Source organism: Barbatula barbatula (genome assembly GCF_947034865.1).
Source record: "Barbatula barbatula genome assembly, chromosome: 2".
NCBI classification, from domain to species: domain Eukaryota; kingdom Metazoa; phylum Chordata; class Actinopteri; order Cypriniformes; family Nemacheilidae; genus Barbatula; species Barbatula barbatula.
Genome location: NC_136767.1, coordinates 31,415,483 through 31,639,507, shown reverse-complemented (window position 1 = coordinate 31,639,507; position 224,025 = coordinate 31,415,483). Strand labels below are relative to the sequence as shown.

Here is a 224,025-nt window from a genome sequence, read left to right as displayed (position 1 = left end):
TACAACAAACAGACATGACTCCTTAACACACCCTATTAAATAGCATATACAGTGTATTAAATGCATTACATAATTCATACACAACATTAAATGCTTTAAAATTAATATTTATTGACATTTATAGGCCTCACTCTGTAGGCCTGAGTATTGCGGACAAAATGGCGGACAACGTCTATGTCCGGTTACAACAAACAGACGTGACTCCTTAACACATTCTATTAAATAACATATACAGTGTATTAAATGCATTACATAATTCATACACAACATTAAATCCCTTAAAATGAATATTTACTGACATTTATAGACGCAGCATAAACATAACAAATAACGTTACACGCACAACGATCCTCCAGTCTCCACTAACATTAGGGGATTCCTACTCTGTCGGGCACACAAATGCGGCGCACGTGTAATCTACAGATTAATAACAAAACATTTAATAATCGAATTCAAATTCACGTCAAATAACATGAAGTTGACGTTGTGCCGCGCTGCTCAAAGACATCCGGTCAGAACGACGCGCGCTCCTCGCGCTACAAACGTTCTAAACGTGACGTCACAGTGACAGCTCAGCGTAGCTACAAATACTGACTGAAACCTGTTTGCTGCTCATTCTGATCTTCGCTCGTTTGCGGTTTGTATCTGTTGCGGTTACTGATGGGTCAGAAATTTTGCAAATGTTTGACCGGCGATCGGAGCGGCCCGTACGAACGGGGTACAGCGGCACCGTCGACCGTCGACCGTCACTCGCCTGTGCGTTTGGAAGAAATCCGGGACAAACACAGACGGAGAGCAGGTCAGGATGAAATAACATCGTTGCTTTATGTAACTAATGTCGTGCAGTTTGAGGTTTCAAAATATGCTTTTTACGTTATGTGAAGTCTTGTCTAAGTTTGAAGTTGCTGTGACCCTAAATTAAAATGTTATTGGGATTATCACAACAAATCAATAGTTTATTAACGTTAACAAATTATAGACGTTTTGTATGTGTTATTATACAATGTATTCTAACTAATGATCTGTTATATATTGTAAACATCTTTGTTATTGTCATAGGACACCTGTCCAGCAGGCTTTAACTGAATTAAATCACCTCAGTTTTATAGTTTGGGTGTTTTCATTTATTGTTAAGTTTAAGGTTTTACTGTGTATATATATATATATATAAGTAGTATTTATGATGCTTGTCAGAAAGTCCTATTGTAACTTATTGGTTAAAATGATGACGGTAAACATGTGCTGATGAATTATGAACAGATTCATTTGTTGAGAATCTGAGTGAAATGTGTCCTGCAGAACTCTCCTGTCACTTTACAATAGAATTGATTATTAATGTGAGTGTTCATTAGGTGTTCAATTGATCTTGTGTTTGATCTGGTTCCTCTCTACAGAAGGGATTTCATCACATGGTCTCAGTCTCAGGGACATGGAGATCCTCGCCAATCCAGTTATTGAGAATCCAGACCTTTCTGATTCCCTTGACCACTTGGTTTTCGGGTTGGATTCAGACAGCGATGCTGATCAGAATCCAGTCTGTAGTAAGTCGGTCCGGGATGAAGAACTCCAGCCGGCTCATATCGAGTCGGACTGGGTTTTCTGGTTTGATTCAGACAGGGATGCTGATCAGAATCCAGTCTGTAGTAAGTCGGTCCGGGATGAAGAACTCCAGCTGGCTCATATCGAGTCGGACTGGGTTTTCTGGTTTGATTCAGACAGAGATGCTGATCAGAATCCAGTCTGTAGTAAGTCGGTCCGGGATGAAGAACTCCAGCCGGCTCATATCGAGTCGGCCGGGGTTTTCGGGTTGGATTCAGACAGCGATGCTGATCAGAATCAAGTCTGTAGTAAGTCGGTCCGGTATGAAGAACTCCAGCTGGCTCATATCGAGTCGGCCTGGGTTTTCGGGTTGGATTCAGACAGCGATGCTGATCAGAATCCAGTCTGTAGTAAGTCGGTCCGGGATGAAGAACTCCAGCCGGCTCATATCGAGTCGGCCGGGGTTTTCAGGTTGGATTCAGACAGAGATGCTGATCAGAATCCAGTCTGTAGTAAGTCGGTCCGGGATGAAGAACTCCAGCCGGCTCATATCGAGTCGGCCGGGGTTTTCGGGTTGGATTCAGACAGCGATGCTGATCAGAATCCAGTCTGTAGTAAGTCGGTCCGGGATGAAGAACTCCAGCCGGCTCATATCGAGTCGGCCGGGGTTTTCTGGTTGGATTCAGACAGAGATGCTGATCAGAATCCAGTCTGTAGTAAGTCGGTCCGGGATGAAGAACTCCAGCCGGCTCATATCGAGTCGGCCGCGGTTTTCTGGTTGGATTCAGACAGCGATGCTGATCAGAATCCAGTCTGTAGTAAGTCGGTCCGGGATGAAGAACTTCAGCCGGCTCATATCGAGTCGGCCGGGGGATTCGGGTTTGATTCAGACAGCGATGCTGATCAGAATCCAGTCTGTATTAAGTCGGTCTGGGAGCTGGAAGAAGATGAGACGTCCAGTCTGTACATGCAGGGTTAGTTTAACCAACAGAACACAACATACATCTACACAATTTTGTATTGTATATCTAAGGAAAAATATTGTTCGGATAAAGTATTGCTGATGCTGGGTGTTTCATGTCATCTTCATTTATCTTTTAATAGAGATTAACTCCTGCACGTACGCTGTCGCTGAAAAGCTGTCAGAAAGTGCTTTTGGGGTCGTCTACGCAGGGACACGTGTGCAGGACGGCTTGGAGGTTTGATTTTTTTACTTGCAGTAACTAACCAGCACATAGTTTTTCTTCTGTTTTGTGTTCATCTATTTAACATCTCATTCTGCTCTTTACAAACCTTCTCAATGTCTCTTTTGTCCAGTTTGATAATAATTTATTTGTTGTTCAGGTGGCACTGAAATGCATTTACACAACCAGGCGTCTGGATTATATCAGCATCGTAAGTCGTACCTATTATTCTTCTTATGTAGGATGTTTTATCTTACGTACACAAAATTCTTCTTTTTTTCAGCTTTTTCCAAAGTTGAGATTTAACTGAGAACTCTATGTAATGATGCTATTGTCTTTCGTCTAGCCTGGTCATCCTGTTCCCCTTCCGCGTGAGGTGGCTCTTCAAATGCTTGCCTGTGAGGGTGGCGAGGTTCCTGAGATTGTCCAGCTCTTGGACTGGAAGGAATATCCGGACCGCTACATCATGGTCTTGGAGCGCCCATCTCCCTGCCAGGATTTGAAAACATTTGTTGAGAGCCAAGGGGGAAAGCTCCAGGAGGATTTAGCGAAAGACATCATGTGGACGGCAACTTTAGCTGCCTACATATGCTGTGTTAACGGGGTTTTCCACCGTAATATAACGCTGGAGAACTTCCTTATAACAGTTAACACCAAGAAAGTCAAACTGATTGACTTCGGGTATGGCGATCTACTAAAAAACTCGACCTACAATACGTTCACAGGTATGTCAGACACATTTGTATTAGTACTTTGTAGAAATAAGATCAACGTTCAGATTCAGTGCTAGGCTTGTTCTTAGTGTTAATGTAAACAGTAAAATGACATGAAATCTGTTTTCTGCAGGCACAAGAGAATACATCTGCCCTGAATTTTATAAAACCGGGAAGTACTATGCATTGCCAGCGACGGTGTACTCGCTCGGGATGCTGCTGTTTGTTATGTTGTGCGGGAAATATCCGAACAGTGATGACCTGTTCTCCATCAATGAGGGGACCTGGATCAATGACTTCCTGACTGACGGTGAGCTCTTCATCAGACCAACTGGAGTTCTGAATTATATTAGTTTGACTTACAGAATTGAATAAGATGATGAATCAGAGCAGGCGTGAAGTTTAATGTGACATTAATATAAACTCACAGTTTAAGGTTATAATCTTCCTGAACAGAATGCTGCCGTCTGGTTCAAGACTGTCTGCAGGAGGATCCAGAGAAACGTATTGATCTGGAAAAGATCTATGAGCACAAGTGGTTTCAGGTACTAAGATGTTTATACACCTGACACCCAGCAGAAAAGGGTTTTAGTGTTAATGACCATTTAGTTTTTACAGCATCAACACCATACAGTAGAGAACTGACTACATGTTCTGTGTAGAGGTTTCAGTTGTTGAAAAAGTGTTTGTTTCTGCATGTGTTATTTGTTGTTGGTTTATTCTAAAATCTGGAAGTTGGCAAGTCAATTTGTGTCAATATCATATGTAGACAATTCACCCCTCATATAACTGTTCATTTCAGGGCCAAGAGCCTCTAGACGACCTTGATTCTTATTTCAGCTTTGGCAGCCATGTTCTGCCTGATGAAGAGATGCTGTTGTTGATTGGGGGTGAGTTTACTTCCATAATTCCAACATAAAACAGATTAAGTCCGAGTCCTTGATTCTGATTGGTCAATAGATGTGTTTCATTCACACAACGATTTAGTGTATCCCTAACACACTCTTGTAAATTGTTGCTATTATATGTTCTTTATTGCTATTATTTATGTTATTGCACAGACACATACTGTATATTTTAAAGTAATATATATGTGTGTATATAATAACATATTCAGGAACAATTTTCTGGTTAATTTAGTTTTTCTAACAACAACAATATATTTAACATTTTATACTGATATTGTAAAAGTTAAATTAAAATTAAAACTTAAAATGTCTATTTTTTTTTCATGAAATATTGCATTGTATTATTGTAATTAGTTGATCAATGTGGGTCAATCCTCTTTTTAAAAAATGTGTGTGCAAACATAATCTTCTGAAGAATTCTGAAAATGCACTTCTGTCCTGTAATGACTATCTATCTTAAAAGACGTATGTTAGATGGCTTTGGCGGAGCACTCCTCCGCTTCAACCGTTGCAAAGGCTGTTTTTATAGATCCAATCAATTTGCAGAGAAAGACGAAAGCCACGCTCACTATTTTTCTCATTTAATTTTCCATTTCACTCAGAAATGCGTCAACATATGGTAAAAACGGTTGCAACTTCCGGTTCACGGGGACTTTAAGTGTTGCTAATGTTTGGTGATTCATGTGTGCTGCATTTCTCTTTTAACAGAAATCAATGGCTGCCGGTATGAGATTGGCAGAAAGCTGGGTCAAGGCAGTTTTGGCGCCGTCTTTGAAGGGACCCGTGTACAGGATGGCTTAAAGGTTTGAGGTTTTTCTCTTTTTATTTATTTTAAAGCTTAATGTATCCAGTGTTCACGACTTCAGTGCTTGACCTATTGAAACCAGACAAAAAACATGCTCTTTACTGTTGTAAATGTGTTGTAGTACAGTTGTGTTCAGAATGAATGCTAACACAAATCCATTTTTCTTTTGTTGATCAGGTGGCAGTGAAATTTGTCTGGAAGGATGAGTTTATAACCAATGATTATATCTACATTGTAAGTAGCTTGTGTTATTATTCAATTGCAAATATCTTCATTATTGTTATAAGTACACAAACCTAAGTTTGTTTGAGACTGCACTAAATTCTGGTTTGTCAGTCATCTAATCATAATAATAATTCTTTCTTCTAGCCGGGTTATCCTAATTCCCTTCCTCGAGAGGTCGGTTTTCAGATACTTGCCTGTATGGGAGAAAATGTTCCTGTGATCATCCAGTTTCTGGACTGGCAGGACTCTCTGGACTACTACGTCATGGTCCTAGAGTGCCCTTCTCCCTGCATGGACCTGAGGGATTTCGCGAAGAAAAATGGAGGCACTGTCACCGAGAACATAGCGCGGCATATCTTGTTGCAAGCGGCCGAAGCCGCTGAGATCTGCTGCAAACGGGGGGTTCTTCATAGGGACATAAAAATGGAAAACCTCCTGATTAACCTGAACACCATGGAGGTCAAAATAATCGACTTCGGGTGTGGCGATCATTTCAAAAGCTCAATTTACAAGGAGTTCATGGGTATGCTTAATCACTTTTCTTTCTGAAGGAGTCTTAACATAAATACTAAGATGATATTTTCAGATAGTGCCTCTGCTCACTTTTGAGACATCACATTTTTTTCATCCTTTTCTTTAGGCACATTGCTCTACGCTAGCCCTGAATGGCTAAAATACGGCAAGTATCATGGAAAGCCGGCGACGGTGTACTCGCTCGGAGTGCTGCTTTTCGTCATGTTGTGCGGGAGATTCCCTGGCCTTCGTGACCAGTTCTTGATCAATGAGTTGTTCTGGAAGAAAGAGGGCTTGACTGAAGGTGAGCTCTTCATCAGACCAAGTGGAGTTCTGAATTTAAAAAAATAGCAAGTTGTATGATGAAAGAATTGAATCAGATGATACATGAGAGCAGGTGTGAAGTTTAAATTGACATTCAGATAAACTTACAGTTTAAGGTTATAATCGTCTCTTCCATCTTTCTGAACAGAATGCTGCCAGTTCATTGTAGAATGTCTGCAGGAGAACCCAGAGAAACGTATTGATCTGGAGATGATCCGTTACCACAGGTGGTTTCAGGTACTAAGATGTTTATACACCTGACACCCAGCAAAACAGGGTTTGGGTTTTTGTTGTTGGTTTATCCAAAAATCTGGAAAATTTGCAAGTCTGTATGTGTCAGTATCATATATTTAGACAATACACAACTTATGTTACTGTTCATTTTAGAACCAAGATCCTGCAGACAACCTCCAGACTCCAGTCAACTCTGGAAGCTATGACGACATTCAGTTTCCAGATGATCCTGGATCTGACTTCAATGAACATGTGGACATTTTAATCTCTTCAGAAAGTCTGTCTGAAGAGAAGCCGGAGGATTATGATGTGTCCAGCATGTTCATTCTGGGTGAGTTTACTTCCATAATTCCAACATAACATAACTTCTAAAACAGATTTAGTCTGAGTTCTTGGCCAATAGCTGTGTTTCATTTACACCATGATTAAGTACATCACTAACACACTCTTAGCAATGTAAACATTCAGTTTCAACGCATTCAGCAACAGTTATTGTTAAATAGTTTTACTTTAAGTGTTGCTAATGTTTGGTGATTCATGTCTGCTGCATTTCTATTTTAATAGATATCAATGGCTGCGACTATGAGATCGGCAAAAAGCTGGGTCAAGGCAGTTTTGGAGCCGTCTATGAAGGGACCCGTGTACAGGATGGCTTAAAGGTTAGACTTTTTTCTTTCTTTTGCGCAGCTTTATGATATCTCACCCTGTCCTTTTCAAACCTTAATGTATCCAGTGCCCAAAACTTCATTGCTTGATCTATTGAGACCAGACCAAACTGTTGTAAATGTATTATTGTACAGTTTGGTTCAGGATGAATGCTAACACAAATCCATTTTTGTTTTTTGATCAGGTGGTAGTGAAATATGTCGATAAGACCAGGGATATTATCGAGGATTATATCTACATTGTAAGTAGTTTGTGTTATTATTCAATTGGAAACATCTTTATAATTTTTTAAAGTATACAAACCTAAGTTTTTTGAGACTGAGCTAAATCCTTCTTTGTTAATCGTCTAATCATAATCAAAAATTGTCTATCTTCTAGCCGGGTTTTCCTAGACCCTTTCCTCGAGAGATTGGTCTTCACTTGCTTGCCAGAAAGGGAGATAATGTTCCTGTAATCGCCCAGCTTCTGGACTGGCAGGATTATCCAGAGCAGTACGTCATGGTCCTGGAGCGCCCTTCTCCCTGCGAGGACATGGGTGCTTTTCTGAATCACAATGCAGGCATCATCTGCTTGATGGTTAATCGTTACTCTGCTAGATGGTTTTTCGTTACTCTGCTAGATGGTTTTGAGTTACTGTGCGACATGGTTTTGAGTTACTGTGCGACAAGGTTTTGAGTTACTCTGCTAGATGGTTTTTCGTTACTCTGCTAGATGGTTTTGAGTTACTGTGCTACATGGTTTTGAGTTACTGTGCGACATGGTTTTGAGTTACTCTGCTAGATGGTTTTTCGTTACTCTGCTAGATGGTTTTTCGTTACTCTGCTAGATGGTTTTGAGTTACTCTGCTAGATGGTTTTGAGTTACTGTGCTAGATGGTTTTGAGTTACTGTGCTAGATGGTTTTGAGTTACTGTGCTAGATGGTTTTGAGTTACTGTGCAACATGGTTTTGAGTTACTGTGCGACATGGTTTTGAGTTACTGTGCGACAAGGTTTTGAGTTACTCTGCTAGATGGTTTTTCGTTACTGTGCGACATGGTTTTGAGTTACTGTGCGACATGGTTTTGAGTTACTGTGCGACATGGTTTTGAGTTACTGTGCGACATGGTTTTGAGTTACTGTGCGACAAGGTTTTGAGTTACTCTGCTAGATGGTTTTTCGTTACTGTGCGACATGGTTTTGAGTTACTCTGCTAGATGGTTTTTCGTTACTCTGCTAGATGGTTTTTCGTTACTCTGCTAGATGGTTTTTCGTTACTCTGCTAGATGGTTTTGAGTTACTGTGCTAGATGGTTTTGAGTTACTGTGCTAGATGGTTTTGAGTTACTGTGCTAGATGGTTTTGAGTTACTGTGCGACATGGTTTTGAGTTACTGTGCGACATGGTTTTGAGTTACTGTGCGACAAGGTTTTGAGTTACTCTGCTAGATGGTTTTTCGTTACTGTGCGACATGGTTTTGAGTTACTGTGCGACATGGTTTTGAGTTACTGTGCGACATGGTTTTGAGTTACTGTGCGACATGGTTTTGAGTTACTGTGCGACAAGGTTTTGAGTTACTCTGCTAGATGGTTTTTCGTTACTCTGCTAGATGGTTTTTCGTTACTCTGCTAGATGGTTTTGAGTTACTGTGCTACATGGTTTTGAGTTACTGTGCGACATGGTTTTGAGTTACTCTGCTAGATGGTTTTTCGTTACTGTGCTAGATGGTTTTTCGTTACTGTGCTACATGGTTTTGAGTTACTGTGCGACATGGTTTTGAGTTACTCTGCTAGATGGTTTTTAGTTACTGTGCTAGATGGTTTTGAGTTACTCTGCTAGATGGTTTTGAGTTACTGTGCTACATGGTTTTGAGTTACTGTGCGACATGGTTTTGAGTTACTCTGCTAGATGGTTTTTCGTTACTGTGCTAGATGGTTTTTCGTTACTGTGCTACATGGTTTTGAGTTACTGTGCGACATGGTTTTGAGTTACTCTGCTAGATGGTTTTTAGTTACTGTGCTAGATGGTTTTGAGTTACTGTGCTACATGGTTTTGAGTTACTGTGCGACAAGGTTTTGAGTTACTCTGCTAGATGGTTTTTCGTTACTCTGCTAGATGGTTTTTCGTTACTCTGCTAGATGGTTTTGAGTTACTGTGCTAGATGGTTTTGAGTTACTGTGCGACATGGTTTTGAGTTACTGTGCGACATGGTTTTGAGTTACTGTGCGACATGGTTTTGAGTTACTGTGCGACATGGTTTTGAGTTACTGTGCGACATGGTTTTGAGTTACTGTGCGACATGGTTTTGAGTTACTGTGCGACATGGTTTTGAGTTACTGTGCGACATGGTTTTGAGTTACTGTGCGACATGGTTTTGAGTTACTGTGCTAGATGGTTTTGAGTTACTCTGCTAGATGGTTTTTCGTTACTGTGCGACATGGTTTTGAGTTACTCTGCTAGATGGTTTTGAGTTACTGTGCTAGATGGTTTTGAGTTACTGTGCGACATGGTTTTGAGTTACTGTGCGACATGGTTTTGAGTTACTGTGCGACATGGTTTTGAGTTACTGTGCTAGATGGTTTTGAGTTACTGTGCTAGATGGTTTTGAGTTACTGTGCTACATGGTTTTGAGTTACTGTGCTACATGGTTTTGAGGTACTGTGCTACATGGTTTTGAGTTACTGTGCTAGATGGTTTTGAGTTACTGTGCGACATGGTTTTGAGTTACTGTGCGACATGGTTTTGAGTTACTGTGCTAGATGGTTTTGAGTTACTGTGCGACATGGTTTTGAGTTACTGTGCGACATGGTTTTGAGTTACTGTGCTAGATGGTTTTGAGAATCGCGGCATAGATTAAATGCGTTTACATCTGAACAGCATTTTTTACGGCTGGTAAAATTGTAACCAAACAAAGCAATGGTATATAGGCCAACCAATCCCATTGTATGTATCCTGCTTATTACACATAGTGTATTGCTTACGTGGATGATGTTAGTCTGGTGGTTATCGTGATGGATTTCTCATTGCTGATTGAATCATTTGCCGGTTCGAGGATTTCTCTGAACACTGGCCAGTTTTTACATTGGTGGTCTTGTTCTGCTTATCTGTATCGCTGGGTAGTTTTTAGATTTATATTTCAATACTTAATGCGTGGTCAGTCAAAAAAGAAATTTCTGGAATGAGAGAGATTTTTTTTTATCAACCGTATCAATATTCAGTTAACGACTTGAACTTGACCTTCCTGCTTAACTCTCACATCAATGGACTTTCATGCTATAAACCAGATGAACGAACATTAACTATTTATCCAAAGCGACTTACAGTCTATGCATGTCTTTTATCAGTAGTCCTTGTGATTTTTGTTTCCATATTACAAAATAAGAGATAGGGATAGAGTTAGGTTCCGACTAGAGATAGGTTCCGACTAGAGATAGTCGGGATCACCTCTACGCATGGCTTGGGCTCTGGAACCACACTCCTCGAGAGAGGATGGACACTTCATCACTCTGGAGTTGCCCATGGGGAGAGGCGGCGGGCTGGTGTGGGTCTGCTTATAGCCCCCCAGCTCTCCCGCCATGTGTTGGAGTTTACCCCGGTGAACGAGAGGGTCGTTTCCCTGCGGCTACGGGTCGGGGTTAGGTCTCTCACTGTTGTTTGTGCCTACGGGCCGAACAGCAGTGCAGAGTACCCGACCTTCTTGGAGTCTCTGGGAGGGGTGCTGGAAAGTACTCCGACTGGGGACTCCGTCGTCCTACTGGGGGACTTCAACGCCCATGTCGGCAACGACAGTGACACCTGGAGGGGCGTGATTGGGAGGAACGGCCCCCCTGATCTGAACCCGAGCGGTGTTCAGTTATTGGACTTCTGTGCTAGTCACAGTTTGTCTATAACGAACACCATGTTCAAGCATAAGGGTGTCCATCAGTGCACGTGGCACCAGGACACCCTAAGCCGCAGGTCGATGATCGACTTTGTGGTCGTTTCATCTGACCTGCGACCATATGTTTTGGACACTCGGGTTAAGAGAGGGGCGGAGCTGTCAACTGATCACCACCTGGTGGTGAGTTGGATCCGATGGCAGGAGAGGAAGCTGGACCGACTCGGCAGACCCAAACGTACTGTAAGGGTCTGCTGGGAACGCCTGGCCGAGTCTCCTGTCAGAGAGATCTTTAACTCCCACCTCCGGCAGAGCTTCAACCAGATCCCGAGGGAGGCTGGAGACATTGAGTCCGAGTGGACCATGTTCTCCGCCTCCTCGGAGCTGTGGCCGTAAAGTCTCCGGTGCCTGTCGAGGCGGGAATCCCCGAACCCGGTGGTGGACACCGGAAGTAAGGGAAACCGTCAAGCTGAAGAACGAGTCTTATCAGGCCTGGTTGGCTTGTGGGACTCCTGAGGCAGCTGACAGGTACCGGCAGGCCAAGCGGACTGCTGCCCGGGTGGTTGTGGAGGCAAAAACTCGGGCCTGGGAGGAGCTTGGTGAGGCCATGGAGAAGGACTATCGACTGGCCTCGAAGAGATTCTGGCAAACCGTCCGGCGCCTCAGGAGAGGGAAACAGTGCCCTACCAATGCTGTTTACAGTGGAGGTGGGAGGCTGTTGACCTCAACTGGGGATGTCGTCGGACGGTGGAAGGAGTACTTCGAGGATCTCCTCAATCCCACCGTCACGTCTTCCATTGAGGAATCAGAGGCTGAGGGCTCAGAGGTGGACTCGTCCATCACCCAAGCCGAAGTCACTGAGGTAGTCAAGAAACTCCTTAGTGGCAAGGTCGGGGACAGTGCCTCTGGGATGGCAGACCGGGGTGGTGGTCCCTCTTTTTAAGAAGGGGGACCGGAGGGTGTGTTCCAACTACAGGGGGATCACACTTCTCAGCCTTCCCGGGAAAGTCTATGCCAGGGTACTGGAGAGGAGAATACGGCCGATAGTAGAACCTCGGATTCAGGAGGAACAGTGTGGTTTTCGTCCAGGCCGTGGAACGCTGGACCAGCTCTACACCCTCTACAGGGTGCTGGAGGGTTCATGGGAGTTTGCTCAACCACTCCACATGTGTTTTGTGGATTTGGAGAAGGCATTCGACTGTGTCCCTCCTGGCATCCTGTGGAGGGTGCTTCGGGAGTATGGGGTCTGTGGTCCTTTGCTAAGGGCTGTCAGGTCCCTGTACGGCCGAAGCAGGAGCTTGGTTCGCATTGCCGGCAGTAAGTCGGACTTGTTCCCAGTGCATGTCAGACTCCGGCAGGGCTGCCCTTTGTCACCGGTTCTGTTCGTAATTTTTATGGACAGAATTTCTAGGTGTAGCCAGGGGCCGGAGGGTGTCAGGTTTGGGGACGACACGATCTCGTCTTTGCTATTTGCGGATGATGTTGTCGTGTTGGCCCCTTCAAACCTGGACCTTCAGCATGCACTGGGACGGTTTACAGCAGAGTGTGAAGCGGCTGGAATGAAAATCAGTACCTCCAAATCCGAGGCCATGGTCCTCAGTCAGAAAAGGGTGGCTTGCCCACTTCAGGTTGGTGGAGAGTTCCTTCCTCAAGTGGAGGAGTTTAAGTATCTCGGGGTCTTGTTCACGAGTGAGGGAAGGATGGAACGGTAGATTTACATTTGGATCGGTGCAGCTTCTGCAGTAATGCGGTCGATGTACCGGTCTGTCGTGGTGAAGAAAGAGCTGAGCTGCAAGGCGAAGCTCTCAATTTACCGGTCAATCTATGTTCCTACTCTCCCCTATGGTCATGAGCTTTGGGTCATGACCGAAAGGACAAGATCCCGGATACAGGCGGCTGAAATGAGCTTCCTCCGCAGGGTGGCTGGGCGATCCCTTAGAGATAGGGTGAGAAGCTCGGTCACCTGGGAGGAGCTCGGAGTAGAGCCGCTGCTCCTCCACATCGAGAGGGGTCAGCTGAGGTGGCTTGGGCATCTGTTACGGATGCCTACTGGACGCCTTCCCCGGAAGGTGCTCCGGGCCCGTCCGACCGGGAGGAGACCCCGGGGAAGACCTAGGACACGCTGGTGGGACTATGTCTCCCGGCTGGCCTGGGAACGCCTCGGTGTCCCCCCGGAAGAGCTGGAGGAAGTGTCTAGGGTGAGGGATGTCTGGGCATCTCTGCTTAGGCTGCTGCCCCCGCGACCCGGCCCCGGATAAGCGGTAGAAAATGGATGGATGGATATTACAAAATATTATTGACTATAAGGAGACGCAATAATGTTGCGCAATGATTGTAATGTAACAAGCATGAACTTATTAACTAAAATATAAAACAGCCAAATTCCTTGACATTTACCTCCGTGATAGAGACTGACTTTATCTTTGTGGAAATAAATTGAGGGACTTGATTGATGTTAAGGGTTATTCAAAGAGGTTTAGACACAAAAATGATTTTACTCTGACAGAAACATTCAAAGTGCGCACATCAGAATTACGGGGTCAGAATTGTTGCATTATTCTGAATAAATAAACTATGATCCGCAAATACATGTAGAGAGTTTCACAAACATGTAGAGAGTTTTTTTAAATCCAATGATGTTTTAGTTATATTTTAGTTAATAAATTCATGCTTGTTACATTACAATCATTGCGCAACATTATTGCGTCTCCTTATTGTCAATAATATTTTGTAATATGGAAACAAAAATCACAAGGACTACTGATAAAAGACATGCATAGACTGTAGTCGCTTTGGATTAATAGTTAATGTTCGTTCATCTGGTTTATAGCATGAAAGTCCATTGATGTGAGAGTTAAGCAGGAAGGTCAAGTTCAAGTCGTTAACTGAATATTGATACGGTTGATAAAAAAAAATCTCTCTCATTCCAGAAATTTCTTTTTTGACTGACCACGCATTAAGTACTGAAATATAAATCTAAAAACTACCCAGCGATACAGATAAGCAGAACAAGACCACCAATGTAAAAACTGGCCAGTGTTCCGAGAAATCCTCGAACCGGCAAATGATTCAACCAGCAATTAGAAATCCATCACGATAACCACCAGACTAACATCATCCACGTAAGCAATACGCTATGTGTAATAAGCAGGATACATACAATGGGATTGGTTGGCCTATATACCATTGCTGACCACGTTGTGTAACCTTAAATTACCAAAGAGAAAAATGTGCTTCTTCAGAAAGCAAGCAATGATTTGTTTAATGTTAACAAACACTGCGCACATAATAAAATCCTGTAAAATGATCAGTGGTAAATTGGTCTGGTCTGGCTCAGCACATCAGTGATTGGTTGACAACAGTTAAAATTTTCTAAGAACAACACAATATGTATATACTATATAACATAATGAGTTGAAGTTGTTAAAAAAGATGCTGATATGTTCATTAGTCTCATTGTGTTGTTCTTACAACATTGCCACATAAAAACAAAAAAAACCTGTACCACAGGTATCGGCGAGTACCAGGGAAAAAATACTCGTACTCGATCCTTAAAAAGTGGTGCATCCCTAATTTTATTGTCCATAAGGGTGCAGATGTTTTACCTTATACTCTGATTCAGACAAAACTACAAAAAAGTACACTAACCCTCTCTCTTCTCTCAACAGGTAGTGGTCTGGCTTTTGTTGAAACTAGTAACTTTGTATTAGCACCTATCGTACTATTGCTCTTTTATGACATATCGCTTATTGCTCCGTTAACTCTTTGTAAGTGGCTTTGGATAAAAGCATCTGCTAAATGACTAAATGTAAAATCACAACAGTAGCTTCTTATAATGATTTGGGTTGAGGTATAATTCATTGCTATTATATTATTATTATAGTTTACTAAAACTATTAAAACAATTATTAAATGAAACTTACAAACATACAACAAATAAATAATAACATGAGAATAGTACATAGCTAAGCTGCTAAAAAAAGACTAATTTTAATTAGTATTAATTCAAATAAAAAAATGAAAGCTAATTAAAATAAATCTGATTTGATGACGTCATATGTGACTTTGAACGAACTTTTTACGTGTTTTATTTATTTATTTGTTAATTAGTTTTGATTGACTAGTTTAGTTTTGCGCTAACAAACCAAATCGTCTCAATGTTGATTTTAATAAGGAATTTTCCTCTCCAGTCCTGTTGGGGGCGGTAATGCGCCATTAGCCGGTTCATCATCTGCCGTGAACTGCATTAAAAGAAGCGAAGCTGCGTCGCACTTCAAGTTTACAGCAATGTTGATGTCAAAAATGTTTTGTTAAGTCAATAGCGTACAACAGTACATATCAGACTTTAAGAAGCTTAACATCATGTCTTCCTTGCTTCTGAGGATTTTATACGGGTTTTCTCCACCACTGCACAGGCAGTTATTCAAGTGGCCGTTTGTTTTAGCGGCTGGCAAGAAAGATCTCATTGATCTGCCTGTGTTAAATGAAGAAGATCTGGAGGAGCAATTCGTCAGAGGTTCAGGACCTGGAGGACAAGCCACCAACAAAACCAGCAACTGTGTGGTGCTCAAACACACCCCCACGGGCATTGTAGTGAAGGTGAGCTGACCTGAGATCAGTCTGTGCTGGATTTCTCTGACGTTTAACCTGATATACCGGTCTCATTCCCCTGCAGTGTCATCAGACCAGATCAGTGACCCACAACAGAAAACTGGCCCGAGACATTTTAAGGGAGAAACTGGAGGTGGAGTATAAAGGTGAGGAGAGTGAATTGCTGAGAAGACAAAATGAGTCCATACAGAGGAAACAGGTCAAACGGAGGAAAGTTAATGAAAACATTGAGAAAAAGAGAAGATTTAAAGAGACCCTAAACGCAGAGGATTTCGGGTTTAAAAGTCAAGAACCTTGACAAGTCCAAATTGTTCTGCACATGAATTTTGTCATACATTGACTACTGCTGTAACATCACTTGGTGACTATAAAATGTTACGTGTGCCTTTTCAAGATCGGTTGAAGGATGTCTGTAAACACATTTTTGTGCTAACATCAGTGTTATTAAATGTAAAAGTTCCAACTCCAATTGCATGAACTAAAACTAATTGAGGATTGTACAAGAAAAGACAAAAATCTAGAAATCAAGTATGAGCATGACTGTACTAAAAACATGATATTTATTTGATACAAACAAACAAAATTTACAAGAAAAAAATTAAGCAAATATTGTGTATTTCAGCAATAAAAAAAAGTTTGTATTTGTTTGCTTGTAGAAAAAATTCCTACACATCATATTCACTTCATTATGGTCTATTTGAGATGTTTAGGGTTGTGAGAGTCGTGCCGTTAAACTACTCCGATAAACCTGCCTTGTTTGAGTGGTTTTGACTACAACACCACCTTGTTGTTCTTTCTCTGCGCGCGCACACAGTCTTTTCCCCCACATCTTCTGACAGCCGTCTCCTCAGGAAAGCATTCTGACCAAACAACTTTAAAAGAATCCCATCACAGCATCGTTTTAAATGCCCATCACCTCTTGAGAAATGAAAAACTGATAATTTCCCTCTTGGTTTCTTTATTTTTCATAAATGATTATGAAAAATGCTGCATTGTTAAAACACATCTTTACTGCAGTTTGTTGCGAAAACAAATCGTACCAACATCTCGGTGTTTCATACAGATTTACAGCAGACTACAGCAGGACCGTGGAAAAATGCCTGCGCTTTGATACAAAAAGATTCCTGGCGGTCATTTACCTAATGACACTATTAAACCGTACAAAATGGAGTTTAATTACAGCACTTGCTATTGGGAGTCCTGTAAATTTGTCTTTTCTTCAATGGCCTGTTTTACAATTTCAGCCAGTTTTAAGCGATCTACTTTGTCCGAGAAGGTTCTACCTGCAAATAGAAAAAGAGAAATGGGTGTCATGTTGGAACTTTAAATGAAAAAATATTTAGTTTAGTCCACATAGATGTTTCGTGTATTTACATGCAACAACCTCAATCGAACTTCAATTCAATAAAAAAAACAAGATATATAGAACCAAAAGAATATTTGTCTAACATCTTATTTGAAAATATTAGATATCTACAGGCAAAAGCACTTACCATCCCAACTCAACCCTTGCAATCCGTCTCTGAGAAGCTTACAGTCTCGATTGAAGCGCCACGCTTCATGCATCACTTCATTCAGTTTCTCGTTTTCATTATCACCTGCAAACAAACACAACACTGAACGTGAAAAATGATCTTTTAGAGATCAAAACGTGTGTGCGTACTGTACAAACATACCAGCCTGTGGCAAGATGCACTGTGCTATAACATCTCTCAGTTTCTCCAGAGCCACGTTTGTGTCCTCGGGTTCGTTCTCCGGATCGCTGATGAAGAGTTCATCGTTGGGTTTGGTTCTGCAGGGGTCAGAGCGTTAGGTGCCGGTATATATTACTGCTCGCGATATTTTCAAGGACACGCACACTCACCCTAGCAGCTTTCTTTTCCTTAGAATGGGGTTGTTGACATACTTTATGGGTTTCAGGCTGACGTTCAGGTCCTGTATCCTCATGTTCGCCAGCTGCTCGGCATGAGCCTGTTGGATTCCTGCCACTACTGCCTGAAGAAACCACAGGAATATACACAGCATATTTGCTTTTACGCATATCAAATGTACTTATGCTTAAACAAGCTAAGAGGTTTCTGCAAATTGTTTTTTTTGTGGATCTCACCTTGTCCATCATCATCTGAGCGGATGGAAGCACATTGTCGAGTGCCTCGGTGCAGTTGAGCCAGGGATGAGCTAACACTTCTTCTATGGTCAGCCTCTCCTCTGGCTTTACTTTCAGTAGCCTTTTAACAAAGCGAAAACATTTCAGATCACAAAGACATGACACATCAATGGAAACAAATGTAATTGGAAAGAACAAATTTTGTTTTAATGGCCATGCGCGGTTAACTTTACATCTCATTGGTTCTTACGCATCTCCTGACAAAAAAGCATGGATTTTTTCTCGACTTGACTTTCCTACAACCAGATATAATTTCTTAATTTTGCAATATGAAAGAATGGATGAAAACAACAGATATCAGCATTCAGGTCTTCTGAATGTAAATGATGTTTCACTTTAAAATCTGCAGCAGATGAAGGATGCTCACTTGCGGACGATGTCCTTGGCCATCTCAGATATCTGACTCCATTCCTCCTCGGGGAATTCAAAGCTGGCCGTCATGATTTTCTTGCGCATGTCTTTGGGGATGGTGCGGCTGTGGTGTTTGGAGTAAAACGGAGGATATCCACACAGCATGACGTATATAATCACACCCAGAGACCACAGGTCACAGCTCTGAAGAGAGGAATGCAGTGAAATGCTTTCAAGTTCTTAAAAATGCATCAAGCTGGATCTTTCAGAAACACAAGATATACCTTGTTGTACGTATATGGGGTAGGAGAGGTGGGAATTATTCCAGACTTTTCTTTCTGGTGGCGTCTTTGTGCCTCCAGCACCTAATAAAAAGGATCATTTCGACATTAAATTGAAAAAGTCGCATAAATAATGATTTGTGATTCAGGTGTGGATTAAAAACTTATCCGTATTAAAGTAACATTTTCAGTGTATTTCTTATAGAAAAAACGATGACGATTCACAGAAATGATATGCATTTAAATGAGTGCAAAGATCAGATATAGATGATCAGGGGGTTAAAAATAAACACAGCTAGTAAAAGCATGCATCCTGTATAATCCTCCTGTCATCAGAAAACATTTATTCTTTATCAGAAGAGTTCTTACCTGAGGTGCCACATAGTAGGGTGTGAACTGTGGGGTCATTAAATCACCCTGATCAATTTTGGCAAAACCAAAATCACACAGTTTAACAGGAGCATCCTGATGGGGAAATTAGATACAAGAAACATCATGTAAAAACACTTGAAAATGTAACTACTAGTGTTTTACTCACAACTATTTAGGGTTCATTCATTTAACACTGAAGATTCCGTCACTATTTACTGACCCATGTCTCACCATGTCTTTTTACACTTACTTAAAACAATGTATGTAAGAATATACGCAAGCATACCTTTAGTCAAAAATGACGCACCTATCCATCTCTCATAAAAACAAAAATGATCCGTAACTTTTAACTCTCTATCGCCATCTCTGTTTAAGAAATGTAATTGCAAATTACTTTATGCATTTTATGTGTGTGTAAAAATCAAATGATGTTAAACTGACATTTTCCAAAACAGAGATCAAAGCAAACAGCTCATCTTATAAATCTTTGGTTTTCAGTTTATAATGTATGTACTTGCTCAATAACACATTTTTGTTTATTTTTAACACAGTGAAGGATTGCTGCTTTAAGATTTCATGGGACCCACTACAAGTTTAGTTAAATAACTTAAATACTTTTTAAACATAAATCTATTGTGGTACTTGGAAAACTTTCAGGGAGCTACAGAAACTTTCCCGTGTTCCCTATTTAGTGTTCAAGTAGTTCACACTGTCATATTACAGATTAAATGACAAACAAATGTGGATGAACAATATCCACGACTTTTCAAAGAACTCACCAGTGAATTATCTTTGAAGAGCAGGTTCTCCGGCTTCAGGTCTCGATGTGCGATGTTTAATGAATGACAGTGTTGCAAAGCAAGACTTATCTGCAAAAATGGCAGTTTGAGTCAGAAACATGCTGAAAGGCATTCGGTTCATCAGAGTTTTGTTTTAACAAAAAACATTATGCATCTCAGAGTTGTGGAATCTTCTGAATGGTCGTTTGTGTATATACCCAAGTTGTGTCATGCATGCACAGGGCAACTCGAGAAACTGATGACAGATTGTGTCACTGAAACGCTTCCATACTTTCTCAACTAGTGAGGTTTATTGGTTACCTGTTTAGTGACCTGGCTGGCCATCTTCTCTGTAAAGTGCTTGTGTTGGCTGATTCTGTGGAAGAGCTCGCCGCCCTCCATCATCTCCATTACGATCAATAACCTTGCCCTATCCGAATATAGAAGGGAAAATATATATATTTAAAACTGTACCTTTAGCAAATGTTTTCTTCAAATGAAATAAAGTTCACATAGGTAACAGTGTACTTCTCTACCGTGCACTGGATTCATGTGGAAACTGCACACTGTTGGCATACACCTCCACTATCTTAACAATGTTGGGGTGACAGGCACACATCATATGAAGTCTCACCTGCAAGAGGAACAAACGTTTTGAACACAATTTTTTTGCGCAATGTATGACTTATATTACCCCTATGAACTAAAATAAGAATTTATCCGAGTCTTAAAAATGTAGAAGCGTACTTTATATAAAAGAGAGAAAAAGATGAATCACAATACCTCATTGCGAGCTTTGGATCTGTCGATTAAGATCTTAAGGGCAAATCTTTCTTGTGTTGACTTCTTCACACAAACCCTGAAGGAAAAAACATAAATTATACACATCCAAATAATATATTTTTCTGCTATTTGTTTAATCTGGTTTACTTTGTGTGTACAAAATCTCATCATGTTTTAGGTCACAAAGGCCAACAATACTTTAAACTAGACACTACCTCACAGGACCACTGATGCCAGCCCCCAGCTTCTGTGTCCAGTTAATGTTATACTCCTCCAAGATTGATGCCTCCTATAAAAATAAAAACAAGTATTTGCAAACTGTATTTAATTCACCTTAATGATATCCGAGCTGTGCGGTCGTTGTGGGTTCAATACCCCGGAAACACACATACTGTGGATAAGAGAAATTCTGAATTCACAATAATAGAAATAATAGTACTTTCCAACTAAAATAAACATAAAATGGCAATTTACAAAGATTTTAATATATTTAAAACACGAGTGTGTGTGTGTACCGTGCATCATATTCATTTTATATTTACAAACCTGTACATGTATACATTCTTTATTAGGACATAAATAAATCCATTTAAATTTTTACCAATCATTTAACTGATATATAAACGTGTCTAAATATGCACAGCATATGTAAAAACGATTCTGGATGTGTTCAATCTTTTGACAGCCCTATTTTTCTCGTGTATGATGTTTTTTGGTTGAGCTTCATTTACCATTGTGTTTTTATTCAAACTGTCGTAATGCAAAAGGTTATTTTGTAATAACCAAATACTTGATTATAGCACTTTTTACTATGGTAAAACCAAGGTTCTTTTTCCATGGAACCAGACACAACCTTGGTAAAAAGACAACTTGTTTTATTCCCAGTGTCACTGCTGTAATATGGTCAGTTTACTGGTGTTTTGAAGGCAGTAGGGTGTGTTGTTACTGTCATGTCATGTAATACAACACTAAAGTGTTATTTGTAGCTCCGGAGATCAAAAGACAAGACAAATACGTTAAGAGTCACAGAACTTTACCATAAAGAATCTGTCCACGCTGCTGTCCTCAGACATGATGTGACAGATTCACGACGCTCACGCGAAGCACGTACTGGCAATGCTTCTCATGTAGTTTTCATGCTGAACTCCTCGTCGTCCTTCGCTTCGGATAGATCAGTAGTCGCTATTATATGCAGGAAAGTGTCCGTGTTATTTCCATGTCGACCAGATAAACTGCTTTGATGTAGCGAGTGAAAACCGCGAGCTATCCCGAGAGACAGACGGACATCTTGCACGGGCGCGCGTGCTAAGTGAGCCGCAGATCCGACACCGTCCGAACTGTAAACCGCTATAATGTTGTCGAACACCTGCGGACTAAATACACGACGGAGAAAACGAGTTAAATCCCGGTGGGCTACCGGGACGCTAGCTATTGACTCGCGTTCTCACAGCAGACGGTCATTCCGACACGTCTCGAAGTCCGCGAGGGTCGTTCGACTTAATTTGCGTCAAGAAAATGACAACAGATCGTAAGTTATTATATTAAATGTATTTGCTAAATCGCTAGCTCGAGCTGTGATCCGGAGCTGAGGAAGACTGTTATTCTTCGGTGCGCTGCGCATCGTGCAGTCAGCGCGTTCCGCCATCTAACGGGCAGGAGGACTATCGACCTTATGACTGTTTGACTTCGCGCGGCGCTGCGTAGATAGCAGAGGATATGACGTCAAAGTACCGCGAGAACGATTCGTACGGAGGAGGGTTACTCTCGCGGTTTTAATGTCGTGCACCGAGCAGTCTGCGCAGCGCAGTATGACGTCAAACTATTTCTTTAAAGGTTAAAAAACGTTTAATTAAATTTTTATTGCATACTTACATTGTTTGTTCACGTTAAACGATTCACTAAAAATTAATTGAACATGGTTTAACGGCTGACTGGATTTGGCATATTAATGTTTCAATGATCAAATGATCAAAATAAATCCAATATTTCTCACTTTGAAAAGGTTATAATAAGGTTCTACACAATTTGAGCTTATACAATTTCAAGCATGATGTTGGATAAATTGGCACAGTTTTTACTCATTTATATTTTTCTTTCTTTTATTTCAGTATTAATGCAAAAATCGTGGGTCAACATTGCCCACATAATGGACCAGGCAAGACTATAAAACATGCAAGTAAATAGTCGAGCTGCTGGTTTTTTATTTGTTTGATAAAAAGCACAGACACATTTCTATTTAATCTCTGTTAGTGTTCTTTTACTGCATAATAACAAATAGAGAAATATACAAGTATTTAAGTGCTTTAAAACAAAGAATGAACAAAAGATAGAAACATTCGCATGCAATTAAACAGTGATTGTTATGTAATTCTTATATGGAATAGAATTAATAAAAGTTAATACTTTTAACTCTTAGTTAATACTAACAACATATTACTTGATGACATTGAGGCAGAATTACATTTTAATAATGTGCTTGTCAGCTTCTTCAGACACCTCCGACCATCTAAGAATTTTTTTGTGGAACCTTGGTGGTAACCTAAAGAAGTGAAAAGAAATGAAAAGAACATGAACACATGCAATTCTTTACGATAGACAAAATCAACAGAAAGCGTCAATTTTCTATGTGATTTGATCCTGAACCGTGTAAATAGTGTTTGAAAAAAATGGATAAACGCATATCTCATGATTTTTTTATCGTCATAAATAAATGAAGCCACAAATCTGTGACAACGTGAGAGAAGTTGTTTTGGCTTTAGAAGTCTTTTCAGCAATATGAACGGAGTTTCATTTGGATGCCCTGTTATGGTAAAGCCATACCGTCTTGACCTCTGTGTAGTTGTCCAGTACATACTGTCCCTGTTCACGGCCAATTCCTGAGGCTTTATAACCTCCAAAGGGTGCTTGAACTGCAAACACGTCGTAGCAGTTGATCCTAATAAAATAAAACACACAAGCCATATGTGAGCAAAGTAGACATGCATCATTTATTCAATGTCCTACCAGAGCTGTTATTTAAATTACTACACACTTACCACACGGTCCCAGCACGCAGGCCGTTGGAGACATAATTGGCCTTGTCAATGTCTTTGGTGAAAACAGCAGCTGCCAGGCCATATTTACTGTCATTGGCTCTCTCGATAACTTCCTCTACGGATTGAAACTTCAGAACCTGCATCACCGGTCCAAAGATCTATCAGCAGAGAAAGAGGACAGCATATTATTGGAGGACAGAATGTATAATCCGTAAATCAATATTGCATAATAAACCCCACCAGAATGACATGTGGTTTGTTTTGCAATGTAAATGGTATTGCGCTCACCGCAATAATAAATAAAAGGATATATTATATTAAATGTGATAATGTGTTGACAATATAGTGGAGAGCGAGACCTCCTCTCGAGCGATTGTCATGTTATCCTGAACGTCACCGAAAATGGTGGGCTGGATGAAGTAACCGCGGTCAGCTGCCACCCCCCCACCATGCATCAGTTTGGCACCCTCACGCTTCCCGTTGCTGATGTAACCCAGAATCTTCTGGAACTGGTCCTCATCCACCTTCAGCCACGTGAGAAAACAAAAAACCGGCTCGCAACATTGATTGTGAGATTCAGACATTTATATTTTAAGCAGATGTTTATAAAGCTGTACCTGGGGTCCCTGCTCGGTTTTCAGATCAAAGGGGTCTCCCACGATCGTCTTCTTGGCTCTCTCCACACTTCTCTCCATAAATTCATCATAGATGTTCTTCTGCACGAACGTACGAGAGCCCGCACAGCAACACTGTCCCTGGTTAAAGAAGAGGGCAAAATGGGCCTGCTCAACGGCTTCCTCCACTGCAAACACAAATATCAAAAGTTTATGTTTATCTTGTTTTAAACATCGCATTTCTATCCTTGTATATTGTTTTAAGCTTCAGAAGATGGAAAATGATAGTTTAAGTAGATGTAATGCGTGTCAGGATAAAAGACTGAACTCACTGTTAGCATCTGATAAAATGATGTTGGGACTCTTTCCTCCCAGCTCCAGTGTCACCTTCTTAAGATTACTGCTGCCGGAGGCTTTCTGGATGAGCTGACCTACCTAGAAAATAAAAATAAGACTGGTTTAAAAATATAGCCGCAAACAGCATTACATGGCCAAGAACGACAGAGGCATCAGCATTGAAGTGAATGTAATAGGACATAGTGTCCCAGCTGATGCCTTTAAGAGAAACGGTTAAAGAGCTGTAAGTGGAATTATATTTATAATTTGAACCAATATGAATATATCGATTCCAAGTTATTTCTGTACACTTTATTTATAGAGATAACAAAATGTAACAGTATTATAAAGTCAAAATAGTCCGATCTCAAGCAGAGTTATTTTTATTTTAGTTTTGTTAATATAGCTTATTCAGTTTATTGCTAGGTTAACATGTTTTATTTTCATTTAGTTAAAGATTCTTTTGGGAACATTTAGGTCGATGTTTTATTTGACTTTGAGTTGTTTAATAAAACGTGAAAAAAAGTTCAGTATGACTGTCTTATACTTTTGACTTCAGAGAGCATCACATTTACAGGACAGAATCATCCAAACATTTCCAAGAAAATGTTCTTACGCTGGTGGAGCCGGTGAATGCTACTTTGTCAACATCCATGTGAGATGCGATGGCTGCCCCTGCCGTGGGACCCATTCCTGGGATGATGTTGACAACACCAGCAGGGAAACCCACCTAAACCAACGTATGGAAAGATTCAAGTCAGTAAAGTCTTATTTATTGTTTTATTAATGGCAAATTTAACAATGGCAGTCACCTCTTTGATAAGACTGGCAACATAGAGCGCAGTGAGAGGGGTTTGCTCTGCCACCTTCATCACAACTGTGTTTCCTGTAGCCAGAGCAGGACCGAGCTTCCACGCCTGCATCAACATAGGGAAGTTCCACTGTGGGACAGGAGAAGAGAGAACACACATTAAAGGCATAGTTCAGCCAAACATTTTAAATCATTTATTCACCCTTTAGTCATTTCAATCCTGTATGACTTTCAGATCTTTCTGCAGAACACAAAATAAGTTATATTGAAGAATGCTGGTAACAGAACAACGCCAAGACTTGATGTTATTGGCAGAGCCGTTGAAAAACAGAGTTGCGACCCTCACACAGACGTGTGTTGGAAGAATGGAATGCGGAAGTAACTGGTGTCATGGAAGGCTCTATAGTTCCAAATATTGCATTGAAGCAGATTCATTTCACTATTTCCCAAAGTCATTCAGAGGTAAATTGATTAAAATACTCTCTGTAAAACTGGTGTTTTATTATAAGAAACAAAACATTGCTTTCCTAAATAAAAATGTATTTTCTGCATCTGTATGTTTGGTTGAATGTTTTCTATAAAGACTGCTTATTAAATAAAATGTACTACTACTAGTGTCTAATCTAATCTACTAGTGATGCAACGCAATGAAAATCGTGCGCCGAAACCGGTAGTGATTCATCATCGGTTACTAACAGATCGTCTGCTGATCATTCGCATGGGAAGAATTTGTTGCGTTTTAAGTTTAGCTTTAAAACTCGCTCGAGTCAATGCGCGTGAGCTCCGACAATAAAGAACAAGGTCACGCTCAGTTGTCGGTATCATTTTCCATCATTTGTTATATTTATTAGTTTCAGCCTTTGTTATGGCGCACTTACAATATCGTCCTTTGATAACAGCTAGCGTGAGCGCGAGCACTGAAGGGGAAGGCGCGGGCGGCGGATATTTCGGCATTTTTTTCGGACAGTTTTTTCTTTCGGCCGAAACCCATAAAGCCATTTTGGGCAGCCTAAATTTCAGTGCATCACTATTATCTTCCCTCTCTCTGTATAAATGATCTAATAAAATCTCTTACTGACTGACTTTGTTTTCATCATTCAGCGTTACATCACTTACTTGCAATCATTGATTATTTATTGATAAATTGTGATTTTTATGTGAATGTCTTAACATTGGTATGTACTGATGATCATAGAAGTATAAGAAACAGATGAATGCATTCATAGCGTTAATGTATTGCACATTATGCATTCTTCCTAGTCAAATTTAACATACGAAACTGATTAATACTGTCTCTCTAACACTCATGAGACTAAATGCTATTATACATTTTATCAGAATGAGCTTTACATTTGTCTCAGTGACAGAAGCTTCAGTGCACATACAGGTTAAAAACTGACAAAGTACAAATAAATATGTCAGAGAAAATACAAATACTCTGCAGCGAGAGTCAAAGTGTGTCGTAACTCTGCTTTTCAACGGCTCTGGTAAAGTAGGGGGTGCTATTATGCTGATCTTTGTCCTAAATCTGACCTGAAGGAAGTCTATGAAAAAACAGTTTACTCGGCTCAACTTTAGTTTGGAATGCTTCCCACATTCGGGAAGAGATAAAAAAAAGTTTGTTTAAAAGCAGAGGCTCTGTTCTCTCTTTTGACATATAATGTACGTTCAAATATTCATAAAGGAAGAAAGTTACGTGAAAATGTAAAATAAATGTTTGCGCAGACTGACTTTTCTACTAAAAACACTGGTGGGGAAAGAGTTAATAACATTTAGCCAACGGTGCCTGCAGATAATCAAAGAAAAACTAAAAATACCAGAAAAACAACCTGGGAACTGTACACCCTGCATGACCAAAAGAATATATAGAGACCACAACAATACGGCAAGTAAATCCAAAGATTCATGCGTTTGAAACCTTTTGTGATATTTATGATCATGTTTCAACATGTTTCAAAGCTTTTCAGGTGCAATATGCTAATGATTGAAAATGAAACAGTGTTCCCGTCGCACATACTTACAGGTATAATTTGGCCACACACTCCGACGGGTTCATGTCTCGTGTAACAGAAGTAATCCCCATCAATCGGAATAGTCTTCCCCTCCCATTTGTCGGCCCACCCAGCAAAATACCTACAGACATAAACAATGACGTTTAAAACTGCTTAGATGTGATATGTAGTTCTCCACACAGTTATTGTGGCCAAAAAATGCACAGACTGGCATTTCCACCTCAAGCATTTGACCACCATGGGCACATCCACAGTGTAGGAGACTGCATACGGCTTCCCATTGTCAAGAGTCTCAAGCGCCTATTCAAAATACAAACACAACAAACATGGGTCTTTATATAACCAAGAGGAGCCATCAACGATTTTATTGAAGGCCTTATTTGTATTTTCCAGTGAAGCATATGCACGATTTATATATAAAACAAACGACAAAGTACAAGACAAGTGTCTCACAGCTAAATAGGCAGAGTCTCTCTCAATGCAGTCGGCCAGTCGGCTCAGGAGCAGTCCACGATATGATGCGTCCATGCGTCGCCACGGAGACCCAAGCTTAAAGGCATTTCTGGCAGCTTCCACAGCTTTGTCCACATCCAGCTGAAAGCAGAGCAGAAAAACAAACATCATGCTTTCAACATGCTGTCCACAGAAAAACATCCAGTTCATTGTGTGACGTTCATTCAGAGGAGATGAATAAAACACACGCCTACCTTATCAGCCTCAGCGACCTGACAGATAACATCACCGGTAGCTGGATTGATGGTTGGGAAGGTTTTCTTACCTACTGCATCATGCCACTCGTTGTTGATGAAAATCTGCGACAAGACACACATCAATGAGATCAGGGCTCTCAAGTCTCACGTATTGGCCCGCGAGACACACGCAATTCAACCAGTTCACACGCCACACCGTGTATTTCTCACGACGATCAAGATAATGTCCTGCAAGCTTTACATATAACGTTGTATACGAGGCGCAGGCACACAAAGTGACGTTTCCTGCCGCCAGCACGTATCTCGGCCACCGTACGTTCGTAACTATGCAACCAACAATATCGCGCGAACACACGTCGTGACGGACAAGGTAAGTTGGAAGAAAGCTCGTCTAACATTTTATATATAGTCCATCGTATACATATTAATGCAGTCAAAAAAAAACCTTGTTAGAGGATATGGGAAGGAATGAAAGTGTATTTCTTCATTTTATTTAAAATGATATACTCTATTAATAGTCTTTCTAGTTACATTAATAACCCCACATGTAATTTGTGCTGGTTAATTAAGAACGATGGGTAAAATTGGGGGGCGGGGCTTCGCTAGGGCTCCTCCCCTAACCGGATGTGATCTCACTCCAAGCTTTTGATAAAACCCTGATGAGATCACGAGTAAAATATCATCTATATGAATAAACTTTAGGGAATAGGGCTGTCTTTAAAGCTTATGTATAAAATCAATCCCCATGGTGACAATGCGTGGAGTTTGAACCCAACTGTATATATACCATACTGTCTCTATACACGTGTCAACTGTCGAAACTGTACAATACACGTGAGTAGAGTGAAGCGTTATCTGAATCCTGAGGACATACCACGTGACCATTCACGTCCTTTAGGTGTATTTGCACATACAGTCCAACATTTCCGTATGCGTTTGTTCGTATTTGACAATCTGAATTGTACAAAACTCCTCTCAAAATGGTTGTTACGCATGCAAAAAACGCAGAAAATGGAACCCAGAGTCTAAACATAGGCTGTGTTTAAATGTGATTGACCTTATTGATTTCTTAACGTGCGTATATGTCGGACTCAATGTGCATTGGCCTTTATTCTAACCATAACAGTCCAATAATATAATCACTATACAAAAACTCTAAGACATATTTTGAGGGATATTTCAATCAATGCACATACGAACATCTTGCTAACTCCTGAATTCAAGTAAATATATAAAGTCTGTGCATTACCTTGTTATAGTAGATGTCTGGTTGGGTGTTGGGCGCTGGAATCGTTAAATGACGGCACGCGGAGACGCGATAAACTTGCGGTAAAGTTCGCTGGAAAACCGTGCGCAACATCTTTAACGCAACTCGCTGGATCTCTGCACACTTTGCTGGAAACGCGCTGTAAATATAAGAGGTTGCCAGATCGTGAAGAGAAATCCATTAAATTGACAAAAATAAAACATTTAAATACTATAATAACGCATCTAAGTAATGGTGTATCGTTTCTTTGTATGCGACCGTTTTCATCGGATTGACGTTAGGATTATAGTGATCGCGTTGTTTGCGTGAAAGTGTACGGTCATTTGAAAATAACTAAAATACCCAAAATGTACGGATTTGGCAACAAACGTCGATAGCGCACCGCTCTACACGCACTTAACCTGTTGCGTGAAAATAACTTGCCAATAAACTGACGCATGAATATATCTGAAATATATGTTTATTTTACGTGATCGTAATGTGACTTTGCGATATAGTTTGGACAATTTAATTAAATAAATAATCATATATGTTGTGAGGGAAATAAACAACACAATTCCAGTTCAAATAGAAACAAAGAACCGTGATGTCTATTTAATGTGATGTCAAATTAGCATTAGTCAGATGACAAATTGCAAAGGTGCATTTTAATACTAACTTTAAATCACCTACCTGGACCGAGCATCACATTTTCTTGTCCATGTTTTCTACAGCCTACAATCATATGTTTAAAAATGGATTTGTCTCTTTAGGTATTGACGTTTATACTACAATTGTAATGTAAGTTGTAAACACTTTGAACTATCAAGGCTATGAAGCATATACTAAATTTGATAGCCTTTCTAATTAACAAACAAAACACACAGCCGTAATAATGATAGGTCTCGGTGGACATTTTTATTACATACTTTCAACTCTTCACGTACTCTTGTAATATAAGTAAAAGACTTTGCACATAACAGTGATGTTACGTTTTAAAATACATTCAACAAAGGCCAAAAATGTAAGTGTTCATAATGTGTTCAGATCATGTGTGATATAAACGCGATATAGAGCGAATTGTTTTTATTTTTCTTTGGCAATGGGGCGATTAATTCCGCTGACTTTTATTTTAAAAGACACATCACGTGACACCACCCCACGGCCGTGTCATGTGATTTGAATGTAGTGAATATGGCGTCTCATTTGTCTTACGGCAGAGTCAACTTAAATATTTTGCGGGAGGCTGCACGGAAGGATCTGCGTGAGTTTCTAGATAAATGCTCCGGAAGTAAGGTAAAGATCTTTGTTTTAAAAACATGTAAACTGGACTCTTTAACATCCAGCGGCCCTCTCGTGCTGTCACTGTATCATCATCACCTACTCGATTACATCCGCTGCAGATGTGAACTGTGCAGTTAGTGTGTTATCAAGTATAAAAGACGTTATTACTGCAGCTGTTGTATTGTAATGTTGTTTAGGTGATCTTAAATGTATACAAATTATCATCACATAAGACGTTTTCATCATCATCATCATCATCATCCTTTAATTCTTGAATGTTTTTATTATATCTTTTTAAAAGGCCATTGTTTGGGACGAGTATCTTACTGGACCTTTCGGGTTGATAGCTCAGTATTCACTTCTGAAGGCAAGTCACTGTCTTCACAAAAACACACACAATGGCATTTTTCCTTTTATTGTGACCCTTCATCGTTTACATTTTAACATCTCCCTCTTCCTTTCATTTGTCTGTTTAATAAGGAACATGAAGTGGAGAAAATGTTCACTCTTAAAGGAGGTCATATACCTTCTGCTGCCGTCAAGAATATCGTGTTTTTTGTTCGACCGAGGCTGGAACTAATGGACATCATTGCAGAAAACGTTGCAAGGTTTAATTATATTCATTCTCGTCTTTATAACCTTGATATTGGAAATAAATGGTGAAATATGTTGAAACTGTCAGAGGTTTGGGTTATCAAGGTTCATTCTTCCTTAATGCTTGTGTTGTTTTTTCTCTCCCCATTGCAGTGAGGATAAACTACAGCCGCCGCGAGATTTTCACATTCTGTTTGTGCCTCGCCGGAGTCTTCTGTGTGAGCAGAGACTGAAGGAGAAGGGCGTTCTCAACTCCTTTACAAACATCGATGAGTACATTCTGGACCTCATTCCGTACGACAGCGATCTCCTTTCTATGGAGTCTGAGAATTCCTTTAGGGTAAGAGAGAGTTTTACATGAATGCATTAAAAATAGGCAGTGTGCTTATGAAGAAGTATAGCATTTTTTTAAATAAATATATATGATGATGTCGTTTGATATGCAATACAGAAATGAACATGTACATAAGCAAATAAGGCTTTGTCTATTTCATTCTTTTGAAAGGAATGTTATCTAGAGAATGATCAGACAAGCCTGTATCACACTGCCAAGGGCCTCATGACTCTGCAAGCGCTTTATGGCACAATACCCCAGATCTTTGGTAAAGGAGAATGTGCAAGGGTGAGTAGAAAAGTGAAATTGTTGTTGTTATATAAAAAATGTAGGCTTTGTTTTTCTTTCAATTTGGGATATGATGTCTTTTCTTTTAGCATGTGGCCAACATGATGTTGCGGATGAAGAGAGAGTTTGCCGGCACTCTCATTCCGACCCTACCCGTGTTTGACACACTCCTGCTGTTGGATCGCAACGTCGACCTGCTCACACCCCTAGCCACACAGCTGACTTATGAGGGTCTCATCGATGAGATCTATGGCATCACCAATGGTAAACTTTTTAAAGAATCATTTCAAAAGTCAAAATAGTATTTAAAAGACTATTCTGCCATGCCTTTTTGACAGGTTACGTGAAGCTGCCACCGGAGAAGTTTGCACAGAAGAAACAGGAAGAAGGTGGAAAAGATCTGCCCACCGAACCCAAAAAACTGCAGCTCAATTCGGCCGAGGAGCTTTACGCTGAAATACGTGACAAGAACTTCAATGCCGTCGGCGCAGCTCTTAGCAAGAAAGCCAAGATTATATCTGCTGCGTTTGAGGTTTGTGATTGTTCTGAGAGGCAGATGGGAGGAACCGGATGCTGACTTTTAAGTAAATGAAGCTGCAACGTAAACAAACCACTAGCTAACAGCCTGCACAGCATCATACCAGCTTTGGACGGAAACTGTTCCTTTAACTGTTTAAATAATGAAATAAGCATATATTTATTTGTCTATTGTAGGAACGACACAATGCAAAGACGGTTGGAGAGATCAAACAGTTTGTTTCTCAGTTGCCTCACATGCAGGCGGCTCGCAGCTCTCTGGCTAACCACACGTCTATCGCTGAGCTCGTTAAAGACATAACAAGCAAGTCATAGAAACATTCCTGCCTGTTCTTTTTGTTTTTTCTCAACTCGGGGTCTGTGATATTTCACATTGTTTTAATGCAAAGTAGTAAAAAAAAAGATTATAAGATTTAAGTTAATATTTATTATGGATATTTATCTTGTATGCTACTACTTTATTCTCATAATTTTGACTTGATTCTCAAAACCTCAGTCTTGTTATGTATTGTTTTGAATGTGCGATGAAAACACTGTCACTGTTACATGCTGTTGGTAATAATTTGACTTCCTTAGAAATTAACTTGGAATCGAAAATTGGGAAAACATTCAAATTCCCTTGATAAACTCACGTCAGGACTTTCTTCAGAAATATGCCAAACTTCTAATATAATATCAGAATGAGGCCTTTTACTTGAACCTCTGCTCAGATTAGTGTTGGCTTTGGTGTGTATTTTTTAGTGCATTAAACTGATTTTTTTCTGTGTTTCAGCCTCAGAAGTTTTCTTCGACAATTTGACAGTCGAGCAGGAGTTTATGACTGGAGTGGATACAGACAAGGTGCCTTGCTCTGTTCATGAATCCAATCTTTTATCAAATTTGGGATCATTAAAAAAAGAGATGTATTAAGATATAATAATGTAAAAAGCCCCGGATACTGTAAGCAACTGTTCCGAGTGTTGAGCAGAAAATATTTAGAAGTTATTTCATATTTTGATCATTTCTTTGACTGGTATTTCAGTGTATGGTGTTATTCTCAGGTGTGCACGTATATAGAAGACTGCATTGCACAAAAGGATCCGCTCATAAAAATCCTGCGGCTGGTTTGCATGCAGTCTGTCTGTAACAACGGCCTCAAACAGAAACTCCTGGACTACTATAAGAGAGAAATCCTTCAAGTAAGACAGAATTGTTTTGTGTTTTGTTAAATATTACATTTTTCTCAGAGGTCCCCCTTAAGCATTTTATTGCTCATAAAACCGCCGTATATCGTTTTCAATGAACTTTTACTGTCACTATAGGATCACACTTATGCATACGAGTCACCGAAACCCGTATATATTTATTTATATGTAAATATCTTATGTGTTATATTGGTCCTGTTTTGTGGTTTCTCTCTCTAATGGATGGAATTCACTAAAAGACTTTAAAAATCTGAACAGATTTTTTTAAACTAGACATCACACACTTGCAGACTTTTTGAAAGTTTCAGATAGAAACTGATCAAATTTGCAGATTGGCACAGACTTTCTGCAACAAGTCCAGACTGAAAATCAGCCTTAAACTGACATGATCATATTTTGGTGTAGACGTACGGCTACGAGCACATTCTGACCATCAACAACCTGGAAAAGGTTGGGTTGCTCAAACCTCAGAGCACCATGAGAAACAACTACCCTACAATCAGAAAAACCCTGAAGCTGTGGATGGAGGATACAAACGAACAGGCCTGTGTATTTGTTCATTTGTCCTGGTGTTGCTGTAGCACTTTCGGTTGTATTTTGCTCATGACTTTGGTTTAATTTGTCTTCAGAACCCCAACGACATCTCGTATGTGTACAGCGGTTACGCTCCTCTGAGCGTTCGTCTCACTCAGCTGCTGGCACGACCCGGCTGGAGGAGCATAGAGGAGGTGCTGAAGATGTTACCTGGTCCTCACTTTGAGGAAAGACAGCAGCTTCCCGCAGGCCTTCACAAGAAACGTAAGTGATGACTATTGGTGTTATTTATTATTTTTGACGATGGTTTTCTGCAGTGCTTCTTCATGGGTTGTGTTAACACAGTACGCTAGCGCTCAAAAGTTTTACGTATTTTAGAATAAAAATTATTAAATAAAACAAAGGGAAGTAGGGGAATTATGTTGTAACTAAAAAATTATAAATTAAAACGTGTTCTATTTCAGAGTTGTTACCTTAAGACTAGAATTTGAATCACGCAGCTTCTTGAGGTCTCAACCTGAGATGCTTTATAAAAGGAGTTCCCATCTGTTCTGTGCTCCTATTGGCTGCTCTTTCTTCATTATTCAGTCATAGTCATCCATTTAAAAGAACAAATTCACTACATAAGATGTTAGTTTTTTGGCCAATTGTGGCCTAATGGTCAGAGCGTTGGGCTTGTGATCAGAAGGTTGCCGGTTCTAATCTCAGTACCAGCAGGTCATGACTGAAGGGCCCTTGAGCAAGGCACCTTACCCCTGATTGCTCTGCAGTAATGTGCCACTGTATAAAAAAAAAAACTACTTGTAAGTCGCTTTGGATAAAAGCGTCTGCCAAATGAATAAATGTAAATGTAAATGTAAAAAACTACTTTCAGATCAAATGTTTTTTTAAAGCAAGAAACATTTCACTCGAGTGTCCAAAGACTTTTGAGCGGTAGTGTATTTATGTGCTTATTTTCACACTTATTTAACAAATCAGATCTTTTAAACACATAAAAAAAATTCTCAACACTCCTGATAATGATTTTATAAATTGTGATGGAGGCAACATACTCTTCTGTTTGCAGGTCAGCCGGGGGAAAGCAGAACGACTCTTGTCTTTTTCCTGGGTGGAGTGACTTATGCTGAAATTGCAGCTTTGAGGTTCTTGTCTCAGATGGAAGACAGTGGGACAGAATATATTATAGCCACAACCAAACTGATCAACGGTACTAGCTGGATAAAGTCTCTGATGGATCATCCCGAGGCTCCGTTGTTTTAAATTAACCATGTGAAGCTGAAGGACATCAATATTGTCCCAGGAGCATCTTCTTCCCAAACTTTAATGTTGTGTATACATGTATATTTCCACAAGCTGTATTATTTTATAAATTGAAAAAACTGATACGTTTTTTTATGTTGCCTGTTACTAAATTATCGAAATAAACGTGTGATAAATACTTGACGGTAGCTTGAGTAAACAAATGTTTTCCACATGTTCACTGTGTCAGCGTGGTGAATTGTTGGTCTTCTAACGAAATAACATTTGCTTAAATTACGTGTTCATCATGGTTGCATACACAAATAAACTGGAAGCATAGTATGTGCATTTAAAATGACAAAATATATTTTTCAGGCATTAAAATAATTTGTCCACCACATAAAAACATTTTAGTATAAACCCCCCTGGACCTTTAAAAATATATTTGTTGTCTCTATGCCTTTTGACACACGTGTGGGTGGTTTATAAATTGAGTACTGGGCATCATGAAAAGAATCTAGAGTCCATTCTCACTTGATTGAAACAAGATAATTTAATAATAAATGTGTCAATTGAACAATCCGTCTGGGTCGTACATCAACAATTGTTGTGAAGATCATCATAAGTAGAGTTTGATGAGTTCATCGCTGACGGCAGATGGGGTCAGCACCCCGAGGTCAGTGAAGAGTAATGTAATGAGAGAAGGAGGCGTGTAGTCGATCATGGGATGCTCCTGATTCAGATCTTGTGATTTTTTCAGGACGTCTGCTTTGTACTGAACGAGAAAGATGAGTTTTAAATCTTTTTTGAATTTTGCATGACAAGACAACTGTTTTTGATTTACAAATAAGTGCAAACTTTACGTTCACATGATTTACGTTCACTTGTCAAACTTCTCAAATTGACTTTTAAAAATCTAATCAGAGTTACAAATGATCTGCTTATGGCGTCCGACCGAGGTTGTATCTCCTTATTGGTGCTGCTCGATCTTAGTGCTGCATTCGACACCATTGACCACAGCAAGACTCGAACATAGACTCGTAAATGATGTCGGTATTAAGGAAATAGCTTTGAAATGGCTTAGATCTTATTTATGCGACCGTTTTCAATATGTAGCAATAAACAATGAGGTATCACGCAAATCGCAAGTCCAGTACGGTGTACCACAGGGCTCAGTCTTAGGGCCTATGCTCTTCGCATTATACATGCTACCTCTAGCAGATATAATAAAGCAACACGGAGTAAGCTTTCACTGTTATGCTGATGATACGCAACTCTATATTTCCTCGAAGCCTCGTGAAACACAGCAATTCCATCGAATAGTGGAATGCATAGTCGATATAAAAAAGTGGATGAGTAGCAATTTTTTATTACTGAACTCGGACAAAACTGAAGTGTTACTTATCGGACCGAAAACCACCCTACGTAACAACCAAGAATACTGCTTAACTATTGATGGATCTTCCATAAAACCCTCATCTTCAGCTAAGAATATTGGTTTTATATTCGATAGTACTGTGTCATTTGAGAACCAGGTCGCCAACACCTGTAAAATTGCGTTTTTCCATCTTAAATATATATCTAAACTACGTCATATGCTGTCACCATCAGATGCAGAGAAGCTTATACATGCCTTTATGACATCAAGACTAGATTACTGTAATGCACTATTAGGTGGTTGCCCTGCAGGCCTATTACAAAAACTCCAACTGGTCCAAAATGCGGCAGCTCGAGTTCTTACAAGTACAAAAAAGTATGAGCATATTAGCCCGGTTCTGTCAACCTTGCACTGGTTACCTATAAAGCATCGCATAAACTTTAAAATTGTGCTTATTAAGCCTTGCATGGTTTAGCTCCTCACTACTTGAGAGAACTTCTAACGTATTATAGTCCATCACGTGCACTACGCTCTCAGGTGTCAGGTCAGTTGGTAATACCTAGAATTTCAAAATCAAGTGCAGGCGGCAGATCCTTTTCCTATCTAGCGCCTTAACTTTGGAACAGTCTTCCCTGCACTGTCCGGGAGGCAGACACACTCTGTCAGTTTAAATCTAGACTAAAGACGCATCTTTTTAATCTTGCATACACTACACTATCATAATATATATATTTCAAAGATCTAGGCTGCACTAGTTAGATCAACCGGAACCAGGGACACTTCCAATAACAACTGATGCATTTGTTGCATCAAAGAGTGCAGAACAGTACTCTACTCTCAGCCTGTTTTGTCTCATTGTGCCAAGGTTACTAGAGCGGGCAGGATGCAGTCCAAGGCTACCGGAGCGGGCAGGGCGCAATCCATTCCCAGACCTGACAAATGCTGGACGAAGGACGTGGCGACTCTACAAAACTTCAGCCACTATTAGATTATTAATGATAATTTTAAATCTAACTTTTTTATTTTGCCTTGTTGTGCAGCACTGTCGAGCTTGTGCAGAGGCTGCAGCTTTTGCCAGAGGGGAACTGGAATCCCCTGGTTAGGCCTGGTTTCCCTCTGAGGTTTTTTTCTCCTCCAATGGAGTTTTGGGTTCCTCGCCACCGTTTGCACACTGTTTTGTACTGTTTGCCTGGCTGGGGGGGCTGCTAGAATTTGATAGTCTTATTTAATTAACACTGCATATAGGAATTTATTGTGTGTCTGATATTTGACCTGTGTTTTGACTTCCATAACCTTTTATGTTTTGCTTATAGTCAATGTTTTCTTGTACAGCTGCTTTGTAACAATGAAAATTGTAAAAAGCGCTATATAAATAAAGCTGACTTGACTTGACATTTTTTAGAGGATCGGCAAAGAGGCGAAAATGTTGTGTCAGCCACCGTAGTGCTTCAAAAGGGAGGGGTGGAGTGAGCAGCTGGTTGCAATATGCAACCTCACAACTACATGCCGCTAAATTTCATACACGGGACCTTTAAATTATAAGGGTCTGGCAAAAAGTGTAGACATGTTATGAGTGCAAATGACTTTCAAACAAACGTACCTTAAATCTATCGGGTACATCCTGCTGGTTAAGGGGGAAAAGTCGCACAAACTTAAAACTTTCTGCCACCACATAAAATGGTTTGTTGTGTGCTTTGGAGCAAACTGCCATCTGATAGGTACCAATCTAAGAGAAAAACAAAATGACATGATTACTTTTAGATTTCAAAGATATATTAAACAGTATGAGACAACAGCGGAACTTTTTCTGACCTTGTTGATAACACCTCCGCTCTCCACAACACCTTCAGCTCCCACGATCACCAGATCCACTTTTTCCATGATGTATCTGAAATCACAAGTGTATCAAATGTTATTTAGTAAAAAATGTACTTTCCCCTCATGAAGTCATAGACGACCTACACCAAATAATCGAAGTTGATCTCTCACTTACCCGACCGCAGCATCCAGCACTACTGTGACAGGAATATTGAGTTTGCGCAGTTTTTCTGCCATAAGTTTACTTTAAGGGAATGGGGGAAAACAAGAATGAAGCATTAAAAAATTTAACTTGATATTTCTGTATAATGCACTATATTTATACTTCTATATTCTATATTTGCATTCTGAGTTTAAAGTGGTTTGCATTTAGCTGGTCTCTGCTTTCGCTGCACTCCCTAAAAACATTTATTGTATATATACGAACATGTACTTATTACTACGCTATTTGCGCTTCTGGTTACATGCAAACTGCTTTTAATCGGCCCTCTCGGCCTACTTGTATTCTAAACAATGACGACGGTTGAATTAAATCTGCCAAAGTAAACATCATTCATAGCAAGGCGTTCAAAGAAAAGTGGATAAGAAATGAGTCACCCTGCTGAATCCGGCTGTGATTCAGTAACATACACAGTGAAGCGTTTGTTATCAGCGGCTGCGTTTTCCAGAACCTTTAACACGACTCTGGATGAAGAGTGCGTCAGGATTTTCTGCAGGACAAAAGCAGAGGTGCACGCTTATCCATGAGCAGAATGCTTCATACATTAGTTCTTTCTAATGCGTTTCATTGTTACCACCATACTTACAGCTCCATCTTTGATGAACGTGTGGCAAAGTTTGGCCACTTTTTCCCTAGACAAGGATATTTTCTTCAAGAACAGTTCTCCTCTCTCTATCATCACATTCTTACACCGTGAGAGATCCTGTGGGACAAAAAGCAGGTGATCGTTTAACTCACGCATTCTGCAAAACAGAAAGAGATCCTGTCTTTTAATAAACTTAATAAAGACAAAATGTCAAACTGACGGGATGCTCCAGTGAGGTGAGGCTGATGAACCGCAGGAAGAGTTCTCCTCCAGAAGACACGGCGACCGATGAATCCGTCTCCTGTAGTCTATGAATGGCCTGCGTCATGTTCTCTCTCAGGCCGAGGATCGTCTCACCTGGAGAATGACAGGCATCAGTTCACATCCAGTGCTCATATATGCTGATATAAGAAAAAGAAGAAACCGACTCTGATCTCTCTTCAGGAACTCCAGCAGCGAGCTTATGGCAGCCACGGCTGAAGCCACATCTGGACGCTCTCTGGTCTGTGTCCTGAAATATTCCACCAGCTCTGGAAAACATCAGCAAGATGGTGAAACTAACCAACCCACCACTACAGCAATACAGTTGACCACAATGTCACAACTCAAATAAAAAGTCATCAAAATTAACCATTTACTACAGATTTGTAAAACCATGGTTTATTTTCATCATTCATTTCACTGGCATCAGCAAAATGAGATCAAACTCACCTCTCTCTTCCATAATGAAAAATGAGGGATTTTAAAATTCACATGTACTTGTGGGATGTCCTGCAAACGACCTTTGACGGCAGCAAACCGTCCAGAAAACTAAAATACATAAACTTCAAATATGAACAGAAGAAGATATGATGTAATAAATATATTGACATAAGCAGCGCTTTAGGATGAACTGGCGTTACACTTTCTCTACGTTTCTGTAGCGGTGCGTTACGCACGTGAACGGAGCGTTATCGCCACCTACTGCCAAGCACGAGCACCTACAGAAGACCGCTATAGCTCAATTCTCTTATATTTATACTCATAAAATATATGGTTTGATATGTGATTGTTATTTGCCTGGAGTTCACCGTAAAGGGAAAACGTTATCGCGATTCACGTGACAGTTTCTCAAGCGGGATCTGGCAACACTGGCGCTTGGTTTGGCCGTCATGTATGACGTAATTCAATTCGCGTCAAAACCGCACGCCTGCGCAGAAGAGTCACACACACACACACACACACACAGATGATGAGTTCTTTGTATTTTTGTCGCATTTTGTTTTGTCTCGGCATGACTGCGTACGATAAAACGCATAGCAAGAAGATTGAATAGTAGAGAAATAAATATCGTGTGATAAGGAGATCGCGGCAATGACGTCAGGTTGGTCAAATATTTCATTAGATTTATACTGAACTGTCTAACAACAAAGACATCAAATCTCTTATTCATCTATGCAGAAGACGAAATTAACATTCTGGTCATAGTGGTTGATGTCAACCCAGTTTGGTGGGGCCAGCAGGCACAACGTGAACCGAAGGTAATTCTGTTTTACCTGATTTAAGTCGTCTTTGAAATATATGTTCTGATTTTGTATGTTTAACATCTTGGAGGAAACACTGGTGAAGAAAAAAGAACCCATCAATGGTTTAATGGCTCTTGTATTGGTTTTAACGGGAACTTTAGTTGTTCCTTTGGGTCACTGATGGTAATGTGTTTGACTCTGTTGTCTCTGTAAACCAAGAACACAAATAAATCATAGATGAATATCACACTACATAAAGGAATGATTGGTAAACAGCTCATTTTTCATAATGACATTTATATGGAATTACAAATGATCTAACTTTGTTTATTTTTGCACAGTTCACTCTTTCAAAATGTTTGGATGCTGTGATGGTCCTGGCAAATTCCCACTTGGTTATGGCAAGAACCAACAAACTAGCCATCGTTGCAAATCTTTGTCGAGAGAGGTAAGTAATAAACTAATTGTGTTTTTGACATGCGTGTCTGTAATGTTTGCATAACCAATAACCTCTAAACCAGTGGTCTCCAACGTGGTGCCGTGGGCACCTGGTAGCCCGAATGAACTCTGTAAGGTGTAAGGTGCCCGCTAAACACCGTGCTCACCAATAATAAACCTGTGACTATACCGATCAGCCAAGTGCTACATCGTCATGAAAGTTTTCTTAAAAGCAAGTATTATTAGCTTTAATTTATTTTTTAATATAAGAAAACTGAATTTGGTTCTGTGAGCGTAAAAATAAGGCATCACATGTTTAAAGTTTTAAAGTATGTTATCAACAAGTAGCCCTCTAGAGGATTTTAGATATTTTGGTAGCCCTCGCTTACAAAAAGCTTGGAGACCCCTGCTCTAAACTAACCTCCAAACTCTTCTATTTTCAAGCCATTTTCTGTATCCCAATAAGAACTGGAAATCAGGAGATGTTGCTTCAAGCGGTGATGGCAAATATGAGCTTCTGTCAGTTGCTAATGACCTCTTTGCTGAAGAAATCAAGAAGCTCATGGACAGGGGTAAGTGTTTTTTTTGGTCTAAATACAATTACTTTTACTTTAAACTAAGTTAAAGCTAAAAGTTATTTATTGAAAGAGTTATGCCTTTAAAAGGATACTGATGTTGTAAAAAGGAAGACATAAAAACATTTTATCTTGTCTTTTAATAACAGAAGTCAACTGCAATCAAACAGAGACGCAATTGGCTGGATCACTGTCCAGAGCTCTCTGCTGTATCCTGAACCTCTGCTTTTATTAGTACAGAATCAAAGAATTTAAAAGACAAGGCCGTTGTGTGAATGTAATTTAATGTGCAAAGTGCAGACTGCAATTTTCATTCATTTTTCACTATCAGACATTAATCGAGTGTCAAAAGAAGTGGAAGGTAAACATTTTTCAGTTTTTTTTGACATGGTATGTCTCATTGATTTGTTTATTCAGGTCTATAATAAACTGATGCCATAATGCATTTGTAAGGAGATTCTTCCTTAACTGGTCACGGTTTATTGAAGACATCCTTCTTTGTACCATGACTTCATTTTCATCTTATTTTAAGTACATCTCAGTGTTTCTATGTAATGCACTTTTCCACTGATCTTTTCGACTTTTACTTACAGCGGGGGATGACGTGAAATCGAGAATTTTGGTATGAACCTCTCTTGCCAAAACGTCACATATTTTCATTACAGTTGTTGTTTAGATGCTGCATGATTTCTCCTTGTGAATCAGGTAATAAAAGCAGCAGAGGATTCTACGTTACAGTACATGAACTTCATGAATGTGGTCTTTGCTGCACAGAAGAAGGTAGGGTATCTTCAATACTCAAAATTCAGGGATACTAAAGACTCATTATTAAATAGTTCTTGACCCATTTTCCTACAGAATGTCCTGATCGATGCCTGTATGCTGGACATAGACTCAGGACTGTTGCAGCAGGTATTTAGTTTAATCCCGTTTTATGAAGCTCACAATAACATTTACGATGGCTGACATGTTCAGTTGTTAAAGCTCAATATAAAATACACTGGTGTGCAACAAGTGTTTTGATTTTTAACAGGCTTGTGATATAACTGGAGGCTTGTATCTTAAAATTCCACAGAAGATTGCTTTGGCACAGTATTTGTTGGTGAGATTCCACATTTTCAAAAGTTTATCAGTTTTTTATGTGTTGTGTCATATTTTGAAAGTGCTGGTTTTGTTTCAGTGGGTTTTTTTACCAGACGCAGACCAGCGCACTCATCTGGTACTTCCGCCTCCAGTACACGTAGACTACAGGGCTGCTTGCTTCTGCCACCGAAACCTCATTGAAATCGGCTACGTCTGCTCGGTGTGCCTGTCAAGTATGTATATATTATCCACAGCAACACAAAAATTCGTGATTGCTTAAGCACATCAATTGTTAAAAGGGATTTAATATTATTATAATATGCATTTAACCTTTTTTTTTAAAGCTGTTGGTCAATTTGAATTTGTATTGAGTTTTATAGAAATACAATCAACGATTTGAGTGATTAATTCTAATAATAACATTTTATCTTCTCCATCCTCCAGTATTCTGTAACTTTAGTCCAATCTGCACAACATGCGAGTGAGTACTTTTATTATCATTTTAAAATGTGTCAAACTTTCATCTGCGTGTTTTGATTGTCTCTTCTGTATCTCTATTTCTAGGACTGCCTTTAAAATGCCTCTTCCTCAGATGGCTAAAACAAAGAAGAAGAAAGTTAAGACCGTAATGTGATCCACTCTCAAGACCCTGTTTACCAATATAATGTCCCAAATGTCCCCACAGTTTTGTTCTTTTGTGAAAAGGATGTTTATTTAAACAGTGTGTTTTGATATTGTTTCATACGACTTAAATAAAGCACTTTTTTATAACATGTTGTGTGGGGCCTGTTGTCATGTGGCAAAATAAACTTTCAGATCACCTGCACTTTGTTTATGCTGTTATAAATCCTGTGGACAAGACGCTAAAGACACAAAACATTCAATTTAATGTAATAGTTTATTTAGATAATAACACTAACCCGAAAGCCGCAGCTCCTCATGTGTTTTTTGGACAGTTGCCCTGTCTAATATGGCGGCGCTGTTGACACATCGTAGCAAAGGGCCTAAGCGCTAAATGTGACGTTTATCTCTATGATTTACTACATTTTATATCTTATTTTATTGAACCATATGAATGACCGATTACTCGTTTTTATGGGTACTAGACTAAAACGCTCATACCTAGTTAATGCGTTCTCATATAGGCTCACAGTCCCATAAACCTTTTTTCCGCAACGCGTTTTTACAGCCGAATGTCCCTGTCCGCGCACGGTGGAGGTAGCAGCGCGTGTGTTGTGAATCCGAGAGATGCAAACACCGAAAATATTTCTCACGTTTTACTTAAATAAAACATAAATGTAATAAATGAGATATTCTGGGTTGTTCCTGCTTTTGGTGAGTTGCGAGACGAGATGACATTTTTCATTTTGAAAGCGTGTCTTCTAAACAACTTATTCTTCTTATCCAATGCATGTGTTCTGTTAGCGCAGATCTTATGCTTTGTGTGTTTCATGTGTATTGTTGTGTTCTTCCGGTTTCAGATCTGTGTATGTGAGCACAGCAATGGTCTTCCTCTCTGTGTCAGATGTTTTCTGGAGGACTGATGCCTAGAATCAACAGGACACTTGTGTTGGCTCTCCTCATCTCATTCAGTTCCATATTTCTCCTCTTTCAGCTGTACTACTACAGACAGTATGCGTCAAAGGTGATGATCCACATAAATTGTGTCCAGAAATAAATCTTTGCCATGACACATTTACTAACTCGCATCATTTTATGGGTCCAAATACCTTATATTGGAAGTTTGTTTGTGTGTTGTGCTTGACACAACCAAATGAAATCTCTAATAGCAAGAATAACATCTGAAGCTTGTCTGCATATTGTCTTATTTGTATTTATTATGCTGGTCTGTTTGTTTAATAGATTCAATAACTGTTCGATTTATTGCTTTGATGATGCAGAAGTAAACACAATGCACATGTTTGTTAAATAATGATTTGATTGTAGAATGGACTTAACATTCCGGGCGGTAAAGGATATGTTTCTGGCAAAGAAGCACATTTGGTGAGTCCAGCGTGATAGCGGCTGTAGTCTAAACCATAGACTAAACACAGCTCTGTGTCCTGAAATGGTACTTTGTGGTATCTAATATTGCTTTTTTTCTTTGAAACAAGCAATTGTTGAAGAAGTTCCTGGGGCTGGTCCGTATGTTTCAGTTGCCTGTGCTTCTGGTGGACACTGCCTCGCTGAACCTCCTGTCCCAGGATGACCTTCTTTTCAAGGCCAGTCAGCAGAAAGAGCCTCACTGCAGTTTTCTGTGCACACACAGAGACTTCACCACCTTTGGCCTGCTTGGAAATCTCTGGAAATACGATGTAAGAAAATCAACAGAAGTACGGAATGATGCATCCAGTAGGTGTTGAACCACATGTGAGTGGACAAATGATGACATGGTTTTTTTTCATCATGTATTAAAGCGGGATGCCCTGTTGAATGCAGCCGAGGAGCGGGGTCTGGAAGTGTTGGAGACACGCGGGAAAGACCCCAGGCTGATTAGCATGGACGATTTGACGGGAAATGAAATACCGCTGCACTTCCTGTTTCGTTTTAATGATCGTGTAGTTCATGTGGTTGTTCTGTACGAGCGCAGTGGAAACTACCTCTGGCATGGACCCCTCAGACTGAAATCCAGCATGGACAAAACCTTCATCCCATTCGGTAAGCTGGACTTTGGCCGGCACGCAGGGGCTTATGACAGGTAATCTCAAGGTTATTTATTATCATGTGCGAATAAATGTAATATAAATAAATGTTCTTGGTGTTTAGAAATGTTGCTTGATTTCACGACTCTTCCAGACCTGAGCTCATCCTTACGACTCTTGATGGGCTGGATGTAAGAATCCCCAAAAACCACTCTCGTTTCCTTATCGAGCATTACAACAGCCGCTTTCTGGAGTGTCGCTGCAAAGAGGCTAAAACTTTCTACCAGGTATTTAGCAGTGTTGCTAAATGGAAACAAGAGATCGAACATGAAATGGATGTTTGGAGTCTGCTTTAAGCGTTTCGTATCTGTAACATAATTTTGTGCAGCTGTACCCGGATGAGACCTCCCCAGAGGTGATGGACTTCAAGATGAAGGCTAAAGGTCTTCTTCATCTTGCTTCCAAAGTCCTCTCTGCGCTCGGGGTGCCTTTCTGGCTGAGCAGTGGAACCTGTCTTGGTAAGAAACTCTCAAATTATGAAACATCATTTTGTGTGACAAGCCTTTTTGTGTCAAAGTAGATGGAGCTTTGGGTCATTACCATTACCAATCACAGTTTGGTGTTCAGTCAGGTGCATAATCATATATTTTTCTAATGTTTTTTTTACTGTCGCGACCTTTCGAACATAAAACCTTCGTCCAACATAGCCTCTTCTGTAAGAAGCAACACATCCAAACAGCTTGAATATTATCCCGGTGCTGCTTATCCAGAGCAGTGGAAGTCAGCTTTTTTTCTGGCGACCCCCAAGGCTCCCTTAACTGACCCTTCCTGTTTAATGATCTTATGATTTGAATCAGGTGTGATAAATTGACAACCAAAATGTGCAAAAGTATTTTTTCCTCATATACAAAGATATTAAAGGGAATGGTAGATTAAATGACTCTTTCTTCCTAACCCACAGGCTGGTACCGGCAGTGTAATATCATCCCCTACAGTAAAGACGTGGATCTGGGCATTTGGATTAAAGATTACAGGCATGACATCACGCAGGCGTTTCAGAAGGCTGGTCTCCCTCTGAAACATCACTTTGGGAAGGTAAGAGCCTGTTTATTACCTGTATCACTTCACACTTCTTTTCATTTATAGGGACTGGAGGTTCCGGACATAAAAATAGTATCAACCCCGTCTCCTTTTTCTTTCAGGTGGAGGACAGTCTGGAGCTATCCTTTCAGGGAAATGATGTCAAACTAGACATTTTCTTCTTCTATGATGATGATGATGTTGTGTGGAATGGAGGCACACAGGCAAAGAGTGGCAAAAAATTCAAGTGAGTGTTGGAAAGGTTTCAAATGGTTCCTGTTATTGCTCATACTCTTATGACATAATGCTTTGATTTCAGATATGTGTTCCCACGATTCAGTCTGTGTTGGACTGAGCTGGTCGATCTAAAAGTGCGAGTTCCCTGCGAGACTCTGGATTATGTGACGGCCAACTACGGACCCAAATGGAATGTTCCGGTGAAGGTCTGGGACTGGAAGAGTTCTCCTCCTAACGTGCAGGAGAACGGAGTCTGGCCGGTGAGGGAATGGGATGATGTCATCCAGGTTTACTGAGTAGAGACAGGAGTGACAGTCTATAAATCTGATATTAAACAAACTGCATTACGAACTTCATCAAACTACTACAAATGTATAAACTAGATTGTGTGTATAAAAACGTTGACTGTCTTTGTAACACTAAAAATAAGGTTCGAAATACAGAAATATTCCTGATCCTGAAGTAAACAGGCGTGTCCTGTGCGGATGGCTGTAGTGAATATTCTATACGAATATGAATACATTCAGAGTGTATAAACTGAGGTTATACACTGTCATTGCTACTGATATTTGTGTTTTATTAAATAAAAGTCCTGTGTGAAATCTTTGGCTTTTACTGCTATTTATTGATTGATAATGAAAATAAATGGCTGATATTTGCACAATATCTAAACACGAATGCATAATACCATTTAGTGATTATGTAAGTCAAATGCACAGATATGATAACCAAGATCTGATTGATATTGTGGGTTATATCACTTTTCATAATGAAGATTCTGAATGACCGCTGTTGGATAGTTTGGTGCGTGTCTGCAGGATGTTTTATTATGTTTGGACTTTGCCTTCAGAAGGAGTCCCTTGACCTCATTGAACATTATATTACATACATTTTTAAAGATCCCACACAGGAGACGCATCTAATCCACAATATAACAAACAATATATTGATCACTGTGGAGGATGTCTGTTAAACGCTGAACATCATTTTTTATGTAAAACATATTGAAGAAAATACTCTATATTTTTAAGTAATTGAATTACTCGTTATGAAAAAATAGACTGTATCTGTGTTTGCATTAAAATGAGTAAATATATATGGGAAATTGTTTTATACTTTGTGTTGTTGGCTGTTCAGTGAAGAGGCATATTTATGTCAGAGCTCTTAACGTTAATTTAGTTCATATCATTTATTGATATTTCTAAGAAAGGTTTTAAGAAATCTATGCTTAATTAAACCATGTCACATTTAATGATAGATTTATAGTGTTGCATTTCCATCGTTAAGGTGGATTATTGCTTCTGTGTAATGTGTTTGTCTCTCTCTCTCTCTCTCTCTCTTCTGACCTTTGACACCTGGTTTAGGTTAAACACGACACGAGCTGCTGACCGCATCAGCTTTACACATCTCAATGCATAATGAGCGTTACTGTGAATCAGACATCGTTTTTCTGTAGTTGAACTTGTTTTGAATACAACATTTCATCCGTATGGCTGTAAATCAGTAAGAAATATACTGATTTATTTCTGGACAAAACTAAATTACAGGTATTTACAGATGTACAATAAGAATAAGTAGTTTTTATATGCAAGGCAATCGGGGTTAAATCTGCCATGCCGTTTTTGGAGTTTATCGCCGGATGGATTTCAGGTATTTATTCACTTATAACATCTGCATTTGCACTATTGCTCTGCACCTTTTGTGTTTATAACTGTGTTTTCTGTTTACATGCATAATTGTGTACATTTGCTAAATGTACATTTGTTTAGGATGTATATTAGCAAATGTATATTAGTTCAATGCGAGCCAATAAAAAGCTAAATAATAATCATTCTTAAAAGTCGCAACCCACACCAAAAAACATTTGTGTTTGCTAAAGATAAATGAAGTATAGTTTAGTGTACTAGAGCCCAACTCAAAGCATCCTCATGGACCCTCAACCCCCGGGCTCACATCCCATCCCAATGTCTTTCCCCAACACATTTACACTAAATAAGGAAAATCGGTCAAGTCAAACATTTTATATTTGTAAAGTGAATAAATGCAAGTCTATTTTACAATTCGGCTTCATTTCATGGTTTTTAGTTGCATTATAATTGCACAATAATCCTTAGTACGTCCCCAAAATATTATATTTCAGTATCTCCAACACACTGCAGTTTATTCTTTTGACATTATTCTGTCAACAAGGACTTACAACCATTACTGATCAGTCACCGTATACATATCATATATGGAGTTTGAACTGCGATACCTGTGAGCTGCGCATGCGCAACTCGCCTCGAAGTGCACCTGATGATGCAACGAAGATTGCTGAAATAAATTGCGTTAAATATGCAAAGTGTGCGAACATCATTTGGACACAAGTAAGGCAATAACTTTGAATGCAATAGCCGACTGGGATGATTTTGACTTGCGTTTGGTCGGTGTACATTTAATTGCAAGATCACTTTAAAGGTTATGCGGACCCCCTGCAATTACGCCACAGACCACTAGGGGTCCGCGTACCCCGATTGAGAAACACCAGTCGATACTGCAAAATACTAGAATACTAAATATACTATAATATAATTATTAAACTATAGCAAATAAAGCAGTCACAGAAGCTGAGAAAGAGTATGTGGGAATGGCAGTAAAACATTACTGTGACATATTTTAAATATAGTTTCTTATTGACCAATAAAATGGGATCGTTTACCCCAAAACAAACTCTTATGAACGTGATTCTCTCTTCTGCAGAACACATCTCTGAATATATCTGGAGAAAAGTCAATGGGCTTCAGTGTTGTTGGGTTCTTTTATAATATCTTCTTTTGTGTTCTGCAGAAGAAAGAAAGCCGTGAGGGTTTGAAATGACACGAAGGCGAGGAAATGATGAAAGACTGTTAATGTTTGGCTGAAGTTTTCCTTTAAATGACTTTCCTGATTCAAGTGTTTAATAATTCACAATGGGTCAATCCTGTGACCTCAGGTGCTGTAGGTTTGGTTATCGGACACCCTTTAGACACAGTAAAGGTGAGTGACGTTCACTGCAGATGCCCACATAAACAAAACAGTTTATGTAAAGATATACATATGTAGTTAAGATTGATATTAGTATACAGTAAGTACTACACTTGTATAGCATGGAGTGTTTTTCACGCGGGTGCTATAAGTGCATGATGATGTTCAGATGTTATTTCATCTGCAGGTGCGACTTCAGACACAGTCTGTGTATAGTGGGATTTTCGACTGTATGGTCAGGACATACAATCATGAAGGGGTCAGTTTTCATACGCCACACTTATACGTGTATAATGTATATGCTGACTCAATATCAACAACATCAATCAATCGGTTTTTAACGTATGTGGTTTGATTTTATGTGTATTACGGCGGTGCATGCGACATGTGAAGTAAGCTTGTTTATGGTCCAACACTTATTATTTGTATAAGCATGGTTGTATTAAAAACATCATGGTTACGCTGTGGTTACTATAGTAAAACCAGTTTCTCTGTATTCCAGTTTAAGGATTGATATTTAAACTGTTTAGAAATCGAGAAAATATTCTGTAGAAATGACAGTATTACTGGCAGGAGTGTGCCAGTCATTTTCTGTAGATTTACACTGATGTCATTTACTGGCTTAGCTCGTTCAAAGATAACAGAGATTGCTTTGCATCGTTTTTTCTGTAAAGATAAATACTTGTTCATGTCTAATGTTCATTTATCTTTGAGCAAACTGTTGACCATAAATGAGATAAATATAAATCTACAGTAAGTTACTGGCAACTAGCTTCATAACTACAGCAAAAACGTTTACAGTGATAAATAACAACATCATGACATTGTAATAACATTAGAAAAAGTAGACACACAATAATTTGTAAGAGTTTCACGTCCAGAAATCAAAAGCTCATAGTAGTCGGGGAGAAATGTTTCTACTTATCAAGAAAAGATTAGAAGGTCCACAGAGCATCCTGCGGTGGATTGTCAATTTCTTTCTTACTATATTACATAATCTGACCACTAAACTGAATGAAAATGAACCATGCTTTTACTACACATGCTTTTACTACACATGCTTCTACTTTTGACACTGCTTTGTTTCGTCAATCTCCAGTTTCGTGGATTTTTTAAGGGTATGTCAGTTCCGGTCCTCTCCATCGCTCTGAGCAACGCCGTCTGCTTTGGTTCCTACAGTAATGCTTTGGACTATCTCACCCAATCACATCGCGGCATTCAGCCTCCGCTCACAGCCGTCTTCACGGCCGGGTGCTTCTCAGGTGTGACCCAGGCAAGTGAACCCAATGTTAGATCACCAAAAAGTCATTTAATGTCTTATTGAAGTAACCTGAAGCGTTTCGATCTCAAACAGTTGTTTGTGACAGCTCCGATAGATCTGGTGAAGGTGCGTCTGCAGAACCAGACAGACGGATGGAAATATAGAGGTCCCGTACACTGTTTAGCAATCATCCTGAGAGAGGACGGACCCAAAGGCCTTTTCAGAGGATTCTGGGCTCTCGCTTTACGTGACGTGCCATGTTTTGGACTTTACTTCCTGCCGTACGAGGTGATGTGCAGGATGCTGAGCGAGAAAGGGAAACAGCCAGGCGAGTAAAAAAGGAAAATGCATTCATCATTGATTCACCCTCATGTCATTGCAAACCTGTGTGACTTTCTTTCTTCTGCAGAACACAAAAGAAGATATTTTGAAGAACGTGCATTAGCAAACAACACTGAAGCCCATTGGCTTCCATTATATGAACACTAAACCACTTCTTGCGTGTTCCACTGAAGGAGTCATATACAGTTTTTAACAGTGAAAATTGATGATGTGTCCTGTAGGCACGTTTGTGGTGTTAATGGCGGGTGGAGTTGCCGGTGTGGTCACGTGGGCCTGCGCTACGCCCATGGACGTGATGAAGGCGCGTCTGCAGATGTCAGGAGCCGGAGGTCGAGTGTATAACAGCGTCCTGCACTGCATCACAGTCAGCGTGCGTGAGGAAGGTGTGAGGGTCTTCTTCAGAGGTCTTCTTCTCAACAGCGTTAGAGCGTTCCCCGTCAACGCCGTCACCTTCCTCAGCTTCGAGATGATCATGAGAAACTTTTAAATGAGGGGTTTTCCATTCACACCGGTCACCCTGTTCCAACGTTTACTTGTTCTAATAGTTGGGTTGACCTCGGTGTGAAAAAGATGAATCTAAACATCATACCTTCACGGTTGGGAAAATGATTTAATATTCAGAAGATGCTGGAGAAGCAAACGTTGTGCTGGCAGGTTGGTCTTTTGAAAACAAGTGGAAAGTGCTATTGCAAGAAAACAAACGAAAAGTCAAGGTTACGTCACATGGTTTATTTTTGAGGGTGTATTATTTTGTAGTAGACTATGTGTTAAACCATGTTATGTTCTGGCCAGTACTGAATCATAAGAAACCTATTCCATATTTTTCCTAAATGTTCAATGGTTAAAGATTCTGTGTAAGTAGATATGTGAAATGCAAACAGACTAAAAAGAGAATAAACTGAGCTTAAAAGTACTGAACTACATTTAAACTACCTTTAACTTAACACGTAGGAAACTTCTATCAATATTGTCTTTTTGTTCTTTAAAACGGTTGTGTATTTGTATTTGTGAACGGTCATAAAATGAAAGGTGTGTAATAAAATAAACCCTTAGGCCAATGGACTGATCCGCTTTTATTTTATTCACTTTGTCAAAGACGTTATACTTTTCACATTCACATGTACACAATCGGGTTTCTTTTCACTTCATTTTCTCTTTACATCAGCTGAAATCTTCTCACAAAACTATTTAGTGTTAAAAAGATTTGAATAACTGAATCTTTTACAATTTGTGTCATTTTTGTCAGTGTACGACAAATTTCGTGTTCTTTTATTCGCACCTGTAACAAAACTGAACAGTGATTTACTCAATCTGACAAACGTTTTGTATTGATGTCTGCAAAGCTCGATCAAGAGATCTGTGAAGAATGATCTATTATCTTCGGGAAAATTAACTAAAGATTATCTACAAACGTTAAAACACCACTTTAACCAGAACTATAGAAAATAACGAAAAGGTCCCGGTTTATTATTTGTCGTTCAGTTTCTCCTCGTACTTCTCTTGGAAATTGTTTCGCATGAATTTTATACTCAATGGAATGAAAGTTCAAGCAAATTGAGTCATATCACCTTATTCACATACAGAGGCTGACAATACATCTTATTCATCCTCTTAAAAGTATGTTTTTGAATTCACAATTGTAATCCATTGATGAATTAAAGATAATATACATATATATATATACTGGTCCAAAAGGCAACATAAAAATTTAATTTGGCTTTGAATTGCAGGATTTTACATTTATTGTTACAGCAGAATACTTCCTGAGACAAAAAAGGACAACCCTTTACAATAAGGTTGTAAATGTTTTAGCTAACATGAACTAACAATGACAAATTTAGCATTTATTACTGTTAATGTCCATACAATTGTTCACGTAAATTCATTGTGCATTGACTAATGTTACCAAAATGTATTGTCAAATTAACAAACTCTTGTAAACGCTGTAGACATATATTTCTCCATTGGTTCATGTTAGCAAATGCATAAACTAAACACATCCTTATTGTATAGTGTTACCAAAACATCTAAAAATCCTAATTAAAATTCTAATTTACTAGAAATCTCTCCTATTTGTATTTTTTCATGTGAAATCATACAACAGAAGAGCACCTCCTGGTCCCCTTCATCAATCCATCAATCATTAATAATACGTTCGCTTGTGAACTTTCGGTTGTGTCTGAAATTAAGTGCCGTTTGTTCCTTCGTTTGCGTGTTCATTGTGATGTCATCGCAGACGCACGGTCCAGTTTGCGCCTGCGTTCACCCGCGGCTTACGCAGCGTTAAGACTTCAGTTTCAGAATCAAAGTCAAACTCTAGAGCCGTCTCTGTGCCATCTGAAGAACAAACAATGAACATTACGTGTCATTATTTAATCAGTCGAGGTATATAAAAGGGAAGCAACAACAATAATCATATAGTAAAAACATACAAATGGAATACAAATCATTTATCATTAATAAAGAATTTACTTGATTTTTGTACACATTTTCTTATTCTGCAATCATATTTTTCCATGAAACTGTTCTACAAACACTTAAAAAACGAGAACCGATCACACAGTTTATCAAAAGAACACACAGTATCACCACATTCAATACGATTCTGAATATTTGAAGCAAAGTCCAACAAAATATATAATATTGGTCACATTAGACTAACAGCGTTGACTCTGACCTGCAGTCGTGAGACGGACAGAAGACGGCTGGACGCCTCCAATAATAATAATCTTCTCTATCCAAGAGCTTGTGGAGAACTGAGAGTCTGGAGACAGATTTCTGTCGAGAAAGAATAAACAAACGTAGTCGAGAAAATTATTTGCCACTTACTAACAACTCCTCTTAAATAAAAGTCACAATATTATTATTCCTCAAGCACAAAAGCGATTATTGAATAAAAATAACACACAATTTAAAATCACAGATGAGAAACCTCAACTATTTCTAAACCGATGAGATTAAATGAAGAGCAAATGGAAATTTTCGATTAAGTCTCATCAATCAGTGATTATACGCACCTGTTCGTGAGGTAATAGTATATTTATCTATCCAATAAACTTAATTTGTGCAACAAACGCTTTGCATTCTTATGTATATTTATTAGTGTGTAACGTGTTAAAAAAAGTTAGCTAGCATATTATATAATACTTATTATAATACTTTTTGTGTGTTACCACATCATAATATTTTTGACCTTCTCCGTTTGTCACTGAATAAATGTAAAAAGCACTCCTTTTTTAACAATGAAAGCTAAAGTAAGGCAGATAGACATTATTATTATCAATATACACAAATGGTCACTAAACAGTCAAATTAAGATCGTGACTTCATACAGCGGGCATTTGAAACAACAAAATACATGAACTTTCACATCTTGGCCCCAGAGCATCAAGACATAACACGTTTCTCTTGGGTGTGCTATAGTTATGGGGAACAGCTTAAAAAAGATAGAATGAAAGAGCGTAGATCCACCTGGAGGTCAGTGTGCCGTCAGAGAATGACAGACGTCTGTGGATGAACTCCTTCTTTTCATAGTTGAACGAATGGAAGTCATCGATGTACAGCTCGCCTTCAGCAGAGCCCTGAAACGCAAGCAATCTTGAAGCTTTGGAAACCGCTTGCTGCTTGACATCGAGCATTTCGAAAGAATTGAGGCGATTCTGTAATACCTGAGAACTGAGAGCCACGTAGAGCGTGTACGGATCGCTCTCCATACAAGAGGAAGATCTCCTTATACGATCCTTCCTGCAGATAATTGAGCCCCCTCGCTGGAAAACTGGAATCTGGAACGTGACAGACAGACCAAATGAGTCTGATCAAAATAATGTCGAGATCCTAACGTCGTCTAAACACGAAGCATACAGACGTCAGTAACCAAAGGTGTGCGGACTCACAGAGCTCATGGTGACGCTTATATAGCGACTCTTGCCGCCGTCGTGTTTCTCGAAGGTGTGAACGTCAAACCAAACCTGAAAGAGATTCAGCGCGAGTGTGAGAGCGTTCACAGAGAATTACGCGCGGAACGGACGGTTCGAACGTTACCTCTTGTTCCCCAGGCAGGTATATAGAGACGCCTTTAGCTCCCTCATCAGTAACCGGATGCACCAGCAGATCCTTCCCTAAACCCCAGGGATGATCGCTTGTTAGTGTGCTTTTTCATGTTTTCTAGAGAAAATCACGCTTGACAAACTCACCGAGCAGATACTCGTCTTCAATAGCGAAAGTAGCAACGTCTTCAGGATATTCAACCCATAAAGGTCTATGAGGAGAATCATTTTGTTATTATTACAGGTTACATGTAATAATATTATACAGTTAGGTTAAGTACAGTTGTATTCACATTTAAACCTTACTGACCTCATGACCGGTTGTCCGGTGTTTTTTGTGTTATAGAAGAGCTGGTACCAGTACGGGAGGAGAGCGTATCTCTGACGTATCGCCTCCCGAATGAGAGCCGTGTTCTCTGGACCGAACAGCCACGGCTCCCTGCGCGGGGTGTCCAGATGAGCGTGAGCTCGGAAGAAGGGTTGATACGCTCCCGCCTGATACCATCTGACCAACAGCTCAGGGCTGGGATGCTTGAAGAATCCACCGACGTCGGCTGAGGAAGACAAGCGTTTGTGAAAAACCGACAAACTGAATATTTATTATTTGTAGCCGTCTCTCACCTCCACAGAACGGGATGCCCACTAACCCCAGACTCAAACACATGGGGATGGAGATCTTCAGGTGACCCCACTCGGCTGCGTTATCTCCGGTCCAAACCGCACCTGAGCGACAAGACAAACACAGAGACAGCGAGACAGAGCATAATTGAACGCTCCGTTACAAGCGCGTGAATGTCTGCTATAAGCAAATCTCTTACCGTAACGCTGGGACCCGGCGAAAAATGCTCTGGTGAGAACAAACGGCCTCTCAACGCCTCCTGAACGCTGAATCAGACCGTCTGCGGTCGCCTTTTGCTGAAAACAGAAAAAAATATTGTTCATGTATTTACGCTCAGTTTGAAAGAAAAACATTTGTGTGACACCACTTTTATTAGTGGAAGTCAATGATGTCACAGAACTGAATATTGCTAACATTCTGCCAAATATACTTTTCTGTGTTCAACAGAAGAAATACATTTATACAGATTTGGGACAAATTGAGGGCGAGTAAACGAAGACAGATGAACTATCACTTTAAAAAACGACAATGCCTATTTTTTCATGAAATATTGCAGCGTTTATTGTAAATAGTTTATCGATGTGGGTCATTCCCTTTTTTTAAATCGTGTGGCCTCATAATCTTCAGTTAAAATCTGCAAATGCACTTCCTTCCTGTGATGACCATCCATCTAGGCGGAGCATCCGTTAACTCCTCCCCTTCAACTGTCTGCTACCAGTTCTATTTCAATATGCAACGCTGTTTTTATACATCCAATCAAATCATAGAGAAAGATGAAAGCCACGCCCACTATTTTTCTCATTAGAAATACAATTTCAATCGGAAATGCGTAAAAATACGGAAGTCAAAACGATTGCAACTTCCGTTTCACGGGGTGTTTAACATTGGGAATATAAAAAACGATATAATAATATTACATGTACATATTCATCTTTAAGGATCCTTAGGATTTGTTATCTATTATTTTAGCCTAGTTGTTTTACTAAAGTCCTTGTTTACTACTGACCGTTTTTACTTCTGTATTCTGACACATTTACAAATTAAACAAAACATAGAATGAGAACGATAGTGGGCGGGGCTTGTGTTTTCCATTGCGAATACCTTATTACTACATACTAATACTAATCACGATCGATCACATCCAGAATAAAAAATTGTGTTAAAATAATACATGTCTGTTCACTGTGTATATTCATTTTATACCTATAAACTAGGACCCATTAAAGCAGCATCAGTTCTAGCATTACAGCATATAATCACGCTTTTAAACCCATTATTCGTAATCATTCAGCGGCAAAACGATAGATTTAAAGTTTTAATATAATATAATATACATGCAAATATTCCCTACATACACAAATTTATGGGTATGTGTTTAGAAAAATATGCACCATTATATAATATGTAACACAAACTTTTACTCTAAGATGCGATTAATCGCGATTAATCGTCAAACAGCCCTACAACTTACTTAAATATGCCACAACACGCTAGCAAAATATTCATCGTCTAGAAAACCTTCAACATTTTTATCTTTAAAACTACCACAATCTTAAAAATGTCTTTACAATTACAGCCAAGTTTTTAGACCAAGATAAATATAATTTTTCATAAGTTCTCCCCAAAGTCTTTGTCTTGAAGTTTCAGCTTAACAGCCTCTGGTTTACTTTCTTTTTTTTTTAAACCTCTGATCACTCCGTTTTCTCTGTTTTTACGTGGAAAGAATGACACTGAGGGTGAGAGGATGATGACAGAACTGTAGTATTGGGGTGCATTTATTCATTTAGATTAGGGAGCGTTTGCTCTCTCACCACTTCGAGGCCGTAGAGGTTGTGAACATCTCTGTTCTCCCAGACACCGTGAAGAGCATCTTTGTGCATGGTCACCTCAGGCCCATTAAACACAGATGGCTCGTTCATGTCATTCCAGATGTACTGATTCTCCATTGAACCCTAAGGAGAGAGCGGGTACATGAGTAAGAAAACATGGGAGTGTTGTGACCTTTAATACTAAGATTTGTATGAATATTTGACATGTATTTGATGGCCGAAAGGACCCCAAGAGGGTTGAATGGACATGAAAGAATTGATTTTTTCAAGAAATATAAAGATATGAGGTTTCCACACAACAGCGAGGGTTTACAAAACTAAAAACAGAAAGTGTCTCATCTTTGACGTTCACCTCATACTGGTCGTAGGCAAACATGCTGCTCCACCAGGCTCTCATGTCAGGGTTTGTGAAGTCAGGATAACCAGCGTTACCTTCAGCAGAGAAAACATAACGCGTTTCAGCATGGGTCATGTGATCAATCAGAGACGTTCAAGAAAGACTTCACACCTGGCCAGCACCAGCCTTCATAATCTCCTCCATCTTTATTCTTCACGTAGAGATTTTTGGAGCGAATCTCACTGTGAATCTTGTAGTCGCTGTCCACCTTAATGTGAGGATCCACGATGGCCACCAGCTGGGAAGACAGACACGTGTTCAGTGCTTTTGGTTCCAACAGAAAATGAGTAAAATGAATCTGAACTCGTACCTTGCGTCTTTTATCCATCAGGCCCTGCAGCATGTCTTTCGGCTGCGGGAACTTGCTGGGGTCCCACGTGAAGTAGCGCTTTCCATCTGTATGCTCGATGTCCAGCCATATGAAGTCATAGGGGATGTCGTGCTCATCGAAGCCTTCATCGACGGCTCTGACGTCCTCCTGATCGTTGTAGTTCCAGCGACATTGATGATACGCCAGCGCGGACAGAGGAGGAAACGACTGAGTGCCTGACAGACAGAGAGAGAGAGAGAGAGACAGATGTCGAGATGCATTACCATTGAAAGCTTAGATAAATATGTTATATTTGATTATCTTTAGTGTAGAATTTGCAGAAAGTGCAGTAGTGTATATTATAAGTCAAGAATGAAGGTACCTGTGAGTGAAGCGTACTGAGTGAAGACATCGGTGGGTTTGGGTCCAAGCATGATAAAAACATCAATAATGCCGCTCTCGGATATCCAGCGCACATCTGTCTGAGGAGCTTCACTGGAACCGTGAACAAAATCCAGCATTTTCCCAAACATCATCTGAAACGTTCAGGATCAGGGTTTAAGAAATAGATCAAAAAAATATTTGTATAAAATAATATATCAACAGCTCAATTTAAATTTAAAAACTAGGGCTGTCGAACGATTAATCACATCCTAAATAAAAGTTTGTGTTTACATAATAATTGTCTGTGTACAATACATAATCAGTTTGTATTTATAAGTGCATTCAAATACATGCATACAGGAAAACTAAAATATTAGATTTTACAAACATTTATAAATCATTAAAGTAAATATAAATTAATACATAATTTTATAAGTAAATAAATAAATATTCCCCAAATATGTATACATGTATGTGTATGTATGTTATATAAATCCGAACTAAATACATACACGGAATATACAAAGTACCCAGAAATATATTATATAAAATCACGATTAATCGTTTGACAGCACTAATAAAAACATGCAATATTACAACAGTATTGGATGGCAGTAAGTCAGCTAACATTAATACGTTTAACAATAACATTATCCTTTACCAAAAGGTAAAGATAAATCTAGCACAGACATTTGAAATATGAAAACGAATCAAGTCAACAGACTACTGTCGATATTGAAAAGGTGTTTATATTAAAGCTGCACAACATAGTCTCTCTTATATGTTATGGATTATGGAAAGCAAAGGCAACCGTTTGATGTCTCCCACCTGTCCTGCTGAACTGGTGCTGATGTCGACCCACGTCTCAGCAGCATTGAGCCAGAACAGACCCATGGTTCGCTCTTTACTGTGAGATACGAGCACAGGTACTGAACCGTACAAAGCCATCGGGTTATGAAGCTCATACTGGAACACATCCAGATTATACAGCCTGTACGGGTCCGATCCGCTGAAAAATAAAACAGTTCAGTTATATGTCATTGATCTCGATTTCATGACATAGTGCCGTTTCATGCTTTATTTACTGTGGTAAAATATCAAGGCATCATTTTATCCATGATTTAAACTGCAACTAACTATTTTACATGCTTTCTTTATGCATAACATTTTTGAGCTAAACCTGTATCGAAGCGTGTAAATATGCATGAAGAGTTTGGTTAGAAAATGAGATAACTCATTTTCTATTGTGTTATTGTAGTTAGCTGTATTTTTGAGTTATTATGGCTTAAATCAAAACAAACCGACAGCAGTTTGATTGAAGGTTATGGGAATGCACAACAAAACAACATTATTTTCTAAAGATATCTCATTTTGGAACCAAACTCTTCATATATACACTGTATACATAATTATTCATTGATTTGACAAGGTTATATTTTCACAGAATGTGCATGACTTTATGTGAAAGAGAGTAAGTCACTAAAAGAAACTGCTGGCTTTTCACAGGCAGTGTCACATATCTACAAATATACAAATGAACGTATTGCATTTTTCTGCATGTTATATTTTTAATGATTGTCAATCATAAATGCCAGAATAAAAATTTGAGTGTTTGGTATGTAGCTACATTCATTACGTTTTCTATTTGAATCATAAATTGTTGCATAAAACTAAACGCCAGAATAACAATCTAAGTGTTTGGTATCTAACTAAATTCATTCGTTTCTGTATTGGAATTTAAGTCAGTATGTATCAAATCTGCTCGTGTGGCAGATCATGTGTGTGTATAAGAACTCACTCAGTGTTTTTCAGTTTCAGCGTATCTGCGTGTTCTGGAATACCATAGACGTGTTCCACACCAGGTAGAGAAAAATCTAAACTAATAGATGATGGACCTGTATTCAAAATGACTCGAATGAATAAAAATCAAACCGTTTCATGTTTGCAAATGAATATTTCATGAAATCTCAATGTACCGTTGGGCTTTGAGTCGCTGTGAGTTTTAAACACTTCCTCCCACATGCCTGGCTTTTCCTCGTCTTCTTTAATCTGACCATATACGAGATAAAACAAAAACATACGTTTATATGAAGTTTGTCATTCAATTCTAATTTCAATTAAAAAAATGCTCGGAGGGAAGATGTTTTTGGCACAGTCTGAAAACACACACCTCCTCTGTTTGCTGTCCCGCATTCTCCTGTCCTGCCGTTTCGTCCGGATCAGATTCACTTTTACTGCAAAAAATAAATAGTTCCCTTAAACAAACAACTCATGAACAACTAACAAATATGAACTATAACGTAAACTTCACAACAGCGATGTGATAAGTTTACTGTTCTGGATTTTAAATGTCTTTGAAAGAAAAACTGATAACACTTTTAATAAGGTTGTAATTGTTAACATTAGTTAATGCATTAGATAACAGGAAACCTCATTTAAAAATCTTCATGTTCATTTCAGCAGTAAATAATCTTTAAATTCATTTTACAAGAATCTAACACGGATTAGCAGTAAATAACAATACAGCGTCATTTTTCTTCACACGCTTAGATTTTGTCCTGTTCTTTAGGAAGCTGGCTGCTCATCTGATCTAATCTATTATCTATACAAGTCATGAAACTCCGAGCTTTGTGGTTTATTCTTTAACATCTTTATTATAACTTACAACCTCTGTATCAAACACCAGCATAACGTAACATTATAATATTTCAGTATTATAAGAAAACACATCTACTGGAATGCTGACTATAAGGCATGTTGCGCACTATTGGATAATGTGTTTGTGTGTGATTTTAGCATGAATAACACTTGATTTATTATTGTGAGAAACATAGTAACATTAAATGAAGAGCCTTTACTACTGATCTTCAACGAAATTGAATGATGACATTCATAAAAACTGCGACAAAATGTGTGTGTGTAAAAAGCTTAAAATGTTTCATAATGGGTATTTTAAATGTTCAATGTATTGAAACATACATTTGAAATGCATACGTGTGTATAAATGGAGAAAGTCACACTTAAATTCACGACTTAAAGCCATAATTCATCCAAAAAAGACATTTCTGTCATTGCTTACTCACCCTCTTGACATTTCAAACCTCTCGCTTTCTTCCGCAGAACCCAAAAGAAGAGATTTTGAAGAACGTTGGTAACTGAACAGCACTGGCCCCCATTCACTTCTACTGTATGGACACAAAACCAATGCAAGTGAATGGGTTTCAGTTTCCAACATTCTTTAAAACGTCTTCTTTGGTATACTGCGAAAGAAAGAAAGTCATACAGGTTTGAAATGACAAGGTGAGTAAATGATGATAACATTTTTACTTTTGGGTGAACCATCCCTTTAAATGTTCACAAATAGAGCCGGAACTGGACAAAGAGATGTTACCTAGAGAAAATGCTCTTGAGCGAGTCCCACATGCTACCAACTGTGCTACTTATTTTATGAGAGATACTGCGGAGTGAGACAGTGGAGACACAGATGAGAAAAGAGGGGAAGGAAAAGAGATTGTAATGAGAATTTCACTTCAAACACTGACAAAAGTATTTCTACATAAATTAATTTTGACACACTTCAACACAAACCACAGAAGTTCAATTTAACCTAGTGAAGATTTATTTTTGACCATTTTCTCAAAGTCTGATTTATAAAGATGAGATTTAATCAACATCACTCACCTTTAACCCGATAGAGTAGGAGGTGAACATTTAAAGGAATAGTTCACCTTTAAAATGAAAATTATTTCATAAGTTACTCACCCAGTTGTCATTTTAAACCTGTGTGATTTTAGTGTGAAGTTATTTAGAAAAATGTTGGTAACCAAAAACCGTTGGTCCACACATTGACTTCCATTGTGTGGACACAAAACCAATGCCAGTCAATGGGGACCAATGGTTTTCTGTTACCAATATTCTCCAAAATATTTTATTTTGTGTTCGGCAGAAGAAAAAAAGTTATACAGGTTTGAAATTACATGAGGAGAATTTTCATTTTGAAGGTGAACAATCCCATTAATTCAGAGTATATGAGGTAAAGTAGATTTTTAGCTATGCTGAAGCTACAGATTAGAGAAACCTCTTACAATAATCTATACACAATTATTACTCAACGTATTGCCAAAGCCAATGAAATGTTGAATCATAAGTTGTGATAGTGCTGATACAATTACATCACTGAATTGCTATATGGCAAGAGAAAAATACATCATATACATCATAATTCTGTATATAAATCATATATGTGTACAAATGATTAAGAAATATTCTGAAAACGATTATTTCCAGAAGCATATGTCTGCATTAGTTGTAGATGAATGAATGGCCCCTGCTAAAACCGAGAATTAAAGAAGAAATGTGAAAAACGAAAAAGAAGCAACAGCGAGAATAGACGTCGAGAGAGTGTATGTGACTGATGCGAGGGTTCACACTCAAAACATGAAATGGTCAAAAATACGGGCCGTTCGCGTGTTAAAACTGCGTGTGTATAAAAGTCAGCCAAATTGAATAGAGAAAACGAGAGACAAAAAAACACAGAGCAGAAATATAGAGCAAACAGTGACCTAGATTGACAGATCCGTTTATAAATCATCTATAACACTGCAGGAATAAGCATTGGGTGAGGGTTTGGACTCACGTGTCCTTGCGTACTCTGAGGTGCTCGAAGGCCAACAGCCCCCTGGAGTTGACAGACATGAGCACCTGAGGCCCCTCAACAATGTCCAATCGGAAAGGTCGAGCATTTAAAATGAGCCGTTGCTCAGCCCCACCCAGAGACAAAACCAGACCATTCTCATCCTGAACCACCACTGACATCCTAAAAAAACACAGGACAAAAACACAATGCTCTACCCATTGAGCTACAGGAACGCTTGCATGTGGCGGAATTGTGACCGTGACTCACGGTTCGGTAAGCGGATCTGCCATCAGCACATCTGGAACCTCATAGCGAGGCTTGAGAGGTTTAAGTTCATTGATCTTTACACGCGTCATGTTCCCCTGCAGTCTGTACAGCTCCAGCAACAAGCGAACCTGCAAAAACACAAGAGCTGCATGTGTCTCACTCCTCCAACAGGGTTGGCAGATAACTCCGAGGTAAACAGTAGACAGCACTGATGTGTGTCTTACCTTGTTGTTGTCATTGATGAGCTGTAAGGTGAGTCTGGAGTTACTCAGCTCAAGTGTGTCCAGCAGAGCTCGATACGGAGACTGACCTGGCTTCAGCTCCCTCTGACGTCTGCAAACATACACAAAGAAAACCAAACGAATGTAGATATATGACGAAATGTGGTGTATTCACAGCAAATGCTCTCAACACTGTTTGAGGTTTTGGCTTTCATTTCATTGTTAACTAGTTTCTTTGAAAAACATATAGCTAGAGGCTATTTCTTTGTCCTATGCGTCTTCATCCAGAGGATGCTTGACAGCTGAATCTTTCCATCAACTGCATTTCAATCTTGAAAAGACTATTTGGCGTGCTCATCTATTTCTGAGAGGCTAGAATCATACTCACTTGCAGAATGAACTCTGATCGCATGTTTTAAAGTTGCTGCGGTCCACAGCATGAGCACTCATACAGAAGAAGAGCAGAACCACCGCCAGCAAGCTGAAAGACATCATCAGGATTCATTTGAATGGGATTAAGGTTATTCATCAATGTCAAATCATTTTAAGGAATTGCAAGAGTTACATTGCATTAATAATAATAATACCAGTTCACTATGACCTAAAACTACAGTGCACCCTAAACGGGATATTTAAATGCTATACTAAACATGTGAGTTTACTCATTCACAGTTTTGTCATGGTTTAGATCTGGTGCCATTTTAGGTTATACTGTGGTTGTTGTACGTGTCCCACCTTAACCACAACAGTACTGATGTGTAATTTATCTTATATATTACAATCTGATACCGCGGTACAGACACAGTACTTCTTTGTCGAGACAAAGGCTTGAACATTTCTTGAATCGCAAAGAAATAAACGTGCTGTAAAGTAATACAAACATTTAATATGTAACACAAAATGCTTTAAGTTAAACTGTCTCGTCAAGTGTGCGTATTTTAGAGGACGATTTAAACATAATCCTCTTATTGTAACTGAGCGGCTGAATACCTGACACAGGACGCCGCCATCTTGCCTCGGTGAGTGTGCGCGAACTTTGACCTCCGCTCGAGTCCGGCAGAAGTAAACGTTGAAAAGAGCGACTTTTTATATGAATCATAAAAACAACAACATTATAACATTTAGCTCTTTTTATACATAGTTTATGATAAATAAATCAAGACATACATTTGCATTAGGGTCATTTCCATACCACAGAAAATATTTTACTGGTCTGGGTTTGCATTGGTATATTAGGTATTAATAACGTTAAAGGTATCAAAATGATTAAACATTTTTCCGTATAATTATTTGCAACAAGTTTAAACAAGATTTTAAACGCTTTCTGGCCCTTTCCACGCCGGAAATGACGACACCACTCATATAAAATACTAAAAGTACAATTTTTTTATTTTACATGGTTATTATCTAAAAACAGGGCTACATTTGTATGAGATAAATTAAACAATATGGACATACTTTAACAATATAATAAAGCAAAAGAGACTTAAGAAGCATTTTACTTCAATCCAAGTACTTACATTTCTTACCCCTGACATAAATTGTTATTCTTTTCACATTTGTACCCCAAGTTAAATATTTTCTTAGTGTTTGTGCATAGTTCTCTCTTACATAAATCAAGACATATATTTACATTAGGGTCATTTCCATACCACAGAAAAGATGTTACTGGTCTGGGTTAGCATTGGTATATTAGGTATTAACAATGTTAAAGGTATCAAAATGATTCAACATTTTTTCCTATAATTATTTGCAACAAGATTTAAAACGCTTTCTAGCCCTTTGATGGACCTCTTTCCACGCCGGAAATGACGACACCACTCATATAAAATGACCCGCATGCTAATCTTCATTCTTTTTCCGAGACTTCTGGCCGCGTGCTTGGTTGCTTGTTAAGTACGTGCTGTGACATTCTAAAAACTTTTACTGAAAAAAACGTTTTTGAAAATATATCCGCTTAAATTCGGTTACTTTGATGAACTGAGAAAAATAATGTTTAATTCGGTTATTGCAGCGAAGTCCTCCATTCTTGGCATGCTCGTGGTTGTTCTGTACTCTTGTTTGTATGTATGGAGGGATATTAGCTCCAGTGCTATGTCTTCGGTACCAGTATGTTCCCGTCTGCTGGTTCTATCCTCAATCACTGGGACACATTTAAACTGGATATTAATGCGTTATCGTGGGTTTGTCATAGTTTTAAGTGGAATTTCATTTAACTGTTTTAAACTGTCTTTCTCTTGATTGTAACAGGTGGTGTGCAGGCTGGTGTTTGGAACGTGATGGTAAATACTTGGACATTTTTCAAAGTGTGTGATTGTTTATGATCATTATGCGCTTAAATTCGGTAACTTTGAACTGGAATTCATCAATCCAAATCCATTTCAGTCGGTAATTTGACTGAAGTCCTCCATTCTTGGCATGCTCGTGGTTGTTCTGTACTCTTGTTTGTATGTATGGAGGGATATTAGCTCCAGTGCTATGTCTTCGGTACCAGTGTGTTCCCGTCTGCTGGTTCTATCCTCAATCACTGGGACACATTTAAACTGTTTGGATATTAATGTGTTATTGTAGGGGTTAAACCTTGTAATAGTTTCTTTAATGGAGTTTGTTTTTAACTCTTTGTCTTGTCCTTAATAGGTTGTGTGCTTTTCGTGGAGGAATCTGCTTTGAACAAGTGTGTGAGACCGTTAATAAAATATGGCTTTTATAAAGATTAATGTGACATTTATGGCAAATGTTTTGCGTTTACTATACGTAGGTTAATTTTGTTTCTGTGTTCCAGTTGGCAGATGAAGATGTGAAGGAATGGGGCTGAGCACATGGTGTGTGTCTGCAGGACATTTGAGGTCTTTATTCTGCTCCTTGAGAAATTGAATCTTGCCATAACTGCGTCTGCTCAGTTTTGTGTGTCTTGTGTAACGTTTCGTCAATAAAGTTTTCTAAAGTCTTAGTTTGTAGTACTTTATTGTTCAGCCCAAGCTGAAAATTGATCTTTGGTCTCGCCATACAAAACCGAACAATTGACAATACACAAATATATCGAACAATACACAGCATCCATATTGACAATGTTAAATATTCACATTTCCTACATTTATTCAGGAGACTTATTGCAGTTGGTACATAAGTTTGTTTATATGGCTTCAAAAAAACATGATTCAAGGGGTGTGTTGTCATGTGATCAATGCTTTTTTTCTGTACAGCAATTTGGTATAACTGAGCGACTGTTGCTTTAATCCTATAATTTTTCCTGCTACTCTTATAACTATATTCGCAGAAGTAACCCGTCCGAATCGGTTATATTATACCCTAAAACACAATTAGACGTGTATAAACTCTTTGTAGCACAGCTTTGCTCACATAAAATTCATTTAATTTCCTTTGCAAAAATAGCCTTTGATTTGCTTACGAATAAGAGCCACATTATCCGAGAAGTTCAATTGCCAGTCAATCATAATTCCTAAATACAAGTTTTCACATCTTCAACAGTTTGATCACATAACATTATTTCTGTCAGAGGCTCTGAGTGATTTAAAATCTGAACTTTAAGTTCAACTTTTGGTGTTCTGACAGCAATGCACAGTTTCAGATTTTTACTGATGGGAGTCTAGTTCTATACTAAATGTTGGAAATTAACTTTCTGACCGCCTCAACCAGGATTTTATTGGGTTTAAGGAATGTAAATCCGTATGTTTGAATATTAGCTAATTTTGTAGTAGCACACTTGAGTCACTGTTTTCTATTGAACATTATATAAACAATGGCAAAGATATTTGTACATAAGCAAGGCACAAAAAGAGATGCCAATAATTACAAATATTAATAAAAGTGTATAGTAGTGGTCTTTACATTTGATTACAATAATTGTTTTAAAGTTTCAGAGCCTTTTTAGATTTCACATTCAACTGATGGAAAGAAAATATAAAAATTGCATATACTTTAAAAAACTAAATAAGGTTTTGTTATCCTAGAATCAAGATTATATTAAAACCAATTCCTTATCCAATTCGATTGTTTACAACACATACATTTGCGGGGGTGTGGTTACACAAAGTTTCAGGCAGGTCTGGGTGAGCATTCACTTTTAGATAGAATGCATCTTTTATTCCGACATTCATTTTACAATTTTACGAGTATATACATGCATGGGCAACTTATAACACACCAGACACAAAAAAAACATGTACTGACGCCATATGACCCCTGAAAGCTGCCAAGGTAACCAGACCTTCAGTATGGTGTTTCTTTGTATTATTGTGCACAAGTGGGCGCTAAGGGTTTGTGTCCACAAAAGTAGTAGAAGAAGACTTATCAAGTCTGGGAGTCAAGCATGAGATAAGCCAGGTGGGCAAGGCAAGCATGTGGGCGCCTGTTAGCTTTCTCAGCCTAAAATCAAATTGATGCAAGTATTTATGCCGCCTTTGGATTCTTCATACTCACTAGGACCTAAAACACTACACATAGGAAAAAAGAATAACCCTGTTGGCGAATTCTATTATATTTTTTGCTTTTCGTTAAACCCCCCTGCAATTTTAACTGCAAAGTTTTAAAAGAGCCGCTGCAAAATTAAGAGTTTTGGATATAGAAATCACAAAAAATCTCCCCAAAATCCTGTGAGTACCGAGTATTACAATATGTAAGTTTTGACCATGTAAATTGATAAAGTCTGGTAAACTTTATATTCACTATACTACTGTTCGCAAACATATCAGGAAATGTTGCCACAGTAAATTTACAGTTTTATGCGCATAATTAACGTGAAGCCACAATATATCTATATGCATGTTATTTTTTACTACCAAGACAAAAAACATGGAATAAGCTCTGTAGCATAGGCTACTGAAGATGAATATCCTTCAACTACCTTCAAAAAATCTGGGAAATTCACCACTTTAAAGAAACAATTGCTTGTTTATAGGGTGTTTGTGTTGAAAGGACGAAGAGACTGTTTTCTGATTAATTTAAATGTAATTATAGTAGGATATATTTCTATTTAATTACTGATAGTGTTGAGCATACAAACATAACAGTGAGATCATATGACGTCAAAAGAAATTCAGTTGTATACAGCTCAATTGTTTCATCTTGGAATGGTCTGTTGATGGCGTCACAAACAGTGCTGTCTGCTCTCACGCTTTATGATGGGCCCAATATAATGAAAATATCAAGTGGAGATAAAAAAATATGGGCATTAACAAATATATTTTTTTTTTAAATAATAAAATGAGAGGGACCCTTTAATATATTACAGGATTTATTTGAACGCTTCAAATTAGATCTAGAGACTTCTTGCAACTTTTGTGGTGTTACAAAAGAATCTTTTCTTTGATTGTGTATTTTCAGAAATGTTTTGGGTTGACCTCTCTAATTTTTGTTCTAGATTATTTACAACTTTAATTTAAATTGAACTTGATGATCTCTATTTTAGAAGATACCATTGATACTAAAGTATAATATCTTTACAAAGTACAAAACAACTTTTTATGTTGTTATTATCTAAAAACAGTGATTAAGCTACATTTGTAAGATCAATTAAACAATATGGACATACTTTAACAATATAAAAAAGCAAAAGAGACTTTAGAAGCATTATGTTTTAATTTAAGTACTTACATTTTTTTACCCCTGACATAAATTGTTATTCTTTTCACATTTATACCCCAAGTTACACATTTTCTAAATTTTTGTTAACAAAATGTGCACTTCTGTATTTTAAAAAAAGCTTTATGAAGCGCACCTTTAAATAATACAAGAAATAAAGGAAAATACAGGAGGTTTCAAAAGCTTTTTTGTTATATCCACCCTAGACAAGATTTTTCATTTGTTCCGGGACTGCAGTTACCTGCTATGATGTAGAATAATGCCCTGGTGGTGTTTCGGGTGGGTGCCATTCACCTCAGTGTCCAATGTGAGTTCGATATAAAGGGTCTGTGAGCCGGGTGCAGTCCCTAAATATTTTTACATAATTTTTAACATTTGAAACATATTTTACAATTGTCTACTGGTGAACACTTGTGGAATTCATACAGGGTCATACATGACGTTATCAGCCAATGGGAAGAGTTGTGAATGTTCTGCTAAATCATAATTTTCAAACGTTAAAAAAAACATTGTACTCTAACATTGAAATAAAACTGACCATAGCTTTGTCACACACTTTGATATCATTTGTAAATATCACAAATACAATGTATTTATTGTCATCTTAACCAAAATATAATTAGCATGTTTTTGGTAGCCCACATGAACACTTCATAGTAATAAATTGTAGTAGTAAGCAAATTTGTGACCCTTCATGTGAAAACCAGACAAAAGTTTCATAATTACAGAGAAAATTGAAAACATTCGTGACAAAATTGTAAAAACTCTACCACCAAATCTGTCCTATGAATTAGCACCAACCATCGCTCCAAAACAAAGGCTCCAGCGTTTTTCACCTATAAAACAGGAAGATTTCATTCAACTTATCGCAACTTCTAAACCTACAATTTGCTTATTAGACCCCATACCAACTAAATTATTAAAAGAGTTACTACCTGTTGCAATTGAGCCCATTTACAACATTATCAACTCGTCAATTAATCTAGGCCATGTCCCAGGACCCTTTAAGATGGCCGTCATTAAGCCTCTAATCAAGAAACAAAACTTAGATCCAAATGAACTTGGAAACTATAGACCGATTTCAAATCTCCCATACCTGTCTAAAATTCTAGAAAAAGTAGTGTGCACTCAGTTGTGCTCTTTCTTACAAAATAACAACATGCACGAAAAATTTCAGTCAGGCTTTAGATCGCATCATAGCACTGAAACTGCACTCGTTAAAATTACAAACGACCTGCTTATAGCATCAGATAAAGGTAACATCTCACTCCTGGTCCTGCTTGACCTTAGTGCTGCGTTCGATACAGTAGACCATAACATACTTCTAGATCGCTTACACAATTATACCGGTATTGAGGGACAGGCACTACAGTGGTTTAGATCTTACTTGTCAGACAGACATCAATTTGTCCATTTAAATGGGGAATCATCCAATCTAACGCAAGTAAATTATGGATTACCTCAGGGATCGGTTCTGGGACCCGTGCTGTTCTCCATATACATGCTTCCCCTCGGAAACATTATTAAAAAACATGGAATTAGCTTCCATTGCTATGCAGATGATACTCAGCTATATATCTCATCAAGACCAGATGATTCCTCCCAGCTATCCAAATTGGCAAAGTGCATTGAAGATATACAACATTGGATGACCTGTAATTTCCATCTTTTAAATTCTAAGAAAACAGAAATATTACTTATCGGACCAAAGACACACAAAACAAATATTTCTGATTATAAACTGCAAGTTGAAGGATGTACTGTTACTCCAACAAATACAGTAAAAGATCTAGGCGTTATATTAGACAGCAACCTGTCATTTCAAAATCACATCTCAAATGTCACAAAAGCAGCCTTTTTCCACCTAAGAAATGTTGCCAAGTTACAAAATATTCTGTGTGTTGCTGACGCGGAGAAGCTTATTCATGCATCTATGACCTCAAGACTTGACTACTGTAATGCGCTACTTAGTGTTTGTCCTGCATCATCAATAAACAAACTACAGTTAGTTCAGAAAATACCATCACATAACCCCAATGTTATCAACCCTTCACTGGCTACACATTAAGTATCGTATTGACTTTAAAGTTCTTTTAATCACTTATAAAGCCTTAAAGGGTTTAGCCCCTACCTACCTAACAGAGCTTCTATCACACTACAACCCATCACACTCTCTAAGATCTCAAAACTCTTTTGATAACACCTAGAATAACTAAATCCACCAAAGGGGGTCGAGCTTTCTCGTACGTAGCACCTAAACTCTGGAATAGCCTTCCTGATATTATTCCAGGATCAGACACACTCGCCCAATTTAAATCTAGATTAAAGACACATCTTTTCAGCCAAGCATTCACATAAGGCAAATATGCTAAATAAACCACCATGAGAAGCTGACATTAGATAATATTTACTAGAATAATTGGATTTATTATATAACACACCATGTAGTGTGTTTTACCCTTTCTTGGGTTTTTTGTTTTTCCCCTGTAAAGCTGCTTTGGAACAATGCAAATTGTGAAAAGCGCTATATAAATAAAATTGAATTGAATTATGAGATTAGGAGCATTAAATTCTGATCAATCATTCATTTTACTATGATTTTTAATCTTTGCTTTATTCAGTCAATTCTAAAGATACCATTGTTATATTTTGACGGAATGTTTTTATTGAACATATCCAGAATGTTCTGATTCAATCAAAATTAATAAACTGTTGCTTTTCTCGAAACTTTACTACAGTATACGATAGTATTTCCCATTTGAGTCCGAACAATTCAAATGAAATCCATACAGATTATTTGCTCTTAAGCGTCTGGTATGTTTTTGGTGGGCCTCACCCCTCTGAAGTTAGGGAAGCTTTGGTTTAAACTTTATTTTGCATCCATCCACCAAGCTTTTTTTTGCAGCGTCTCAAATGTGTATTGCCCAGAATATAAAACATTTGAAAAGCAGTACAGATTTGAGGATACCAAATGAGAAGTGGCTTAACCACTTGGTTAATAGCCATGATGCAGTTTGTCATTCCAAAATTTCTTAAAAGTAAAGGTGCTTAAAAGGTTCTTCACATGGATTTCATATGAGAACCATTTTTGGTTCCACAAAGAACCACTCAGTCAAAGGCTCTTTAAAGAACCACCTCTTTCTTACTTTTTATAATCTGAAGAACCTTTTTCACCACAAAGAACCTTTTTTTAAACAAAAAGATTCGTCAGATGTTAATGATTCTTTATGGAACCAAAAGCTTTCTTTATGGCATCAAAGAACCTTTTGAAGCACCTTTTTATACTGCAAACAAATTCAGAAATGAGTCATGTATAATATAACAGTTGTGGCATCACAAATTTATTTCAGTATTATTATAAATGCTTCATATAATGATAAAGCCGATAAAGACACACCTCATATAACATCTCTTCAATGCAAAAAATGTATGTGAATTCATAAACGGTCAGATAAAGTCAAACACTATTTGTACAGATAATATAATATTACAATAAAGTGAAACATTAATAAACACAAAAGGAAAAAATGTTCGGTTTAAAACAAAATGGTAAACTAACAAAGATGAAACGTCCAGGCTGAAAATAAAACAGGTAATACCCTTGATATCTTGATAGACCACTCTGACAAGTGTGATACTAGTGCGTGGGAAAGACATGTGATATTCGTTCCCTGGACACCTTGAGGTTTATTATGTAAAAAAGTCGCACTTCTCACATTTAAAAGGATGGAAATGCGCGTGCCGCAAAAGGTAACACTAGCAGGACAAAATCCTGCGCGCACGTGTTAAACCTGTTTATAGTTCGGCCTTTTGTCTCAACATTAGCATTTCTCTGATGTCCAGTCAATTTCAATCTCAAGGTATAGGCATGATTGCGTGTTAAATACAATACAAAGACTTTTATAATTCTTCCTAAAACTTTTTAAATAGACAGCCCAATTGCTAAGAAGAGTGAAGTTAACTTTATTAATGTCCACATATTAGTTTTGCAACAATAAAAGACCAAAGCAGCATTCTACACATTGCTTTTTATGTTTCGTTTTACGCATGCAGATTATAAATATCTATATTGTCTAAATATCTATTACTTATGACATTACTTGCTAATGCACGACATTTTACATGTGGCTTAAGATAATATGAAGTCAGACGTGCCCATGTTTAGTAGTATTATCTTTGGTTAGGCGGATGTCTACAAGGTGCCAGGACACGTGGCGCCGTTTCAAACGACTTATTTATTTGCACGAGGAGACAAACTGGAAGAGGAATCCGAAGGTGTGAAAACAGAAGTCGTGTGGAAGCGTGCCACTATCCGGGGTTGCGCACTATCCGGGGACGCCTCAAAGACTCCTCACACCTGCGCGACGCGTTTGGCAGGCAGCGCGCATTTCAAAGGCTTTCGCGATCAAAGAGCATTGTTAATATCTGGCACGCGCGGCAAACTGTGTGAAACGCCTATAATGCGCAATCGCCATTAATATAAGTAGTATTAATGGAGAAGAGTGACATTCTAAAATATATAATATTAAAAAACACACACAAAGGCACGGTTCATTTTTAACATTTTAATGATGGAATGTACTTGGTTCAGTCCCCGCAACATACAACTATATATATTTCAGCATAAAAGGGAATGACAGGAATAAATTAATGTGCAAAATAGATAAATACACCTGTTATGCATTACAGACCATACACCCAGAGCATGCAAAAAAAAACATCTGTTTAAAAATATATTGCCATCACGTATCATACATATGTACACATTTTCAATATGATGTCACATTATAAAATCATTTAGGAAATAAACATGTCTCTCTACATCCTATTACGGATGAGATTATTGCACAAGCCCCTATATTTTGAGTCCATTTCTCTATATATTTCTTTAGAAGTCTTTCAAGGCCAAGGTCTCCACACGGGTTGATTGAACGGGGCCTGGTGCTGAGATGTCGGCCGGGCTGCTGAATGTGTGTTTTCATGACACTGAAGCACATTGGGCTCCGTGTTTCTGAGAGGAACCCTGTTGTGGTGTAACACAATGTTCCTGAAAGCTGAAGCAAGTCCTTGTTTGCAGACGAGTGTCTGCTGCTGCTGTGCGTGTGACACTGGAACCTTCAATCTGGAGGAGTTCTGGAGTTTGACAGGCAGTCTGATGTGGGCCGGCACACAGGGCCGCGTCAGCCGTTGGCACAGTGTGGCTGTTACGGAACCCTGGAGACCACGAGCCTCACCTTCATCGGACAGGAAACCAGCAGCTTTTTGAAGACACGTAGAGAAGCCGTCCATAAACTGACACTTTTCCTTTTCTTCTTCATCCTTCGCTTTCTTTGCCAGAGAGTTTTGCAAAAAGAGGACGGTGTATTCCAGGATCTCTGCTTTCTCTTTCCTTCTTTGATTGGGGTTCTGCAATAACAGAGAAGGAGAACTCAGACAAAGCTTCGAACATATCCAGACACATGAGAGAGCATGAACATGGAGAATATTCTTCCTAATGACATTAAATAGATGATGTAAAGAACGGGTTTGTTTCTTACAGTGTGCTCAGGCCCTTGCAGAAGCAAAGCTCTTAGGTTCTCCAGACTCTGATTCATTCTTTCTCTCCTTCGTCTTTCTACCTGTGGCTTTAACAACTGTGGAAAACAAATGTGAAAAAGTAACGTTAGTGGACAAGATTCTACTAACATATTAAAGCATGCATGCAGTCAGTATTTGTCGTTTGGATTTATACGCAGGAATGTATAATTACCTTTCTGTCCATTTTGATGTGTTCAGTCTCTCCGAGGATTTTCATTGTGCATGTACTCCAAAGAGTATGTCAGAAATGATACAATCCAATAAAATCCACGTGTTGTTTGAGTCAGGTATGCTGGGACAGATCTCTTCTTGCAGTTTGAAAACAGTTGAGATGCAAGTCTCAGGTAGACCAGGGGTATTTATATGCTTTCGGACACTGACGTCACAAAGCCACGCCCATTGTTTACCACGGGCCAATCCCTAAAGTCCCATGCCTAGTGTTCCTAAATAAAAACAAATACAGTGAAAATACATTTGTTATAATAATATTACATTACAATAGTCAATGAATGTTATACAGGGCGTTATTTGAGGTAGAATCATACATTTGGTACTGAATAGGATGACATATTTGTTACAAATTACAAATATAGGACAAACAATAGATTATTGTGTAAGTCTATCTGTATTTAGTTAATATTATGTACCTCGAATTGGTTGAAGACATTCCACGCAACCTCAGATCAAAGGGTTCGAGGGCACACGCGTCGACACCTCGACTTCCGTGGGCACGTGTGGATGAGAAAAGTGAGACATTGTGCATATCGATAGCCCACGCACGCGTCGCTGCATGAGACCGATCACATTATAATAATAACAAGCTGCTATTTTACCTGCATGGCAGTGTTTTATTATAAGTAAGTAGTTCAATTCTAGCTTGTCGAAAATAAGGGAATTCACACTTTTCGTTGTGCGTAAAAAACGCAATTTTAATTTGACAGTTGTTGAAAATACCATTGCTTCTTCGTGATTGTTTTCCTTGTGACATGTGCTGGTTTAAGTCAAAAGGCGCAGAGAGACATTTGGGTAAAATAAAGGGTGTTGTTGACCATCAGGGGGGAAGGTAAGGTATTGACACCTCATTGCCTGGGCGCGTGGCAATCCTGCTTGTGTGAATGATGGTTGCGCGTGCGGACATGGTCGCCGTGTGCGCATATGAAAAGAGGACATTTCAGACAAGACTATAAGCTAATAAACTAATGTTAACCCTTTCCATGAACCTCTAAATACTCGTCCTTATAGTGGAGAAAAAATCTGAACTAAAAATACTACACAGCCAGTTTTTTCATCTCCAAAATCTAGTGACTAAGATGTTTTACCATTGCCATACCACGTGCCTAACATGGAAATATTTCCAACTTAAAATTTTATGATTAGTTGTCTATAAATGTGTTGGAAATGTCAATCTTAAAGCACGAAATGATTGGCCTCTTAACCATGTGGTGCATGAAATCAGCTGCTATACCTATCAAACCAAGCCTATAATAACCAATATCAAGTCATGTTCAAGTTATGTCAAGATGAGAGAGGAATTTAATTCTTTTGAAAAACACTTCCGACCTTTGCCAAATCCCAAGCGCAGGCAATCGAAAGGCAACACAAAACTGTTTCAGAAACGAAATGATGGTACTCCGTGACTTCGTGACCTGATGGACCACAGTTATATAAATAATCACTAGTATCACCAAAGTGATAAAAATAGTGTCTATATGTGAATGCAGGCTGCATTGTTCCATACACTCACGTGTTTATTGAGGAGCGTGGGAACGGTCTGTGCGCTGGATCATGTACAATTTCTGACAGGTAATAAAATCTGCAAAGGTGTTGCTCCTTATGAGGTGTAAGGGCACAGTGTTACTAAGAGAGCGAGCTTAATACCGGGTTCGCATCGTTGGTCCCACTGCTTATTTTGCCAAACGTAAAATATTTACATATTTAGTTGTGTGACATTTCAGAAATATTGTGGCTTATCCTCTATTCAGGCAAACAATCATGTGGCGTGGCCATTTTGTAAAAGTAAATAGGTCAACATTTTCTTATCCCCCCCTTACAAATGTGTGTAATAGCCAGTTCAATCGATGACTCCGAAGGCAGTCATCTGCGTATTTATTTAAAAATGTACTCTGACTTAGATGGCCAATGAAATGATGTATTGCTCTTTTTTGTTTAATAATTATTGTAATAGCTGTGCGCAATGCAAATGTTAAGGAACATTATGCTAATATTACCAGACAGACTTGTCTCACCTGACGCATTCTTATTCAAATGCGAGCACATCATCTCACACTTCAGTGGTCCCATACGCGTGCCATTTGCTTTCATCTCAAAGTCTTTCGTGTGCAAATCAAGTAAGCATCTTTGAGTTAATCCTGAAGAAAAAACACCAGAAAGATAAAGAACAAACTTTGGTTGGTCTATGGACGCCCGAACATATTTGAAAGAAATTGCGTCCCCATAATTTACTCTGGTTGAGTTAATAAACCGATGGAGGACTGTCTATGGTGGCCAATTACAAATACCACTATAAGTGATAAAAATGGAGACTATATGTGAACGCATGCGTGCATTGTCCTGTGCTAGTGTTAACTTGGACGTGTCGTGGGAACCTTCTCTTCTTTGTTGATAATGTACAAAATTTGACAGGTAATAAAAAATCGGAGGTGTCTAGACGGTCGGGGATGCCGAGAGAGTGTGGTTAAATACTGGTTCCCATCATAGCACTTCTGAAAGTACCTGTTGGTTAGGCTATAGCCGATATATGCGCATGGTACATACAAGTCCCATATAAAAATGTCATGTCCCAACGCGCAAAACTCTTGGAAATAAATTGCATGGCAAAGTGTGAGCAGTCTTGGTGATATGCTGTGGTTTCTTATTTAAGTTCATTCACGGAGAAACACGGTTTCTTGTGTTTGACGTCTTATTTAAAGCACCATACAGAAAAGATCAATATTAATAAACGCATTAAGTTTATTGGACAATTATTTTCCTCGCTACAAGCCAATAAGGAGCGTATGACCAATGACTCAACACACACGTTTGTTCAGACAGGAACAGATGACACTGGTTCACCACACGTTCGGTGTTAACAAGATGTGTCAAATGGGCCAGTATAAGAAAAGACACACAGAGAAGGATGTGTGTTTCAACACTTCTCAGCCAACTAGTTAAAGTTTCCCACGGGAATTGTAGTTGACCCTCAGTTACCCGTGCCTCGGGTATATTCATATATAGTTATTATTTACTCATACATAACGAAATAAACAACTAAATGCAAAAAAATGGAACAAAATACATTTTGGTTTTAGTTAAGTACAGCCTTGAATAAGCTTTTTCGCATGAAAAATGTTTACAAAGGCTACTGGATAACAAGACTTATACTGAATTTACAGTAATGCGCATGCTCAGAAGTCTACATTGGTTCTTATTCTTAATATTGAGTGTGTTAAATATGTACCTCTTTATTGTAATTTAACGAATTAATTTAGTTATTTATTTAATAACTGCAAAAACTAGTGCTGGCAAGGAGCATTTTCATACTGGAATCAATAAAATTGTAAAGAAGTATCTCTCTGTTGCTATTAAAGCTTCTCAAAGCAGACGCATCATGCTTAAAGATAGCCCATCTGTCCGATAAATCCAATCAAGGGTGACATGAGAATGTGGAAAATAGTTACAATCGTACACAGTAAATGCCTTTCCAATGATCATAATGCACGACTTTCGAAGTGGCTTTTAGAGATGGTTTGTACAGAGACAATTTACTTAATGTTACATTTTACTTTTAACATTCTCGTTTAATGTTCTCTCCATTTTGTACTTGCCACATGTTAGGTTATTGTGTAAAACGTCTACTATAGAACCGCTCAATAAAGCTCCATCTGTTAAATTGTCAGATTAAGTTGTTAAATAATCCTATTTTGAATATAAATATATCTTTAATCGATCTTAAATTATACGCATTTTATTTTCCCAGCAGTAACTTCGCTGGCACACACGACACGTGCTCACACTTTGGTCTAAAGAATGTTAAGCGTGTCTGTTTCACACCTGTGCGTAACAGGCGCTCGCGTGCCAAAGTTTTCCACGTGCCCTTTTGTCCAGCATCGGTCCAGCAGGTAAAGTTTACATTTGATGAAATTGCATCAGAGCAACGTGTTATGGTTAGTGCCATAAGGTCAAACTTATCGTGAATTAAGCAAACACTTTATTTGTTCTCTACAAGGCACATTGTTTTCGATTTATATCCGATTTAATATAAAAATCACAAAAACTTTATTTTTTAGATTTGTAATAAAATTACAAGTTATGTTTTAGGTAGCATATGCTAATTAATATTTATGCAAATGAAAGCTACACATTTTCCCTCACTAGCCACTATTTCCTGGAATCGAACCAACAATCTTTGAGCTGTAACGCATTGCTCCTAGTCCCGTCGTGCACCTCATCGTGACCCAAATTATAATTGTTTTTCAGTTTATTACGACGAAAGCAAGTTTATTTTAATACGCTCCTCAATCTCTTAGGCGAAGACCTTGCAAGACCTTGCAAGTCATGACTCCCCCTCCCCATCACCACCTTTTGTCCACGACAGACCTCGCGCTCAACGTTCACTGTTAAACAGACGTGTTAAAAGCATCATAATACTAATGGAGTTATGAGCGTGGGTGAGCGTGTCATCACTCTGCTCCACCTAACATCAAGCTTTCCCACGGGATTTTTCGTATGTGCCAAGGTGCCCATGCAGGGGTCAAAAAGTGAAGCAACACATGGCCAGCAGCAACAGCACAGCCAAACATAATATCCAAACTTTTTACTTTATGTTTTTATGGACGAGTTAAAATCAGTTTTTGCTTATTTGCTGTTGGCACACATCAATATAAAAGGCGTACGCACACCTGGATAGAGCAGGCGCATTGGACGTTTGAGGGCATAGGCTGTTCATACTGTGGAAAGAAGTAACTGAAATAGAATTCCAGACTATATTTTGCATTTGGTGTGTATTCGACCGATCTTTATGTAGTATCTGACCGTTGGTCGCAGGTGCGAAAGCAATGCGCGAAAATTGCGCATCTCATGCAATTCCAAAGTATGGCAGTGACGCGGGGCTGGTGTCAGTGTGTTCGTTTTTACACATCTGCAGTTCGACAATATTCTGTTCCCACGAGAAAATCTGAACTCTCACTTTTTGTTATCCTGGATTTTAGTTAAATGCCCAAACAACAATTCTAAACATCCTCTCAGTTGGATACTACAATATAAATGTAAAGTGTTATCGACTCTTCGAAATAAATTATGAAATAATATGTAGTAGCCTTTAATATTGTTAAATATGTAGTGAATTATACACATTGAATGCTTGTGCCTGGAGGTCATCAACTTCGAACAGGAGGCGCGTGTCCGTGTTAAGATGTCCTTATCCTAAATTGCCTCTGTATTGACTTATTGGCGCAATAAAGAGTACAAACCAGTCCATAAAGTCATAAGCGTTCTATTGCCATATTATTTGTTATTCAATGCAATTATCATTTATTCACTTAAAAAAATTGGAGACATTTAGGAACAATCTTATAATGTACCAAATTTCTGCTGCTTTACATGCAATTACGTGTTGGATATATGATCTTTAAGCCGTGGAAACGGTGTTTTATTAAACATAATCGATTTATAGTTTCTTATCTTTGAATATATTAAGAGGTTAATAGGGACCAGCAGAGAGCCATAAGGACAATACGGCCATAAGGTTGGACACGTGATTGACACCTCGACCTCGTCACCAATGAAAGGCCGACATCTCCAATATAAGCATGCGTGTGTGTGAGTATCCTCACTAGTAGAAAACAAACTCAAGCAACGAAGATCAACCGGAATATACTTTTATATAACGACTTTTTACGCTTTATTTTAAGCGCTCTGCTTTGGTGCTGCAAACCCAACAGACAGACACACGATGGTCACTCCAAAAATGGCAAGCCGTCGAGGAACCAAAAGAGTGAGTAGATAAATATCTGAATAACTGTAATAGACTTTCATTATACTGTTTTAAAAGAAATGCATCAAAATGTAAGAACTTTACAAATATGTGACGTTCTCCATCTAGATTTTGAAACCTGTTATAGAGAAGAAACGGAGAGACAGAATTAACCAGCGTTTAGATGAGCTGAGAACCCTTCTCCTGGATAACACACTGGACTCGGTAAGATGGGAAATGCAAACTTTCTTCATTAAAAGAGCATTTTGATTTTCAAACGAACCACGAAAACGTAACAGAAATGTTTCAGCGTCTACGTTCACTTTTACAGCGACTTCAGAACCCCAAGCTGGAGAAAGCTGAGATTCTAGAGTTAACAGTCGAATACATCAAGAAAAAAGCGCAAAAGCCAAGAGAAAGTCAGGGTAAGTTTTCTGTCTGAATTTATTTAAAAAACTCATTTAATATCTAAAAATCTAATGTTCAATATTTGTGTCTAACTTTAAATGCTGACTGATTTTACTTTGCTAAAACGAAGCCTTAAAATGTCTTAAAAGAAGATTCTAATTTATTCTTTGTCTCTGTCTTTCTCTCCCCCTCTTGTTTTGATCATTCTCTACTTTTGATCATTTTAACATGAAATGTACCTCATTCTCAATAACTCAATATCATTTTACTACTTTTAACAATCTCTCTATTTGCCTCAATTACTCTCATTCCCCCATCAACTTTTCATGACAAAACCCTTACTTTTTAACAACAACAATCGACCATAATTATTTATGGTGAAACATTTCACGTCTCCTTCTGTCTCACCTAAACACTTTTAACCCCCCTCCTATTCCTTTTTCTTTGTACTTCTTCATTTCCCTACTCTGTCTTCACCCTGATCCCTCATTTTAGGAGATGCTAATAAGAACTCAGACCCCCATGACACATACGCTCCTGCTTTACCCTCTGGAAGACCACATGTGCCCTTCGCCTCAGTCCACGAGCCTGTCAACGCACAGATGCCCTCCAACCCCCTCTACAAAGCCGGGTTTAAGGAGTGCATCTCGCGACTGTCCAGCTTCATCGACTGTGTGGAGCCTTCTCAGCGAGACAACTTCATCCAGGGCTTGTGCCACCACCTCGACTCCTACAGCAAAGCTGCCCACCATCCCTGGATCCCGAGCCCAGAGCTGACGTGCAGGCCCGACGTCCCGGCGATGGGACCCATGAGAGGAAACACAGAGGCCTTTGCCTACCCCAACAGTTTGTATCCCAATTCCTTTATGCTACACCATCCTCATCCAGCTGGACCCATGACGCACTCTTACCTCTCGCCTCCGTACTCCATCTCCCCTCCACCGTCTCCTTGTTACTCAAACAGTTCTCCACCCTTCTCCAGTTCACCCACGTATCTTTCCCTACCCGGCCACTTCGTGTTCCCTCCCACCATCTCCCCGCTTTCCACTGACTCTTTGTCATCATCGTCCTCTTTTAGCATCTCGCCCCCTGCTCTGCCTGTAGTCCCAGGACCTCATCTTCAGGCTTGCCCAACTCCATTGGGACCCACGGCCTCAGCTCCACCCTGCCAACCCCGGACTCTGAGGCGAGCTCTTTTCCAGAACCAGATGCGGTGTGTCTGGAGGCCATGGTAAAATACAGAGAAACAATCACTGAGTTACCTGTGACAGAAGCTGGACTTCTTTGCATTCTTGTAGATCTGGCGTAAGGTGGTAAAGAAACATTTAAGGTCTATGCTTAACGCACAAAATGTCAGACTTGGTTGTTTATTGGTGTTGTCTGTAGTCTCTGTAGTAATGCAATTCCCACAAATATATTTATTTTTACCTCCTGTAAATTGTAAATTAACTGTACATTGATCACTTAATAAAGCTCTATAATTTTGTTATTTTTAAGACTGTATTGAATTAGTACTTTGTATAAAAACTTTGCACCCTCGCAAACAGAATTTCTGCATGATGTTAGTAAGCGAATAACACATTATACAATACAGATTGCTCCACAGTAATGAACAGAAAAATAATGAAAACTTATAATACATTCTAATAAATCTAACAGATTTTAATAATAACTCTCAGCCAGGGGACAGGGTCTACTATTAGGGGGCCTCAAGTTAAAAAAATTATATAAAATGAAAAATTTATAAGAAAATGTCTCTAATCAGGGTTCCCACTCTAAACCAAATGTCAAATTCCCTTACTTTTCCATGACTTTCACTGACTAAAATGCTGATTTCCCATGACATATAATGTGTGGAAAAAACAGGCCACTGTATAATGTTGAAAGGTCCTAAAACACAAAAAATATATAATAACCCTAAAATACTTCCCAACTTATGTCATGTTTTTATTTGTATTTATTATTCATTTTTATTTTATTTTTTATATTGTTTAATTTATTTATAAATCATCTTTATTTTTGTTACTAAGACAACATATATTCCTATTTGTATTAAGAGCTGCTCCCTCAGGCTATATCTTTTCTGTATCCTATTCTGAAGAAACGAATGCTATGCAGCCATGTTTGTTTGTAAATCTTGATATTCTAAATAAATAAAAATAAATAAACATCTTCTAGATGTTTAAATGACTCAGGAGAGTTCTACATATCGCCGCTAGATGGCGCAGCTACGTCATTCATAAAGCACGTGAGAATAGCATCTGTACATTAAAATAGATTAAAATGTCTGTATTTTGTAGCACCTTCATTCCAACGCGAGCACGAGGACTAGCTGAATTGTCTGTATTATTGCATTTCGCATTTGAGTCTATATAATATTGCTTGAATGGGTATAATATCTGCACAGCTTTCCATGTCAAACGGATAGAAAATGTCCGGTCAGGTCAGGTCGGGAATTGCGATGCCTCTCTCCCGTCCGCGTCTCCACGCGCATGCGCAGCACAGCTGCGTAGCAGCGTTTTGCACCAACATGGATTAAATACAAATTCAGAGCTAATCCAGGGTTTGTTGATACTAGTTTAAATTGAATTCGAGTTGTGTTGCACCATTTCATTTTAAACAGAGATTAACAAATCACGCTCCTGTATGAAATATCGCTAATTGCTCCCTGATCGCTTTGTATAAAAGCGTCTGCTAAATGACTTAATGTAAATGTAAAACTTTAACCTGTATTTAAACCGTCATTCATTTTGTTTGCCAGATGGATTCGGGCAAACTGATAGTTTATCTCACTCTGTGCTGAGGTGTTTTCTTTATTTCCATTTTTATTTACAATAAACACATGATGCCTATGTGCATGTTTCTTTTCCGCACATTTGATCATAGATGTGTGTTTTTTTATTATTTAAACCTCATCGGTAGCTAGTTTAAAGTGAATCTCTAATCGAGAGATAAATCAGAGTTTAAAATAATGGAGCAACAGAATTAAAGCTAGTCTAGATTTATTGTCAAATTAAAGGATCAAATTATATTTTAAAAATAATCAGGATTATTTTAAAACAAGGTTTACAGTTTGGTGAAACAGAATTATTAAATAAACCTCGATTAATCTAGATTCAAGACTAATTCTTGTTGGTGCAACCCACCCATTGACATGAGAGCCACAGAACCCTTCCTCCTTTCCAGAAGCCTTTGTCTTCTTGGTCAAGGCAGTATATCATTTGCATACATGGAGAAACGACAGCTGAATGCAGTCAAATTAATAACTTCACCAGAATCGCCTCATTGAAATGCAAATCAGGCGTTAAGTAATTCAAATGTGCTAACTTTTGGGCATGCATTGACTAAAGCATGTCAACAGTTATTAGGTAATATATACATCACTAGTATTTTCCATTTAAATGTTTGAATATGGAGAAATATGTGCAGCCTGTTTTGGTTAATTTAGAAGAAATCGACAGAAGCAAACAGACGAGGGTACAGAAGGCATAAAACAAACACCTTAATGTGTTTTTTTGGAAATGTCCTTTCCATTAGAGCAAAAGAAGACATGAAAGCAAAATAGACCAACATCTCAAAATTGAACAGTAGGCCTATTGGGCTGAGTGTCCTGCCTTAAACAATAACTTGACAAGTTTGATGTCAGACTCCTCATCTAATAACTATCAATTTTATATGTTGTGCTGATAGATCTAAACAGTCCTCCCTTAAATGTGAAACAAACTTATTTTCACCATCAGTGTGTGTGTGTTTGTGCATGGTACATTTAGTGTAATTATACAGTAAGTTTAATGATCACAACAACAAAGTTTTTGTAATTCGTCAATCCTTTTTTTTGCAGTGTGATTAATTATTTTTGTATCTTAATGTCCTGTAAAATAACAAATTAGTCCCAATAATACCAAAATAATTCCAACAGTTTATTGCCCTGCAAAATAAACAAATGATGTTTATTTTGCTTTTCCTTTGCGCAGTCATTTATTCTAAATATAAACTTGAAACTTTAGCATAGAAAACATACACAATGTGGCTTAGTTTATTTTGTTATTGCCTAATGAGTGAATTCTAAAGAAGACTATGGTCTGTTAACTGATTATTTTGTAGATGTTGTTGAAAAATGAAACATGAATGAGAGGGATTAAATTTTTTTGTTTTATTATATATTTCCCATTTTGTTAAGAAAAATTGTAAACAAATATGAGAAGGGCCCATTTTTCCACTTGAGCCCCTGCCCCTCAAAATGTCTGTCCACGTCCCTGTGTTACAGTATAATCCATGTCGTCTTCTTGTTAATAAACTGCGATATAATGTAATAATACTACATTATTATTATTTATTCGTTTTAATGAACAAATAACCCTGGTTTTAAATAAAGGAATGGATGACGCGTGTCATCAATAATAATATGCAGTATGCAGAATACATCTGTTGTAGAGCTCAATCTACGAGCAGCATAGATTAACTGCCCTCTGCTGGACAAAGATAATATGCGTGAGTGTTCTGATTTCCCCCCTCCAAACAGAACGAGTCAAATTTTGTAATGTCGCACAAACATGATTCATTTTAAGGTCTCGTGTTATTTATATAATATGTGGCATATTAGTGTTTCCTTCGCAAGAACGTTCACATTTGTCAATCGTCAAACGCAGTCGTGGTTAATGTTCGAAGATTTGTAGCCTGCGCAAGCCAGTTGTAGTCAAAAGTACCCTACGTACTAAAACTACAAATACCAGCGGACGAAACACGCGGGGTAGGAACTGGCAGCTTCGGTTGTCAATAAAAAACAAAACTGAAGCCATCTGGAAAAATAGTGCAATAAATGCAAGACGACTCATTAGTTCTCCTACGGGGGAGGCAGACTTTATAACTCTGTCTGTTCATCGAGCATCGAAAACACATTTATGTACACTCTGGCCTGTGTGAAGAAAAGCTTCTGAGGATTTTTGTGGTTGCCTGAGCGTAAGTGTGAAACACGTGAGCCGAAAGCACATATGTACAAAACGATTCTATTCTATTAATGCGCTGAAATAAAACATTCATAATGTACTGGTGTTTTTCACGAAGCCCGTTCACAATTCATGCGTTGTTGCAACCTGTTAACAAAGTTGACTTTTTAACGCAGGCGCCTGGCTACGGCACCTAAAAAATAAAAACTAGGGTAATCCCACCCCAAAGCTTATCTCATTGGACAGTAATGAAACCATTTCCCAATCGTCAGCGTCGTATTGGCTGTATCAGCTGCTAATCGCGGCGTCATGGGACGCTAAGGGTATAAATTCAGCCGAAAGCCCCCATTTCTCACAGTGAGACGCTGCAATCCTTCAGCAAACGTAGTCAGTGCGCCCGGTGGGTAACAGTTAGCATAAATAAATTGAAACCAAACTGTTATTCTCATTGTTATCCGTACTTCCACAAAGCCTTGACGATATTCCAAAACAGTAGTCTTCTGCATTTGAATAAGCTTTATTTGGAAGAGGCGTGTCCTCTGAATTTATTATTTTGATTCTGGACGTGATGTCAGCGGACAGCTGCGCGCGCTGGCGCTTGCTCGTGCACCGGCGCCGATAGTGAGGGATGTGCGAGGACGGCAGTTGCTACACCGGCTAGTCTGTTGTAGTTTTTTTGTCCTCCGTATATTTATACGGGAGAGAGAGGGGCAAGTGTGCCGTGTACCTTTAAGAGAGGGCGGAGAGAGACCGCTCGAGTGTGTTTGAGGAGCATTGGTGCTGTTTAGGTAACTTACCTCTTTATTTTCTCTCGTCTGATTTCTTGTGTCGATCTTGCTAATGTTTTATTAATGAGCTGGGGGCGGGGCCATACGAAGTAATTATTACGATAGTGACGAAGACGCGTACAGTAAAGGTGGGTGACGTAGAGCCCAACATTTAACGTATACACACACTTGCTACTTGTTGGCAGGATCTGACATCAGTTTAACAGTTTCCACGCTGCACTGTTAACTTTTTAACTCTTTATTTATTGATTTTTGTTTTATGAATCAAAGTTTAGGAGTTTGTATTAAAAATAAATTCTGTAGGATAGTTTACAGGCCATATTATTAATATAGAATGTAGAAATTCCTACAGGTTTTGTTATATTTGATTCTTAAAAGTCATTTTCCATCGTAGTTTTGACAATAATAATCAATTCTAAACTTTGATTGGACTGCGTCTTATTTGCGTTGCACAGATTCCAGATAGGATCTTTTGCAATTATGGCAGTAATTCCATTAAAAGTCCATTATGACCGTTTATCTGTTTTAATGCGAGAGCAAATTCGCCTGACTTGTTTGTTTTCATTTCAGATTCACGCCCTCTTCAATGCCAACCTGAAAAATGATAGAGATGTCTGTTGTCAAAGAAACTGTTTTGTCATGTGAGGGGAACACAGACCCCCCTTCCCATCAGCCCTCCGAACTCTCTGGAAATAATAGCAACGTCCTCCATTCACCCGGAAAGACAACACGTACACACGTCTGCAAAGAGGATGGTAAAGAGACTGAAAATAAGGCATCACACGAGCGCACCGTGGCAGTCGCTGGTAACAGAGCGGCGAGTGAAAAAAGCTCGCTTGAGGCTGAACTCTCCACACAAACCCAGAACGGTACCCCGCAGTCTAAACAGCAAACGCAGAGACTCAATAAGCGGCGAAGCACTATGAGTGCCGGCTTCAAGTACCCCGGTTTTGGTAAACGACGACGCCGTGCCAACTCTGAGAGCAGCTCTGTCCTCCCGACAAACTTCCTGCTGGGCGGGAACATTTTTGACCCGCTCAACCTCAACAGCCTTTTGGATGAAGAGGTGAACCGGGCTCTCAATGCGGAGACCCCCAAATCCTCTCCGTTGCCTGCCAAAAATAGAGACCCTGTAGAGATCCTGATACCCAGAGACATCACAGACCCCCTCAATCTCAACTGCCCTGGCACAAGAGACAGAAGTTTGCTGGTGTCGCCACTGAAAAGCGGTGGCAGGCGACGACATAGGAACAAGCACCACGGAGCTGGAGGACGAGGTTCGAGTGAATCAATGGTGTCGCAGCCTGAGTTATTGGAGACTAACGGCTGCTCAGCAACACAAGTTGATGGAGCCACATCACTCGAGTCAGGCACTGCAGTGGACAGCCTTGACTTTGAGACCCTGAAAGACGACCAAACACTTTTGAGCTCCACTGCTGAGGCACAGAGTTCAAACAAGCCCCATTCAACCCCAAATGGTGATGACATGAAAGACAAAAGGGGGAGCGTTCCACCTTCCAATGATGCCTCGACAGCACCACCATCCACAAACCCCACCAACCCTTCATCAAACAGACAACGCAAACGCAAGCGTCCCGGCAGCCGAATGGATACAGATTGTTCATATGGGGCAAGAAGCTCCGGGGGATATTCCCAGTCTTTTCAAGCCGCAGGTTCCGGCCGTGCCTCCGGAGGTGCCGACAAGCCCTGTCCAAACCAGTATAACAACAACAATAACAACCAGCAGCAGAAAAAGAAGTTTCAGTTCGGCAACTATAACAAATACTATGGTTATCGTAATCCGGGGCTGAGTGACGATCATCGAATCCGTGTCTTCAAACCAGAGTGGTTCAAGGGGAAGGCCGTGTTAGATCTGGGCTGCAACACGGGCCACGTGACGCTGTCCATTGCCAAGAACTGGCATCCTGCACGAATCGTGGGTCTGGATATCGACGGATCGCTGATACACGCCGCCCGACAAAACATACGCCATTACCTCTCCGTAGTCCACACGCAGCAGGCCCGACGTTCAGGGGAAAATGGAGAGAGGAAAGAAGAGAAGGATTTAGCTGAAGAAAAACGCAAGACGGAGGAGAGAAATGAAGAGAAGTGTGCTCCGAAAGACGTATATGTAGCGATGGAAGTGGCTGAAAAAGGCAAGGAGACAAAAGGGAGTGATGCGGAGAACAAGTCCACAAATGACGATCGGGAAGGTGAGGGTGGGAAAATGGAGGATGGGGAATGTGTAGGCCTCCCGGATGTGAAGAATTCATTCCCAGTGTCACTCAGGATCTCAAGAGGACCCATAGCTGCCCCCCCTTTGCCTGAGATGAGCGCAAACAATCTCCCTCCTGGAGATTTCCCTGCCAACATCACTTTTGTCAAGGTAAGACCGAGAGCGTTTGAGTTCACTGTCATTTGCACAATATAACACGTTACAATGTAAACATCAATGTGCAAAATGCCATATGTGATATATAAAACATACAACGAATTGTGTGATTCTTACCGTACTCATGCAGGGTGTTTAATAGAGTAAATAATAAACAATAAATGTTTCATGCAACAGATGCATGCAGGTCTGTCATCCATTTTAGGGACTGAACCTTATAAAGACTGCTTTGATCACAGAGGTGTGCCAATAATATGTTTTAATAGTAAAAAACAGTTTCGTCTAAATAAAGTAATGTAGATACCCAGTCACTCGTTTTGTTGCAGAATTGAAGATAAATGTCTACTTACTGTTAGTCTTTGTGATCACAAACTTTTGTCTTTTGTCAGATTACACTCCTGATATCCTGCATGTGTGCTTATACGTACAAGTACATTTTAGTTAAAAATCCATCTCTGTGTTTAGCTGAAATTATACATTTTTTGTTTCATTCTTTAAACTGCTAACAATATATCTCCTAAATTTCAAATATTGTTTCTATTTGCATTTGTTTGCTGAAAATGAAAACCGGAGAAATGGGTGAAAATATGCGAACGTAATCAGACCTCAAATACTGCAAAGAAAACAAGTTCATATTCCTTTTTAAGCAACGCAACAGTCATAATTGGACATGTATTCAGGAAGAGTTTTTTTATGTGACAACTGGCATGTTTATCACAGTTTTCTGTGTCTTGTCTTGCTGTCAGTCTTTCACATTGCTGATGGATGACTTTGTCACTCCGAGGTTTCATTTAGTTGAAATTTAACACACACCACTGGACTCGAATGACCACAATACATCTTTAAATCCTGATCAAATAAAAAAGATTCTGTGGGTTTCTGGGGTGTTTTTTATGTGTGTCAGTAAGCAACCCCAACAAACACCTAGCAACCCATGAAAAATCACACCTTACTACCTGCAAAGGGATGTTTCGACATTCACTCACAGCTTGCAAGGGCAAGCACAACACGTTTTGTCTTGTATGTGGCGCAATGGGGGTCTGTGCAAATGCAACTTTTTAGACATCAGTTTCCTGATTCTTTGTCTCTCTCTCACTTCACAGGGGAACTATGTGCTGGAGTGCGATTCGCTTCTACTGACACAAAAGGAGGAGTATGATGTCATACTGTGTTTGAGCGTGACAAAGTGGGTCCACCTGAACTGGGGTGATGCGGGACTCAAGCGGCTCTTCCATAGGATTTACAGACACCTGAGGCCGGGGGGACTCTTCATCCTGGAGCCTCAGCCGTGGAACTCTTACAGCAAGAGAAAGAAACTCACTGTATGTGTGCTAGTAAAATCCAGTTGAGTGATGCAATCACAAGCGGTCAGCTGAGACGTTTGACCTTATCCCTGCTGTCATCACGAATCTCAAATGCGTGTCCAGTGGCTGCTTGTGATTGGATATTATTGTGGGCAGGCGGGGCTCTGATTAAGACTTTTATTCAATTTTATTTTATTCATCACTGTAAATGAATGCATGGTGAGGTCAGGCTCATCCAAAACGCACTGATTTTAATGTTGTTTTAATTTCCAGGAGGTCATCTGTAAAAATTACCAAAGCATTCGTTTAAGACCGGACCAGTTCTCCTCTTTCCTGACTACTGAGGTGGGCTTCAACAGTTATGAGCTCATCGGAACTCCACAGAATTTATCTAGAGGTCAGTGTTTTCGAATGCCACTTCTGCTTTAAATTGCATTTTCATAATGAAACTGATGTTTTGTAGCGTTTGTTTATATCTCAGTCTTTTCTACTTTTGTCTTAGGCTTTCAGAGACCAATCTACCTTTTTCACAAAGGACCCTCACCTCAGAAGTGACAGTTTAGACCAGCATTTGAAACCACTGGAACTTTGGAGAATTAATTTCTTTGAAATGGGGACAAGACTAGAACTGAATTTGACACGTTCTGTATTTGGATTTTTGATGGAATCTCACTGGTGCTGAGACAAAATTACTCTCCCCTGCCATTAAAAGGAAAACCTCTGTGATGTTTCCAATGGTTCTGCTGAAGATGAGGCCTTTTCTATTACAGTCAGCTGGTGTTACTGGTTTCTCTCAAATTAAAGTCCTGCATAGGAATCAAATCAAGGAAATGTCATCAAGTAATTACAAATTCATCAATGTTATAATGGTTAAATTGTGTGAGGAAGATCTGTCCGTCTGTCAAGCACACAACAGATAAATCATCGTTCAGGATTTGTAATGTTTGCTTATGGTTGCAAAGCCGTATTTGATTTGTTTAGTTTTTTTTGTTAAAAAAGATTGTACGTTCGCCAAAAAGTTCACATGAAGCTCTGGTTTCTTTCGTTGTTGCCATGGACTTGAGTTTTCTTCAAGAAAACAAAACATTGCTTTTAATATAGATAGCAGTTTTCATTTTTACACAGCAAAGCTTTTCGCAATTTTAACATCGGTCTTTTCAGCAACAGTTTTGGAGCCAGATTGATGACTGCCACTTTTCATAAACTTCCAGTAGCTCTTCAATCGTAATAGTTTAGGTCTTAACACAATATAATTTGGTCTTTGGGAGGTTTGAGGTTAAAGTGTGTTGTCCCCAATAAAATGTCCAGATCTCCGAAGTATGTGATGACTTTTTGTAGTGGTGCGTCAGGAAACGATAATGAATCTTATATTTTATCTTGACTGATTTGTCAATTGTAAAAGTTTAACAGCGATAGAAGTTTGTAAAATTGTTCATGTCACTGAGGTTTGACGCCTTGTTGAAAGTTTGCACTAAACCGAGGTCAAATTGGTCTCCCGTATTTGTACTTTGTGTGCAAATGTAAACTTGATGTGTCTCTAAAATAAGTCCTTTTTCATTCAAAGGACCGCTTCAAAGCAATTGAAAACTAAATAAACTGAAAAATAACATGAGATTGTCACGTTGGTCTGTTTTTTCAGGTAATTATAACCTACACCTCATCATATTTTCTTTCTTGTAGCTAAACACATCTCTTGTATGCTTCGAGACAAGACAATAGATTTTTGTCTGCTATTGTTATGGGAGCCAAGAGTCTTTAACATTATTAAAAACCATGGAATTAGCTTCCACTGTTATGCAGATGATACTCAGCTATTTATCTCATCAATTCCAGATGATTCCTTCTCGCTATCCAAATTGGCAGAGTGTGTTGAAGATATAAAACATTAATTTCCTTCTTAATTTCTAATAAAACAGAAATATTACTTATCGGACCAAAGACAAGTTTATAACCTGCAAGTTGAATGCTGTACTGTTACTCCAACAAAGTAAAAGATCTAGGTGTTATATTATACAGCAACCTGTTATTTTGAAATCATGTGTCATCTGATATGTCGCAGAAACAGACTTCTTCCACCTTAGAAATGTTGCCAAATGATGAAATATTCTATGTGTTGCTGACGCGGAGAAGCTTATTCATGCATTTTTGACCTCAAGAATTGACTATTGTAGTGTAGTTCTAACCAGGTCCAGAAAATATCATCACATAACCCCAATGTTATCAACCCTTCACTGGATACACATTAAGTATCGTATTGACTTTAAAGTTCTTTTAATCACTTATAAAGGCAAGGCAAGTTTATTTGTATAGCACATTTCATACACAATGGCAATTCAAAGTGCTTTACATAGAAGAAATTAAAAATATCCATTTGATAAAACAGTTAAGAAATAAGTAAAATAAAAGTAACCAGTTAAGAATAAAAAATAAAATAACATAGTTCAGAAGAAATAAGAAAAAGAAAAATTAACCAGTTAAGAATAAAAATAAAATAAAATATAGTTTAGAATAGATAATAAATAAAATAAAGCACAAACAGTCGGACGGTCAGAGGCACAGTGGCACATTAATCAAATGCAAAGTTAAACAGATGTGTTTTGAGTCTATAAAGCCTTAAAGGGTTTAGCCCCTACCTACCTAACAGAGCTTCTATCACACTACAACCCATCACGCTCTCTAAGATCACCTAGAATAACTAAATCCAACAAAGGGGGTCGAGCTTTCTCATACGTAGCATCTAAACTCCCGACACTATTCTAGGGTCAGACACAAACCATGTAAACCAATCTGTGACCTGCTGCTTTGGAAAATCTCACCCTGCTGGAAACTGAGGAGGGCCTGTCGTTGACATAAGCTATGTAAGGATGCTATAAAGGAGAAATGGTCAAGCATGACATCCTGACATTATTTCCGATAACAAATTCGTCTACAACTTTAAACTTTCTTTTATCAGTGAGAGGGAGAAGTTTGACAGGAGGATTAAGAACATTTTGAAGAAGAGTGGCAACCCATAGGAGTCATATCGAGAGCCATTCGATGATCATAAATCCTGTTTTTGATAATGGTGGCAATAAATAATGTTGTTCACAAGAAACTTCTCTTTTTTTTCTTAGAAGATAAATGACCTTAGAAATGTCTTAAAGCGGTGAATTGTGTTTTTCTTCATAGGACACTGTTCTAAATGCACGACAGATGATGGTTATATTTGCACTTAATGTCTGATGGGCTAAATATGGTTCATATTTGAATGCAACTTTAAAATGCCTATACATTCACAAGAAACACTCAAGTCTTCTGTATATTTGAAAAGTTTCATAAATCATGTTTTTTATTGTGCATTCCAATCAACATCCATGATAACTCAATAAATACAGCTAACTAACACAATAAAAACATGTTCACATAATAAATAACATGATTTTTGAAATTTGTATATACAGTAGATTATATATAATTGTTGTACTTTACATCTGATCCAACTGTGTGTATTATTATTTTTTCAATTCACAAAAACAATAAATTGCAGTTGCAATTGCAAATCAATTGTCTCCTGTAAGCTATTTAGACAGTTAGTAGATATCTACAAATATTTTAACATGTTCCGCACATCTTTAGTTAAGTCATGGTTACAGTAGTAAATTTGGTTTTGCCAAAAGTCATCAATACAACAACAAAACAACACTTTTACCATAGTTCATTTTCACTGGTCCAGAAGCACTTCCAGTTTCAGTTTAGTTCACTTATTTACTTTTAATCTTACACATTCATTATTACATTTTTGTTTGATTCGGTTACAAATATTGTATTTTGTCATTCAGCTCCCCCTACTGGACAAATGAGAAGCGACAGGGGCTTAAAACTGCCTAAGGTCTGCGAGCTCCCCATATAGTTTCGAGAGGGGGAGGAGCTTGACGTTTTTGATTAAAGATAACAAGGGGGATTTATTTTTAAATAATGATGTTCACAGATAAATGATTTATAATAAATAATTCACCACTGTTTCAAACTATTTGAATGATTAAAAATGAAACACATTAAACACATTTGTAATGACAGTGTAGTAAAACCATGGTTCAATTTCGTAGGGTTTTTATTGACCTTTTAACCGGAAGTCTTAAATTACAGCTTTTCTTGGTTGCTAACACACTACAATATACAGTTGGCACATTCTTCTCGGGTCCCAACAAGATTCATTAACAGTTGCAGCATCCCAATTCGCATAGTTTGCGTCCTAAATAGTTTTCGAAAATATAATTAGTACGTCCCAAATCATAGTATGCTGAAATGAGTATTCTAAAAGGACCCGGATGGTCTAATGTTTCCGGTGAACAGTGTAAATCCATTGACACTACACACAACTCACCGCGAGAGGGCGCTACAGTGCCTTAATAAAATGAAACAGTAAACATAAGTATACAGTAAACATAACATACAAAATAATAAATGAATAAATACTTCAATGCAAGGAAGAGCTGTATTTTGATGTTCGTGGTTTTGATGTCCATTGCTACTCACTTTAATGTGTATTCTTTTCTAAAGCAAGAACTGTTCATACTTTAAGTAGTATAAGACAGCAAGTGTTAAATTGATCTCACTCTAGTGTTCACTAGGCAGAAAGCTAGTCTGTGTATTATATTGATATTTGATGATTTGTATTTGTAGATCATTTGAGGCACGTTTGTTTTTGACCGAAGGGCATTTTTTATGAGAATGTTCGTTTCTGACCTGTAAGTTTGAGGTTTGTGTAGGTTTGTGTATTGAGAATGTGTTTAGTTTACTATTTATAAAGCTTGAAAAAAGATATATAAAGAGAAACTTTCAGCAAATTCTACCCGGTGGCTGCAAAAAAGTCTACACTGCAATATCCGGAACAACCGCTAGATGGAGATATTGTACAAGAAAATATACTGTGTGTTCATATGAGTTTTCTATGAGTTCATTAATGATGCCCCTGGATCTATCTATCACATGTTTTTCTGCATGTATGTACATAAATGTCATTTTATACATTTTGTAGTGTTTTTGTGAGCTGCTTTTTATAGCCCCTGTCAGATCACTGTGTAGATGCGTATACATATACACACAATTTCACAACACAAAAACACACAGAGACTTATGCAGGAGTGAATATGTAAACAGGTCAATCCATTGAAAGGCATATTCTTACCAATACGATGAAATCTTTTCTCCATATTCATTGTCTGTTTTGTGTTTTATAAATATCCAATGAAAACATGTCTCTCTCTCTCTCTCTCTCTCTCTCTCTCTCTCTCTCTCTCTCTCTCTCTCTCTCTCTCTCTCTCTCTCTCTCTCTCTCTCTCTCTCTTAGTGCCAGCTTTCTTTTCTAGTGTACATCCTGTTCTCATTGCGTGCCGCTGAAACATGCGTGAAAGCCTTTATATGTCTTTCTATCTGTCTGTCCTGCTTCAGTGAGGAAACATCACTAGTGTGAAGTGTGTACTTGTTGTAGGCTGACACAGGGTTTTCATCTAGATTTGTGTACAGAAGTGCACACAGCCGGTTGAACATCCGTCCTTCCCACTCTGGGGATGGGAATTGCTTTGGTGGAATCGTGGATGGCAGGCTATGTTGGATGCAGGGACCCTCGCGTCCTCCACTCACAGGACTGCTGATTCAAAGGCTTTGAAGCTCAGATGTACCCCTCGAATAACTCAAATGGTCCAGTCCACAGATTTAAAGGCAAAGTGAAATTGGTTTTAAATGCAGTTGCATTAAAGTGAAAATCTAAATTCTGTCATCATTTATTCAACCCCATGTCGTTCAGAATCTGTTTTTCTGTGCAATGCAAAAGAAGATTTTTTGTGAAACGTCTCAGTGGTTTTGTGTTCAAACAATGGAAGTCAGTGAGGTAAGTTCTGTGTTGTTTGGTTGCTCACGTTTCTCTAAATATCTTCTTTTGTGTTCTGCGGAAAGGTCATACAGGTTTCTGGGTGAGCATTTTTATATAGACTCAGCTTTATTTATAATAGAAATCCTTTGCTTTTCGAGGATGTGAATACACACGACGAGCCGATTAAAGTGTCAACAAAGGCATAAAAAAAGATGAGAGCGTCACTTAAAGTAGCATCTTACATCTCTTGCCCTCTTTCTCTCTTTAACGGCTTTACTTTTTTATCAAATGAATGCCGACTTTCTCACACATTGTGTAGTTCAAAATGGTATACTGCCATACTCCACAGTATATTATGCGAAGCTTGGCTAAATGTGCACTAACCAGAGGATGCTCTATCCCACAATGCAATGCACATGACACTGAATTCTTTGTGGCTCACTGACCGTTTGAGTATGATCCAGCTGACTGCATACTGTGTAGTTTAAAGTGCCTATACCTGTACAAATCTGTAAAACGTTATGTATAGTAGTATTCAACACTGGTGTCACATGACCTCATTCATTAAAAAAGAGCAGGGAACACATCAACTACGTGAGTTGAAATGTCACAGCCTATAGAAGGTGAAGTGGAGTGCATTACATTGTGGTATTAGATGGTGTAATGTGTGTACACAAAGTATTCATACAGCAAAAACCGTGAGATTCGTTTGCTATTCCTATAAGTTTCCATTTGCTCTCCATTAGGTCTCATTGGTGTGTTGGATGAATATTTGAGATTCTAAAGCAATTTCATCTGTGATTTTTCTTTCTTATGGGTAAGAGCAGGATAGTCTCGTGGACTACAGCACACTACTGTTTAAAGCGTTTAATCACACAAGAAGTACTGTTGGCATGCGCTATACCAGTTAGATCACTGATTTCACTAAAGCCTCTGCCACATTACAGCATCCTGGCTATTTACACAGAACCAACTCTGCAGCGTTGCCAAGGCAACGGTTACAGAAAGCCTTGACAACCGGAGTGCCCTTGTTATCCTCCTCTTCTCCGTGTCGGTCTTTTATGGCGAAATCGTTCGTTCTCTCTCATTTGGAGACCCTGATTTTTCATTCACGCCGTTTTCTTGAGTAATGCATCTCTATTGAACTCTCTCTCTCTCTCCACGCGTCTTCACCTCCCCTCCATCCTTTGATGTCTCCTCCCTCCGTGCGCGTGCTCGCGCTCTGTCTACATCTTCTGCCGTTTCAGTGCATCCCCTCGTTCTTTCTCCCCCTTCTGTCACCTCTCGTCTCCGCGCTCATCCTCCCCTCATCTCCTTTTACTTGCTCGCGTCGTCTATCCCATCTCTCCGTTTCTCATTTCTGTATCTCCCAGTCTCATCACCCGCATCCCTCTCATCGTCCTTTCCTCGTTTGCCGGATCCCGAAAGCAGACCCCTCTCATTCTCCCTCTCTCCTACTCTCTCTCCGTCCCTCCCCTCCCTCTTTGCGTCCCCCCTCCCTCCATACTCGTTTTCTTCAATGCTTAAGTCAGTCAAAGGAGATACAGAGAAGAAAAGAGAGGCGAACGGCGGGCTCTGAGAGAGAGAAAGAGAGAAGGAGAGAAGGAGAAAAGCTGGAGGGAGAGCGGGGAGAGGGGGGAACGGGGGTTTGGATACATCTCCACCTGACTCCTCTCTGCCATGGACTGCCTCTGCATAGTGACCACAAAGGTAAGCCAATTCAGAAAAGCAGAGAGAGCGAAAACACGCAATGTGTGGCGTGGACGCAAGGGGGAAACTTTCATTGCAGTCTGTGTTGCTTGTGCGTAAATCTGGTAACGTTAAGCGCACGCTCTGTTTGGAGGGATGCTCATAGGTTCCGCACTTGTTCTTTGGTCTGATATCCTGAGCTCACACTGAAATGAAATCACAGGCTGTTTTTTTCTATCCCTTCTCGTTTTGCGCGTAAGGGGCCGTTCATGCAGGACGCGTAGGCTACTTGCGTTCCAGCAGCGATACGCGGCGCAGTGGAGTACAACGGAACGCAGGGTTTTAAAGTCCCCATGAAATCGAATAGAAGTTGTTTGGCTTTTAGTACGAGTGTGTTAGTCTTAGTGTGCACACAAATGTTTTCAAAATTCGCGTCTCGAATATATAAGCATCAAAAGTCACAGTCTCTCACTTAATTCAATGTACAGATCAATGATTCTTGTGAAGACCTCCAAACGCTATTGGCTAATTTGATAAGGATATGTCCCGCCACAACTTCCTGTTTAAGCGGAAAAGATGATGCAGCGTGGAACGAATTTTCGTGGCCCTTCAGTGGCTCCTCTCAAAGCAGAAATTCTTTCAACTTGACCAAGCGCACAGCTTGAGATGCGGATAAAAAGTGTGCAGTGTAAAAACACTCACAGGTTAAATTATATTGTCCTCTACAGTATTCTTTAAAGGTAGATTTGTCTGTTTTAAATATTTGAGTTATTGGAAGTGTTTTGTTGCCCATCTGGTGTCTGCAGAGCTTATCTTCCATCTATTAAAACCTCTTCATAGTATACATTCAACAACTTCCAGCTACAGGTCGCTACAGTGACACGAACCGATGACAGATAAAATAGTTTTTTGCCCCACATTTTCAACATCTTGGCCAACACCGTTATCACCATCAATGGCGTTCTGGCCCCAAACCCTGCTTCGTTTCTTCCCCTGCTGTGGCTGTTCACAGTCCCGTGGTGCTGGCAGTGATTAAGAGGAGGAGAAAGGGATTACAAAGGCTATATAATGAAAAGCAAAGGAAAGAGGCGTTAAATGGTAAAGGGGAGGAGGCATACGTGTGGGAGACAGAACGAGAGGTCGAGCTTTCATTAATAAACACTCGCATGCTTGTGGGATTTGTCATCTAAATGCAGAGCCCTTAGGGCAGCGTGTGTGTGCGTGTGGAGGTGAGACACGTCCCCCCGCTCTGGACGGCATGCGCCTCTTTGCCCATGTCGTGTTGCTGGCAGAGCCCGCTGAACGGTTTATGTAACGTTGGCCGGTGCTTTTTCTCGGCACTGGTGTCTGTTCTATCACTTCTCTCTCTCTTTTGAAGTCTTCGGATTGACTCCCACCCTCAGCACATGCTCCGCCTCAGCACTACAATGACCTCACTCCCAACAGATCTACTGCACTGAACGTGTGAGAGAGACTCAGAAAGGTACAGAGAGAGAGAGAGAGAGAGTTGAGAAATTAGCGCAGTGTCTGCTCATGTGTGGGATGAGAGAGAAATGGCGCACTGATCTTTGAAATGAATGGCAGTGTTAGGTGTGGAAATGTTTTCTTTAAATGGACAAAAAACTTTTTAAAGACTATGACTTCAGTCACACCAGGAAGCTAAAGCTGTAACCACACTAATACATTTGTGTTAAAATGCATCTCTCAGTTTTTACCTTCCGTCCACACGGAAACTGCATTTTTTTGGTCTGTGAAAATGAAGCTCTCCAAAGCAGATCAATTTTAAAAGGCATATATCGTGTTGTAATGTGAAGTGTGAAAATGAAGGCTTTCAAAAAATTTTTGTCATGTGACCCAATAAAAAAACTCATACCTACATTGCAAAATTGGAGGAACATAAATAAATGCCTGACAGAAATTCAAACGTCTTGAGTTTTACTCATGCCCAGCACAGAGACGTTTTCTTTTTATGTTCTTGCTTTTTGGTACCCAAACATTATGTTCCCGTCCGGTTGAGCTGTTGTATTCTAGATGTGTTTGATGTTTTGCTTTACTGTACGTTGCTCATGTTTTGTTGCATTGGAATCAGTTTTCTGTTTGTGTATGTGAGCGTGTGTGTGTGTTAGCTCATCTGTGGCCACAGATGCATGTGAATGTCACTCAGTTCCTGTTGGCTTCATTTGATTTAAGCCTGTTCCCTTGGCAACAGAAGCGGGCGCCCGCTCCTCAGTTGACAGAAGCAGACAATATGAAGTGGGTGTGAGATGATGTAGGAAAACGGTGGAACATTTGTATGTATTTGGTGTTCATGCTATAAGATGCGTGTATCTGCATAGAGTCTTTTTAATGCCTTTGTTTGTCGGTGTGTATGATGTTGGGCCGTGTGTGTGTGTGTGTGCTATGTGCGTGTGTATTCGCAGAAGTACAGGTTTACTCTTTCGGGTTGGACTGAAACTGGATCTCTCCCGTGGTGACTGAGATTGAACCAAATTTGGCTCCTTGGATTGTGAAAATGGATGAATGTACCACACTTTGACCAATACCGTCTCTTGCTGTCTTCATTATATTGTTTCACATTAATTCATATTTCTGGCATCATTTTGTGTGCCAAATCATTTTTTATTGTGGATTCATGTTTTCAGAGATTCATATTTGCTGTACTACATCTTTTATTTTGAAGGAAACGTAGTAGATTGCAGCACATATTTAACAATCTTTCAAATGGTCAGGCATAATACGTTCACCACTGTCGAGAGACTCGGTAAGAACGTACAGTAATTGTTTCACATACGTTCTCTTAAACTTTAAGTAGAAATGCACGAAATGAACACCGTATTACGGTTGTAAATTGACACTGCTGGGTCCATGTTTTACCAGTTTCCACTGGACATTTCCTAACCGAACCTATGTCCCTGATGTCCCTGAAAGTTTTTGTCTTGTTTAGGGATGCACCGATATGTAAATGTTGTGCGATAACCGGTTATTAATTGACATCGGAAGTCGAAAAACCGAATTATTGGCCGATATACAGTATCTAAATATGAATATAAAATGATTCATACAAATTATTCATGATTATCGGCTCTTATATATTGGCGTAACTTTTATTACCGGCCGATACGATAACATTAAAATGACCATTTATCTGCCGATACCGCCGTTAATTTATCGTGCATCCCTACTTGTGTTTTATCAGATTACCCGTTGAAAACCAAACGATCAACTACTAGTAATTAAACAGATTTTGGTGCAGTTGACTTTCAAAGAAATCTGAGCATTTGTCATTTTCTGAGACATTTTTAGATTGAGTTCGTTGTACAGTAGTCGTGGCTCAAGGTTAAATTGTATTGTGTGTGAATACACACCAGGTGCGCCGGACATTTGAACATTGCGGTGGATGTCCAGAACACATTCCTACATGTGAGGTCACTCAACAATCCGATTCACCCCATGTGCCAGCATCACAATGTGTTTTCATTTCTTATAAAGTATCAGTTTGTCATTCATTACTTCGTTGTGTAAAACATCAGCAGAAATAAATCGTTTTATTGCTGTTCTTACATGGAAAATATTGGTGACAAAAGGGAACTGTTCACCCTGAAATTTAAAATGTGCCATATTTTTGTCCTGACAGAATGACAATTAAACGTTTTTTCTCTCGAATCACATTTACATTCACATATTCAGACTTGATCATGGTTTGTTACGACTCCGAGTAAGTTTAAATGTACAAGTAGATGACTAAATGAGCACTGTTTTGTTATCATTTAATGCTAAATATAGCCTACATTCTTTGTCAGACAGAACCAGATGTTTGTAAAAGGTGTACGTGGGTGTCTGACTTTAAAGCAAATTGCAACATTTTTGTATAATTTAAATCTAAATACGAACTGTAACTGAATAAAAGCTCAGCATTTTACTGCATGTACAGTTGCAATTGCATCATTTCATACTTTTGCTATTCTTGTCCAATTTATTTTTGTCAGAACGGACAAACAGCATAAATAGGAGAGTTTAACGCGGTGTGATATCTTTTCGCTCTCTAATGACGGAGATTGTTTAAGCAAGTGCTGCGTGTGAAGTTGACAGGCGTCTTTGTGTCGCTCATCCACGCCGTTGAAGCACAGTTGTTTTCATCAGACTTCACAAAGCAGATGGATGTCATGCTAATGCCTGCTAGCTTGTGTTGCAATGAAACGATCGGTTCGTATTCGATTAACCCTGTAAAGCAAAACTAGGCCACACACATTCTTGTGTAACATGCGGACAGAAACTAAACATATTTCATGTGCACGTATGCCTGTTCACACCAAGAACAACAACTAAAAGAAGTCACACATTTCTCATCAAATTCATCCGAATGATCTCGAAAGGCAATTGAAAGAGCAACATGTGATATAAAGCTAATATCATGTAAAAAGATAATGAAAGAGAAGAAACTAGATCCAGACATGAACAAAGATTTGCGATCCAGGGTTAAAGGCTATCATTTGCATGAGTAATTACATTTTGGCTTTAGATGATTTGGAATACAGTGCCTGTTAAGCTCTTTTTATGTTTTGATGTCACAGATTTAACCGCCTGTGTCTGAAATTGAGACAGATATGTGGCAGGGTGTTTTAGAAAGCTTGACCACAGGATAACACGCATTACTCAGCTAATGGATCTATGAGTGACATGATGAAAAATTGCTGTTCATTCGTTCTGGAGAGCAGTTGTTGGGTGTCCGCAGGCATAGAGAATACGTTTTGGTCTTTTTCTTAGTCAGTATAAGGATTCTATTGTATAGTGTTTATCAGTTGGCTATAGGGTTATTTGGAATTTGAAAACCATTTTAATTGATTTGATTGGTCAATAAATTGGATGAATTGAATTTGTAAGTATTTGCAGAAAAAGCCCCCAAAGGTTGGTCTTTAGAAAACTATGATAATAGTATGAAGAACCTTTAACCTTTCTGTTTTCACATTTCAGGTTCTTTGTAGTGGAAACAAAGTAAGAAGAAATGGTTCTGTTAGGTTCTTCGAGGAACCAAAAAGTAATTGTCTATGGCTTGGCTTCTATGGAAAACAGATTCTTCTGTGGTATCCGGCTGAGGATTCATTTCTCAATCCTTTATTTTAAGAGTGACAAGTAGGAAGACATCAAGTCTGAATCCAATATTCTCATAACAGCCTGTCGACAGATTCCATCTGGGTGATTTCTGAAGGCAGCGTGGCGATCTTAAGATCTTCCGCTTTTAGGTCTTTGCGCAGAGTCCAACATTTTCATGTGCGTTTATTTGTATTTGGCACTTGTTTGTACGGTGTCTCTGAATTGTCAAACGCCTCTCAAAGTGCTTGCTACGTATGCGGAAAACGCAGAAAATCTAAACCAGTCCGGATTTCTTTATGACGGACAAAAATACCGGAGTCATTGTGTAAATGTGATTGACACGACGTGAGGTCGTATTTATTTTTTAACGTATGGAAATTTCGGACTCGACTGTGCAATGGCCTTTAGTATGAAAGTATCATGCTTCATTCTAAAAAATGCTGAGTTGTTTCAACTAATGTGTGTAAAATATCAAATCAAGTCCCTTTACTGTCACCAACCCATGTACGCAAATGCAATCTTGTGTGCCGTTCTGAGCAACAAAGCAGTCAGTGATGGGACAAAAACCATGTAACAATCAAAAAAATGTCCGTATACACATCATCGGGTTATAAATAAACCTATGCTTGGTTGTTGTTATCCAACCTTGGGTTGAAAAAGCCAATATTTTTATTTGGAAAAAAAACCCATTTTAGGGTAATTTATAACCCAGTGGTTGGTTTTAGTCCTATTTTACCCAACAATGGGTTGAGCCAACGCAGCATTTAGAGTGTTGTTTGCGAAAAATAAAGAATGACTTCAGAAGACCTGTAATGTTGTTCACAAGTCATACAAGTCACCCTTGATCCTTTAAAAGCTTTAATTTATTGTAATTGCTTGGAAAAGCACAGACAGAGAATTTCTCTTAAGTAAATAAAGACTGAATTGTCATTTTTGGGTGAACTTTTCCCGTTCCGTTGCCATCTGCTTGGGTCAAATGTCGAATAGGACTTGTGCAGTGAGCAGTTCTGTGACGTATTGTGGTAAGAAAACTTTCTGAAGTGATGAACGTCTCCATGGAAATTAGCAAGCCATTTAAAAAAGATGCGTTCAGACGTCTGTGAGAGTGAGAAATGGCTGGAGATCTGCACAGCGTGCAATTACGTCTTTAAAAATAAGCGTGTGTGTGTGTACCTGCGCGTCTGTATGTGTGTTTGTGATAGTGTGTGTGTTAGTCTGAAAACTGACTGTGACGGGAACGGTTTGGCTAACATACTGGAGGCAGATGGCCTATTTAAAATGGAAAGGACTTCACTGGCGGGCCAAATAAACTGATGTTCACCCTCCATGATTAGCCTCTCGGAATCCATCAGATCCAGACCTCCCAGTACATCACATGTCTCTCACACACAAACACACATACACACATACACTGATAAAGACATTTCATCCGATACTGACAGCAAATAATGTTTTTTATGGCTGATATCTACTGTACAACTCTTTTTGTGTGTGTTTTATTTTGAATAGAGCTGTATGACAAAGCGCGGTGGTCTCTCGCTCTCCCACGTGGATGCTTTCAGTTTTATAGTTGGACCGTCACATAACATCCGTTGTCTGGTGTATGATTATTGTAACACAGGATGACACTCACCAAAACAAGCTGTTGTTTTTTTCACATCTGTTAGAAGAGCAAATCGAAGCGGCCAGAATGGAAAATGCATATTTTCAAAATACCAGACGATTTCTTGGCATGATTACATCTCGGTGACTGCTAAATTTATGACACAGGCACAAACATGGAGGTTATGACAGACACAAAGGGAGAGAGAATAGGTAGATGGGAGATTCGGATTGTGGAGGAGAGAATAGCACAGTGAGAAATGAATAAAGAAGAGATAAACAGAGGGTTGAGTGTCAGCCTGTATGATGTAACGTAGATAGATTTTCACATTGCTTGTGTCCATTGAGAGACAGTGTGTGTGCTGATCCCCTCTGAGGTCTCTGAGTTCATCTGCCTCTCTGTCACTTAAAGCCATTCATTACATACAATATCAAATGTCTTGGTTGTTTCTCCTAGACTGTATAAAATAAAGATCAGATTGCATTTGACTTTTATTAAAAATGTGTAATACTTTTTTTTTGTCTGACATTATGACTGAGAACATTCTTAATAATTTAGAGCTACTAAACATTTTTGAGCAAAAAATGATACAGCGCATACATAAGACGGTGCATGACCATTCTATTTTGGCTGCTTATGTGTCAACAGCGACGCCATCTTGGGCAGGGCAATGCCCTACAAACACATACCAAGTGAATGGGGAGCTGTGTTTTTTGGACAAAAAGCACATTTATGCTTTACATTTCTCAACCGATTGCTGAACAATTGTACGTTTTCACGCTTTTATTTGACAAAAAATATTTTCTATCTATAATTGAGAGAGAGGTTTTTTGTAGCGCACTCCACGTACTCCTCAACCCATGTATATTTTTGTCTGCAGCAGTGTGGAATTAGTTTTTTTAGTGAGTTTGTCCCAGTGCATTCTGGGAATATGTACACATGCAATCTGCCTTGTCCAAAAGATACCTTTGCATTGAGCTTGTCAATCGACGTCGCGTTGCATGGTGGGACGGCGCAGCCATCTTCAGAGGTTTTTTAGTAGCTATTGATACATGATCCTCGATGGGATTTCCTTCGTGTCGAAAGAAGAATTATCTTATTCATTGCCTAGTTTCTGTCCTAAAGGACTGTGTGACTTGCTGTTGCAGTTTATAACACAGTACAACCGACCCACCATGTTAATGTCTTCTTAGTCAAACGGAACAACATTGAACTGAACTCACTAGCAGAAAAGAGCTGCTACCACCTACAAATATGGCGCGACACCCAGCGTGCAACACGGCGTGACGTCAGCGCCACATTCTCTATTGTGAGAATGCCAGTAATGTCGTAAAATGCATTTTCTTTAGGCAGAACACTTGAGTTTTGACACAAGGCCTGTGTTCAATATCATTTTTTATCTGTATTCTCACCACTCTCTCTGTCCTCTTTGCATGTACTATCTCTGCCTTGCTTTCTCAGTCATTATAGCATGTTTAGATGAATAATTCATGCGAGAGATGTAAGTTGGTGAATGTCATGTACAGCATCCGGCAGAGTGGTAAAGCCTTAACGCACAAAACCAATTCCTAAATGACATAACAATACAATATCATTAGAACACTTTGCTAAAATGAGAGCTGTGGTTACATACGACAGCAAAATCATTTCTTAGGCAACACAGCATTGTATATTTAGCTGCCACCCTAATGTGTTGTGTGAGCGTGTGTACCGCTATGTTTGGAAAGAAGTACTTGCATACTAACAGAAACCTTCACAGTATACACTGCATACTTCCTACTTTTAAAACAAGTCAGGCAGCAAGCATTTTGAACAAGAGTATGCTGACATACGTTGTCATATTATGTCCATCCCTATCATACGGAGAGGCTCATAGATGATGGATTAATGTAGGCTAACCCGGATGTAAGCGCCGTGCTGGTTCCCTCGACTGAAAGCCTGTGCATTTTTCCCCTAGACTTTTGGAAGATCGCAAAAAAAAGGTTTGTGATCAACAAATGTTCATGAAGTTTACATGTTCTGTCTATCAAGATAATCTTTACAGATTAAGACAAAATTTGCTGTTTTTGAAGCCTAAATACAATCACCAGAAGTAAAAAGCTAACACAAGGCCTCTATATCGAAAACTTTATTCAACTTTATTTATAATTTATTCGTGGTAAGTAATTACTCTGTGAATGAATCCTGAACAATGATATTATACATTTGTGCCCATGTTTCATTATTTGTGAGATTTAAATGCGCGATGACGTCTAACGTCCCCGCCAAATGAAGCAGTCGCTTTTTGCAACTTGTTAGCAAACGCTGTTTTAAAGGCACAATACAGGTTTCAAAAATCACAAGAGGGTTATAGACCGTTTCATCAGACGCACGCGCGCCTGACCCCAGATAACTTCCGGTTTGTGTTTGGTTGGTGTCTAATAATATAACTATTTATCTTTTATTTAATTGATGTTAATATTCATTTGTATTTTTATTTTACTGTGTAATAATTGTATTAAATAAACGATTTGTTGAATTTTGTTGTATGTTCATTTTATTATTGTTTATCAATTTTTCTATTTGTTGAACGGGTCCTGTAGTTTGGTCGCGTTTAAAGAAACTGTATGGTACATTGACATCCAGCGGTTGAGCTTGGCAACGGAGCCTAAATTCTAAATATTGGAGAGACAAGTTTAGCTAAATAACGGTTCTTCTCAGTTTCTTTTGATTGTTATCACTCTATTGTTTCTGCATGTGTAGCAGAAATTCAGTTGGTGTCACCAAAGTGTGCATTCGCAGTAATGTTTGTTAATGTTGTTAAAATGAAACCGTCTATAACTGGTGTGTTTCATCTCATAGATTAAAACGTGAAATTATTTAGAGGTTTTGTTAGCCATAGACCTTATTTGAGGTGATTTACCAAAAACCCATTTAAAAAAACCTATAGATTTTGGGGACATTGAACCGGAAGTCTCAAAATGCTTTTCCCGCTTCTGGGGTTTGCATACAGGTCCATTTCTCATTTAGGTATCATCTCAGTCTCATGTTTCTCCTAAAATTGTTACAAAGAAATAAAAAAAGCAACAAATGAGACTGTAATTGTTAAAATGCACGAAGAGTTTTGATTTCAGACCTGACACATCCAAGCTCAGTTTGACACATTGTTGACATCTCTTCTGAATCTGAGACATTTGTGAGATTTTTTTCTCAGGAGAAATATCTGCGGGAGGGCTAAGCAGATGTTTGCTCTCCATTTAGTCTCTGTGATGTCTGCGGGAAACAAATAAAATATTAAAGAGTTCTCATCTGTGTTTTATCTGGGGTGTTTTCTTTGTTCTAGCAGGTCATCCGGGTATTTCATGAATACAGAAAATGTACATGCTGTGCGCATACTATTTTCTGCAGAAATCGCAAGGGTAGCATGTTTAGAGTGCATAGTATGAAGATGAGTACTGAAGCATGACGTCTCGAGTCACTTAAGAGCTGCCACAGATCTTTTCATAATGCTACAAACGCACAAACTCAAACTCATTCATCCAAGCTTTCACAGCTCTAAGCTTTGGTTTAAGATGACTAGTGTGTCATGAAATAGTGCGGCATAGTTTTCCCTTTTGCATGTGTGTTTAAGGCTTGTTTAAATAGGATGCGTGTGTGTGTGTGTGTGCAAGCAGCATGGTCAAGTCTGTAGGCAGCGGCGTTTTGGTTCACAGTGGGATTTGTGCGTCCTTCGAGTCCGGGTTTTTTTGGAGGGATCGAACATCATCTCAAGTATCAGGACACTCAATACAGCCGTGATTCAGACCGTGTGTGTGTTTGTTTGAATGTGTGAGTTCAGATGTTTTATTGGGGGACAGAATGCGCATGTGTGTTTGGACGTTAGTGAACGTTCGATGATCTTATAATGTGTCTCTGATGGAAGACAAAGAGTGGTGAGGTCATATTTGATGTACACTCAAGGACACCAGTCTTTCTCTCTCTCTCTCTCTCTCTCTCTCTGTCTCTCTCTGTCTCTGTCTCCGTCTATCAGGCACAATCTGAGATCATCCTGCCAGTTGTGGTCCTGTATGTGTCCATGTGGAGCCATTTATAAGCCACACACACACACACACACACACACACACACACACACACACACACACACACACACACACACACACACACACGCGCGCGCGCGCGCGCGCACGCACGCACACACACACGCGCACACACACACACGCACACCTACACACACACACACACTCGTTGTTTGTTTACATTGTGGGGACTTTCCATAAACATAATACTACTATACAAACTTTATAGTATACAGCGAATATTCCCTAACCAACCTTTTTACAGTTTACACTTTCAAGTAAGCATCATTTAGTATGTCTAGTAATCATCATTTGGGTCCCCATAAGGAATATAAATCTGCCCACACACTGCAGCAGTATCTATGCTGTGCTCAAAGCTTGACTGCTGTTCTCGACCTCTCTTGGGAATTTCCTACTTATAAGTTGTGAAGTTTTAATTACATAATTTCTAAATGATTTTGAGTCTGTGTCGGTCTATTTTGGTTTGAATAAAACCTTGCCTTTCTTTCAACCTGCTATTTTTTTGCCCAAAACGGATTCCTTTGTAAGGGCTCAGAAGATGCTCTCATTTCCTCTCCATTTAGTCTCATTGATGTGTAGGAGGTTTGGCAGGTATTACTAAAATAGATATACTGAGAAATCACGCCTGTGATGAAGTCCGCTCTAAAGTGCATACTTTTGCTCTGTGTCATTTTGTTGGATAAATAGTGTTTGCACAAAATATTCCAACAGGTAGCACTTCAAGTACATGGATGATTCACTCGATCAAACAAAGACATGAAGTGTGGAACATGTAATGCCTTTGACGTCATTTGGCCTCGTCTAGTCATTTGGCCTGTTTAGTGTTCCGTATGATCATCCCCTAGATTGTCGAGTATATAGTGTGTAGTGTAAGTGCATAGGGTATAGTACGTATTTTGGGAGGGAACTCTAGACTGTTGCTGCGTTTAAAATGGTATACTGTGAAAGTACTTGAATGAGTACCTACCTATCGGCCGTTAAAACAGTAGATTCTATAGCCTAAAGTATAAGTGGGAGGAGTATGAAGACATACTGCATCCGGCATGTTTTATGGTCATGTGACCCGTATGACCTATGACGTATTAGCAAGAACCGGTATGTAGGCGCTATTAAAACATAATTTAGTCACAAGAAATTCATTTATTGGCACTCACATTAAAAATGGACAGCCACTTACACCGCATTTACGCATGGGATTGTCGCAATTGAAAATGATTATGGGTTCTAGTGCGTTCTATTGTCTTTTTGAAATTTGACCGTTGCTCAGCTCCCTTGGCATCATGGGATAGGGGAGTGTCCATCCGATCCACACTCGGCGGAGCAGTAGACCACCTGGGTATTTCTCCCTACTGTGGCATGTGGTTAAAGTGATGTATAGTCTGATTTAGTAGAGGTTGAGATGCACCGAAACAAAATTTCTCCGCGATCATTCCGAGTGACATGTGCTAATACCGAATCTGAAGATTAAAGTAACATTTCATAACTTTCTGAATGTTATTAATTCATACGATGATTATTAATATTGAACATCAAATTGGTAATACATAGCTCAAATTCATAGTATTTCCTGTCTGCTTTTGATTGACAGGATATTTCGGCCCTGAGTATTGGCTGTTTTGAACCTATCGTCTGATAGTGTGATACTGTCCAACATTTCTCCGGTGGAAAAGTTAGCTGGACGTTGGCAGAGTAAATTCTTTTCATTTTATCAGCAGTACAGTTATCCAGGATTCCATCGTGATTTTTTTATTGAAGCCCAAACTTATCGTGCCTTTCATTGTTCACCTTTAAAGGAAAGTTGAGGTCGATATAAACTAGTTTAGATGATCTACTCACATGTCTTGCACATACACAACTATCATAATTCACAAACTCTGAGTGTGGTTTTATTCTCCTGTATGTTTCAGTAGCGAGGTGTGCGTTGTCATCGGTTCTCCCACTCATCTAGCTGGCCTTCTCTCATTTATTTCACTCGCTTCTAATCCACCCATCTTTTCTTCTCAGTGACTCAACTTTCAGAGCACACGTTCACTGCAGAGGTGCATCCTCCATATTCAAACGCAAGACGCACAACGGTGTGATAAAACCTCCGGTTACGCTTCGGATCTTGACGAAATGCACACACTGATATCAGCTGATGCGTGCAATTTTTTCTTTGTTTAAATATACTTTCTCCCATTCCAGCATAATGTGCAGAGATGCCTCGCCTGTGAGAAATCCATTTTCATTTGTGTATGTCTAATAGTGTCACACTTCACCCTTAAAGATAAGCAATAAATGCGACTGGAGGTTTCTAAGAATACAAGAAACGCCAAATGGGGGCCTGCTATGGCGTGCCAGGGCACATTGAGAACCGTCTCGACTCCTGAAGCTTCCTCTGGACATACGAACGAGTGTCTTGGGCCTGACGATTACCCTTGAGTCAAAGAAGGCCAGCTGGGGAATGAGTCTGGCTCAATATCACAGGAGTTCAGAGTCACAGGCGCTTTGGGTGTAAGCGTCACAGATGGATTTACACACACGCTTGTTTTCGTTTTGTGTGGCCATATTAAAGGAGTTGTTCACTTTAAAATAAGCCCTCATCGACTTTCCATAGTAGGAATTAAAATGACTTTGGAAAGTCAATGGGGGTTTATTTTAAAGTGAACAACCCCTTTAATAAATTACAGTCTTCAAACTGAGAGCGTGAGCTGCAAAGTGTAGCGTGATATTTGATGTGAAATAGAAAACAAGACCACCTCAAGTATTCCATCCTCGCCATAAGACCTCTGCAGTGGTCTTTATTTATTGCATGTTTTTGCAGTTTAGGTCATTATAATTAAAACCGCAAACAATTGCATTTTCAATTCTTATAAAAGAAGTTGCAAGTAAAGTTTTTATTTCCCAAAGTCATTTCTTTTCTTACATTTGCCATTTGGCAATTTGTAAATGGGTTGTTGATGAATAAACCAGCAAAAATAAATAAACATAAATATGAATAATCTAAAATGATTATTAACTGTTTGTTTTCTAAATTTTTGCTGTCACACCATAAGACACGTGTATGGTATACTTGACAGCCACCCAAATGTTGTTTTGTACCCTGGGGCCAGTTGCATAAACGGAAGAAGTTAGTCGTCTCATTTTTTTCTTCAAGATTTGTCATAACTTCTTTAAATCCCTTACATAAAATATTATTAGTTGTTACAATAACAGTTACAATATACTATAATACACACCAATTTGTAGGTTATAATTTTTACATCTGTAATCAACTATAACACATGATGAGGTCTGTATATAATGTGTAATAGATTATTATACACGTACAAGTTATAACCTACAAATTTGTGTGTATTTACGTTTCAGAAAGCAGGGTAAGTGCAAACTCAGTGTTAGTTAACCCCAGAAAACGGGATACTCTGGGTTTTCAGTTTCAGAACGCGAGGTATATCAAACCCGTGACCGCGGGGTAAGTCAAGCCCGTTTCAGAAATCGAGGTATATTATACTTAGAGTGAGTAACCATAGTAACCTACTCTGTGAACCTAACCTGGTCAGGAGCAGGTTTTATTCCACTAACCCGGGGTTTGTTACAATCTCCGCCCCTTTTAGAAGCGCGAGCGGTGTTGAAATTGCCTTCGCCGTTTGTTTATTCATTCGTTTTCCTTAATCGCGCACAAGTTACACAGACGTCCGTTCATTCAGAGAGAGTTAAATTTACGTCGGTAGAGATTATCTGAGTAAATCAACTCAGAGTTCATATTTTAACTCAGTGTTGCTTGAACCTCCTTATTGAAACGGGTCCTAACTATTTATAAGACAGTGTAACATACTAAAATGCATTATAAATGCAGGCTTCATAGAAAGAAGACCCATCATTTCCATTAATAATCTATTACATTTACTACCAACAAAGTAGATTAACAATAAGAAAATATATGAACTTCTAAATAATCTGTGCATTTTTTCCTGCAATGTTTTTAAAGTGTTGCTTTTAAAGTAATGCACCACTTTGGCAATTGATGCAAACAATCATTAAATCGCAGAAATTCATATCTGACTTCAACATGAATTATGGACGATTTACAGCATTAGTTTAGTGAAATGTTTCTGCATTGCTTCACAGCTCTGGGGAACGTTACAGTAAAAAATATAAAACATGTTGTATTGTTGTACAGTAGCATCACTTTGAGAAAAGTGCCCTTTATCATCATAACTCGGCTGACAGCCCTCTCTCTCCCACACACACAAGCTCATACCGAGAGAGAGAGCGTGAAGTGTGAAACTGGATTTTAGATGAAGTGTGAGTCAGTAGAGACACATTTGGGTTTACCGGTCAGCACTACTAACTACCTTCAATATCCAATGTTACCTAACTAAACTATAAAAAACATGCTCATTATTCTCATAGCCTTCACTTCTAGGACTAGCAGAGCTCAAGTTCCCCACTGCAGTTGGTTTAGTTCTTTTTGGAATCACACTGACTAACAGATGCTTAGCACCTTCAACAACATTGAGACTCATAATGGATCTGTGTTTACAGCTTTATATGGTTTTGGTCTGTCTGTTTGAGGAGACATAGAGATACAGTAAAAGGATGAAATGGCATAATGTGTTTGTTGTAAGCAAGCTTTAGTGACGCATTAGAACGTTATTTGTGTGTGTAATTTAACTGATGTATAGTGTAAACCGAATACGTGTAAACCGTTGTGTAAACTGACCTGATGTGAAATGTAAACCGAATTGGTGTAAAGTGGAGTGTAAACTGGATTTAAACTGTACTCTTAACCGAACTGATATATAGTATAAACCGAATTTGTGTAAACCGTTGTGTAAACTGACCTGATGTGAAATGTAAACCGAATTGGTGTAAAGTGGAGTGTAAACTGGATTTAAACTGTAATCTTAAGTGAACTGATGTATAGTGTAAACCGAATTGGTGTAAACCGTTGTGTAAACTGACCTGATGTGAAATGTAAACCGAATTGGTGTAAAGTGGAGTGTAAACTGGATTTAAACTGTACTCTTAACCGAACTGATGTGTAGTTTAAAGTAACTGATTTGATGTAAACTACATTTCTGTGCACGCTGAGATTTTGTTGAGTATAAAGTGAAATAGTGTAAAGCTGAGTGTGAACGAAAATGGTTTTGCTTAGAGCAAAGGTGAAACACAAAATGAAGTGAGTGGAAGAGGTCATGATTTGGCAGGGAACAGTGTGCTGTGAGAGGCAAGGTGAGAAAGGACAAGAGTCACTTTTTAAGGATGCAAGCTGCTACTCCCACACCAGGTGGCCGTCTGGACTTTATACTGCGATAAAGACTTGAACTCTATTATAGGAAAGAGAATAAAGCGGAGGTAGATTTGTTTGAAGTATTAATCACCATTTATTGTTGGGTTTTGAACAAACCATTGACTGTAAATATTAAACTTCAGTGTGTATTAGTGCGACATGAATGCGGATTTAAGAGCAGTTGGGTTTTATTCTATTCTAAATGATTGTATTGACAGTAAAGGATGTTTGTATGACAAAAGGTGGAAAGCACACACTTAAGGTCAAATCTAAGGTGAAGAATAGCATAGAGACCTGGGGTTGGCTGTTTGTGAATGGAGCCAGAAAAATCCAGTGTGTATTTTATGATTCCATAATTTGAAGTTGTGTATAAGCAGATTCTTTATGATAGACTGTGGTGTCTGTATAAGCTTGTATTTCAAGCTCTGTGGGTACATTGGGATTTGACATAATTGAATACTGTAAAGCACAGCAATTACCCCCCCTCTCTCTCTCTCTCTCTCTCTCTCTCACACACACACACACACACACACACACACACACACACACACACACACACACACACACACACACACACACACACACACACATATCCCAATCCATAATTAAGAGATCAGTAGCTCATGGGGCGAGATGCTGAGAATGATGCTGTATTGCTGAGTCACACACTGCCACTTAGTGGCCCGGTACGGAACTGCACCATTGGCTCGCATCTTCCCACAATCACTAGCGGCCCACCAGTGATTCAGACTCATCATTGGCATTATTTTTTAATCTCAAAACATGTTTATGGGTGAACCTGATGTTTACGTGATAGCAGTATTGTCTATAGTTTTATTACACAGATGTCAGATCAGTGACTGTGTCTGTTTAAAGAATGGCTCCGTGTTACTAAAACACGCTTACAAATCGTGAGAAAACCAGCCTTTGAATTACTGGGTTTGTTTGCTTGGTACTTTTTATCTTCACGTTCCTCTTATGGGTGATGTGAGTTGCCTAGCAACCGAGCCTTCGGGTCCTGATTGTTGCCATGACGACATGGCAGGGTGTCATGTAGAGAACAGAGAGGAGGGAGAAGGAAAGATAGAAATGAGTAAGAAATGAATTTATTAGTAAAATCCTGTAATGATATTTTTGTGTTTGCGAGGAAGCAGAGGAAAGGGGATCGGGTGATGGTCGTGAAAATTCATTACGCGTTAAACTCGATGAGAGGCGTGAGATGACCTAATCATGGATAACGGAACACGTCTGTACGGGGGCGTATTGATACGTAGATACACGCAAATATAAATATATCCCTTTGGCATCAGCTGTATAGCGTGACGAACACGAATCTGACATCTGAACATGTACGAAATGATCCGGAATGAGATCTTGATGGCTTTTCAGGTCAAATGAAGATTTATAATCCAGTCTTCTCTTTCTCGTATTTTCCTGGAAAAAGACTAGTTATCCCACATGTGTTTAGAGTTTTAAAAGGAAAAGCAACAGTTAGGGACGCACCGATGTATCGGCCACTGATATTGGGTTCATTTAACACCATCGGCATATCGGCAATAGAGTAAAAAGGCCGGTGGTTTAATTAACTCCATGGAGTCTGAATAGTCCAACGCTTTTCTTTGAGCAAAATTATTAAATATCAAAACAGTACAGACTTTATTGAAGTTTATAAAATACTTTTTCAATGTTAAGTCAAATATGAGTTAATGTTGTTAATAAAAGAATGAAGAAATAGCTAAAATCACCTTCGAAGATTGTCATGTTGTATTTTCATCTTAACTTCTGCCCCTCTCTTAAAGTGTTAAATGGATCCATTTCATGTTCAATAAAATTAATTTAATACAGAAAAATTGCTAGTATTGTAATGTACTTTGCAATTGACCAATATCGGTATCGGACAGTAGTTGTTTGTTAAAATCATTTTCTGCACAAATATTGCTCTAAATGACATTTATTCATAGGACATACTTCTGAACGCAAACAAAGAGTAAAACATGGACATCCAGTGTCTTGAGTAAATCAATTTGTGTTGTTGGTCGTGGATACAAAGGCATTCATTTGTTGTATATAGATTCCTGTGATGTGGTTATTCTGTATGTATGTTATTTAACTGAGCAAATATCAGCCTGTATACATCCCTAAGTGTCATTCCACTATCATCAAGTCTTATTATGGGCTGTTCGGGCGATAGCGGTGTTACATGGATCTGCTGTCTTTGGTTTGGCTGCGGGCACAGTTATGGGCAACAGGGCTGGTTCAACATTTGTTTTCTTATTTTGTTGCTCTTGAATTGTTTATGGTTCCTTCTGTAAGCGTTTAACACGGTTTAAAGCCCCAATGTGTAATTTGTCGGAAGATCTATTGAAAAAAATACAATATAATATCTACATAACTATGTCTTCAGAGGTGTATAAAGACCTTACATAATGACGCGTTATGGCCAATAGAATTCATGGTAACGATAAACCTTTAAAGAAATAAATATTGTTTAATACATTTTTAATAAATATAAATAAAGTGTTATTAACCTTTAATTTTGTCCATTTTGGGTTTTATTTGGTGAATGAGTCACACTCAAAATTAGGGCTGTACGATGTTAAAGAAAAATGCGATAGCATATATATATATATATAAATAATGCAATATTCGATATGCAAAACTATATTTATTTTTCGAAAAATCAATATAAATTGTTTTAAAATATTTAATATAATTAATTATAAATGATTACATTTATTTAAAAAATATACAGTATAACCAATAGGGCTGAACAATATTAAGGAAAATGTGATATACAATCATTTGCTAAATAATAGAATTATGGTTTATGTTTGTAACATGTATATTTAAAAACTCAAAATTAAATAACCAACATACATATTTGACATTATTTCTGATTATTGATCATCTTCCACACAAGTCCCTCTGCTATCTGCATCAACCTTAAACTTACACAGTATAGACCTCTTCGCCAGATGTAAATACTGGTCCAGACGCACTTCCAGTTTTATTATTATTATTTTTTAAATCTCACTTATATAATTGATACATTTAGATATTCGTTTAACATTTTGATTTGTTGTTTGCATTTTGTGCGAACATACCGAGTGGTCTAAACATGACTTTTTTTAAATAATTCAATTATTCGATCACTTCAATATATATCTACTCAAAATACAATTGTAGGGAGGCAGAGAGAGGGGTTGGGGTCTCGTTGTGGCTCTTAAGGCAAAATTTGAAGTAGGTGCTAAATCATTTATGATATTACGATATTTGTGTAAATAAACACAATGTGGACAATTATTAATCCATTATTAATTTATTTTACAGTTATTGTCAATGTAGGGAGGCAGATATGACCCCCTACTCCTGTCTGCACTGTACTTTCCTATAAAATAGCAAAAATGTAACTTTATAAACTCTTTTTTTTACTTCACTGAGTAAATATCCTTACCGTGTTTTTTGATGTGTGTGCTAAATTCATGAAAACCCCCAGGATAAAAATAACAACAAATTACAACAGGTTTATTTTTACATAAATTGTATCTCAAATTATAAAGATCAGAATTTTTACCCGCTGGGTGATAAAAAGGCAAAAACTTCGAAAAAAAAAGTATTTTGGCCAAGATTTAAGAATTCAAGCAACCACGCCACAACCAGCTAGATCAGAGTTCAACATGTATTACTAAGTGTCAAATATATGAATATTGATCTTATACATATATTGACTCTTTGAGCAAATGCTCAACATCAAAACAAAAAGTTTTCAACTTTGGTTTGTGACCACCTGTCTCTACATTTCTGCATGGATGACAATTGACGTTATGGGTTTTACAGGCTAATGCAGTGGGAGAATGTCAAGAATGTGTTGTGTTCAGCTTTATTAGAAAACCACCAGTTTGCAGCTACTAAAATCCTAAAATCTATGCATTGATTTATCGAACCTATAATCATACAGATCAAGATCCATAAAACCATCTCAAGAACCAGTTGTGTGTGCAGTCAACAGCCTCTCTTTTATCCCTCCTCTCATCTCCCCCTCCCTCTCTGCTCTTTCTCTCTGTCACAAACCTGTTCTGTGACTCAGAGGTGGAACAGTCTGCCAGATTACATTGTGTTTCGGCTGGACCATCCTCAAGTCTCTCTCTGTCTCGAAACCCCCGTACCCTCCCTTCCCCACTTACCCGCTCTTCGTCTCTTGCCCTCTTTTCCCCTCACTGCGGGCATTTTGGTTGTTGTTTGTGGCTCATGAGGGCTCGTGCAAAGCTTCCTCTACTCTGCTCCTGTGTGGTACGTACATTTTTATCTTTAAAAGCTCTTGCCCCTCTCGCTTAATGATGCTGTTGCTTGCGTTGTTTATGTCTCGGCTGTGCTGCGTGAATCTACAGTGTGTGTGACTGTCTGACTAACCGACACTGGATTTATCATGAGATGCGTGTGTCTGTTACACACACACGTGTGTCTGACCGTGTGCGTGTTGATGTCTGGAAAAACAGACAGATAAATGAAAAATGACGCTGGGAGATTGAACAGCTCTGCGTAGCGAGTCTTGGAACAGAGCGGATAAACTGCATTTATGAATGGGACAGCGGTGCATATTTCTTCATGCGACGTGTCTGCTTTGATTTAATTTCGCAAACGTTCGCAGACATTTCAAACCAAACACGTTTCTTAAGTGTGTGTTTGTGTTTTCTAGACAGTATAAAAGTCTGCGTCGGCTGTATTGTGTCATCATTTACGACCAGAAGTAAATTGGGTGCGAGTCTGCGTCTGCGCAAAACAATAAATATGAGCATACGCAATAGATTGTCGTTATGGAAAGTAAGTTTGCTGATCATACAGAAATCTGTGACTCTGAGGGTTGAAGTCAGTTTTGCATGTTGGCAGATTTGATATCCATCAAGCTCGAAAGCTTCCACCCTCCTCGGCAAATCAAATATCTACGCTAATGTGTGCATATAATATTCATTGGCTTCGTACGCTACGATCCTGTAAAAGGAGCGAGCGAGAGATAAAGAGAGATGCAGGAACGTCGGCACAGGCCGGAAACTAAAGGTTAAAGGTCAAGTGACTGACTGTGGATTGTACCAAAATAAAACTTTATTCATTGAAGTAAAAATGTTAATACAATATCAACGTTATATAATATATTTATTAGGGATGTAGCAATATTATCGATATCCTGTTATCGCAATAGCAAAATAAGTCTCAATGTTATCGTGGTCGTATGACTGTATGAAAAGATAACATAGAGAATGTTACCTTTGGCAAGGTCGATCTGGTGCGATTATTTTATTTAAAATAAGGGATTCTTAGGTCATCTGACCCCTCTCGTTCTTTAACTCATACATCTAAGCAACAGTTTTGATTCGAGGAGAAAGAAAAGCGGATGCTTATGGCACGTTTCCAAGTTATCTTTTGTCATTTTAAATATTCCAATGCAAACCTTAGGTATTATTGTACAGGGAGATTTTGATATCGTTTCATTCCTAATATTTATATATCAAATCATTTTAGCGGTCAAATTCAAACTATTCTATACACAAACACCTGTCTTGCTTAGTAAATGAACGGTTTGTAGGCACACAAAATACCACAGAACCGCACAAGAGATTTGTTTTGGCATGTTTCTAAGTTACAGAATTTACATAATATTCATTCAAATACATTTCGTACATTTGTAATGTGGCCTATTTGGGCACCGTATTTCATTTTATAATAAAAAGAAAAAGTCACGGTGACGGTGGACACGTCTGACTGAATTCTTGCTGGACCTGTGTGACGTCCAGAGGATGATGATCCGCGTGTGATGGTCAACCAGCATTACCAGTTTACCAAATTGTGTTGTGGAGCCACCAGAATAAAGCAGCCTTCATTCACACTGGTGTCATCTGGTTAGCAGGTCCTCCTGTCAGCTGTCAATTACATCTCCATTTGGAAACACAGATTGTGTTCAGCTGTGTGTATTCACGCGTGTCCTGTAAAATCATCTCTGCTAAGTCATTCCAAACCATATTTAAACTCTTCGGTTCATTCCCTTGAGCTGAAGCCCTTTAAATACACATGCAAATGTAAATGCACATTCTGTACAACAGCAATCAGTATGAAACGAATCATAATTGAACAGTAATTCGTTAATAAGGAGGGGCATTCACTTGAATTGGTTTGTTTATGCGTGTGACACATCCTCACTCTTCATTAAGGCATTCTGTTCTTTTAAAATAAGTGCTTCTGTGTAAACCAATCTGTATTTGTTGTGATTGAATAATATGCATATTATTCAAAAGGTGCTGAATAATAGTGATGAAATATTGATCAGCAAAATCTGATAAGGCATTTATAATCCATGTTAACTCGTTTTGTTACCATTATTCATAGTCAAAGTGTCAATTTGATGAAGTCATTTAAGAACTTTATTTTTTTAAAACCAAAGTTTTACGTGTTTTATAAGTTATCTGACAAAGCAAGCTGTTAAACAGCCTTATACTGTAACACATCCCTGCCTAATGGAGCAACTTTACCAACTTCATCAATACCACACTGGTCTATTTAAATACAGAATAAATAGTTGTTAAACAAGATTATTACAAGGTGCTTATATTACCAATCGATAGTGAGTCTTGATGCTTTATGATGCTCGTAGCGGAAGCTGGAAAAGGATTTGTGTGTATAATGACTCAATGGATTTTAATGAGGGTGTTTCTAATCATTGTCAATGTTTTTCTACATATAATGATACTAGGGCATACAAGACCAAACTTACTAGATCTTCCGAGCTACAGACACTGTGACCATTTTGACAGAAGTTGCGGTGCATTTTCTATCTGTTTACCTGCAGCAGCAATCCAATGCAGACTTCCAGAGAGAAATATCCAGATCTATAATAAACACCTAGATGACATTGAGTTAACATCTATTTAACCAAAGAAAAGCCTCCGTTACTAACGTCACTCAAGCCGGGTATAATATATACAACCTATACTTGTGTGAAATCCATCAGTCTTTGATTCTCGGAAGTCTTTTGAATGTGAAGCATCTCTACTCAAATGTAATGCCATTTGTCATTTATTTTCATTTTAGTTCATCTAGATAATAGAAAATGCGTATTTACGATCTAACAGTGTGTCAGCAGTTTGTTTTAAAATGTAATGCGGCTCTCGGTCCTGTACGTACTGTTCTCTTAAATGCGTTCTGTTCTATTTTTATCAGGTTGCTTGTCTTTAGATTCGGGTGTGTGATTATACATTATTGAATAAGTTTAGTGCTATTATTTGTGTGTATCGGTATGTTTTGTGAGTTGTCTTATCACAACAGATATACACACACTTGCATATACATACAGCAGCCAGCCGACTCACTAACCGCTAGGGAATCCCCGCCCCTGCAGATGTTACTATAGCAACGCTCATGGGCTAGGGAAGGAGTCCCCCTTTCTCTGCTTTTCAGCTGGATAGGAAATACATTAACTGCCAGCTGCAGAGCACTCTGCTCCGCTGCAAAGCATTGTGGGATGGGAGACAAAGCAATACACTTAAGGGAGACGTTAAACGACATACTGAATGTCAGCATACTTGAGTTAAGCGTATAGTGTTTAGTAGGGTTGGGTTATTATTTGATTTTCAGATTAATTGTAAATGACGCTTATTCAATCTAAAGAAGTATTTTATTCTAAGATAGTGTTCCAAAAATGTTCACCTATGCACATGTGCAGTACACCTCCTGTCCTGCAGAGGTCATCAAGTCGGTGAATTAACGTTGTCCCAGTGATTATTCTTTAATAACAGAATATTTGTATTACTATCGAAAGTCATGACAGTATGAGTGACACAGAAACGTGATATCTCTCATCACGGTTGTCTCTGTCAGTTAACACCTAAAATGTGATTTCCTCATCCAGATTCCAGTGATAGTGGCAATACTGTGTGTCATGATAATAAGTCGACTGTATTACATGTGTGTACATCGTGTGAGAGATGTTTTTGATCTTTGGCACTAAAGCCGCAGGCTGCGCACAGCTTCCGACTTTATCGATATCCATTGAAACCATTCCATTGGATTAAACACACACACATAACATAACTCACTGTATTCCTTTACTCACTGTCATAAAACATCAGACACATTTAGTTGTTGACAGAGGTCATTAAACACGAACTAGAAATCAATACAAAGATAACAGGAGGTTTGAATGATTTGTTTGGAGATCATAAAAACATGCATTGTCTATGCGTGGCTTAAATACGTTTTGAAACTTGTTTACCCATCTATTCATCTGTTTGTAACCTGTAATTAGGTAAGTGATTAGTATTTGTACAGTCCTGTATGGCCAGCGCACGCTGTCTTTGTGCGCTTACGTCACCCACGCGTGGCTAGTTTCGCACCGCAGTCGCCCCTGAGATGAATGCACAATACAGCTGACACCTGCCTCTCTAGCGCCGCTAGAAAACAACACAAATGTTACGTCTCCATCAACAAGTGCTCGTTTATGAGACGCTCGTAATTTGTCAGATCATCAAATGTATGCTGAGGTGTTAACAACTTGTTCGAGTGCGGGCCTGGTTTGGCTTCTAGGCTTTCTCAATGGTGTGGTCTTGTGGATGCTCCCTGTTTTCGAGCTTTGACGATCGAGTGACCCGCACCTAATTATTCTGCATTTCAGCACCACGGACAGTTCCCGGCTCCTTTACGCCGCTAGAGGGCGCCAAACACGCGCGTAATCGTATAGACTTCTATTGGTTTTGATGTTTTCATGTCCATTTACTTGGAGGATTGCATCTAAGAGTGTCTGGTTGAGTGTGTGTACTGGTGGATGGGTGTTAGAGACATTTTGCCAAACTACACTAATATGGGATAGTGTAACATTTCTTTTCAATGACCTGTACGGGGAATCGACAAAATATTAAAATATACACACACACCGGAATGTATAGTACGTTTTAGGCTATATAACAGTATCATTATAACATATTTTTATGCTGATTGTTTTGTAAAACATCTTCCAAGTGAGTACTTATGATAAGATTCTAGCACGAGGACCGATGAGGACGATGGTCTCTTTGGATACCTGATGCTTTCATTTATGTGAATCATTACGCTTCAGAGAGGTTTTTCCGTTCAGGGAACATCCACGAGGGTGATTGTGTATCACGTTAATGCTTGGGCGATGTAATCCCCTGTTTATCACCCTAACAAGGCCTGTTTGAACCCGAGGAGGAACGAAATCGGAATCGTTCGGCACCGCTAGTCGGCGTTATTTGATCTGTCTTGAGTTCGTGCGCACTGTCGGTGTTTATCAAACTCGAGATCCTCCCTCACCGGGTCAAAGCTCCCACTCAGAGTCAGTTACGTGGAGGATGAACTCTTGTTTCTGAGCACACCGCTGTCCACGCGCTGACCGTCGCGACTCTCGTCATCACTGCTCGTCTTTGGCCACGCGATGCGCGGCCGGTGATCCGTGCGTACAGAGTCTATGGGTGTCGACGTGATGTCTCCTCCTCTGAGGAACCTTAAGTGCTTTTCTCCGGTGATGTGCCAGTGTAAACTCATATGTAGCAAACGGACGCTGTCGTTAATGTTCGGCTGTAAGGTAAGCACGGGGCGCGGAGTGCGCGCGTCCGTCTCCTTTCCTCAATGGATGTTAGACGATGCGGTTTCGTTTGTTCATGTTACATGTGTGCATTTCACCCAAAGCGATTTACGGCGTCAAGCTTTACGTTTAATCAGTACGTGTTACGTGTGGGAGTCGAACCCACGTCCTGTGCGTTTACCAAATGCATGTGGTGTGTTAGTGAGAGTTGGACACGCAACACTACAGCTTTGTAAAAATCCGCCATCGCTTTACTTCCCATCAAAAGCTCATTGTGCAGTTGGATGCCACTGATAGCCACCTGTCTCTCTGCAGCTACATGCCAGAGACATCGGAAGGTCGGACAGGGATCTGGTGTCATTTCAGCTCGGCGCTCTGCGGTCTTGCAATATGGCTCTTGACAGCACATCAGAATGGCCCATCTCAATGCTTGCTGAACAACCCATAAAGGCTGAACTCTGGACGTTTAGGGGTGACACAGAACAGCTTTTGAGAAACATTTCCTACGCTATTGCGCAATAAAAAAGATAAAAGTGTAATAAATAAAGACAAGTTTGAACAACCAATTTCTCTATTATGGAACCACACTGAATGGGGCAAGCTGTCACAAAGAGAGCCTGACTGAGATTTTGAAATACATCCTAAAGATGTCTGTGTTTAAAAGAACAACAAATCAGCAAAAATGGAAAAGGAGCCACAAAAAACTTAATTTTGTACTTTACATTTAATTTTTTTATTGGTTACTCAAGGATTATTAGAGGAATGTGGTCGTATTAGAATTTGTTGTTTGGAGAGTATATCATATGATTACATTTTTTTATGTTTTTACAAACAAAACCACTAAAACAAATACGATTAGACTTTTAAAACAAAACCTTTAATGTGACAACGTCTCTTGTGACAAGTTGCCCCTGTCGCTTTTATGTCCAGACAGCTGTGCAATTGTCTCCAAGTCCAATTTTAATTCTAATTCAAGAAAACCGAATCTGTCAAACCCTTTTCACGATTTCTCTTCTCAATGTGACGACATGTGAATTGAACTTGTGCTGTTTTTGTTCTTTGTCAGAGCACTGTGATTGGAGCCGGATCGATACGTCCCGTGTAAAGTAGATTGAGACACAGATAGTGCCTGAGATGACCTTGAGAAACTGATGGTGTGGAGAGAGCTTTGGGACTCGAATACACCGAGATAGATGTTTCATGTGGTCACTCTCGCACACTCTCTAACCATGTTTAGTGTCTGATCGTTCATATGTGCCGTGACCAGAGGCGGACAGAGTACACAGGTTCATTACTTGAGTAAAAGTACAGATACCCCTTGCTAAATTTTACTCAAGTACAAGTAAAAGTACTACAGTCAGATGTGTACTTAAGTAAAAGTACTGAAGTACATGTTTTTAAAAGTACTTGAGTATCAAGAGTACAAGAGTACATTTTCTAAATATTGCATTACTACTGCCACAGTGCTTATGTACAGAAACGTCCTACATGGAGTTATGAAAAATGTTAATGTTAATACCTTGGAGAATGTTAAAGGAATTTAAAGTAAAATAAAGTAATTTTAATCTTTTTACCATGCTTTATTCTTTTCACCTCTGCTAGAGTTTTAATGGATTTTTTGCACCCACATTTGAACCGAACAGTTTTAAACAACACACCGCATACTCAAGAACATCAAAGCAAATACTCGGCTTACATTAATGAGTAATATTAGAAAATACAATTCAGCTAACAATTGTGTGTACATGTGAGTTTCTCTGTTTTTTCATCAATCAGTAGTGGCGTTTCATCAAAACCTAGGGTATGGCGAAATTTCCTCAGACCATACAAAAACGAACCACAATGAAACCAAATGATACCACATATATGTAACCACAAAACTTAAAGTAGTAAAAATAACCCAGCCAGATGTTGTCATAACCACCACCAACGACTACGTTAATCGACTATGAGACTAAAATATAAACCAACCATTGATCAGATTCAGCAAACAAGATTAAATATAAAACATGTCTTACCTTGTCGCAGGGTTGTTAAGCCTCGATTCTTTTCATTTTTAAGCTAATCCTGGCATAGCTAGTGGCAAATCGCAAAATACATAATAGCCTAAACTGCGACTGCACTACAAAGTCTTTCCGTACAATATATATTTTTAATTTTTCACAGATAGCGTTGTACATTATGAATGAAATACAATAACAATAGTGTAAATTATTCGATTTATTAAAATTATTAAATGGATGCCAACTAATTGGGAAAATAAAGACCATCCCCACTACCCATAACCTCACACTTGATTCCAAAACCACTGTTAGGCATTTTGTAGACAGTTTCTTTGTTTTATTGAAAATAAATGCCTGTATATGATCTTAAATGTGGAAAATGCAGACAAACGAGTTTAGCCAAAAAGAGCTTCGAACCAACATTACGATGATGTCACGTCAAAACTACATATCTTCGGTCTTACCGACTATACGTCAATGACGCTATGTGAATTAACGGTGTTTATACATTCTCAAATACACATGCTTCCGACGCCTATGCTACATGTACACATCAGTGTAAAGTAGTTTAATTATCTTTAATGAGTCTCATTATGCACACGTACTTTGTTTCAACAATGTTTTCTGAACGCGAGGGCCATACACAAACCCCGCCCCTGAAATCAATAAACCTAAAACAGCAAAGAAGGCGATATAGCAATGTTCTGACACACCTCTGAACCTGACCGTGTTATACACGCAGCATAGAGCAAAGAAGAGAAAATAATAATGATTAAAGAAAATCAGCTGACCGGTCGCGATGTTTTCAAGTTCATTTCATGTTATATTTAGCATTTTATATGACGCTATTGGCTACTCTTCCCTTACCTTTATTCTTTATTCATATAAAAATACCCCCAAATCGCATGAAAATACACACAAAACACATATTCTTCAATCGTGCATTTATTAGCTTCTTGTTTTGTTGAAGAAATGTTACTTTAGCTTCATAGCCGATGTCCTGAATGAGGAAGTGTACACAGGACGTGTCATGCAGACGTGAGATGATTGACAGCTGTGTACAGCAAATGATAGAGCTCTGAGGTCTGAGTGATTGTTGCTGATAGGCTCGCCCAATAAGTGGCGCCTGCACAATCCAATCACGTTTGAGAGGGAAAAAACAAATTGGTGGTTTCCGAGATTTTTCTTTTTCCTTTTTAGAAGTAACGTGTACTTACGGTTATGGATAGAAATGTAGCGGAGTAAAGAGTACAATATTTGCCTCTCAAATGTACTTGAGTAAAGTCATGAGTACTCCCCAAAAATGATACTCAAGTAAAGTACAGATCCCTCAAAATTGTACTTAAGTACTGTACTCGAGTAAATGTACTCCGTTACTGTCCGGCTCTGGCCGTGACATGTGAGATCTTCATTGTCTTTCGCAAATTAGGAGGCATTTAAAGGACATTAATTCATTGAAAGTACATCACCTTACGGAGGTTTAGACAGACTTGACTGAAATCTTTAACCCTAACCCTAACCTGATCCTTTGAACCTTTCCTGAGTTTAAATTACTGCTTTAGTAAAACACAATCACATATCAGAATAAAGCGTAAACATAAGCTCCTATGGAAGATTTATTCAGTTTTGAGTAAAAAAAAGGCGAGATGTAATATACTCTCTGTTCTTGGCATAAAGTCAGTAGCTAATCAAATCCATCTGGGACATTTTTATTCAGAACAGTAAGAATGTTGCCAGCCAGAAACTTTTTGTGAAGTGTTGTCCAAAGTTACAATAGAGGCGAACCCTTTAAGAGAGCCTTGTTTACTGTGCTTTAGAGTTGGTTTTGATGTCACGGCTTTATACGACTTTTCCATCAGTAATGGAAGAATTTACTGCACTTGTCTTGTTCTCTTGTTGACTTTGGCTCTGCTACTTTAAAATGTAAAAATAAATCTCAGAGGCAATAAAGTAGTCCATCACAGAGGCAACGTGACTTGGGTTTGATGGGCATTTATTCAGTAAATGTTATGGAATGATGGCTTGTCTTCTTATGGAATAGTAAATCTGCATGTATGTTACTAAGGTCGTTTTGGAGAATGCATTCACATTTTGGCTTGTAATTCAAGCATTCGCCTGAAAACGTGGATGAGTTCCAGCTGTTGACTGACATAGGTTGTCTTTTCTCTTCTCTCTCCTTTTTACAGTCTTGTGTTTCATTCATTCATTTCCTTTATTTTCTCACAGAATGGTTACATTTCTGCTCATCTCTCCTTCTGATCTAATACATTTATGTTATGAACCTGTGCAATGTTACCGTAAGCATAGCGTGAGAATGAGTTAGGGCTGTGATATTCATTCAGTTTTTAGATATTCAGTTTTAAAAGCAAGCAAAAAACTCCCAATAAGGTCAGAAAATCGTCGCAAAGCTTGTATCATTTAAACTATCACTTTTTTTTGCTGCATTTCTAATATTTGAATACTCACAGATAGACATGAAGGGCGACCAATATTAATGATTTATAAAAAAACAAGAAATCCAAAATGGAGTAGCAAAGTTTCATTTACAAAGGTCACAAAATGTTAAATGTTTTTGTGTTTAGATGATCGATAGCGTGCTTTGAAATACGGAGTTGAAGAAGTTTATTGGCAGTAGATTATAACACATTCATTGGCTGTAAAGTATAGACCTAATAAACATGCTGAAGTCAAATTAAAAATAAAAGTTCTGAACATAACAATCTTGGATTATTATTATTTTATCTATGATCGTACAGCCCTAACTTACTGTCAGTTAAAATAAATGTGCACGCTGCACACACGCACATACACAGAATCAGGTTTTCACAAAGTGCACGATGAATAATGAATGATGCAGTATTATTTTCTTTCTGCCTGTCCGTCTGGCAGCTTTAAACTCCACAAAGAAGGCTTCAGATCTCAGGACATTTATTTAAGATGTTAGCTGTTGTAAATGATGTGAACAGACTGAGTGAGTACATAAGGTCCTTGTGCTTAAGCGGCCCATGAAGATCCAACAAATATTATTATTATGAATGCTTTGATCCTCATCCATATGTGTGTGATTTTTTGAGAATTATAATCCAGAGGCTATAAAAGAAGAAGAATGAGAAGAATGTAGCGTTATATTTGTGTCATATTTAAGGACATTTCTAAACATTTCATCTGACCCTTTTCCCATCAGAGACAAGCAGATGTGTAATGTAAACCACACCTCGCGGGCTTCGGCTGACCCTCTCTTTTTCTTCTCTCACGGGTATTTCATGTGTACAGTTCTATCATACCAAGCAATTCTCTGGTGTGTTTGGCATTTAGGGCTCAGCTTACAGACACAGACAATGTGAGGATGCTAAAAGGTTTGTTGGTTTGGAATTGTGGGTAATCTGTGATCAAGAGTTGAGTCACATTGTGTGTTTGTATAAAGACAGGCTTGTGTTATAAAACACATATTGTAATGACCGTTGGAACACAGTCTACTCCGCATTTCAGTTTATTCTGGAAAAGAACCGTCCACTTAGACTGAAGAAGATTGTTGGCTTGTTGGTAAGAATGTTCTTGAAGCTCAACTGTATTTGGTAAAGCATTGCATCGGGGGTTTGATTCCCAAAGAAAACACATTTGGATAGATGTCGTTTGAATGTCGATTTCTGAGAACTCCCTTCGAAAGTTGAGCATGGCGTTTTTAACCCCTCGATTTGTCTGTCCGTCTCTTTTTAACACTCAAATATTTGTCAGTCACGTACACACAAGAAAAACCTACAAATACTGTCATCACTTATGCACACTTTTTCAATTTAAAATTGGGATAAAATGATTTTTTTAATGGCTAAAAACATTTATATATTAAACCTTGCACTGATTTTGGTTATTAATATGTATGTTTGTATTGTTTATGACCAACAATATTAAAATGTATGAAAATACAACAAATAGCGTCTTTATATTCTTTCTTTATTATTTTAGCATTATTTTTATATCATACAGCACCTTACATTTACTGAAGAACTGATAAGTGTGTCTGTGTTCAGTTTGGCTGCCTGTGCGTGAAACCATTTTACGTCATCGAAAAAGAACATGGCGGCCTCCTCAAGTTAAAATGAGTATTACATTTAGGTTTTTTTAAAGAAATGAAAATATTTGAAGTGTTTCTAACGAGAAATGTTAGCAGTGTAAGGCTAAAACAATGTATTAAGCCATACATCTCTCTATACCCTGAGTTCCCTTTAAAATAGGACAAAACAAGCATTAAAATAAGCTTAAGTGTTAGCAAATTTACTGGCGTCCAAATTTCAAACATTACGTTTTTTTATTATTGACTGTATACTTTTATTAAAGACTACAAGCTATTGTTTGTACTAGACAATATTTCTATATCAAAGGTAAAGTTTAGGAAATTGAGCAGCATCTAGCGGCGAGGTTGCGAATTGCAGCCAACGGACACTCCAGTGCTCACCCCTCCCGTTCGAAGCACTACGGTGGATGACAAAGGACTAAGACGTCGTCATGTTTTCGCTAATTTGCCAAAAGAGATACTGTACTAACAAAATGCGATCTGTACAGCAGTATGTCCGTTGAGGGCTACTCTAGAAACAACATGGGGCATATAACATCCATGCAAGGGGACCCGCGGTGTACGGAGACAGAAATCGCTCATTATAAGCTATTAAAACGTTTCCTTATGTAAGGTCTTGATACACCTCTGAACACATAGTTATGTATATTTTAAAAGACACCCTGGACCTTTAATATATTGTTAGTCTATAGAACTGTATTGGGATGAGATTGGAATAGAGTGATGCAGGGATGGTGTAATTGTGTGTATGCAAAATCCAGAAGCGAGTGTGTTATTCGATGACATCAAACACACCAGTAATACCTGCTCGTGATTTCCTGGCTGATGAAGAGTTTTCAGAATCTAGTGTGCCAGCCAATCAGCTGTCGGTGAGATGAACGGGGATGGCAATGGATACAGTTACTCTCTGCAGACATTAAACTTGCTTGTCCTCATTGCAGTGAAACCATCAGCCAATCGATACTGCTTTGCACCAAGACCAAACTGAACATGTTTTTATTAAGGCAGGACATTGCGTGATTGTGTGTGTGTGTGCTCGGCAGTGCATGATGGGAGTTTTTCTTATTTTAAAGCGTAGTGGAGCTTGCCAGGACATCTTCACAAGCTTTTCGAAGTCTGGTTTTATCATTATCAGGCAGTATATTAAAACGGTATAGATAAACCAAGCAGTATTTTTAAACTTAAGCAGGGCCACATAGACTCAGCATCCTTTTCATATTTTCTTTTTGAGTCTCGTCTAAGAACTATACACGCATGTCAGCGTCGAAATGTATTTATTTTTACAGGACAGGTTTTCCTGTAGCTCAGTGGTGAGAGCATTGCGTTAACAACACAAGGTTGTGGGTTGGATTCCAGGGGATTGCAGATACCTGTAAAATGTATAGGATAATGCTAAATGTAAATGATTTATTGTTTTAAGTGTTTACATGCAACAAAGTGGAACATTACAAAAATGTGGTGTTTTGTGGATTACGGGACGTTAAGTGTAATATAACTAATCATTCAATGTTTTATTAAACTCATAATAACCTACATGTTTGGTTCCGATACGTATTATAAAGAGATGAGTCATGGTGCAGCAATATTTCCTTGACTGTCCATTTGTTTCCGCTGCCATAGAATCAGTTTGAATTAAAAATAAAGCAAACAATATAATACTTTTTATTAGCAATTTAAATTTGGTGTTCTGGTTTTAAAATGGAATACTAAACAGCTCTTATGCATTGAGCTAATTAGCCCGTTGGCTATTTCTCAGAAAATAAAATGATATTAAGGTGATATTCATCTGTGCACTTTTCTTTAAAGTGAAATTATTTTTGTCTTGATAATCTTTCACCGCAATTAGTGTTTGGTAAATTACTCTGAAAAAGTCATGAATTACAAGTTACTAATTACATATTCAATAGTGTAAATAGATTACAGTACAAATGACTCTCTCCAAAAGTATTTAATACTTATTACTAATTACCAGAGTTATTATAGTTTTGATTTTAGTTTTATTTAGTTTTATTCATATTTTAAATGAGCTTTTATTTTTTGATTTTTAGTTTTTATGTTAAAGTTAGTTAAAGTTTTAGCAATTTTGGTTGTTTATTATTATATTTTTTGTGCTTAAAACTTATTTTAGTTTATTTTTGAGGCAACAATTTTTCCTTTAGTTAGGTTTATATAATTTTTATAGTCAATATTTTATTTCATTTCAACGTTTTCAAAGTTTCAATTTTAGTTAACTAATAGAATTACTTTCTATATCCTAGATGAACCTTTATTAGTAAAGTGATTCAAGAAAAGACACGAAACGACTCTTAATTCAAATAAATAATATAAAACTACGTGAAGTACTCTTATTAACTAACTTAACTGTATAACAAATATGAGAAAGATACATACATGCATCTTAAAGTTAGTCTCTGAATTGTAATGTCTATTCCACTATTGTATACATTGCACAGTATTAAGTTCTATTACATCCGAAGATACTGTATTTAAATTAGAGAAAAAATAAGAGTAATCCCTTACTTTACTTAAAAAAATAATAATTAAACTATAGTAACTAACCCAACACTGACCGCAATGCACAACTCTGTATAGCTCCAATAGAATAGTTGCATATTTAAAACATCTTTCGTCTTATTTTACAACGCCTCGTGCACTTCAAAAAGCCCATCATATGGACACACGAGACCATGAGCCGATCAATTTCTGAAGTGTCCTTAAACATCCTACAAAACACTACAAAACAGACAATAACATTACAGCAAAGTGCACCGTGAGCACCATGTTTACTTTTATGACTTTTTCTTTTCATCCTTTTTGTTTCTTTGTCTTCATCATTCCCTTTATTCGCAAATATCTCTTACATTCTCTCTTTCTCTCTCTCTCTCTCTCTCTCTCTCTCTCTCTCTCTCTCTCTCTCTCTCTCTCTCTCTCTCTCTCTCTCTGTATGTTGTATTGCTGGCTCACTGTAATGTGATCGTGCTGACTTCACTTTATCTCGATTTTTTATTCCTGAAATGTAAGCCGCATTTTAGGAATGCTTTTGAGTCGTATGTTTAGATTCCTTATATTCCTCTTTATAATTGATTCATCAAGTGACGAGTGACCTTGTGCTGTCTTTGATACGACTGCACAGTACGTCTTGAAACAATATTGAGAATATGTGTTGCGGTATTTGTTGGTGCCAAAAACGGGGTTGAGAAAGGTCATCCTGAGCATCTGGTCACACCCATGTTGTTATTGTGTTCGTAGAAATCAGTTTTCATAATTTGTATATACAAGCAAACATAACACAGAATGGCTTCTAACTTCTTTCTTCTTCTCATTGTAGAAATATAGGTATCAAGATGAAGAGACTCCGCCTTTGGAGCATAGCCCCGCCCACCTGGCTCACAGTAAAAGCGCGGAGATGCTTCACATGAGCGATAAGAACCTGGCCGCCATGGACTCCATGCACAGTTACGCGCCCCACACACACATCTCACCTATAAAGGTACGGACACACACACACAAACACACACACAGTGTGACACTTGGCAAGTGCATTACACATGTGCAGTCTTACACACTTTCTGACCTCTGTGTTCATTTTCATGCCTGTGTATGTGTACGAGTCATGTTGTATGTTAGTCCAAACACATCCAAACACTCTAGACTGTTTCTTAGCCCCCCCTGACTCCGCACACACCCCTATTTAACACTCACACGTTATATATTTAGAAATGCATACTAGCATACTACATTTGCCAAAATGTGGTAAATAACCACAGCACACGATGTGTGATGCTGTATCCTGCCATGAAATGTGTGCAACTTGACCTATAGGACTTCCGGTTCCATCGCTCCAAAGAGTTTTTGGTAAATCGCCCGAAATAAAGTCTGTGATAAACAAAACCTCTAAATATTATTCTATGACATAAAACACACCAGTCACCTATATAATAATGATTTTTAAAGCCTTATTTTGTCTTAAAAACAGCGGTTGCTAACAAGTTGCTTAAAGAAACTACTTCCTTTGGTGGGGGACGTTAGACGTCATCGCGCATATAAAGCTCACAAATAATTCAATATGGGCACATATCTCTTAAAACGTACATGCGGATTCATTCCAAGAGTAATTACTTAATACTTACCAGGAACACATTTTTAATAAAGTTTGAAAGGGTTGTCGGAGGCTTGGTTGATATTGAGCAACCTTCTGTGTAGTCTGTTTATAGCATCGTGTTAGCTTTTACTGCTTCCTATTTTATTTCGGCTTCAAAGTAACAAATGTTATGTTGTAAAGACTATCTAAAGATGTAAAACATTTATTTGTAACATGATAACTGGACGCCGATCTCTAAATAACATTTACATGTTTGGCAGGTGATTTTACACAGCAGCTTTTTTCGCCATCTAGTGGTGAGGTAGCGAATTTCAACCAACGGTTCACGCCACCCCTCCCTTTCGAAGCAATACGGTGGCTGACAAGGGACTTAGATGTCGTCACGTTTTCGCTTCTTTGCCAAAGAGCAAAAACTGTAGATCAGTTTGTCCGTTTACTGTAGAAACAACACGGCCAATTGCATGTAAGGAGGCTCGCGGTGTATGTCGATAGAAATGGTCTCGATAGACATAGTTATGTGTATTTTATTGCATTTCTGTCAGTAGATCCTCCAAAATATTACAAACATCACCTTTGAAGGATTTGGAAAAAAGAGTGCATTGTCTTTAACACAAACATACAAACACTGAGGATTAACAGACACGATTTAGGCATCATTATTTCAGCTGTGTGTTACGTCTGAAGTGTGATGCTCATTGTGTATATTGATGTTCATTTATGATCAGCCGGTTGATACTGTATACATGATACACTGTATAAAAACACCATAGCATGAAGCTCATTTACATGCTTGTGTTCTGTGTGTCAAGGGCGTTTGCCTGAATATGAAGGTCAGTATGCAAACAGCACCTCCTCCCAGCTTCTCTCTCTCTCTCTCTCTGTGGTACCATCTGTCTTCATGTGAAACATGCCTGTGAAAAACAACACATACATGCATATGCACATACACTCAGTATTCCTTTGGTTACCTTTACTGTAGTTATTTAAAAGCGAATCTGCTAAATGTGTCATAAGAAGGTCTAGTAGCCAAATTTGATCAATTCAATTTCAAAAGTATTTGGGACTGTGGATCTATATTTGGTGGATTGTTACAACTGTAAATAGGTCAAGAAATGCAATGAATAGACTGGGTATGATAATATTTTAAATATAATAATACACATTTTAAAATTATGTGATCATCACATTTCATTTTAATTTTCAGATGCATATTCGTGCTATAAAATGTAGATGTGTTTTTTTTCATCAGACATTCATTTCGTGGCTGTAAGTGAATGATAGTTTTGTAATTTGTATGTCAAATGTATGTTGTGCTCTCAACATGCTGTGTTTTTGGCGTTACTCACACACCGATGAGTCATGTCATGCGTGTAATCATGTGACACATTTGATCCCCCTTCTGCTGTTTCTTCGATTTCAACCAGTTCATATAACACTTCACTACCTTAACAATCCACATATGTGAAATTCATACTACTGCAAACAATACATTACCGATGAATACATTTTTTGAACTGATTCTTTGAATCAAATCTTTGGAATTGAATGTTTAACAGAATCAAAAGTGATTTACGTTACATTAACTTTCGTTTTCTTACTAAGCTTATGCTTTTATCTAAACTGGGGTAAATTGAGAGAGCATTTAACATTTTGTCGAACAATAACCCAATTGAACAGAGCTACGATCGCAACTATTGATTTGAAGCTAGAAATATATTTGTAATAATAAGGTTTAGACGCTGTTCTGGTACGATTGGTGATATCGACGTGTTTGTGAGTAAACTGAAGTCATGAAAAACACAAATGTGTGAGAATCCTCCAGTCCTGGAGCTGTCTGTATTGTTTTGGGTCAGACATCATTGGTTTATAAGGAGCTGAAGATCAGGCAGTGTTACGAGATCTCGTCTTGATAGTGTACTTTTATTTTTGGATACCCCAGCACGTCAAACATCAGGGATGTCTGGTCCTGCTGCTGTCCTGTCTGTGATATTCATGTAATCCTCAGTTTGCCATTTGGTGAGGATTGGGGTCAAACTCTTCCTTCCAGGAGGACAATTGGACACCCTGTCATTAAAGGGATAGTTCACAAAAAATGATGTCATTATTTATGTGCTTCAAAACCTGTTTGTGACTCTTTCTTCAGTGGAACACAAAAGAAGATATTTTGAGAAATGTCTCAGTGGTTTTGTGTTCATACATGGAAGTCAATAGGGGGGGGGGTCAATGTATTTGGTTACCAACATTCTTTAAAAATATATTTTGTGTTCTGCAGTAGAAAGTATAGTAGTAGTCATACAGGTTTGATATGACATTTAGGGTGAATTAATGATCAAATAATTGTAATTTTGTGGTGAACTTACCCTGAAATGTAAGAGGTCTGTATGAAATATCGCTTACTGCTCCCTGAACTCTTTGTAAGTCGCTTTGGATAAAAGCTTCTTACTAAATGACTAAATGTAAATGTAAATGGTTTGTCATTTTGAGAGGCAACATCGCCATCTGCTGTTGAGACGCAGAACAGCTGTCAGGACCAAGAACAGCTGCAGGTTGGACCAGTCTCTTGTTCCTCTCTGTTTTTTCCTCTAGCCGTGCTGATATTTTGAATCTTTTGCTCTTGCACCAAACAATGCAATTTGCAATTCATTTACACGCCTTCAGATTGTTGCAAACCTGTAAACATTTCTTTGTTCTGCTTAAAACAAAGGACGATATTTGGAAGAATGTCAGTAACCAAACAGATCTCACCCCCCATTTACTCCCTCAGTATTTATTTTCCATATTATGGCAGTGAATGGGGTATGAGATCTGTTTGGTTACTGACATTCAACAAAGAAATGTATACAGGTGTATAACAACCTGAGGATGAGTAAATGATGACACAATTTTCGTTTTTGGTCGCTCTAAAGCCTGAAAATAACCATCCCAAAAACTGACTGCAACTATTGCAACTATTAGATTTGATAGCTGCAGAAACTATCTATGCGCCTCTTGTAGGCTCCTTCCAATTTTTAATCAATTTTTTCCTTTACCCTCTCCTGCCCAGAGCCTTTGATGAAACATATCCACCATATTTTATGAAGCATGTTAATACAGTATTTGCTCTGACAATAATTTGAATTGATGATTCTCGCCTGCATGAAATAAAAAAGTAAATATCAATTACAGATGAGATCTCTCTAATCTCAAGTACTTCTCCGAGACATCAATAAGAATACACGGAGCGCAAATATAAACTTTTGTTGGGGAAAAGGAAATATCACAAATGTCTCATTTGGGTTTCAAAAGAAATGTAAACAATTGCTGTCTGATGCAAGCTCAGATTTGTCAAGTCTGAAATCAAAAGTCAATATTTTTGAAGATCTCAATAGGAACTCTAGCAGTTCTCATCAAATTGACCCCAAACTAGATGATTTTACTCCTACATTCATTTACACCTCCATACTCTTCATTTCCTCCGAGTGATTCAATCGATCGTCTTTTCATCTTCATCAAGAATATAGTTTTCAAACTGGATGTTTGTAAATGATTCATATGGTTTTTGGAGTGTGATGCATTAGGTACATCACATAATGAATTCGATTTTTATTGTCAGGGAGCAATGCATTGATGTATCATAATGAATTGCGACGGATCAATGTATTTTCACACCATATGTGTAACTGTATATATACAGCAAAGGCTCTGTTTTTATGCTTTTTTTATTCTATGGGTTTGTCGCTTTTCCCACTCTTAAGTTATCCGCCCTCCTCTCCTGTTTTCTTTTCCACAGCCGGTGTTGCTGTCATCTGGTCAAACCCCTCTGTACACCTCTGCTGTCTCCACACTGGTAAGAACACAGACACTCCGCTGCCCCTGGTGTCCAGGAGGTCAAACTACACCTGCTGTGTATTAGATCATTACAATTCATCATTGACGGCCACGCGACACAATCTGGAAATAATTTACAGAGACAATAATTGTTTTGTCATCTTCATCCGCTCCCTCATGAAATGTGAATAAAAATGACATTTATTCATTCTTAAAATTGCAAATGCACAATCAGACCACATATAATGCAAGTTCGTAGAAGTACTGTGTACCAAGCAACAGCAACCAAGGGGTATATCTCAAACACTCGTCCTGGGTAGGTTACATATCTCAGCTGTCATGTCTCAAGGCCATTTCGCAGGGAAGAAAGCTTGGAAGGCATCCGTCGTTGTGCGTCCTTTATTCAGTCTATTTCGAAGTCCTCAAAACACCCACAATCCTTTGCACATCGCGAGAATCCAGTCGGCACTTCCTTACATACGTCTTTAACGAAATAAAATACAAGAATGGGGAGCACTGAAACCATCAAACCTTAAAGACTGCTCATGGAAGGATGCACCCTCGCTAGGATGTGTCATTGCGTTTGAGAAACACTCACGGTTCAATTGAGATGAGATCAATCCCTCTTGACACCGCTGAAATGACGCTGCCCAATGTCATCCACCCTGACACCATCACAGTGACAAAAAACATGTTGCCATGGTTATTCTTTGCCCGTTATGACATCATCACAGTCACGACTTATTGTAATACGCACCTGCTTCTAGTTTGCTGTGTTAATGTCAGGTTGTTTTTAGAGAGTCCTCCGTCACATTTCTCCACGGCATCTCTCAGTCGGATAAAGTCATCATTTCCTCTTCGCTGTCATATCCACTGCAGTAATACCAGCAGAATCATCACTGCGGTGCGGGGTATCAACTTTAAAACACACACGCGCGCGCACACACTTTTATATTCTCTCTGCAGTTTCAGGCCATTATTTCTGACAGCTCCTCGATGTGCCCAGAACCGCGTTGCTTCCTTCTGTTTGGTGTCTCTCAACTGTGATGTGAATTTTCTTTGTACTCTGGTGACCTGATGGTTTTTCGTTCGATAGTCAAACCTTAAGACTGCTTTCTTTCTAACTAGGACATTTCATTAAAACCAAACATTAAACCGCTGAATGTGTTCGAGTGAGATAGAGGGAAACAACTTGTGTCGTGTTAGCGTGTATGTGTGAAGAAAAGAAAAAAGTTAACCTAATTTTATTAACTATACTTTCCCTTTATTTAGGCTACTCTTAATGTCATCTTGGCCAGAATGTATTTTGCTCGATTTTATAATGAGCGCAGCCTATTAAAGCTTCCAGTAGAGAGCAGTGTTTTGTCATATTGTGGGTCAGCTCTTGGCTAGCGGCTCTTTGATTGTTTCATGACTTGTGTGTGCAAGAAATGATTCACAGGTGCAAGGATTCAGTAGGATGTCAATTATTGACATCCAGTAATATTAGAGCTCGAAAATGTTAAAAACGTTGTTGGGGGGTACAGCTGAGATGATAGGGGTCTTGTTTTTTCACATGAGAAGAATCTGAGAACAATACGCAAGTGTCTGTTTCCTTTCCATGAGTGTCCATTTAATGTTGTTGGTGTCAAGGAGAAACAGTTGACATTAAAGTGATCTCATTTGGTATTTATCTTTCCTATGGACACACATACGCAACACTTAAACAGGAGATTGAGACAGTGAGATTCTGGTCTCCATAGCAACGTGGCTGCTGCTGATATTAACAGCTTTGAGAAGTGCAGAGGAGGCAAGTGAACGAGTGAAGTGCTTTCCTTCTCGCTCTCCGTTTCCATTTCAAAAGGACAGGCTGAGAGGTAGCCACATGTGAAGAAAGGACACGCACACACATGATAGATAGAAAAACAGATAAACAATCACCTGGTCTTCACCGAATTATACTGAAAGATTATTTCGCGACCACATTTATCTATATATCTACGACTGCTCCAGTTGTCACGTCCGCCATCTTGGAACAGTCAACTGTTCAGTTGCTGTCATTTTAAACATCTTTATAATGTTTTGTAAGCCAGTGCATTCATCTTGTATTTAGCAATTACAATGACTTTATAAACGCCTTTATTCTGAATTTAACTTTCTGGCTGACAACAACGTTTTGAACAAGATCCCTGATGATTTTATTCCCGTTCGTGAGGCACATGTCACGCTGGATCATTATGTAATCCTGTCCAAATACAGAGGAACATATGTTCGGTTATTTCATAAAAAAACAGTAAAAGGGAGTGCGAGATGTTATTGCCTCGCTGTTAAAGAACAGATGCATTACTAGAACTCCGAGACTGGCGGTCTAATTGGCCGTTGCTTTGATCATTTGCATATATGTACAGACCGAATGGTACAGAAACGCCTTTGCGCGGATTCCATATATATGTTTCAAGAGAGAAGCAGTGAGTTATGTAATAATGAATTATCCTTGTGTTTTCTAACATAGAAGAGTGTAAATAAAGCTGAGATAATGAAAATCCAGAAATGGATGGAAGGAGAGAGATGTAAAAGCGCCGCAGGGAAACAGACGAGGATCGCAGCGGGAAAATGATGTTAGATGAGATGAGATGAGCTGCGGGAATGAGTGAAGGATGGAGGTGAGACTCAAATGAGTTCACAGGGAGATGAAATAGATAAAGAGAGAGCATATTATTTACAAGCCCCTCATACTCCAGACCTGGATTTAATTTGGGCAATTTATATGGGCACGAAGGTTATTGGGGTTAAGGGGTAAAGAACACGCACACTTCTTCCAGCATGAAGTTCGTTTCATTAATTGTTTCATTTGTTCTTTATGACTTTCCTCTGCAGTATTCAAAAGAAGATTTTAAAAAGAAGTTGTTAACCAAACAACATTGGCTTTCATTGTATAAACACAAAACCACGGCAACATTTCTCAAAATGTTTTCTTTTGTGATCCACAGAATGGATGAAAAAAAAGACCTATAAGCTGCACTTTATAAGCCACGCCCTTCTAAATGTATGTCACAAAGAGATTGCCCAGGTGGTTAAACGCTTCAGTCTGTGCCAGTGTGTATGTGTGTGCCAGCAGGTCCATCTGTGTGACAGTGGGACATCCAATAATGTGTGCATGGGGATCACTTTAGGACATATAGGGCTGCTGGAAGAGAGAGAGCTGTGCCTCTTTACCTTCATGAACTGTATTAATGGTTTATGCTAAATCAATAAAAATTTTATGAGCAAACTACAGTTTATTAAAATGTCAACATTGTAACACTCCAGTATTACACGGAACATTGCAATATTAGATTCTGATTGGTCCTAAGATTAATCATATTTTTAATATATGAATCGATCATCTTGAACTTTGTAGCTTCACGGAAGGTTTAAATTGGTTACAGATAAGCGAATAAATATATTTCAAATCAATATTTCGTTTCTTATAATGTATTCAGTCAGCAAGTAGCGCAGTTATCACAGAATAGATCTACCTGAATGGTCTTGACTCACAAAACTCCCCACAGTCAAGGTGTTGTTGAGGGGTGTTCGCGTTATGAAGCCTATAAATATAAATGAGAAGAAACCTTTTTAAAAAAGAAACCTGTTTTCACGTGTTAACTTGCATATCAATAAACCAGCGACACAGAATATGGCGTTTACATGGAAGTTTGAGATTTGCCGGGTTTATTGTGTGTAGTGACATCACCATCGGTAGACAATTAAAAATGCAGCGGAAAATCAGTCAGTATTTTTATATCTGTTCTCATGTCCACAGTACCTGCATATGCAATAGTTTTTAATTTTGCTGTTTCTACATCAAATGCATGATTTTGAGAACGGACTTTTATATATTATTTTACTTTTACTTCCATTTGAGACTTTTACTATTGTGCTTCCAGACATGCGCACATAATCAAAACGTTTACATACAATGTAAAATCGGAGTAATTGGCTCATAACAACCTTTGGCGAGCGGGTTTTGCTTAAGCCGTTTATGAGCTTTCTCTGATAAAAGAAAACCGTTTTATGCGTTTACGTCACCTTACTTGTTATCAGCTTATTAAACAAAATTGGACAAATGGGTTCACACCAAACATGGAACAATCGCGTTCCACGCTTTTTTATCAAGTTCGTTATTTTAGCGTGAGTGACATGAAATATTTTCAAACTTTGCTGAAGAAATATTGACGCGCATTTGCGACAATCACGCTGCCTGATTCGCATCATTCGAGTTCGCGTCTATACACGTCTTTGCATTGACTTTGTATGTAGTTTGCTCGTGCAAAACACTTAATTCGCGTTTGGTGTGAACCCAGTGTAAGACTGTGCATGTAAACGGATCAAATTCATGTTTTTTGCCTCATAAATACAAATTTGCTATTTGCATTTACAACCACATAAGCTTTTAAACCCAGCACGTATCTTGTGCCTCACTTTCCGTACTGCAGATATGAATGATAACTCAAGTTGTGCAGCTGTTGTGATGTTACTTGACTTATGATTGTCTGTTGGATGATAAAACCGCAGACGCACAACAAAGAAACCTGAGAAACTCAAATATCATCCAATTTAGAGAACACATCTTTTTTTAGTGCATGACATATTAGCAATGGCATAGCAATGCCTTAACAACCAGCCACAATGACCCAGCATCCAATCGGCTGTAGGGACAGCGTGTGGAACACCATTCCCTCGTGTTCATGACTGACTGCCTAAACCGTACGTGTGTTTGAATGTGGTTTCATTTGCATTTTTCACCTGTCGTGTCTGTGAGCGTGTGAGAATGCTGTGTCTGTTCAAAGGTTTGGTACTAATGAATGTTTAAGTTGTCCCTGCAGCTCTGAGGTAATTACTGCACAGACTTTTGCTGAGACAAATGGTCTGGGGATCCAATGCGAGAGAGAGAGAGAGAGAGAGAAAGAGGGAGAGAGAGAGTGTGAGTGGGTGGCGGAGATGAAAATGCAGGCAGAGAGAAGGATTGAGAAAACAATGTGGGGGAGGGAGAGAAACGCAAAGAGAGCCCGTGTTTTATTTCATTTATAGGTGAGTCTGTCAACTTGGAGTGTGTTACGTAATACCCGTGTGTACACGCTGGAAAACACTATTGTGGGTAGTGTGTGCTCATCCAGCTCAACTCATCCAAACTACAAGCCTGACGTTCTGTTTTAATAATGCAAACACACACAATTCTGAACTTGTCGAGCTGTTTTTTTACATCTGTTAAAGGGATAGTATACCCAAAAATGAAACTCTGCCATCATGTACTTACCCTCTTGCCATTTCAAACCTGCATGACTTTCTTTCTTCCGTAGAATACATTAGAAGATATTTTGAAGAATGGTCAAAAGACGACATTCACTTGCATTGGTTTTGTGTCCATACAATAGAAGTAAATGGGTGCCGGCGCTGCGGATAAAAGAAAGTCATACAGGTTTACAATGACATGAGGGTGAGGAAATGATGACAGAATGTTTGGGTGAACTATCCCTTTAACGTCAGCATCATCGTGCATATTACAAACCGTTGTGCTTTCCACTGAGAGAGCTATAGAGATGATTGTGTTGATCTGATGATCCGCAAAGCTTCTTTAAGCGAAAAACCCTTTCAACAATATTTATGAACAAGGGAATGCATTTAAGAGCAGGTCGTTATTGTAGGCCTAATTTCCCAATGGACAATCCTGTACAATGCCGAGCTGAACGTGATAATTCTCCTGGAAAGATCCAAAACCGTTCCACTAAGTGAAGCTACTATTTAAACAGATGTTTATGAGCACTGTTTATCAAGATTAAACACGTTAAAGCTTAACTTTCATAAACTCACAGTGTCCAGTCTCCGGGCTCATGACATCAATATTTAAATTAATTGTAGAAAAATGTAACGCTGTCATTTGGGACTTTATTATGGGGATAAAGGTGTTTTTTTTCAACATGCCATTGGTGTATTTAGCATTTTTTGTTATGCGCCATCGAGCGTTTGGCCCCGGAAACGGTGGACCTCCTCTGTGATGTCACATGCCTCCCTCCTTTGTGATGTCACATGCACTTATCCTGTGTAGGATCACAAGCTCCTCTCTGTGATGCTACTCGCACCCTACCTTGCCTAGTAAACATTTGTGGATGTCGTCACTCAGGCAACCACTAGTGGGAATGCCCACTAGCAACCTAACCGCCAACCCCTGTCGACTTGCAGCGATAACATCGCTTATAATCTAAATGGAGCATATCTCCCCATTACGCTGGATTTACACTGGACATCAGCGTCAACGCTTGACGTAGGGCGTGTCTGAAGTGTGGCCGACGCGATCGTCATAGTGACAACAGCCAATCAAATTGTTGTCCGGTCTTGCATGAACGTAATTGGCCAGTGCCTGCACCAGGTTTTTAGCGATCTGATTGGCCTGCATTGTGGCTTGAAAAGTTGAGAAATGTTTAACTTCTTGCCGCAAGCAACGCAAGTGCAGCGATGCTGATGGACTCACAATTCAGTCATAACCACCTTCATGAAAAGCGGAATTTCAATTGCATCTATTATATCTGCGATAAAAGCAAAAACATAAAAAACATTACAAAACAAGATGGTATACAGTTTACATTCAAATCATACATTTTAAGCGGGGCTAAGACGAGAAAAATCAAACAACAACAAAAATTAAAAGTCAACCCATTCCATATGAATAAATACAAAACAAGAAATATAATTTGTATTATCGAATAAGAATAATAAAAATGTATAATTCAATTCTAAGCTAACAAAAGTAAGTTATTAATAAAAAAACCTTTGACCTTCTTTTCACAGTTTCCATATTTAATTAAATCAACCACATAAATAAATAAATGTATCCACGATTATTGCACTTTGTCCAGGAATGAAAGAAAAATATGCTCTGAAAGAAAATATGCTCTGTGTTTTCTGGATATTAGTTACATTTGCACAATATATAAACTCTCAAGAAGGATATCACATAGGCTACAGTTTTTTAATGAAGTTCTTAGATTTTTGGGATAAAATTAACTTTAAGTAGGAGGTTCTCTTATGTTTAAGTGATCGTTTGTCAAAGAAAATATGTGAATTCTTTGAGAGTTTGTCTAATATAAGAATGAAAACACCTCTCACTCTTAAACTCGACTGTACCGACAGCGCGATTTGGGAAGTGTCCGTTTCCAATCCTCCACACTTCTGCAGGCGCATACCCTCGTCTTCTTCTTATTTTCTCACATTTCGAAAACCTCAATTTCGTCAGCCATAGTGATAAGATGCGCGTCTCTCTCTCTCTCTCTCTCTCTGTGTGTAGTGTGTGTGTTGAGCTCGCCTCCCCTCCGCTCCTCTGAAGAAGGGAAGCATCGTCATTTCTATACGGCGACGTTTCTATTGAGCAGAAGAAAACAGTTGCAGCGTTTGTTGAACGAAAAGAAAAACATCGTTTGGAAATGATTCAATCGTGTTATATCTCTGGACTACAAGCATTCAGCTCAGTCTGTAAAGCGCAGGTTATATTTCCTAGCTGTTCGTTCGCGTTCAAATGCGCTTTTTGTTGGTAACGCACGCGTAAAATGGACATCTTTGCGTCACGCTCCGTGCCACCAGCGTTTCGTCATCAGAACTGCACGTCAAAAACTTTTAAAGACCTCTGTCTTCTGTTCCGACTCATCGCGCTCCGTCTGGGCTGTTATTGAACGCGAGAACGCGCCGTGTGAACGCCCCTTCGGAGTCCGTGGCCACCGCGCAGGAGCGCGTCATCTCCTTGTGCGCGCGCTGGTCGTTTGGAAAGGCACCCACCGAACACTCGCCGGTGACCGGCGCTCCGGCAGGATGTTCGTGTCCGTGTGGTACGCCAAAAAAATGGGTCGACGTTTCATCAACAACGTCCGGAAGGCGAAACAGCAACGCCATCGTATCATGGTAGGAATTGACATCATTTCTTGCGTTTTCCGTTCATCTCCATTCAAAACACCATGAAGGAAAATGTTCAAGATGTAACATTATGACAATTAATAATGATATCAATTATATGTTCTTATTTTTGGACTGTGTGATATTTATTATTTATCCTCCTGTATTGTATAATGTCCTACTGCTGGACAGGTAAACTATATCACAGCGGAGCTATACAGGATTGTAAAATCCAAAATGATTTACTTTTAAATCCTAAAATGTCCAACACAGGCAATCTGTTCTAGAATTACTCATAACAGTCCTATTGGGAACGTTCTTTCTAGTTTTATAGTCGTGTTATGTTGTTAAATTCCCTCTATGATCCTTTAAGACCGGCTCTATATAAAACAGCAATTTTAAAACAATTGCTTTAGAAATTGGTGATTTTGTCAGGGGTGTGTTTTATTTGATGTCATGTACAGTATAAAGTAGACTCGAATACGATTTTTAGGTATCCATCAACAACAGACAGACGGTAGGACTTGGTGTGTCAGAAGTTGCAAAGGGTGGAAAGTTAAAATTAGGGTGTCTTAAATAATAGATGATGTGATTAATGAAACTGAGATTATAACATATAAAAATGAGGCACCTGGTTGGATTTGAGTAAACTGAGACTTTGAAAACCTTCATTATGATTTCAGTAACTCCATATAAGAAATGACTGTTAATTGAAAAATCAGGAATTCATTTACATTTGAGATCAAATAGTATATTTAGTACATATATCAAAATAGTGTTCTAAGTATTTGGATGTTAAATAAGTTTAGATCCATTAATTGCTATACAATCTACTAATTATTTTAGTTAAAAAATGATGTTTTACTGTATATGTTACCTAAGATCTTTATTAATTGATGTTTGCAAACACAGATAAATTCAGGTTGTACCTTGGTTGAAGAACAGGACGTGTGATGCGGCATCATCATTAAAACACAACTTGTAGTATTTTACATTTAAACTTACATTGCATTGTACTATACTTTTTCTCAGCGGAGGCCAAAGAGAAAGAGAGAAATCCAATAACAGCCAATACCGTTTGTGTGTTTCTGAATGTGAGTTTGAGTGGGTGGATGTGTTCTCTGAGCTCTTTGGCTTACATCATAAATAGTGAGTGTCGTTTCTATCTGGTTGTGTTTCATTTATAAGACACAGTCAGTCAGTGACATGCTTTAAGGAGTGAGGATTCACTGTTACGTGTCAACATTCAGAGACAAGTTAAAAGGCCTGAACACGCTTGTGCTCCAAATGTGTCAAACTGCTATTAAAGCATTACGTGGTACAATTTACATGCATGTAGCTTTTGTACCTCTGCAGGCTTTCCTTATCTATATTGGATGCTAAATGCGCATGAGACGTCTTGTTGAGATCATTTTTGCTTCAGCTTTTCTAACTTGTTTATAAATGAAGAGTTTGGTTTCAAAATGAGATAACTGAGATAATCATGCATTTTATATCATGTTTTACCGTGTTGGTTAGCTGTATCCTTTTGTTATTATGGCTGGTATTAATTGGAATGCACAATAAAAAAACATGAGTTGTCTTTTTTGGAACCAAACTCTCCAAATGGACCTCAAGAAAAAAACCACTGTAGCCATTCTGAAAACATACTTGTTAGAGTACTATAAAAAACCATTATGTTTACTGTAATTGGTTTTGGGATTACAGTTGTAAGCAGTGATGAAAACACAGTTTGTGCAGGTTTTGCATAAATGTTTAATGGTTCACACGGAGAGTTGCTGCTTCTGTTGTTGAGTGTTGGCGGTGTATGTGTGAATTGTGTATTTCATTCTGTTTTCTCCCACACACGGGCAAAGGCCATTGGTTTATACCTCCTAAACAAGCTTGTCATTCTGAAACCAGCAAATAATGGTCCAAAAGCGAAGAGCCGTAACTTCACGCTCTCTGGTTTATCAATCGGGGTGCGTTTCCAGAACAATGGCATATACAGGCTGGTTAACTACCATACTACGATGCATCGTTGGGGAAATTAACAACGTAGTTACGAAACTGTAGTAACTCTGTCGGAGATCAAATGTTTGAAACAAGTTGGTTCAGCAATCCAGTTGATGATGCCATCACATGTGGTGGAGTAATGACGACTAATAAGTACGTTCAGATGGAATGAATGTCGAATTCTTGCTGTAAATAACACACATTGCATTTAAGAACTACTTTTGTTATCCCATTTTTGTTATGTGTTGTTTTTTTTTATTTCACCAATTTTAATTCATTTATAAGTGTCCTACTACGTCATCCCGCCCAGGGATTCCCCAGGGTCCTAGAGAACGCAATTGAATTTGCGACGCTGATTGCGATTGATCGTTGGAACGATAGCGGTTTTGGGAAACACTTAAATCTTTGAACTTTGCTGGAACGAGGGAACGTGCGACCATAGTTGGCTAACGATGCTTTTGGGAAACGCACCCCTGAGTAGAACCCTTGAAGCTAATGCATTGCCTGTGTTGTGTGTATATGTGTGTGTTCTGATTTCTATTTTGACAAGCACATATAAATGAGCACATATAAATTCAGACCAATTATAGTTTAATTTATTTTCTGCATCTTATTTTATGGATTAGATGCTCTTTGACTTTGGTTTGATTTATTTGCAATTTTTGGGCGGTTTGAACGTTAACTGCTCCATTTGTGGTGTTGTATTCAAATGAAATAAAAACAAATAAAGTCAAGTGCCTTCTGTGCATTGTGCCAATAAACCATCCCATATCTAATAAGGCTTCATTGAGTTTGTTAAACACGGCATTTTACGACAAAATTCAAAAGGATTTAAATAAAGCTATTAGCACGCTAAAGCAAAGCTTTGAGCACTTTGTGTCGAAGAAGTTTATCGGCACATTTTGCAGAAGATTGTAGCCATATATCTGACAGCTCAACAGAAGCTCGGCTGATGCAATGGACAGATGTCAACAACAGAATGACTTCACCAGAAGAAAACAGGCCAACGTAAGACGAGAAAATGTTAGATAACTGTAATTTAGCCAGGTTTAGCAGTGTGCTGTAGCATCAGGGCTAGCTTGATGTTGGCCATTTTGGGATGAGAGAATATAATCTCCATGGCAACCAGCCACATCTCTCCCTCACTGGGAAAAGTAGAATGTGCTTCTACAGAAGGTGACGATTGATGGCGCAGATTAAAGAAAAAGAAAGAGAGGAGTGAGTGGGTGGGTGGGTGGAAGTGTTGATACATGGAAAAGCAAACCAAATGCGTGCCTGAGAAAGATGTGCATTGTTGAGATGATCTGAAAAAAATGTGATTAGTGTGACATTTATTGATTGTTTTCATAATAAACTCTGTCATTTCGAGCATCCTTACACATTAAAATACAATCAAATGTTATTTGCGGTGATGCCATGGGAAAAAAACATTCAAAGAACCTTTGAGTGAATGGTTCATTAAAATCATTATTTCTTTCTCACCTTTTCATAGTCCATAATACTGTTTTGCTACAATGCACATTTGGGTATCATAAAGGTACTGGGGAAGTTTATGATTCCTTTAAAACAGAACAATTTAAAGTCTTCTCATAATTTGCAGTATAGTTCAAGTACAGTCAAGCTTTTTTTTATTTTGTAATCAAAACAGTATCTGGATTCAAAGTTTTCAAATAATAAATAATTGTTTTTTTAAGATTTTACAGTGACACTGAAAAAAACAGCAAATGATTTTGATGTCTGTTTTGATCGGTGTGCATTAACGTAACCGCGTGAACTTTTTTGCCGATGCTCTTATGAGCTTTATTAAGCATTAAAAGTAAAACAAATTACTTTTCTTGTTTTTCATTTTCGTGATTTTATTGATTTTCACAATTTTAATTGTGTTATAAGATTATTAAACAATCTCCTTTTCTGTCAAAGAAATAAATACATACTGTATAGTGAATGAACAATGACAGAATTTTCATTTCTGTCCAAACTAATTTAAATTAGCGTTACTCATCTCCAGCATTGGTTCGCTTTAAGCTGTCTTTCATTTTTTCTCTTTACAAAAATCATCTTCAGTTTCTTCTCTCCTCTTTTCGGCTCCTTGCATGTCTGCTTCTCTCTCTTTTAATTTCACTGATTTCTTCTTCTCCTCCCTCTGGTCTTCAGATCCCTCCAAGGGGTCTTCTCAACGCATGCTGAATAAAATCTAAGGGTCAGCAATATTTGTGTTTGTGTGTATGGCCAACATTTGTGTATGCATATGTCGTCATCAACAAACCAATTATTTTTGACAGCGACCAGTACAGTTTGCGCACGCACGCATTCACACTCACACACACACCACCAAACATCATCTCTGGCTGTATATTATGTAATGACTCTTATGTGGGATGTGACAATATTATCAATATAGTGTTTTTGCAATTTCAAAATTGTCTCAATATTGTCGTGGTCACATGACTGTATGAAACGATAGGTCTTCCGGGCCTAACACAGAATGTTAGAAAAAATAATAGATCATACCTTTGGCAAGGCCCCCCTGGTTGAGAATCACTGCCCCTCGACCTTTTGGTCGGATTGAAATGACATCACGTTTCTCGATTTGTGAATTCATACGTAGGAGCTCCCGAGTAGGAGATGAAACATCTCAATCTGTGAGATTTCTCTGCAGATGGCCTGTTACATACGCCATTACCATCAGTGCTCCGTGACGTGAGGAGACAGACTCGAGTGTAGGAGTACCCTGTTACCATATAAACCTATTCATCACCACAGAAAGAGAACCTTTCAGAGGATTTAGATTTGATCATTTGCTAACATAAAAGCAAACTATAAATATGACTAAACTAAAATACGGTGTCATGTCAGTAACTTCAAATCTCATTGGTTCTAGCGTAACGCTGTGCAATATATCGAAATATCGCACATGTGCATATCGCGATGGTTTGAGATAAATGAGCTATTTAATTCTTCGAAAAGTTATGCACGGTGAAAGTTTTAAGTCGATGCGGATAGTATAGTATCTATCTGGCACGTGGATGTTAGTTGGGATATGCGTGCTGGCGCAAGATAGCGATCCCGTGCTCTGACGCAAGTAAATCAACAATCCGCGTCGCGAAGCAAAGTTAGTTTTAGTTATTTTTGTTTGTTTACCAACTGTCAGATTTGTTTAATGCAACAGTAAAACACGGCTGTACACTTTCTTCTTCCTAAATAAATGTGAAAAATATGTTGGTTATATCATTTCTTTAATATATTTGAATACAATATAAATTGATTTTAGATAAATAAATATCGTATTGCATATCGAATATCGCATTATTTGGCATGCTATCGCATTTTCCCTCAATATCACACATCTTCTTTCTAGTTCATATGATTCTTTGTGATGAAACATCGAACAACGCATGGCATGAGAGTTAGTCAATTTTCCCTTTTGGGAGAACTGTTTCTTTAAAAGCCAGGCAGAAGAGATGATAAACCAAGACGCTGCGGAGATCCTGGAGAATGCAGTCACACGAAACATGAGATTACGCAATTCTTGCCTTTTAAGTGGTTTGGCGTACAGTTGACTCGATTGAATTGAGCTTGAAAATGGTTTTGTGTACAGCCCAGAACAGCTTGAAGTTATTTGTGTTGAAACTTTCTGAAATCTGTATCAGTAACACTTCATTAACTTTAAAACTCTGCTGTGATACGCGGGGACGTTGTTTGGTAAAAGTTTTCAAATGATCCTTATAAAACCAGTTCATTATGTGGAAATTCACTGCACTGGGATGCATGAGGCAACGTACATTGATGAGGAAGAAGATTCAGGTTCATTATCTTCAGTCTTGACACAAAAATGCTTTAGAACACGACAAAACGAAGATGTCACGTATCATGTCTTAATGTTTTAAGACACACAGAAACTAGAAGGCAGACACACAGAGAGAGAGAGAGAGAGAGAAACAGTAACTGGAATCTTTTCTTCTGTTTGCTTTTTTACTTTTAGCACTGTGACATGCATTACATCATCATTACTTCATACATTACTGATGCGCTCGCTTTCTTCTATATATATAAATATTCCCGTCATTCTTTTCTTCTGTGAGAGAAATTAGAGGTTTAACATCTGTCTGGGTAAGAGAAGAGATATGAGAGAGAAAGCAGGAGATCTGGACAGATGTTCTCTTATAATGAGAACACAAATATGAAGAGAAGACAGCTGTGCAGTTCACCTCCCACAGTCATTTCAATCTTCAGAACACATCATCATCATTTACCTTGAGTATACCTTGTCTTTTACATCACGTCCGTAACATCAGGGGATTCGTGATGGGTTTAAAAGCATTGCTCACATGAAAGTGTCAGGACAGTTTTCCATGCAATTCAAGTAATATAAAGGTTGTATTAGTGTGCATGAGTTTGTGTTAGTGTGCACAAGGTTGTATTAGTTTGCATAAGGTTGTGTTAGTGTATATGAGGTTGTGTAAGCGTGCATAAGGTTGTGTTGGTGTATATGAGGGTGTGTAAGTGTACATGAGGTTGTGTGAGTGTGCATAAGGTTGTGTTAGTGTATATGAGGTTGTGCAAGCGTGCATAAGGTTGTGTAAGCGTGCATATGGTTGTGTAAGCGTGCATAAGGTTGTGTGAGTGTTCATAAGGTTGTGTTAGTGTATATGAGTTGTGTAAGCGTGCATAAGGTTGTGTGAGTGTGCATAAGGTTGTGTTAGTGTATATGAGGTTGTGCAAGCGTGCATAAGGTTGTGTAAGCGTGCATAAGGTTGTGTAAGCGTGCATATGGTTGTGTAAGCGTGCATAAGGTTGTGTGAGTGTTCATAAGGTTGTGTTAGTGTATATGAGGTTGTGTAAGCGTGCATAAGGTTGTGTAAGCGTGCATAAGGTTGTGTGAGTGTTCATAAGGTTGTGTTAGTGTATATGAGGTTGTGTAAGCGTGCATAAGGTTGTGTGAGTGTTCATAAGGTTGTGTTAGGGTATATGAGATTGTGTTAGTGTATATGAGGGTGTGTTAGTGTACATGAGGCTGTGTTAGCGTGCATAAGGTTGTGTTAGTGTATATGTGGTTGTGTTAGTGTATTTGAGGTTGTGTTTGTATATATGAGGTTGTGTTAGTGTATATGAGGTATGTTAGTGTATATGAGGATATGTTAGTGTAAAGGAGGTTAGGATAGTGTATGAGGTTGTGTTAGTGTATATGAGGTTGTGTTTGTATATATGAGGGTGTGTTAGTGTATATTAGGTTGTGTTGGTGTGCACGAGGTTGTGTTAGTGTATATGAGGTTGTGTTAGTGTATATGAGGTGACTGTAAATTAGGTTGTGTTGGTGTGCATGAGGTTGTGTTAGATTACGTGAGGTTGAGTTAGTTAATTAGTTTGTGTTAGCGTGCATGAGCTGGTGTAAGTGTATATGAGGTTGTGTTAGTGGGCATGAGCTGGTGTAAGTGTATGAGGTTGTGTTGGTGTGCATGAGGTTGTGTTAGATTACGTGAGGTTGAGTTAGTTAATTAGTTTGTGTTAGCGTGCATGAGCTGGCGTAAGTGTATATGAGGTTGTGTTAGCGTGCATGAGCTGGTGTAAGTGTATATGAGGTTGTGTTAGTGGGCATGAGCTGGTGTAAGTGTATGAGGTTGTGTTGGTGTGCATGAGGTTGTGTTAGATTACGTGAGGTTGAGTTAGTTAATTAGTTTGTGTTAGCGTGCATGAGCTGGTGTAAGTGTATATGAGGTTGTGTTAGTGGGCATGAGCTGGTGTAAGTGTATGAGGTTGTGTTGGTGTGCATGAGGTTGTGTTAGATTACGTGAGGTTGAGTTAGTTAATTAGTTTGTGTTAGCGTGCATGAGCTGGTGTAAGTGTATATGAGGTTGTGTTAGTGGGCATGAGCTAGTGTAAGTGTATGAGGTTGTGTTGGTGTGCATGAGGTTGTGTTAGATTACGTGAGGTTGAGTTAGTTAATTAGTTTGTGTTAGCGTGCATGAGCTGGTGTAAGTGTATATGAGGTTGTGTTAGTGGGCATGAGCCGGTGTAAGTGTATGAGGTTGTGTTGGTGTGCATGAGGTTGTGTTAGATTACGTGAGGTTGAGTTAGTTAATTAGTTTGTGTTAGCGTGCATGAGCTGGTGTAAGTGTATATGAGGTTGTGTTAGTGGGCATGAGCTAGTGTAAGTGTATGAGGTTGTGTTGGTGTGCATGAGGTTGTGTTAGATTACGTGAGGTTGAGTTAGTTAATTAGTTTGTGTTAGCGTGCATGAGCTGGTGTAAGTGTATATGAGGTTGTGTTAGTGGGCATGAGCTAGTGTAAGTGTATGAGGTTGTGTTGGTGTGCATGAGGTTGTGTTAGATTACGTGAGGTTGAGTTAGTTAATTAGTTTGTGTTAGCGTGCATGAGCTGGTGTAAGTGTATATGAGGTTGTGTTAGTGGGCATGAGCTAGTGTAAGTGTATGAGGTTGTGTTGGTGTGCATGAGGTTGTGTTAGATTACGTGAGGTTGAGTTAGTAAATTAGTTTGTGTTAGCGTGCATGATTGTGTTTAGGTGTGAAGAGCTGATGGAACATTTATTGTGTCTCGCTGTAACACAATGCAGATGCTCTGGTTATGTAACACTCCAGAAAAGCTGTTGGAAATCATTTTCTTTTTTACCGTTATTGTCACAGTCATAATAAAAAGTCAGCTTACTCTCAAATGAGGAGAGCTTAGAAACGATGGAGACATCAAGAAAGAAAGATGGAGATAAATGATGATGTGAGTGTATGAGGGGCTTCAGCTACACAGCTTATCTCAGCACAACAAATGACCAGAAACCAGAAAGAACCTACGGCAGAGCTGAACCTGAACATGCTGAGAAATCTAGAGGAGAAACTGTGTGTGTGAGAGAGAGAGAGAGAGAGAGAGAGCAGTGCTTCCACCCACACACCAGGATTCAAACCTGACACTCATTAAATCTCTCTCTCTCTCTCTCTCTCTCTCTCTCTCTCTCTCTCTCTCTCTCTCTCTCTCTCTCTCTCTGGAATATTCACTGTTATTTTAATGTGAATGTGCAACACCAGCGTCTCAAAACTTGTTTACATCAATACACTTACAGTCGATGCGTCTTTTAGCGTTTAACAGCAGAAATGTCATGCGTGGCTTGAGAGTTTAATCTCTCACATTAATTGCTCAGTAAAAATATATTATTAAAGCTGTAAAGTTGTCTAAATAATATTTTTGAGGCGGGAGTACTCCTCTAGGTGCATAAAGTCTGTATAATCATTACTGATGTGATTCCTGCTTTCCAAATCACATAATGTGACAGTATGTACTGCATTTGGTGTAGTACTCAACTGTTCATAAAGTGCATACTGCTATAGATATTAAAACAGCTCCAAAAGGTACAATACACAACATAAAAGAGTCGTCGTCTATGTGGAACATTCTAGATCAGTCACGTATAAGGTTTCATGACGGTTGGGATGTCGGCTCAGAAGGCTGTTGGTGTGGGCCGTAGGTAATGAGGCGACTCGTGAGGTTTTTAGATAATGCGTTTGATGCACACAAGCATGACATCTATATGTCATCTGGATTGTAATTTTGCATTTGCAATTTTGCTGTTTTTATAATGAAGAATTTTGATAGAGCGTTCATACGTGAGGACATTCAATTGTAATGGATACTTGACATTTCCTTTTTTTCTTTTCCTTTTTTATAGTCGAAACCTTCGGCTGAGATTTCTCCTCATGCGCAAACGCACTCATCTCTTTCAACATGATTGTTGTTTTTCATGAAGGACTGTTGCATACAGTAAAATAATACTTACAAATATTATTTATTAATAAATCAAATGTGTGAAAGATAATGATCATTTTGATGAGGCCATGCAACATTGACACATGGATATTTATTGTTAGATGAAGAAACACCATTTTGTCTTCTGTGATAGAATCGACTACACTGTTTGTAAAACAAAAAGACAATAGTTTCATTCGGTGACATGTTTATCTAACATCTTTAAAAGTGTTTTATTTTCCATCCTACTATTTTTTGCCACGAAGATGCTGATACGCCATTAATTATTTTTATGATAATTAGGTTAGGATTGCAATTCCCTTAAAGAATACATTTGTAAAAAACGAATTATTCATATTCATCTTCTCTCTTTCTTTACTCAAGAATGTACCACTATAGAGTGATGTTTGACATATTACCGCCATGACAAAGCTACGGTATTCTTTGATACTTGATAAATTGTATTGTAAGGCACTTCAAAGTAAATAAACATGTTATGACTGTACCATGGTATTTAATAAAGAAAACGGTATTATGATCTAATACCGCCGCAGTATTTGTGTACGGTATAGTATGGGTGTGTGTCCCGTGTGTCTTTGTATTCACACACTTATCTTTAACAAAATCCTGTTAAATGACTGATGTGTGTATGTATTAGATTAGACAAGCATAAAACAGTTTCTCAGTTGATACTCGGTAGACGATCAGCGTGAGAGAGAGAGAGAGAGAGAGAGAGAGCTCATCCTTGTGGCTGCAGGGAAGTGTGTGTGTCTCTCCGGTGGCGTTCTAACCCACGGGGCAGTGAGCACTTGAATGGCTTTCTGATGCTCTGTGTAGTTGACTGTGTGTTAATGTGATCATGTGGGTGGCTGCAGAGCTGTGCATGAATGTGTGCGCGTGTGTGTCTCTAATCGCATTTATTGCAAAGCAATAGAGATCTCAACAGATGTAAATTGCTTGCAGTGCGCATGACTCGTAGTATACTTGCCTGTCGGTCGATGTGTGTTGGTATATGAGTGGCAATCGGTACAATAGTACAATGATTTAATGACCTGTCTGTTACAAATAATACATTTGCTTCCTGCATACTTTGCAGTGTGTACTATAGTTAAAAAAAACAAAAGTACGCATTACAGTATGGAATGATGACGACTTAACCCTTTCTGGTGTTCGTATCATTTTGTGTTCAGTTACCAAACTAAGGACAGACGCAGATGAAACTGCATTGCGATACGGTTTCTCTTGCCGTGTGTTGTGTGCTATGTATTATTTCAGTGTAGGTAATGTGGATAATTCAAACGCAGCCCTCACTAATAAGCACTGGAATAAACATTTTCTCTCCGTGTTTCTCCTTTAGGGAAACTCTCCACCCGTAGTGGTGAACACAGACACACTGGATGGCTCACCTTATGTAAGTTTTACACACAGAATGCAGATCTTCTTCCGTCTAGAGATAATGAAGGCAAACCTCAGCGTTTGCAACTGTTTAGCATTCCATAACAACCACCTAGCAATGCCCTAGCAACCAACTAAGAGCACCCTAGCTACCGCTCAGAGCGCTTTCGAGAACATATAACAACACCATGGCAACCACCCACATCGCCCTGAGAGTTTTGCAGGAGTAAGCAACATTCATGAAATATAAAATCATAATTACGCGTTACGATCACACTCACTACACACTTTAAGTACAGAATCATGAGCTACAGAGGAGAATTAAAGCTAATGTGATGTCTCCAGGCTGTAATTCTCTCTCTCTCTCTCTCTCTCTCTCTCTCTCTCTCTCTGTGTGTGTATGTGTTGTAGGTAAATGGAGCAGAAGGGGAGATTGAATATGAAGAGATTACGTTGGAAAGGGTAAACTCATGAACAGTTACATAATTACAGTATTAAAAAATCTATTTTTGTAAAATATGAAAAGGCAAATGCTACATTTTCCAGTTTAATAAATTGTTTTTCAAATTAAAACTTTATAAGATTTGAAACATTAGATAATCAGATAATTAATTTATCGTTTTGACATCTCAGAATTTGATAAATAAATACTGAACTGATCAAATTGTAAAGATAATATTTAAGAACATTTTATTTGACTTTTATGGGTATTTGTCTAAAAAAATTGTCCAGTTTTGTGTTAATTGAAACATTTTGGAGTGGTTTTAATGGTTTTAGTTCTTTTTTTGCTCATTTAAAACACTTTAAAAAACATTTATCTTTGGGACAAGCCAAAAATACATCTTTGTGACACAAGAAAATACACCCAACAATTTTTACACATACCCATGAGATGATAAAGGCACTTGTTCTGTATATTGAGACACGTGTATGTATGATTGTATGTATGTATGCGTATGTGTGTTTAGGGGAATTCTGGTCTGGGCTTCAGTATTGCCGGAGGGACTGATAACCCTCATGTAGGAGACGACCCCAGCATCTTCATCACCAAGATCATTCCAGGAGGGGCCGCCGCACAGGACGGCAGACTCAGGTAATACATTTACATCAATACTGATAATTCACCCCAAAATAACTGATTTACCCTCACGTGGTCCGAAACCTGAATCTGTGGAACGGAACAGAAGATTTTTTTAGTGGTTTTGTGTTCATACAGGAAGTCGGAGGGTTTGATGTTGTTTTTCAAGAAAGTCAAACAGGTTTGGAATGACATGAGGGAGAATAAGTAAAACAATTAGTTTCATTTTATCTTCCTATTTGTGAGGACATTGCAGTTTGGCCATCACAAGACAAAACTCTGCACACAAACAGAGTTAAATATCTCGAGGATGTACCAGCGCTGTATTCATAATGCAACCAGCAGGGGTTCCTGCTAACCAATGCAGTTTTTAACACACGCACTCAAATTCACTCAGACACACATTGCAGAAGAAATTAAGCACACAAATATAGCACAGAAGAAAAAGAGAGAAACAGAGGGTGCAAACCATACATCTAGAAAGAACGCACGATTTTCAGATTTGATCCACGGTCACTTGTCATATGTGCTCCTCTCCTCCTGAGTTTCTTTTTATTCCTGATGTCAAATAAAAATTCACCTGCCGCTCTGAATATCCCTCATCACAATCCCAACATTAAAATGTATTTTTATCGTCCCCTCTTAATACATTTGTTGGTTGTCTTGTCGCAGTTTCTACTGTTATTAATAAAATCATTTTTGGGATGAATTTGAACTGACGGAAGAATAAAGCTGGCATAATACCTCTCTCTCTCTCTCTCTCTCTCTGGTCACTTCTGTAATCATTAAAAGCATGAATATGTATGAGCGATTATTTTCAGAAAGCCTTTGTGACAGTCAATCGCAACAACAGCACTTCAACTCCCACTGCGGCGAAATGCGATGTTCAGATGAAATCTGTGTCTGATGTGGTGCTGCGTGTGCATGTGTTTTATACCTTTGTACTAAAAAGAAGCGACAAACATTACAGAAAGCATTTCAATGTGAAGTGTGATGGTCTAATGCGTTCCTTCTTTGTTGAGGATGGAATAAACTTCAACAGTCACTTCATATACAACTAATGCACGGTTTAAAGTTCAAGAGGGTTTATTGCGCTGACATATTTGGAGTTACTTTAATTTTTGTGCGTCACGTTTTCAATAATCATTTCTTGCTTTTATGAAAGAGTCGAAAGACAGTAAAGATAATTTGAAGCACGTTTTAATACCTTAAAGGAGCAGTTCACCTCAAAATAAGGCCCTGTTGACTACATGTGCGATTTGACTTGTTCTTGGCTAAATGTTGACTCGGACATTTACTCGATTATTCAGTTTTATTTACACGGTGCTTTTTACAATTTTGCATTTATGCAGTTACTGTTGTGAAGAGATATAATTATATATAATATCTATTCATAGTACTAATGAGCGGAGCCGATCCTTCCCATATGGAAGCTAAGCAGGTTGCATTGGGCCCCTGCACCACCAGGGGGCCTCCTTGAGGACCGAATCAAAAACACTATAATGTAAACAAAACACGGATTCAACTTTCTGCCTTTGGAGTGTTCTTTTTATGAACTTTACATGAAAATTTCCTTTTTTAATCATGCAGTACATTATTTCTGTTAGTCACTCATTTGATTAGTAAAAAGCCAGATGGTTCCAGAGCCGTGATTATTTACATGTGAATCAAAATGTGAATTTAATTTTATTTTACAGTCAGTTTGAGGTTTTTTGACTTTCAGTTTTAATTCATTTAAGTGTGTTAATTGATTCATTATTTTTATTTCTTATTTCTCTACATAATTGTCAGATTTGTAGCCAAGCTTCTTCTGGCGTGAATTCTAATGTGAAAACTGCCATCATTATAGGTTTCTACCTCTCTCTCTGTTTCTCAGAGTCAATGACAGTATTCTGTTTGTGAATGATGTTGATGTTCGGGAGGTGACACACAGTCAGGCCGTGGAGGCTCTGAAGGAAGCGGGGGCCATCGTCCGCCTCTACGTCCTGCGCCGTAAACCCATCGCTGAGAAAGTCACCGAACTCAAACTCATCAAAGGGCCAAAAGGTTTGATTCCTTTATTTACATTCAATCAAATAAGTTTCAATTACAATATAGATTAAATAAATAAAAGGTAGGTACGGGTGCACTACATATAGTTTTAGTTGAACTAATCTTCATCATCTTTTTCAAATACTTTTCAGAAGTACTTTTGCAGGATGAGTTTTATTGGGAATGTTTTAACACGCTCCTAAACTACAACATTAATATTGATTGAATTATGGGAAGTTTATTTCGCTATGTTTGAGCTTTCATCAAGACGTGTGTCTGTGTCTCAGGTCTGGGTTTTAGTATAGCGGGTGGTGTAGGTAACCAGCACATCCCCGGAGACAACAGCATTTATGTCACAAAGATCATCGAGGGAGGGGCAGCGCATAAAGACGGACGACTACAGATCGGAGATAAAATACTTGCGGTAAGACTACATATATAGATTCATCCAGACCAGAAGTAAAAAAAAAAGAATTATGGGAGCTTGTGTATGATTTAATTTGATCTCACGCATCACTTGAGAGCTGACACCTGCTGGTCAGAGAAGAAACTGCAGGCTTTATACTCAAAGTAAAATTCTTCTTTAAAATCTATCATCTATCATCTCTATCATCTTTGTTTTTACAAACTACAAGAATTCAAAGGAAAACATAGAAATTTCTCACGCCCCAAACAATGTTCAATATTGCTGGACACGATTTTTCTAATCTGTGTTTAACAAACCAAAGGGTGATTTAAAGTGACTTTTTCTTTATCCGAGCCTCTGTGTGTATGTCAATATACCAGGTGAATAATGTGTGTTTGGAGGACGTGATGCATGAAGATGCCGTGGGGGCGCTGAAGAACACGGCAGAGGTGGTCTACCTCAGAGTGGCGAAGCCAAACAACCTGTATCTCACCAACAACTATAACCCACCAGACCTCACAAGCAGTAAGCACACAACACCTCCGTCAATACCGTCACGAAATCTGGTGTGTCAGGAACTGTCCGTTCAGAAAGTTGCAGCTGACTGATGTGTAAAGAGTGTCCCTTATGAAAATGAACCATGTTTTGATTACTATTGGGAAAACTATTGTTTAACATCAGCTGTTATGGTTTAACTAAGGGGTAGGTACGGGCTCGCTTTCCTAACTGTGGCCCCCTGAGGGACTGTTGCGGTATTGCAGTCTTAGGCTAAATGGCCAAATGGTAAAATTTGGTTTAATTTAAAACCTGGTTATGAATGTTATTGCGATGAATTTGTGTAATGAATGTTGCTTCTATAATGTCATGTGTTAACAGAGGTGGAAGAACTAAAGCACGTGCGCACACATTGCCAACAAAACACAGACACGGCTCAGTTTCACTAACCGCGTGCGGTTCATGTCCGGCATCTTTTAGCGCTGGGACCGCTCCATCTATCAGTTTCAAACCATCTCCAAATCCAACGTTATATCCACCGTTTATATAACATTCATCACGGAAATCTAGTGAGCAAACAAACACAGCTGAACTCATTTCATGCCTCAGGGTGTTAACTTAAACAAATGATTTTGCTTCAACAAACTTGATGATACACACCAAACCAGCTGAGACATAAACTTGGTCTTTGATAAATTGAGACGCCATATTGATTTTGTGTGTGTTTGTTTTACTCTCCAGCGTATTCTCCGCACATGGACTCAGACCTTGGACATCCAAACTACCTGGGCTCGGATTACCCACAAGCCCTCACTCCCACCTCACCAAGCCGCTTTTCTCCTGTCCTGCACAGCATCATGGGAGATGATGACTTACCCAGGTAACAGGAAAGCAAAGCGTTAGTTCCTGCACATTCAGCTTCAATCGTCATCTTTGATAAAAAAACGGTTGTCCGGCACGGAATAAAACACTTGTTTATAATAACGTTTATGGCCATAATGCACTTGTAACCCACTGCTTCGTGGGGCTTATTGCTTATGGTTTCATAAAATAAAGTACAGTACATAAAGGGATATTTAGGCTATGTAATGCGGTCACTGACCGTTTTATAAACACAATTTTCTTCAAAATGAAAACGTCTGTCTTCCTCCTGTCAGGGATCCGAGGCGTGTTGTGATCCACAGAGGATCGACGGGTTTGGGCTTTAATATAGTCGGAGGAGAGGATGGCGAGGGAATCTTCATCTCGTTCATCCTGGCAGGAGGTCCTGCAGATCTGAGCGGTGAACTCCGCAAGGGAGATCAGATCCTGAGCGTGAGAACATGCAAACACACATTCTGTGCAATAGTTACATAAGGAACGAGCATAAATCACAGATGATGGTAAACTCAGATATGCTTTAGTAACAGACACAGTAAAGCAACATCATTTATATGAATGTGATGTTGGAATGTTGAGTTTCTTGATGTATCAATGTTGCTTAATATTTTCATGTAATGTTTACATACATTTTTGAAATTTTTGATACATAATATGAATGATTTGATATAATATTTTGATGTAAACCTCAATGCAACCCAATTGTTTTCATAAATATATCATTTGCACTACAGAAGTTTTCAGTAGTGTTTTTAATAGAAAAGCATTGATGTTGCTCTTGTTATGATATAATATGCGAGATGATGAATATTATGATATTACTGTTGTAATGTGTGATCTGTGTGTGTGTGTGTGTGTGTGTCAGGTGAACGGTGTGGATCTGCGAGCAGCTACACACGAACAAGCGGCGGCTGCGTTAAAGAACGCAGGACAAACTGTGACCATCATCGCCCAGTACAGACCAGAAGGTCAGAACCCATCACATACAGAGTTATACGCGGCTTCATATTTGCCAGGTTTCTGTTATTGGCAGGTGTGGTGGAATTTACACTTCCGCTCAAAAGTTATAAGGGATGCTTCACCAAAAAATGTCATCATTTACTCACCTTCGAGTTGTTGCAAATGTGTATAAAAATATTTGTTAGAATGCTTATAACTAGACAGATTTTGCCCCCCGTTGACTCCCATAGTAGGAAAAAATACAATGGTAGTCAAAAGTTCCCCAGAACTGTTTGCCGTCCTAGATTCTTCGAAATGTCTTCAAAAAGTATTTTTTCCTACTATGGGAGTCAATGGGGGACAAAATCTGTCTGGTTATAAGCGTTCTTCCAAACATCTTTCTCTGTGTTGATCAGAACAAACACATTTATATACATTCGGAACAACAAGGTGATCTGCGTTATTCAGTCCAAGTCATTGATTTCAAACATACGTATATTAAATAAACGTGTACTTTTGTAAAAACAAAATTGTATACACACATAATTCAACTGACGGACGAGGTCTAATGTGGCGTGTGGTGTTTGCTGATGTCTGTGTTTGTTAACAGAGTACAGTCGATTTGAAGCAAAGATTCATGACCTCAGAGAGCAGTTAATGAACAGCAGTATGGGCTCAGGAACCACAACATTACGCAGTAACCCCAAAAGAGGACTTTACATCAGGTGAACACACACACATACAATCAACTAGCGTATTCACAAAAAAAACGATTTTAAAGTCCCAGTGAAATAAAAACTGACTGCTTTTTTTAATGAAACAATGCAGCGTTTATTGTAAATAGTTTATCAATGTGGGTCATTCTCCTTTTTTTGTGGCTTCATAATCTCGTTAAAATCTGAAAATGCACTTCCTTCCTGTGATGACTATCCATCGACGTATGTTAGACGGTTTGGGCGGAGCATCCGTTAACTCCTCCCCTTCAATTGTCAATTTGCTGCCAGTTCCATTTCAAAATGCAACTGCTGTTTTTATACTTCCAATCAAATCGCAGAGAAAGATGAAAGCGATGCCCACTATTTTTAGTCAAAATACGGAAGTTAAAATGATCGCAACTTCCGGTTCACGTGGAGTTTAAAGCTGCAATTCGTAACTCCTCTTTATCGCCATCTCTGTTTGAAACATCGAATTGCAGTGTATTTTCTTGCACTTGTGAAGTCAAATGACATGAAAATTACATTTAAAACTAAATCGTACCCGACCAACTTATAAATCCTTTTTATAAGTCTGTGTAGTGAATCACGTAAAGGTTATTTTACCAGTAAAGTAAAGTAATTTTTTTTATTAAGTTGTAACTTTGAAAACGGAATCTTTCCGAAACGATTTATCTCTGAATGAAACATGTGATGCAGTAAAGTCATGTGACACATTCCTGGACCTGAATTTTTACTTAAAACGAACATCATTGCAGTTTACAGAAAGCAGTCTGATTTTCACGCTTCTTCCTTTGATGTTCCTTCTTTTCAATCTCTCTTTGACTGCTCTTCTCATTTTTCCATGACTTTGCGGTTTGGCAGGGCTCTGTTTGACTATGATAAGACAGCAGACTGTGGGTTTTTGAGTCAGGCCGTGGGCTTTAAGTTTGGAGATGTGCTTCATGTTCTGGATTGTGGTGATGAGGAGTGGTGGCAGGCCTGCAGATTCAGCCCACAGGGGGAGGAGGAGGAGGTCGGCTTCATCCCCAGCAAGAGGAGGTGCGGATAAGTGTGTCTCGTGTGTTGTCTTTGAACAGAATCATATTCATATACGTTTCTTACGTTTTCATACTTTTATTCTTCACGTTTTATTAATAATGCTAGCACAAATTCACCATAAAATCTTGAAATGATGGTGATGAAGCAAATTCAAATTCTCCATAACATATTTACACTCAAAATGAAACCCATCTAACGTTCTATAAGAGTTCTCTCGAAGTTAAAAGAAAACATTCTAGCAGTAACATTAATCAACATGTCATGTTCTAAAAATATCAATGTAAAACAATTCATGTTTTAAATGTATTTAGTGAAATTTCACATTTGAGCTCTAAATTCAAACATCAGCAAATGACGTTTTCTCCTCTTACAATCTTTCTTCTCTGTTTTTCAAGAGTTGAGAGGAAAGAGTGGTCACGTTTGAAGTCAAAAGAAAGGGTGAGTATCCTACTAATATAAAAACACTCTTTGTCTCTCGTTCTGGGGGTGCGTTTCCCGAACAACGACATATCTCGCTAGTTAACCACAATAGTACGATGCATTGTTTGAGAAACTAACAAGCTAGTCACGACTGTTTCCGAAAACATAGTAACTTTGTCGCTCATCTGTCGTTTGAACCACTTTAGTTCAACTATACAGTTGATGACATCACATAAGGGGGTGGAGTAATACTCTGGTTATCAGTACGATTTAATGTCTTACTATTGCTGGAAATAACGTACGTTGCATCTGAAAACTATTTTTGTTATCGTATTTTTGCTCTCTGTTGTTTTATTTCAGGATATTTAACTCATTCATAAGTTTCCTCCTACGTCACGCCGCCCAGGGATTCCCCAGGGTCCTAGAGCACGGAGGCTCAGGCACATGTGCACTTTAAAAAAAAATAAACTAAAAGATGTCAAATCGAATTTGTTCGCACCCCTGAACGAAAACACCACATTTTCTGTACATCACTTTAAAAACCTAGGGCTTGTCTCCTTTTGTTGTGTGTTTGTGTCATATTAAAACATTGTGGTCATTGTAGGTTCTGCGTTACAGTTATTACTGTATTTTTATAGCATGTGTACTATGATGCCTTCATTCATATTCTCATAAATTAAAAAAATGATTTCTATAACTTTATAGTTTTTGCTGTGAACTTAAACTTAAATGATAATATGAATATTTTCATTTCAACCTGACTTTTCTCAATTTCAATGCATTGTGTGTTTGACAGGACCGAACTCGAGACAGTACACTATCCCAGGGTGAGTTACAGCATTACAGTCATTATTGCCATGTACTGTATACAATAAAACAAATGAGGTTACATTCACGTGTTTGGTTTCTTTTAGGACGAGAAGAGCCAGTACGGAGTTATGAGACAGTCGCACAAGTCGAAGGTTAGATTACTCTGATGACTCACTGTGTGTCATTTAGATGACATGAAACCTCAGGAAAGGATTCAAGCACCCTAATTAGTCAACAGACAAATAGTGCTCCACACATGAGGTTACGGTAGCATGTTGCTAAGCTAATGACTTGATACTCATATTAGCTCAAAAATAATATATTTGTTACATTTAGTGTGGTGTCTATGATGACTAAAAAAGCTCCCTAGGTAGGCAGCTCACATGCATTTGGGACCAAACCAAGGATTACTGTTTTCCAATTTCAGTTTATTTATATTTAATAATATTTTGAGTTAGCTTATTATATTATATTATATTAGAATTATATTTTTGGTTTTCTTATAAATTCTAAAAACAAATTGTGATTTTTAGCAATATATATTTTATATATCGATATAAAGGTTTAATTTATTTTCTTAATGTTTTAGTTTTAACTTTGTTTATTTCCACATAATTGATGTCTTGGTTTGAATTTATTTCAGTTCAAGCATTTCAAATATTTTTTATTTTAACATTTTAGTTTATTTTAATTGATTCTAATGTTCATTTGATTATAAATACATACATACACATATATTTTAATTAAGTTGTATTTTTAATTGAGATTTGTTTATTTTTTATCTTAGTGCAAGTGCAATGACGTTTTTATTTTATTGCATTTTTATATAAAATTTTTCATTTTCCCTCTTTAGTGCACTACGCGAGACCGATCATTATTCTGGGCCCCGTGAAGGACCGAGTGAACGACGACCTGCTGTCTGAATTCCCAGACAAGTTTGGATCTTGTGTCCCTCGTAAGTATCGGTCGACTAGTTTCGTGCATATTGAGTTCTGGGAAGATTCTACATTCAAAAGCAAACAAAATATCAGCTTCCTCGCGTACAAAAGAAGTTATTTATAACACACCCAGCACGTGTAACGTGTAACTGATATACCATTCACACGTGATGATGTCACGACTGTCTTCTCAGATACGACGAGACCGAAGCGCGAGTATGAGGTGGATGGACGCGACTACCACTTTGTGTCGTCTCGAGAACAGATGGAGAAAGACATTCAGAACCACCGATTCATCGAGGCGGGCCAGTACAACAGTCACCTGTACGGTACCAGCGTTCAGAGCGTGCGAGAGGTGGCCGAACAGGTCCGAACAAACCTCAAGATATAAAGATAAACCTTGCGTGTCCGTGTTGCGAATCCTTATCTCTCTTCGTGTTTGTGAGCAGCAGGGGAAACACTGCATTCTGGACGTGTCCGCGAACGCTGTCCGTAGGCTACAGGCAGCACAGCTTCATCCGATCGCCATCTTCGTTCGGCCTAAATCACTGGAGAACGTCCTGTACGTACCAAAGTCTACAATAACAAACACATAAGCATGAAAACAAAACTGACCCTATTTGATGTAACACACACCTCTGGCTTCATTTTGATGGATTTATCAATTTATCCAGAGAGATCAACACCCGTCTGACTGAAGAGCAGGCCAGGAAAGGAATGGACCGCGCTGTTAAACTGGAGCAAGATTTCCTCGAGTGCTTTTCTGGTAAGATGGTCTTTCAGATCAGAAGCGTATTTATTACGGTGCAAAAATGATAAAGTTGTTTAAAACAACTTAAATATCCTAATTTAACTGAGGCCTAGTCCTGTCTAAAACCGTCCCTTAATGTTTTCAGTTGGGCTGTCATACGTTTAATCACAATTAATCGCATTTAGAATAAACAATGTTACACGTTACAGCTCTTGTAATTCTTCTGACGTTAAAGATGTTTTCATAACTCTTTTCTGCCTGTGTCACAGCCATCGTGGAGGGTGACAGTTTCGAGGAGGTGTATCACAAGGTTAAAACTGTGATCGAGGAGCAGTCAGGGCCTTATATCTGGATTCCCACCAGGGAGCGTCTGTGAGCACCTCACTCCGTTACCGTTTGGCCTACCTGTCCTGGACTTCTGAGCTGCGTCTCGTCGAGATCACGAGAAACAGACAGAGAGAGCGAAAGAGAAGAAGACGTCACGGAGGCACCCGGAAACGGCGGCGCGGAGCGACACAGGAGCCGTCCGCACCGCACCCGCCTCATTTCCTCTTCTGGCTTTCTGACTTCCTGTTTCCGCTTGAAACTTCCTTCTTCTGTCTTTCTCTTTCTCTGTTTCTCTCTGAATAACGTCCTCCTCCACAGGACGGGTGAGCTGTTTTTACCCTCACGAACAGGGACATTTTGTATATTGTCGGATTCCCTCTCCCGTCTGTCGCCGGAGAGACGGGCGACCGCCTTGGCTTTTACCGGAACGAGACGTTCGAGAGCTCGTTTCACACACCTAAAGCTGAATGGAACTGAATTATTATCAAAGTATATTTATCGGTATCAATAATGCTCTGAAAATCTTCAATATCAAAGATGTTGTGACTCCTCAGAGACCGGCTTTCACTCGGTCGCACACGCAGATATCCGCTACAAGGGCATTTGATTCCTTTCAGACATTTTTACGCGCTTGGTTCGTGCTTCCTGACATCCAGGAGGTGCCGGGACGATTGCCTCAGTCCGTCGAATGTTCCCCTCACATAGTTTGCAGCTCATCGCAGTGAATGGATATCAAAGAGAGACCACGCAGAGTGTGATTTGTATCCTGCACGACACGCGCTTGATATTCTGGGTTACGTTTTTTTCCGTTTTCTCTGGTTCATATGTAAACGATGCACATTTAGACACATTCAAACACGCGCACGTGTTCTGTAAAGCCGCCTTTCGTTCAGATCTTCTCGCAGTAGCCAGATTGACGATTCCTTCCAGATGAAATTCACATTCCGATTTCCGAGAGACTCCAGGCTGCTCTTTAATGTGCAATATCTTCAGCGTTTGTTCTTCCATGTTACCTCTTATGACGGAAAGCGTTTTAATCGTACTCGAATTAAAAATGTTTGTAGGTTTTTCCCTCACATCAGATTTATGTCGATGATGGCTATGTTCACATTGCAAAACTGCCCAATTTGTACACGAATCCGATTTTTTTTGGTGAGGTTGTTTCATCGGACGGCCATTGTTTCTTTAGATATTTATTCTTATGAGTATAACTGGAAATATTACAAACCACCGGTCGGTTCTGATGCTCACACAGTGAACCCAATAAGAAGGAAAAATCACATACTGTATGAGATCTCTTTAATATCTCAGTTATTTCTAATAGACATCAATGAGATTAAATGGAGAGCAAATGGAAACTCGTCTGCGTCTCAGATATTTCTCTTGAGTAAAATAATCTGACAAATGTGTCCGTCATTAGAGTTTCAGAAGAGATGTCATTGTGTCAAACTGAGCTCAGATTTGTCAAGTCTTTAATAATCAAAAGTCAATATTATTGAAGATGTCAAACATTTCTCAACGAATGCAGATCATTGACCATCTACAATCTACATTCATTTCACTCCTCGTGGATTTCTCGCTTGTGTCTGTTTGTATCTAAGCAATTTTAAGAGAAACATCTGAGACGCAACTCAGAGTTCCATCCAATCTTGTGCATTTTCCTCTCGGACGTTTTATTTCTGCAGTTTGCCCCTGTTGCTAGATGTCATAAAAACATCACGATGGGGCAGAAATGCATGTGTATCGTGTCAAAATGAACCTGTGTGCATGCATTTAAATCATATAAATTGCAATTCAGTACATTATAAACAATTCTTGCGTAGTGTCTGATTTTCGAAGGGCTCTCAAAGCGTGACACGTGTTTGTTTTCCTTTCGAAGTGATTGGTCACGTGGGTTATACGGCTCAAGTGATTGGCTCCAGTGTACCTTAAAGATGGACACCGTTTGCTCCGTCGGACAAAAGAAAATCTGATTTGGGTCACAGTCAGTTCCCGTGTGAACATAGCCTTAATGTCCATTCATTCACATCCCAAAACTCACACACACGCGTACACGAGTCCTATAAGGAAAATGTACAGTGGGTTTCATACTAGAGTATATATGAGATTGACTATTGGAATCAATCCGGTGTGTGGCGGCTGTGTGGATGTATCGGTGCACATTAGTTTCTAATGATGCTGGTTTTTATTGGAATACGATTGTGGGTTCGATCGGCTAGAGAAGGAATCAGCTTAGCCATTCGCCTCCAACTATCTTTACCGTTTCCGAGCTAATTTTACCCAGAGTCCTGTGAGGGCGAGCTCACTTTCGCTCTGTATGACATGAGAATGACAGAATGATAAATTGGCTTTTTTGCCCTTTTGTGTGGTGACAGTTACACGGTAGAAATCGATCCAGCGCTTCGAGGCCGTCACACTCTCGAGGACGGAAATGACGGCGGGTCCGGAGCTTGACCTACAGCTGACGTGTTCAGTGTGATTTCATGTAAATCAATGCCATGAACTGTGATGTTTTTACCACGGTGGTACCACGGAGACGTTTAAAAACAGGCACAATATTTGTGTGCGCGCGTGTCAGGATAACAAGACAAAAGGAAAAACATTTGCACTTATTAACGGAGAGATTTCATGAGAATAGATGAACATGAAAACAGGACTAGAGAGATCTGGTGAGCTTTTTTTTTACTTTCACTATTTCCTTTGGATTTTTGCGTTTGACTTTCGATAGTTAGTGTATTTGGAGTGCAGTGACAGTTTTTTAATTTATGGATTTTATATGGTTTGTTTATTCAGTTGTTTACGGCTTTGTTTACATCAGGGTTTTGAGCAAAGACTTTTGCTGTGGTTTCCTAACAGGGGCTGCACACAATCAATGTGATCGACTGAAAGCGAGAAATTACTGTGAAATTTAAAAAAGAAAAAGATGAAACCTGCACGCGAGTTCACACACTGATATTTTAAACATAACCCATACATTTCCAAAGTCGTAGTATTATTGGCTACATGAAACAAGACAAATGAGAACATATCTTGCATTCTGTACGAGCTACACGCACACGCGCGCACACACACACACACACACACAAAATGTATTACAAAGAAAAATATATGACTTCACTTACTAGAATGAATTATGAGTTGATGCTTATTTATTTATTTATTTGAAAGGATCAAATGTATTTTATCAATTTGTATTTGCCATAACATATTATTCTAACTATCCTGAACAGATTGAACATATTGCTTTTATTTTAAAAAAGATTAACTATGAAAATACAACAACGCCATCTAATGCAAAAGTATATTTAAATGATTTATCTCAAAAGAGAGATTTACCAATGACAGTATAAAAATGTTGAATTTCAGTGAGATGCTTGTTGTAAATTAGCTACGAAAATAATAAACTACTTATGTTAAAGAGCATTGTGTAGTGGTGTGAATGATGGACAGTAACAGCATCCATATATTTAAGATGACGTACCGTTGTTTGTCTAGGGGTGTAATAATACACTGAGTTCACAGTATGATAGTATCACAATATGATGAACAACATTTAGGAAATGAAACTGATATATTTCCAAAGCTTTGAAGGAATCGTTCACCTTCAAAATGAAAATTCTGTCATCATTTACTCTCCCTGTTGTCATTTTAAACCCGTGTGATTTTCTTTCTCCTGCAAAGCACGAATGCAGATGTTTTGATAAATGTTGTTAACCAAAACACCGTCGGTCCCCCTTGACTTTTATGCATGAACCCAAAACCAATGCGAGTCAATAGGGTACCAACATGTTTCCAAATATCCAGAAGAAAGTCATTTGAAATGACAATAATAATGACTGAATTTTCCTTTTAAAGGTGAACGATTTGTTGTGTATACAACTAAAAGAATTCGAAACATTTAAGGTTCAAGTGAATCTTCTGTATGCAAGTAAAGATTGAATTGTCGACATTTGGCAGCTCAACCAATTTGACTGAACACACGTGATACTGTAGAAATATAGCTTTTTTTGTATTTCGATATATCATTACACCCCTATTTATTGCATAGTCTATTAATTGTATGCATTTCTGCATAGAGGATACTGTGTATTTGCTCAAATATGCAGCATAAAACTGAACACACGGCATAAACAAACACACACAAATATATATTCTGTATATTGTACTGTATATGTCTGACTTGTGCTTCCATTTCCAGAGGGCTGGATTCACAAAACTGTTCGTAAGACAAAAAATATGATTGTTCTTAAGAATTTATGGGACGTTTGTAAGAATGATTCTTCTTGAAGTTATCAAATATTTTCATAAAGAATATATTCCGTGTTTTTATAAGAATAAAATGAGATATGCTTTGTAAATCAACCTTAAGAAATAAAATGAAGAACTGGCGTTTTTTCAGGAATACAAAACATTTCAATTCAAGAAAAAATACGGGAGGCCTGAAGTTAAGAAGGATTTTCTTCTCAAGAATGTTTTGTGAATCCGGCCCCAGATTTGTAACATCTCTCTTTTTACTGGACGGCCAAAAGGTAAGAAGTTCTCCACCATGTTAAAATAGAAAATTCAAGATAGATAGTAAATCTTATACTCTTTGTATTCCAAAATCTCTCAAGCATCCTGTGAATAACAAATTGGCTGTAATGCAGTCGCCAGCAGGGGGCGCCACCGCTTCTCCCGTCACACTCACACTGTCCAGAACTTGCCAACCTCTGTCAAGACCTCTGATAGAAAAGCAAAGACTGATCATTCTCTCAGCCAGCTTTCGTGCAGTGCATCATGGGAGTTTTTGTATAAAACAGTATTGTTACAAAAATGTGTGTTACGCATTCGCTCTTGTTACTGCGCTTAAAATACGTACACTTCAAATTCAGTTGGTAAAGTATAAGCAAAGTTCAAGTACTTTTAAGTGCACTTAATATATTAAGTAGTCCTACTAAACTTGTAAGTGTGCTATTTCAATACTTGTGATTAAAGTAGCTTTTTGTGTTTATAAAAGTGTACTCGTAAGTGTATTTCAAGTGTAACAGTTGTAAGCTTTAAGTACGTTTCCTGAAAAGCCCATCAAGTGTATTTCTGATAAAGTACTGATTTTATTTATAGCACACTTGAATAAACTTTCAAGGGCTTTCTTTATATTCGAACCAAGTTAAAATAAGAAAATAACTGTACACAGTTTTGCTGTGCAAACTGATGTGTTAAAGCTTAATGTATATGTAGAGTCTATGTCTCTCTCTCCATCGTCCACAGGGGTCGCACCCTCTTCCTGTGAGGAAGCCAAACAACAAAGATGCTTCCTTACCGCCCTGATATACAGTAACCTGCGTTTGAGAGGTTTTTGCTGCAGATGACCTTCAGGGCAGAACAGACACACAATTATTGAAAAAATGTGGCGCTCATTCCTATCAGTGCAGTCAAACACACACATGAAAACACAGCGTGTCATGTGAAACTCAGGTGTGTGTATGCGTGTGCGTGTGAATGCCAGCTGTAGGAGCGGTGAGAAAATCATTTGGTGAGAAAAGTGTGAAGGACAGGTTAGACGTGTGTGTGTGTGTTACCTGTGGGAAGCGTTCAGACCATCATTAGCTTTATTTATCAGCTATGGCTGTCAGAAGGCATCCGGTCATGCTTTTCAATAAGAGTAAATGTGAATGAAACAGCGAGAGAGATCCAGAGAGATGGTGACGCTGTTCAAGAGTTGGAAAAGAAACAGAAGAGCAACGAGTGAGAAAGCACTGATTTATTTCCAACAGGAACGGGGAAATTGATCTTAAATTATTGATGCTGGTATTTCCTTTCGGTCCGTATGTGCTTTTACTAGTTCTGAGTTCTCAAGGATTGATCCCAAATAAAGGATTCATCCCACGTCATCAATTAATATGTAGAAAACAATGTCATGTATTCAAACATAAAAGTGATGCTAGGGGTGATGGTAATATACAATAAATAAAATTCAGATTAGAACTATAATATTATAATAATATAACATTTGTGCCCATACTGAGTATTGTGATTATTTAGGAGTACATACGTTTTAAGAATCGGAAACTGAAAGTCATTTTAATTTTAATTTTGACAGACAAAGCTAAACTAACAGACCATAATTGAGAATGATGAATGTCTACATGGAAATTAAAATGAACTTGAAAAAGCAGCCATAGCAATAAAAAAGCATTGTATGTCAGCGTACAATATATTTATAGGAAAATAAATGGCAGGATTTATTTTAAAGGATAGTTCCAAAGATGAAAATTATCTTCACCTTCACGTAATTCCAATCGTATGACTTTCTTTCTTCTGCAGAACACAAAACGTTGGTAACCACTCAACACTGAACCCCACTGACATTACATGAACACAAAACCACTGAGACATTTTATTTTACAATCCTCTGAAGAAAGAGTCACGCTTATGTTTACATTTCCACAAATTGATGACAGAATGTTTATTTTTTACTGAACTATTCCTTTAACTGTTCATAATATTCCATTCTTACTGCAAACATGCCATGATTTGTACATGCCGTTCACTTGCATTGGTTACAATAGTGAATTGTGAAGTGAGGGGCTGTGCTGTTCTGTTGCAACATTCTTGAAAATATCTTCGTTTGTGTTCTGCAGAAGAAAGAAAGTCATACAGGTTTGAAATGACAAGAGGGAGATTAAATGATGACAGATTGTTCATTTTGATGGTGATTCTCCTCCAAGGTTCTTACTCGTGGTCTTAGAGGTGAAAGGGAACCTTCCAGCACACACATTCTCACAAACTCACAGTTTCCAGTGCCTTGTGATAGGGTCATCTGCCCATTGTCCGAAACAGGAAATAGGTCATGCAGTGTGAACGGTGTTGGGGGGGGGTGGACGACGGTGTGTGTGTGTGAGGGAAGGAACTGCACCACTGGCCATTCTTTGGATGATCTCACAACTTACAAGCTTGTAAAAATGAAACATCTTCTATAGCTGTGCAATTCAGCAAATAACCCTCTTATCCCACGGCCAGTCAGTCTGAGAAGAGTTGTTGTGTTGAGTTTAAAACAGCTTTTAAAAGAAATGAAATCCATCCATCCATCTATCTTTCCATTTATCTCTCTATCTGTCCGTCCGTCCGTCCATCCATCCATCCATCCATCCATCCATCCATCCATCCATCCATCCATCCATCCATCCATCCATCCATCCATCCATCCATCCATCCATCCATCCATCCATCCATCCATCCATCCATCCATCCATCCATCCATCCATCCATCCATCCATCCATCCATCCATCCATCCATCCATCCATCTATCTATCTATCTATCTATCTATCTATCTATCTATCTATCTATCTATCTATCTATCTATCTATCTATCTATCTATCTATCTATCTATCTATCTATCTATCTATCATCTACCATCCATCTATCCATCTATCTTTCCATTCATCTCTCTATCTGTCCGTCCATCCGTCCATCCATCCATCCATCCATCCATCCATCCATCCATCCATCCATCCATCTATCTATCTATCTATCTATCTATCTATCTATCTATCTATCTATCTATCTATCTATCTATCTATCTATCTATCTATCTATCTATCTATCTATCTATCTATCTATCTATCTATGTATGCATAATTTCTCATCATGAACTAGTAGAACGATTATTATTCATAGCTTGGTTTCAGGTTGTTGTAGTCAGAATGGGGTCAGTACAGAACAGCGGTGTGTTGTGTGTAATCCTGCAGGGATGGTGAAACACACACTGTGGTCTCTTATGGATCATTAGACAGGTCTGTTATTGATACTTCCCACCCCAGATGCGATTTAAACCGTAAGCTTTGACAGTGCACATGTGTGTGATTCTTATCATATCTGACTATGGCACGTACACACACTCACATACGGCTCCACTACACCTCGCCATCCCGGCTGGTCACCATGGCAACAGAGCATTTTCATGTGTGGTCTCCATTGTAATGTCCCTAATTAAAATGGGTCCGGTTGGGTGTAAGCCCAAGTATGATGCGGCATATGTTTAAAGCCCAGTAAGGAAAATCGTACGTGTTGAGTTAACTTCAGTGCAAGTGCATAACTCCAACAAAAAATATTTACATAATATTTAGATGACATTGCCTAGAACAGGGTGAAACTGGCTCATGCAAAGCAAAATTGAGATAACAGGGTAAACTTTGGCATCGTTTTGAGCTTATCTTAACATTTGTATTGTTTTCATGTCTTTGTTGGACTTACAACTAATTTTTAAACAATATAAAGCCATAAAAATTATGTTAAAATTGCTGTAAAGATTTTCACTCTTTTCAAATTATAAGCAACATAGACACCATGTGCATACAGGCGTGGGAAAAATAAGAGACCATTTCAAAAGAGTTTCCTCATGTGTCTAGGTGTTTAGGTAAAAGGGTCTTTTATGTTTTATTCTGTAAACTACTAACAACATTTCTACCAAATTTCTAATAAAAATTGTTTTTCTATTTGCCTTTATTTGCAGAAAATTAAAACAGGTGAAAATAACACAATTACATTTAGCAGACGCTTTTATCCAAATAACAGAAAAGATGCTCTGTGTTTTTTCAGACATCAAATACTGCAAAGAAAACAAGTTCATATTCACTTTTAATCAAAACATTAACATTTCTACATGTATTCAGGAAAAGTTCAAAAAACAGTTTTTGTGATAACCTGGATTTTTATCACAGTTTCCATGTGTCTTGTCAGTCTTGCGCATTGCTGCTCATGAGGCGTAACACTTCACAAGAAGGTGCTATTTGTTAACAATTAGTTAATGGATTAGCTAACATGAACTAACAATGAACAAAACTTCTACAGTATTTTTTTATATTAATTCATGTTAATTTGAACATTTACTAATACATTATTGAAATTAAAAGTTGTCACTTTTAACATTAGTTAATCCATCATGAACTAACAAGAATAACTGTATTGACATGAACTAACATTAACAAGGATGCATAATGCTGAAAAACTAAATCTTTCATTGTTAGCTAATAGCTCCGTATTGTAAAGTGTTAGCGAAACATTTGTGAAATAGGAGATAAAACAAGTTTATCTTAAACAAATATAAAAGTCTGAAGTTGAAAAATGATTAATTGCATCTTCCCAAACAGACCCAAACACCACACAAGGGCTACTTATGGCATTTTGTGATAAAAGGCGTAGTTCAAAGTATTTATGTGACCTAATCGGCTTATTAAACATAAGTATCAGACTGTACACACCGTATTAAAGAAAGCTAATCTATCAGTCATTTAAAAAACAATTTAGCCGACACTTTCATTCAAAGTTGACTTATTACTGTGGGACTTATTGACCACAAAACACCAAGAGCCTTCCCAGAACCTCAAAACTCCAATGTTATTGGTTGGTAATGTAATTCCTGGGAGAAAGATTTTCATCAGTCCAGTGAAAAAACAAAGTCGCTCCAACAATGAGCCGAGAAAGATGTAGTTGCAGAGTTCAAAAGAAATTTGGTGTTGTGCTTATGGCGTTGTGGTTGGGTTACGTCCCATTTCAGATTTACCGCCCTTAAATATCACATAAAACAGGTTAATCATGACATGTATGCTTTCTTCCTGTACGCCGGTGGTTTCTTGATGACAAAAAGATATGCATTGGAATTTTTTGTCGACTCAAAACTACAGTGAGACGACAGACAGTAAGACGGCAAAAATGCAATTCTGACATACGAGTAGCTACAGCACATCCCAGATGAAACAGTAGCTGCTGGCACAATTAAAAGCTTTAGGGTGTGATCGATTCTAACTGGTTTAACTGGCCACTTTGAGTAGCTGTGAGAATGGGGGGAGGTCATCATCATCATTATTATTGGCTGAAATTAATTCATAGATTATAAAGTTACACAAAGTTCACTGTGTACGGAATAAAGAAGAATACGTGTTTTGACTGTAGGAAACTATATCAGTGGATGTTTTTATTCATCTCGTCCCTGGTGTAGGTCGCACTGTAGACATTCGCTCTCTCTTCGGGTCTTCACACCGGCTTTCTCCTCAGACGCGTTTGTCATTATCACACTCTTCACACTTTTTGGGGCAACACACACCTTACAGTCACCATAAGGAAAGAGAGAGATTTCACCCAGCAGCAGAGCACAGACTGGATTTTTACTATTTATTTAGCTTTTAAAATGTAATGTATGTCTCTTTGTATACAGTAGGATGGAACTGAATTTATTGGGGTTGTAAAAACGTGTGAGTTGGTTGGTATGAAGGGGTTAAGAAGAAAGAAGTCATTTCAGAGGTTCAGCATTATTACATTTTAATGTGAGATTACAAAGCCAAACATTTGTATGATTTGGAATGACGTGCTCCAGTGAGTCGCTCACAATAAGACCAAGAATGTGTATTAAGAAAATAAATAAGGAACATTTTGATGTTGACTTCAAGAGCTTCATGCGTGTGTGTTTGGACATGTCTGGGATTAGGTCCGATTCAAAGCACGGTACATACCCTTTGGACCAATTTACCCCTCAAAAAGCACAGGTTTTAATGGGGGACAGGCTCAGACATGGGCTTGGTTTTTATCCCATGCACTTGTGTTTGGTTTTAAATGTTTTTCTGGCCTTTTAATAGATTTAAATTCACTTTTAATTAACATTTGAACTCGAATAGTCTAGTCTAACATTGCAGCGAGGTTCTCGATTATGTACACTATAAAAAAGGTTATTTTCATACATCGTTGGGCCAAAAATGGACAGACCCAACAGTGGGGTTAAATTCAGATTATGGTTATGCAGCATTTGACCCAACAATGAGTTAAAGCAACCTAAAATAAAGTTAAATATGTTAGTTTATAACCCAACAGTTGGGTTTGTCCATTTTTTACCCAATGCTGGGTTAAACAACGACACATTTTTTTGTACCATTGTCCTAAAATGTACGTGGTGTTAATGTCATATTTCAAGGTACTTGTGTCAGTATCACCACATTACGTTTTGTAAGTTCTCCAAGGTACTGCAAACTAAGAATACTACGGCAATATGATGGTACCATATAAAAATAAACATGAGAGTACCATACTTATGTCCTATGGTATGCTATTCTAACTATCAGAGGTCCCAAATAGGCTCACACATTTAAACCCATCATTTTGATATTTTGGGTCATTTCCAATTATGAATACTTAACAGCCAGATAAAATGTATATAAAATGTTGTTCATCTATAGATGTATCGTATTGATGCATTATTGCAAAAAGAAGAACTTCACACACACATTATGACCCTCACATCTATCACCCTCATGCGCATTGAAAGACAAAAACATGTTTTTTTGCCTCCCTATCCAGTGGCTCGTCTCTCGACGGCCCTCACACCCTCTGCCCGCAAGCTTTTCAGCTCTGCCACAGCTCCTTCGTGTCCTTCCTGCTCCAGCTAATGGTTTACAGTAAGAAGACAAGTGCTCGAATTAGCATGACAAGAATGGGAGTCAATGTGCAACCCTTGTGCCAAATAACATGGCAATCCACATAGGTGCGATAAAGGGGAATCCAGAGATGCATTAGCATTGGAATCAAAGGGGGTGAAAAGCTCCCCGTGTGTGGTTTCATCTTACTTGTAAAAGAAAAAGGGGGTTTTGACAGCCTGTTTGACGCTCCTGTGCTCTGATTTAAAGATGGCCGTTGCTCTGGGTCTTGAGAAGCTGATCAAAGCAGTGATAAGTCATTGCTGTCGCACAAAAATGTACCGTGGTAAAGTGATAGTATTACAGTATTACTTCAAAAAGTTAAAAATAGCCCAACAAACCAAACCCGTTGACATGTTTTATGTTAGTTAACCACACAGCCGGACGTTGTTTAACTATCGTTTTTTGGTAGCAAAACTATAAAACATGTTAAATAGACTTATCTATAATTAAACAAAATTTGGGTTGATGGGACATTTCTTGACCTAAGATAACCTAAATTCACCCAAATTTCCCGCTTACATTACTTAATGATTACTACGGTCACTATTTAACAAATAATAATGATCAATCGTCAAAAAACACACTTTCATTCTAATAAAACCACGGTTCCTTTTCCTAAAAATGACTACAATACTTTGAAAAAATGACTTACGGATATGTCACAAACTAAAGACAATCGAACTGAACATTACTTGATCTCTTGCCTGCAGGTGCTTTGGATGCAAAACTGGCGTTTTGTCCAAATTAAAAGTTCACGTACACGTAATTAAACTGTTATTTGTATAAACAATGATTGCATAACGTTAACATTAACGAACACCGGGGAAAAAAGCGCAAACGAAGAACGCGTTAGTTTCAACGCACCGGTTTGTGTCCTACATTGGCTTCTTTTGACGAGCAGGCTGAATGGGCCTATAGTGAAGGGAGTGTTGGAGGAGGAGGAGGAGGAGGAGGAGGTGCCCGCGGGAGGAGGAGACTGACTGCTCCTCCAGTCCTCCACATTCTCCTGCGAGCGGCTGAGACTCAACGCAACGTCCCAACTTCCAGGATTTCCCCGGATTTGTTTCACCTCGACAGCGGCAAACGCGCGTTAATATTCCGACGGACCGCCGCGCAACTCGCCATCGGACGAACGTGCGCACTCGCTGAGTTCAGTCACGTCCAAGCATCGGACGCTCGCGTTTTACACATACAAAGGACGCGGAGGATTCACGGGAGGCGAAGGTTTCACCCGAAAAAACCCGATCGTGGCCCGCATGACTTGGAGGATTTAAAAAGGGACAAAATAATTGGGACAAGTCGACCCGCTCTCCTCACAAAGGGGGTCCGCGCATGGGCTCCGTGTGCTTTTGGCGAAACTCGCTTGCTTGTGTTTTCTAAAGATATCGTGTAGAAATCGTTTTCAAACTTTTTCTTTTTAATCGACGTGACAGCACATTGAATATTTACTTCTATACCACAAATACGACTTGATCGGAACTCTAGTTTAAAGTCATGGCTCGTTGGCTGTTCTCTCTCCTGTGACGACTCCTGCCGTGCGATCTGATGGGTACAAGTGCCAGCTGACGATCCTTGAACCTTGCGCACTTTCCCCATCTTTGTAAACATTCGTCGCTTGATACCATGGAGCTTTTCTCCAGGAATGTGGCCGGACTCTGGATTATCCTGTTGGAGTGCCTGTTCAAAACACTGGCGGAGGAAGGTAACTCAATAGTGTTATTAAACTCAACTACCTGTTTGGCCCCTAAAGAGGGAGCGAGATCGTATGACCATTTAAGAGCGCAGCTCGTGCGTTTTTACACGCTAATACCCAATGGCCATTTTCTCATTGAATGTACTACGTGTGAAGCCAAGAATGATGTTATAACACTGGGTCTGGTCCATTATTTTGTGAATAGCAAGAATAAAAAAAGTATGCCTTGAGTTTTGTTCGTGCGGTGAATGCGTGTTGCGTGCGTACTGGAAAAGTAACGATCGTCCATAAAGGAGGAAACGATGTGAAGATCTGTAAAAGTTTGAAAGTGCTTTTTAATAATCGATATAATTGCAAAATGGCCGTTCGTTTAATAACATCGATTAGCTTCATTTTGGTCTTTTTCTCTCTTTAAAGCGCCGTCGGGCGGATCAAGCAGTGCAGAGGCGCAACAAAGTGCATCTCAAGTAACACCAAATGTTGAATCACAAAGCGTATGGCCCATACATGGACGGCTCAGGTCGATAGAAATTTGAGTCGTGTATTGTCATGGGATATTTCGTCCAGTAAGCTCAATAAGTGGCCCTTCGGATCAATAGTATGATGAATGGCCTTGCTGGCTGTTTAAGGTTCCCGTCGGCCTAGGAAAGTGTGGATGGATTTAGAGAGGTTGTTGCTACGTACTTGTCGTGAGTCTATCGGTCTGCCTCGGGCTGCTTAATCGATGGCGGATTAGTTCCGCATTACATGGTACTGCGCGCACACCTGCATCCCGCCGTTCCAAATCAATTGAACCGACCTGTGTGACGGACACGCGCAGGTGATGCTCCTCCGAAAGCGACGGTCACTCCATGAATGAGTTATTGACGGGTTGACAAGTGTCAGAAATGCTGATAGAAGGCGATAAAGTGGTTCGTCCCAGAAGAGAAATACTCGAGTATGGTCGTTGTTTGTGCCTGAGAATATTACGTCTGCATTTACATCTGCAATACATAGTTTGCTTATCTGCAATACGTCTGCTGTCAGACGTCATATAGACCCTTAGAAGATGTCTGTTAGATGTTTATAATTTAGAATGGATGAACAACAGCTCTTTCTAAGATGTTTAGCAGATGTTTTTACGCAGCAGATGTTTCCAGATCTTTCGCAGACGTTCAGATGTCTCGGAGACGTGTTGCGGATGAGCAAACGGTGTATTGCAGATGGAAATGCAGACGTCAAATAGACGTAAGCCAGATGGAGTGTGCTATCTGGAAGACGAACTATTAAACATGGTTAATTTCGCAAAAAAAACAGTCACACTGTGAATTATTTCATGTTCTTCACAGAATCTGTATAATTTTCGCACATCGTTTTCTTCACCCTCTTTGGTTTTGGTGATTCAACTGAAATTGTGTCCCTCACGGAGTTGTGGCGGTTGTTAGCCAAGCCTTTTGAATATTGTTTTAACGTCTGTAATTCGCTTAGTTAAACTATTAGTAAACATAGACCCTGAAATAATTGTTTTGTTCCAGCCAGCTAGTCAGCCCTGATAGCACACATACGTCTGGCCTACGTCTATTTGACGTCTGCATTTACAGCTGCAATGCATAGTTTGCTCATCTGCAATACGTCTCGGAGACGTTTAAATTTAGAATGGATGAACAACAGCTCTGTCTAAGATGTTTAGCACATGTTCTTACGCAGCAGACGTATTACTGACGTCTCTGAGACGTATTGCAGATGAGCAAACTGTGTATTGCTGACGTCAAATAGACGTAAGCCAGATGGATTGTGTTATCTTGCAATTGTAGTAAAACCATAGTTTTTCCCACAGGTGCTACAAACTAACCATGCTTTTACTACAGTAAACATAGTCAACTGGGATATCTATAGTAAAAATATGCTAACACTAAAAATGTTTTATTAATAGTCTGCTATGCAATGACAACTGTATAACATAGTTCACAGAATACGGTGTACTGCGGGGAGAGTTGTGGTACGGGGGTTTTGCCGGTTGTATTGGCTAATATGGTGAAGTCAGAAACAGAAGCGGCAGGGGGGAGATTGGATTTGATTCTATAGTAACTCAAACCCCTGCGCGAGATTAAACTAATGCCAGATCTGTGAGGATCACGGCACTGATCTCTAATTCCCTTTGTGAGGAAATATCAGCTAAAGCAGAGAGAGGTAACAATGGCTTTCATGTGAGGTCAGAGCTCAGGAACTCTTCTGTCTTCCTGCTTCTGTTGCCCCGGGGCAAAAAAAAGAGCTTAGCTATCCCACCTTCTGTCACTTATTCACTTATTTCTCTTTTCCTCTTATCTCCAATCTGTGTCTCTTCCGTCTTGTGTCTCTCACATTGATTTACATTCAACATTTACGCCTTCGCCAGATGCTTCCATCCCAAATAGTTTACGATGCAAGTATTCGTTTTAATCCGTGGGTTTGGAACCCACAACCTTTGGGATGCTAACGTAATGGCCAACCCTTAGATTCGAGATACTACTTCTAATTCTTTCCTTACATTGGAAACATACTTTAAATTCAGATTCAGATCAGATGTGTTTAGGACATTTTAATATCGTGTGTAGAAAGTATGCATTCAAAAATAGTACGTTTAAAACCAAGCAATTTCTCAGCCACGCATAGTGTTGCACATATGCCCAAATGTTGCAGTTGCACATGTATCTTTTTTGTACGAATTGCATTATTTTTCGACGTCTTGTTGCTTGGCGTTTCTTTCTGACTGCAGTGAAGTCTCCAGCACTCCTCTCCTGCTGCAGAAATGCACATCCCTCCTCAAAATCCTATTAAATGGAACTGATTTTTATAAGACAGGGATTTGCATTTAAAGCAGTCCTCTTTCTCTCTCTCTCTCTCTCCCCCTCACTTCATTTTCTCTCTCTCTCTCTCTCTCTTTGGTTGTTAATCCTGTGATTAGCCGCTTGAAGATTTAAACTGCAGCTCCGCGTCTCATCTCTAATCATCAGTCCCGCACCTTTACTCTCTCCAGAGTTACCGCGGTATGTTTGCCTCCAACTCGGAGGACCTCGCTAGAAGTGCCAGGAATAATTTTCTGTGTTTCTTGTGTGTTTTGGTTGGAGTGTGTGGTCTGCAGCGGCCCGATTGCTGATCCAAACACTGTGCAGATTGATGGGATGATAACAGTGCTCAACCGGCTCTTGTTGGGATTGGATTCTCTCTCTCGCGCGCGTCTCTTCAGCCAGTGCATCAGTGTCAATACGGCCCTGATGGATGAGGGGTTGACAACATAAGAGTCTCTCGCTTTATCTTTTCTCTCTCAGTCTCCATCGTTCCCTCCCCATCCACCTACACGCCTCTAAAGGCGATTGAGAGCCACTATTTAGCGTGAGAGGGGACCTTTGACCTCACAGAGATATGTGGAACGATCACATGATCGAGGGAGCCGTTTGTGAACGCGTGCAGAGGTATTGTGGGAATTTGGCGTGGCGTGTTGTGATAATGGAGTGGCAAAGAAAGGCGCATCAACGTGATTCAACCAATTACAAGATACGTAAAAGCACAATTTTTTGAGTTCGGTTGGCCTCTTTGGTGTTTGTTGTATGACATGCTTAAATAGTGTTTACAAAAGTGAACCGTGTTGGTCATCTGAGACATCTGTTGAAGTGCTTAGTGCAATTTACCTCCCAGTAGGACGCGTTCAACATTCCTATTAACCAGAGATTTTGGGTCGGGTTAGGCTTAGCGTTTGGGTTTAGGGAGTTGAAAAACTGAAACTGTTCTTTCTCTTTGCTTATTTTCGATATAGGGTAAGGGTCAAGGCTGTGTTTTTGTGGAATTCTTTTTTTTAGGAATGTTGTATATGGACCACAGGATTCAGAAACGTCCTACTCGGGGAAATCACGTTACGTCCAACTCTGCACTTTTCCACCAGTTTGGTGTTTTGCCAGCCTGTTATAATTCCCTTCTTTCTGCTGTGTTTTGGTCTCCTGGGAAGGCATCTTAGAAAAGAATAGCTGGTTTCACCATCACTCGATTAGGTGGCTCAGGCGAGTTTGCTGCGGCAAAATTATACCTGAACGGAGCCAGGATGGATTTGTCGGAGCTTGTTCCTTGCGAGAGATAGTGTTCCAAAGCGTGGTCTGCAATCCACTATCCAGTTTTCCTAGACACAAATTCTTTTAAAAACGATAAGATCACACGCTTAACAAACCTCAAAAATTCTTGCATCTAAAAACAATATTTTTTGACATGCATAGAGATTTTCCTGATAAGATAAGAAGAGCTCTTGCACGTACCTTCACGACAGTCTCGTGCAATCGCTCATTTTTTATTTGAAATACCTTCTCCTATCTGAAGGCTGTGTCAGTGCTCCCATTAGTGCTCGGTGTGAGATCTCGGTTATTTTTTTCAGTGTCCCTCCCAAGATTCTTGCGTTCCCCCCATTTGCCCCCTGTTGGTAACCGCACGTTTGGCGGCATTCGTCTTGTCTACAGTTCACAGCACGCGCCTTCTGTTAGTACACGGTTTCTTCCTGTCCCGGTTCTGTCGACCTTTCCAAGCTTCTCCCATTTCACTATAGCACGTGTCAAACCCCGCCCCAGTTTTTGTTTTGGATGGACTTTCCCTTCTTCTGAATTACCAACAATTGGTTATTACGTGTGAACATGTGCAGAACGTACCAGTGAAAATACATAAGAAAAACAGAAATGAGTCAGATGTGCACATGGTTGTCTGGGAGTTCTTTAAATGGGTCAGATGTGTGTGCAGATGTGGATGGGCGGCCACTGACAAAAACATGAAAGCATGCGCTTCCACTCAACTGTGTGCAGTCTGGCTTGTGTTTGCATGCATTTTGTTTTTTTACTAAAAACAAAGAGGCGTCTGAAAAGGCTTATTTTAATACGCTTTGTATACTGTTCGACACAATGTTGTTATACACCAGATCTTCATGTTTTTACAAGCTCAGGACCTCGTCGAAAGGAGCCCTTATAATATTTAAGTGGCTTTTGTTTTCCTTTCGAGACAAAGTTTTCTGAAACACGCACATGGCTCTGTTCACACGCTGTGTTCTTGAGTGAAAGCTGAGCGAAAAACAGAGGGATTGAGAAAGAATGGAGGTGAAGGAAACAAAAGATTGAAGGAGGAGAGTCATGCAGAGAGTGTATTATGTATTAGATATCTGCTGGGGTTATGCCGGGCCAGCGTGTGATGGACACGAACGGTCTGCTTTCTCTATTCACACACCAATCTAACCAGTACACCACCTCCTTGCGCTGACACTCACTCAATGTGTGTGTGTTGGAGTGGATATGATTAAGGGTCAGTTTTTGTGTGTTATAATGCAGCGTGCGAGCGACCATATGGGGATGTAATGATGATAAAAGCTGTTATGGTTCCTGATGGTCGTCACTCGCACATCAATAGCGCCCCAGAGTTCAACGCGTTACAAAGGCTGTCCTTGGCTATGTCTGGAATGAAACACTGCCTATTGAATTCTGTGCGGTCTGCAACGTGTACTGCCTGCGCGTTTTGTTTTTAAATAGTACATGAAACGACACGCGTCAGTAATTTTTGCATTTGCATCTTAACCTGTTTTATGTTAGAGTGTCTTTAATGCGTGGCCGTCTGCTGCATTCATCTTGCCGCAAATTAAAGGTCAGGCGCACTGCATTGTGGGATCTCACACGGTGCGGTCGGTTTGTTTACAGCATCGTCTAATAAAAAGTCTTTAAGGTTCTTCAAGCGTATATTTCGTGGAAGTTGTATAACTGGTAGGATTTCCTAAACACATGTGGCACTTTGGCTTGAAAATCAATAGATATGAGAAAGTCGTGGTGTCTATGGTGTGTTTTATTCGCAGATGTACTACAAATCTGACAGCTGTGGTGTATGTGTTTGTATTGCACGTACACGCAAGGGCCCGGCCACATGAAGAATATTTTGTATGTGTAAAATTAAAATGTCATATTAAAGTATTCGGAGAACAGGGCCAAGTCGACATGACTGAGCAAATTAAATTCGTGCCCACGCTACCAGCAGAAAAAAACACACACAGATTGAAATTCAGTAGTTGACAGGTAACTGCACGCTCGGTGTAGACTATTGCTCATGGTGAGAAATCATTGCTCACGCATTCTGTCCGTCTCTCTTGTTCTCTCTAGGCTGTTTGTCATACCTGCGTACGTTGTCTAACACACCTAAAATGTGGTTTAAAATGGCAGTCGACAGTTTTTCAGTTCAACATCGTTGATGGTTTGATGCAAATCTCGCCGCGCAAAATTGTTAAATGTTTATAAACTGTCTGTTAATGTGAAAATGATAACAAGATGCAAAAAGTTTATTATAAATATGAATGAAAGCGTATAAAAAAAGTCACTTTTGACGTTGTGTGATTTTTAACCCACATAAAGCTAACTATGTAAAGTAACCTGCGGTTTTACATTTCAAACAGAGATGGCGATATAGAGCAAACATGACCGATCGCTACTTTAACAACACCCGAAAGTAACTCGGTTGCCACCCTGAGTAATGACGTTTGTGCGAGGAAACCTCACGCTTCCAATGTGACGGACAAGCGTTTCGCATACATGTTTCTGGCCTTATGGCCTTTCTTGTGTGCAAAAGCAAACAATCAGGGCGTCTTTGTTTTTTTCTCCCTAAGTCAAACAGATGTGCACATGGAGACGCTCTGTAATGCGTTCTTGCTCGTAGGTCGACTGCCAGGAAACAATTCCACACTCACAGATGCGTCGGATTAAATGAAGTATGTAAACAAGTTGAGACGGGAGAAGTATTCCTCATTTGTTCAGCGTGGACGATCCACTTTCACATGCTCCTGTCCAACAACACCATGGTAACAGAAGGGTAACATTCCTCACGGTGGTCTCCTTCAGAGACAAAGACGCGTTATCATAAGATAAAGAGGAGTTTACATTACATCCGTCGAAGTTTGTTTGTTTGGCAAGATTTTTCAAAATACTTTCATGAGGTCTTAAAGGGATAGTTCACCTAAGAATAATAAATGAGGTCACCCTCACGATATTTTGAGAAACGTCGATGTGGTTTTGTGTCCATACAATGGAGGTCAATGGGGTCCAGTGATCTTTTGGCTATTGACTTTCTTTAAAAGATTCTTTAAAATGTCTTATTTTGTGTTCTGTAGAAGAAAGAAGCTCATTTCTGTGTGAATTATCCCTTTTAATGGACAAAGTTGGACTTCTCTTGCCTGAGAGAAATGGCTCAGCGATTGGAAGATGAGATGATCAGAAATGTCGACCAAAAAGTGATTTTACTTTAAAGAAGATGCACTAAGTATGCTGTGTTTTTTGAGCACACTAACTGTTATCACCAACGTGAAGTTGCTTCTCTTAATTCATCGCTATCTTAACCTTAATCTTCAGTCCATTACTGTCAGAGCTCATTGAGAAAGTAAACACGCTCTGATTTGATGTTGACTTTAACTGCGACTGATCCAGACACCCAACCAGCCGCTTTTGAAAGTGTGTAATTCTGTACATTCCTAGTGGCAGCGTGTGTTTAGTCCAGGTGCGCTTTACTAATAAAGCATTAGACACACACACACACACACTGTTGTCACGCTACAGCAGCCGTGCTCGTCTCTCTTCACTATCTGTTCATCTCCATCCCTCCATCCGTCTCATCCTAATCCCTCTTTTCTCTCTCCTGTCTCCTGTACCACTCATTCACCTTGGCCTCTTTTTCGCTCACTTTCCACCCTCCCTCCCCAAACACACACTTTCACATCTCTCTCTCTCTCTCTTTCTGTAATTGGCGCTGTCTCTTTTCTTTAATTAAAGTGAACGAGTAATTGTAGGCCAGCGCTGGTCTTCTGTCATTTCCCTTCGAGGGAGAGAGTGAAGTGTGCGTGTGTGTGTGACTCACGGAAAACTCACGGCATGATATTCTTCTCAAGGTCACCTGTGTTTTATGATTAACATTCCTAAAGAAAAAAACAATCACGAATTGTTTTCGCATTAGTTTTGTTTCTCGTGAACAGAAATGTTGTTTTACGGAAAGAAAGTGTAATTTAACACGTGCCTTAAGTTTCAGAAGAGGTCTCAATAATGTCTCGGACTGTGTGGATAAGAAGCATTTCGAGATGACCGATACCGATATATTGGTGCGATTAAAGCAATTTTTCACACTATCGGCCGAGAGATTAAAAACAGCCAATGATCTTGTCACTCAAAAGAGGACCGGAAAATGCAATGAATTTGTGCTCTGTGTATAGAAAATGTAAAAATATCGCCAGTTTGATGTTCAATATTAATAGTCATTATATGATTTCATACCATAATGGGAAATATTAACTTAGTCTTCAGAATCGGTATCGGCAGGTATCACCTTGAATAATAATTACGTATCAGATCTTATATTTCTTTCATCAGATAGCTTTTAACAGATAGTTTTAAAGTCCCAGCGAAATAAAAATGACAATGCCTAATTTTCATGACATATTTCAGCGTTTATTGTAAATAGTTTATTAATGTGGGTCATTCTCTTTTAAAAGTGTGCCCTCGTAATCTTTAGTTAAGACTATCCATCATAGGTGACGTATGATAGACAGCTTGGGCGGAGCATCCGTTAACTCCTCCCCTGTCAGTCTGCTGCCAGTTCCATTTCAAAATGCAACGGCTGTTTTATACAACCAACCAAATCGCAGAGAAAGACGAAAGCAACGCCCACTAGTTTCCTCATTAGGAAATTCACTTCACTCGGAAATGCGTCAAAATACGGAAGTAAAAACGATCGAAACTTCCGGTTCATGGGGACTTTAACTCCCTATTATAGTATATGGCAATTGGGGTCTTTTTTATGTCTTAAAGGGTAAATCCACCCAAAATAATGTTTTTGTCTTGAATTACACACACTCTAGTTGTTATACATTCTGAAGCACCATTGTCTGCCATAGAAGGAAATATTTAAAAAAAAATGTTGGTTCTGTTGAACACAAAAGAAGATGTTTTGAGGAATGTAGGAAAACAATCCAAAATAATGTTAGCAACCAATAAAAACAAAGAAATGTAAACATGTCTGGAACAACCGGAGGGTGAGTAATTCATGACAGAATTTTCATTTTTGGGTGCAGTATCGCTTTAAGGAATCGTGAGACACATTTCAGATGACGTTTATTCTTCAAACGAACGGAAAACTCCATTAGATCTTCTGAAAGTCAAATGTTCTGGGTCAAGGATGGATACTAGGACCCTCAGGCCAGGGTGGCAGTCATGGATGTGTGAATCAGTGTGTCCGTGTCAAAACATGTGTGTGTGTCTCATGTCTGGAGGGAGGTATGAGTGTGTGTCTGCTTATTTTGTGATACTGTACAGACAAAAATGACAAATTATGAGTTTGTGAACATATGTTAATGCATGATTCAGACTTTAAGCGGATCCGAGAACAGTTTCTGGCCGGAGAAACAGAAGAAACGTCATGCGAGATAAGAGCCGAGTTTGCGTTTTTCAATGTGCTGTTCCTTTACGCAAAAGTCTCCATTTGTGTTCCATTGTGTCCAGGGGACAAATATTTCATTTGTGATTATTTCCTTTGATGGAGTGTGTGTGTTAGTGTAGGTCTACTGCTGTGCTACAGGTCTTCCGCTCTTGATGTCCGCTGAGTTTATCGAGCACATCTGTGTGAGTTCTGTATGAGATCCGTGCGGTTTTGAGACGCTGCATTAAACGGGTCAAAGGAAACGAGTTGGGACGGAAATGTCCCGCCGTGAGTCTAATCCGTCAGAACAGCGACATCAGGCCATAGAGCCACTGACAGATGTGCAGGTGTGTGTGTGTGAATGATAATCCTTATGTCAACTTTGAGTCTAACCTATTTTTTGAGGTGAGCCGTAACACACACGCCGTACACTCGCTTTTTCCTGTCCCATTAAACCTAATGATAGAGTAGACAGCAGGATATAGACCACTGTAATTATACACACACACACGTGACACAAGTGCAATCTATCATATCACACACACATACACACTATGTCCTCAGTAACCTTCATACACATAAACTGTAATCGCTGAATCTCACGGAAATATGTCAGGGTCACTTTAACACCCAAAACATGTTACAGTTATTCACACCTATATTGTTCTGTTTATTTGCATTATGATGATGATTTTTTTATTTGCATCACAACTGTAAGGATTTTTGGGGATGGTACTAATATCAGTATTTATTTTCTTACGGCAGGTATTATTCATTTTTTGAGATGTATGAGCCAGACATGTTTTTGACGTGTGCCGTGAGATTCACCTTTCTTCATGTGCCTGTGTGATTTAGCGCAGGCGAGTCTGTAATTTGTTTTCCTCTGAGCTTTGAGAGAAACTCACTGTGGGAAATCACCGTCAGATATCTGTCTTCTCTCTTTCGCCCTCTTTTCCAAACGCTGCACTCTTCTCTTCTCATCCCTCTTTCATCCTCCCCTCCGGCCTCCCGCTTTGATTCTCCGTGCTGGACGGCGTTTATCAGTCGGCCGCAGCCTCTCCACATCAGAGGGAAACAGGGCGAGAGAGACGGGTGACATAAAGAGCCACGGATAGAGGGAAGCGCGGAGAGATAAAGAGTGTGACGGGGACGTACAGAGTTATCGAAAAGAGAAATGAAAACGGACGCGTGGCAAGAAAGTCATGTGAAATTCGAAAGCGCGAAAGGCAAAAGTGAGGGGTGAAATAATGAAAGCGGGAGAGGGGGCGTGTGGAAGATGGATGGCGTTTAGGAGAGGCGAATGAGAGATGTCAGTTCTTTCCCTGAGGCCGTGCGCGCTCAAATAACATTTGTTTGATATTATTTTTGATATCGATGTGATTCTGAAGTGAAAGCCAACAGCGTAAAGCCCGCAGTCCCGACCCAGATACATACAGATAAAGATACGCCCGCTTTTTCTGTATGCTTTGAACACCCAGATGACCTGCTGCCGTTACTGCACTCATTTCTGTATCTCACAATGCAGTTTCCAGTTTGACAAATGAATTAAATAAATATTTAGAACAAATTTGGCTTAAGAATATATGTCGGTTTTCTTTAGAGAGAAGGCCACCTGGTTAAACTGCAATCCATAACTTTTGCCTCTCTATCGCTATCTAGATCTCGTTTTAAAACAAAAACAGTACGTTTACGTGTGACTTTAATTTGACTTGTCACATTGAATCGTATTATAACATTATTAAGTAACACGACAACGTTTGTTCTTGATGGGTTTGTCGTGTCGCTTCGTACCGCATGGACAAAATGTAAAACTATTAGAGATGTAACGATTCACTGTGAGCCGGTTGATTGTAATATAATAATACAATCTTACTGTTGTGAATCAGTCAACACGTCGCTGATTGATTTTTCCTAATTCTTTTCCCTTTCCTTCTTTATAAAAAAAAAACTGTGCTAGGCTTTAATGGACTAGTTTGATGCACTTATGTATTTTGTTGTCTATGTTGTTATAATTGCTTCCAATGTTTCCTCATCTGTAAGTCGCTTTGGATAAAAGCGTCTCCTAAATGACTAAATGTAAATGTGAATCAGGGTATAAAACAGATTTCTTATGTCCTTGATTTTTGTCTATTTTTAGCGTACAATATGCAATATGTAACTCGCTGAAATATGCAACATAGTGAGGTCAGCATCCATCGTTTAAAAAAAGAAACAAAAAATACCATATATACTATGTAGCGTGCAGTATGCTTGTCTTCCATATTGAAGGCCACGCTGACTTTTTTAGCCTTATTATTGATGCTTTCCTGCGCTCCAAACCAGCAACAGCTTCCAGTCCCCAAGACAAGTCCCGACCCAGATACATACAGAAGGAAACACATTGATTCCATCTCGCTTAAAGTCTCGCACTCCTGGGAGCAGCACGAGAAGAAAGAGCAATAGAGGTGTTTGTCCGTGGAGACGCGGATAGGAAGGGAATCTGAGGGAATATTCCGCAGTTTTATTTTTAGATCAAAGGAAGTCTGGGATTGGAGCTCGGTTTGAACCTGGTGGCTTCAAGTGGTCACGTGATCGGCATAACCTCCCATAGGAAGAACCCAGAGGCCAGATACATGCACAGAAACCAGGAGGGGATGTCTGATCAAACCACACCAGCATCTTCGGTTAGAAGTAACCAATAGCAAGCTGAAGCAAAACGCAGTGAATGGAGGAGACGTTTTCTGTTTTCATTGTATTTGTGGGTGTCCTTGTTCCCATGTCAGTCTTTCTCCCCGTGGAATTGAGAAAACTTAAGTTTGCATTTTTGTCTAAGGCTTTTGTTGGCAGTGCTTCGAAGCACTTTGTCTTGACCTACAGTCAGTGAAAAGCTATCTTTAAAGCGCGGTATACTCAGAGAGATTTCTTTCCTTACAGAGGTCCTGATGAACACCAAGGCGGAGACGTCGGATCTCAAGTGGACAACGTACTCCCGATCCGGACCCGAGGTGAGAATCCGCTATTTCTTTTCAAACTATTTTGTAAAGGAAATCAATGCACGCTTCCAACCAACGATTTCCGTCGACCAATCGCTGTCTTTCTCTTCCTTTTTGCCCCGCCTCCAGTGGGAGGAAATAAGCGGTCTAGACGAGGAGAACAACAGCGTTAGGACCTATCAGATCTGTCAGGCCGACGGCTCGGGCAGTCATTGGCTGCGAAGTAAACTGATCGAGCGGCGAGGGGCGTCGCAGGTGTATGTGGAGCTGCGCTTCACCATGATCGAATGCTCGTCGAGAAACACGCACCACCGATCTTGCAAAGAAACCTTCAACCTCTACTACTACCAGAGTGACACGGACGACGCCACGGCTACTAACCCTGCGTGGATGGAGAACCCATACGTCAAGGTGAACACACGTGCAAATGTTATGTTATGTTTTCGGTCATAGATCATTTTGGTCTCAGATATTTATCTTAAACGTGGCGAAATCAACATCAATACAAAGTTCAGATCATTCAAGCCTAACCTTTGAGAAATTTGTTCATTTTGAGACCATTGAAAAATGAGATCTAACTTGACATACATTATATCATTTTAATTTAAGATGAACCCAATGAGAAATGTTTGTGAACACAACAGTTCAGATAAGTTTGAATCATTTTGGTTCTAGAAGAGATACGACCCCAACATCTTGGAATGAGGAACTGAGATGTAACAGAGATTTTCTTTCTCTCTTATGGATCATCTCACCAATGTTTTGTTCTGTTAAAGCAAGAAAGTACAAATAGATGCACCAAAGCAATTATTGGACCGTAGCATACAAGTACCAGGCAGATAAGAAAACAATTGAGATATAATAAAGAAGAAAACCAATAAACACAGAAAGAAGAAAAAGAGATGACTTTTTTTCTACATCTTTCAGGTTGACACCGTGGCTGCCGACTTCCTGCTCCGCAAAGGTGGAGAGAAGAAGTTTAACGTGAAAACGCTGCGTTTGGGACCCCTGACCAAACGCGGATTCTACTTGGCGTTCCAGGCCCAGGGAGCGTGCATGGCCCTTCTGTCGGTACGCGTTTTCTTTAAGAAGTGTCCGGCCCTCACACGCTCGCTGTCCGTCTTCCCGGAGACGGTTCCGCGCTCGCTGGTCCAGGAGGCGGCGGGTCAGTGCGTGGCGAACGCCGCCCAACCCGGCTCCAATCCCAGACCGCCGAAGATGTTCTGTGGGGAAGATGGACTGTGGGTAGACCAGCCCACCACAACCTGCACTTGTCTGCCGGGGTACGAGGCCAGCCAAGGAGATCTGGAGTGTAGAGGTGAGCGATCGAGATAATTCTAGCATGTAGATGTTTTTCGCAAACTGGACATTGCTCCCCTCCCGACGTTTTAGGAACAAGGATGCGTTGAGCTATCAGACAAAATCATATAAATTGAGGCGAATAAATGTTCAGCTGAACTGGATGAACCTGAATTAAAGTGAGAAACAAGTGGGTTATCTTGTGTGTGCTCACGAAAGAAAATGAGTGTTGGGATGCGAACATACGCTTATACCACAACACGATGATGAGAGAGAGAGAGAGCGCGAGACAGAGAGTGAGTAAAGGGCAGAGGGGGTGATTTTAGACGAGACACAGAGAGACATTTGAGAAGGAGGTGAAACATTGAACAGAGACAGAAGAGGTCTAGCAAAGCTAGAGAAGAAAGAAAGAAAGTGAGAAGTTTGCGGTGGATAGAGAGCGAGAGAGATGGATTGCTGTGCATTTCATCAGTGTCCTGCGGCTGCGCTTTGCCACATCATAATTCCTTATCATATTACTGCCCAGTGCATTCTGGGTACATTTACATCACATTCATGCGTTTGGCAGATGCTTCTATTCAAAGCGACTTTGCATGTATCCTCACGTGTGTTCCCTGGAAGTCGAACCCTTAAGTGTGTCACGCTCTGTTAACATAAATCAAACATATATAAAACTCATTTCCACTTCTTACAGTAGAAGGTGGTTTTGACAACTCCCTCCATTATGTTATGTTGCACGCTTTCGCTTTCATGTCAAAACAAACACAGTTCCGACTTGTTAAACTCGAGGCGGAGCTTAAGTGGCAGCATATTCCCTTAAAGACGTGACTCATTATCTGCTTTAACTCGAATCATAACAGTGTCTCTATAGAGCGGATTGCTTTGAAAGCATGACTTCAGCTCTTTAATGACGGGCGGGGTGTGCGAGTATGTTAAGAGTGGCTAGTGTGTGTTAAAGGCTCCGCTCATCTATGAAACACTGCAGCTGGGCTTTCTGTGGGAGTCAACCCCTGGAGTTCACACACACACACACACACACTTACTCAGCATTCATCCACTCAAACACACTACATCTGCTGTTCACCCCCACCCTCACACACACAAAGGCAACACAAAGCCATAACAGTGGCGCCTGTGGGCAGGGATGTGTCCGGCACAAAGGCACTCTAATGACATGAGCAATTAGGCATGGGCCGAGAGACACAGAGAAACAGTGGAGGAGGAAAAGAGAGAGATAAGTGTATTGAGCAGGTGAAGGACCGAATGAGGAGTGTTTGGTCACAGAGGTCACAGGTGAAGGGGGCAAACGGCCACTGAAGATCGTGTGTGTGTGTGTGTGGCTTTGTTTTTTTTATCCGGGTGGGGACCTAAACCTGAATGCACTCCGACAATCCAAATTGAGGTTCTCATGGGCAAAAAGCGTATAAATCGTACAGGACAATATATTTTTTTATATCTAAAAATGCTAAAAAGTTGTTTATGACCTTTAGGGGATAAGATATAGAGTTTGTACAGTATATCAATGGACTGTCCCCACGATATATAACAAAGCAGACGCGTGTGTGTTTCTGGTACTTATGGCGAATTAGTACGAATTAATCTGTGTACCTTCGTGAACGTTCCCATCAGAAAGTAATTAATATCTGATTTATTTCTCCTAGACATCAATGAGATTAAATGGAGAGCATTTAATCGGATATTTATCTTGAGAAAAAGAGTCAGAAATGGCCCAAATGTCATTAGAGTTTCAGAAGAGATGTCAATGTGTCAAACTGAGCTCAGATTTTTCACGTCTGCAGTCGAAACTTAAACATTTCTCATTCCAAATGTGCCCAAATCCAGATGATTTTATCTCTACATTCTACATTCATTTTACACCTTCATACTCTCCACGAATTTTTACATTTACTCGTTTGTCTGTTTTTATTTCCTCTTAGCAATTTTAGGACATTAAGTTGATACTAAAATAAAATGAAAACTGAGAACCTTGATACCACTATATAGAATAAATCTGTCAAATAAATCTACAGATTTGCTTCGGGTTTTAAATCGCTGTTGCAGGTCATGTGCTTTTAAATGTGCACATGTGATCCATTTAGAATAAATGATTCATCCTCTCATAACAATGAAGAATTATTAAGGATATAATCCTATGTGATGATACAATTATTTATATAATTAAAGGAACTGAAGATGGAACTGCGACTACAGGTTCTCTTCATACGGGAACCGCCAGCTGTTATTTTCAGAAAGCCACTGAAAACGTATGAATCTATAATAAAGATGCATCAAGCAGCTTTAGTTACAGCGTTCAGTGAAAGTCAAAATAAATGAGAAGTGTTGAGAAAACACTCCTTTCCGGGTGGGATTCGATTTCCGACAGGACCCCTAATCAACCAAAATAATCCAGATACTCGTGTCAAGAGTACGTAAATTATAACATCTTTACGTCTGTGTAGCTCCGAAGTTAGAAACAACTTTCAGCCAGTAAAATAACAGACGGTCATTACCGAACCGTTTCAAATAACACACACACACACAGAGAGAGAGAGAGTGGAAGCCATGTACAGCCCTTATAACCAGCGGGTAATTCAGACCGTATGTTCGGGTCCGAGCGAAACTGATGTTGATCAACTCCAGATGTGTTTCCAGAAAGAGAACTGATTAAGAAACGAAACCGGTCAGGCCAGCTCATCTTTTTACGTTTCATCCGATTTCACATGTGTGTGCTTCGTGTGTGTGTATTTTAAGTCAAATGTAGACAACACAATAAGACCAAAGTGTCTTGTGTAACCCCAAGTGTTTTACTGTGTGTTTGTGTACGTCGGGCTGTAATAATCATGTCAACTGTCAACGGTGTCATTGATGAAATAGCTAAACATTTAGAAGTGCCTGATCGTGTTTCATATCACACCGCCGAGACTGGAAACTGGTCCGAACTGGTTGAAATGGTGAATGAAAGAAGCGTAAAGTAAAAAGGATGCGAACACTTAATGTGGTTTTGTTGTTTAATTGGCGACACAGAAGAGCGAGTGCGGAGGATTGTCAAGAGAAAGAAAGAAAAGGGTGTGTGTGTGTGTGTGTGTGTATGGCCTGGGATTGTTTGTTTAATAATAATACAACCTTTATTCTTTCAATGCGTTTCATCTTCAGTGTTTTGATCATTGCGTGCCATCGTTTCATATGTGAAAAAGATTTGATGTAATCAAATGTTATGTTTTGACATATTTCATCCGGGTTGTTGTTTTTTTGCCCTACTGTTTGTGTTTTGTGTGTCTGTGTATGATTTTGAAATGACTAGCTTCTGTGTTGTTTCTTGCATTTATTTGTGAATTTGTATGTGCAACAGGTCCTAAAACCCCTCTCTCTCTCTCTCTCTCTCTCTCTCTCTCTCTCTCTCATAGCTTGTCCCGCGGGTCATTTTAAGATGGGTTCTGGTCCTGGCCCGTGTTCTGCTTGTCCTGATTCTAGTCACACAGGAGAGACGGGTTCCGCCTCGTGCGTGTGTCGCCCCGGTTACCATCGTGCCCCCACCGACAGTCCTGATACACCCTGCACACGTTAGTACAGATCAAACACACTTTCACAAACACACAGCGTTCCTTTCTTGTGTTCGGGTTACCCGGTATCCTCCCATCCTGCACACTGTTCTATCTCTTTCTTTCTTTTTATATCGCCACTCCTTTCATTCAGCAGGTCAACATTGTCTCTCTTGGCTTTGTGAATACCTAAATATAATAGACGTTTGACTCATTGGAGTTCAACAGTATTCCAGGTTTTCTCATTCGTCACACAGAAAAACACAAGTAATGTTAATGTAGATCAGTATTTTGAGCTTTATGAGTACTATTGATGAGTTGAAATAGATCGTAACTTTAAATTTGTTTGGCCATGCAGGTCCGCCCTCGTCTCCCCGCACCCTCGTTCCTCAGGTCAACGACACGTCTGTCACTCTGGAGTGGAGCGAACCGTTAGAGAGCGGGGGCCGTTCTGACCTCACGTACAGCGTGGAGTGCCACATGTGCCCGACCCCTGGGAGCCCCTGCACTACCTGCAGGGACGGCGTAACCTATCGGCCGTCACAGAGCGGGATACTGACCCGACGCGTCAGCATCTGGGGTCTCCGACCTCACACCTCCTACAGTTTAAAAGTGATGGCTCTCAACGGGGTCTCCACTCTGAGTGCGCAGGAGGCGGAGGGGGAGACCATCAACATTACCACCAGCCCTAACGGTGAGAGAATGAACGACTGAAATGTGTTCTTATGTGTTTTATGCATTGGTCGACTAATCGCGTGTTTTTTGTCGTGCAGTTCCCGTTGTGGTGACTGGATTGAGGAAGAGCACAGCCACAGAATCCAGTTTAACGCTGTACTGGGCCACACCGACCCAATCCCACTACAACATCCTGCAATACCAGCTACGCTACTGTGAAAAGGTACATCACGACAATATAGTAATCTGTACTACTAAAGTATTCAACGCGACACAACAGTGCTATTTATAGCCTACTGTACGATTTCGGCTGTTCGTGATTAATCGATTAATCTGGAATGGCTTTACTAATTAATCGTGTCGATTAATCAGATTGAACACAAATGCATTCAGTAAACATCCGAGCAGACGGCGAAAAACATTGAATGATGACGATAACGATTAATCGATTAATCGATTGTCAAAATTCGATTAATCGCTCAATAGCAGTCGTGGAAATGTAACTGTAATTCTGTGTTATTTTCTCTCTTTTTTATGACCCCCTCCTCTCCCCAGTCTCAATTTTTCTCACCACTTGTGTTGTATTGATCGCTCTCTGTCAACTCTTTACTGTTTACACGAAACAAACATGCCTGATTTATTAACAGTTAATGCATTCAGACAGCTAGTAATCGTTCTATTAAAAAAGAATCAAATGTCAACCAAATGATTTTAATACAGATTTCCGATGTTTGTGTTCTTTTTAAAGGAGCGTGGCTCTGAAGAGAACTCCTGTCATTTCATGGAGAGCGACAGCAATCACGTCGTGCTGAGCAACCTGCGCAGAGCGACACAGTACGAGGTGCAAGTCCGCGCTCGCACCTTCGGTGGCTACGGCAGCTTTGGTCAAGCTGTGTTCTTTCGTACACTGCCTGACGGTAAGGACCGTTCCAGTCCAAAGGCTGTGTGTTGTGCTAATTTATTAGCGGCTATGTTTGTACAGCCTCAGAGTTTTGTTTGCGAAGGTGTTTTATTGATTTCATTTTCCTTTCTGTGCGGATCGAAGACAATTTTTTGAGATTGTATCGCACCTTTTTGACCTTTTTTTAAAGACTATCTCTCTTTTTCCCCATAGAGGACGCTTCATCTTCTCCTCTGCTTGTTACCGGGGTCCTTATCGCCATGGGCATGTTGCTGCTCATACTCGTCATTGGCGCCACCATCTACTGTATCAGGTAAAACACGAGACACATGAGGTTGACCTTGTAGGTTTGAGATTGTTATACAACACCACAAAATCTCAAAGATATTCCAGCGGAACTTGTGTCTGTCATACACATTTTGGCCAGTTTATATTTATAGTTATATTTCTATACATTTTTCTATATATATTATAAAATAAATATATTTTTTATATAATTTAAATAATTTGTAAATATATAGAAATACATATAAATATTTCCTTAATATGTATACATGTATGTGTAAAAAACGCATATATTATGAAAACTTTTATTCTGGATGAGATTAATCGTTTGACAGGCCTAGTTTAAAGCTGATTTGTTTCATTTTATTATTATGAAGTTAAAGTACTTTGTCAACTTTGGGCAAAGACTATACATTTCAACAATTTCTGTTATTGTAAATGGGGGAAATGAATAAGAAAACACTGTTTCTGTGACCCAACCAAATGTTGTTTGTGTTAGTGGTCCAACTTCTGACTCAACCGGTGGCATTGGTTTAAGGTGTGGTGTTGTTGCTGAACAATGGCAGATGGGAAGAGTGTGTCGAAGCACGTTCAGCAATGCCAGGGGTGCAGAAATCCTACACTTCCCATTTAAATCAGAACTCGGCAAAACTTTTTTCCTACAAGAGCTTAAAATATATAAACTATACAGATGTGATGGTGTCTGTAGCACGTATCAGGCGAGATTAACAGTCGAGTTATTCCAGCTGTCTGAATCTGTGTGAAGTGAGAAGGGGGGGTTAATGGAGACAGGATGCCCCAACCCAGTCTCCACAGGCCAAACCAACAGAACAATAGCTGTGACCCCGGGGCAGCACATGCACACGCTACTTATACAGTACTCTTATACAGTAAACACCACTTGAAGGGATATTCAGACGTATGTTTTTATAATATGAGCGCACGTATGATTACCAGTTGTGTGATTTATGTTTTGGGTTACGCATGTCGTTCTCATTTGTAAACACACAAGTGCGATTATACACACAAAGCCGTTCATTCACAGTAAAACTTAATTACATACGCACACAGCGGGGGTCTCCGGTTCAGAGCTGGGTGGGACAAACAGGACTATTTTAGTCAGCAGTGAATGAGACGGACTGGGAAGATGTTGAGCTGAAATGACTGAAGAGTTCACTTATATTTCAATCACACGTCTTCGTCCTCTGATACTGAAATAGACATGACAATCGCTGACACTACGAATTTTTGGGGAGTTTTTTCGAGAAATGACTTCATATTGACCTCGATGGCTTTGAAGTATGTTTACTTTATTTATTTAAAAGGGACAATGCATATGGATGAACATAGCTTTTCGGCAATGTACGGATGCCAAAATTAGCCCCCAGGCTATTTTATATTTGTAGTCCCATGTGCGGTCATCAATCAATACCTAGTAACACAGCTAAAACATTTAATTTAAACATGATTCGACTTAATTTAAAAGACACACAATTAACAGCAACATATGACACAATTAGTAAACAGGGCATCTAATATGGCATACTCATACATGACGGATACACACATATACACATACATAGTAAAGTGCTACTTAAAGTACAATAAGTGTATTATCAATTTCTTAAAGTGCTATTTGATGCTGCAAAATGCTGAATCTAGTTTGGTATACATACATACACTTATAAAGTAGTACAGTGAACCGTATACATTTATCTAAATTACAACAATTATCATTAGTGGGCACATGTTTGATTTGTTTTAAGCCATTGTTTAAGTCGGTTCTTAAAAGTAGAAGTGCAGATGTTGGTGTGTTGGCGAATTCTAAGCACAGAGATCTCGGTTGAAAGGTATTTTTAAACACATATGAGACGAAACTATTTCTGTTCATCAGAAACCGTGAAACAATCTCAGCATGCCTAAAATCCCTTTCTTGGGAAGGAAACAATTGGTTATATGTATATTCAGTTTATTTTATGTCTCTCACCCCATTGCCTAAATTGACAATATTTCTAAGAAAATACAAATCTCACTCTTGCTAAGAAAAATAAAACTACTCTCTTTGATACACCGATTTGCTTGTCAGATAAATGAACCCTGTTTTATAGGAGACCCAAAAAGTGAAATACTGTCATCGGTTATTCACGCTCGTGAGTACCTGTATATGATCTGTGGAACACAAAAGAAGATATTTTTGAGAAATGTTTCAGTGGTTCATACAATGGAAGTCAATGGGGTTCAGTGTTGTTTGGTTACCAACATTCTTCAAAATATCTTTTGTGTTTGGCAGAAGAAAAAGTCACGCAGGTTTTAAATCAAAAACAAAAGTCTCCATTTTTCTTTTGCAATCTCAATGCTATCCAGAAGAAAGGCCATGATAACAAGTAAAACATAATATAACAGAAAGTGTCAAGACAATGAAGGTGAAGACAAAAACCATAAGCAAGTGTTCAACAGGAAAATGAGAAGTATAAAGATTTAAAAAGCAGAGAAAAGCAGCAAACAAGATTATCAAGGAGAACAAGATGGAGCAGCTCGAGTAACTCAAGCCGTTCTCACAGTATAATACACAGCAGATGAAGTGAATAAGGAATCAGAGCCTGAGGTCACTGACAGACAGACAGGAAGAGGAAGCCGAGGGTGGAGAGAGGGAATTTCTCTTCATACACATCGGCCTTTGTTCAGGCTTATTTGACAACACAGGACAAAACTATGAAATGCATGGAGACAAAGAGTTCCGTCTTGACCCGATCAACTGGCAGAAATGAAAACGGATCGTATCAGTTCATGGGCATCGATTACGCGTGTGAAGTAAACGGTAAAATGTGTGCACGAATATTCACGATGCCTGTGAAATCTAACACTAGCATGTTGTGCTCGGCCGTTGCCAGGAATCAAAACAAAGTGTAAATATCACGTAAATAACAAAGGGTTTGATTTACATCGAAGCATCAATCCTGTCAGAACAGGCATCTCTGTTTAAACAATCGTCAATGTCAAATTCACCAAAAGTAAAAACGTCAGAAACCAGCTTCTGGAAAATAAGGGACGTCCTTGTAAATTTTTTTTAATGAATTTTGGGGTTTTGAAATAAACAGATACATATATATATATATACTGTATATTGGTATATTTAGTATTTTTTTGTGGCAGTCATCACAAACAAATCCAAACTCCACTTTGTGTTCACAGGAAGCAAAATCACGCCAAAGATCCAGAACTCTGTGACAAAAATGGCCAGTACCTCATGGGTCAAGGTGAGCGCTACATATAATAAACTGGTTGAATTATGCTTTTTGGCGAAATTATAAAGTTATTGATGTTTTTAAATGTTCTCTTTAAGGAGTTAAAGTCTACATCGACCCCTTCACTTACGAAGACCCCAATGAGGCGGTGAGGGAGTTTGCTAAAGAGATCGATGTCTCGTTTGTCAAAATCGAGGAGGTTATTGGGGCAGGTGAGTTTCCTTCCTTCGTTTTGTTTCGCGTTTTCCGTTTTGAGGGAGACTACGGACCAATGTGATTTCTCCCTGGGAGGAGGAACGCAGTTCAGTGCGACACAATGAAAGCAGAAAAATCCTGAAAACAAATCCTTCGGTTTGCCATTTTCAGGCGAGTTTGGCGAGGTGTGCCGAGGACGCCTGAGGATTCCCGGTAAGAAAGAAAACTACGTGGCCATCAAGACCCTTAAAGGTGGATACACCGACAAGCAAAGGCGGGACTTCCTGTCAGAAGCGTCAATCATGGGCCAGTTCCAGCACCCCAACATCATCCACCTGGAGGGCATCATAACAGCCAGCTGTCCCGTCATGATCCTCACTGAGTTTATGGAGAACGGAGCTCTGGATTCTTTCTTGAGAGTAAGTATGCGTATTATGCAGATGATTTCTTTTTACAGCTGTGTCCATCTCTTGGACTCTTTTGGGCGTTTTCTGACGTACAGCCTGCTTTATGTTTCTCTCCAGCTAAACGATGGCCAGTTCACTCCGATCCAGTTAGTCGGTATGCTGCGTGGTATTGCATCCGGCATGAAGTATCTGTCAGAGATGAGCTACGTGCATCGCGATCTGGCGGCACGCAACATTCTAGTCAACAGTAATCTGGTGTGCAAGGTGTCCGACTTCGGCCTGTCGAGATTCCTGCAAGAGAATTCATCCGACCCAACGTACACCAGCTCACTGGTAAGAGAAAATCTGACGTTGTTAAGAAAATTATTAGTTAACGGTGTAAGAAAAACTGAAACTAAACATTACTAGCAAATACGGACATTGTGATTTCAATGCGTTCTGCTTTTGCTTCTGTCAGGGTGGTAAAATTCCAATCCGGTGGACCGCACCCGAAGCCATCGCCTTCCGCAAATTCACCTCCGCATCGGACGTCTGGAGTTACGGGATTGTCATGTGGGAAGTGATGTCATTCGGAGAGAGACCATACTGGGACATGAGCAACCAAGATGTAAGCACACATGCATAAATATTTATAGTATATTCAGCTCACTTTCCTTCCCTCGTTAACGTGTTTCTTTTATTACCCAATCAGGTGATTAATGCCATTGAGCAGGATTACCGGCTGCCCCCGCCCCCCGATTGCCCCACCTACCTGCACCAGCTGATGTTAGACTGCTGGCAGAAAGAGAGGACGGCACGGCCGCGTTTCGCCAACATCGTCTCTGCGCTCGACAAGCTCATTCGCAATCCAGCGTCACTTAAAATCACCGCCCAAGAGGGGGCAGGGTAAGTTTATAAGTCGATATTTATATTTATAAGGAATTCATCTACAAAAGTTTAAATAGACTGTATTTTTATTCTGCAAATGCGTATTATTATGTAAATAACGAGCTGTCAACTTAAAATCGTCGTTTGACTTTCCATAGTAACTTTAACTCCTACTCTGGAATGTCAATGGGGACTTGTTTTGAAGTGAACTACTCCTTTAAATTGATCCTCGGTTATTTGAAATCGTAAATGTGAATGAGTTATAGGGGTGTGCTACCATACATTACTTTTTTACGGTATGTGACGAATCGCATTTCTCCCAACAATGCTTGTCAGTCAAGCGCATGGCAGTTACTGTTCCAGATTTAGTGGCATCTCTTTCCGTCCATCATTGTATTCGCTCGGCTCTTGTATGCACAGTATGGCCCCTTGTATGTTAGTGTTGGCCCTCCCCTCTCAGCATGTTGACCTGTCAATCCGTCAATCAAGAATCTGTACCGCATTTCTGGCTGCCGCATTCTTGTCCCTCCCCTCATCCCTCGAGGCAAAACTCTTGTTCTCATTGGCTGCTTCAGGCCAACACAGCATCTTAATATGGGTAATTACATGCATTTTAACACACACTCTCTCTCTCTTCCTCAGCCCCTCTCACCCTCTGTTAGATCAGCGCTCACCCCTAACGCCCTCCTCCTGTGGGACGGTGGGCGACTGGCTCAGGGCAGTAAAGATGGAGCGCTACGAGGAGAGTTTTCTTCAGGCTGGATACACGTCCATGCAGCTGCTCGCTCACATCACCACAGAGTCAGTATTACTCAAATATACTTTATATTTACGCATTTGGCAGACACTTTTATCCAAAGCGACTTACATTGCATTATGCTATACATTTGTTGGGGAGTATGTGAAACTAGTAGAGAGCAAACGTGAAAGAAGTATGAATGGATGAGTGAAAATAAGAGTAGACGTATAACATGGGCATCGTGCTTTTCACATTCATTTGTATTTATTAAAAAAAAAATTATTATATTGTTTGGGTTCAAATGATTTTATCACGTAAAATGGAATATTTCTTGAGCCACCGTGACCAACCTGATCTTACGGGAAAGCACTTTTTAACATTTTTTATCGATTCGTACGACGTGAATTAGTAAGAAAACGTACGATTATTAGAAGAAGCAAACATCACTAAACACAACAGTCACTTGAGGTGAAAGCAAACGAAAAGAGAATATCATCATACACATTCATATGACTTGACCCCCTGTGGCAATATAGGATCAATCTTTAGGAATGAGAATAACAAACAAAAAAGTCCATTGGCTTCGTTGCCAGTACAAAATGTAATTGCTTTTCATTATGATTTTGCGATAAATATGATCCAGATTTTGTTAGTTTTAGCTCATTATGGGAAAAACATATTAACTCTAAACACTACCGTCACGGAGGTGAAAGCAGACGAAAACATGAATGAAATCATGCAATTTCACCTGTGGCGACGTAGTATCAATCTGAATTACTCGAATCGTACGAAAATGTTTTATATAAAAAAAGCAAACATGAATGTCCACCCTTAAACACAACACTGCGATGAAAGCAGATTTTAGGAAAATGTACGCATGATATTTTATGATATATTTTTTAATGATACAGTTTTGCATTAAGAAATCATAACAAATATTTAATCGCACACTGATGGATTAACCAGTGTATACATACGATAATAATACGTTTGATTAGTCAAAAATAAATATGAATTCTCTCTCTCTCTCTTCAGGGATCTTCTGCGTCTGGGAGTAACTCTGGCCGGGCATCAGAAGAAGATTCTGTCCAGCATCGAAGCTCTCGGGATTCAGAACAAAACTCCAGGGAATGTGTTGTACTAAGCACCATGCTTATCCAGGAACGACTTGACTTCCTTTTTAAACTTAAGATTGATTATTCACTTGCAAGACTACCTGAAGGGGACCAGTCCATGAGCCTGTCGGAACCATCACTGCAATACCACTAATATTACAAACTTTATTGAGTGATATCACACGGGTTTCACACGGATGAGACCGAAACTGTTTCACTCTTTCTGGAGCCACGTGACACGAACTGACAGACAAAGACTGCGATGATGTCATACTGTGGAAGTGGTGATGTCACGACATTAAAAGCCCACGCTAAACTATTTCCATTTTTGCAGAATATTTTTCTAAAGGAGACTTAAAGAGAACAAGAACGACATAAGAAATGTGACGTTTGTATACGAGAATTTGGATAAGAGTATCAGATTATTGATGACTTCATCGTCCTTTGTATTAAGGATGTGCCATATGTGTACTTCCACGGACCAACTCATGTACACACTTACTGTGTGGTTACAAGTGTGTGTGTGTGTATTTAGTTTTTAAACGATGCACTCGGTGTGTGTGAGTGTGTAAAGTAAGCACAAAAGGTCTTGAGCACTTTTTCTGAGAGAGACACAAACAAAGTGGACTACACGTTGTCATATGTGCTTATGCAGATACACACACACATATAAGACCTGCGACACTTGACTGACACTAAGAGACCAAATAAATTCATGTCTGTTGTTTTGTGAGACTCTGAACGTCCTTGGAACGAGTGTCACTCGAGTTCTTTTATTGTGGGAAGTGTTTGAACTTTAAGCTGGTGTCCGTCAATAATTCACCACGAGATAACAAACGTCATCCATCCATGCCACACAGGGGATTATGGGTAAGAGCATTTGGTCTTCACATTGGAGATCCACAAGTCAAACCAGGGACTTGACTTCTATTCTGTTGCTTCTTTTCTTTTGTATAAATATATCTTGATTTATGTAAAAAGATTCATTTTTGTAAGTGTAATCTGCGATTCTGTTACAATAAAAGTTACACGTTTCATTTTTCATTTAAAGTTTTCTTTAGAGAACTACAGTTTTTTCTGAACTTGTATGCACTGTGAAAACCAAATCTTTTTAAAATATATTTAGGAATGAGAATTGCAAACAAAGTGTGGTAAAAAGTGTTCACGAAGGTAAGGTCGCATTGCCTTCGTGCATAATGTAATTGTTTTTCCTTGTGATTCTGGGATAAAATATGACCCAGTTTTAGCGTGAGTCCCAGATTGACGTGTTTACTGATAAACAGACAAACAGGAAAGTGACGGAGCAACGGTTTGAAGAGAAAAGACTGGCGTTAGTCTGTAGAAGATAGAAGGTTTAAGTCAAGGACGTTTCGAGGACTCTTGGGAAGAAACCGAAAATCGTTCTGCTTGAGGAATTGGGGACGTGAGATCCGCCGGTGTGCCGACACACACGAGGGAAGAGAAGTTTAAACCGTTTCCAAATCTCTCTCCCACCCCTGCCGAGCAGAGAAGGTCATTGTGTCTGCGGGGAGGAATGCTTAAAACAAGAATGTCCAAGAAATCGGATCACCCCAAAAACAATTATGGAAATATGCATCCGACAGGTGCGTGTAGACAGTCAGTCACAGATAAAAGGATCATGACGGGACCTTGGAAAAAGTTTGCCAAACAAACAGGGAAGAAGAAAATGATTTTTTTAGCATTTAATATTTTCCCCAGAGGTCCACTTAGAAAATAACTTTGGACCAAAATACATTTCTTGGACAATTTCCCGTCTGCCTTCTTACTCTTTGAATTAAACAGTAGTTTTTCATCCATCATTAACTTCCTCTGAACAAACTCAGATCAGACTGATTATAAAAACAAACCCGCTTTAAAATTCTTTTAGATCAAATCAAAATACGATTTGTATTACATATTAATATATCTAATATATTTATGGCTAACATTAGAGTTAAAAAATCGACTTTCCACACAATTTATTTCAGTCAACATGTGACCAAGTCTGCGAAAACTACGGTAATTTTTTGGTTGATTTTCTGCTTTCTACCTAAAATCACAATGTAAAGAACATTCTCTGAAAATGTCAACTTTATGGCGCAGTTTCCCGTATCTTAAACCAGGACTAGGCCTTGGTTAAATTAGGATATTAAAGTCGTTTTAAAAAACAAAATTACATTACTGGTGGGCATCTTGAGATAAAAAAACACGGGTATATTTTAAGATCCGTCAGTGCAAGTTATTTTCAATTAACACAAGTTAGTCTGGGACTAGGTTTAAGCCGGGAAACTGCCCTGAAATCTTTAATGTTGACGATGTCAACTTTTGGTACCTTTTGTGCAAAAAAGTAAACTTAATAAAATCATTCATTTCTGTGTTTATCACATTCGAATGAAACTTCGACTGTCTCTACTTGATGCTTCTCATAATGCAATTATGTGACTAGCCTGGATTTAGACAGAGTCGCGTATAAACGTCCAACAAACACCGCCAAAGTGAATTGAGGCCTACAAATGAATTTTAGTCTCTGATAAAAACTCAAAGAGATGAAAATAAATAGGACTATTTGGTTAAACTACGATTTCAAAACTATGGTTTTGAGACACTGAAAATAATGTGGTAGCTCTTTAAAACAGACACAACTGTATGTTGAGACTAAGTTTTATACTTTTGAAACGACGTCGTATGAGAGTGGATAACCGGTTGCGAGAAGCTTCCAAACACTGAAGCAAATGTGGCAGTGTTAGATTTGAAAGATTTAGTCTCTCTGCTTTTTTTAGAATCTGTGTGTGTCTGCCTTTATCTTGAAGAAAGAACACAAAGCACATTCCTGAAGCGTCCCACCCAACCCCCTCCTGAAATCTTTGTCTTATACACAATGGCTCTCTGTAGCATCTCTTCTTACCATGCATCCCTGTGGAAGACAAGAGACAAAGATTTCACCTTCCTTCCCCTCAGCACGCTCCTCTCAGCCGTCACATGTGCATTCATCATCGTCTTCAGTCACTCAAGACCAAGATCTAAACATCTTCATCCAACCGCTCACTTGAAAACCTGTGGTCCCTGTGGTGCTACTGCATTGTTCTTTAGACGTGCAGTTTTGGGTTTGTAGTCAGAAAAGACGAAAATCTTACCATATATCAGTATATACAGTAAATGCATAAATATAAAGTTTGTAAATGCTTAACTAAACGTTTCTCATGATCTCAGAAGTCTTTTAATCTGAAGGTGTATGCTTAAATGTCTGAAATGACTTTTGTAGACAAAAATATAATTGTGAGAATTAGAAACCAAACTTTTATTACAAATATATTTTTGAATGGTTGACTTCGATTTTACACATTCTAGTCAAAGGGTAGCAACTTTGAAGATGCTAAAATCTAAACTAGTTTTAACTTTAACATAACATGATTTTCATTTGATTAAAATGTTTAAAATGATTTTACAGTTTTTTACAGATTTTTCAAATACAGTAAAAACTGTCAAATAACAGAAAAAGAAAAACAGGGTAAAAGTGTAATTTAAGAGTATAAAAACGGACAATTTAACGTAATATTTCTGGTGCCCCAGCTGGCAAGAAATCTTAGTTTTTTACAGTGTTTACAGTGCATTTTACTGACTCTATATACCGTTTCATCGGACGTGTGCACGCCTGACCCCTAGTTAACTTCCGATTAGTGATTGTCTAGTGTCTAAGAATATAACCAATTATTTTCTATTTAATCTAGTTCATATTAATTTATATTATTATTTTATTGTAAAACATTTGTATTAAATAAAGATTTGTTGAATTTTGTTGTACGTTCATTTTGTTAAATAAACAATTTGTTGAACGGGTCCTGTAGTTGGGTCGCATTTAAACAAACCATATGGTTGACATCTAGTGGTGGAGCTTGGTATCGCAGTCTAAATTAAAATATTGGAGAGACAAGTTTAGCTAAGTAATAGTTCTTCTCGGTTTCTTTTGACTGTTATCACTCTATTGTTTGTGAATGTGTATCAGAAGTTCATTTGGGGTCACAAAAGTGCACATGCGCAGTAACATTGTTGTCAAGATGAAACCGTCTACAGATAAAAGATAAAAAATATGTGTTAGACTGTGTATAAATTGTCTATATAAACTATTTGTGCCAGTAACAAAACACTGCAAACACTGCAGAATGCCACATTCTTCACACAATAAAAGACTTTACCGTGTCATTTGAATTTTCACACAGTAAATGTTTTGCTGTAGTTATGCAGCTAGTTGCCAATAACTTATTGTAGATTTATATTTATGTAATTCATTGGCAACAGTTTGTTCAAAGATAAATGAATATCAAACATGATCAAGTCTTTATCTTTACAGAAAAAACGAAAAAATTACAGCATCATGCAAAACGCATAAACGTTTTTCAGTTTTTTTTCTAATATTGGTTAATGCTTTGCACAAGGCTGTTATTTTATGTTTTTTTCTGTAAGGATAAAGACTTGCTAATGTTTAATGATCATTTATCTTTAAACAAACTGTTTCCAGTAAATTACATAAATGTAAATCTACAGTAAATACTGGCAAACTGTCTTTTACTGTGCATTGAATTTCTTTTCTACGAATTGGTCCAAAACACAACCCTGAACATATTCAGACCATAATAATGATGTGTAACGTTTGTCTGTGAATTTGATTTAACACAGCGTCCGAATCATCCCATAAAGAGACATCAAGTCTCTCTCTTTCATTGTCAGTTATGATAGGAGAAGGGTCTCTTGTGCTTTAGTGTGTATTTAGTGTGTGTGACACACTTGTCATGGGGATGTCTCTGGTGCACGAGTGTTGACAGAGTGTGTATGTGACCTTTGTGTGAATAGTCATCCATTACGGAACGACGGGGGAGATAAGAACAGAGGTCTGTCCTATTACTGCTCTCTCTCTGTGTGTGTGAACACACTACTCTTTATGTCTAGTCTTCATTCTTGTGTGCAGTGAAGCATACGGGTGGACCTGGCTTGAGAAGGACACAGATAGGAGAGATATAAAGCCAGACATCCACAAGACGTGTGTGTGTGTGTGTGTGTTTGTATGGTCTGTGCATTATTAACATTCCAAACTTTTAGGGGCATCTGTTGGTCATTGTAAAGGTTCAAAGAATGTTCCGGGTTCAATAGACATAAAGCTCAATGACAGTCAAATACTACAACAAAATAATATTAACTTTTCCCAGAGGTGAAATAAAATTAAACCACAGTAACGTGTTTACATTGGAGGTCTGTTAAGGTGTAGCACTGGGACAAATATTAAAATACAAAGATGTTTTGAAAGTGTAGTCCCATTGTAAAACAGTAAGTGCTCATATCAAGACCAAACTGTTTGTGTAAACTTCAATGAGAATCAAACCTTTAATATAGATTAAACTATATAGAGGTTAAACTCCTCCTACTGTGGTTAAGTCACAAATTCACCCAACTTTGAAAAATGATATAAACATTTAAAATCAAATTAGAGAAACATTTTAATGCTAAACGTCAAAACATTAAAATATGAGCTTCATACTTCTGTATAAACTTTGAGACAGTATGCCCAATTGTAAATTAATTGCTATAAACTCAAAATACTTTCTCAAAAGTAAAATCATCTCATTTATTGCTTAGACATCAATGACATTAAATGGAGAGCTGAAGTCTCATCTGCGTCTCAGATATTTCGCTATGTTCAATATTATTGAAGCTCTCGATATGAACTAGTTTCTCATCGATTGTACCCAAATCAGATACTTTACAATCTACTTTCATACTCTTCGCTCCTCAAATCTCCTGATCTTTGTAGGTTTCCTGTAGGTTGTGGTTTAAACTGACGGTAGGAATGGTTTTCTGGAAATAACACACTACAGGTGTTGTTGAAGAACTCACAGTAGCAGATCACAGACTGAAGTCCTTCAACACCGGCCGTGGTTGAAGAACAGCAGGCAATGTTCAGCTGGTTTGCATTACTCCATCTAAGGTTATCTCTCCCTCTCTCCATCAATCTGTCCGTGCCTCCCTCAGTCAGCGTACGGTTTCGTGTTTGCTGACCTCTATCATTCTTTCAATCAACCCGTCTCTGCTTTAAAGTCCAGTCTATTTGTCCTCTTTCACATCACTCCATTTGTTTTCACTTCCTCAATCCATCTCTCTTGTCCACACATCAATCCATCTCGCTGTCCTCCCTCCATCCACCTGCAATAACCCGGCCTGTCTTCCCTCCACAGTCCTACTACTCTTCAGTAATGTCACCTGGCTGGAAGGCGTACACTAATGAGAGGGATTTCGTCTGAATCGGGCCTTTACATACACCCACAGCGGCCCCGGGCGTCCACAGGTCTTCGGGGATGCAGAGTAAGCTGGAAAAAGGCACAGTTGAGATGGACTTACTAAACTTCCCTCGAGGGACCAAATCCTCACACGCGGTCTCTGTGCCAGAGTTAGGAATTCCATTGTCGGACAACCTCTGATCCAGGCGACTTTCCTGCAGATCAGCGAGTCTTAATGTGATTGTGTTGACTGCTCAGACCTGTCTTGACCGGGTGGGGGTTACATTGACTGAGATACTTGTAAAGGTAAAATGAGGACATACATCCCAGATATGGTCACCACAAATATCAAGAAAACAAAACGCTATGGATTTTGAAAACAAGTAAAAGGGCTTTTATTTTGATATGCAAGTGCATGAATAAAACAACAAATGGATAAAAACATGAGCAATTATCTCCAGCGTCACTTCTTCCCTCGCTTCCCAGAGGCTTTAGCGGTCGTTGCGCCTCCTTTCTCTCCAGACTCATCCACGTCGCTCTTCGCCACAGTCTTCTTTCCCTTCTTCACGGCTGCTGCCGGTGGTTCTTCCGCAACCTCTTTTTTTGGCGCTTTAGGTTTTTTTGCTTTGCTCGCTTTGGGCTCAGTTCCACCCTCCCCTGCAGCATTCTTTGCCTTGGGCTTCTTAGCGGGTGCCACCTTTGAGGCAGAGCCTTCTCGCTCAGGCGTCTTAGGCTTAGCATCCTAAGAGAACGAGGGAGGAGAAAACAACGGTTGGGGAGAGAGAAGTTAAGACTTCACAGCTGTAATGTCGGCTCACACGGGAGGAAAACAACATGCAGAACTTACATCTGTAGCTGCTTTCTTCTTCTTGGACTTTTGGGTTTCTTTACTCGTTCCTTAGGAGAGAAATAAAAACCAGTTTTGATAAACGGCATGACTTATAGAAGCTCTTTAGCATCCATTTAGGAGATGTAAAGAGCCTTTAGTTTCTAGGGCAGCTGTAATAGCCATCGACCAGAACTAGCAATTATCATAATTGACAAATTGTTGCTCAAGACAAAAACACTTTTGTAGTCTTAATGGGGAGCATGCAGAACATACCATCACCCTTGGCTTTAGGGGCTTTGGCTTTTTTAGGTTTGGCCGCTTTCTGTACATTGGGATCAGCATTTTCCTTCGTCTGTGCTTTAGCTTCTTTTGCTTTAGTCTTCGCAGCAATCTAAAATAAGTCGAGTGCAAATACATTTAATGAAGTGCAGTACACACAAATCAGGTAGATCCAGTACTTTATTTTATTAAATATTCAGCTAATATTGATCTTAACCAACAATGTTAGTGTACTAAATAGGTACATGTTGAAAAAGTTGAGCAAAAATGTTAAATACAGGCATCAGCGCAAAAATGTCAAGTCATTAGGTGTGACAACTTCCTGTAAGGAGCATTAAGCTAGATTTGTGGGATTTTGTTTTATGCAGCAAGTGCACTGAAAGAATGTTGTGATCCCCCCCCAACAAGTGAACTACAAAGGTGAGGCACCGGCTGCGACCGAAATCGCCTACTTCCATACTCTACAGTAGGCGAAAATGAGTACGAGTGATAAATAGTATGTCTGAAATCCCAGTATGCAAAAAAACAGTCGGCAAGAAACACCCGGATGGATGACAACTTCCAGAGATTCGGGAGAGTGGATCAGATGGACTATCTATCCCATGATGCCACAGGAGCTTAGCAATGGTCAAATTTCAAAGGTGAAATATAGCTGAAAACTTTAAGGCAACGACTGTTTTTAGTGTAGGCTGTGCGCCGATAAATTAATTTCTTGCTAATAAATGTTATCAGTCACGTGTAGGTTGTAAATACATCATAGGTCAAAGCGCACCATGGGTCACATGACCATCAAAATGGCTGACGTACTATGTACGGTTTTGACTAATTTAGTACGTACTGTCACAGTATGCCATTTCGGATGCAGCCAATCCGGTGTGAGACTCGTGCTTGGTGCGCCTTTACGCAAACCGTGCTTTTATTACGCGTACTGTAATAAACATTGTAAGTTATAAGCTTAAAACCCCTGTGCTCATTCACGTCACAAGAAAAGCGATGAACAAAACGTTACCCGGAAGCGTCCCTGCGCGCCTGTCGTGGTCGGCGCGGAGTTCGCGGGTCTCACGAACACGGCGGTCTCGAGGCCTTTCGCGAGGGCTTTCCGCACCATAAACTTCAGGCGCGTCTCGTCCACGGTCGTGTATTTCTCCTTGATGTAGCCACGGATGGCCTGACCCGAAACTCCCTTTCTGGAGTCGAGCTCCTTTAGCGCTTCCTTCACCATTTCCATCGTGGACGGGTGCGGTGAAGGCTTCCGGCCGGCGGCCTTGCTGCGCGCGCTCTCGGAAGCGTCTTCGCACGAGACACAATAAACCAACACGTCAAATATAGTGAAGTAATGTCGTTACAAAATTACGTGACGATGTTACAAACCGGGTGTGGCATCTTCCACTCGTTCAATCTCGGGGATCTCCGTGATGGCAGCGACTGGTTCTGCGGAGGCTTTTTTAGGAGGCATTTCGAGGTGAACTTCAGGTAAATAACGTCACACTTGAGTCGCTGTCGTGCGTTTGAGGTGTGTAATGGCGATCTGTTTTATTTAGTGCGCGGTTTTAATTCAGCTGTTCGTAATTGCACGATTTACGCCAATTAACGTGAGAGGAAGGCGTGTTTGACTGTGGCGCTGCGCAGACCAATCAGCACATGACGTCAAGGTATCGCGAATGCTGCGTGCTTTTTCGACTCGCTCTCGCGATACTTACCTACCTGCGCTCAGAATGAATTGGAACACGCCTCTTGTAGTAAGCACTACATTTATTTTATTTTCTTTCAAAGTGTACAGTTTGTGTAGCCCATTGTCATTGAAGAGGAATTTCTACGGGATCATTTAGAGCCAGATTCTGAACTAAATGCTTCTTTTAGGAAACTCCCTGCAGACAAATATAACACAAGAAAAGATTTAGACCACATTGTTCAAGATAGGACTTTTATGGTACCCAGTTGGACCACGAAAACCAGTAGGATAAAAGTCCCCTGTAGTACATCAAAGAGAATTTCCTGTTATCTAAATACAAAAAGAGATATGATCTTTCATCCTTAAAGTTGCTTTATCCTTGCTCGTATAAATCTATGGTTGCACATCCTGATATTTCTTCTATAGAATTTATAGACTCTTTGGTAATATGTTCTCTACCTTGGCTTTGACTTTTTGGTCTATTCAAATAGTTTTACTTAAAAGTTTGCAATGTTGTGATTCCCGTTAAAGTTGGCTGTTTGGTACACAAGTTGTACATAACTTACTTACTTATTTGCATAGTTTGAAACTTTAATTTGCATAACTTCTTGCAGCCTACGTTGTGCCGAGTTTTCTCTCCCTTTCTTTCTTCTCTTTGTTTATCGCCATTTTAGACGGACACTGATTTACCATAAACTCGTGAGCCTGCTCTTAAAAACACTGAGAACACTGACCGCGCGTTGACCAGACGCCTCCATCGCTCTTTAAAAACTCATCCTTCCTTATTAAAGCTGATTTACTGCCCTGTTTTGTCCGTTTAAATGACTTCAGAAAAGACGAATGGACTTTTCCGAGGGTCACGTCGAAGTCGCGGATAAGAAAGAGGTTTGTTCCATTCGGAAACAAGTGTGATAGAACGCAAGCCAACGCACACAGTCCATCGGATGCAATTACAAACGATTTATTGGATTTAGTGATAGAAGAGGAATCAGTGCAAGACGGATTCATATAGAGGATAATGAGCTGAAACGTACTGGACTTTGTCTAATGGCATCATTTGATCATGAAATTGAGCGTCTGTCTGCCTGTCTGTCTGTAGACACACATTACGCAAGACGTGTAAAGCAGTGTCCTACACATGTGTGTCTGAAGTTTCCACATGTTTGCGCACACACGTTCAAGGACGGATCATTTGGATTTGATTTTTCTCAACATCTGCTTACAATATGACTGTTTGTCTTGCAGAGGCATTGTGTTCATGTGTGTACGTGATCTGGGGTCAGTTTGTGCTCGTGTGTGTAGGTCACAGGCTTTGCCAGTTGCATGTGTGCATTGGTCACACTTCGTTTTTTTTAACCCGTTTTCACGAAAGTCATGGCACACTCCCACGAGAAGAGATTACTGTTATCCATGGCACAGCTTAGACCACACTCTATTTTCAATCTCTCTCCCTCTCTCTTAGTAAAGTTTTCCAACTGAACTGCTGGGGATCAAACTGATTTTCACTTGTATAAACACAGACACACATACAGCAGATCCAAACGTTTGAGACCGGAGTGAAAATCTGCTTTTCAAAATCTAATTTAAAGTTGGAAATACATTGGAAGTTCATTTCAAAGTACATTTTACAAAGCCAGGTTTGGAAATATTTAAAATAAAGACACGACGTGTTCTGCGGATTCTGCACGTTTGTAAGACAGCAACAAATAAGCAAATGCGAAGGTAACGATTAAACTTGAATCTGAAATTGTAACGCTGAAATATAATTTTGTATGAAAAATCTCAAACACTCTTAAATATACAGGTGCTTAAAAGGTTCTTCGCAGTAGTACAAAGATCCATTCAGTCAAAGGATCTTTAATCTTATTTTTTTCTGAATCTGAAGAACCTTTTTTTTGTGACGAAAACAGAATTTTCTTCTGATGTTAAAGGTTCTTTAATGAACCATTTAGGCGAAAACGGTACTTCTATCTATGGCATCGTGAAGCATCTTTATTTTTAAGACTGTAAACACATTTTCACGAATTTTGTTTCACGAAAGTTTCCGTAAGGAGTTTTCTGGTTATTGTGTAGAAGTCGTTTGGTTGAAAACACATTCCGGCTGAAAGACTTCTGGCTTGACTTTATCTGTAGGAGTGTGAGTTTATAAACGATCGGCACTCGTTCTCTCCGGTGCTTGGTTGGGAGGTCGCAGCCGTTTTTTTTCCTCACTAAATTTTAACATGTGTGTTTTGCACCAAGTGAATTATGGATTTTCTGACCTTTGCAAGCTTATTGGGCCCCCAAAACACCATTTGTGTGTGCGTGCGTGTCCTCTCCTTTACCCCAGCCTCCTTTTTCAGGAGTAATCGGAACCAGGTTTGTCTCAGCGCACATGCACAAAGGAGACTACAGTATTATTTCTATAAACAGGAGCTTACAAGCTACGTGACATTACACATTTACATACAAACACTTACTGTTTATTTAAAGTCTTGATAAAAATGTAAAAACTCCTGTATTCTCTTATTTAGATGGATCTGTGTTTAACAGTAATTACTTAATACAGTCGGGGAACAAATTATACACCATTCTAAAAGTTCATTTCCACTCCCGGAAATTTTGCTAAAACAAACCTCGGGAGTGATTTAAAGTCATCCAACAGCAATGTGAAAGACTGACAGGATGACAAGATACATGAAAAACATGATCCAGGTTATCACATAAAAACATTTTTTAACTTTTTCCTTTATACATGTAGGAATACGACTGTTGTGTTGCTTAAAAGTGAATATTAACTTGTTTTCTTTGCAGTATTTGAGATCTAAAAAATACAAAGCATCTTTTCTGTTATTTTCACCTGTTTCTCCAGTTTTCATTTTATGCCAATAAATGCAAATAGAAACCATATTTGTATTTGAAATCTGCGAGATATATTGCTAGTAGTTCACAGATTGAAACACGAATGAAAATTTGACCCAAACTCATATCTATAAATAGGAAATTGATGTTAAAATGGTCTCTTAATTTTTCGGCGGCTGTATGTTTATGATTGTGTTCTGTCAGTTTGCATATATTTGGTGTATGGTCAACTGAAAAAGGCTTTTATTGTATTCATGGTTGTTAAGCGATTCCTCTATGTGATTACGGTCCAGACTGCAAATCTTGTGTTTACTCAGCTGTCTGTCCTGTTCTTGGCATGTAAGTGATTTGTATTATTTTAGTTATTATTATAAGTGAACTTAGCTAGAACCGTTTCTGTGAAGTAGATCAGTGTAATTAGTATTTTCCTGTAGTGTACGACTACAAATTGGCGCCACATTTCAAGCTCGACCCTCAAATCCCGTTTGCAAAGTTTATTGCAAGACAAATTATCATGGAAACATGAACAAATATTTTTCTTGAATAGGACACATATTTATCAAGGAGCATTTGGAGCTTGGCCCTACTGAGTGATCAATCAAAAACTTGACGGATGATGACTGTATTTCTTCTACATCCGTGAGTCTTGGGACTGAAGCAGTTTGACGTGATATTCACACATTATGACAGAAAGAGTGACAAATGCTTTGAATGCACCTGCATTCTTCAGATGCCTCTGCATCAGTCGGTTTTCTTCTGTCCTGTGTCTCGCGGGACACCGATCCACAGTGGGAACCTGGACTCGCCGCAGTAATTGCATTCTTCTGTGTTGAGATGGAGCTGGTGCGGAATGAGGAGGAATTCCTCTCTTTCTCCTCTGCACCATTATGATGCACCAGCTTCCTCTATGGGTGTTTTTTCTTTCATCTCTAAATGTTAATGTCATGGGATTGAATTCCCACATTCACACATCCCTTTGCAATTCTCATTCACCCTCATATCTTTATTAGGCCACACAGTTGACCTTTGTTTTACTAGTAGGCTCTCAATCCTTAGTTATCTTGTTTTCTTTGTGCATCTCTCTTTCTCAATTTCAGCACATTTGCACATCAGATGTGATTTTTATATTCACATTGCCGGTCGATTGCCATGGCAATGTGGCAAAATAGGTCAAATTAAGTCAACTAGTTGTGGATTAAGTAAGGACTCATCTAATAAAGCAAACTAAAATAAGATCAAATACGATGAAAGCAATATGAAAACGTGCCAATAAAACGGTTCAGTTTGCCATTAGCTGCATGCGGGAGTAAACAGCACAAAATAGACAAGAACGTTATAATATTTATAAATAAATCAGCATAAGGGTTGTGCGGAAATAAAGGTAAATCAAATGGTGAACTGTACACCGAACGTAGAACGTTCAAAAAGTCAAATAAAGAAATTAATACACAAAATGATGTATTGCGTAATATGTATTGTGAAATTATTTAACACGTCTCATTTTATCTGTATCATGTGCTCTGTAGTTCAACTAGGAAATCAATGTACTTTTAATACATTTCAACTTGATAATATGTTTACTTGATGAATATCATTTTTGGATATGGTTTCGCGTAAAGGTGTCATTTGTATACCCAAAATGTATTCTAATGTGAACTCTGTTTGGTTGAATAACGCTCTAAACGACCTCAGAGATCTGTTGCACGGCGTCTAATGCTGCACAGATGCTGTTGTGATGGTTTTGCATTGCGTGTGTTTGTTTGTGCTTAAGAGAGAGAATAAATGATAGCTTATAATGCTTTCACTTCAATCACTTCTCTCTCATGAATAATAAGCCAAGATTAATATTGTTCTTTTATTAATGTATGAGGGATTCTGGATCACTCCCAGAGATTTGATAAGCCCTTCCCTGTCATCAGCAGTTCTCTTTGGCTCTCTGTATCACATTAAGATTCATTTCCTTTACGGATACTTACATTTACACACACTAGCAACATCATAACTGATGTTAGCTCTAGTGCCAGGATGACATCCTCAGCTCCCTGTTCTTTTACACGCTGGACTAGGCTTGAGCTTGCTTCCAAATAAAACCTCCTGTTTCCTCTCTTCCCTGCTGGAAAATCCAGCTAAAACTAGATCACATTTGCAGCTGGTTTTACAAGGTTTCCAAGATGGTGTCTTGTCAAAGCTACTTTGCTCGGTCGATAAGCTCAACTTGCACCTGGTTTCGACATGTTAAGTTTGGGAACTGAGATCGGTCATGAATATCTTTTTCAATTCAAGGTTGATGGTGTACTTCTCCTCAATATGTATACCCAGTAAAACTTTCTACAGCTTGACATTACTAAAAAGATGTATATTTGACACATAGTTTAATGCTTTTTTTATAATTTGAAGTCATTGGTAAGGCCCCCCCTAGTGGTCCCCGGACCCCCTGACTGAGAGAAAATCCACTGACAAGCATCAAACCCTGTTCAAAACATATTTTTTAGTAATGAAAAGTCTGTCGTCATTTACCTACCCTTATGGTTTTTTCAAATATTTTTCAAATGTTCACAGCTCATTTTCGTTCAATAGCTCATTTTGTGTGATAATGATCCAATGATAATGATAGCCAGGCAGAATATTTAAGATACAGTTGCTCTCAAATCCACAGCTTTTTTAATGTTTTTTACATTTTGTCCTGTTCATCTAACCTGTTTTCACAGGAAAACGTGACAATTTTATGGGGTGACGATTTCATATTGATTCATACGATGTGAGGACCCTATGAATAAAATAAGTGATTTATGTAGAAAACGATTATTAGTTAAAAGTGCATTTATAACCCCACATCTTAACACAGAGGAATATGACATTGTACCAATTCATACAAATTCGGCACCAATTCACTATGAGGTGAAATAATTTTTAGTAAAATTGCCATGAGGTTGTGTTGGTTCATCACAAAAAAGTTTGTTGTGTCCTCTTAAACTTTTTCGTTGCAAGGCCCCCCTTTGTGTACAGTGCATTTCTTTGTGACCCCCAAAATAAACACTTGTAATCTTAAACTTAAGTTTTAATAAAACTTTAACTTTAATAAAACCATAAACATATTCAGTTATACAATGCTAGAACATCAATTGTTTTGGTTGTCTTAATATTCTGGTGTTTGATAGCGTAACATCTATTAAATATTCTAGATTTCATGACACAAAATCTGTGTCCCTCCTGGATCCATCTTGGGGCCCCAAGTTTGAGAACCACTGATGTAAACACTGTAGTTTTGTTTTGCTTATAGAATCACACTATGTCTAAACAATGGAGAGAGATTTTTGTGTGAGATTTTTCTTTAACCAGATTTTTCCAGTAGGGTTCTAAAGAGGAACGAACAAGCTGATGTGCAATCTTTTAGGATGTTAATTTGTCAACAATTCCTTTTAAAAATTGGCTTGTCAAAATATGACTCTTATTACTCTTATTTCCAAGTTCTCCCTGTTTCCCAGACTCTGACATGCTACATTACCCTCTTTCTCTCTCTCCAGCCTAGTGTTTTCCCTTTGGACCGCTGCAGTAAAAGATTACAGTAATTGACTGTAATGACTTCATCGTTGTTTATCTAATTGAAGCCCCTCACACCAATAAAACCCAAATCCCTGTTGGGATTTCTAAGTGTGTGTGTTCTTTTATATGTTACATAGACCACACTTTTATTTAATAAGATGTTTTAATGATAAAATACCAGTATACACACACACAGCGTTTGATGGGTTACTGCATGTGCTGAAATGTTATTACATTTGTCGTTGTCAGGATCGTGAGATTATGTAAATCTTTAACCCTTCGTATAAGCGATAATGAAAGTCACGCTTGATTTATCAAACAGCAGTAATTAATGTAGATAGCAGATCTTGGATTTTTTTATCCACTTTTGCTGCAGTGCCGAAGGAAGAGATGTTGTGTTGTGGGGATTATCAAGCAAGGCAATGAATGTTTCGCATATATCAAAAGCTGCAATCTGCAACGGTTTTTGGTTAAAAATAAACAAAAATAATTTATTGAGAAAGTACATAAAAATCACGCCTTTTGATTTCAACCCACGTAAAGTATGTAAAGTAACCTGCAATGTTATGTTTAAGCAGAGATGGCGATAGAGAAGCAAATGTTACAGATTGCAGCTTTAGTAAATACATGAAACCATTTAGTACTGCTACTGTCTCATGTCATGACCACACGCGTCATCATTGACCATTCAAATTATTACTCTGTCGCGCCAGTCAGAAAGAGCTTCTGAATTTAATGCAGACATTATTTTCGGCCATGGAGGTGTTTTTCTTTTCTAGTAAAAACATTTTCTCAGCCGTTTGTGGGGAAAGTGAAACCATGTATTCACATCCTCCCTCTTTCACTCGCTTTCACTCCCTGTTTTGTCTGCATGCTTTGCAGTCTGTCTTGGAAATTTCTGCATATGTGTATCTTTATTGCAGACAAACAATGAAAGGGTGTAGCAACGTTTTCATTTCTGTAGAAAGCTGAAAGATATCCTTTAGGGAAAGTAGCTAACTACACCACAAGCCACATGATAAAAGCAACTGGGTACAGACTGTTCTTCAGATCGTTCTTAGGTCTCACCCTTACAGAAAATAAGTATAGTATAAGCTCATTTTATTAAGTATACATAAGAAAAGTTTAAGTTTATTGTAAGCATACTTTATTTAGTGCATATATCAATGTACTAGTAGTATACTTGTAAGTGTACTATTTTAATACTATTATAAAACTTTTTATAAAGCAAACCTAAGTACGGTAAGCTGTTTTTTTTTTTTTATAGATAATAGTCTGTACTTTTACCAGAATTTTTCCTGTTTTCCGTTAAACAGTTAATGATTTTTGCTATTAATTGTCTTGTCATTTTAATAGTAGTATTAATAAAAAATACTACTATTAAAATGACAAGAAATTAACCATGAGTTTATATTACTGAAATATTATGTTTTTAAAAAGCAATTTATAGTAATTTTACAGTTCAAAAATGTAATTAACTAATAATTTACAGATTTTCTTAAATAATTTTTTAACTTGCAACTGTTTGTCATTAAATGAATATGCATTTAGGGTATATTACAGGTAATTCTACAGACACAAATGTAATTTACTTTGACACTTTACATACTATACTTATAAGTTCACTTGTAGTATACAATAGATAGATGCAGTACAAAAAAACTATTTTACTACTGGTACACTTGAAGTATACTTAAAAGTGTGCTTCATAAAAAGTGGAGCAATTTAGTTATAAGTAGTATTGAAATACTACACTTACAAGCATACTAGTATGTTATTACATTCATATTTAGGTTAGGATTTTAATATTTGAAATGTACTTTTAAGTGTACATTTAGATTTGATGTA

The 224,025-nt window shown here is 39.0% G+C and overlaps 15 protein-coding genes across 23 annotated transcripts; 9 read left to right on the top strand and 6 right to left on the bottom strand.

The window, feature by feature from the left end:
• Positions 1–15,161: 15,161 nt before the first annotated feature.
• On the top strand, positions 15,162–18,548 carry mtrfr (mitochondrial translation release factor in rescue). Of its 3 annotated transcripts, XM_079484332.1 has the most exons (3): positions 15,162–15,563; positions 15,640–15,721; positions 17,496–18,548. In XM_079484332.1, the coding sequence occupies exons 1-3, from the start codon at positions 15,327–15,329 to the stop codon at positions 17,498–17,500; spliced, it is 324 nt and encodes a 107-aa protein (XP_079340458.1). In that variant the 5' UTR covers positions 15,162–15,326; the 3' UTR covers positions 17,501–18,548. The 3 variants fall into 3 exon arrangements, with proteins under 3 accessions (XP_079340458.1, XP_079340456.1, XP_079340457.1); XM_079484330.1 differs by lacking the exon at positions 17,496–18,548 and having other exon boundaries at positions 15,640–16,008; XM_079484331.1 differs by lacking the exon at positions 17,496–18,548 and having other exon boundaries at positions 15,220–15,563; positions 15,649–16,008.
• mapkapk5 (MAPK activated protein kinase 5) lies at positions 16,047–21,962 on the bottom strand. The gene is made up of 14 exons (XM_079484319.1): positions 21,346–21,962; positions 20,524–20,597; positions 20,309–20,384; positions 20,062–20,159; positions 19,847–19,955; positions 19,526–19,615; positions 18,744–18,839; positions 18,378–18,458; positions 18,110–18,297; positions 17,683–17,803; positions 17,440–17,570; positions 17,252–17,367; positions 17,069–17,173; positions 16,047–16,858 (listed from the first exon to the last, which is right to left on the bottom strand). The coding sequence occupies exons 1-14, from the start codon at positions 21,379–21,381 to the stop codon at positions 16,764–16,766; spliced, it is 1,416 nt and encodes a 471-aa protein (XP_079340445.1). The 5' UTR covers positions 21,382–21,962; the 3' UTR covers positions 16,047–16,763.
• Positions 21,963–22,097: 135 nt separating this feature from the next.
• aldh2.2 (aldehyde dehydrogenase 2 family member, tandem duplicate 2) lies at positions 22,098–29,999 on the bottom strand. 2 transcript variants are annotated; one of them, XM_079486420.1, is made up of 14 exons: positions 29,766–29,999; positions 29,076–29,232; positions 27,824–27,928; positions 27,570–27,710; positions 27,337–27,416; positions 27,126–27,237; positions 25,106–25,234; positions 24,910–25,023; positions 24,290–24,392; positions 23,961–24,145; positions 23,703–23,867; positions 23,344–23,501; positions 23,129–23,243; positions 22,098–22,847 (listed from the first exon to the last, which is right to left on the bottom strand). In XM_079486420.1, the coding sequence occupies exons 2-14, from the start codon at positions 29,184–29,186 to the stop codon at positions 22,815–22,817; spliced, it is 1,551 nt and encodes a 516-aa protein (XP_079342546.1). In that variant the 5' UTR covers positions 29,187–29,232; positions 29,766–29,999; the 3' UTR covers positions 22,098–22,814. The 2 variants fall into 2 exon arrangements, with proteins under 2 accessions (XP_079342546.1, XP_079342545.1); XM_079486419.1 differs by lacking the exon at positions 29,766–29,999 and having other exon boundaries at positions 29,076–29,496.
• A 202-nt stretch (positions 30,000–30,201) lies between these two features.
• On the top strand, positions 30,202–35,270 carry vps33a (VPS33A core subunit of CORVET and HOPS complexes). Its single transcript, XM_079486390.1, has 13 exons — positions 30,202–30,368; positions 30,658–30,723; positions 30,837–30,964; positions 31,104–31,290; positions 31,456–31,572; positions 31,662–31,836; positions 31,911–32,104; positions 32,287–32,413; positions 32,882–32,949; positions 33,150–33,287; positions 33,699–33,836; positions 33,923–34,091; positions 34,894–35,270. The coding sequence occupies exons 1-13, from the start codon at positions 30,267–30,269 to the stop codon at positions 35,085–35,087; spliced, it is 1,803 nt and encodes a 600-aa protein (XP_079342516.1). The 5' UTR covers positions 30,202–30,266; the 3' UTR covers positions 35,088–35,270.
• A 325-nt stretch (positions 35,271–35,595) lies between these two features.
• eif2b1 (eukaryotic translation initiation factor 2B, subunit 1 alpha) lies at positions 35,596–40,207 on the bottom strand. The gene is made up of 10 exons (XM_079486406.1): positions 40,007–40,207; positions 39,780–39,878; positions 39,497–39,598; positions 39,289–39,425; positions 39,069–39,185; positions 38,860–38,972; positions 38,438–38,506; positions 38,257–38,332; positions 38,045–38,170; positions 35,596–35,841 (listed from the first exon to the last, which is right to left on the bottom strand). The coding sequence occupies exons 2-10, from the start codon at positions 39,790–39,792 to the stop codon at positions 35,686–35,688; spliced, it is 909 nt and encodes a 302-aa protein (XP_079342532.1). The 5' UTR covers positions 39,793–39,878; positions 40,007–40,207; the 3' UTR covers positions 35,596–35,685.
• Positions 40,208–40,248: 41 nt separating this feature from the next.
• gtf2h3 (general transcription factor IIH, polypeptide 3) lies at positions 40,249–43,542 on the top strand. Its single transcript, XM_079486378.1, has 13 exons — positions 40,249–40,431; positions 40,509–40,588; positions 40,915–41,021; positions 41,456–41,583; positions 41,736–41,795; positions 41,918–41,947; positions 42,180–42,208; positions 42,292–42,366; positions 42,445–42,498; positions 42,620–42,688; positions 42,767–42,902; positions 43,114–43,150; positions 43,234–43,542. Exons 1-13 carry the CDS (start codon positions 40,422–40,424, stop codon positions 43,301–43,303), a joined length of 885 nt encoding a protein of 294 aa, XP_079342504.1. The 5' UTR covers positions 40,249–40,421; the 3' UTR covers positions 43,304–43,542.
• Positions 43,543–43,598: 56 nt separating this feature from the next.
• On the top strand, positions 43,599–47,717 carry fktn (fukutin). 3 transcript variants are annotated; one of them, XM_079486348.1, is made up of 10 exons: positions 43,599–44,004; positions 44,151–44,314; positions 44,617–44,673; positions 44,784–44,984; positions 45,087–45,367; positions 45,466–45,598; positions 45,700–45,829; positions 46,273–46,406; positions 46,514–46,638; positions 46,711–47,717. In XM_079486348.1, exons 2-10 carry the CDS (start codon positions 44,195–44,197, stop codon positions 46,922–46,924), a joined length of 1,395 nt encoding a protein of 464 aa, XP_079342474.1. In that variant the 5' UTR covers positions 43,599–44,004; positions 44,151–44,194; the 3' UTR covers positions 46,925–47,717. The 3 variants fall into 3 exon arrangements, with proteins under 3 accessions (XP_079342474.1, XP_079342475.1, XP_079342473.1); XM_079486347.1 differs by having other exon boundaries at positions 43,855–44,004; positions 44,784–45,002; positions 46,711–47,245; XM_079486349.1 differs by lacking the exon at positions 44,617–44,673 and having other exon boundaries at positions 43,814–44,004; positions 46,711–47,232.
• A 524-nt stretch (positions 47,718–48,241) lies between these two features.
• Positions 48,242–51,721, top strand: slc25a45 (solute carrier family 25 member 45; the record flags this gene model as incomplete). Its single annotated transcript, XM_079472410.1, has 6 exons — positions 48,242–48,278; positions 49,600–49,643; positions 49,819–49,890; positions 50,731–50,904; positions 50,986–51,220; positions 51,456–51,721. The coding sequence occupies 6 exons, from the start codon at positions 48,242–48,244 to the stop codon at positions 51,719–51,721; spliced, it is 828 nt and encodes a 275-aa protein (XP_079328536.1).
• Positions 51,722–52,287: 566 nt separating this feature from the next.
• ganaba (glucosidase II alpha subunit a) lies at positions 52,288–65,019 on the bottom strand. Of its 2 annotated transcripts, XM_079485144.1 has the most exons (25): positions 64,934–65,019; positions 64,332–64,424; positions 63,947–64,055; positions 63,723–63,850; positions 63,456–63,635; positions 62,211–62,276; positions 60,990–61,053; positions 60,796–60,868; positions 60,618–60,714; positions 59,648–59,828; positions 58,818–58,971; positions 58,436–58,671; positions 58,237–58,363; positions 58,081–58,160; positions 57,711–57,851; positions 56,099–56,195; positions 55,902–56,003; positions 55,591–55,834; positions 55,428–55,492; positions 55,276–55,352; positions 55,128–55,202; positions 54,903–55,016; positions 54,706–54,815; positions 53,912–54,012; positions 52,288–53,571 (listed from the first exon to the last, which is right to left on the bottom strand). In XM_079485144.1, the coding sequence occupies exons 1-25, from the start codon at positions 64,951–64,953 to the stop codon at positions 53,462–53,464; spliced, it is 2,844 nt and encodes a 947-aa protein (XP_079341270.1). In that variant the 5' UTR covers positions 64,954–65,019; the 3' UTR covers positions 52,288–53,461. The 2 variants fall into 2 exon arrangements, with proteins under 2 accessions (XP_079341270.1, XP_079341271.1); XM_079485145.1 differs by lacking the exon at positions 62,211–62,276.
• A 9,084-nt stretch (positions 65,020–74,103) lies between these two features.
• On the bottom strand, positions 74,104–75,454 carry her7 (hairy and enhancer of split related-7). Its single transcript, XM_079451327.1, has 3 exons — positions 75,294–75,454; positions 75,082–75,177; positions 74,104–74,950 (listed from the first exon to the last, which is right to left on the bottom strand). The coding sequence occupies exons 1-3, from the start codon at positions 75,336–75,338 to the stop codon at positions 74,444–74,446; spliced, it is 648 nt and encodes a 215-aa protein (XP_079307453.1). The 5' UTR covers positions 75,339–75,454; the 3' UTR covers positions 74,104–74,443.
• Positions 75,455–80,837: 5,383 nt separating this feature from the next.
• her1 (hairy-related 1) lies at positions 80,838–82,994 on the top strand. The gene is made up of 5 exons (XM_079451326.1): positions 80,838–80,938; positions 81,031–81,113; positions 81,222–81,317; positions 81,424–81,517; positions 81,996–82,994. Exons 1-5 carry the CDS (start codon positions 80,929–80,931, stop codon positions 82,733–82,735), a joined length of 1,023 nt encoding a protein of 340 aa, XP_079307452.1. The 5' UTR covers positions 80,838–80,928; the 3' UTR covers positions 82,736–82,994.
• Positions 82,995–86,799: 3,805 nt separating this feature from the next.
• On the top strand, positions 86,800–92,571 carry mepcea (methylphosphate capping enzyme a). Of its 2 annotated transcripts, none has more exons than XM_079488349.1 (5): positions 86,800–87,234; positions 87,805–89,620; positions 90,730–90,948; positions 91,204–91,327; positions 91,433–92,571. In XM_079488349.1, the coding sequence occupies exons 2-5, from the start codon at positions 87,836–87,838 to the stop codon at positions 91,483–91,485; spliced, it is 2,181 nt and encodes a 726-aa protein (XP_079344475.1). In that variant the 5' UTR covers positions 86,800–87,234; positions 87,805–87,835; the 3' UTR covers positions 91,486–92,571. The 2 variants fall into 2 exon arrangements, with proteins under 2 accessions (XP_079344475.1, XP_079344474.1); XM_079488348.1 differs by having other exon boundaries at positions 86,801–86,846; positions 91,433–92,562.
• Positions 92,572–98,461: 5,890 nt separating this feature from the next.
• dlg4a (discs, large homolog 4a) lies at positions 98,462–167,997 on the top strand (the record flags this gene model as incomplete). Its single annotated transcript, XM_079447612.1, has 21 exons — positions 98,462–98,491; positions 133,502–133,663; positions 138,045–138,101; positions 157,532–157,582; positions 158,089–158,213; positions 160,075–160,244; positions 160,517–160,653; positions 161,016–161,160; positions 161,872–162,010; positions 162,288–162,444; positions 162,875–162,977; positions 163,559–163,673; positions 164,526–164,702; positions 165,098–165,140; positions 165,919–165,949; positions 166,037–166,084; positions 166,786–166,887; positions 167,065–167,237; positions 167,320–167,432; positions 167,545–167,636; positions 167,891–167,997. 21 exons carry the CDS (start codon positions 98,462–98,464, stop codon positions 167,995–167,997), a joined length of 2,277 nt encoding a protein of 758 aa, XP_079303738.1.
• Positions 167,998–180,303: 12,306 nt separating this feature from the next.
• On the top strand, positions 180,304–207,789 carry ephb4a (eph receptor B4a). 2 transcript variants are annotated; one of them, XM_079450880.1, is made up of 18 exons: positions 181,072–181,097; positions 181,506–181,555; positions 193,422–193,492; positions 193,610–193,891; positions 194,408–194,798; positions 198,184–198,339; positions 198,677–199,012; positions 199,092–199,216; positions 199,742–199,910; positions 200,108–200,207; positions 203,372–203,436; positions 203,523–203,636; positions 203,791–204,038; positions 204,144–204,359; positions 204,484–204,633; positions 204,718–204,911; positions 205,536–205,694; positions 206,668–207,789. In XM_079450880.1, the coding sequence occupies exons 3-18, from the start codon at positions 193,430–193,432 to the stop codon at positions 206,774–206,776; spliced, it is 2,877 nt and encodes a 958-aa protein (XP_079307006.1). In that variant the 5' UTR covers positions 181,072–181,097; positions 181,506–181,555; positions 193,422–193,429; the 3' UTR covers positions 206,777–207,789. The 2 variants fall into 2 exon arrangements, with proteins under 2 accessions (XP_079307005.1, XP_079307006.1); XM_079450879.1 differs by lacking the exon at positions 181,506–181,555 and having other exon boundaries at positions 180,304–181,097.
• A 4,563-nt stretch (positions 207,790–212,352) lies between these two features.
• h1m (linker histone H1M) lies at positions 212,353–215,791 on the bottom strand. The gene is made up of 5 exons (XM_079487648.1): positions 215,493–215,791; positions 215,131–215,411; positions 214,116–214,233; positions 213,861–213,910; positions 212,353–213,755 (listed from the first exon to the last, which is right to left on the bottom strand). The coding sequence occupies exons 1-5, from the start codon at positions 215,575–215,577 to the stop codon at positions 213,477–213,479; spliced, it is 813 nt and encodes a 270-aa protein (XP_079343774.1). The 5' UTR covers positions 215,578–215,791; the 3' UTR covers positions 212,353–213,476.
• Between the last annotated feature and the right edge of the window lie 8,234 nt (positions 215,792–224,025).

What these genes read in the sequence shown, in the direction of transcription:
- mapkapk5 (XM_079484319.1), bottom strand. Translation starts at nt 21,381, where the DNA reads ATGTCTGAGGACAGCAGCGTGGACAGATTCTTTATG. An exon ending in CCTACTATGTGGCACCTCAG is followed by an intron (nt 18,459 to 18,743) that starts GTAAGAACTCTT and finishes CCTTTTTATTAG; the next exon opens with GTGCTGGAGGCACAAAGACG. An exon ending in GCCAAGGACATCGTCCGCAA is followed by an intron (nt 17,804 to 18,109) that starts GTGAGCATCCTT and finishes CTTTGTTAAAAG; the next exon opens with GCTACTGAAAGTAAAGCCAG.
- fktn (XM_079486347.1), top strand. Translation starts at nt 44,195, where the DNA reads ATGTTTTCTGGAGGACTGATGCCTAGAATCAACAGGACACTTGTGTTG. An exon ending in CTGGCAAAGAAGCACATTTG is followed by an intron (nt 44,674 to 44,783) that starts GTGAGTCCAGCG and finishes CTTTGAAACAAG; the next exon opens with CAATTGTTGAAGAAGTTCCT. An exon ending in ATGTAAGAAAATCAACAGAA is followed by an intron (nt 45,003 to 45,086) that starts GTACGGAATGAT and finishes CATGTATTAAAG; the next exon opens with CGGGATGCCCTGTTGAATGC.
- vps33a (XM_079486390.1), top strand. Translation starts at nt 30,267, where the DNA reads ATGGCGTCTCATTTGTCTTACGGCAGAGTCAACTTAAATATTTTGCGG. An exon ending in TGGAGGATACAAACGAACAG is followed by an intron (nt 33,837 to 33,922) that starts GCCTGTGTATTT and finishes ATTTGTCTTCAG; the next exon opens with AACCCCAACGACATCTCGTA. An exon ending in CGCAGGCCTTCACAAGAAAC is followed by an intron (nt 34,092 to 34,893) that starts GTAAGTGATGAC and finishes TTCTGTTTGCAG; the next exon opens with GTCAGCCGGGGGAAAGCAGA.
- gtf2h3 (XM_079486378.1), top strand. An exon ending in CAAGAAGCTCATGGACAGGG is followed by an intron (nt 41,584 to 41,735) that starts GTAAGTGTTTTT and finishes TTTTAATAACAG; the next exon opens with AAGTCAACTGCAATCAAACA. An exon ending in CTTTGGCACAGTATTTGTTG is followed by an intron (nt 42,689 to 42,766) that starts GTGAGATTCCAC and finishes GTTTTGTTTCAG; the next exon opens with TGGGTTTTTTTACCAGACGC.
- ephb4a (XM_079450879.1), top strand. Translation starts at nt 181,019, where the DNA reads ATGGAGCTTTTCTCCAGGAATGTGGCCGGACTCTGGATTATCCTGTTG. An exon ending in CGAGGAGGTTATTGGGGCAG is followed by an intron (nt 203,637 to 203,790) that starts GTGAGTTTCCTT and finishes TGCCATTTTCAG; the next exon opens with GCGAGTTTGGCGAGGTGTGC. An exon ending in CTCGCTCACATCACCACAGA is followed by an intron (nt 205,695 to 206,667) that starts GTCAGTATTACT and finishes CTCTCTCTTCAG; the next exon opens with GGATCTTCTGCGTCTGGGAG.
- eif2b1 (XM_079486406.1), bottom strand. An exon ending in GTTCCTGAAGAGAGATCAGA is followed by an intron (nt 39,426 to 39,496) that starts GTCGGTTTCTTC and finishes GTCATTCTCCAG; the next exon opens with GTGAGACGATCCTCGGCCTG. An exon ending in GCGGAGGTGTTATCAACAAG is followed by an intron (nt 38,171 to 38,256) that starts GTCAGAAAAAGT and finishes TTTTTCTCTTAG; the next exon opens with ATTGGTACCTATCAGATGGC.
- mtrfr (XM_079484330.1), top strand. Translation starts at nt 15,327, where the DNA reads ATGTCTTCCTTGCTTCTGAGGATTTTATACGGGTTTTCTCCACCACTG. An exon ending in CCACGGGCATTGTAGTGAAG is followed by an intron (nt 15,564 to 15,639) that starts GTGAGCTGACCT and finishes ATTCCCCTGCAG; the next exon opens with TGTCATCAGACCAGATCAGT.
- ganaba (XM_079485144.1), bottom strand. Translation starts at nt 64,953, where the DNA reads ATGGCGGCGTCCTGTGTCAG. An exon ending in TCATCAATGACAACAACAAG is followed by an intron (nt 63,851 to 63,946) that starts GTAAGACACACA and finishes GTGTTTTTGCAG; the next exon opens with GTTCGCTTGTTGCTGGAGCT. An exon ending in CGCCGGGTCCCAGCGTTACG is followed by an intron (nt 56,004 to 56,098) that starts GTAAGAGATTTG and finishes CTTGTCGCTCAG; the next exon opens with GTGCGGTTTGGACCGGAGAT.
- her7 (XM_079451327.1), bottom strand. Translation starts at nt 75,338, where the DNA reads ATGAAAATCCTCGGAGAGACTGAACACATCAAAATGGACAGAAAG. An exon ending in ACATCAAAATGGACAGAAAG is followed by an intron (nt 75,178 to 75,293) that starts GTAATTATACAT and finishes TGTTTTCCACAG; the next exon opens with TTGTTAAAGCCACAGGTAGA. An exon ending in TGCAAGGGCCTGAGCACACT is followed by an intron (nt 74,951 to 75,081) that starts GTAAGAAACAAA and finishes CTGTTATTGCAG; the next exon opens with AACCCCAATCAAAGAAGGAA.
- aldh2.2 (XM_079486420.1), bottom strand. Translation starts at nt 29,186, where the DNA reads ATGTTGCGCACGGTTTTCCAGCGAACTTTACCGCAAGTTTATCGCGTC. An exon ending in CATTCACCGGCTCCACCAGC is followed by an intron (nt 24,393 to 24,909) that starts GTAAGAACATTT and finishes TTTATTTTCTAG; the next exon opens with GTAGGTCAGCTCATCCAGAA. An exon ending in ACTACACAGAGGTCAAGACG is followed by an intron (nt 22,848 to 23,128) that starts GTATGGCTTTAC and finishes TCACTTCTTTAG; the next exon opens with GTTACCACCAAGGTTCCACA.
- mepcea (XM_079488349.1), top strand. Translation starts at nt 87,836, where the DNA reads ATGATAGAGATGTCTGTTGTCAAAGAAACTGTTTTGTCATGTGAGGGG. An exon ending in GCAAGAGAAAGAAACTCACT is followed by an intron (nt 90,949 to 91,203) that starts GTATGTGTGCTA and finishes TTTAATTTCCAG; the next exon opens with GAGGTCATCTGTAAAAATTA. An exon ending in TCCACAGAATTTATCTAGAG is followed by an intron (nt 91,328 to 91,432) that starts GTCAGTGTTTTC and finishes CTTTTGTCTTAG; the next exon opens with GCTTTCAGAGACCAATCTAC.
- h1m (XM_079487648.1), bottom strand. Translation starts at nt 215,577, where the DNA reads ATGCCTCCTAAAAAAGCCTCCGCAGAACCAGTCGCTGCCATCACGGAG. An exon ending in GCGCGCAGGGACGCTTCCGG is followed by an intron (nt 214,234 to 215,130) that starts GTAACGTTTTGT and finishes GACTTATTTTAG; the next exon opens with ATTGCTGCGAAGACTAAAGC. An exon ending in AGAAGAAAGCAGCTACAGAT is followed by an intron (nt 213,756 to 213,860) that starts GTAAGTTCTGCA and finishes TCGTTCTCTTAG; the next exon opens with GATGCTAAGCCTAAGACGCC.
- her1 (XM_079451326.1), top strand. An exon ending in GCCGTCGAGGAACCAAAAGA is followed by an intron (nt 81,114 to 81,221) that starts GTGAGTAGATAA and finishes TTCTCCATCTAG; the next exon opens with ATTTTGAAACCTGTTATAGA. An exon ending in TGGATAACACACTGGACTCG is followed by an intron (nt 81,318 to 81,423) that starts GTAAGATGGGAA and finishes TCACTTTTACAG; the next exon opens with CGACTTCAGAACCCCAAGCT.